We start from the raw sequence: 268,829 nt of genomic DNA, 5'->3' as shown, positions 1-268,829 counted from the left end.
TTTGCCCTGATTGATGACGTTGCAGAGCAGTCGTCCTGTGGAAGACTCGATTTAATGCAAAGCAGCAGTACTCTTTTTAGCCCTGGTATTACCCTATACTTGTACCATGACATGTTTACTGACCCCGCCTGTGTGACTCAAGTCTGGACCAAAAACAAATCATCCGAGTAGCCAACTCAGAGTCACATGATAGGAGACTGACTCGGAATACATAACAGTTCCTCAACACACACCCCCTTTGCAGTTCGCCTTATTGAATTAAGACTCAGTTTGGTTTAGACACAAGCCGGGCCTTGTCCCAATCTGTGCAGAGCCACTGGTGGGGTGTGCTGCTGTCAGGGTCCCATGATGGGTAACCAGAGACACAGAGTCAACTGACCAAATGACTATGTGTATATTAGCTTCTACCCTGCTAGTATGTCAACCAGAAGAAGAGTGGACGATATGGACGAGAGTTGAGCAAATTCTTTCCTCAGCAGGGTCACTATTGATGGGTCCTTGCCGTGAGACGTTAGGCGTGGCGCTTCATGCCCTGCTCCTTACCTCATCTGTAACATATTCATAAGAATCAAACATCCCTAACACGGTTTTGTAGTGCTTCAGTAGCCAAACTGTCACTCTGGACTACATCAACACTGAATTCACTGCAGATAATGAGAGACGTCCGCCTGGCTCCGGCTTAAAGCGACCACTAAAAGAAAACAAGTCTGGTTTAATTGCCCTTCATCTCCGTCCCGTGTGCTGTCTCGATGAGTAAAGGAAAGCAGAAACACAGCGAGGGAGGAAAGACCATAGTTTCAAAGGACGATTAAGTGCATGTAGGAGTATTTCTTTAAAGCAGCAGAAAAAGACGTACACATTAAAAAGCAAGCGGCCTACATGATATCATGTTTTAACCTTGCGTTCTCGTACTCATCCGTCTGCGTCATGGGCGTAATTGTTCACATACTTGTCTCTGCACGGAGACGCGTGTTACTGGAGGATACCTCTAGAGGGCGCACCAGAGAGTTCAGGCCGTATGCAACTACTGTATGTGCAGGATGTAAACAACAGACATGGTGGACAGAACACACCGTCTGCACCGTCCCCGCTCCGTTTCTCCAACATGTTCCTCCGTGCACGGACGTATCTTTCTCCTACCATGACAAATAGGACACAACTCGAACTCTAGCGAAAGGTGCACACATGTCGTCTGGTAATGTCCACATCCTGAGAAACAGGCGGCACACACAGGCAACTAAAAGATCATCTTTATACATTTAAATAAAAGTCCAGAGAGCTGATGCTTACAACAGCCACGTTCCATTTGAGACAACACCTCCCTGTCAAACCAGGTAACCACAGGCGGCCATCTTTGTTCAATTCGACCACTTGTTTGCATCTGGAAAAGTTGTTGACAGGTAGAGACTGGACTAAAACTTGTAAAGCTGGAAGATGCAATAACTTTTATCCCAAAAGCACTGCCATCATATCCTCAGACATGTCCGCTGGCTCCACAGGTCAGCGGACTGGACAAACTGTCCTGCACCAGGGCCTTCAGTTTGTTTTGCCTGTGCAGCAACGAAAAAAGGGCCGACTGTGTGAGCATGCACGAGCCAGCCTGTTTCAATTCAGCATGTTTCCCTCTTCCCAGAAAAAGGCTGGTATTCGAGGCACGCCTGTCAAAACAGCGGCCAACCTGCACACACCTCTCAGCACGCATGAGGACTTATTCCCCTCACACACACACATTTTTCTCTGTCAAGAAAAACAGGGTGGAGAGACTCAGGAGGGAGGGCTGCTCTGGATTTGATTGTGTACATTCATGCAGAATATGTCTGCACAGATGTGTGTGTGTGTGTGTGTGTGTGTGTGTGTGTGTGTGTGTGACTGTTGGTTGTTTAGGAGGTTCTCGAGTGAAAGCTAACTGGCAAAAGACAACCTCCACTGACGTCTCCCTGCTCCCCAAGGAGGGTGGGAGGTTAACCCAACCTGGCAACCAGAACTTCTTTCAACCCCAAAAAGTGAGAAGAAGAGAGTGAGTGCCTGTCTCAGAGGTTGGTCCCTGAAGGGGCAAAGGTTGTCATTTCCACCCAACCTGGCAACCGTCTGCTTCACATTCAGGAGCTGTCACTTTCTGGAGCGTTGACCTCGCTCGGTGCAGAGGTCATGAAAGGGAAAGCCAACAGAGAAACGGCTTCAAAGGATGCGTCCTTTTAAACTGATGTTTTCTATCAGCAGCTAATGTTGATACAAAACAGACACAGATACGTCAATACAAGTATAGTTGAACGATCTCATAGTGTTGAAATGTAAAGCCTTTATCAAACATGGCCGACTGTTTTCTCTGTTGCAGACAGCAGAGACAAACGCATGCACACGCAAAGCCAGAGGAACAGACGTCACAGCGTCAGGATGCAAACTGGATTAAACACCAAGAATTTGTTCATCTGGAGTTAAATGTGTTCCACATGTCCGCAGCTCGTTCTGCCACTTTCACAAGATTTATTGCGAGAGTGACACTAACACCGAATCTGGGACGGCAAATATTCTCCGCTTGAGGTGGCGGTCGGGGGGGCCATTGATGGTTAGAAAACAAAGGACGTTCATGCTGGGAAAGAAAAGAGCTAACGTGAACAGACCCAACAACATGTTAGGGAAGGAACAGATTTACTTGACACTAAAGTGTGCTTTGAAATAGGCCTGCACGATATGAGAAAACTACGATGAATAACAACATGAAGTGAAATACAAAGAGTGCATATTTGCTATAACTCTTAGGTATTGTTTTAAACACACAGAACAGCAGATAGACATAGAACCCGTGTTAGCAACATGTCCCTCCTGAATCCAGAATAAAGTTGTGAGATCTGCTGATCACCGATTCGATCACCGATTTAAATGCATTTCTCCACCCTTTCTAAGAATATAAAAATCATCAACAGAGAGAGAGAGATTAATACATTATGATCTTAGTGTTTATCAGCCATTGCAGTTGATATCATAGACGAGTGCAAACAAGCAACAGTGTTGTCAGATCAGGTTGAAGAGCTTCCAGCACAATCACAACTCAAAGCCAGCCTGAATCATAACCTTGCCAGAAACCAACGTAAAACCGTACAAGCATTACAGACGCAACAGAAAACAGATCATAAGCATGAAAGCTTCAGATCTGCTTCAAATAACCAAAAATGAAATGTTAGATAAAGATGCTATCGCAACCCAAAACGAGTGCAGTTAGACAACTAAATACACAAACTGCAAAATGCAGCCGCGGGGTCAAACGATCAAATACTGCCATGAAATGTGACACCAAAACACAACCTACTGAAAAACTATATTATTATGGAGGAATGAAACTGCCAAAATCAAACATAAATAAATAAAAAGTATAAATAAATGAATATGCCATGATGATGGCGTCAGAGTAAATAGATCCTCCCTTATTCATACGATTGAATACAACTCATGTCAATCAAATGGGAGAACAATGAGTGAGTGGAAACCATGAAATCTTTGTTTTTGATCATAAAATGACAGATTGTTTTAACAACGATGGAAAAGTCGTCCTTTGGTTTGATAAATCAGAGTGCGATCTAGTAATTTTAAGTCTTTCACACCGCTGTCCTGTTGGTTGAGAGTGTGAATATTAACCATGTATTTTTTATAGTGTGTTTAACGGGGTCAGAGGGTCACATCAGAGCGGTGACGCTGCACCACTGGGGCAGCAGGAGCGCATGAGTGATGTGAATCTTGCTAACGTCTAATCCCTTCCCTGGGATAAATGTTTCCCGACTTCTAAACTTTGGCTGAAGTGGAAAAATCATGAATCAGCTCGGTGTGGTGCGCGACAGTGGCTCACCATTTTTATGTCACGTGATCGGCTGGAGTGATCGGCACTTTGAAAGGTGATCGGCCAATCACCGATCCCCTAATTAGAGCCCAACTCAGTCTGTCCGATCGATCGGTGCATCCCTAGCGATTAACTGCACAGCCCTACCACACTAAACAGCGCGGCAAGTTGTCAAACAAACCACTGCATGAGGACGCATTTTAACAAACTACAAATGCATCACACACAAACCTCACTCAGCCTTCATTTTGATTCTTGTGAATGTCCACTGAATGGAGGTCTAATAGTCCCCGCCCTCTTTTAACTCTGCTTTTGGTCTCCTCCACCTCCTTAAAAAACCTGCTACAAGCTTCACTTTGTTCACCAACTCAGGTCAGGTATCGTACATTGGGTAAATCAGCTTAACAGTGCTCCTTTGAGTTAAAGATGCTTACTTAATTACTTCCTGTAGGAGTCAACAGTAAAACAACACGGTACAAACAGCTTCAATAAAATGTAACCAAGAGAAGGCCGTAGTGCCAAACACAGCAAGTCTAGATTTGTGTAACATACCAGATAAAGATGTGGCTCTTCTAAATATTACACTGACATGAGTTCAACAAACAGAACCGGGCCGGTCCCTGTGAGACTCTCCTGCATCCTGGACCTGTCTTTGTACTTTGACATCTAAACAAACGGAGCTTTGTGAGTCATCTGGGGTTTTGTTTGAGGCCCTGTCTTTGTGTAATTCAATCTCTCACTTTTTGTCATCGCCAATAACAAACAGAGAGACCTCGGGAGCGACACGTGGAACTCACCAGATTCACACGGGCGGCTTTTTTATTTGGAGGTCACACTTAAAGTGGCAACGCTGTTATAACACTTTACTGCTATACTACAGTTAGCTACAGTTAGACAGTTAGCTAACTTTAAAGAGGGGGTATTATGCTGTTCCACATTTTTAAACAAACATATTACTTTACATTGTTGGATGTTCAGACTAAACGCTGGTGAAGTTTCAGATCTGCAGGTGAAAGTATGTTGGAGTAATCCCCCGGCTCCTCAGCTCAGTCTGCAGGCTGCTGTGAACGCCAGGTTTCACACTGTTTTTTCTACACGCTGCACTTCTGGAGAGCTGGCCAATCAGAAGAAAGTGGGCTTGTAGGGGCGGGGTTTCTTAAAGGGACAGAGCTGACTGAGTGGTTTCAGGCAGTACGACGGCCTGCACAGAGCACCAGTGTTTTTTTAACTGTAAATTATGCTAAGCTACTCCACAGACCTGCTGCATACAGCCATAACTTACATTACCATTAGCTAGCTAATGGAGCTAGCTCATGCATCATGTCTTGTGTTTCCTGTTATATCTTGAAGATCACTCCCCCTTGTCTCTGTGTCAGGTATGTGTCCTGTCCCTTCCCCCGCCGTGTGCTCACCTGCTCCTGATTGTCCCTTCCCCAGCTGCGTCTAATCACTCCTCTAGTCTCCCCATGTCTCGTCACCAGTTCGTTGTACCTTGTTGTCACGTTCCAGCATTCTGATTCACGTAAGCGTCGACCTTGTTTGTTGTCTGACGTGCTTCTTGCCTCACGATTTTGACACCGTTGCCTTGCAGGATTGATTACCCGTGTACCCAACTTTCCCTGTTATTAAGCTTTGTTTAAATCTGCTCCTGAGTCCTCCTTTCTCTGGTTCGAGTTCTTGACAGAGTTACCAAGAAATGTGCGCCTACTCTATCATACTGTGTTACTCTATTAAATGGCAATGTTAGCTAGGAAGTGGTTGAATGCTAACTTTAGCATGTTAGCTGTTGTAACCCTACAACAGTTATCACAAATGTTGTTTCCTGTTGACGTGATTAACCTCTGGACTTTCACAAAACCTTGTCTGTTCAGTTGCTGATCAAAGAACATGCAACCCTGGAAATACAGAAATACAGCTTGTCATGTCGGAGGAAAATGGCCTTCGTGTTTTGTCAGTAAAGGTGCTAACATCTATTTTTCGTTGTCGATGAAATAATAAGGAAGCCTTATCTGTCTCTGGGCTTGTTTGCACTCCCACAAACACCAGGCTGTGTGGGTGAGGACTGCAGGAATTCTTCTGCATCCCAGACTTCCTGCTGGCCGTGTTACAACAAGCTGCAGCGCATCAACACCTCCATCAAACACACCGCGTCGCTTCCCCGACACATCCAGTAGCAAGAACAATCACTTAGGAACGTGTGTGTGTTTAAATCTGGCTCGTGCCTGCTCTCCATATGGCTCCGGATCGGCAGCCAGTAATACCTGCTAGCAGGATAAAGAAATAACCCTTAAAGCACTTTTATTTAGTAATATACTCAGCACTCAAGAGGTATAAATATGTAGTGTATTCCGTCTGATCCTCCTCCCTCGGGGGGAGATGTGACTTTGAAATGCAGATTTTTGCAGCTGGTTGTGTTTTCATAATGTGGATTTGCATCTGCACATACATATGTATCATTTCAGAGTATGTACAGTATAAGGAGTGCTAAAACAATGTGCAGATGGTTCCCATTAAGTCAGTGCCATTCAACCCACAGGCTGCAGCCGGAGCAAAACAGAGCTCAGAGAGATGTGAGGAAATCTTCCTCAACTGGGCTTCAAATCACTGCAGTGTAAATGTATCTCTCTCCACACACACACACACACACACACACACACAAGCGCTAACAGTGGGACAGCGCAGGCTCACCTTTCCTAACTGGAAGTGTACGAGAGATACTGACGTCAAGCTGTTATAAATCTCAAGTCACAGTGCGTCACAGCAGAGACGCGAGCCAGGTCTGGAAGTCCCATCATCATTATCATCATCATCGTCCTCACCAGAGCCAGTGAGCTGCGTGTGTGTGTGTGTGTGTGTGTAGACAGCTATACGTCCATGCACGATTGTGTGTGCACGGTCGTATATCATGTGCACTCTGCAGTATAACCGCTGTCAGCGATGTAGCAAAGTCAGACTGTAACTCGTCTAAGAGCGCCTTTATGTCGAAAGCAAAGACGATACATTTTATGTTTCATCGCCGAAAAAAACAACATGATTGTTGTTGACCTATTTGTGCAGCTTGTTCACATTAAAATAACAATAACCTTAAGGTCAGCTGTCTGTCAGGGATCAGCTGCATTTGTGGTTCTAATGATTCACTTTTATTCTATATTTCATTTTTCTAAATGTTGTCACTTCTGACTTTGACGGTTGACAGGCTCAATAAAATGTGAGTCCTCTTTAACTTGGTGCTGATTTGACATATTTTACATACATGACAAAAAGTTCTGGAATCGCTCCAGTAGATTTCTTCAGCTTCCAGCAGTGAAACAGGCTACACTAAATATTGTGTCCATCTGAACGAGGGCTGCAAGATAAATCGTTTAACAATTGCGATGTGCGCATGTGCAATAGTCACACTGCAGGATGTGCGATTGTGAGGCAAACTAACAGCTTCACATCATGCAGCCACTGTAATGTTGCTCTCCTTCTCCATCACTGATCTACAGGAAAAGTGTCTGACATCACATTAGTGCATCTCTTCACCAGCGCACAAAGAAAACTAAACATGCACGCGACGCTGCTGCTGTCACATCATGCAGGCTCTTAGTTATGCGCTGTAGCGTTTTAGTGCGTGCATTGCCGTTATCGGCGGCACCTCGAGTATTTACTGTAGCTGCTACGCCTGCAGCGCAGACGGGGTGTGAGGTTTTGTGTGCCGACAGGAAGTAGGAGACGGTGAGCTTTCATTTCTGGAAGTTACCGTCATCGACCGGGTCACGCTGAGTCACAGTAACACCATTAGAAACAGTAGATGACAAATCATATAAGTAACACAACTGCAGCAAGTCTGTATTTATGTTATAAAGAAACTTGTCGCTTAGCTTGTTTTCTCTCTAATGATCACTAAATCATTCCGTGAGTTGAGTCTGTAGCGGTCTGTACATGGTGTTTTATTTTGAAATGACCGGATGCTGTTTTTGTGTGTGACTTCCTGTTTGGAACGATCTGCTCCATTCAGCTGGACGCGTGCTTGAAGCGGCCGCAGTAAAAAATAGACCCGGCGGAGAGACGCTACTGGGACGCGCCGGAGACGGACCGCAGCGCGTGCTGCGGAATCACGAGCATGACTTGAAAGGGCACGATCGACTCCGGAGGTTTGTTTGAACGCGTCGGAGACGGATCCTGTGCAATTTGAGGGTAACCATTTTAAAACACCAAAGTTCAACAATAAGAAAAGGAAACAAACATCAATGTCTGATTGCATGGGAACAGTTTAAGCACAAGCAGGGCTAATCGAAGTGCAAGCAGGGACTATCTGAGGGTGCATGCAGGGTTTTCAGTGAGTCAAAATCTTAATCATCAATCAATAAGTCACGCTGCAAACTGACCCTCTTACATAATGATAGGATCACAGCCGCATTAAGAGACAGGGGACGTAAAGTATTGCTTATGTCTGTGTTTTGGGGTCTACGTTTTTCTCCCTGAAAGGGAGGGTGTTGCATAATTTGATACCTCTGTTTCTGTCAGAGCGCTGCAGCATATGGAGCCTCGGCCTCCGTCCAAAGTGAACAAGAAGCTGGCAGAGCGGCGAGGGAAATTAGGTCAAGAAGGGAAGCGGCTCCTTTTACAGCGTGGAAGTCCCTCAGAGTACATCCAGCAGGTTTGGTTGGATGCGAGTGTGCATGCAGTCATAAAGGTTACTCTCACATTCACGTTTCTTTCTGATCTGTTGATGTCACATATTTGTGGAGGTGCATGTGTCCAAGGTAACTTCTCTTAAATGTAGCTGGGGCTTTTGCAGCAAGCCCTGAAGCCACGTCCTCTCTGAACCATGGGCTAAGAGTGATCGCACAACAGATGGAAGCAATGTCCGCAGAGATGTTTTGTCCGTGAGGTCCAGCTCCAGCTGGAAATGTTGACTTGTACCGGTAAATTGAGAAATCTGAAGTGTTGCCATCGCCTCAGCCGGCCAAAACAAAGAGGTTTACACCCTATTTGTTTGGTTTCCTCTTCACTCAGTTCCTGGCCTTTGTAGTTGTCATCTACTCCATTGATTCACGCGGTTTAACTGATGTCTGTTTTGGGCTGCGGACGGGGATGAAGTGTGTGTCATGCCCGTTTTGCCTTCATTCATTCTTTCCCTTTATCTGTCTGTCTTAATAAAGTTCTCTCCTCATACCAGAGAGAGAAACTTGACATCCACCAACAAGCCGAACGACGGCGTCAGCAGCCAACAAAAGATCACAGGGCTGCTGCCGTCCACCTGTAATTACTATGTGACAGTGAGGCGCCCTACATTGAAAACAATGAGCCGATCAAAGGGGGAATAAAGACGTGAGGAGAGATGGACGTCAGCCTGATGGAAAGATGGAGGTGTGCAGTTTCCATCCTCTTTTTCCCCTCTAACTAACAGGTTAGTTTACTCTGTAGTTAGTCCATAACTCCATCTTTTTACTGTTTCAAATGTGTTATTTCAGTAGCTCCGAGCGCAGCTGGAAGTGCTGCTGAGAGCGAGTGTGCAGAGGTCAAGCGTGGATGTCGGAAGTGCGAGGCGAAAGCGTGCTACAAGGAAGTCAAAGGTCAACAGCTCCAGTCTCCCTCTGGGATTTTTTTGGGAAGGTTTTTACAGCAGAAAAAAAACGTTCCCTTCGCCTCTCTGAACTGCACCGTGACTCGCTTTAAAAGCACAAAGCACCAGCCTTTTGCCCTCCGACCCCTCCTGCTTCGAAGGAGCACCACATCACCGACTATCCCTGCAAATAATCTCACTCAACCCTGAGCTTTAACTCTCCCTAAAATATAAAAAAATACCTTTAAACGACCGCAAATCTAAAAATATTCCCTCAAACTTTCAACCCCCCTCCAAAGAATTTCCATGTAACTCTAAACCCGCCTTAAAAACACCCTAAACCTTGAACTAACCCGTCAAAGCAGCCGTCAGCCTCTCTTCAAAAACAACCTTAAACTGCTACCTATCCCAACTTAAAAGTCACCTTTGACCTTAAGCTCTCCGGCGTAAAGACACCGCTCGGAGTAAATCTCGTTTGGCGGCTGACCTGCTGCAGCAAATCATTTATAGTTTGTTGTATTTGACCGGCGCTAATGGTGAAAACAGGAGAGAGCATGGAGGGGTCTCAGGTTCAGGCAGCAGAGGGGTCTTTGTTTGCTCCTTTGGGCCCTGAAGGTGTGTGTGTGTGTGTGTGTGTGTGTGTGCGCGTGTGTCTAATCTTCTCTATAAAGAAGGCTGTTATCAATCAGCACACAGGAAATTGGAACAAGCTGCATTGATTAGAGGGCTGATTGACCCTCTGCTCACCCCGCGCAGTGACGTTTTGTTTGCGTGCAATCAGACTATTCTGATTCATTTCCGAGCGTACACAACACACAGATTAGTGAGTGATGAGAGGCCGGCCAGGCATTACGAGCCGGCTCAACATGATGGCTGCAGATTAGGGTTCATATTTTCATATTTGTCTGCGCCGCCAAAGCTAACAACCTGAATCACGTCCTTGTTGCTTACGTGCAGCGATCACTGTGATGCAGGTACGAGCTGAAATCAAGACGCCGTTTGTTTCCTACATAATCACAACATTTCCAGGCCGAGCTTAAACTCTTCTGATTATTGTATGGATGTTTTCTATTTGTGTTCTTAGTTGATTTACGTTGGCAGGGCTCACGTCAAAAAATGATTACCGCATAAACGATGTTCAGATGTTGGGCTCGTGCGTTTGCTTCTAGTAAACAAAGACAAGGCTTTAAGACTGTTGGGAGGAGAAGTGAAGCAATTTGATGACATCACAGGAAATGTTTTGATATTAAATTAATGAAACACTTAAAGTAATAATCTTGCATGTAAATGAATCATCATTTCTAATCAGAAACACACCAATCACAGCCGCTTCTCACAACAAGGCGGTCCATTTATATGCAACTTCCTTCCCACCTGCAACACCAATGCTGCTGCTGCTGCTGCTGGCAGTGCTTAGCCTCCATCAACCCCAGCCTCCGCCTTTCTAGTCTGAAGCTTTGTGCCCACTCTGCGTACCCAAGAGGGGGGGTTTTGCATTGCATAACCCAGGGAGCAACCTGAGAGCGGAGTCATCAGCGCCAAGAATAGCAAAGGCAATAAATGGTTAAATCTGTGACGAGAGAGATCCTGACTGAATTCGATTCATCCGTAAACTCGTCGTCAGGTAAGACTGGGTTCGACAGTAATCGTTAGTGGGGCCCTGGTTTAGCTCGGTTGGTAGAGCAGGCGCCCCATGTGCAGAGGCTGCTGGTCTGCTGATCATTTGGTGCATGTCATCCCCCACTCTCTTCTCCCCACACTTCCTGTCCCTCCTCAGCTGTCCTTCCCATACCTGCTTCATCAAAGCACATAGATCCTGAAGCTGGCTGTTACATAACAAATGTGGAGCGTTAGCAGAAAAAATATGACGCAGAATGCATATTTTCTTACTGGCTATATCTGCAGTGCACTTCTGACGAAGGGTTGTGTGAGTCACGGGCAAAACAAGACTGATTTCATTTTATTTTGGGAGTGTGTCTTCAGTTTTTGGACCCAGCAAAACGCTGTGAACAAAGGTCACAAAGGTCAACACGGTTAAGCCTGTGGCGGGGATAGTTGTGCTGTTGCAACAGCTGCTAATGGTCCTCTTAATTACAATAATAGCAAATGATATGAGTAAATAATGACCAGAAGTTTGAGCAAACCACACAGCAGCAGCTAATACGACTGGTATCTGAGCCCCATTAACCGTGTAAGAAACACAACTTTCATTTGAAGTGTGATGTCATCAGTTCAGTGCAGTTTGATAGCAGAAACGTGGAGACAACATGCCGTCTTTAAGCTTCCCAGCATCCCCTCTGTTTACTGAAAACTCTGCTGTATTCTTTGTTTTACTTCCTGGATGTTATTATGGGCAGAATGAGTCAGCATCCCGGGCTCCTCGTGTCTTTATGGCTGTTTGTCCACTTGCTCATGCATTCTTAATGGAGCGAACCCAAACACACATGCAAACACGCACAATATAAACCTGGTGGCCGTTACCAACGGGAGCAGATGTGTTATTATGTCTGGCAAGTACACACACACACACACACACACTCACCATGACTTCTGAAAGGCCAGATGGTTCAGTGAAGGACGGCTGGAAAGAAGGGTGGATGGGATCGGGGGGAGGCGGGGTCTCCGTCCTGATTTCAGGCAACAGAGAGCGTTCTGTGTTTCACTCGGTGTTTGGTCACTTTTACTTTTTTGCTGTACGTGTGCACCGACGACATATTAGAGAGGAAGGCTCATGAGCAGGAATCTCGTTTGAATCAAGACTGCGTAAGAGAAAAGGAGCGTTAAAGGGGAACTCTGGTGTTTTAAACCACGGCACTATATTTACATATTTTTGGTCAATATGGCTGATAGGCAGCAGACACGAAACCTGCTGCAATTGGTGCAACGTAATCTTTTTGCCGAATGTGCCTGATCCACTAACAGAGCTTGATTTTTGCCACTGACAGTCAGACAACATGATGGAAAGAGACACTTTCTTTTTAAAGAGTAAGATGCTTTCTTTGAAAACAGGAACAGATGTTACATCGCTCTCTTCAACGCCACCAGATTGCATCACCCAAAACAGTACATTTACCTCGTAAAACACAGCAGTTAGATTACGGATTAATATTGTGTAGAACCAGAACTACTCTTGCTTCTTTTAGGATCACTTTTTGGGCCTTTTCTGAAGGGATATCGTTCAACAAAGGGCTGGATTCAAACTAGGGCTTTAATGATACATGTACTACCTAATGACTTGCAGATAGACGATGCGTCTCCATCTGCTCTCATTGTACCAAAATGGAGCCAAAAAAGCCCCTGTGACAGGTGTTGCCATCTTGTAGCCACTTCCGCTAACCAAAACAAACACTTCGCTGACTGAAAAAACAGCAAAAATTCCTCATGTTGACGTGTTTAACTGCAGAACAGCTTATGGAAAGTTCACTGACTGTAGTGTTAGTGTTAGTAACGTCTCCTCTCGCCGTTCCTCCTCTACTCTGCTACTCGGGAACAGAACGCTGCAGGAGCCCCATTTGAAAACAGAGCTGTCAATCATGAGGCCACACCCCCTTTTTATAGCATCAATTCACTAATTAAAAGTGTCAGAAAAATGAACACTTGGACATAAATCAGCATGATAAGAACTAACTATAATGTATTTAGATTTTATAGTTTGACTCATGTCCCATCTGTTAACATGGAGGAGGCGGGCTTTATGAGCTATACTGCAGCCAGTCAGCAGGGGGAGATAGAGATGGTTTGGCTTCACTTTTAGGGAGCTGTCATGTTGGCCATCTTTTTTTACCAATTTGTTACAGGAAAATACCAACCAACTAATCTATCGAGGCAGCGTTAGAACACTAACGCCCATTGTTTTCTGCAAGATAAAATGTTTTTCTCAGAGTCTTTGGCGAGGAAGAGAGAGCCACGTATCTCTGTAAGGGTCCTTACTGTAATGCTGTCAGACACTACGAACAAACCTGAGCCCGTCAGTGGCAAAAGCAAGAGCTTTTAGTGGACGTACTTTGACCGGTTACATTGCAGCCAGTGGAGCCTGTTTCATGGCTGCTGTCTGAAGCGATCTACAGTCGCAGTTCTGAAGGTTTTTGTACCCATTAGTCATTTCTTTGTTTAAAAAGACATAAAAATGGGACCTTGGATTTAAGTACTGGAACTCCCCTTTAACACTGATCTGTTATATTTCATTAAATGAGAGAAAAATCTGCCAATGAGTTGAGATAATTCTACTTGTTTCCAATTCTAATTAACCACCTTCTCCTTAATTTACGAGTCTTGCTCGCAATAGTAGAGAGGCCACGTCAGGGAGAACTCTTTAATATATCTTCGCAGGATTCTGTCGCCCCAATTGGAAAGATTTGCAGTGCAGCCATGAGGCAACGGTATTCCCCGTGCACGAGGAGTCACATCAGTGTTATATAAAAGCCATATGCTGCATCAATGTGGTGGGTGATCCCAGAGATGGAATGACTTCATCTCTTTCCACTCAGTCAGGAGGAAGATGGAGGTTTGGGGGAGGTGGAGGCGTCTGGAGAGCGGAGGATGTTTCATCATCCCGCGCGGGGCGGTGGTTTAGCTTACTGTCACGTTGTATTTATAGCTGACGCTGGAAGTCGACTCTGTGCGTGTGTTTGCATGTTTGTACGTATTGAAGTGACAAAACAAACCGAGCTGTCATTTCTGCTCAGCGTGCAGGTGGGAAACTGATCATAAAGGGTCGTTTAAACAGTTTAAATGTATCTGTGTGTGTCAGTGAGACTCTGTGTGAGTGAGTGAGTGAGTGAGTGAGTGAGCAGGCAGCATCACACACCATTGGCTCCTAAGTGGTCAGAACGCGCTTCATGCAAACAGCCAACCAGTACAAAGCCAAATCCCAGCTGTGTTTTCTGTCTGGGAACCAGTCTCAAGAGTTCATACATAGCACTGAACAGTTACAGCATTGGTATCATCAAGTTTAGCTCCTCTTTTAATAATACCACATTTAGAGCTGCACAATTCATCGATTATTAATCCCAACCACGATTTTTTTGAGTGTATGAAGGCCGAGAGGAAGAACGAGCTACTGCCCGTCCTCGTTCAGCGTTAAGTCAGACATCCAGAACAGAGACGCTGTACAGACACACCCTAAAAGACCCTTAGAGAGGGGGTATTACGCTGTTTCATATTTTAAGACATAGAAGTGAAGTGAAGGTGAAGTTTCAGATCTGTAGGTAAAAGTATGTTGGAGTAATCCCCAGGCTTCTCAGCTCAGTCTGCAGGCTGCTGTGAACGCCAGGTTTCACACCATTTTTTCTACACGCTGCACTTTGTGACGTCACAAAGGCTTCGGAGAGCTGGCCAATCAGAAGAGAGCAGGGCTTGTTGGAGCGCGGTTTCTTAAAGGGACAGAGCTGACTGGACAGAGAGTAAAGTCAGTTACAAAGCAATTTAAATCTCAAGTTTTCTAACATAAAACAACGGTGACCCCATCATTGTTTGTTAGCATTGCTAGCCAAGTGCTAGCTCATTTGGTATGAAATTTATAGTCTCCAGAGGATGAATTCTAATGTTTTGAAAGACTTGTAAACGATTTTACTTATTTATTCTGACTTAAAATTCACTGTGACTGTATCTTTGTTAGCAGTTGGCTTATTTTCACGTACAGTCCTTTGGAGAACCCTTTTATAAAACCACAATACAAGCTTCCAGCTACTCTGTGGTTTTCACACCACATCAAGAAAAGAAGTTATTACAGGAATAGCCCAGCCATCGCGGTGATCAATAGGCCACAGCAGGCCAACAACCACTGAACCTAGACAGGTCAGATACAACGGTTCATTTTCCCACACACGTCAATAACAGTACAACTTTAATTGACCTCAAGAAGGGAAGGCAAACCTAATATCCTGACACAGTGCAGCCAAACTAACCTTTTCCTCTCTTTCTGTACGCACCAACACTCTCCTGTTTCCCTCTTCCAAGAAGTGCTGAGAAAACAAATGCCAGTGTGAATCTGAAATCTAATCTTAAACACTTTTCTTTCCAATGTTATACAAGCCATGCGAATGACTGCATGGCTTCCGCGCTCAATTAAAACATCAAAGAGAGCCGAGAAGGAGTTACCCGCAGAAGAGCTGGGACCATGTAAGGACAAACCAGAGGTCCACATGATTCATGTTAGAAAAACCAACCATGTTCAGCTATGAAACTCTATCTGATCAATAGCTTTCACTCGTATGCTTCTTCTCGTTGCTGAAACCTCACTAAATCTCTCTCGGTTTTAAGTCACAGAACGAAAACAAGCTATATTACGGGATTGATTAAAAGTAATGCAGAACATGCCTTGGCTCGCACGAGGCTTTCGTGATGTATAAGAAGATACATTTTTCTGGTAGAACCATTTAAGAAGGTTGGATTGGAGCCACACCCACAGTAAAGCAGAGTACACACAAACCCCACATTCTTTTAAGTAGATTGAATGCATTGATGCAGCGGGGTCGCCACTGAAGGAAGCAAAAGAACCATTCTGTAAAAATAGGTTTAAATTCGCTCAATACCATTTCATTTCCAAATTCCTTGTAGAATCGATTGAGCGGAAGAAATCCACTTGACATGCGAGGTAGAGGTCTTCACGGGTCCACCGGAACCCTAGGACCCGGACGGGATATGTTATCTCTCATAAGATCTGTGTTTCTTGTCTCCTGCTGTCAAACATTTTTTTTTAGTCTCATTATGTGTCACACAAATGTTGTGCAGGATCTAAGCTAACCATTTTAACACCAAAGTATAACAACAACACAAAAACTACCACGTCGAAACAGCAGTAGACTAGCAACTCCAGTGTAACCGTCTTCATGGGTCCATTGGAACCCTAGGACCCAGGACCCAAACTGGCACTTGGACGCGTTAGAGTCCACGTTTTATGTGGGCAACCGGTTCCGGGTTGGGACCTGTTCTGTAACCCCGGGTTCCGGGTCTGTTCAACATTATGTGTAATACCCAAGTGGATCCGGGAAGACCAGGCCGTGATTAGAAAGCGCTGGTCATGATGAAAGAGAAAGTGCAGCTTTGGCCACAAGGTGGCACCACTGACCTCGTCAATCGAGTGCTCCAGCTGCTTTTGCTCAGGAGGGGAGGGGTCAGATCACAGGTCAGACTCGGACAACCCGGATTATAGCAAACTAGAAATGCTAACGTTAGCTGCCATGGCAAAGAGTAATCGTTATCATCGTTCAAAAGGACAAACAGTCAGAGGTATCTTTCTTATGCGAGATGCAACAAAACGGCAATGTTGCTTCTAAACGAGCCGCGCATTTGTCATCCGTCTGCGTGACAGCAAGTGGACTTTTAATCTGAGATAACTAGTGGATTAGCTTTGCTGTTTTTATCAACACAACATGGATAACAGGAAACCTGGATGTGTTTTATGAACTTTCTTGGCGGAGGATAGATTATCTGCACGGCCAGGCACAGGGGAGAAGGCTGCGGCACATTAGGACGAAAAGTTTTGTTTGTTGGTAACTTGTTAATAGCTGTGAAGTCGGTGCTGATCGGGTCTGTTTCGCCCAGCCGGGGTCGGGTCCAACATTTCTCGGTTCTGCACGGGTCCAGGTCTCAGCTTTCAAATAATAGACGGATCCCGTTCAGTTCTCCTCCCCGGCCTGAATTGGAGGTGAAGACGCACCACCAAAAACAAACCCCACATATTTTCAGAAGACACGAGTCTTGCAGTAAATCCTGAGAGCCGGGCCCAGATTTACAGCCTAATGAGGGGCAAAAAGGAAGAAGATGATGAGGTAATGAGACAATGTTGATGAGTTTCACATGTCTGTATGAGACAAGACAAAAGGAAACTGACAAAGAGCATGCAGCAGCTTGTAAAAAACCACATAGCCACAAGGATGCCACATGCTAAACATGAGGATGGTTCTCTAACTTGCTTGTCAGTGGAAAACTGACCGATGAGATAATTTCACTCTTTCTGAAGCGCCATGTTGCAGGCCATACTGTTGCCGGTCGTTATGATGACAGGAATTTGAGGGAAATATGGGGCGTCTTAAATCCATTAAATATATCAATATGAGGAGGGCGCTGGTTTAGCTCATATGTTTGCACATACCTACTGGGCAGAGGGCTTTCAATTTCTTCATTTTAGTAAGTTTGGCTGAAGCTTAAGAGACTTATGTAGGATGTTTCCCACTGTGAAGCTGTTTCCCACTGCCTTATGCTAAGCTAGGCTACCCATGTCCTGTCTACCCATGTTTAATTGATATCAATCTTCTCAGAACACTTTCAGAAAGTTATCTTTGCAAAAAATATTCCAGCTTTCAAGCCGTCGACACATGTCGATGGCTGCAGAGAGAGTGGAGCACACACACTGTGACTGTGTCCTGTGTGACGCAGAAGAGTGAAGCCTTGTTTGGGCTCGACTCTGCTTTCCATTCAGCCTCGTGTTCGAGACCTGGAGCTGCTGTTTACTCAGGGATTCCACTGCACAGATGGTTCAGTGTGGCAGCCGAGGACACGCCCACATCCACACACACACGCTCCCTGTCATACAACTATACACAACCATTAATAACGTACCAAAAAATACACATGGCAACGCATACACACTCTCAGGGCAAGGTGGAAATACCACAGCTGAATTTTCCCTATTATTCTTTCTTCTTCTTATTTTTCAGGGCGTGTTCTCTCATTATCAGTGTAAATATGGAGCTCGGAGCCCAGAATAGCTGACATTTGCATTGAAAAAAACGAGGAGGGAAGAAGTGGGTTAGAATAATAACAGAATGGAAACTTTGCGTGAAATTGACTTTCAGCCTCGCTGTTAGCACGCGGGCCTTGTATAAATAATGAGTGGAAAGGGCCTGCCAGCGAGAGACACACACACACACACACACACATCTACCTACAGAACCTAAAAGACACAAACAGTTCTACACACACACTTGGGAAGCGATGCCAGGCCGTACTTTGTAACATTCACTAGATTTGCCAAAGAGCCACACATGTCAAATGTGTAGAGCTGAGAGAGGCTGGAGGGAGGGAAAAGTGGACAAGTAAAGAAAGCTGACCCTTCGCTAAGCCCCTCCCTTCAACGGACGCTGTGCAATCCTACGTTAGCAACCGTAACTAGGTGCGGGAAGCTTTCAGAACAAGGAGAAATGCTGAAACGGTGTGCATGTTGAATACGCAGTCCGAAAGCAAAGTTTAGAGGAGGGTGTCGTATTTTTCAAAAACTCGAGAGGAGAGACGTCGGACATGGACTATAAATTGTCGAAGACCGCACTCGCAGCTCAATCCAAGTTAAGATGCTAACTAACTTGGCCAGGTTAGCATGTTAGAAAACAAAGACGATTGAATATTAATGATAAGTTAATCAAGATCCAGTGTTTGGATCAAGCCCACGATATGCGAGCAATATCCTGACGTGCTTTAAGCAAAATGAAAAAGTGGGGTCATTTAGTTTTGCTAGCAGTGGGCTGAATGAAAGTTAAAGGAAGTCATAACTAAACATTAGCTTGAAATAAAACAATATATTGACTCACCCTGCTGCGCAACGACATTGTTGCTCCTGTATGATTGTCCTGAACATGAATCGTCAAGACGTGGGGTGTCTGACGCTTGTCTTGAGACCGGTGAGCTTTTGCCTCCACTGACACTCCGCTGACAAACTATATTCTGGATGTAGCTTTCAAATGAGTGTTGTCATCCTGTCGACTTCTCTCTGATATTTGGGAACTACTTTTACAAAAAATGTGCTATTATTTCCCCTGGTAAGAAATGTATTCTTACTGTTATAGCTGAAAACGCTGTGACGGCCACAGGCCTTGGGTCGGTCCGTGTTTGTTTTCTTGCCTCTGCTTTCTCCTTTCAGCCTCCCTGATTGCCTCTGGCTCCTCCCACCTCGTCGAGGGATTGCGCTCACCTGTTGTGGCCTTTAAAAGCTTGGGGAATCCAAGATGGCGTTCTCTTTCTCCCTGCTGGAAGGCTGGTGCCTTTTAGGTTTGATTGTGTTCAGGTTAGCCTTGGTTCCCTTTGTTACTTATTAAAGGTTAGCTAATTGCCGGCTCAACTGTTTGTTAATCTAATCTTAATAAATAATTTGTTTATTTAAAGAGAGCCAACCATAACAAAGCCATACTATTTACATGCCAGTGCGAAAGCTTGACAGGCGTAGCAACAGTAACCAAAGGGGGCGGGACTTAGCGAAGGGTCAATTGTGTAGACTGATTGTAGATTTGAGGACAAAGTTGAAATGTTGATTAAGAAAATAGTCAAACTTTGACGATTAGTGTGAGAAAAATAAATCACAGGAGGAAGATTTTTTGGGACATTACAACCTTGTGGAAATCTTTTTTTTTAAATTATTTTTCCTATTTTTCAATATTTCTTTTTACCCCATTAATTGTTATAGAAAGTCCTTTTTTTTTCTGCAAGGATTACATCCCCATTTGTCTGCCTACATGCAGCACACTTTATGTCAGGAGCTCATTAAAGCACAAATCACAGATATATTTGCTGCTTACTGGTCTTACTGGTCCACCACTCCACCGGCCTCCAGTTTCCTCACTGAATTATGAATTAAACCCCTGTGAGAAAAAAGGGATGGGCCGCTGAGAACAGGGAACGGACTCATTCATTCGGACGTCTGGCGAGATTTAACGAGCAACTCAGCGCAGCAGGAAGTGACATTATAAATCTGTCACTCACCATTTCCTCTCACGGGTCACCTGCAGCCCACCGGGTTCAAACACCTCCATGATTGAAATTTCCCCTTTTCTTTCCTCCTCCCCTTCCTCAGACTTGTGTACCCTCTTTTCATTGAAGAGTTGTAAATGCAGTTATAGTTTTTTTTAATGCAAAATATGACAAATATTTTATGTCCTGAAATGGAGAAAAATAAAAGACAGTAAGAAGAAAAGACACGAAGAGAGAGGGAGACGAAGAGACGCCACAGAGGCCGGTCGCTACAGAAGATGATACAGCATGAGCTGGATATGACACACACACTCGTGGACAACTGGACAACACATTAAACGTGTACGAGTGTGTAGAGGTGGAAAGGTAAAAAATGAAGGGACAATAAGAGGTAGGACTGCTCCCTGAAAGTTGATGATTTGAGTCATCGCTCGAGAAGACAGAAAGTGGACTCGCCATTAGTCAACAGTCGGCACTTTTATTTTCTTTGCTGCGTCATGGAACAAGATCAATGCAGGAGTTTGTAGGTGTTGTTGGAGCGAAGCTTGTTTTAGTTTAGGCCCTTCTGTGGTCATCTTTCATGAGGCAGCGAAAAAACGTAGAAGTCTCTTCCTCTCCAAAACAAGCTGACCCTGTAAATCAACAAGATCCTGACACAGAGGGGTTTTTTTTAATTTCCCTGGTTACTTATTTTGCGGATGATGTAGTGATTTTCTGAGCTGGAAAGAACGTGGACTGTTTTGTACAAATATGTAGGCTGCCATCCTAATAAATAACTGTTAAGAAAAAGTTAATGTACATTGTCAATCTATTATATTGCATATGCTGTTGGATCATGATCTGCCTGATAAAGGACACCATTTCTAAATCAACCCAAGCATTGTTTTCTGCAACATACAACGATCAGCCGGTGACAGGTGAAGTGAATAACATTGATTATCTTGTTACAATGGCCGCTGTCAGTGGGTGGGATTTGTTAGGCAGCGAGTGAAACCCTTTGTCCTCTAAGTTGACGTGTTGGAAGCAGGAAAAATGATCAAGCGTAAGGATGTGAGCGACTTTGACAAGGGACAAATTGTGATTGCTAGACGACCGGGTCAGAGCATCTCCCAAACTGCAGCCCTTGTGGCGTGTTCTCGGTCTGCAGGGGTCAGTACCAAAAGTGGTCCAAGGAAGGAAAACCAGGGTCATGGGCGGCTACTGCTCATTGATGCGCGTGGGGAGTGAAGGTCGGCAGAACAGAAAAGCTACTGTAGCTCACACTGCTGAAAGAGTTCATGCTGGTTCTGATAGAAAGGTGTGAGAACACACAGAGCATCACAGTTTGTTGTGTATGAGGCTGCGTAGCTGCAGACGGGTCAGGGTGCCCATGCTGACCTCTGTCCACTAACGAAAGCTCCTACAATGGGCACGTGAGCATCAGAACTGGACCACGGAGCGATGGAAGAAGGCGGCCTGGTCTGATGAATCATCTTTTACATCATGTGGTGCGTGTGCGTCGCTTACCTGGGGTAGACATGGCACCAGGATGCACTATGGGAAGAAGGCGAGCCGGCGGAGGCAGTGTGATGCTTTGGGCAATGTTCTGCTGGGAAACCTTGGGTGCTGCCGTTCACGTGGATGTTACTCTGACACGTACCACCTACCTAAACTGAGTGTTAGTGGCCCTTTTAAGGGACTTCAGGGGCTGCAATTGAGCTGATGCTAACTTTAGCTTAGCTTGTTTCCAGAAGTCTGATGTCTTAAATACTTATGGAAATGTCTAATCTCTGGCCGTGTGTCCTACAGGTGAGACTCTTGCAGGCTGATGGAGCAGTTTGGCGTGGAGCTGAACTGAAACATAAAGAGGAAGGGTTGAAGCTTTGTGTTGAACAGCCAACTCCAATAACAGACAAACTTCTGAGTCAGGCGCAGCCCTGATAAAAGGAGAGATCAGAGCAAAGTAAGGCCTGAGGGGGTAAATACCTGAATCTACACACCTGCATCTTACACACACACACTGCCTCGGTGAAATCCAGACAAGCTGCTTGTTCATTCCTGCTGCCTGCGGGCATTTTTGCTAAATGAAGTCTGTGTCCACATGAGAATCTCTGGCGTTTCATTCCTCCAGTGAAGCGAGCTGGAAGACTTTTCGACCACAGCATGAATCTGCCTCATTCCATCCCATCAGCTCGGCCGCAGCCTGAAGAAAGACTCGGTTTGTCTCGTTCCACTTGCGTTCTGGTGTGAAGGAATGCAGGGGCGATAGGTAAGGGTTGGGATTTGTGTGTGTGTGTTTATGAGTGCATATTTGTAGTCCCGGGGCGAGTGTGTGTTATGAGGGTCAGGCTGCTGCTCTCTCTGTGGGGGACTGGTGTTATTTCTGTTGTCTTCAGCCTGCAGCCTTTTTAATAAACAGCTTTTATCTGTGATCAGACTAAAACAACAAGGCAGAACCCGACTCTATCTCCTTCATGCAGGAAAGATGGACCAGTGTGTTCAAGGGTTTAAGCATTATTATGAGTTATTGAGCAGCAAACTTTTAGACAGAGATAGTTAAAATAAAATAAAAAGTCGTAGTAGATTGGTTGGCCGATATCTGTATCGGCGTTTACCTTTTACAGGTATGCACCAATAGAACATCTTGGATTTAGCAATGGTGTCATCACGTCGTTTGTCAACAAGAGCGCACTCTGACTCTAAAGTTCACAAGGTTCAAGGTCACCAGTGAACCTAACGAGCATGTCTTTGGACTGTGGGAGGAAGCCGGAGTACCCGGAGGGAACCCACGCATGCACGGAGAGAACACGCAGAAAGGCCCACTACGTCTCAACCGGGAGCTGTGAGGCAACAGCGCTAACCACTGTGCAGCCATAATCAAACTCACTCTTTAATGTCATTCTTAAGTTGTTGTTAAAGAGACCAACAATGCTGCTGGAGTTTTTGCTCCTCTGTTTTAAAGTCTTTTCAGACTCTCGACTGTCTATTTAGAGGTGTTTTCTGACAGCAGGAACTTTCCCCAGGAACTAGGAACCTTTTGAGGAACTCTGCGTTTCGATGGGAGGAACCATTGTCTAAATTTAGTTCCAGGGTAATTGATGTACCCCCTGATAAAGACCCTGCTCAGAGGGCAGTACTTTCCAAAGGTCCAGGAACTGTCAGGGCGGGGTCTGCAGTGCAGATCGTTTCTGATTGGTCGAGTACTTGCAGCGTTTTATTTCACCCGCCATGTTTAAAAGACTGCAGCTGCAAGCTCACTGATATCATCGTGCTTTGAGATGGAGTCAGAGACAGATGTACAGACGGCGAGGTGCAGGCCATTTATGCGGAAGAGGACATCCAGCGGGAATTGGAAAACGGACAACTGGACTTGCGGTGTAGTGCAGTTACTTTTATTGCTTCTTCATACGCCATTGGCGTGATTTGCATAATCTTCCCGGGACTTTAGTCCGCTGTGGAAACGCAGGCAACAACGGGCCACAGGAACCATTTAGTTCCTTGAAGAGAAGTTCCTGGAGCCGAGTGCACCAGCTGCACCAAGGATGGAGCAGGCGTAAGTTTCCCTACGGAGAAAGGATCCCTACAGAGATGTTAAGGTAAGTCTTTTTTTTTTTTTTACCAGAAACGGCTGTTCCATTGCTCTCTTCAAATCCACCAGACTCCATTGACAAAAACATCGTCATTTAAGCTTGCAGAACACCTATCCCCCATTACTTTACAACTTCTGTCACTACTTCATGACTTCTGAACCATCAATCAAAAATCTTTGTTTCCTAACGTGCATCTGAAAGCAGTCAAACACAAAACAAGCTGTTCTCACTCACACAGGAGCTTCTGATCGTCTCCAGAAGTCAGCATTATTCCGCCGCTCTCTCCCAGTTTTTCCAGTAAAAAAAGGAGCCACAGACGTCGAGCGGTGTTGGTTGAAGTGAAACAGGTGTTGTTTTGGGTGTTGTGAGGCATTCAGGGACCTTATGGTATGGCTTTTAACAAGTCCAGGCCAGTGGTCTGACCTACATTAATGCATTAAAGTACAGTGTGCTCACGTGAGGAGAGAGGAGGCGCAGAGGAGGCCGCTCTTTCTTCTCACTTTTATGTTTCACAGCTCGGGGAGCAACACCTGTTTGTGCAGGTATATGACATGAGGGCAGGTAGACGAATGATGTTGGTGAAAGAATGGTGGGACCTGTGTACAGTGTGTCAGTGTGTGTTTTCCCCACAGTGAACACTCGAGCAGAAGAACAGCTGTGCATGAGGCAGAGCAGGAAAAATGTGATGACACAATGTAAATGTTAAACATCTCTTTGCCTCAGACCGACGTCTGACGGAGCGACGCAGCACTGAGGAAAAGATTCTACACTTTGTTGTCCTTATGGACCTAAAAGATACACATCTATCACAGTTACATGAAACTAGCCTGGAGGAACTTTTGTTTGTTATCAAGTGGTCACGTCCCTTAACTAAATCAGAGCGGCAGCATCTCCAGGAGGTTTAAGGTTCAGTTGTTCTGTCCAAGAAGCACCAGGAGATGTAAGTGTATAATCTGAAGAGAAAGAGATAATGCACTCTAAACAAATAAAAACGCCTCCCACGGGGCGCTGGTTTGGCTCAGTCGGTAGAGCAGGCGCCCCATATACAGAGGCTACAGTCCTCGTCGCACTGATTGCAGGTTCGACTCCCGGTCTGCCGATCATTTGTGCATGTCAGCCCCCACGCTCTACTCCCCACATTTCCTGTCTCTCTTCGGCTTTCCTATCGAATAAAGGCAAAAAGCAAAAAAAAAACAACAAAAAAAACGCCTCCCACTGACAAAGAGTCGATTCACATTTTGTTGGAACTCTTAACTGTGTTTTTTTAAGCTGTGTCATTGTGTCACAGATTAATGCAGGAGAACAGCACAGCAGACGTTACTTTAAAAACAGTGTCAAAATGTTGTTCACAAGGGTTTAACCGCGAGCCGAATTATCCGCAAAAGTCTCCTCTAGGGCTGCACGGTTTGTTCTGCCATACTTATTGATTTATAAATAAATACATTTTCTCTGATAATTGGAGTGCACTCACTGAAAAGCCGCCTCGCGTAACTGAAAGCCTCGATCATCTAGCTGACTTTGCGTATGACAGAAGCAGCAGCGTCGCGTGCTTGTTTACAGGCCGCTGACACACAGACTCTGCTGCACAGCGGTCACTTCTGTCATGGTTTCAGTAGAAACAAGAAGGTTGAGGACCCAGATGCAGACTAAGATATATATTTAAATAAAACAAGACACAAAACAAGGCAAAAACAAAAGGATTACTTCCAGGAATCAAAAAACGAGGGAGCAACACAAAAAGCCAAGATGAAAATCCATACAGGAAACATGAGGCACGAGGATACTGGATGGTCACGGACATAGACGCAACTCCACAGGAAAGACGACAATCAACTGGCACAGAAGGGTAGGAACACAGAGACTAATCACACACAGGGTCGTGGAAAACCAGAAAATGACGTGTTTTTGTTTTGCACCAAGAAACAACAAAGGAGCAGCTTTACATGTTTCACTTAATTTGCTTCACTATTGCACATCCTGCGATGTGGCTATTTCACATGCGCACGTCACACGATATATCGTTCAGCCCATAGTATCCTCCTCTACAAAACAAAAAGACCTGATGACTTCAGAGCCAGATAAAACAAGACTAGGTCTAAACCTAGTACGTGGCTGACCGCAGCAGGTCAATGTGCGCTTTTGTGGGCAACACTGGAAGCGTGGCGTGTGCGTGACGGCTGCGGGACGTGTTCATTTTAATTTAGCGCGTATCTTGCGTGACTCATGCGCCAAAAATGTACAGAATAGGAGGCTCGCCTATTTTCACCCGTGCCGCGCGCTGTTCTCTGCCAAAACACACGGTGAAAATGACTTGTGATGAGTCCTGTTGATCTCTGACAGCAGTATTAACGTCTCTTCCTGTAGTGAAAGTCACAGGCATGGAGAGTAAAGTAGGTCAACACTTCCGGTACGCTTTTTCAAAGTAAAAGCCTGATCTGGAATTCTGACTCCCCTCGTTTGTACTCAATGCTTTTATTTTGAAGTGTTTCCCGGGCTGCTGTTGTTCTGAAATTACCATCAGTTTTTCTCCAACACTATTCAGACTTCAGGGACCGACTGCTGATGCTAACTTTAGCTGACAAAAATACTAAACAACAGCGATGTTAATAAAGACAGTAGTCAGCTGAAAATGCTTCAATGTTGGCTTACAGTCGTTGCTCATGGATAACTCTGATTAATATGCTCTCATTTGGTGAGTCAATGGGTCATCTGGGTGACGGGGTGGGCTTGTGGTCACAGAGACTGAGCCAATATAACACATCAGAAATATAATGGTCCTTTACACGTCAAAGTTGGCACAAATCTTGCTCCAAAGTGCCTACCGAGTGAAACATCCTCTGAATAAACCACCTTTGACTTAGCGTAGCATCTGTGAACCATTTAGCAAACTGCAGCTAGCATTTAACAGGAGCTGGGTGCCTCATTCGGCCGAACACCGCCCTCTAACTAGCGTTGCACTGCTCCCTTAAGGTAAGTGAGATTGAAACTCCATCCTCTGCTCTTTAAATGCATCTACATTGGCGTGAACCCAACCCACACCACTTTCCTCCTCTTTGCATGTGGCTGAGGCTCTAACCAAAGATCGCTCTTTTATCCCTCTATCTCCATCTCCTCATCCCTCACGAGCAATTGCTTCCATGTGGGAGATGCTGGATGGTCTGGTTTGTTGTGTGTGTGTGTGGAGAAACAAGATTAGCAGAAAGAGCTACGCTAGCAGCCAGGAAGTCAGAGACATTTTTCACATACAATTGGTTGACTTAGTGTTTTTTATTTACTGGTAAGCTTATTTTGTGGCGGGGGAGACCTCTTCGGATGATTCGGCTTCTGTAAAAACCTTGCAGACGATGAACACAGAAGGAACACGAGCCTGAAAACAAGCTAAGCGCCTACAAACAAGCTAGCTGCGGCTCAGGTTGCAGGTTTTACCCTCCACCTTTGATATTGTTGTGTTCGGCCGGAGATATATTTGCTTTTAACTACGCGTACGTTAGATGCAGTCTGCACATGAGCAGTAGGGGCAGTGTAGAGGAAGAGGGGATGTGACAGGGTCAACACAGCAGCAGGGACAACAATGGCAGAAAGTTCTGAAGACAAGCTGAGCGACCAAGTCCACAATTATCCACATCTATGCGATGTGTCGTTGCCGCTGCACAGAGGCAAACATGCCTGTCAAACAGCTGCAGACAGATAAGTTGGAGAAAGAACATGTTGGAGAAACTGAGCGGGGACACTCTGAGAATGAACATAACCGTAACCTCCTCGAGTGTCTGTTGTTTACATCCTGCACATATGGTCGTTGCATACGGCCTGAGCTCTCTGGTGCGCCCTCTAGAGGTATCCTCCAGCAACACGCATAGTGCAGAGACAAGTACGATCATGACACGATGATTGTGTACTCGAACGCAAGATTAAAAAGAGAGTATAACTATTTCGACTTTTAAGGGTGTTTTTATTGTGACACAACTAAAGATGACAATAAATAAAATAACAACAATTTAATTTGGAGGCTTTTAAAATTGTTCTTTGGAACAGCTCCTTTTTCACGAGCTCATCACATATAATAAAGATCGTGTTTAACAATATACTTCCTGTTAATACAGAATACTGTTTAGTGCAGCCTAGGCTACTTCATTATATAGTGACTTATGTGAGTTATACTGTACAGCATGACAGCATTCTGTGGTGAACAAACCTGCAGCTATATCCTGCAAACATATCTTTTGCATGTTGGTACTGACATATAAACAATTATGATAAAAAGCACTTAAAAGACATAATTATTATAAATTATTAATAAGTGATAGACGCAGAGGTGAAGTGAAAGGAAGGCGAACAGAGAGGGGAAGTAAAGGGTGTCTGCAGGGATGTTTGATGGACATGTTTTATAGTGTGGATGAGAGAAACAGAGGAAGAGCGAGACAAAGGCTCTCCTGTGACTCAACCCCACTGACCTGAACACACACACACACACACACACACACACACACACACACACACACACACATCAGCGAGAAGCTCACACTGCCTCAGACTGTGACTCACATAACCGGGGGTTCATCTGTTAAATTCCTTGACAACTTCTGCTTTTACACATATTTTAACACACACACACACACACACACACACACACAGAGATAGAGAGAGAGAGAGAGAGCGAGAGAGAGAGAACACCTCCCCTCTCCATTATTGCTCACTAATGTTTTTTTAGCAGTACCTGCCCTGCAGCAGTCTGGATGGTATATGACATCTTAATGGAGACGAACTCTCCTAAACCTGCAAGACTCGACACACTGACTCCCTAACACACACACACACACACACACACACACACACACCTCTGTTATTCTCGAGCCAGTGTTGACATAATCATTCTTTAACACCTGAAGCTGAGCCCATTTGTCTTCACAACTTAAAGCCATACAGTCCTTTTAATTTGAACATGTTTCAGCCTTAAAACTTCCTTCATCATCATTAATACAACGCACACACACATCTTTGTTTCTATTTCAATTAGTCATAAGCCCGACTAAATGCCTCCCATAACACCAGGTTACAACCCTCAAAAGTGTAATATAAAGTAAGAATTCTCCACTGTTATTTTTGTAACTTAAATGCAATGATTGTTTTTCATACAGAAGCTCAGCAGCAATATGGACCTGAAAATCAACAAACAAAAGAGACAAAAATCTCAGCAATTTCACTTAAACGCTAAATGAACTTCTGAACATATGTTTTGATTATTCATTGATTGTTTTAAAGGATGCCGAAGTAACTGAATCATGCTGCAGATGTGTAAAAAAGTCTGAATTCCTGCTTCATCAGGTCGGACTGCAGGCCGGACAGCCGAGCGGTTTTTGGTCTGACAATTTCTGATTTCTTCCGTGGCTTCTCACTGTATCAGGCTTTTATTGGTTAAGGGGTACATTTTGAAGGTAAGTAAAGGGCCTGAGGATATGTGTGTAGGAACTTCTGTCTCTGTGCTGTACATGAGGGTGTGTACGTATACTGCATTTGCATTGAGGTGCAAATGCATACCTGGACGAGCATGTTTGTGTTCTTAAAGGAATTTTGAAAATGCTACATGTGTGTGTTTTGCAGCGGTGATGAGCGGAGGTGCAGACAAACATCCCAAACACAGCCGTCCTGACTCAGAGGGCCCTCTTGTCAAAGTGTCAGTGATGTGTTCAGGGACAGAAACAATTTGGTTCTGTTGACAACATGTTTTTCAGATTCACACGCACGCTTCCACGACGGACAGCTTCCTCCCTGCGGCGCGTTAAGATTCAGCACTTACATGTTCAACTGAGAAAGACTTCAAGGATCAATATCAACTTCGCAGTGAGTTAATCGCTATTTTCTTACAGTGTTGATGTCTTAATGAATTAATGCATCTTTTTCAGACAAAGCCAGGACAATTTTCTGTTTTGGTCTGTGCTCTTCTCACGCCTTTGAGGTGGGCGGGACTCTGTCGTAAAGGACAGCATAAGCAGTAATGCCGGAGTGGTACTGGACCGTCGTGGTGAAGAGAGAGCTGAGCCTGAAGGCAAAGCTTCCGATTTACCAGTCGATCTACGTTCCAACCCTCACCTGTGGTCGTGAGCTTTGGGTAGTGACCGAAAGAATGAGGTCGTGGATACAAGCAGTTGAAATAAGTTTCCTCTGCAGGGTGTCTGGGCTCAGCCTTAGAGATAGGGTAAGGAGCTCAGACATCCAGAGGGAGCTCGGAGTACAGCCTCTATTCCTTTGCATTGAAAGGAGACAGTTGAGGAGGTTCTGGCTTCTGGTTAGGATGCCTCCTGGGCACCTCTCTTTGGAGGTTCTCAGGGCACGTTCAACTGGGACGAGACCCCGGGGCAGACGCAGAGCTCGCTGGAGGGATTACATATCCTGTCTGGCCTGGGAACGCCTCGGGATCCCCCAGGAGGAGCTGGATAACGTTGCTGAGGAGAAGGAAGTCTGGGTCACCTTGGGTAGCCTGCAACCACCGCGACCTGATCCCGGATAAGTGGAAGAAAATGGATGGATGGATGGATGGATGTAGCAGGCTTTGGATGGAGTCTGCGTTCTGCCGATGACTCCCTTTTAGGTCAATAGTTTCTCAAACATCACAAACAGCCATGAGTCAGCATAGCCAATACACAAACCCAAGATCCCAAGTCATTGCATCAAAGCAAACTACCCACAGAGCCCTGAACATGCTGCCAATGATGCCAGGTTTTTATAATGTGGGCCTTAAATGTCCTCTCTTCCTTACACGACTCTGCAGGAGATCCGTGAGAGAAGGAGTCAGAGAGCGAGGTGAAGAAAGGGGCTGATGGTTTGCTGAACTTGTATTGACAGAGGCTGAACTATCCAAACACATTAGCAGCGAGCTGCAGATACCGGCCGTGTCCCGACTTGAAGTTCGGCACGTCTGCTTGGTAACGCAGGCATCGCAATCATGCGTTGGGTCTCCGTCTGCTCACAAGCACTGACAGGCAAAGAGAGAGACGAGGACGGGGCGCGACAGACAGACGTGTTCTACTAAATCACTTCTGAACTCTCCTCAGGGCAGAACACTATTTTTAACTTATTATGGAGCCTTAACATGCTATTAGAAACCACCTCAGCCTGACCGACCCTTACAGCAATGATCTACTTTAACTCTGTAACCTTGTTTTAAAGCCGGCCAGGCTTCACGTAGACTTCTTTAGTTCCATATATGACTTGAGGATAGAACATCATCTGTGTTGACATTGTGTTTGACGCCGATACCCCATTGCTCAGGGCAGTGATTCCTAAGAGCTAATGATGCAGCTGTGCTGCAGGAACAGACAAGATGCAGCAAGAGTAACGGTGGCAAACCGCATGAATGTCCTTAATTAACTCCTTAAAGTGTGAGAAAAGGAGGTGTAGCTTGTGTAATGTGCAGCTTGACTGGTGGTTGTATCATTATGACCTACATACGATGCTGCCATTTTGCCCTACTTCCAATTTTGCACAATGGCCACTTACGTTACTGCAGCACAAAAAGTACTTTCCCCATAGGCAAGCATTAAGAAAGGGATGTCTGCAGAACTGTAGAAACCACTCCTTGAAATGCAAAAGAGGCGTCTTATATTTTAGGCTATGTTTAGTATCTCTGAGCCAAGAAAAGCTAAATCTGCATCGTCATCTAAATGATGGGCGGATCAGGACCTTGTGTCCACGGCCAGCGAGTGAGACACTCCTGCGCTTCATCAGAGGGCGAAACAGGAAGTACACAAAGAGGCTAGAAACTGTTTGCCGTATATGTGCCAGACGAGCTCATCATATCCGACTGAAGAGGGGCCATCTCTGCACTTGTATGAAGCTTTTCTAGTCTTCCGACCACTCCAATGCGCTTTACACTACATGTAAGCATGCACTCAATCACACACTAATGACACATGCAGGGTCCATCATCATTATTAATGCAATCACACTGCACTCACACACAAACAGCTATATGCATTAGGAGCTCTCTTGGGTTCAGGGTCTTGCCCAATAACTTTATATAAAGATGGACGACATATCTCCATCTACTCTCTGCAAGCGCTGCACTGTTGTTGACCTCATCGGGTGGCGCCGCTGTAGCCACTTCCACCAACCAAAACACAAACTTAACTTAACAGCAGAACAGCTTCTCGTGTCGGTCTGAGGTTAACGTTCACAGGTATGGAAAGTTCACTGACTGTAGTGTTAGTGTTAGTTACGTCTCCTCTCGCCGTTCCTCCTCTACTCTGCTACTCTGGAACAGAACGCTGCAGGAGCCCCATTTGTCAACAGAGCTGTCAATCATGAGGCCACACCCCCTTGGACAATTAACACTTGGACATAAATCAGCGCGATAAGAACGATGTATTTTGATTTTATAGTTTGACTCATGTCCCATCTGTTAACATGGAGGAGGCGGGCTTTATGAGCTATACTGCAGCCAGTCAGCAGGGGGCGACAGAGAGGGTTTGGCGTCACTTTCAGGGAGCTGTCATGTCGGCCATCTTTTTATACAGTCTGTGGTCTTGCCCAAGCATACTTTTACATAGCATAGCTTCACCTCTGAGCCACAGCTGCCCCTTTACGAGGATCAGTATCCAGTTCTTCACCACAGCTGGGCAGGCTGTGGTTTGCACTACAATTACCTGAGAATGCATACACCTATATTAGTTATATCAGCTCAAAATTATTACAAAATCTCAATGAAAAAGGCTCAAAATGCCTCAATATCAAACAATACATGGATTTTTTAAACCTCTAAAATCAGTATCTCAAAGATCCCACATCTGCATGCGTGCAGAGAAAACGAGCACGCACACACAGCCCGGACCAAATATCTCATCGTGTTTTCTTCTTTATGACTTCTGACTATGAGGGCAGAGTCCTCACCTGCAGGCAAACACCTGGACCCGAGACAATAGAGAGAGCTTTGCCTGCAGTAAGAGGGAGAGAGAGAGAGGGAGAGACTGGAGACAGACAGTAGGCTGGGAATGTTGGCCTGAAGCGAGGCACAGAGGGAGACAGATACTGTAAGAAGGAGGGGAGGGAAGGAGGAAAATCAGGAGACAAAAGGAGAGAGGGGGGAAGGAGGGAAGACAAAGATAGAGCAGGAGGGGAAGGAGGAGCAGACAAAGGGAGGAGATGAACAAAGAGGGAGTGTTGAAATGTTGAGGATGGGGAGCAGAATTATTTTACCATAACACCTCAGGGGTCCAGTCTGGCTATCACAGAATATATTATAGATAGTTATAAAGTTCCCAGCAGACCCTGAAGGCAACAGTTACTGTGTTGTCACTCAACACATTTTAGGATAAACTGAGAGGGGGGTCTGTGTGTTAAGTCTCAGCTCACATTGTTACCATGGCACTCAACACACACACACACACTGGACCCAGATGTCCAATAGTGATGATGTCATCAGCAGGTATTGACAGATTGAGAAGAAAAGAGGCAGATGCTGAGCTTGTGTGATGACAGAGCCTGTGAGATGTATTGTTGTGTGTTCATGAATAATGTTGTCAAAGATGCACCAGTGAAATTCATGGTTGCACAATTAGAACAAGCTTGTTGGTGCATGATGGGTAATCTACGGACGTGTATCAGGGCCATGCATCAAGATTGCACGGCTTGCAACACATCCTGCAGGGATGACGTGTTTCTGTCTCATCAGGGCTCGTAACGTCACATGCATCACAGACCACGTAGGAAAGTAGAACTGCACGATTAAAGCCAAAATGATCATTACGATTATTTTGATCAACATTTAGATCACAATCAATCACGATTATTTATTATCTTACTGACAAACTTTTATAATTGTTCTGTCACATTTGACTAAACAGAGCAAAGCTTTCAGTTCCATTTTGTGCTGCATTCAGGCTCAAGTACAAATTTTGCATCAAACTAATACCCACCTTTCCCACAATAGGCCAAAAGTTGCCAGTTAACATGGTCACTCGTTGAACCAAAACACCGGTCTCTGTTGTTTACTCTTCCACTCTAAACTGCCGCTGCAAGGTCAGCGCTCATCACATGACATGCCAGTGCCCCCAAAAGGGAAGCCCAAACCTCTCCATCGCCCCCTGGGGGAGTGGATGTCAGTTTAGGGAGCGCTCGATTTGATATGCAGCAGAGTTTTCTACGGTGGAACAAACTCGACATTGACACAAAGACAGCACCCGTCAACTGTACACTGTACAAGAGTCCTAATGCCTACTTATGTTGACATAAGCAAACTGGGACAAAACAGTGCAAAACATGAAGTTCTCCAGAAATGATCTGCCCATAATCTACGGAAAGTACCTTTGCAAGACAGATGTCTTTTCCGGTTGTAAAGTAAACCCTTTCCCCTCCACTGAACCTTCGGTGTGACCTCCTGTCTGTTTACAGTAAGTCTCTCTGCTCTCCTCTGTGTCTGCAGGTTACACTGTTGGCTCACAGCTCCATCCTTTCTAACAACCCTGCAGGATGTATACAGTTTATCTGCCGGCTATTGTCCATTGTTACGTAGAGGCTGGCTGTGGTGAAGCTGGAATGGACTTCCAAGCAACCGAGGAAACAGCGAGCATCAGGCACACGCACTCAAATACACACGTCCACTACGGGGTAAAAATAAAGACAAAGGCTGTGCGTGCACAAAAAGATCTTGGAAATGGAATTCAGGAGAGAGCAAGGCCAGCTCGGGTAAGTTCTATAAAGTGACAACATCACAGAAAGGATCCTGCAGAGATCAACCTTTGTATCAAAGAGTAAGATTCCTTTTTTAACCAGAAAGTTGACTTAACTTTCTGTCTTCAAGGCAACAAGACTCCATTGTCAAAAACAGTCATTTTACCTCTCAGAACATCATGTTTATTGTCTTCTGTGTTTCAATCATTTTCTGTCTCATTGTGTGTCACACAAACATTCTGCTGAATCCAAACTAACCATTTAACCACCGAAGTTACACAATCACACAAAAACTACCAAGTCGACGCAGCAGCAACTCCAGCGTCCTGCGAGGTAAAATTGCTGTTTTTCTAAATGGAGTCTGGTGGCTTTGAGGAAAGCCGTGCAACGGCTGGTTCTGATTCCAAAAAAGGATCTTACTCTGCAGCAATAAGGCCGGTCTCTGTAGGGATCCTTTCTGTAATGTTTTCAGATGCTTTGCAGCCATTACAGCCGGTTTTGGAGCTAACTTCAAACAGCGCTTTAAAGCAGCACCTTGCTAGCTGTCGGCTACAAGCTCTGATGCTTTACTAGAAGTCATTTCCAGTGCTTTAATTGTTTTATCCCATCAACAGTTCCAGCCTAATTAGTCTAAACCCCATGCTTTGTCTGTCCTGTTGCTCTATTGTATTTGATTAATTGGATTTATCCCACATCATTGAGCTGCTGGAACGCCCCCCTCCATACACAGTCTGTTGCATGAAATCAGGAAGCGCCAGGGGGGGTTGCCAGATCAGCTGATGCCTGTGGCTCCGCTTAAAAAATAATAACAAAGTGTGTAAACGTCCTTGAAATTAAGACGTTGGAGGTTTTGTAATTAATAAAAGGATTTATGTATTTGGAAGTATCAGATAAATCAAAATAGACAATGTCTTTTTTTTTTTTAACCATATTTTTTTACTCGCTTTAAATGTGTTGAAATAACCCCAATAAAATGAATCATCTGTCTCTTAATTTGCCCTCCTCCTCTGAATAAAGCCCTTGGACGCTGCTGTCTGGAGGTCAAAGCATGGGGAGTTGACAGAGATCCAGGCTCCCAGCTGGTCTCCCCCATCCTCCCTCCTCCCTCCTCCTCCTGCAGGGGGATGCTGGGAGCAGCCTGCAGCCTCCAGCCCGGGGCATCTCACACCCTCAGCCTGCCAATTAATCACACTCCTCCCTCCCTCCTCTCCCTCTTCCTCCTGTCCTCTCCTCTCCTACCACATGGTCCTTTGTACCTCTTACAGTCCCATTCACAACACTACGGCTTCTATATTTTTTTCAATATTAAATGTATACTCCGGCAATACAATATTTAGTCAACTTTATGTAAAAAAAGAAAATTTTCATAGCATAAATTGTCATAAAACCAAATACTGTAATGGAGTTACGAGACTGATGCTGTTCAAATAGAGCAGAAAAACGTCTTTTTACGCTGAAAATATTTAAATAAATAATATAATTATTAAATAAATAAAAATACCAGTTAAGAAAATAATTTCACAATAAAAGTCACCAATAAATTCCAAAAAAAGACCCTTAAACGACCATTTACAATATTACAAGTCTGTTAATGAGACTAATAAAAACACCAAAGTACATAAAGCTGACTGTAAAACACTGCACTTTTAAAGTCCTTTTATATCGATACCTAGCAACGTAGTCATTTTCTTCTTATTTTAATAAAATAAACGAAGAAGAAAAACGTCCATCCTCTCCCTTCACTCTCATGTGCGCTCATCCACCAATACAGGAAGCGCTAATGACGCTAACAGCTCGTGACAACAAACAAAGCCAACGGCTAACCAGCAGAGAACAACTCGTGAATAAAGTCGGCCGTTAAAAAGTGTTTAAACGCAATGCGCAGCTTACCTTTGTCGTTTTTCTCCTTCTCCATGTTTTAAAATAAATGTTCCTCTCGGACCGGTGACAATAGAGGCAGGGCGGGTGTGCCCGTTATACACCCCCAGCAGCGACTGACTGACAGCAGCGTCGACCAATGGGAGGCTCTTCCGTTCCCGAAGGCGGGACTTGTGTGCTTCAGAGCCATGTGGGACAGCTTGCTCATTAAACGGAGAGGAAACGTTGTGTTTAGCTTCTGTGAATGTGTTGGCTCATGAGTTACAGTACAAGCTAAACTTTGGTACTTATCAAAGTGTTACATCAGCACTATTTATATTTACATGTAAGAAACATGGTAACGTCAAAGCTGGTTTAAGCAGATATAAATTAGATTACTATTTTATTGTCCTGTTGTCTTTAAATTGGTCTTAGTGTTTCTTGTGTTGTTTTTATGGCTTTTATGCTTGATTGTACCGCACTTTGGTCAACGTTTGTTGTTTTTAAATGTGCTTTATGAATACATTTGGATTGGATTTGGACTTAATGGTACAAGTCATGAGGAATAAGACAGAAAGTAGCCTATTAGCCTCACTTTTACAGCATTAGCTACAAAATTAGCTCCACCACTGACAAAAATAGCAAAAACCTCTGGATCTAACTTCATTGTGCTCTGAGTGATGTTTATCCGTTTGAGCAATGTACCGGTTAAAAAACGTAGATGATTTGAAGCTCAAATCCGGATGTGCGAAGCTCATTGTCTAATAATAAATGTAACAAACCCATTAATGAATGAGAACATGCACTAATTCTCATTATGATGGAGACCCCTGCAGCTCCCCTCAGGACAGAGAGCATCCAGTTTGGATTTAACTGGACGAAACATTAAATATTGATGGAAATACGGTTGTTAGAGGATTAGAGCGGAGGAAATTACAGAGGAGGAACACATTTAGAGGAGAAGGGGACAAAAATGATCGCGTGTTCTTGATTCTTTTTCTGATCAGTATCCTAATAACAGCCCAGTAAGGGAGGTCACGTCAGCTAGTTAAAAGCAGAATAGTTGACATGGAAGTCGTTTTTACAAGTTGGACATCAAGTATAAGTTTCGACAAAGCCAGCCATTCAGCTGTTAGACATTAGACCTTTGATTACTCTGCAATTTAATTTTAATTATTACAGAAATGAATAAACATGTTCAGAAAGAAGAAGACAGTTTGCCTCTGACTAATGTGTGAAAGTGTCTTCTCTCAGTCAGAGGTCTGTTCGCCCGAAGAGATCAAATGTCTGCACGTTCCTGCCCTGATTTAGCATCTCTGTTTCTCCACTCACACTGCTGGCTTCATGCTCAGTTTGGAAGTATTACTCATATTAGCACTTGTTGAATGACTTCTCATGTCTACCTTCCTGGATGTAACCCATATCTGATAACTAATCCCTCACATCTGATGCAGAAAGCGGGAAGAAGTGCGTCATCCTTTGAAGATTCATCGCAATTGGAAGCAGTTGGAGCCTTGGAACCACAAACATTAGGGTCATCAGTGTTATCTTTAACTTCAGGATGCATCATTGCTCCAGGTTTCATCAGACCAACACGAGTCTGAGGTCATGGCTGATGCAGAACGGATCAGGCTGTTTTCATTCCCAGGTCACTTCATCATGCCGTTTTTACACATGCGCTCCTGAATATTTCCAGACAGTTTGCTGACATTTTCCAGAGTTGACCTTTCACACACGGCCCTCACAGCGGGAAATGCTCCCTGCCTCATAAGGCAGGACATGACGCTGTGGTCCTCAACTGGCAAACCATTTCAGTGTTGACCCCCAAAGCCAGAAACTCCTGAGTGTCTTCATCTCTCCAGTCTGCAGACGTCTTGTACATGATTCTTCTTCTTCAAACTCCAATGTTTTTAATCACCCTGCTTTGTGTTACTCTTGTGGTTTCACACCGGTCACATGATACAAATGTCATCACCCCGCCCACTCGCTCACCGTGTTTGTAACTTAAACGGTACCTCTTGCAGGCATATCAGTTGCCAAAGGAGCTAGACAAACTGACACTAAAAGGAACCTTTGGGGTTTGTATGAGCTAAAAGGCTGCGATAAATTGTGGCTAAAGAGTCCCTTAACTCAGACGCTCAAGGCTCCTTATGATATAAGATGACACAGGGGCGTGGAAAGCCTCAGAAATTCACATCCCAGCTTGTACAGCTTGTTCTCTTTAAGCTTTTACTCATTTTTAATCTGGTTCTGTTATAATTCTTCTGCACCAGAACAACAAAACAAAGTCCTTGTACGTCGCAATAAACCCCGATTCTGATTCTGAGTAGTGGCTGAATGTGTTGTCTGCTGGAGCAAGAGGGATCACGCACCAGCAGACAATTACATGTTTCTTCCCTCATGGGCGCTTATTTATTTACCTGTGGCTCAGCTTCCTCGTCTTTACCTGCAGAGTAAGAAAGTCCTTAGGGTGGCAGATTTTCTGAGCTTGTTTGAAGCAGCTCAGATGACGCTGTAACCTTCAACAGACTCTCTAAATGTAAGGACAACTATGGTCTATACAACGAAACAATCTGCTTTATGGCAGCTACCTACATCAGCCAGTGTTTCCCATAGCATCAACAGCTATTTGGTTATAATCTTTCACTCCATTCTCCCGGGGTCAGGTCGCCATGGCAGCAGGATAAGCAAGGTAGCCCAGACGTCTCTCTCCATGGCAACGTTTTCCAGCTCCTCCTGGAGGATCCCGCGGTGCTCCCAGGCCAGGTTGGCTCTCGGTGTCTCCTCTCAGATGGACGTGCACGGAAACCTCCACAGGGAGGCGCACAGGAGGCATCCTGATCAGATCAACTGGCTCCTTTGTACTCCGAGCTCCTGTTGCATCAACATCCACACATCTGAACGAGTTACACACTTAAAGGTTTGATGGCTCCATAATACTAGCTTCTAACATTCGTTTAACAGACTCAAACACTGCAGTCCAAAGTGACTCTGTAGTTTGGATAAAGCACTTTAATAGCAGATGATATTAGAAAGAAGACATGACGTTTTATGACAACAGTTAGTGTGTTACTTACAGGAGCAAAAAAAACTGATTTGACACTCAGGTTAAACTCAAAATCTGATATGTTTCTCTTCTTCCTGATGCTATGCATTCGACACTACAACCTTAAGATTTCAAAATAAAATCCCTTCCTTAATATTGCAATTAAATAAATACCTAACACAAGCTAATGTAAGCAGCTGACCTGGGCATTTCATGTGAAAATCACTCAAACCACATCGACCGTAATGTTTTCATACATTTCTAATCAGGACAAACCCCCCCCGAGTTCCCTCCCTCATGCATGCCTGAAGAGTTATACACCATGGCTTGTATACAGACAAATATATCAGCTATATGTCCAGTATATGTTCACATACATCGTACGGTATGTTAGTTGGCGAGTTGATCGGCTTACGGTTCAGAAATCATCAAGCAAAGCCGACAAACTGTGGCGCTTTTTTTTGTGTACTGTACGCGACGATGCTTTCAAACAACAAACATATAAAGAGTTAACTCTCATAACGCGGTTAGAGCACTGACTGTATGCTGAAGTGCTGCTGCAGGAAGCTGAACGAACTCGGCGTGGTTTTTTTTTTTTTCCTTTTAAACAATATCATGATTCCCTTCGTCCGTGTCTCATGATTGGTTGCTCTCCAGAAGTCAAAAATAGCTTATAAAAATAATTTCTTTTTGTGTGTTTGATGTGAGCGCGCGTCACTCTGGCAATGCTGCATGTTTGACACCTTTGCACACCCTGAAACCCTCCCTTACAGAGTGTTTCTTCACCCCCTTCAGCTCCCTTTATCTGTGATTCACTGCCATGTTCTGGCATCTCTCCAATCTGAGCTGATTTTACGAGACGCTTGCGTAAGATATGGGATCGCATTCAAACACGGGCACGCATATTAAATCTCCCCGGCCCGCCTCTCCTGACATCTCTGATTAATGAAAACAAAAGTGCGATAAGGTGCTTTTGATATAGTAGATCAGAGCAGCTGGAGTTGTCTTTTATTCTGCCTGACATGCTTGAACAGTGTGCGTCTGCAGTCTCCTCTCTGTCTGACAGTGATGGCAACGCTTGTAAAACTGAATCGGCTTGATGATGTAACAGTCGGTGGAGGGAGCATAACTGAAAGTGATGAAGAGACAGAGAGAGAGAGAAAAGGCAGAGCAGCAAACGACAGACATGATCATAAACCAAATTAGCTGCTGATGAAAACTTGACAGTAAAAGAAGGCGCACATGAAACGGTCAGGACCACAGGAGCAGAGGAGAAGGCCTGCATGACGACTAGAAAAAGCGGTTCTGTCTTTAGCCGGGGCGCACGCATGAAAGCGTCAGAATGGGCGGGAGATTTTGGGGGGAGGATGCAGAAACCACACGGGAGGCGAGGAGCATCAACACAGGCCATGCAAACGCAGCTCCTCGTCCTCTTCTGTAAGGTCGTCAGTCAAACATTCGCACCACATTGCATACAAAAAGCGATAAATGCTGCCTCAACATGGTGAAAGTGTCCCCCGCGCGGAGCCTCTCCCTCTCTCCGCAGCGTCACAGGCAAGATGGCATGGCGTTTTACAGAAGGAAAGTAAGGGTATCATGGCGGTGCATATATAGATATTTCAGATGGGTTGGGTTTTGTTTTTCCGCTTCCCTCTCCGGACAGGACGGATGCGAGTTGAGATGTTTGCTTTGTATTTCCTGTCTTAAAAAAGGCGGGCCTTCTTCTTCATGTCGTTCTTCTTCCAGAGGGCGAGGCGGTCGAACTGGTCCAGGGTCATGCCGAAAACCCGCATGAAGTCCTCGGGAGAAAGGTGTCTCTGGAGAGGAAACACACAGCAGGAGAAGTATGCTTACTAAGTGCACTGTGCGCAGCCCTTTCCCCCTGAGGGAAAAACATCCTGATCCCTTTAATTTTTCACTTGCCCTGCTGACAGGATAATAACATGAGCGGAGAATACAACTCATATGACTAAGAAAACTGCATTATCATAATATTTATGTTGTAAAACTAGCGCTCATATGGCTTCACAAAAGGTGTCATCTCTCAGCTGTCAAACACAGGTCACATGTATTTCAGTTCAGCGTCACGACAAACTCCTACAGCAGTTGTTTAATTTGAAATGACTTAAAGGGCAAGTTCGCCGATTTTCAGCCTCAGTCCTATCATGCTATTACGGGGAGCTGATGCCATTAAGGTAGGAAAAAATGCAGTTTTGCTCTGTGCCTTTGGGGGACGCTATCCGCTTCTCCAATGAGCCCTGGAAAACCAGGGAAAGGCTCGCTAAACTGCACTTCCTCAATCTCAGACGGACTGCAGACCGGAAGATTTTTTTGACGATCCACCGGTATTACGGATTCTGTCCCGCTCTGAGCCATCACCTGCAGCAAAAACGGTCGTATTTAACTCCAGCATCTCTCACTGGGCCGTTCCTTTCAGAGGGAGGGGCACAATGCATGCTGGGTGTTGTAGGAATGTAGAATGGGCTGTTTGTACAACTTTCTCAAAACGCAAAGAAAAAGCTACGTTTTGAAAAATACCCGTGTACGTGTGGACATAAATCCGTATACCAAAACATTTTCTTTGCTCGTTTTGGAGTGCATCCTAGTTGCCACGCTTTGTTACCATTTTGCTTGTGTCCTACCTGGGCCTACCTTCCTAACCTTCCTACCTACCAGCCTGATATCTGTTCCTGGTCTGACACATTTCTAAAGCACAGAAAGTCATTATATTTCAACGGTCTGAATGTATCTGGGTTTAGGTCCTTCCCCTTCTCCTTAAGTCTGTTAGTTACGTAAGACTTTAAACATCGCACCTACAGTCGTGTTCTTGGTCATTTCAGTGTGCTTGGATCAACATGTTCCCATCCCCTGCTGGAGTAATAGGCTTATCCTTTCGTAGTAGAAACATCACACGCACTGATGCTGCCCCTCGTCGCCAAAAAATATTTACCTATTCCTTTAACTTCCCCTGCACATAAAAGCTTTCTGGCTGATATTTTGGCGCGTCTCATTGGCTAGTTTAAGCGTCCTGCTCGGCTCTGAGATCGAGTTTTGATACGGGTTTAGCTGCTGATTAGTTTGGGTAAACCAACCCCACTGTGGGGTCAAAGGTCAGAACGGCGGTGGGTAAAACAGACGCTGCAATACATTTCTCTGACACACTAATGATGAGTGAACTCCAGGCGAGCGATCCCGACCACAGAGGAGATCTCCTGCGTCAGTAACACCTCCGTATCCCGACGGTCTGACTCCTCTTGGGAGAACATTCCCTAAACCCAGAGTCTCACAGGGAGTTCTCGTATGAAGGTTACTGGAGGTTTAAATACTTTAAGGAGGGTGTTTGGGGGGAAAAGGACAGCAGGGTAATCAGTGCTGCACCACAAGACCGACCACAACTCAGAGACGACTTCACCGACTCCGATATTTCCTGTTTTCATGTGAACGGTTGAATCTGTAAATGGGTAGTGTAAGAATAACAGCTGCAGGAAATTAGTTATTACAGTACATTAAGTGCTTAATGTTTTATTACACGACATGCATGCGGCTTCAACTCGCCGTGAACCAGAAAGAGAGGAAGTAAAGTGATACAACATCAGAAAGTAAAGGCAATAATACCGCCAATTATATTCACATCCAGCTAAATACCACGTTTTATTGACTTTATTTAGCATGTCTCTGCTTGAACTTTTCCTCGCGGCGAGCTGCACCGCAGAGAAACTACACCCACATGTCATTGTTGAACACCTCGTTCCAGAACGTAGGACATTAATCTGCCGCTGAAACAGCCTCCACGCTTCTGGTTGTTCCGGGCTTCCACCAGATCTGTTCCTATTCACGGACTGAACGCCTCAGCTGTATCACCAAGAGGTGCTGGGTGGAGAAGGGGTCAGTTCTCTTTGTAGGCCAGTCACACACCAAACCTACGCCAAAGAGTTGAACATGAAGGGTTCCCCTAAGTGAAACTAAAGACCTCAGTATGCCTCATTCAAATTGGGCCATACAAGGTGGCTACACTTAAGGTGGGGGGAACAATTGTGGACCACATGTGGAGCGTCGGCTAGGCGTAGGTGAACGCAAGCTGCAGTCTGCACATGAGCAGTAGAGGCAGTGTAGAGCGGATGTGACAGGGTCGACACAGCAGCAGGGACAACAACAAAGACAAGCTGACCAGGTCCACAATGATCCACATCTGTACGATGTGTCGTTGCCGCTGCACAGAGACAAACATGCCTGTCAAACAGCTGCAGACAGATAAGTTCTGTTTTAGAAGTCGACGTGGAAACCTGAAGGGAACAAGTCCGGGAGCGTTACGTCCGAGCACGGAGGAGCATGTTGGAGAGACGGAGCGGGGACGCTGCAGACGGTGAGTTCGATCCATCAAACACACAAAAGCTGTCGCTGTTTCTGCCGTGATCTCACATATGAACACAACAGTAACCTCGAGTGTCGCCATGTCTGTTGTTTACATTCCGCACATACAGTAGCTGCATACGGCCTGAGCTCTCTTGTGCCCTCTAGAGTTATCCTTCAGTAACACATGTCATGCAGAGACAAGTATGTCTCTAAGCGAGTATATCTCCAGCCTTACCGTATTGGTCTGAATGAAAAGCGACCCTATAAGACGATAATTTTTGGAAGAAGACTGTTCGAAGACCAAATCTTGTTTTTACTGAAACACACTGAAGAAAACAAGGTAGGTTGTTGTGTTTAAAACCTTTTGAATAAAATCATGTTTTCAATATCTTTAAGATTAAATTGTCACATTTAAATTAAATCAAATGTAATCACACGTGTAAATGAAGCACTGATTCGTCCACGCTCCTCTCAAACTCTTGGAAGCGGACGCTTTGAGGACCACAGCACGATTTTCTCTGACTGTTATTTGTAAGTCTTTTTGGGCTCGCCGTCTTCGGACATTACGCTCCGTGACAACGTATTTCTTGGCTGCTTGACACTCTGCTGCACTGATAACCATTATCTGAAAATCAGCATAATTTGTCCGATAACTCGGCCGATTATTGAGCCATGATCACCGCGTCTCTCCATCTTTCATCCACCTGGCTCTGTAGCTGTGAGTGACACACTCGTCATGAGGGTTACACTCGCTTTACGCCGTCTACTGCTGTAATGTATATTGGCATCTATAAGTCTGGACCCTGAATATAAGAGGAAAGCTAACCGCCTGCAGTCTGACTGAATGAGAAAACTAGCCTTCTTCTCACTTGATTTATTCCCTCAGTAAACATTCCCAATGAGTTTTTGGTCTTAATTACTACCTTTAAGTCGCCGTCAATGTTCATTTAGTAAGTTATGCTCCCATTTGGAGTTAAAAAGACGATATGGCAGGGTTTGCTTTAGGGCTGTGCTATTTTGTGGAGACGTTTTGCAGCCACAGTGACCTGAAAAATGTCTTGTTTTGCATTTGTTTGTACTGAAAGACACACTGATGAGTCTAAGAAGCGTTAAAGGATTCTAATTATATCACATTTACCATAAACTATGCTGTTATTTGTTGCTGCTGTGCTTTAAAACTGGTCCAGGATGACCTCATGGTGGCTTTGTCTCTTTGTTATAAACAGTTTATGCTCCGACTCTGACTCGTCCTGCTCATCACTTTAGAAGAAGCATGCTGAGGCCTTTAGGGGCCAAGTCATGGAAATCATCTCTGCAGAAAAAGTACACAAACATCCCTGTGCACATACTTCTGACCACGAAAAAACAAACTTGTAATTAGTTATGCAGCTCTGCAAAGATTGGAGATGGCACTTCTCTAAGCTTCGGCTGACTCAGCCGCCCGGCCGCTCTGACCCCAGCTGCATAATTCTGATCGTAAGTCATTGTTTGAACCGCAAGTTAACATTTTCTCAGGTTGTTTAATGGCCTGCAGGCGAGAGCGGAGAGAAACAGCAGAGCGGGGAGGAAAGGATTACAGCTCACCTCCAGTCTGGTGCGATCTACGTCTCTGGGAAGCTTCACTTTCACTCTATGCGTCACTGCCAGAATTTCATACGGGTAGATCTGGCACACACAGACAAAGCATTGTGTGAGATTTATTAGGGAATGCAATCACAACCCAGAGCAGCCAAGAATATTATTAGCAGAGTATTAACCAATTAAAGTAATCTTACCTTGTATTCTGCGAGGGAGGGAAAGCGAGAGAAAAGGAGAATTAATCTGGTGGAACAATTATTTTTTTATTTGAATAGCAGACCCATTATGTAATAAAATAAATTACACCTTGTGGAATCAATTCTCATCAAAAATATTGAATGTCAAGGGCGTCAAACCCTTTATAAACGGTTGCTGTGCACCCACAAATACACACACACACACACACACACACAGTTATGAGGTTGGCATCCAGTCAACTCGGTCTTTGCCAAAGATACAGGCATGATTATACACACACACACTTGTAAACACACACCAGTAATTCTGCAGCTGGAAAAATGACATCACCTCTGCACGTTGTTACCCTCCAGTCACTGATCCAGAGCCAGGGCTGCGGGGCTCTGCATGCTTGGTCACAATGTAATCAGGGATTGTAAACTGACCTTTGATCTGTGATTCAATGACAGGCCTTCTCGCATTTTAGAGTTTAGCTTACACTATCATCTGGAGGAAAATATCCTCTCTCTCTTTGTGATTAAGGTTTGGACCTCTCAACAATAGTGCCGTAAAGTTATTTTGGGGGTTCAAGGCTCTGGATGTAAAAGTCACATTCATTTTCTGCAGAGAAAACGTTTGGAGTACTTTCATGTAGGGCAGGGGAATGTGGTTTAAAAGTCAAATAATAAGATGCTATTGTTAGCTCATGTTAGCCATCTAAACTCAGGGTAGTGGTGGTGGCTCAGTGAACTAATTACCTAATTTAAAGTTAGAATCTCGAAGATCTCTGTTTGGTTCTCTTTGGCAGCACCTATGGCGATAAACTGTAATTGCGGTTGCACACTTCCCAGATATCCAGACAGTGCTGCATGTGTGACGTCCACGGTTGGCTCCGGTTGTAACTCTTGATTTTCCTGGCTGACGGTCGCTTTCCTTGTCAGACTGTTTGCTTCATCTGAGCGTCGAGTTTGTTTCTTCTTCTTTGGATTTTCACTTCTTGTTGAAGTTGTATCTGTAGTCATCCATCTTTTCTTTGTTTGTTCAGCCATAGTAGATTACTGTTTACTCGCAACACTCGCAGAGACCGGAAAAGCAGCCGCTTAGCTCCGCCTACCCTCTCTGGCAGACCAACCACTGCTGGCTGATGGAAAACGCGTCACTAACTGGGCGCTGCTTTGGATTTTTTCCACGAAAGACATTTATTTAAATAAAAATCTTCGAGATTATAGCTTTAAATACATTAGATTTACATTTATTTATACAACTGATTTATAACCCAACACCACTTTTATGCCTTGATTCAGTTTTGCCAGATGAATCGAAAGGTGAGCAACAGTGTTAAAAAAATTGTGCCGTTTTAAATCACAAGAGCAAGATGTATAAGACGTCACATTGCTCAGTCGTATTTTGTTGCGCGAGTTGCAAATGCAGTTCAAACAATTTAATTTTCATATTCTTGGTCATTTTTAAGAATTCAGTCACTTTTGTTTGATTTGTCGTCCCCTTTTGCAACAGTGAAATCTTTGTTTTGCACAAAGAGAACATAGAGGTTCAATAATATTGCAGAGGCTCAAGAATCGAGCCCTGGGGGACTCCACTGGTCGCTAGAACAGCATCAACATAGCCTGCCTTAAAGGTATGACATGAACGAATAGGGGACTATACTGTTGATCCTACTGTAGCTTCCAATCTGTTAAAAGCAGTGTTTTTAAAGGCTTCACCAGAGAAATATATTTCACTTCAATAAATGAAAGGAACTGTTTCTTCATGTGGTCTGATGCCAGATGTTTCTTCTTTTAAAGGCTTTTTTACATTTAAAGAGTTGAGTTGAATGAGCACAGGTTTCTCAATGTTTCCAATAAGAGGAAAATAATGTAATTTAATGATGATGAGCCATGAATCATTGAATATCAAAAGTTCAAATGCAGATTTATTTTTTTAGTTTCTATGTTTCCCTTTGATTCCCCTATCGACGCAAGTCAGAATGTTCACCTATAAAGTTTATCTTCTTCTCAAATCAACAGTGCCGGACAAAAACAGAACACATATCTGCAGACTGCTTTGTATGTGATGTCCTTTTTTATGCATCTAGCTGAACAACAAAGACAAAGAGCAGGAGATACACAGCATTCATTCATTCTCTCACCTCTCATGCCACCCCAGCTGTGGGAGTCTGTGTCCACTTCATCCTCCACCATCTCGGCAGCCTATAGCAACACAGGCACATATAAACACAGACCGGTTAGAACCATCATTCAGATGATGCTGCTGAGAACATCGCTGGTCTTTATCAAAACCAGGGTTCATCCGAAAGTCTTTTGAGTCACGGTTTTGCCTTTGACTTGCTCACATTCTTTCTGGGTGACCGAAAGGAAAAGAGGGTGACAGGTTCTTCTGATGGTGAGCGTAGATAACGGAGTCACTAAGACTACAAGAGAAGGGGATTTGATGTTGGAGGGTGCGTCAGCAGCACGCTAGGCAGCATTTTGCATCAAAGAAAAAGGACGGAGTGCAAAGTGTTAGCTCAGAAATGCTGTCTAATACAAGTCTACTGTTTCATAGCTCCATATTAATATAAAATCTCCCTCCATTCTTCTGCCAACACACTAAATCCACCACGTCAACATCGCTAACCAGTAATGTCAGCAAGTGAAAAATCGTCCAATATACTTTGCAGCATGAATCTGTCGCGGCTCCTGCGCCTTCATTTCCTCCTCTGCTCTGTTTGGTCTGCATGTCCTCCATCCATCAACAAACACAGAGGGAGAGCAGCGATATCACATCAGTGGATGATAGACTAAATACCCCCAACGTCCTCATAATAAACCGGAGCCCAGACCGCGTGGAGCGAATGGTGCTGCGTGACCCCTGTGAAATCTGATACCCAAACTGTGAGAGGAGCGCTCGGGGAGGTCGGATTCTGGCGAGCAGGAGAACTTTTAATGGTCTTTACGCGACTCTGAGGTTTCCTGTGTTGATTAGTGGAGGGTTTGTGGGGGAGTTTGATAAAACTTTGGTGTAAACACACGAAGATGCTGGTTTGTTTGACTGCAGCACTGTGGGTGATAGAGTTTGGATAAGGAACTAGAGTTACCTCACCAACCAATTTCAGTTTACTACCACCCGTGTGTTTCCCACAGAATGATGGATTGAATGTGGGCGGGGGTTAGCAAGTATAATCTAAACATATGGAAGAATACATTACCCTAAAAGCAAAACATCTGCGTAAGTAGCACCACATTTAACAGGGGAGACTCTGCAGCGATTGTCAGTCCAGTGAGGGTTAGAACGAGGGGAGATTGTCCACCAATCGAGAACGGTATGGAGCATTTTCTCGGACGAGGTCACAGTGACCAGTTCATCTTTTAGTCCTGGTGGACAGTTGTACCAAATTGAGCGATATTTCCTCCGGGCGATTCTGAGATACGATGCAGTGGTTAGCGCTATCGCCTCACAGCTACAAGGTTCCCGGTTCGAACCCCGTTAGGGACGTTGGGGGCCTTTCTGTGAGGAGTTTGCATGCTCGCCGTGCATCCAGCTCCAGGAGCTGTCACGTCGTCCATCTTTTTATACAGTCTGTGGTTTTTCCAGTCTATTGTAATTTCACTGTGAAGTTGACCTTTGACCTTTTGGATTTTAACGTGTTCCTATTAGACATTTATGTGGAATTTAGCAGATTCATTCTTAAATTATGGCTGAAAAAACCTTTATTGAGAATCACAGTGACCTTGACTTTTGACCTTTGACCACCAAATTCTAATCAGCTCATCCTTGAGTCCAAGCAGACGTTTGTACCAAATTTGGAGTCAGGGGGAGGGACGATCTCTCCATGTTGCACATGAAGCATAAATGCAGCTCCTGTCAGATCTTCTCAACTCCTCCGTCAGCTCTTTCTTTAAAGGTCCTCTAATCTGTTGATGCGCTTGTTTAACCCCTCACTATGGCGACAGGCACACTCCATTTCAATTAACAAGTCACTCTGCAGCGAGTCGAGTTCCAGAAAGTTCTCAGTGAGACAGCCAAGGCAAATCAAACACACCCCCTGCCGCCGCTCGAGGCCTGCCAAGGCTTCGGGCTCTCCCTTTTATTGGGCCAGATCTGAATATCTCAGAAACACAGGACGCACAGGGAGGTTCTATTTGATAAGGGTTATGGTAATGTGTCATGTTGGCTGGGTGGAAATACATAAACCATGGCGCCAGATGTGACAGGCATGGTTAAGATTGTGAGGTAATGAATGGTGACGGCTATGTTTTATTACATCTTGGTTGCTGTTGTTTTTGCTTTAGCTAGCTTAGGTGCTGTATGTTGTACGTAGTCATCAATGAAATACTGACTTCTTGGAAGCTTTCATGAAAATCAGACGGATAGGAAACAAACGTGCAGGCTTCCTTTTGGAAAAACGGTCCTTCACAAGCATCCATCTCTTTTTCGCCGCAACTTCTTGCTTCAACTTTGGCCTCGACCATCGTACTTTTGGTTTTACTGTGTTTACTTGGTTTAGATTTCCTACATTCAACATATTTCTAACCGTTCTGCTCCAGGTCATGGGTCATGCAAATAACATGAATATTGACAACAACTTATATAAAGTCAGTGCAGCACCAAACCAGAAGCAGGGTAGATCATGAACATGGAGGATATTTCAGGGAGGGCTCCTCACTGACTGTGGCGCCATATTTGGAAGCTTGCTGCGTAAGCACAGTGGCGGTAAACTTTGGGAAAGTGGTGAAAGTTTAAAGTCGGGAGGAAGTAAATGCATTGCCAGCGACCTCCAAGATTGTAACACTAAACCAGCTAACATCACCTGAGATAACAAAACCACTTCACAGTGGTCGCAGTGGCCAAAAGCTGCTTCCGTTCTGCCCCACTGTTTGTTTTACTCCTCGTGAATCTCCACCAGGAGCATGATGGGAAATAATCTCAACGGGAATCCAGTTGGAGTTTAAAAGTCTTCTGGTGTATTGACGTCTTGAGTTACAGGAAGCATCTTTGATTGATTTGAGCCAAACACTGTTTATATCACATGCTCATATCAGGACGCTACTTTGTCCGTTAGCACGCCATTTGGCAGCTCACCTTGTAGATGCCGTTTCTTCCATATCCGGGTAAAGATGCCGACTTGTTGTAGGGGAAATCTGCCAAGGAAATACAAATCATGTTCATTTCATGCTTGAGCTATCCTTCATGTCACGCACACAAGGCTTTACTCATGATTGGCTACTCACTGGGCTGGGAGGTGTCAGTGGGCAGACTGCAAGTGGATTTGCGGGGGTCCAGGTCTTCTGGACCCATGTGTCCGTCAATCTCACTCTTCAAGATCATCCAACTGGTCCTCTATAGAAAGAGAGAGAGAGAGAGAGAGAGAGAGAGAGAGACAGACAGACAGAAAGATGGAAAGAAGTGATGGATGATGGCAAAGTATGAGTTAGTGAATTAGTAAATGGATGTACAGTATTTGCAAAGTTGAAGAAAATGGCTTGAAAAGAGACAGATATGGACGCACACATACACACAGACCCACCTTGCCATCCTCCCCATCCTGCCAGGATGTTCTAGAAGCTGTAAAACAGTCACATGTTACAGGAAGTCACAGGTAATGAGCTGGATAAACAGCCTCTCAGCTCCAATGTAGCGCACTATTAAAACTACAGTAAATCACACCCGGGCCATGACATCATCAGCTGCAGACGGCATCTACAGGGAGCTGTGCATACACACTGTGACTGTGGGGTACAAAGGGGTGAATAGCAACCACCAACATTTGTGTGGACAGGATTCTTGGGGCTACATGGACAATTTGGGAGTCTGATACACTGGTCACCAGAGCAACTACAGTCCTGATTACAGTGAAATGTAGTTATAAATCTATGGTCCCATTGGTCAACTGATTACAGGTGGCCTGGTCAAATATTTTGATCCATGACACAAAGTTTTAAAAACAAATAGTTGGAATTCCATGAAATTCTCTCTGATTTGTCCTTGTCCCCAGATGATAATAAAGTCTTCTTGTGACCTTCTGTCCTTTACTCTGGTGCTTCCATCAGCCCAAAATTTCCACGTAACATTTAATCAAATCAAACCAGGAAATGACTCTGAAATTGATTGTGTGCATTCATATTCTCCAGAGGATGAACACTTTTCATTGTGGACACTCTATGCGTTATGGAACCAATGCAGCCAGTCAAATTACTTCCAATAAAAGTGCTTGTTTTTGCAGATATAGCACTGACAATGAAAATGTAACTGTCTGAACGTTTAATCTACATCCTCTACTTGGATTTAATGCAGTTTTGTCAAAAGTGATACATGGATATTGTAGCATGTCCGTCCACAAGGTGGTCAGACACTTCAACTGATCATTTAAACATTTATTGAATGCGCTAAAAAGACTAAAATCACGACTCATTTCCAAATAAAAACATCTCTCAGAGTCCTGATACTTGTGACAAAGTGGCGCTGATGTACCAAAAGATGAACTATTTCATATTTGTGAAACTTATACTAAAGCATTGTCATATAAAACTGTGTAATGAGCTTGTGCATTACTAAGATGGAGATCTCGCATGTTCTTGCGTGGTTCATGTATGCTATGCTTTCATTCTCATAAAATGACAACTTTATTCCCGTAATATTCCGACTTTATTCTAGTAATATCACAAATTACTTCTCTTACGACTTACGAGTCTTGTAAAATTATGACTTCATTCCCATAATCTCTGATTTTTTTTATATAATGTGGCCCTAAAACTCTTATATAGTAAAATATGAATTGGAGCAAAACTAGCTTACTCTGTTAAACTTCACTTAGCATGAGTTATGTAGCTTGTTATTGTCGTTAAAAACTTTAAACACAAACCATATTTAAACAATGCAATATTTCTGTCTGAAGTAACCTTCTGCTTCTTTGGGGGGTGCTAAGACATAAAACATTTCACTCCTTGACCATTTTACCGCTTTACCTCCCTCATGTTACTTTTACAATCAGCAGGAAGTCTTTTTGTTTCCTGTCAAAATAAAAGCGTATTTTTATCAAAACAGGAAGGTAAAAAAAAAAGGCAAAACAAAAGCATCACAAAGAACAGTTTTATGAGGCAATCCCAAAAGCTAAAACTTAACTGGGTTACTTACAGATATACTTAGCATTAGCATTAGCATTGGCATTAGCATGTACAGTGGGCAGAAGTATCTAGATTGGTATTGTGACTAATCTTATATCATGTATCACGTAACTGGACTAATGGGCCCAATTTCCACAACAGTATGTGTGGTCCATTCAAACATGATGTCAAGGTTAAACCATTAGGAGAAGTCTCTACTTGGAACAAAGGGGATTTTTTCCCCTTTGTTGGCAGACTGACAGCAAACGCCTCGTCAGTGACCTCACATCTGCTTGAATGCACACAATCAAGATACGGACAGCCAGCTCATAAATCTGTAGGACCATGCCATATGCAGCTGATTTACTTGTCACATTTGATAAAGAGGAATACTTCCTTGTGTGATAGAGGTGATTAAAGCTCCCCGGACTCATACGTCAGTGTGTTGTGAGTGAACCATAGAACTGGAGGCAACGACAGTGAAGTGTACACCATAGAAGAGACTCACAAACAATGGTGAGGGAAGAGACACAGTGATGGGTGCAACACTAATGCCATCATACGAACAAAGTGAATCATGTACCCGACCATTCACAGTGAACACACAGTCACAAGACCACCACTAAAACCAACAAATGAGCTGGTGAGATGAGTGCAGACATGCATGAGAGAGGTGAGCAAGTTACCTACCAAAGCCCCAAATCCCATCAGTCCCATTCTAACATCAATGTGTCGCTGTGTTGCAGTGTCGGCTCAGACAACGTCATTTCAGGGTCAGGTTTATTAGGCTGAAATCCAACAACGTAGACGTTTTCTAAGATGAAAGTCAGTGTTCATTTAATCAGATATAATCTAGAGAGTTTAACTTTCAGTTGGTGTAGTAAGTGTAGGTGTTTTGGTAAATGTTGTGTTGTCTGAAATATGGTGTTTTGTTTAAGGTCTTGTTTACTGAAAAAGTTTTTTCTTTAATGTTGAGTTTAATGAAAAATGTCTTTGGGAAAATTTTTGTTTTTTGAAATTTTATTTTCTAAAATAGTTTTTGTGTTTTCTGAAATGTCATGTTTTCTGAAGCATTGTTGTGTTTTTGTGAAATTTCTTTTTCTGAAATGCTTTTATGTCTTCTGAAATGTGCTTTTTATAATGTTGTGTTGTGAAATGTTTTCTGAAGTATAACTGTGTTTTCTTAAATGTTGTGTTTCCTATAATGTCGTGTTTTGCAAAATATTTCTCTGGGAAATTTCATGTTATCTGCAGTTTTCTTCAAGTTCTTATTTTGTGAAACGTTTCGGTCAGTGAGAGGTTGTTGAGATTTGGGAAATATTTCTTTCGGAAATTGTTTATTTTCTGAAGTATTTTTGTGTTTTCTGAAAGTGTTTTCTTAAAGTTCTTGTTTAGTGAAACGTTGAGCTCTGTGAAAGGTTGTTAAAAATGTTGAGTTTTCTGTAATCACAAGTTTTCAGAAATGTTTCATCTTGGGAAATGGTTTATTTTCTGAAATGTGTTTTTTAATGTGTTTTCTAAAATGAGTTTTGTGAAATGTGTTTCGTTAAATGTTTTGTTTACTTAAATGTTTTGTTTTGTTAATTGTCTGGAATGTGCTGTTTTCAGAAATGTCGTCTTTTCTGAAATGTTGTGTTTTGTGAATTGTACTCAGTAAATTTTGAGGTTTTTGTGTGCAAATGTTGAGTTTTGAGCAACTAAATTAGGAATCCTGCTGGGAAAGAAGTTGAGGCATAAACCATGTGTGTGCCTTATCAAAAGAATTATCTTGGAGGGGAAAAAAGTGAACAATAAAATCTGTTTAAGTCAGCTGTTTTTTTATGAGCCACCTAGCCCAATGCATCATTTATGTATTTAACTTTATTGCAGAGAAGGACAGCTGCTCTCAGAGCAGGGCCAACAGTTTGGTTGCAACATTGTGCCAAAGCGTTGCCCAACATCCAAATGTTCAACCTTGCACTTGTCCTAGTCCTATGCATGTAGATCCCTGGACTCCTACCAGACAAGTGCAGGCCTTAGAGAAAAAGGGGAGAGAACTGGGATGACGAGATGACTGACAGGCGACATGCAACACATCGTGCAGAGACCAGACCAGAGAAGGAAGTGTTAAAGAGGAAGTAGACTGTACCATGCTGTCTGTAGATGGGGGGTTTTCTATAGATATTATCTTTGACCATAGTCTCTGAAGATGGGACAGACGCAGAGGAAAGAAAATGGACAAAGCCAACATGGGAGGGAGAGAAAGAAAGAGAGAGAATGGAGAAAAGAAGCATGAGTTAGCAGTTATTGAGGGATGAGGTATTTTGAAGAAGCAAAAGGGGGAGGGAGGGGGCGCAAGTATAGCTTGATTTAAAAACAAAACATCTGTCATTTTTATTATGACACATCAGAAAAAAAACAGTTTTATTATTCATGCAGCAAATTCCAAAAACATCAATTTATTGGTGTTTGTTGAAAAGCAAAGGGAAGTTACTTGATGCAGAACGATTCAATTAAAGAATAATATCAGAGGCACGCACGGTCCCCAGGCTGCAGTCTACTCGTATTAGCATTCTTATTAGCGATTCCAAATTAAATCCAAAACAACAAAATTAATATTATAAACAACTCAACAAACATTGAAGTCGTGTTGCATTCACTGTACTGCCAGATGAAGTGTCTCTGTAATAATGGGGACTGCATGTTTTACCCTAAGGTCTATTTAATCCATCTTAATGTCAGTGGACCCAGATGGGCCTCTGACAGAAATGCTTAGTAACAACTGTCTGACATTAAGCCACAGCAGAAACATGACTCACAACAAAACAACACATCTGGGTTGTTCCCCTGGCTTGTTTCAGAGCCTGCCAGCATTTGAAACAATATCCATTTAAAAGCAATAAGGACAATGACTCTGAAAGCCATTAAGTGGATAATCGTTGGCAGTTTTTTCCCCACTTAATTGCTTCCAACATGGGAGGTTTGTTTCCCTCTGCATGACTGACAGTGTAAATGTCAATGGGAACAATATGCTGGATAAAACCAAGTGGGAGACAGAAAGTTTTGAAGGGTGTGCTGTTTAACGTCAACTTCAGTAAAAATGACTCAACTTAATCCTGAGTGATGCAAACAATTAGCAAACATTAGAAAATAAAACAGGACTAGAGATATAAATGAAACTATATTTGATAAAATGTATGGATCAAAGGAAGGTAAACGAGTAGTCAGTACATTGGGCCTCGTGCAAGAACAATTTATAACATCAGATCCAATATCAGGTGTCACCAATGAAGAGAAGTTGGTGTTACTTGGTTAAATTTACAGCAATTCAACTGTTGCAGAAACTGAACAATCCACAAGATTGTCGTGTTTTTTTCGCACCATCAAAAAGTTTCATCTAAAACTTCCCACTAACACAAACATTGGTTAAATGTGAGAAGACTGCTGAACCCAACCTGGAACACTCGACCAAGCAAACCTCTGGACAGGATAACTAAAATGTTCTTGCATGAGGGCCACTACCTTGCTAGCTTCTCAACACTTATCTGCATGTACCTGGAAAGAAAGAAGTTGAATACAATGGAAAACAAAAGTCGAATATATTCTTAATAAAGGAAAGTTTACTTGTCAAACATGAATCGGTGGCTGAAAACCAAATAAAAGTCTTGCATTTCCGAACCGCCATCGTCGAAGTTTAAACCTTACAAACGAACGTAACACCAACGGAAACTCTTCAGGTATTGGTTGGTAATCAAATACCTGAACCCAGGTTCTTAGAGCTCCAAAATAGTCCAGTGCACCAACTGTTTATGGCAAGCTTGTTTGGGGTTTGTAGTTTTTTATGACTTAAAAGCCTCACAATCGAGCACTGTAGCTAATGACGACCCAAGTTGTAGAGTTTGAAAACAAAAAGTGGGGGAAATGATTTGGGAGAACAGCGGTTTGTTAGTGCCTACCTGGTATGTGGAAATGCCGGGGAGCAGCCATGTATGTAGAAGTAGAAGAGGGGGATTTGCCATCAGAATAGGTGGATAAGCTCGGGGTACTCCGACCACTTTCACTACCTCCAGTCGGGAAAAGGAGTCGGGGAGCGTTGGATATGAGAAGCAAACGGGAAAGGGGTTTGGGGAAAACAAAGGGTGTTGGGGGAAGGGCAAAAAGGCAGTGTTATGTTAGTCATATTGACACGGCGCAAATAGGAAGCTTTGATAATCATAATGATGCAGGTGACTTGATAACCCAGCCATTTACTGTGTTAAAAATGTCTCTAACGTCTGGTAGAGAATTTGGAAGAGAATCCTACTGATCTGTTAAGTGATGAGACCAATTTGTTGTTTTTCCCAGCAACGTCCTCCATTTCCTCCTTGGGATACCTAAGCGCTAAGGTGGGGACGATTATGTGATCACTCCAGAGTATGCTAGCTTTGCTCTTGGGTCTTCTGGAACACCTGCAGAATAAAACTAGTGGTCTTATCACCTTAGATTGCTCATCTCAAAGATTGGGACCATCCATCCCTCAAAGAAAACTTCACTTTGACTACTTGTATCTCCAATTTTATTCCTTGACCAATGCATAGGACTATAGAAAAAGTTTTGAATGAAGCCTGACGGTACTTTGATACCATTGCATTATGGCTAAGCTCTTGCTCTTATGCTCAATCGTGAACGGGAACCAATGACAGACCCTTACTCCTCTACCTGGGGCGACTGCTTCCCATCCAAACATAACCAAAGAGTTTAACCATCGTCAAAGTTTGCTTTCTGTTTCTAACTTCACAGGCTTCCTCGAGCAGCTACTGAAGATGTGTTGGAGAGGTTGTGCAGCGTTGGTTCACCTCACTGTAAGAAGGTCCTGGATTCAAACAGGTCAGCTGGGGCCTTTCTAAGTTAAGTTTGTGGGTAAAGTTAACTGTATGTGAAGGGTTGTCTGTCTAGGTGTGTCTCGCCTCTTGCCAGGATGAATTGGGACAGGGTCCAGCTCCATGGAACTCTGCTCAAGACAAGTGGAAATGCTTTGCAGAACAGAATACTTCTTTAAGGTCGTTGAAATCTTTTCCTTTGGAACTTGAAGAGTTCTTGAAACCCAGAAAATGTTTGCACCTTTAGCTATAAGACTGCTGGTTCTGGTAGGTCCCCTGAAATGCTCAGAAACAGCTGATATCAACTAGATGCTGCTTTTCCACTGGAAGGTATGACTCAGCATCAACTCTATTTGCTTTGCTCTGTTTTTCCTTTTCTCAAAAGTATCTGGTACCTTTTTTTGGTTGACCTCAGCTGCACTGAAGGTGATTTCATGCAACTTTGATTGAGCCCTGTTCATCAAACACTGACTCAGGTCCTTCTGTGTCTCTTACAGACCAACAAGGTGCTTCTGATTGCTGCATGAGACGCATGAACCCTGCCTACTTTAAGTGGGTACTCTCTGCAGTGGAAAGCAAAGTAGAGGCAAGAAGCAGTTGAGGTGTACAATCCAGGGGAAACTGAATGTTAGCACAAGAATAATTTACCTGCCAGGTATGGATGACCCAGACATTTGTTCTCATCACTGAACAGTTTACAAACACAAAACCTTTATCGTATTTAGTGTACGTGCTTAAACAATGGAAAGCCACCCAATTTGTCCAATGTGTTTTGAGCATTAATCACATTGTGATGGATACATATGTGTGATGTGTATCTCTAATCCCAACGCACCCCATTGTATTACATCACAGGCAGGCTGGGTGATGGAGTCACTGACACCCATAAAGCCAAAAGTAATAAACACTTTACATCCAGAGCTTTGAGGAGGAAACAGGGAGGGTTTTAGAGTCTGCAGGAGAGAGCGTGTTAGCTGATTAAATACACACTCTTCTCCTCCTCAGACAGAGAGGAACCATTGGCAGTGATCTGGATGCAAGTGGATGAGATCACTGACATACACAGCAGTTCTGTTAGTGCTGGTCTGGGTGATCTCCTACACATACACGCAATCAAACACACATGCCCATAAACACACACACACACACACACACACACACACACACCAGGGTACTGTTAGTGCAGTTCTAAATGTAGGGCAGATCCTCCATACAAACATCTGGAGCTGAAGTAGGAGGTGATGGAGGATTGGAAAGTTTGGGGAGGAGATGCATTATAATTCATGTGAACAGATTACACATCAGACTGAAGGTGGATGCCATTTCTCAGTCAGAAACCAATGACACGATAACAAGATATAAAATATGGTTTTGGTATCATTAACAAGGATTAAGGGAGATTAAAATGCCTTATTCAGCTTTGCAAGATCCTAAATTGTATTGCTTAAGTCTCTGAGAGAACCTGATAGCTCATTAAAGCTTTTGCATGAAAACAAATAGCCCTCTTTCACGGCATGTTAGGAACAGCTAGAGCCTGAAGAGGACCAGCAGTGCACTCTGTTACATGCCACTGAAACTGGCAAACAGACCCCAAATTACAGCTCGTCGCTCGGCCTATTTCATTCCTCAGTTTCATCCTTTCTTTCATCTTCGTACATCGAGGACTCTCCTCTCAGCCTCCCCACCCTGTCATGGAAAAACCGCCAACAAACCCTGGACCGCGTGTTCGTGATTTTCTGTGCAAATGGTCCAAGCAGGCACATGTTGGAAAAACGTACTCCAAGGGTTCTGGATAGTCAAAATAACCTCACTGTAGAGGCAGAGGTTCTCTATAAGTGGATTTTAGTGAACTCTTTTAATTAGGGCTGCCATTTTTTTATTCCATTCAATTTGCGCGGTAGGCCTTGCATCACGCTACTGACTATAACAAGGGGTGTTTGTAAATGTCTCTTTATCCATCCGCAGAAGTTCTGTTTCTCTGTCAGGATCTAAACTAAACAACATCTTCACAAAAAGAAATATGCTGACTAATCCCTTTATCGTATCTCATTGGTTCACAGCTAAAACTTACACTAGGTGTATCTCAGCGCCTTGGCCAATAGAGTTGTTTCCAATAAATGCATCTGCTGACTAATGAGTAGCTTGTTCATACACAATGTGTCATTTAAAATCAAAGCCTGCACCTTCCTCCAGATTCAAATCAAGAGCGAGAACAAGTTGACACCAAAGGGATCAAGTCTGAGACATGACGATGAAGAAGGGATCATTCAGGGAAAAAAAACATGGTAGATTAGGTTTTAAAAGCAGGCAAACAAATAGGTCAACTACCCAAACGGACAAGCACGTAAATGAAATCACCTTTTACCGTCCTCTGAAAGACTTAATCAAGTTAAACCATGCACAAACACGTCCACAAACACAAGTAAACAGGGCAAGCAGAATGAGAACTCTGAGTGGTCCTAGGATCGTACCTTGATGCACCCCATGAAACCCAACAACATCACGATACCTTACAACAACATCACAAAACCTGCTAACCATTCCACTAGGGGAGTGACGACACAGAGGAAATAAAGACTACTAGTGTTTTACCGTTAGGAGGAGGTAAACTGAGATGCAGGGATGTCCTAGGTTTAGGGTCAGGTAGGGGGTCCTGTTTGAACCCTGAGGGTTGAGGGAGATCAGGGGATTGGATGAAGCAAAGGGAGGTAGTTGGATAATCCTTCCTTCAGGGGTTACAGCATGCTACAGGAATGTGTACAGTACTGGTTTGTGATGTTGATTTCATGTGGTATCGTAGATAGGATTAGCAGTTTCATGGCTTTGGTTCAGGAATTAACAAAAATAAATCTTCACGAGGGATCAAACAGTGGTAACGTGGAGCAGATGTTCTGTTTCCCATCAGGACTCGTCGGCCTGCGGTGAACCAAGAGATCCAAAGATCTCGAAGTGTGAGTTTCCAACACATGGTTAATTTGATGCTTAAACCGCAGCCCATGCCAAGTCAGTTCAATGGTGGTATCACAGCACTCCATTCGTTTGGACCGACAGTCTCAGTCAAATACAGATCAGATCGGCAACTTGCTGCTGGAGGGATATCTTTGTCCGTCTAGCTTTCATGAATTCTTATTCCAACGCTTACATGCTTCTGTTTTGTCTGGGGACAACCTTGGAAGTTGTTGTGGTTGTTATCAATGATCCCAGCAAGTCATCCATGGTCTGTATTGGACTGGCTCTCGGCCTCAGCGTGCTCTGATACCTCTGAAGTAAGGGATGTAGTTGTGCTGCTGCAGCATGGCCAGAGTGGTGGGGTTTAGGTGATAATTCAAGGCTGCAGTGCCACCTGCTGGTATGGGCGAGTACTTGCCACCACCAGCGCACCCTTCAGCCCCACCAGTATTGTAAAGAGGGAGGGGGGATGAGTCCCTTGCCCAGGTGGAGGGGTACTTAAGGGCGCCCATAAGATTTGGAGGCAAAGGGAGAGAACTGGAGTCACGGGCCTGGCTGCTGTTTCTACCACCAAGGTATACCTCTGGCCCTGAATGTCCAATCAGATCACAGGAAACATGTTGAGTCAAGGAAAAAATTCTGCTTCTTTTGCAGTAAAAATCTTTTCCAGGGGAGTTTTAGGATAATAAATGTGAAGCCCTATCTGTTATACATTTAAGAAATTTCAGCGTCTTCAAAGAGTAACCATGGAAGAACCCATGACACATCAATTTCCACAGGTAGGCTACTTATCAAGTGTCTTAAAGTCCCAAGTGACCCAAAATTCTCGGTTATATTTTGTGCCAACTTTAGACCCAGTATTAAAAAGCCTTTTATCAGCTTTCCTTAATCACAGACTTACTTGTTTTGATCAGTCTTGTGCTGTCCTTGCAGTAAATTTGGGTGCGTTATGCCAATAGCGGCTAGGTGGACTTCCCCTTTAAATAGTATTTAAGCATACACATACAAGTGTGCTATTTTCTACATTTGATTTACATTGACTTTGATTCCAAAAAACATCTGTCAGGAAAACATAGCACATGAAATACAGTAACTTTTCTCCTTACTAAACAAATCAGTGTAGAAAGCTCAATAATTACTTCTCAAGGCTACCAGGTAGGAAAGTTTTCATTGACCAAAGTCAGCACAGTTTGTAGTGGGGATTCTGAGACACTCGATAAGTATCGGCCCTCGCAAGAACATGTATTCTGTCGTTTTTAAAGTGGTAATCTCGAAGATTTCAGTTTCGTTCTCTTTGGCGGCAGCTTGTGGCGATAAACGGTAATTGCGGGAGCACCCGGACAGTGCTGCATGTGTGACATCCACGGCTGGGTCCGGTTGTAACTCTTGATTTTCCTCGCTGACTGTTTGCCTTCATCTGAGCGTCCAATTTGGATTCTTACTTTTTCTTGAAGTTGTATCTGTAGTCATCCATCTTTTCTTTGTTTGTTCAGCCATAGTAGATTACTGTTTACTCGCAACGCTTGCAGAGAGCGGAAAAGCAGCCGCTTAGCTCCGCCTACCCTCTCTGGCAGACCAACCACTGCTGGTTGATGGAAAACGCGTCACTGACTGGGCGCCGCTTGTGATTTTTTCCACGCAAGTCGCCACAGACACCCAGTCTGTAATACTGCAAATGCAAAGGCTTGCATCAGCGGGCCATAGGCTCAATCACCGTTGTGTTACCTCATTCGGCGATAGATAGAGACTTAACAGACATTTATTTAAATGAAATCTTCGAGATTATCACTTTAAGCACTGATATGTGAATATTTAAAGGGCTTGAACATAAAGTAATCCTTCACCCGGCTGTCAGGGGAAAAAGGAGGGAACATTAGCAGACGTTTGCTAAACTTGACAGCCAGTCAAGCGCAGTTTTCAGATCATCCGAAGGGCTTTGACAGTGCAAAATGATACCGTATAACAGCTGCAGATTTAAAGCAAGTTGTACAGGAGCATGTCATTTGATTTCTGGTTTAAGGTTTGATCACATGCAGGAAGTCCACTTAAAAGTATGATAACACAATGCTATGTTTACGAAGCAGAATAAAAGTAAGAGAAAAAGGTAATGTCCTCCAGAAATGTAGAAATACTGATAGCTGTGTGCCATACGTGTGTATGAGGGTGTTACCTGGTCGGCTGTAGTTCTGGGGGGAACGGGACGGGGTGTAACGTCCGTAGCCCCCCAGGGAGCTGTTGGAGCTGGGGCTGGAGGGCCTCCGCTGACGGGGTGACTTCTCACCATCACCCTGCACGCACAAACACATCAAGTAAAACGTAAGACGTCCGTTTATGCTAATGAAAAACAATCATCTGTACCAACCATTAAAACCTTTCAAAGCTCCTCAGTCCCTTTAAGAGTCATCACTCCAAACAGAATCTTATACAAGTCCTTCCAAGTATATAAATACAACTCCTGTGTGCCACACGTACACACACAAAAACACACACACGCACAGCAAAGCACTGATGAAGGGTGTTGGACCTCCACTGTGAGACATCATGCATCATATTACCTCAGTAGGAGTAGGAGAAAGCAGCTGGGGGGACTGCAAATCAAGAGGGGGAGAGAGCCAATGATTAGGACGAACTCATATGGTTATATGAGTTAACCATCCGACCGTGAGAGTGATCATTCAACGATGGTGAGTCATGAAATCTGCAGTGAGGGCTGTTCAGTGAGCGCACACAGGGAGACGAGACAGTGACTGCACTGCAGAGGAATGGGTTTGACTCCGAGAGGAGCAGTGAATGACTGATACTGACTGTCAGCGTGAGGGGCGATGATGGAGGGACAGCAAGGCGAATAACACAAAACAAAAGGACGTTTGCTGAATCAAATCAGGTATTCATTTAAGTGAGACAGAGAAGCAACGAAACCTGAGAGATTAATCGTCTTTTCATTCACCAAATGTTGTGGAAAAACACTTCCATCAGTCTTGCTTTCATGAGATGCAACAGCTGCTTTTCAAAGCCACCACACTCTTTCCCTTGATGTAAAAAATGCAGTGCTGCAGTCTATGGCAATGGATAAAATCTCAAACTTAAACTCCATCACTGGAGGTGTATGTATGTATGTTATAGAGAAGATCCGGTGTGTCTACCTCGCCGTAGTGCCTCTCCTCAGACGGGTAGCTGACGTATGGCGAGTAAGACAGCATGTCAGGCCTGTCTATGTTATAGATGGCCTTGGTCTTTGGAAGGGCTGCCAGGTCCTTGTAGTCCAGCATCTCCTCTCCTAGTTTGGCCTGGAAGCAAAGAGAAGAAGAATGAACACATTTAAAAGGGTAAAGAGCTGCTGCTGCCCCCGGTGGTACACAGAGGCGGCGCGGTCTTACATAGATGACTCTGCTCGGGGAGCCCGAGGCGCTGGAGGCTGGGACTGAAGTGATGCTCTCAGAGGAAGTCCGGGTCACCTAAATGACACACACATATATAATCATGTTAAAATCAGGTTGGCGGATGTAACAGATAGAGATATTACTTATTAATCATTCATTCAAGCTCATGCTGTTCGTGAAGAGATATCCTGTTCAGCTTTTCTGTTAAAAAGTGTTTTTTTTGGTGTCCTTTAAGCCACCAGAGAAAGAGCACTCTATTCAGTGCTCTGTGTTTAGTATTATATTTTTCTTAATGAAACAAATTTTTAATTCAATTACATTTATTCTGTCCAAATAGAAAAGAAAAGAAACATCACAATGACCCAGAACCCAGCCAAACATGTACTCAATGTAATAAAAAAGCAGCAAATGCTCAGATTAACAGAAGCAACATGTTTACTTAATAAATGAGTGGAACTGTCTGTCACTGCATAACTTCTAATTCTTCACAAACTTATCCTTAAATACATCCAAAACAATCATTATTTAAAGATAAACTTAACTTTAGCATTAGCTTGATCTTATTCAGAACCTACAGAGCTAGGCTAACCAGGCTAACTGTGTCCCCCTGCTTCCAGTCCTTATGCTAAGCTAGGACAAAGCACACTCTGACACACGCTACACTTAGCACACAGACATGATATTAAATCTTCTCATTTCACTCTGGGTAGGAAGGTGACACAAACTTTTGGCCTTTATATCATTGTTGATAAGTTCTGATCAAGTACACAGACGTGCTTTTAGTGAAGCTGTCCTGGACTCTGACCATCACATTTAATGTTACTGTTACAAGTACAGCACACAGCCTGAAGACAGAGAGTGGACATTCCCTGTTACAACAAAGTAAATATTTGTATCTATGCTTGGATTAACTTTACTGCTTCTAGTTGCTTGAGGTTGAGCAGTCTAATGACCTGGTAGCTAGGATTGGCACCAGGTCTTTTCAGTCCTGAACACACCTTCTCATCTTGCATAATCATCTGTTATGTCCTCTCTGTCTCTCAAGTTGTGTAAGTGTTATTCTCTACAGATTCAGATGCTTATGACACACATCAGCCGCCTCTACTCGAAAGCATCTCCGTACGTGCAGCTACTTATTATCGTCAGTCTCCGACCAATCAAAAGTCTCTACAACAGATTGCATGTAAGCGTCGCTGCTTCTTTAGGGAAAACAAATACAGCAGCAACCGTTATGAGCAACCCATGCAGCAGAGGGTTGTGAGGTGTTGCAGGGACGTACAGGAGAACCAACCTGATGCTCAGGGACGTCATTGAGCTGTATCCGGACCTGCTTCTGGGAAGGAGACGGGTTATGATGAGGAATGAGGATAGAGATGGAGGAAGGGCGGATAGTGGATGTAAAGCTGCTGATGCAATGTGCGATCAACGTAGGCCCCCCTCCCTTGTCGCCTATTTAGAACAGCCAAGCACTTTGTATCCATTCTGTTTCTATTCGGGGGATTTGTGACGCATTAACCTCGAGCATGGAATCTATTCTGACACGTTCTCGCTCGAAGGTCTTTTCCACCCACCTTGCTCTTCTCCTCCATCTTGGCTGCTTGTCTGCACGGAGGATGCCAGATAGAAGATCCTGGAGACAAAAACAGGAAGTGTCAGAGATTGTTTCCAACATTTCAGGTGTCCATTCACACTTTTGCCGGCAGTGTCGCTTTGGCTCGAACAATTTGGTCAAGACTGGAATATCTCAGCATTTGACCCTCTTCACATGGTGGCCATTTTTCTCCAGGTTTTCAACTCATATAAACAAAGAGGAAATAACATTTTTCATTTCAATGCTTTTAAAAAACAGTAGGGAATATTCAGAGAGAAATCTGGTAATGTCATCCAAGTCATGACTCATCCAAGCCACGCCCTGAGGAAGACCCAATGAGGGCCTAAAACCGGTCACCTTTTATTTATTTCTAAACTACATCCTTGGCTCGCTGTGCCTGAAGAACGCCCAATGGCTTCCCTCCCTCGACAGTTAACTTATTAGCCTTCAAGAGCACCTAGCATTCACCTTGAGTTTAAGCACACCTCTGCTTTGAGCTCATTGCTAATGTACGCATGCTAACATGCTCGTTGTTGAGGAAAAGATAATGCTAACAACTTATGTTAAGCCTGTAAGGCTAACTATGTTCTCCACCATCTGAATTTGCATGTGTACATGCTAATGCGTGCTAGCATTGTTTGCGCTAAATGCAACACAACTGTGGAACAGCAATTGCATTACTTTTAAAGGTACTTTGAAAAAACTTGAAAAAGACTTGTGCTAAGAACAACAGTTAGAGAACAGCTGGTGTTAGCATTTAGCCACTTTTACCTTTACTGCTACAATTACTGTTTGACAGAGGTACATGATAGGCTAGGAAAGGCTTACATTTCTAGCTAACCCTGTAAACTAGCTTACAGTATTATAGTTGGGAATGCTGACGTTAGCTGTTATCTAGTTTTTTAAACTTGAAATATTGCCAGATATCTAGGAAAAAGAGAGATACCGGGTGCTCACAGTAGCAAGGTGTTAAAAGGTTTCAGCCAAAGAGTCAGTTAGCATACTGGTAGGATACTATAGGTATGTATATATGCTATAGCCTTTGTAGCCTATCTTAGCTTGTATGTTCGGAGTGTCTCACTATACAATTCTGTAGCTTTATACTACTTTTTATTAATAAAAGAAGTGCACATTGTAGTACTGGCAAAGAATACATAATAAATACATAAAAAAACAGAACTAAAATTGATACGCTCACGTCTTTGTACAAAACTGCTGACATCTACGGCTTTTCCACTTTCTTCTAAAGGATGATTTGGTTCCAGAAAGCTATTTCACTACTAAATCAAGTGACAAGTAGCAGTTCAATGAGAGCTGAAACAAATGCTGCACCCAAGGCAAAGAACCAGCTGCTACTTTGTGTTAGTGCCGCAGCAGCAGTAAATAATATCTCTCGGTGTGTGGCGGAGTGACTCAGGCACAAGTGTGCATGATTCATTCACCGAGCAGCAAACCCAGATCATTAGGAATAAAGAGATTCACAGTGCAGACTTTGTGGTGCGATACGCAATAACACAGGTGTTGAGCGTTTCGAGAAACAGGGATAAAAGAGTTAAGACATGTGGGGGCTGGTGCATCTTATTGTCTAACAATAGAAAGGAATAACTCTGTTACAGCTGCAGGCATACTAAACATCTTCAACATTTGTTATTTCTAGGACAGAGAAGACGTGACAGGAAATGTGGGGAAGAGAGAAGGGGAAAGACCAAAGGGCCGAGGTCCTGCGAGGTCTTTGCCTCTGTACATCGGGCGTCTGCGCTACCGACTGAGCTGAACCAGCACCCCGACAAATCTAAAGGTATTTATCTAAGCTCCCAAAATTGCTTTTACCTTGCAGGTACATTTCTTCTCCCTCTGCAAACATCTGCTCACAGCGGGCGCAGCGGGCACATGAGGGGTGGTAGTGCTTCTCTCCAGCCTGTTGAGAATTAAACAAGAACAGCGTCAACGATTTAGCTTATGCGACGTGTCAAAGGGGTCCATGTACATGCACCTATGGCTCATGTACAGTCATGATAATGAAGATAAACCTCTGCTGCACAAACTAAATTAAAAGAAAGCACGTTGGATAATAGAGAAGCGACAAAACACTGGCAGGACATTTCACAGTTGACTCATTTAGCGATTAAAACTGTCTCATCACTCAGAGTTCATTATTGTAATGGGAATTTGGCATTAATTTGCCATCACGCCTACCACAAAATGACACAAGTGGCTTACTCTGACTGCGTTTGAAGGCGCACTATTATAAAACTCATAATTAGCTTATTAAAAATGCTGCTGCAGCATGAAAACCCGGAGTCCCAGAAGTGCTGCTGAGCTAACACTTATTCAGAGTCCAATTAGCATTACCTGATTGAAGTGCAACCAGTTACAAATGACAAGGAAAAGGTTGTGTTTGGATGTTTAGCCACAAGGTGGAGCACTTGTGTTGAGTAAGAGGCACTGCACACAGTTTGCAGCTGAAGTTCTGGAGTAACAGGCATGAGAGCTGTCCAGTCGACTTGACTGACAGACTTATGACTGGTCAGTGCTCATCAAAAGCAACAGTAAAAAAAAAAAGGTACACAAACAAAACTGCCTTCAACACTTAAATCAAACATCCTGCAAACTCATCAAAAAGACCTCAACAATGAGTCAGCAGTTGCATGAAGAGAAGATACAAGTATGTTCTCTCCAGAGCCTAACAGGGCCGTGTGGGGGCAGGGGGCCTTCATCATGAGGATGGATGTGTCTGCGATATTGCTCAGTATGGATTGTTTCTCAGCTTGTGAAACCACACCGGCAGAGGGATGCAGTCCTGACAGAGAGCCGACCTGGGTCGGGGCGGTACAAAAATGATGCCACCAGTGTTCTGGATGTTCTTGTTCTTCTGTGTGGAACAGTTTGGGTCCAGTTTGGTCTATTCTGATTCACTGTGACTGTCCGTGAGTCCAACTTTATTTGTTTACAGTGTGCTTGTGAGGTTTCCGTAGGTTTTCAATGGGTCCATTTCAGCTTGGGACCTGCGTAGAATTCTTCAGCTGGTAGCAACTATTAGTGCAGTTAAAGTGGGTTGAGACCAAAACTGAAGCAACATTTTGAGGCTTGCAGTTCAATACAAAATCAATGCACCAATTAAACCAATTTTCTGCAAGTCGAGATTCTTCTGACGCCCTGACTTAATCTAAAAGGTCCACCCGAACTCCAGTGGACTACAAATCTGCATCATGATGTTGTTATTTCGGCATCCTTTCGATCTGTCTACTGGAAGTGAATATTTTACTTTATATCAATGCAATTAAAAACAAATATCCTGTGGTTAGGGGTGCAGTGATTACTGCTAAAATCGTAGACAAAATGAGTTGCCAAGAAATGTAATAGTTGGTTTGGTTGCGTCATCATGTGTTTTTCATGCTGTGCGCGGACGTAACATCGTTTTCTGGATCTGAGTTTGCCATCTCACATCCGCACTATCTCTGAGAGTCGCACATGCAAAACAGCGACCGCGAAGATACAGAAACATAGCAACAAATCACAGCAAAATGTCAGCGGCCGATGCAACACCATCGCGTCCTAAAACTTGTACAGTCTGGGAGCATTTCAGCTCTCAGCTCTTGTTCTCCCTCCGTTCATTTCGCTCTCGTATCAGTCGGGGCCAAATCAGCCAAACAAAGTTTATTGAAGACAGATTTCTGAATGAAGACTTTATATTCAGATGACGCGTTTTACGCAGTCTGGCAGAGGGAGCTCGCTAAACTTCCTAAATCCAGGATGCCCGCCTCCGATGTCATGTCTCGTTCAAAATCGTCAGGTTTGAAATGTAGACTGCAGACCTGAAGATTTTTTAGACGATCCGAAGGTATATTCTCGTCGTATTTCAGATTCTGTACCGCTCTGAGCCGTTGCCTGCAGTGAATACGGTCATATTTCACTCCAGCGTCTCTCGCTGGGCAGTTCCTTTCAGAGGGAGGGGCGCAATGCATGCTGGGTGTTGTAGGGATGTAGAATGCAACCACGAGCTGTTTGTACGGCTTTCTCCACAGCTATGGCGGCAATTTCAAATATTATTGCTTCTATTGAATATAGAGAACACCAGCTTTAATGCTGAGAGCTAAAGAAGAGCCATTAAGCCATTATGCAATCCATTATACGATTAGTCGATGAATTGTTTCAATAATCAAAGTAGTCGTTAGTTGCAGCCCTACCTGTGGTCAACTTGGTGTGCGTACCATAGAGCAACATTTTCTGAACGGCAGTTTCACTATTCAGGGATCAAAATCAGCAAAATCTCTTGATTTCCGCTCCAAAACCGCCTCCTCTTGAAGTCATTCACCACCACTTGCATAAGATTGTTTTTCTTCACACTCACATTCTTCTCCAGTCTTTTTTGTTGTGACAACCCAAACCATCACTGGAGTCTTTTTGAGTTATCTCACTATCCTGGCAGATCGTCTTGGTTTGGAGCACGAAGGATTTATGGACTCAATAATAAACTAAACAACTCAAGATGGATTCTTTCAGCTATGAAGTTGTTATTTTTCTCCCCTTGCATCACAGCCATCTGGTGTCTGCTGATCTCTGCCTCCCAACGGCATCCCAGCTTGCTTCAACAGCGTGCCTGATTACGTACAACCCCTCGGAGGTCCGTAATTTTGCTGCGTCATCTCGATATGGAACCATACCAGAAAACAGGACGTCGACACCCTGCTTGATTTGCGCCTGGACAGAATCAACAGCCGATAGAGAGAGGAAGCGACTTGAGACAAAAGGGGGCTCCAGGTCGAGAGAAAAGGACAGTCAGGTGCCTCAAACTGGCTGCGTGTTTGGGACGCCGTGCCAAAAGCTCATTCTGGACCTGAGCTGAAACAGATAAAAAGACAGACACCGAGAGAAAGCGGAAGTTGACTAAGAAACAAGGAGGCCAAAAGATAAAAGGCTGGAACTGGACTGAATTCAAACATGGAAAACTTGAGAAAGCCGGAAAGGAGATAGGACCGCAATCAAATCCTTCCTTTGTGAGAATCCAAGGCTGCATGAGGGGAACATTATCATATTCAACGTCCTGAAAGAAGAAGAGGAGGAGGGGTGGAGGAAGGTCTGTGGGGTGGGAGAACTTAAAAGCTGATGACTGGATGTTTTACTCAGGAATGGGGCTGTAGCTGGTGAACCAGGGTTGAGGTTTGTGCCCGAGACTCCCCGGAGTTTGTGAAACAGCCGAGCTGTAAAGCTCGGAGAGATCAGGACAGTCGAGCGTTGAGAGGGCAGGTGAGATTGCAGAAGCCGCGCAGCCTATTGCACCTCCAGCAGACCATCTGCTTTCCCATAATGATCCTCTAATGCCCCGTTCATCCCCTCATCTCGCAAATGCAGAAACCAGCCAGGCAAGAGAGGTGATGCATTTAGTGGATTAGAATAGATTTTGGTGAGCGGGGCGAGCGGGGCGTTGCTACAGCAGAAAAACAATCAAGCACATACAGAGAGAAACAGTGATGATCTTTGTACAAGTCATCTGTTTATGAGGCTCCCTGTTGCCCTGCCCTCTGTAATAAAACACAACAGACACTACGTGCAGCTCAAGCTTTAACCTGCTACACGTCCTCACACTCAAGGTGCTTTAAAACCTCCCTCTGGTGTAGTTTGGCATCCAAGTGATATTTCATAAATTGTCTTTTTCTGAGAATGCTGAGCCACACGGTGCCCCAAGTTTATTCTGACAAATATCCTTATTTTTTCTGTTACTGAGACAGAACAATACGAACGACTCTCCTGAAGCCACCCAGTCATTAGCTGTGTCTTAATTTGGGAGCTGCATCCTCCGAAGGACGCTACGAAGGATGAGTCATTTGTAGCCTGTGTTGTAGAGGTCTTCATGGGTCCACTGGAACCCTGGGACCTGGGACCCAAACCGGGAACCAGACGGAATCAGGTCCACGTTTTATGTGTGCAACCTGTTCCGGGCCGGGACTTGTTTTATAACCCCGGGTTCCAAGTCTGTTCAACATTATGTGTAATACCCAAGAAAGTGGAGAAAGTGCAAGCAAAGTGCAGCTTTGGCCACAAGGTGGCACCACTGACCTGCCGAGCGAGAACCTGCTTTTGGAGGAGGTGAAGGGTCAGATCACAGGTCGGACTCGGACAACACGGATGATAGCGAACTAGAAATGCTAACGTTAGCAGCCGAGGCAAAGAGTAATCGTTATCATCGTTCAAAAGGACAAATACTCGACAATATTATGATATGCACGGCCAGGCACAGGGGAGAAGGCTACGGCACATTAAGTAGGACAAAAAGATTTGTTTTGACAACTGCCACGGTAACTTGTTAAGAGCAATCAGCTGTGAGGGCGGTGCTTATCGGGTCTATTTTGCCGGCCAGGGTCGGGTCCAACAATTCTCAGTTCTTCATGGGTCCCAGCTGTCAAATAATAGACCGGTCCCGCTCGGTTCTGCATCGTACATTTCCGGTCACAACATTTTGGACCCGTGAAGACCTCTAATGTGTAGGCGGCTAAGGCTGAACGGAACTGAGACGGTCTGGTCTACGGAGGATTTCCTGTTTGCTTCACCAGCTTTTCCGGCCTTATCCTCGCATCTCAAAACACCACTCCTGTCGCCTAGCAACAGGGGGGCTAACTGGCTATCATAGCGTCACGTAACTTAACCTATTATTTTAAGGATCATTTTAAGTTTCATAACATTTGTATCTCTAGCTATTGATTGAGTTTAAACTAAAAACGTTCCCATTTAAACTGTTTTCCTCAGATGCTTCAGAGTCCTGATCTCTTTTGAATTAGGGCGCAATGAATCTACGTTGGGCTGCTAAAGGATGCACCTGATGGAGCCTTCAACTTGGGACAGCCTCTGACGCTTCATATACGTCCTTCAAAAGGTGCAGCCCCTGGATTGGGACACAGCTATTGTCATCTTCCTAGCTCAGTCATCATCCTGACTTAAGGCTGTGAGCCCTCGGGGAGCATTTAAAACCTCTTGCAAAGCAAAGCCGAGATCGACTGCTCGGGACGTCGGGGACATTTAAGGACTATTATAATTGTTAAGAGGCAGTGTAGCTTCCTGGTGCGTATCTAAATACGACAACCTATTCCCAGACACGGATATGTTTCACATCACTCCTTTGCTTTTCAAAGCCGTCATGTTGTGTAAAATCACACAGTCGGGCAGCAATTTGCAGCAGTGTTGTTTGGCTCCTGGTGATAAAGTAAAGCTAGTGTTACACTGTAGCTTCTTTCCTGAATCTCTGCATAAAATGGGCTAAAGAAAAACTCTAGGGCTAACTGTAGATGATCGCTTTGCACCCGCATGAGCAGGTGTTACTTGGATCTTATGTCATACCTACCTCAAAGTTCAACAAGTTTCAACTTTGACCACATTTGTCAGTGACCTCTCAGTGAAAAACTTCCACCTCATACTCCTGATAAGGTGCGGAGGGCCTGACAACAAACACCAGGAGTACGACATACTCACACTATTTGATTGACAGGTGATTTATGTGTGGAGCAATAAATAAACATCACAGCAATGAGGTGACACGAAGACGCACGTCTCATTTCAACCTCCTCAGCCGCTGCCGGCTCCTGTTATTGACTCGATGCGTCCGCACAAAGCCCACTCTTTGATCTCGGCCAAATGTCATGACATTTTGAACGCCCGCTCTCTCTGTCACTGTTTCAAAGTGCAGCGCAGCGCAGGTGGAGTGGCTGCAAATGGCTTCTATGCTAATATACTGTGACAGCTCCGTGTGCTGGCATTTGATTTAATAATAAAACAGGATGCCAAAGAGCCTGGTCGTTATTTATAGACATGTCAGAATCTCCCGGAGGAATGACACTATAGAAGGTTTGTTTTAATGTTTTTATTAGATTGCGTGCGACACAATCTTAAACATCATGCAATACTGAAGGGGAATTAAGGTATTATAAACCTGGGCCATATTATTCAACAATTTGGGGTGACTAATAGTTACTTTACTTTTAGGTAGCAAAAGTTTTGGAAATACTCCAATAGATCGCTTCAACCAGCAGCTGTGGAACAGGCTAGAATGGCCTGGAATTTGTAATCCTTTGGGGCAACTGCACCCAATCAAAGTACGTCCTCTTAAAGTTATTAAAAGTGTCTGATTGATTACGGAAAGGATCGCTACAGAAATAGACCCTTACATTATAGCGTAAGATGCTTTTTGGAAACAAGAAACAGACGTGACTTCATCTCTTTGAAGCCAGAACCAGACCCCATTGACAAAATCAGTCAACTTTACTTCACAGAAAAACAGAGCTGCTTCTCTACACCTGCCTTGAGGGGTTAGTTATTTGTGTTACTGTGTGTCACATGAAGATTATTTTGTACCCGAAGGACACAAAATTATAGGAGCAAACTATCTGACCGAGGCAGCAGTAGACTAGCAACTCAGGCGATCTGCAAGGTTAAATCACCATTTTTGTCAATGGAGTCTGGTGCCTTTAAAGTAAGCGATGAAATGGCTGTATCTCATTAAAAAATTGACTTTAATCAGAAGGTCTATACCGGTTGTGATCCATTCTATAATTTTGTGTGACATAATCTGAAAATATTCTGATCCTGAATTTTTAGTGGACCTACTTTGCACATTTACCCCCAAGGATTACGTTGCAGCTATTACAGCCTTTTTCACAGTTGCTGGATGAAGCAATCTCCTGAAGCAATTCCAAAATGTGATTATTAGCCATCCATCCATCCATTATCTATACTGCTTATCCTGTTCAGGATCACAGGGTGCTGGAGCCTATCCCAGCTGTCATTTGGCGAGAGGCGGGATTACAGCTGGACTGATCGCCTGTCAATCACAGAGACAGAGAACCTTTCACGCTCACATTCACACCTACGCAGACCTGCCAACACTCCCGATCTCTCTATTTCACATTGATACCAATCAAACGGGTGTTCCTCAACCTTTATGTGGGGGATATGTGGAGACAGCCAAAATGAAGGCAGTGGCAAGCATGTGCAAACCACTCCACCTGGCGTGCGTATGCATCTCTCCTCACTGTTGGCAGCTATGCCTATGGACTTGGGAGCGATAACAGACATTAAAAAACCATACAGAAACCATAAATCTTCTCCCTAATGGTGTCGTTAGTTTTTGTAGGTCATACAGAAGCATCAGTAATAATTTCAGTCTGTTTCATAACCGGCCAAAAACTCCTCACAGGAGCTTTAAATATCCGCTGGTCCGAACCTTCCTTCCCATGTTTTCAGGAGTGAGGTAATGACAGAGGAACAGAGGTAAGGAAAAAGTGGCCTCAAGCAAACAAACACAAGACCACTCTGCCACTCCCTGCTCTGAACACACACACACGACCAAAACACACACACACTTTATAGGTACAGGTGCTTTTAGTCCTGCTCGACTGACTTACAGCTGAAGTACTCGTACAAAACAGCAGGAAATGGAAGGGAAAAATGTCTCGCTGCTCGCCTGACTCTGAAACCTGATAGGTGTTTATGAGAGGAGAGAATATGAGAGGCCGTCATGTGATGAAAGAAAAGAGAGAAAGTGAGAGAGAGAGGGATTGTTGTTTGTCCTGATAATGCTGCTCTGTTGTTGGGAGGTCACGGCGATAGCTTCCAAACCCCCTTGTCTAGCAGCTTTCTTCCTCTCCTCCTCCTCCTCCTCCTCTCATCCCTCCCTACGCCCTGGGAGAGTATCCCGTATCCCACCCCTCCATCTCTGCAGAACAACAGGCTGCTTCACTAAAGCCACATTCCTCTGCAGCGGATTTCTACCTGCCTCTGCATCAATCCTGTCAGCATGCCGCTCTCTCTGTTCTTATTGTGCAAAATGTTCTGTAGGTTACATTGCATTGCTGTGTTTATGATCCATCTGCCGGTATGAATTTAGACTTTGCTTCCCACATGACTTGTTCGGTGTACAGTGCATCTGTCTCTTTCTCTCTGTCACTGTACCTCGCAAAAAAGCTCACAGATGGAATCAGGTCATACTCAAGCACACACACATGGCCTCAGAGGATGAGACCAACGATGTCAGTAATTTGTAGAGCAGGAGGTTCTGTGTAAGAACGTTGAACCTGCTCAAGGGTGCAAGAGAAGGAAAGGTAACGAGGAGAGATGCCATGAGTGTGCAGCAGAGAGGGAGGTCAAACCCATTAGCCCACAGCCACAAAAAAGATACGTTGTGCTGAATAGGTGAGCAAATCCTGGACGCCTGGTTAGTCTCCGTGGACCAGCGTGCAGCAGAGACTCAAATCAGCCCCGTCATTTAGCTACCAATGACGTCAGAGCTGAAAAAGTACGACGGATCTGTACATACACAGGTGTGCTGGAAGCATCCGTCATGTTTCTGCATTAGCAGTAAAAAGACCTGATGAAACTTTAATGATCACTTTGGGGAAACGGGGTCACGTCCGGGATCTCTTAAGTGGAAATACAAGAAGAAGACTGCATAATATAAAACAACAGGATGCAGAGAAGGACAGTATTACCTCCAGGACTTTTCCAGTGATGTACTTCTTGCAGCTCTCACACTGGATGCCGAACATGGCGTGGTAGTCCATCTCACAGAAGGGGATTCCATCCCTGATTGGACGACACAGGACGAGTCAGCACATCAGAGGCAGCAGAGACACTTCACACGACACAGGTGGCAATGCATGAACATGTAAGTATATTCTGTCTTTATATTGAACAAATCAGTTCTGAAAGATGTAAAAGCACACATTGGTTTCCTTGACAATCTGAGCAGCATCTATTTTCCTTATTTCTTATAATATTCCTCTTACTTTGTTGATTTACTGTACAAGAAGCTTGCCGCAAAGAATGCGACAAAATGCTAAATACATGGCTAAATGCAAGAATACTTCTCTCCCCCAAATCTAAAGGAAGTGCTGCTGGCTTTGGGTTGTAATTAGCTCAGTTACTTTAAATATGGATCGCAATAGGATCCACCTTCACCACCACCAGCCCCGACCTCAACAGGGTTAATTTCGTAAATGAAAATTATGGCGATACATGTTCGTCAGTGACCTTTTTCCCATTACGAAGACAAGACGTTGACGAGCTAAAAGTAGATCTTTGATAATAGAAACTCTTGACGACGCGTACATTTCGTTTTCGTTAACTAGAACGTGGGTTTCCCCCACGGTGTGTCTAATTTGTTTGTCAAAAAACAAGCAATTAATTCCTGCATCTGGTTGAGGGGCGTGCAGATCCACCTGAACGGAGCCGACCCAGCCATACAGGTGATGATGTCCCAAAGCAGCAGCTTAACAACATGATGGCATCCACGCTAGACGGAGGGCTGTACTACGAAGTAAGTTCAACATACTCAGGCTTTATTTAAGTAAGCTGGCTCGACAAAGACTCGAGCACCAGTTAGAGATAACAGGTATCACAAAGGTGGTTATAAACTTTCTCTGTTAACTCAGGCTTTCTGCTTCAGGCTCTGTGCGCGCTCACAGACAAAAGGGATGTTTTACACGACATGAAAAGGAGCAATCATCGTCTGTCTGCTTCAGTCAGACTGTTTAAATGAGAAGTGACGATGAATATTTAAAAGGTTTTATGGCAGAAGCCAACACTGCTGCTGCAAATAAGGCAAGAGAGGACTGTACAGCATGTGCTACTATGACTGCACGGCTTCGTTCTGTTTCTTTACATGCGTACGGTTGTGTTCTAGAAGTTTCTATAAGCACATAATAACCTCAGCTGAGGATCTATATTACCCATGGAGAACATCGTCAGCACATAATTAATGAAAGGACGCAGCTTTACAGCCGGTTTCAATTCGTTTAAAGAGAGAAAATGTTTCGACTAAAGTGTAAAATTGGACTGAAACGTTTTGAGTTTTCGTCGACTAAATCTAGACTAATAAACATTAAAGACTAAATCTAATATAGCCCTGGACCTCACGCTCATTGAACACCTTTTGGAGGAGTAAGACCATCGATTGTGAGCCAGGCCTGCTCCTCCAGCATCACTGGACAAATGGGCTGAAGTGTCCATAAACCCCCTCCAAGACAAATAAATGTAATGTGTTCAAAACTTTGAGACTTTGTAATTAGCTGAAGGCACAATCTGTCTTACAGAATACAGGGAGGCAAATCAGGAACAGGAAATGAGGTGTTGTTACCAAAGTATCTTCACCACCAGGAGCCCCTTTTTATTTTCTTTTTGGGTGAATCAAATCAAACCTCTGTGGGTAAAGACTTCAGGTTTATTGACCGTCTGATAACTGCGTAAAATGAAGAACCACTTGCCATAGAGGTTATATTACATGACTATAAATGGAGCAGTATAGTGACGTCAGTATTTCCTAATGCAGCCTGACTTACTTGCTGATGTACTCCGCATTGAGCACCTTGTTGCAGACTTTGCACTTGAAGCAGCCCAGGTGCCAGTGCTTGTCCAGCGCTACCAGAGACTGTTCGTTCTTGAACTCCTTCCCGCAGCCGCAGCAGTCTGAGCAGCACACAAAGACATGACGGCACATTTGATGAGAAATCATTTAGAAGTTCACTTCCCTCTGCTTCAGTACTTTGCTATTATTCAGCAGGAGAACATTTTGGTTTCCTGAGAGTGGCCCGACAATTTAAGAAAGTGCCAATTTGAGGAGGAGGGCGGGAAATATAACGAGCAGTGAGACAGCAGGCTGCATGATTTATGCTGGAGACAGACGTAAATAAATCACTGACTGTGGACAGCCTGTATGGGTGCCGGGCTGTTGGCAGGGAGAGGCTGGGTACACTTTTGGCAGATACACTCCTTCCCGTTAAATGTCACTCTGTCGCCGGCTGGAAACGGCTGCCTGCAAACAAACAAGGAAAGGACAGAAGATCAGATTAGGGCATAGACTGATGTGCATCTAAAGATTACAGATGTATTGTTTGCCTCCGAAACAGGATTATGACCATCATGAATAGAACTCTTTCATGTGACTCAGCAGGTTTTTAAGTGAGGAAGCAGACGGATCAGAAAGATTAATATACTGATGATCACAAAGAAGGAGCTTTTACTGAACATTCACTTGTGATATGACTCAGAATGGGATTATCTTTTTGTTTGCGTCTCAACCAAATGAACATGCAAACAATAGCATTTAATGTTCAGCTCTTAGCACACATCCCGCTGAGCATTTTTCCGTTTAAAAGACGACTATGGCCACCGAAAAGACTTTAACTGGTTCAAAAGTGAAACACTTCTCTCCGACAATTTGAGACGGGGATTAAACGTTCATGTTTAGACTAGATTGCAGGACATCTGCTTGTGTCACATTCTTCATCACACATTCACACACATATTAACGACAAGCTTCTGTTGCATCTCACAGACCCCGTTCAGACCTGGTATCAACCCGTGATCAGATCACAAGTGGACAGGCTTAACTACAGGTGTGAACACGCATTCACATCCGATCACTCAGGCCAGATACTTGATGAAGATGGACAGGAAATGTTGGGAGTAGAGAGCAGGGGATGACATGCACCAAATGATCGACAGACCGGGAGTCAAACCTGCCATCAGTGCGACGAGGACTGCAGCCTCTGTACATGGGGCGCCTGCTCTACCAACCGAGCTAAACCAGCGGCCACATACGTCTTCAATCCATCCTGGGTGTGTTCACACCTGTAGTTAAGGCAGACCACTTGTGATCCGATCACGAAAACCACATGTTGATACCAGGTCTGAACGGGGCCATATATACTGTATTTAGCGACTCAAATGATTGTGGGCGTCGGTTAAGCTCAGCAGTTAAATCGCGCATCCCACTTGCAGAGGCCGCAGCAGGTTCGACTCCCACCCTCGACCCCTTGCCGCATCCCCACTCTCTCTTCCCCTGTTTCCGATGCTATCCACTGTTCTCTCTCTCTGAATAAAGGTATAACTGAGCAGTGCATCACAATCAACAATGAGAAAATGATTGCCTACGAGTTGACTTGGATTCGATCTCTGCGTTCAGGAGGACAGAGGCTTCCTGAGTGAGGACTGCTGTGGTTCTGCCTCTCTGGTCGGGATTTTGTGTTGTTGATTTTGTTGGTCGTAAGTTAATGATTTAGTAGTTTGTGTGTCCTTTAATAAATCCTGTGTATTTGGGTGTTTTAAGGTGTTTTACGTGGTTATTTTTGGGTCAGATTGTGAGTAGTTGTTGACCCAATCGGGCTGCCTGAGGGTGGGGAATGACAGAAAAGAAGTTGGAGCTGGAGAGGAGTTAGGGGTTAGCAAAAAAACAAGCTAATGCACTAGCTTGCACCAGACCTGGAGACTATGTCCACTACTTTTATACGTTGAATTATCAATACATTCTGTATTATTGCAGGTGAATTGTAAAGCAGAAAGTACCTGCAGGCAAGAGACTCACACGTGAAGACAGACCGAGAAACCCAGACAGTGAGAGTGAAAAACAGAGCTGGATTACGATTGATGAATTATTGATGATCAATACAGCTCTGCGACTACCACACACACACACACACACACACACACACACACACACACAGCAGCGTCTGAAGCAGTACTTTCGCTCTTTCTCTCGGCTCTATTTTTATATCCTGCACAATAAGCCTGTGTGTTATGCCACCACAAAAGAGATATTTGTTGTGAGAGGAGAAAAGGAGTGTGGATAAACACGTTACGAACCCTCAAAGGCCTCTCTGGAACATTCTGATCTCAGGTTCAGTAAAGGGATCACGGTTATGGACAAACACACGCATAGGAAACCCGCACCCAGTTCAAAAGGCAGTTAACACTAGCTGGGGGAATGGGCTAAGTGGCCCGCACTGATTGACTACGCACTCAGAATTCCTGCCTGAGAGAGGCTTGCATTACTTTCCGAGGCCTGACACACAGCACGGGTCCCTCACTCCCACACGCACACAAACACAGATACATCACTGACTGAAGTGAGTTAAAAACAACAGCAGGGTTATGGAAAAGATTTTTGCTTGATTTAAAACAAGGGATCTTAAAAATGTCCCCTTTTGGCTCATTGGTCCCCTGTTGAACACTGTTGTGAACACTAAAGTCCCCTTTTGGATAGGTAGATGAGTTCACACACACATTCACGTTGTCAGTAAAAGCAGGCAGATGGCTGGGAACAGGTGACGATGACTTGCAGGGACATTCATGTGCTTTCCTATGTTGATGTACGTATGTGTATTATAGTTGTATACACTGGCATCTACACCTCAGGAGCCCAGATCCCTGTATCTTACTTGCAGGAGGCGCAGACGAAGCAGCGGGGGTGGTAGGTCTTGCCCAGGGCGGACACCACCTCCCCCTCGATGAAGTCCTGGCAGCTGAAGCAGCGAGTGCCGTACATTCGCTGGTAGTCCAGAGTGCAGATGTATTCACCCTGCCGCACGAAGAAGCCTCCCTGGGCCAGTTCAACACCACATACTGCGGGATGGGGAGGGGGGAATTGGGACAGGAAAGGATGGACCAAAGAGAGGATAAAGAAGAGACACAATTAGATAAAAATGTATGCCTGAATACATGAATCACCTGCTAAACAACAGCATGTTTACAATGTCATTATAAGCATGTTAGCATACTGGAGTTAGCATTTAGCTGTACCTGAGTACAAATAAAATAATATTATACATCATATTATGATTTAGGGCTGCACAGTGGTGCAGTGGTTAGCGCAGCTAGAAGGTTCCTGGTTTGAACCCCTGTTCGGAAGTAGTGGGCCTTTCTGTGTGGAGTCTGCATGTTCTTCCCGTGCATGCGTGGGTTCCCTCCGGGTACTCCGGCTTCCTCCCACAGTCCAAAGACATGCTCGTTAGGTTCATCGATGATTCTAAAATTGTTGGCGTGAATGTGTACCCCGCCTCTCGCCCAATGACAGCCGGGTAGGGCTCCATCCCTTCCGTGACCCTGAGCAGGATAAGCGGTGTACATAATGGATGGATGGATGCTCTGGACGCTGTGTATCATGGAGCATTGAGCTTCATCACTAATTTTAAAGCCCTCACTCATCACAGTTTGCTGTATGCACGTGTTGGATGGTCTGCTTTGTCCACATGTAGAGTAAAACACTGGCATATTCTTTTCATAGTCTATTTCAGGTATGCTACCTTCGAATGCATTACAGGAACTGGTCTCATTGGACGCTTTTAAGGTCATTTTGAATATCTTGGAGGCAGAAACATCTGGCTGTCGATGCTCTGCCTGATATATTTATGATTCTGGTCGACTCTGACAGATATTTCCCGTCTTTTATTGTGTTGTAGTCATGTTTCTATGTATGGCTGCTCATTGTTTGCCCAAACTGTGCTGCTGCCCGTCTTGAACAGGTCACGTTGTGTTGCAATTAACTCCATCTTACTTTACTACAGTATAAAACACACATCACGCACAAACACACACCTATTTATAGACATTTGTTTGTAGAAGTAGTAAAAAGAAGAGACGGTTTTGTGTTGAGCAGATCCAGTCGGACTCGTCTGATTGTTTTCCTGAACTTGCTTTAAGAGCCAATAACATCACGCTGTTAGAATGGGTGTGTTATTAACACGCGCACGTGTGTGTGTGTGTGTGTGTGTGTAAAGGCTGGACTGTGTCTATTTGTCTGGCTCTTAACAATACATGACAGGAACTCCAAATCACCCTCTCCTCTCGTACACACACAATGATTACACTGTTACCGTGGCAACGGCATGACATCACTGACCGGCCACACCCTGAGGGGGGAACACTCGCTTTATTTTTCCACTCCTTTAGTAAAAACAATACCCCTCCGTTCTTTCCCGTCTGTTCTTTCCTTTTGTAGGAGCTGACGGGGAAGATAAATGAGGGAATGTTTTCGCTGGTTGGTGTTATACGATGGGACGGCTCAGTGAACTTCCATGCACACACACACACACACACTGTCTCAACCTGGCAGTGATGTGTTAAAGTATGAGGTAAGACACATTGGTGTCATCTAGGTGAGGTCACACAGTAACACATGCATCCTTGCAGGAATGTGAGACGGTATGAGGTGACACAAGTACAAAACGTGGATTAAATCACACACACCCTCAACACACATCCTACAGAATGGTGACACACCCAGGAACGGTTGCAGAGTGGGGTTCTTCCTCTATGTAGGGCCAAAGCTCGAAGAATTAAATACAAAGTTCAAGCCAACAGAACCAACTTTCAAGGGTTGTCAAAAAAGTTATTTCACGTAGTAGGACAGCTTCAGATAGACTGAAAATATGGGGAAGAACCAATCGACCAAAGCTGAATCCAAGCCAATGTGGCGAGGAATCAGCCGCTGTGTAGGGGCCGTGTGCGCTGCCAAAATGAGCTACCAGGTTCCTGGGATGTCTCCAAACCGCTCTCCACACGGTGCTTTTTCAGAGACTGCATCCTTCGAAGGATGCGGTCTGGTTGGATGAGTCATTCGTGGCCTGTGCAGACGCTAAGGCCGACCTGAAATCAGACGGTCTGGTCTACGGAGGATTTCCTGTTTGCGTCACCAGCTGTTCCCGCCCTTAACCGCGCGTCACCAGCCGCGGCTCCTGTCACATAGCAACAGGTAGCTAGAGGGCTAATTAGCTATTATAACTAATGTCACGTGACTTAACTTATTAGCTTAAAGAGAATTTGTGTCAAAGCCCCTTTTGTTGTTGACGGATAGATGGATGGATGGATAGGATCCTTCGCTGCCCAGGAAAAGGAGGGCGCATTTATCAGCCGTATCTGAAGGAGCCTTCTAAACTGAAGGATGCAGCACCTGAACTAGGACACAGCTAAAAGGAATGGTAAAGAAAAATTCCCAGAATGCTCTGCAACCTGAATCAGGGTGATTTATTTAACTCTCTTTACTTTTTACACATTGAGTTCTTCTTTTTCTTTTGGTATAGAGGCACTCTCTTGTTGTGAAGTTGTGAGATAAGCTGATGCATGCAGGGATTAAAGGAATTTAAAAGGGAGTGAGAGGACATACAGCACACTCATGGTGGAGATTTAAGGTTTACAACATTCTGATGTTTCCTTCCCAAACAGAAACCTCAACATTTTCCTACTTGTTGCGTAACAATCCAACTCTCCCACCCTTTAATCCCCTTTGACTGATACGTTGGACAACCTTTATGTCGTATTTGCACTTTCGCTTCTTTATCAAGCCCTTACAGGACACGCTAATAAAACGACCACAACAATACAAGCAGGACTGTTTTCTCAGGAAGTGGACAACATACTTTCCAGTGGCTGCTGCCGGCTCTCTTACATCCGGTTCAGATGTCTGGCAACCTGTCAACAGTGAGATAATGACCGGGGCTGATGAACACCAGGAACCGGGAAAGGACGGATGGATGGATGAGTGGGTGGTTGAATGGATGGATGAGTGGGTGGTTGAATGGATGGATGAGATGCATAAATAAACCCAGAAAGAGGAGATTCCCAACTGCTCTTTTGCTATTTAAGAGTCAAAATCAGAATTTGGCACCAACATTCAGCAAGTTTTTTACGGGGAAGCATTCTTTACAGCGCCATTCCTTTAACGTGGTTCACTATAAAACATTTTCCCAATCATTCTAAGACATAAAGTCATAAAATCTATTTCTGATACTAAATACAGGCCTTCAGATAACACTGTGGCTGGACCAGGGTGGATCTTGAATGGAGTGTTGTAGTTTTCAGCATGTATCTGAGCTAATGTGTGCAGCCTTTGCAACAAAGCCATGGTCTTACACACTTTGAGTGCTGTGAGACTTGGTTTCCTCCAGACTACCTGAAGTTGCATCTTGAAGCTTCAAAGTGGAGTTCATGAAATCCCTGAACAATGTCAAAATTACAGTGATTGACTTCTAAATCTCAAATGCCATGAGACATTGCTTTAAAGACTTCATGACTTTTTCCAGACTTTTTCCAGACTTAAGATTTGACTTGAACCAGACCGTCCCCATGAGACTTGTCTTGAGTTGTATCTTGACTCGGAACTTGACTTGGACTCAAAAGGGATGACACTAAACCTGAGGCATGCTCGGAGACCCACGACTTGAGTTGAGACATGCACTGCCAGACATAAGAATAGACTTTTAACCGTCTAGAATGATTTGAGGGTTACTTTGAAAGACTTTAGATTGATCCTAGATTTTGTTTTTAAGAGTATTTCTTGGCCTTCTTTATTGGATTGTACAGTGAGGAGTGACGAGATATGGCAAGAGAGTGGGGATGACATGCACCAAAGGGCCACAAGTTGGGGTCCAACACACGGCCGATGCTTCAGACTTTGCCTCGGTACATGGGGCGTCTGCTCTACCGACTGGGCTACACTTGAACTTGTCTCTGATACTTTGAAACTTGACGTACACTACACTTAAATTTGACTTAAAGAAGATACTTGATCAGGACTTGGCACTGAAAGACGAGAGATTTGACTCATCTTAAATGAGTTGGGACTTGTCTTTGGTGTGCGTTGAGAGACCTAAAACTGGACTTAAGACTTTAGAGTCGTGTAATTGTCTTGAGTGATTTGGGACCTACTTAAAAGACTTTAGACTGTACTTGTCAGAAATGACTTGGGACTTGACTCGACTCTTTCTGATAGACTTGAGACTTGACCTCAGAATTTATATTAAGCTGAACATGAATGATATCAGACTTTTTCAGACTCTAGAGTTGATTTGAACTTAACTGGAAAGACTAGAAACTTGTCTTGAATGACTTGATACTTAGCTGGGACCCGCCTCGAAGGACTGAACTTCCCAGACTCCACTGGTAGACCTAGGCTTTGACTTGAGACTTCTTTGACAGACCTAAGGCTTGTCAAAAACTTCAGACTACACTCATTTGCTCTGACTTGTTTCAGATGACTTGAGAATCAGTCTTGCCCCAAAGTAATAGAAAACAGCTGTTATCTATAAAATGATCCAGAGACCTGCAGGAGATGGAGACAGAAATCCTCGCCCAGACGCCTGAGTGCAGCTTCCTGTCAGCTCGTTTAAAATCCCCTGTATATTTATACCTGCGCTGCCAGTTGGCACTTAGACTCCTCTTCTTACTGTATTATAAGTCAGTTGTTTAAGCAGCTCAGCAGCAGAGTCCATAGGAGCAGGGGTTGGTGCCTATTCATCATTTATGGCACCAAAGCACCCAGAAAGCATCCTTTTAACAGTGATGGCCAACCGAAGCATTTGATACGACTGTAACAGGCAGGCCAACTTCAAATGCAGATCAAACGTTGAGAGCTTGGAGCATTACATATGTGAGAGGAAGACGAAAGATGCTCTTCCAGTTTCCTCCCTCACTGCTAATGGCAACAGTCAAAGCTGCCTCCTCTCATCCCTTTCTCTTTGCTCTCTTCCCTCCATCTTTCCCTAATCCCTTATTAATGTGTTAACAGGCAGTGGGAGGTCGAGGAAAGGAAGCAACCGGATGTGGATGTCGGGAAATCGAGGGTAATGGAGCGGGGAGTGACGTTCACTTTCATGTTTGCTCTGACAGAAACAACAGGTCAGCAACCGAGTGAAAAGTGGGATTCTCTACCTGGTATGTATTCTTTCTCTACTCCTTGTGATGAACCCTAACCTTTTCTAGTCTGTAGAATGGAGTCAAACTGAAACTAAATTAAATCTGCGTTAAAAAAAAACATTAAACCATGGGTTAGTACTCCCTATGTTACTCTGTGACGCCATACATTTCAAACTCTTTGACAGGTTGAAATCAGAGTTACAGGACTATCTGATGTTCTTACAGTCTCGTCATAAGCCGTCAAAACTGCCAGAGAGTCGGCCAACGCTTCTCTTCCTTCTGCTGTGACTCTGTGTTAATGGGAGCACCACAGCACTGAATCGGCTCTTTTTAAAGTTTGTTTTTTAGTTTCCCGCTAAAACGCCACAGCCCTCAGTCTCTACAACCGCTACTCGACTGTCTCCAGGTATTACAAGCTAGCTTCCACTTCCCAAGTAAAATATAAACCTATAAGCAACGTGGATTCACTCAAATGACTTGTTATAAATGGGAAAAGTGCATCGATAGTTGGGTTTACACGCACACTTTTTTGTCTTTCTCATTGAAGATTTCATGGGGTGTGATCCATTACGATCTGGTGTTTACTGCCGTGACAAGCGCACATTCGGTTCTGCATGTTTGAAATCAGGTCAAGATGGAGATCTATAGTCTGTTCAGCGCAGTAGTCTGCCATGACACCAACGTATCAGCCATCAATGTATCGGCTGTATCCAGCCGTCCGATAATATTACGCTCTCTTAATGTTTGAATTGAAAGCATGCTCTCCGAGGTTGTCCAGTTCAACTTAGATGCCGCCATTCTTTGAAACGACACGTTGACATCAAGACGGAGGGCATGCGCAGAAGGCTGCAGTCAGGATGTAATCGGGTCAAATCGTTCACATGGTGCAATTTTTCATTTGATTGGTGTATGAAAAGGTTTAAACCCGACACCCAGGGGTGGTGGACTGGGGGGAAAAGGGGTAGTAAGTACAGAGGGCCCAAATAATGAATAGCTGTCAGTGAGGGCAGGGGTCTATGGAGGATGCATGTGTACGGGGCCTATCATTTTGTCCCCTGCCTACACCCAATTCAGCTGAATGTTATGCTCAAGCAGAGATTCCATCATTTTGAAACCATTCCATCTCCATGACAACAGAGGGTGTGTGTCTGTGTGTGTGTGTGTGTGTTCCCTTTGCACTGGGGCCGCTGGTTTGGATGAGATCATGATGCAGCTAATTAGTCGTTTTGTCCTGAGATTCAGCCGCGGAGAACAGAATGTGTCAGGCTGCCTCACACGCCTGCAGGAAGACAGAACTTCCAGGAATCACGGGGGAGTTTGACCTTTTGAACTCTGGGCGATGTGTGTGTTTTTGTGGGTTCTTTGAGAGCACATCCCAGTAACATGAAGATGTAACTCCAGAACCAGGAGAAGAAGCGTCCCTTTAAGTCGACTTCTACATTATAAAAGTGCTAACAGGAGTGCTAGCGCCTCTCAGGTTGCCATAATAAAGCAATGTAAAGGTTACACCGCTGTAGGAACCTGATTACGACACTTTCCAAGGCTGAAAGGCAGATTGCTTCACAGGAAACTGATTACTTCCATCTCTGAAGGCTTATCTCATACGCTGTGAAGACACTTACATAATGTGAATGTACTCAAACGGGCTCTCGGAGGAATTCAGCGTGTTGTTGAATCTGCTTCCTCCGCACTGGAGGATCACAGAGTCAAGTCTGTTCTGCTTTCACTTCACTTCAGCACGAGGAGTAACCGAGGGGGTTACACGCTTGAATGGATGGATGTGCAACACATTTGCTCTGTTGTGATTTGTAAATAAAATATGTAGCATCTGTTTTACTCGTGTAAAAAAAAAGGTCCGAGGGATTAAAGGAGTGGATTCAGTGGTTTGGACGGGATGCGAGTGATGTAACTGAAACTAGAGCTGGGTATAAAACCTTAATACTTTTGTGAGCAGCCCAAATGTGCATCTGGCACCAAGTATCCAAAACTAGCTTGCAGCTAGCAATGACTGGCTTAGCAGATTCGTAGTCTTATATATTTACTTTTAGATTACATGAAAATTGGATTTAAAGCTGCAGTAATCTTTATTTTTATAAGAACCATAAATCAAATTAGTAGGTTTAATGTGCTATGAAGACTTTATTGTGACTTAAGGCTCATTGTTTTAGCTTTACGTTGAAGTTTGAACTGTTTTTGTTCATTCTTGCTGTTTAATTCTGGAAGCTGTTCGAGCAAAAAGGATCTCTGATAAACCCCAGGTTAAATATCCTGCAGAGCACCAAACAACAGACAAACTAAGCATGAACGTCCAACAAACGTTTTGCAGCTGTAGGTATTTTTCTCAGCGGGCGACTACACTGAATATAAGAACAAACGTAGCCAACATGATGTAACTTACTGGTTACTGCGGACTGCCGTTTTTAAGCCTTTATTTGGGCATTTTGAAAATCTACATGTTGGATTTATGGAGGCAGAGGCGACCATATACTAGATCTGAAAACATTAAAACATGCAGTACACTAATCAGGATCAAAATTTTTTTTGTGATGATTATGATTCTGTAAGGTAAGAGGGGCAGGTGTTAATAAGCTTCAGCTTCTGCCTACGCCCTCTCGGTTTAGTACGAAGAATTTTGATGGTGCTTTTATTTTCTATCTTGTTTTGTCTATTGAAAATAAACCAAAATAAAAAATAGAAAAAAATTATATTTGGACTATATTGTGTAGCTGTAAAGAATAGCAAAGGCTAAGTCATCAGCTAAACTAGTGCTAGCTTAATTAGCAAGGTGTGTCAGTAATTTATGACTGTTAAATTGATGCCAATTTGGTGAGCAAAAACTGATTCAAACAAATAAACGACTCCTCAGAGAGTCTTTTACCCCAGACTAAAGCACACCCTGCTTTAATGACTATTTATTTTATTTAAGTGGGAGCATAGTTGACAAAATGAACATTGCGCTGTATTGAAGAAGGCCTAAAACCGGTTATTAAAACCATAAACTCAACAGGAAAATGTTAATTAAGGTCATAAATCAAGCAAGAAGTAGGCTCCTTTTCTCATCAGACTTTAATTTAAAAGATTTTGCAAGAAAAAAATAAAGAAAAGGTTTAAAAAATGTTGTTCTCCTAAAATATGAACCCCCCTAAAACACAGCTATCTTATGTATTGTGTGTGTAAGTAAGCTGCTCAGTCCAGCTCTCCACTCAGGTCGAGAATAAAGGACACAGCACCCAACAAATGAATTGAATTTGCATGTCATACACCGCCAGACAGACATAATTAAGCCTAATCCATTCAGCAGCCCTGAGCGCTGTCCAGCGTTTCCAACACGACACCTCCACACATATCATTTACAGCCATGTTCTGCTGTCATAAAATACATATGTGATATGTCCTCTCATGAGCGTGACCTTGACTCGGCCTCATGTTTCACAATGTGTGCACTTATGTGTGAGCGCGGGCAGAGTTAAATATACATTCTGAATGTGGCACCTTGACTGCACCTCATGTTTTACAATGACTCACCATCCCTGCCTCTGTGACCTTGACTTCGCCGTTTAAAGCCTGCTGGTATCGATCACGACAGCTTCGGACCGAAAGGAACTAAACCCAAGGTTGATCCTTCTGACAGGTCAATTGACTCATAGCGGTCCAGACTCCCTCTGCACTGGCATCGAGCTGGCGTCTAGGGAGGTAAGAGGCAGGGGAGGTCTGTCTACTGTCTAAAAAACAGGGCTGCACTACATCTCATAACACTGTTATTGTTGGCTTTACTTTTTAAATGTGTATTTACATGTGTTGTTCTTTATTACAGACTGGATTGAGACAAGTTTAAACAATTTATCCAGATTACAGAACCACCTTTTTAGGAGGTAAACCAAAACATGAGCGCACCAAAGAGAGCAGAGATGTAGAATCAGACCAAATTAGATACTCAGTTTGCTCTTGCTCTAACTAATAGTTACAAATGTTAATGTAAGAGTTGTGATATCTGAAGCCCTTTATAAGCTGCTGTTCCGCCGTGCCGGCTCCGCTCCTTTTCGCCTCTGTTACTACGTCTGATGCCGGCCCAGAGGCGGAGCGAGTTCGCCCCACCATTCCGCCTCTTTGCTCTTTACATCGAAGACGAAACACAACAGAGGTGTGATAATCGCACCTTGAAATGGCAGTGTATAAGAGGCTTGAGTGGTGACTTACATTTGTTGTTATAAACCTTGGGTGCTGGCCAACCATGCAGAAGGATTCCACAAATCCTCACCATTTTACCGCAGACACATTCACTGATGAATGTTTTGTGTTTGCATCACCAATGTGGCCAAAGCTATGAAATTGTGACCCAGGTTGAGTAAGACATTTATTTTTATTATCTATATTTAAATGGGATTTCCGTTATTTTAAAATCTGGGCTCTTTTTCACATTTGCACATTTGGTTTGCATGACTCACTGGTTAAAAGCACAGACTGTAATGGCTGCAATGTAAACATTTGGGGCAAATGCGCATGATTATAATACTTCCTAAAAGTGTTTTAATTGCCACTGACAGGCTCTGATTTTTCTTACAGAAAGGATCCCAACAGAGACAGACCTGTTTGTTGAAAATGAAGGTGTTTTTTAATCAGCAGCAGCTGCTACATTGCTCATTTAAAGCCACCAGACACACTGACGAAAACAGTGTTTATAACTTAGAAGAACATTGGTGTTTAATTTGTTTGTTCGTGTCGAGTCTTCCGGCTTTCAGAGATCGAGATAATGGCTGTAAATGCTTTCAAAAAGCATCTTACTATTTAAAAAAGGTCTATCTCTGTAGCCATGACGGTGGCAGAAACAGGACCTCACCGCCTCCAAGGATTACGTTGCAGCCATTACAGCCCAACAGCACAAAACTGTTTGTACCTGTTAGTAATTCAGGGCTTAGAAAGATGCACATTTTCTTCCAGTAAATGTAATGTGCACAGACAGGTTGTCACTAAACCTCCCTCAGCCAAAAAAGCTACTTAACTGTGCAAAGGCTTCCCACTAAAGCCACAGTTTGATTGACAGGTGGAACATCACATCAAATATTCTCGAAACTTTATAAAACATATGTCCTCACCCCGACACATGCATGATGTGGCATGTTTCTAAAGGTTACCCTTTGACTGTGTATGTGACCTTTCCTTTCCCTCCGCACACGTGCGTGTGAGGTCAGCACATTGGGCCCAATGACGACCGAACGCGCTCATAGACTCCCCCCGTGGCTGTGTTCAGGTCAGCCCGCTTCCAAGAACGAGACAATCCAATAGCCAACACCCTGCTGAGAACATCACAACCATCTGCTATTATAGCACCACTGATCCCAGCACTGGGGCTTCAGCATGTGGCCAGCAGCGTGTATTTAGTGAGCTCACTTCCAGGAAGAGATGCAGTCAGGCGACGGGGTTGTGCAAAAACAATGCAATCCATAAATCTGTCAGAAGAGAATGAAGGTAAGCAACAATATTCTGTAGCGTCAATTCTAGACCTTGAAACAGCAGCACACACAACAAATGTAAGTCAGAGTCAACTTCTGATTACTCAGAGAACTCTAAAGACTTTTCATGCATGTTGGCACAAAGGGTGGAGCTTCACATTTAAGGTTTGAGAGTCTGAACACCATTCCTGAGGTGTATACAGGGGCTAAAGTCCTCCACGCAGGAGGTTCGACACACATCCTCCACTTTCTTCTCCCAATATTTCCTGTCTCTTTTCAGCTGTCCTTTAAATGAAGGAAAAAATGGACCAAAAAAAAAAGTGAAGATGTGGAGGCAGGGATCGTCGATGGGAGTCTGACACTGGATTGGAGTTTGCGCTCCGTCACAGACACGCACATAATCGTTGCTGTCGTGCTGATACAGTGAAAAGTGAGTATTTCAAATACACTGGCATTGGATGTAAACATTCCTCGGGTTTGCGGAGTCATTACATATCGACATTCTTACCTGGTGATTGGCTGTGAAGACCATGTGAAAGGTGAGGGGACCGTAAGTTGACTAATAAGGCATCTGTTCAACCAGGGCTGGGAATTCATTGACCTTACAATAACTACAGCTACAATATAGTTGCTATGTGAGAGGCTGACATATAGCCTTCGGCTCTGACGCCAGTGTAGACGTGCTTTAAACCTGCAGTGTTTCTAATTGTAGGGTGAATTCAAGTTGCACATTTCTTATCAGTTTTTCAATCTTATAATTCTTCTGTCCTCTCCAGCTCCTTTTGTCCAAATATCGTCACCTCTGGTTTAAAAAAAACTACCAGACTTGAGGTTGCAAAACGATGGCTAACAAAACCAAGGTTACGTCACACTGCTTAGGTCCAATTCTTGTATAAAAGAAGGGGGTTAACTCCAGTGGTGCTCCATTGATAATGAGTTGAAAGGATGCTAAAGTTATACATATTAAAAAACATAACTAATCCATGCCACAAAGTCACAGTCTGGTGAAGCTCAGTTTAAAGATCCACTTTTAGAGCTTTTAATCGATTCTCACATCACCGTCTTCAATCAGCAAAAAGAGGCGGAAAGGTGTGGTCACATGATTTGCTATATAAGATCTATTCAGGGCTGGTGTGGCATTGGGAAGGACTGGGTGTCCATGGAGTGCCAATCAATGCTGTAAATGGTTATGGCCTGATGTTGTGAGGCAGCTTCAGCTGCTTCCGAAGGTCTCAGCGTTTCATCGATGTAGTGTTGGACGTGCCATGAAGCACATTTGATGGCAGATTGATATCTTAAACTTTCAACAGTCAAACTTCGTCTCAAGGAAAAGTTGTTGTTTTGGGTCAGGGGTCAAGACGTGCATGTGTCACTGAGAAGCATTCTAGCTCGGTGGACTGCACCTTCTTTCTGAATCAAACTGTGGAGTGCAATAAAAGACAGCACTCCTGTGTTTGTGAGGGCGTGTTGTGTGTGCGGTTTGTGAATGACAAACTGAAGGAGTCTTCGTCTGTTGATCAGTGTTCCTGAAGGCTGCTCTGTTTTCGGGTGTGACCACATATTTTCACATTGCAGTATTCCCCCCTGTATATAAATGCTATTCTGATGATGTGATGGTTCGTCGTGAAAGCAGAAACAGATTAGGGATGAAAGTCTGCCTGTTTTTGTTTTGCCCGGTGGTTTTTTGTTCTGCAGCTTTCTTGATGGTGTCAGCTGAGAGGCGTCAAAGGAGCAGACATAACAGGATACACAGAGACAGGCCCGCTTGGTACCTAAATAAAACACTTCCTGCACCACAAAGTCCGCTGTTGACGGAAACCGCCAAAAAAACAGCAATTAGTGCTCATCAGGTGCCCCGGAGCTTCAGGCTGCAGCGTGGCAATTGTTTTAAGTATGTGGATGTTGACAGTCGTGTTAAAGAAAGTTAAACTGACTGGGAAATTTAAACACCTACGCTTCTGTGACAATCTGCTGATCGAGACCATGTGATGCGATTATACAGCCTCTCAGGGGCTGTGTTTCAGATGGTTTTGCACCCTTGAACAGTTTGGTCCACATTGCTATGATTTGCGCTCGAATCAATGCTACCACTTCTCATACTGCATGTACCACATATGAGCGGTTTTATGTTGTTATTCATTTCTTTTGTACGAGTTAAGGGACTGAAATGAAGACTGATGCCTCTACAGAAGCAAACAAGACCATCAGTGACAACATTTGTCATATCTTTAGAGTTATTTTTAATGCCGGGGGGGTCGGTGTCAGACGAGGCAATTAACTCTGTAAGATAAGATAAGATAATCTTTTATTGATCCCCAGGGGGAGATTTGGGCCGCCAAATCTGCCTTTTTTCTAGATTGTTCCAGGGCAAAGATTGACAGCGAGTGAAATGTTTGATTGTTAAAAGAAAGCAGGATGAGATCTGTTTGATATTCTTACACATACACGACAAGATCAGTGAAGAGAGAGGAGGTTCCACAGGGGGCGCCAAAATCAACTAAAACCAAAAGTTCTTCACAGGAGCTTTAAGAAATAAAGTGGTGATGAGCCATTACTAAAAACTTTTAGGATATCTCTCCAATTACATAATTGGAAAAACAAGCGTGCAAAACAAGCACGCAACGCTGCTGCCGTCACAGATCACGTCGGCGGGATGATGGAGGCAGACGCTCTGTTACACGAGGCGGCTTATAAGCGAGACTTTTCCTGTTATCAGCAGCACCTCGCCCCAGTGCTGGTTACCACCATGACCTCTTAAAAGGACCGTTAACGGAGCGGACGTGCTGTGGCATGTTTACTTTAAGCGGCTACACGTGCGGCGTGCACAGGCCGTGAGGTTGTGTGTGCCGACAGGAAGTACACCGTTAGAAATGATGATGACATACCGTGTAAAAACTTAACTGCAGCTCAAGTGTATTTGTATTTATTTTATAAAGAAATTTGGCCCTCCATCTGATCTCTCTGCTTTTATATATATATTGCAGAACAAAGAACAACTGGTTTAGCTCAGTTGGAGCGGGCGCCCCATGTGTAGAGGCTGCAGTCCTTGACGCGCTGATCGCAGGCTCGACTCCCGGTCTGCCGATCATTTGGCGCGTGTCACTCCCCACTCCCTCCTCCCCACATTTCCTGTCTCTCTTCAGCTGTCCTCTACAATAAAGGCAAAGAAATAATCTTTAAAAAAGAGCCTTTATATATATATGAAGACAGATTTGTATTTACCCAAATTACCACAAGCAGTGAGTCATGGGTGCCCTCATCTCACTTTAGCCCCGGGGCACTGCAGCAGGTCAATCCAGCCATGTTCAAACAGTATGTCTTTAAAACACTGAGGCTGTGATTACAACCAGCTTCCGTGACATCCGGCCAATGTTAAAGAGGCTAACATTAACTCACATTAATCCATTGCTTCTCTCAGGCTCGGTGTTAATCACACACATGGCTACAGCTGAGCGTTGACGGTTCCTCACTTCGGACCTGGCTCTGTTAGCATGCTGGCTAGCGCCCAGGCGGGTTGTAATTGGCACTAACACGGCGATAAAGTCAGAGGTCACGGGTTTGATTCTCTTCCAGGTTAATCATGGCAGCTTGGATAGAGTGCAGCTGGTCGGAGGTGAGGTGAGGAAGATTTTATTATCATGTGAAATAAAGAATGTGCTAAAAACAACACTCACATCTGAGTGAGCAGAACACCGTGTTGCACTTGGCTGCTGGCACCGAGTCATGTGTCTCTTCATGTCTTTGATGTTGCAGAGAGAGAAACCTAAACCGCTGTCAGCCTGCTGCGGTTTGATTCCTGTGAATCCACATCTGGATGTCCTAATAGAGAACTGCCCACCCAACCCTCGGCACATTTAATAACACAAATTAACTGGTAATTCAATTGATGCCGTCATTTCTTAGATTTATGGACAGCAGGAGTAGCCAGGCATTCTCTGCGTGAGCTGGGCGGACTTAATGGCGCTGTTACTCATCCGACGATTGCATCTACATGGTATTAATGCACCTCCCGAGTGCCTGACATTAAATTAGCTTCCTAATTAAGCCTTAAGCCAAACAGCCTCACCCTGTGACGAACACATGCTCTCCGTCCCTCTAATCACCGCATCCAGTTAGTGCAGAATTATGACTTTCAAGTGTTAACATCCGACGAACTTGATTGAGTGATTTGGAAGTGTGACCCGAGGCGTGTAATCATCACGATTTGCTCTTTCAGACATAAAAGCCCCTCTGCTCAATCAGTGAGGCGTGGGCGTCTCACTGATTACATGCAGCATGACATCAAACCGAACGAGCTGTGTGAAAGTGATTTTCTATGACTCAGGCTTCTTAAATAAACAGTCACCAATCGATAAAAAGAAGGAGAAGTCGGGTTATTGTTGGCATGCTCTCCTGCCACAGGGGTTTTATGATGCCAACGCTGAAGGAGATGCCAAAGATCAAAGATCCAAAGGCTACAGAAAGTATACTGGCTTATGGTATTTTTAAACCGAGGACTTTTTCTTAACATCTTTTAGGCGACTAAAAGCCACTAAAAGTTTGCTTGAGTAGATTGCTTTAGCCCCCAGTTGCAATTGCCGTAATATAATCCCTGCAACAAATTGCACTCTGTCAAAGTGCGTCCATTAAAAGTGCTTGTTTTTGTAGCTGTTATTGTAACGGCCTTACATCATTATGGGTGGGGTCCCTCCCAACAGACCACAAACAGCTAGAACATCCCTCTCCTAATGAACCAATCATCCTGCTGCAGTCAGACGTTACACCTGTCCTCCTCTCTGCTGCTGTCAGTTTGTCACTTCAGCGTGGATCGTCGCGCCCCTCCTCCACCCCAGTCACCTCCAATCCATTCTTCAGTGTCCAGTTTCAGCTCTTCAGAAGTCCAGCTCCTCATCACATCCTGCATACATTCATCCTTCCACCACCACCAGTGTCCAGCCTCCAGGTATTCCAACCCTATCCTGCTCTCGGCCTCACTCTTGAATACATGAAGACATCATGACGGGGTCTAATCACCAAAGACTTTGCACATTTCTAATCTTTCCAGACTTGGAAAATAAATGAGTCTTCCTTCATAATGAAGTCTCCCCTGATTGAAAAATGTCAACACAAGAATACTAACTAACTGGTTGAGGCAGCTTCTGGTGGCTTTTAAGAGAGCAACAGATGTTTCTGGTTTCAGACAATCATCTCTGAAGGGATCGCTTATAGTTGAGCTGAAACTGCATTTCCAGAGTATCTAGCTTCCGTATCGTGACGTATTTTCCGAGTGAAACAGGACGTGCAGGCGGGACATATCATTAGAGGGATTTGATTTGATCGTTGATAAGTGGGCGTAGACAGACGTTCTCCACAGCGCAGTAGCTAGCTAACTGACCGAGCGTTCTTGGTGCTCTGCGGCTAAATGTTGCAGATTGATTGGTTGAAACTGGTTGGTTCTAGCCTACGTAAGCACACAGGATATTTTTTTTTAACAGGAAGAAAAAATGATCGCTATTTATGTCGCTCTGTAATATGCATGTTTTTTGCGTCCATGTTTTATAATAATGCAGCACCATGTGGTATCATTTAGTCCATATATTTATTAACATCATGTTGGTTTTGTTTTATATCTTGTATTGCTAGCCTCTGTGTTGCATGTCTAAATTGATTTTAATAACTTTATAATATTAATTTTATATTATGTTTTTTAGTTTGTTTGGTGACTCAAAACATCAACAACAGATACATAGCCTCTTGGCTAACTCTGGCACACTTACAGCAATGTTCCTGAATGCGCACTGTCCACGATAAATAACAATAAACTAAAAAATAAATAAGTAAATAAATAAATATTTGTCGGACACGTGAAAATACAACCTGAGCCTGTCAGTGGTAAAAAATAAAAGCACTGGACTTAAATTGATCTGCCGTGTTTGGTCGTTACAACTCGATACAACGAATAAAATCAAGACCACGATTAAAAATAAGTTACAGGAAAAACTATGAGAAATGTTTGTAAGAAAGTGGAATTATTCTATATTGACATGTCATCACTAATGCATCATGGGTGTGGACATGTTGTTCACAGAGCTCAAGATGGAGGAGGAGGAGGTGTGTTGTGGGACGCACAGACAGGGAGTCTGCTGGTCAGCGTGTGATAACAGGCGATAAACTCTGGGAAGCCGTCAACACTGTAGCGACCCCACTGGTCGCCAAGCAACCGGAGTGTGTTGACAACAACAGCAGGCCGACACGAGGCTCGTGCTGAGAGTCTGGGCTGGGAGGGGCGCAAACACACACGCTCCTATAAAGTTCAGTCACATGTAACGAGAAAAAATACATCCCACACCTAACCACAAGAACACACACATAAAACACACACATTCTGACACTTACAGACCAGAAATACACACACGCACACACACTGGCCTCGTCTCCAACAAACATTTATACACGAATGAAACAAAACGACTCTATAAATCAATTTATCAATCGCCAGTCAGTCACAGGGCTGACACACAGAGACAGACAACCTTTGACCTCACAGTCACACCTACAGGCACTTTTAGAGTCAACAATGAACCAAGCATGTCTTTGAACTGTGGCTGGCGTACGTGGAGAAGCTGTGGAGAACATAGTCCACACAGAAAGCCCCCCCCCCAAGCCAAAACTGAGATTGTCAAAGTTGTTGGTTTTGGATCGACAGTGTGAAGTCACAGACATGACACCTGGCCGTTACATACCTTTACAGACGAAGCACTTGATGTGGAAGTGTTTGTTCTGGACCCGGAGCGCCTCCCCTTTGCAGGGCTTCCCACAGTTCTGACACGGGATCGGTCCTCCTCCTCCCCCCGACTTCTGCTTCTGCTTCTGCTGCTCCAGAGGGCTGTGGACAGCCTGCTGCTGAAACACTGCAGGAGACACGGAAACAGGGAGAGTTTAGGTGCTGTTCTGATATATTCAGGACAATGTTGTAAGGGAGATGATAGATACACAAGTCTGGCATCGTCAGACCAATTATAAGAGTGACTGCAACAGGCATCTAAACATTTTAATGCAACATAGAATACTTTCTAGTTCATTTTATACAGATGCAATTGCAGATTCAGAACATCTGCGGCGGCTACCTCAACAGCGATACTTTGTCAATCATCATATCAAACTTGCCACATGACAAATGACAAATGCATGTAATTGGCCTGACCTGAATCAGGTCGGCTGGAAATCTGTCTGAACAAGGAATATCTGCCAGAGCAAATATAACACGACCTCTTAGATTTCTCCGTTTGCTGACTAAAACAATCACAAATAACAAACTGACATTAAAGGGGGGTATTATGCTAATTTCAAGCTTCATATTTCACTCTGTGATACCTGTGGAGTAGCTTCGCATCATTTACAGTTGAAGAAATTTTTCTCACATTGGTGCTCTGTACAGGCCCTCATACAGCCCCTGCCTGAAACGACACAGTCAGCTCTGTCCCTTTAAGAAACCCCGCCCCTACAAGCCCACTTTCTTCTGATTGGCCAGCTCTCTGAAGCCTGCTGAGGGGTGTAGAAAAAACAGTGTGAAACCTGGCATTCACAGCAGCCCGCAGACTGAGCTGAGAAGCCTGGGGATTACTCCAACATACTTTTACCTACAGATTTGAAACTTGGCCCACGTTTAGTCTGAACATCCAACACTGTAAAATCATGTCATGAAAATACTGAATAATTATTCACCAATACAGCTTGTAGATTGCTGTCATCCAAAAATATCATCAACCCATTTTATTGACCTCTTTATTTAAACAAAGTGTGTTTGTCCCAGTTGGATTTGAAGCTTCAACTGCCATCCTTTAACTTCAACAAACACACAAGTCTCACTTTCATGCAGTGTCACCTTTTCATTGGAATAAAACAGTCCAGAAATATCCCAGTCATCACTGTTTCTCTTTACTTCTTTTGGATCACAAATACACACAAAAACGTACCTCGTTTTTTACATTAATGTTTTAGAAACTTATCATAACGCTAACCCTCTAATGGAAACCCATGCTACCCTAATGTTAGCCTTTAAACCAGTCCTGTATTCTATATTTTATGGGTTATGGTTTGACGGCCAGCTTTCGTCCCTATAAAGAAGTTGATTGCCCGGTATGTGTTGGGAACCAGCTTATGTCCCCATAAGGTTTGTATGTCCCCACGATGCCAGTGAGAAAATGGTGACACCCACACATATGCTAGAAAGCCTACAGAGTCCAAACAAACACTAATGTTGGAAGAAAATCACAACAATCACTTCACATGCATTACGCTCCTTTGTTACACACAGGCAGGTTTTTGTGCCAAGAAAAATGATGTCAACAAACACAACAGAACATCCCTGAGGCGACTGCAATGATGCAAGAAGATAGAGACCGAGTGACACAATGAGAGCCTGGCGTCTCCATCCAAACACCCTTGTCTGTTTGTATCATAACCCCGGCAGAATATGTCCACATACTGATCAGCCTTCCAGTACTGACGGGGATATCAGCTGAATAAAGGCCCTTTGTGTTCTCAGGAAACATCGGTGTCGTCAGACCGGTTTCATCAGGCCTCCATGGTTACCGGTAATTGGGCTTTGAAAGGGGACTTCATCGAATGAATTGATTTGGAGAAAGACGTGGCGAGAGAAGGATGGTATAATAGCTGTGATCCAAACAGAGCTGCTCCCTGGAAACCTACCAAGAACCTCCTTTCTGGTGGACATTATCCTTCTTTCAGTTTTGCACCATTCATTGGGTGTTTATTGGGTGTTTTACTGGCGCAATATTTTGACTAACTCAAAGCTACGATGTGTTTTATTCCATAAGGTGGAAAAATAAAAAGCAGATTTAGACACCCTAACATTTTCCTTTCCTTTAAAGTTAACAGGAACTTCATTTAGACTTGAGAAAACGGCCCGATGGTCCAACAATGTCACATGACATCGTAATTGCAGGAAGCTCTGCACGTAAACTGAAATAGTTCCAGCACACAACTCCCCGTATACAACGTTTGGAATTTTTACACTTTGGTCAATCAATAAAGACACAACTAGGGCTGCCACGGTGCTCAATTGTTCTTGCCGTGGTGAAACACTCACGCCCCCTTGTGGTTCGGCAGTTAACCGCCGCCCCAGCCCGCTGCAGGAGTATGTTTTATTTCACTACACCCCAGACGGTAAAACATCATTAACATAAGTGAACACAGCATGAGCGGTGGAACAGAGGATTTATAAACCACTATTAAGTTCGTATCCTTGTTGAAATGAAATCTGTGGTGTCGGGCTTGTTGTTGTTGTAGCGGCTAAACAAGCATGTCGCGAGACTGCACACGGGCTCGTCTGTGCAGAGGGTTGAAACAGTGGTTGTTCTGACAGCTAGATTTCCTTTGCTGATTACTGTGATTTTTAAGACGACTTTGTTGTTCATAATGTGTCTTTATTTATGGGAAAGACGAGGTGCTTCCCTGGGACGCATGGTTAGGGAGTTTACTGCGTTCCCTTAGATGTTAGGATGCAGGGATCGCAGTTGGCGTCACATAACCGCGGTATTGCCGTCATGTGGTTACCGTGACAGCCCAAGATACAACATGCTAATTAGTCAGAGTTTGAGATTTTGGGAGGCTTATCTTTAAACTTTCTTCAGAATCATTCAAGCTGATTCCCCATGATTGGCCTTAAACTTTTAAATCAAGTCACTAATTAAGAAAATTGTTGCTTCATTGTCCCCAAGAAGCAAGTTGCGTTGGGCAATTCTTCTACATACAGCTGCTTCACTTTTCTCAGAATTTAAATTATTATTATTTACTAAAAAAATGATCCGATAGTACGCCAAGACATAATGACAAATACATTCTACAATAAAAGGACGCCTTAATTATGCACAACCCCCGGTGTGATTGAATGGACTTGGAAGCTATAAAAACAATACGGGTATTTCATATGAAACTGACTAATTGTAAACAAGCAAATTACTACAAAGGCAGTTAGAAGCATTTGTAAACTGAAACTTGACATGAGAGTAAAAACAGCCACCAGTCTATCCAAACCTACAGGAGCAACACATTCTTCAGTAAGTTTTACAAGGACCTCTCACCCGCCGTGGTGAACAAAGTCATTTTATAGCATTGTAGAGTGGTTGTCTGTGTGTCCAAGACAAACACAGCCTCCCAGACCTCCTTGGATCTCTGAAGGATGATAACCTTCCATCATTTTATTTGGCCAGGCCTCATGCCATAGTTTTTAAAGTCTGAATAACAAATCAGAGTTTTATCCACAGTGTAAAAACGGGGATACTGAACATTCATGCGGTCAGCAAATACAATCAAAATATCTCCAGGAAAGATTCTTCATGAAGCTTTCTTTGGATGACACCTACGTCCACAAAGCTTCTTTCATTGACTCAGATTACAGCCTGATCCCTTACTTGAAAATGTGCTGACTTCCATATTGAACAAAGACAGGAATAGGGATTTTGGACAACCTTGTCCAGTCTATTGTCGGTAGGCGGTGGGGCTTTATTGAAGCTACTTGTGTTGAGCGTACATGTGAGCACGCTAACCAATAAAGACAAGAATTTAGGAGGGGAAAGTTTCAAGTTCTCGTAAAAGGTCTGAGACGGAGTTGATTGCAACCATCTGGGAAAGACAACAGTCCAGAAGCGAGAAAGGGTTCGGAGGAGGGTATACGGCAGGGGTTGGTAGTTCCAGGGGAGTCGGGAGGGGTTCTGCCTCCTGATCTAACCCAAAGAGCATTGCTGCACCCTTGCACCTGTTGGGGTGGATCCAGTGTCTTTACTTCCTCTTCAAACAGCAAATAGAGCGGAGGGCGGGGAATAGGAGGGGGCAGGAGATGATCTTTGGGGTCAGATATAAATCCAGCATGTTGTTGCAGACATTCAGGCTGCCAGTAAGCGAGGCACTAGTAGTGGTCTGTGATAGGGGTCCAATAATCTGTCAGTGGGAGAGCAGTGAGTGTCTTGCTGTTTATATTTAATACAGTTGGCTGACAAAATGAATAATAGTGATCCGCTCAATCCTCGTTAAACTGCTCCTCTTTCATGTCTTTCTTCGGGGCACATTTGTGGTTCAGACATTTCAGAATAGCAAGTAATCCAGGTAATACTATCTTTATGCCATGGGTTTATTTTGCCCCACAGTCTCCCAGGAAAGAATGGCACTGCTGCCCACCGTCCCCAACAATTCAATCAATACCATAGTCTTGCACCATCATTTTTCTGGATGGATTGTGCCCACGTTTTCCTGCTTTTTTGTAAGTCAGTTGGGAACAAACGAAAACACACGCTTGCATAATCTCCCCCTGCATATTTTGCACCAACTAAGGCTACCTCCACGAAACTACACTTGTGTTTTATAGCAACTAACTTTTGCTACATTTGCCCCTAATGTCCACACTATTCCGGGATTTACCCGAATGATGCAGACACCAACATTTGTTGCTGTTTGGGTCTTATCTGTCACACCGTGTCCTCCGAGCTATTCCACTGTCCAGCGGCGTTATCAGCTGTAGGTGAGAGAGCGAGTGCCTGTTTTGTGTGTTCCGGTTAAACAGTGTTAATTCACTAATCTGGATGGAGATAATTTTAACACTTTAAACGCTGTCCCTAGAAGCAACTCATCGTAAGAAGGTTGAAGTTTCAGACCTCAATGCCCTTACATTTCTATGCTCATGAAGACGTCTGGTGAAAAGATGGAAAAAGGCAAATAATACAGCAAGAAGGGAGGGGAAATAATTCAGTTGGGCATGGATGACATAATAAGTACTGAGTTTCCTTTCTAGGATGGAGGACAGAGAGGTCCTGTGTCCTACGCAGCAGCATTTAGAGTACTTCCCCCTCCCTTCCATCCCCCCCTTCTCCTGCCGGTGCCCCGTCTTCCCCAGCCCCAGTTGTCCATATCATCAATCAGCCTCGCTGGTGTCTGTTCTCTGTCCCAAAGGTCGCAGCCAGGCAGGCAGCTATCTGAGCAATGCAACACTACATGTCTGTGCTACGTACGGTCACACCACTGGAAGCCTCTGGGAACACACACACTGACCATGGCAGATTACCACCTGCACACGTGTGCCATACGAGTGCCCAAACATAGGCATGTAGCTAAGGTATAAGACATCTCTCTAACGCACCAAACAGAACCACGACATTCACCAAATTACTTCTTATTCACTGTCACTTGTGATAAATGAGAGAATATGCATTCACTGCTCTTCAAAGAAACTTTAATAAAGCTTGGATTGAATTTAAGAACCTCCCAAGGCCAAATAACTGAGACAAAATTCTCCAGTATCTCTTGCTCCGACATGAAGAGGCTTTTAAGGTACATGTAATAAGGACCCAAAGGCCACTACTCGGGAACACACACGCAGTTATATCTGAAATGCCTTTTCAAGAAGCCGTGCATCCTGCACCTCCTAAAAATAGAGCGTTCCCGAAACTCGCCGGGATCCCATGGTGCTCTGCAACATTCCTGGTGTGAACCATCTGCAGAGGCGGCAGGGGCGGGCAGGGGATCAAAATGCTCACATTACCTCAGCAGGAGGGTTTTGTGGTGGACGAGCTGTTGACCTTCGGGACTTTCGCTTTCTCATGAATAAACAGATAAACATACCACTAAAATGTAGATTAAATGTTATTATCTCAGAAATGCAAGTAAATACCGACAATGCAGGGTGTTCTGCACGGTGCTTTGTGTGACTTCTTTGTTTCGGGTAGGAGCATAATACCGTGTAAGCTAGATACTGGATTTCTTCTAACTCATTTAAAACAGTTGAATTAGATGTTGTCATTAAATTTACATGTTGGACCATTCAAGTGTTGATATAGCAAATAAATAGCGTGTTGGAACAATGAAATTGTCAGAGGTTAGCAGAGCAATACGCTAATTTGTAGCTATTTTCCTTTGAAGTCATCTTCTGGATCATGACCTCAGTTCTGGGTGCACTGCTTAATGGTACCAAACCATGCCTCTGAAGCTACATAGCTTTTGGTAGCCTCCTGAGACCCGAGCTTTTGTTTGCTATGCATTTTTAATTTCTCCTACCTTTTGGGGATTGATAGGACCTAATAAGTATGAAACCTAAGAATTGTCTTTGTGTTACATTGAAAAAGTCCTCATGTGAATATCTTGTCATAACGGTGTTGTAGCTTGTTGCTATTGACAAAATGAGTCAAATTTGTCTGCCATATCAAGCTACAACTGTTAATACGCATTAAATAAAAATAAAGTTTCAATCATAAAATCTGAAGAGGTTTTGTACCTGGTTGAGTTTTCTGTAGAGACCGACTATAACACATTTTGGTCGGGATCGCGGCCATCTTGAATGTAAACCGATCAGTGTAATTTGCTTTTGTGACCACAGGTTGGTGGACAAAGTGTCCATGAATGTTTCGCAGAATTAAATATTATGTTGCTGTGAAGCCAAAATGTAATGTCCCCGTATAAGGACGCAGGGTCTCAGGAGGTTAATCTTCATTGTGTTAGCTTATTACCACTTTATTGCAGTCCAGCTAACACATTCAAGCGAGGCCTACATGGGCCTTACTTGGGCTTTCATTGGGTTGGTGTTGGAGAATAAACATGGGCTAGAATTTGGCATACCATTTAGATAACATGGGTACTGTATGTGTAGTAAGTGGTCTACATCCTACCAATATGGGCCCTGAATTGAGCCCATTAAGAGCTCTTAATCAACTAAGCTGGGCTAACCAATGAGGGGTCCCTATGAACACTGAGGACAAAATTAGCTGGGCTCCATTGGGTGTCCCATTTGGGCCCAACATGGGTGTGTTGACTGGGCTGTCTATGATGAAAGAAAAGACATTCTGTCTCACGTCTGAATTGACCATAGGTCCTCAAGGATTGGCATGTATATTCCCTTAAAACAGTAATGTTATGTAATATCTTCCGCCTTTAAGTACTGCCTGCAATTTCCATCCAGACTCTTTCAATTTATGTGTCTATGGTATCAAATTTATGGCCAAAGTAGCAACTGAATTAAATGTGAACCTCTCCAGACAAACTTTAGCCCAGAGCCACATCACACAGAGAACTTGCAACATTTTTAAAGACCTGTTAAACTAAATTCAAGCCTTTTATTGGCTGTGTTCACTTCCTCTTTAGGTGTTGCGCCGAGATAATATGTGAAACAACATGTGAGAAGTGTTACTGAGCCTGCTTACACCTGGCTTTACCTTCGCAGAGCCATTACTTCACTGCTTAGGAGTTTCCTGTCGGCCATCCCAATAGAAAACTCACTCCATTATCTCACCCTCTCCAGATGCCAAGAAAAAGAGTGGAGCCTATTGGCCACTGAATACAAGTACTGTAGCACGAACAGGGAAAAGGAGCAGAGAATTAGCTCGTCGCTAACCTTTATGCTACACACAGCACAGAGAGTGTGAGTCATGATGTTCCCTGCTCCCCTCTAAGCTCTGGCATCCACCTGTGCGGTCACGCTTGCAACTTGACCCCAACAGCTTTTAATCTCCGACCCAGGGGTCAAGCACTACAGAAAGCTGACCTCTGACCTTTCTGGCAAACGACACCAGCGCGCCCTTGTTGGCTCGGTTCTTAAAAAAGACGAGGGCGTGTCATACAACCAGGGAGGTGGAGGAAGTTAACTCAGTTAACTCATTGTGTGTGACTGACGGTATGAAGCATAAACACTAGATAGGCTAATATCACCTGTGCTACCAAAACTACCACAAACTATAGCAGACATACTTGTTGTAATTTTCAATAACTACTAGTGTGCTTCTGAAAGAATGCGGCCTTTGTGTGAATGATTTGTGCCTTTCCCACGCCAGTGAATCATTCTTACACGTGGATGACAAACACTGCCTTCAGATAGGATCCCATGTGCTGCAGCAGCTGGCTCCACCGCAGCATATTCAGTGGCCTCAGGTGAAAAACCTCAGAGGTCAAATCACCTTTAAATATCACATGATTCCTCATTGCTTCTGGCGAGTTAACCAATCAGATCAGCATCTGTGTTATGTCGAAACTCCACACCATGTAACCCAAAGTGTGTGTGCTGTTTGTTTACATAGCGTGTGTACTTGTGGTCTTTGGCTGTTTACATGGTTTCCGTTGGGTCTCCTTCAGTTTAAAGTGACAACTTTGCAATGCCCCCAGGGTAAAAGAAGGTAAATAAAGGAAGGGTGTCCACAGTTTGCTGTGAAATAAAAACTTGAATGGACTGAAGAGAGCTATCCAACATAAGGCCCATTTCCCACTGGTCAAAAAACACAGCTTTTCTGCTTAGTGGGAAAGGCCAGACCCGGGTCAAATGAGTCTGCAGTAGACCCGGGTAATTATAATTTGTGTTGATGGGAACACAAAACCCGTGTCGACACGCTACTCCCCCTTTCCGCAGCGATGCTATGCTCCGTCTGTAACTTCGGCGACTCCTCGTCATCTCATACGTTGCACATCTCACATTTGATGCAGCAGACGAGAGACCGACAGGAGGTTACTTCACTGGCAATGGGAAAAGAGACAATCAGCATTTATGAGCAGGTCTTCCCAGGTCCGAAAGGGAAAGGGGTAATGTCGGCATGTTGTAGCACACAGTGCCAGTGCAGAAAGTAGTCTGTCCTGTATGTTTTAAGGGGGAAGAAGTGTTTTGCAGAACCATCCATTATCTTGTCTTGCAGCAGCAGCTTGCTGATTTACAGTTCTTTCTGCTTAAGTGATTATGCTAGTGGAGCAATATGACGGACGTGACTCACACTTTGTTTGATTGAGAGGAGTAAGCAGAAGGAAAGACAAATCATGATGACAGGAAAAAGAAGTTCTGGAACGATGACGACGATGACATTGCAAACATTAAAGAGGAGAAGAGGAAGTCGATGTGATGCTGTCATCATTAGCAGGTCTGGGTGAAAGTGCTGTGTAATAGTGGGGCTCATGTGACTGTAGTAGGAACACGGTGACACAGCAGAAACTCACTGAACAGCTGAGCATGTGCGTCTGCACGTGTTAGTGAAGGATGCTAATCTAATAGCCGCTCATGATCAGGAATGCTGATTGGGACGCAGCGAAAAAGCAAAAAGACAGCGAGGGATCGGAGGTGCGTGTGCTGCAGGCCGTTCATTTAAACCCGGGGAGAGAGGGGCAGCATGACTCATGAATAGAGCCTCTCTGTAGAAAGCATTGTGTCAGCTGTTTGAGCAGAGCTGGAGCAAAATCAGTGGCCTATGCCAGGCAGGTTCAGCGCCGAGGGGAGAGCGGCCGCTACAGCAGCAACACACGGGCCATTTTTTTAACAACAGCAGGACTTTACTCAACCCTGAAGTGCACAAAGATACATTATGCAGGACAGAGCGACCCCGATTACTCAGACTGCTCCATAATTGAACCGCTAGACAAGAAAGGAGGTTCTTGTAGAGATGAATGATCACCACGTCTGTAGTTCCCATCAGCTATTTGTAGTTTTTACTGTCTTTCAGGTCACTTTCAGTTTTGGTTTTACAGGCCACAGATTTACAACAAAGGTTATAATAAAAAAAAGCTGTAAAAAAAAAAGGACTATACACTATCTGCCCAACATCAAACAGCCAACAAACACTACCACCAACTAGCTGATTAACATCGGGGTGCATTCAGCAGATAAAGAGCCAGATATCGTCTCAGGAGGTGGTGGAGACCAAAAACTGAGCTTACATGGAAGTGAACATTGGACTTCATCTGCTGAACCCTAACATGACTAAATGTTAACGTTGCTCTTTGTCTGCTTGATGTTTACAAAGGCATCTGTTAAATATACTAAAATGCCAGGGATGGGAATCAGGGGCAGGGTAACTCATGATATGATACGCGATATGTGGCCCACGATAACGCTAATATCACGACACAGCAATTCTGCGATAACTGATATATTGCAAGACAATCATATAATGATATATCAACACATCTAATTAACTGAAGAACACAAGATGCACCTAAAAAGGTAAAGCGCAGGATTCATGTGTTTATTTGGTGTCAACTTCACAGAATTTGACACAAACTGAGATGAAACAAAGTACGCATTTTCAGTCTGTAAATTAAATTGACAGAACTTTACTTCTTTTAACACTGTCCGACATTAACCAGCTGTCTTCTTCTTCTTCTTCAGCCAATTAATTTCTGTTCTTCTTGCCCTCATTCATGTCATAAGCACGACCACGAGGAGTCAAATTCGCAGTCAGGACGACGATATATTGCCGTATCGATATTTTGTCCCATCCCTTATCAACATTCTTGTTTTTCTGCTTGTTGCTACAGAAAAAAAAGCCTACATGAAGTCTATTATCTCATATTAACTTTACCATGAAAACTATACTGCACAGTGCTGTCCAAAAGGTTTGGAGTCTTGCATGTAACACCGGATGTTAAACAGTAAAATGAAACAGGAATTTCTAGCTTTGGCGGAAATGTTGCTGCTGCAGCTTTTAAAGGATGAGGCTGGCAACGTGCCAGATTTTTCCTTTTGTAAACAAAGCCTATGAAAGACCCAATCCAACAATGATAGTATTTTTATAGCAAGTGTTGAGTGTGTATCCATAGCCTGATACATATATAGCTCCATTGTGTCCACAAACTATAAAAAACTCATCAGTCAGCTCACAGAACATTATCAACATGTATTAATCCACAGCTGAAAATAGGGCCCCTCTAATGCACTACTTCCTGTTACTTGAGTACCGTTCACTAACCCCTGCAGAGCCCAGCTGTTATGTCGACTTTTAACCGCATATTTTGTGACCTTTATAAAAGATTTGTCTTCTTTAGGAACACGTGGAGTTTGGGCGGAGCGCCACAAGCAGGGCAGGAAAGTCGGAGAGCGTAACGAGAAAGACTAATGCAATGTTGGCTTTGGTGTTAACGTGGGATTTGTTGACAAAAACACGAAAGGTTGAAGTTCACCTGAGGATACTTTTGAAGTATCTAGAAAGCCACATCCTGCCTTTTCTTATGTTTTGTCGCTGTATTATAAATGAAGGGAGAATAAAACACTCGCAGTAAACAGGAGTCATGCTAGCACGCTGACGGACACACAGATGGTTTGTTTACTGGCAGGTCCAGAATAGTGACGGGCGTCGCTGTGACTGCTGACAACCAGCCAGCCATTACATCACGCACACAGGATACACCGTCCTTGGCTGAGACTGGGACACAGCGTTGAGGGGTGTGTGTTTGTGTTTACTGCCTTATAGTCTACAGACCTGTAAGCGTGTATGGCAAACAATGCACTTTTTTGATGTACAAACAAGATTAACGTCTCACGCACCGAGCAACCTCAATGTCTGTCCCAGACCTGAATGTACAGTATGTGTGTGTGAGCACGTGGCCTGTGTGTGTACGAGCTTCATCACATTGTAAAGGCGGCGTACACGCCTCCCTGCCGCTCAATACAAAACACAGTTATGGCCCCACGTTTAGACAACAACACTCTGCCATTAGCTTAACACTGGACGGGCTTTAACAAGGCTGCAGAGGACGAGACGCTGCAGAGGAGAGGAAATACTTGTGGTGTGTTTATAAGGACAAACAGTGAGGCTGCTTTTACAAGCGACCGGTGGAAACTTCGCAGGCTGCATGCAGTGAAGTCATAAAAGTGTGGTTTTGAGGTAGACCAAAAAAAATCACAGAACTTCTGATGCTTTTTATATCACTATTTCTAGCTTGAAGCTATTGTACCCAATCAGGAGGCCACAGTGAACTCCATCTGACGTCACACTCACAGCTGAAGGGAGCAGCCTTCGTTAAAGGGAAGGGATTAAATACAGTGCTGAGCTTTGAGGCAAACTCCTCTCACTCTGGTGGAGACAGGAAATGTGTTACCATGGTTTCATGTCAGACAATAAACACTACGTAAATACCAGTGAGGAGGAGTCATTAAAATCCCTCCACATCATGAGGAAAATAAACTTGCTGCTTCCCTGGTGACATTTCTTATTTGTAGAAGTTGATTAGAACCTGAATATAAGGTGAACTTTCAGACGTTACCGTTAGTATATTATTTAATGTTTATCTTAATCAAAGCAGTTCTCGTTTGTACCGGTAATAACACGGAACGTTAATTTACGTCTCTCATCTCATGACGATCATAACACAGCGCTGCACCCGTCAACATTGGTGCAGACAACCCACTCCCACTCCACACTCAAGCCCCTTTCCCACTGGTCAAAAAACCCCGCTAACACCTGTTATGTTGTTTTGCTAGTGGGAAAGGTTACCGGGTCATTATCGCCTCGGCTCTGATCGGCATTGATGGGAACACAAAACCCGTGTTGACACGCTAATCTCCGCCCCCCTTTCCGGCGTGATGCTATGCTCTGTCTGTAACCTCCACGTCATCTCAGCTACAAACTCCGCCCGTCTCCGTCCGAGCAGCGCTCGAACATCGTTCCAAATTTGTCGAGTTTGCTAAACAGACCGAAATGAGTAACAGATACAATAAAGACCTAACCACCGTAACATCTTCACTGTTTACTAACCCCGTCTCCGGCGTGTTTGTGACGTCAGATGGTGACGCAGCAGAAAAGAGACTGACAGGAGGATACTTCACTGGCAATGGGAGAAGAGAGAATCGGCATTTATTAGCGGGTCTTCCCGGGTCTGAAAAACCTGCATTAATGTGCTGGTGGGAAAGGGGTATCAGAGGTTTTGGAAAGCACTCAATGTGGCAGACCCTCCACACAAGCGTGCAAACGGAATGGAAGTGCGAAGGGAGGCCCAAGGTCTGCCTCCCAAAGTCAGTGGTTAACATCACCAGTCAAGAAGACTTCTTCTTTCTCAAAAAGGTTATCTGCACAGGTCTCCTCTCCTGGAAGACAAAAGGACCTGTTGACTAAAACAAGTAAAAGGTCTCGTTTAAGGAGTTTCACTTCCAGTGCTCTTTGGGGGAGTGGATAACACTTCTATGCTTCAGTAACATTCTGCTGGTTCTGGCTTCTCACATGTGAGGATTTCCTGTTTGTCTTTGACATGTATGAAAGCAAATGAAGAGTCTTTGGTTTTTCTACTGTTCGCTTGACAAAAGAAGGAATTTAAAGATGTACCTTTCTGACATTTAATTGGTAAAACCATGAATCAATTAACTGTGGATAAAATGCAGTCCTGACTGAGTATCGCAGGTGACAGTTTAGCTACTCTTCTAAATACTTTCAGCCCTGGTAGGAGATGATTATAAGTTTGGTTCAATGTCACCTAACCCTGTTTGGGACATCTGTGGACATATAAAAGAAATATAACCAATGTTCTCTCTCTTCATAGGAATATCACGGGAGCATTTGTGAAAACGTTAAGTCCCTGTACAGTAAGTAAACACACATTAAAAGATGCTTAAGCCCTAAAACCCTATTATGCAATCCTAAACACACACTGTAAATCAGTGTAGGAATATCATCGGGATTTCTTCTCAGCAACTGCTCCTCACCCCTCTGTAAGCCGCCCAAATGGCTGAGCTCCCAGCGCGAGAGATGCAGGCAGGGGACCAAGACAACACTGCTGTTGCCAGGGATGTAGCAGGCAGGCAGGCGGGCAGCATATCAACCTGCAGCACAGGCATTCAGCCCGCTGCCACACAGGCTTGTTGTTGTCATTCACATTAGCACAATATATTCACACAGAAAGTGCTGTACGCTTCTGACTGGGGTTACATAATAGGAGGCCTGTAGGTAAATACAAAGACACCCTAAAACTCCCCCTTGTATTACTTTTTAGGATCTTTTATTGTGGTAACAGAGTGACTAAAACCGACTCTAGATCGGTGATGCTTACTGGTTAATCAAAGCAAATCATGAGCTATAAGCTGTCTTCTCCCTTACAGGTGAACACACAACATAAAGCGCATTAAAGGTTATTAAAGGTCATCATTACCTTTCTCCTCTGGCATTGTAACTCAGCGGATTTTCCGATAATAATAATACGTCCTTCAGAGATAAAAACGATGTCCCAGAAATCTTTTCAGAGTCCTCTGTTGGTGTTGCGACACATCCTCTGCACGCTCTGGTGTAATGATAGTTGGGAGCACAGAGTGAGCACTCTGTCCGTTACTATCTCTGGAATGAGCTGTAGGTCATATGACTCCTTATACCTCTCTCTCTCGCTCTCTCTCTCTCTCCCACCTCTCTGAGTTATTGCAGCTATCTGTTATAAATAGCAGCATGTGCAGCTCAAAGAGAATGACACCTCCTCCTGGTGATCACGGGGCGTGTCCCGCTCTCAACAGTCCACACAACACTCAACTTTGACAGCTCGCTGATAAACAAACTGGGGTTCATTCAGAACGTTTAAAATCAACTGCACTTATTTTCCTGAGCACTAGGGGGCGTGGTCATTTTCTCCCTTCTTTCAATATGAACCCTGGATCAAATTAATATGAGTAATAGTAACATGAGTCATATCAGAAGAGAAAATTATGTTATGTTTTCTTATAAAATTAGGTCAAATAGAATATGAAGGCCGAAAGAGAACCTAAAGCTTTGATCATCAGTATACTTTATATTAAATACAAATTCCAACACATTCAAACCTGGTTTTAACTTATACTGATAATTGTGTCTATCCTTACTCCCAATAGAGGCGCCCCTATAGCATTGCTTTTGCAGGTGCAGGCTCCATGGTGCGATAATAAATGTGCAACATCTGTTAGACTTTTAAATTAAAGCCGCTGACCCAGCTGCCATATTTGATGAGTAGAGCGTGACAACAGGCTGCAATCGCTCATGCTAGGCCTCTTAGCTTACTTTAAAGTCGAGGTGAAATGAAAAATGTCCTTTTAATCCTTTTAGATCACATCCCCGGTAATATTGTGCATCTATTTGACAATATAGGCCAAAAAAAATACAGAAAATCAATTTCTTCGTATTCTTATATCAAAATCAGATCATTTATTCCAATTTCAACCAATCAATCTGTAACATTTAGCCGCAGAGCACCAAGAACGCTCGGTCAGTTAGCTAGCTACTGTGCTGTGGAGAACGTCTGTCTACGCCCACTTATCAACGATCAAATCAAATCCGTCTAATGATATGAGACGCCCGCACGTCCTGTTTCACTCGGAAATACGTCACGATACGGAAGCTAGATACTCTCGAAATGCTGTTTCAGCTCGACTTTAAGCCCAATGTTTTTGTTTCAGACCCAATACGCTCTTACGACTCCATCTCAGGCTGCAACAGCAAAAACGGCTCTTCGTTAGAAAGTAGTCCATTTAGCACAGAAAGAGCCGGAAACTTTATGGAGGAGTTGGTGGCGTCCAAAACAGAGCTAAAAGGAAAGTCATTATTAGACTTATATTGATCATACTGACACAAATCTGCTTTATGACGACTACATTTTAAGTGGAAATTGTGAGCTAGCATGTTAGCCATGACTTCTCTGAGTTGGTAATTGGTGACATCTTATGGTGTTTAGCTTTTGATGAAGAAAGTTTGTGGCAACTTAAACCTCTGATGGTGCACTGATCATTTAGCAAATCACCATTACTGGCTATATACCTGCATTCCCTTCTAGTAGTTTTATTTTTGACTGTGGATGCATCTGTGTGTGGCCAAGGTCGGGGATAATGACAGCCACGTGTTGAATATAAAAAACTACGTTCACATTGGTCTGTTGACCTCTGTGGGTCATTGGTTACTCCGGTGTCCCAGTGTAGCAAATGTTTGGGATTAAGTGTAGGCTGATGATAGCTAGAGTATGACACAACAGGACTACATATCCCTGTGCTGTCCTTCACACAAACCTAGCAGGCTAAATCAGGAAACACAGGGAATGACAAAGGTGACTGGCTATATTGAAGCTAACTATTCAGATATGCTCAAAGCCTTAGAGGCGCTTTATATTTTTAGTTTGTCATAAAATCAGAGGGACAATCTGAAACGTAAGCTAAAGACCATGCAGAAATATCCCAAACTAATATAGATAAGTGAGCAACAAGTACAGTATGCCACATGTTTAATCCTTGTGTCACCACAAACAAAGAGTTAAACATTTTTAATCCTTTCATCCGTCTAAAATCTGTCACCATCACACACTTCATGAAGCAGTCAGGCTCCTGCCCCTGCGTGTGCACATGAACTCTGTAAGTGATAAATGGACTACAGATTGTGTTATCTTCCAGCTGCACTTCTCTACATCTATCACACACGTATCCAGAGTACAGCTGCATGCAGCGCGAGTGCAGAGTTAAGATATCTGATTTATGTTAAAGGTGACTTCCTATCGAGTTGCTGTGTGTTTGTTGGTATTTGCAGACTGGCTTTAACTCCCACCATTGAGCTGAGCTGATATCTAATCAATATCCAGAGAGCAGCAACACTTAGCCTCAGGGATGCATCGCCATGTGTAATCAGATTGCTTTGTACTCAGGGGGCTAAGAAAGGAGTGGACATACTGTGCAGGGGTGTGGTGGACAAAGATCATACAATCATGTCATTATTACAAACCAAAGGAGAATTGGAAAGCACTTTGGAATTTGGTTTTTAACCCGATTTAAATGGACTGAAAGATGATCTAAAATAAAACCTGTACCAGCCAGAGCTTTCATTCTTTATGCGACTGAAATCAAAGCTTTCAGTCTTTGGCATCAACATGTTACATCAATACAATCCATGATGACATCATGATGCTGTATTGCGGTTTAAAATGCGCAGACGTGGGGCCACTTTGGCTCAGCGGTTACATCTAGCGTCCCGCGTGCAGAGGCTCGGCTCTCGACTTGCTGCTGCAGCCCCGGGTTCGACTCCTGCTGCATGTCAACCCTGACTCTCTCTTCCCATATTTCTGACTCAATCCACTGTCCCATCCAATAAAGGCAAAGGCAAAAAAACATCGTCCCTGAGGTGTCGTAGGCCTAACTTGACGAAACACCAGTGAAGGGAGGTGTCCACTTGATAAACCTGTTGATGTGCTCTCGCTGCCCATCTAACTACAAGTTTGAGTTGTGGGGGCCGTTAGAAGCCATGTGGTAGGGTGGGTAGTATTGGGGTTAGAGTTCCCCCCTACCCTAACCTTAACCCCCATCTTCCTTACTCTCTCTTCTCACCTCTCTTTCCTCAGGAAAATGGGGGAGGTAGAGCGTACAGCCCGGTTCGGCGGGGGTAAATGGTAAATGGACTAGTCTTCCAACCACTCAAAGTTGCACTACATGTCACATTCACACGTTCACACACACAGATGGCAAAGGCCTAAGTGCTAATCTCCAATCGGGAGCAATTTGGGGTTCAGTGTCTTACCCAAGGACTCTTCGACAGGTGGACTGTAGCAGTCAGGAGTCGAACCCCCAACCTTCCGATTGAGGGACGACCGACTCTACCACTGAGCCAGAGCCGCCAATTATCCAGTTTAGACTGATGTTTATGGCATAATTTCAATCAATTTTCAATCAATTGTCATGATTTATTGGCTTACATAACCTTTCAGCTCCGGTTGTATAAATTCTAGGGATATGAAGCATTTGAAAATCCTCCCAGAAATGACATCACAACAATCAAAAGTACCACTGTCTGCACTGGCGGACCATTTCTGCTGCAGAGTTCTGATAGTTAGGGAGATGAAAATTGATGGAGCTCTGAAACTGTTGGAGGTTTCATCATCAATGAGTCATCATGACGGCTTCACGGCCTTTACATAATACATAATGTGGCGTGACTTGACTTTCTAATCAACAGCGTGTTTCATGAGAAATCAGCAACCCAACAGTTTGCGTGATGTGACTGAGCACTCCATGTACAGTGCGGAGAAACAATGAGATCATTCTTCATTTAGCTAGCGTAGGGTCACCTTAGGGGAGCGGTAATGATGTTGGACCTTCTCCATCTTCTGGGCCTCAGTCAAACAATGGCCACTTCCAACATCGCAATGTGAGCAGGCACATTCATTAGGCGCTGCGCCAAGCATTCAGAACACGACTGCAGCAGGTGACCTGAGGGGGGGATAAGTCAACACTCCTGCGGTGGACTGGCCAAAATATTACTTGCAAACTCTCAATGTCAAACTGTTTTTAAGACTAATGCAAGGATTGCTTTGTAATGGCCGTTCGAACAGACGTCCAGAGCATGAACTTTGCTGAATACTGATGATCATCTACCTCTTTAGCTCGCACAAACAGCACGTCAAAGTCTTCTTAAATATATCAACATCACCAAGGAGTGTGCACTTTTGGTTCAGACATTCAGGGTCCTCAGAAGATGAACCTTACTGGTTTTAGTGACCCTCCGATTGTTCAGTAGTACCACAAGAAGGTTCTAGATGGCCGCTTGTGGTTCCCATAGTTACATCCTCATTATTTCAGAGATAACTTGACACAACATTTGGCTGGCCATTGGTTGGCTGGTTTAAAATAGGTAGAAAAATAAAGGTTAATGTTTTTGGTCGCCATTTCTGCCTGTACTAACCAAAACTCAATCCCACACTTCGACAGGGTCTGCAACTTTTCCAAAAGTTTCCTGTTCAAAGGCTCTAAAATGTAGAAGAAGTGTGGACGCTACATAGGCTTTGCCCTGTTGCTAGCATGGATGTATAACCCTTGTGACCAAATACTTTAGCTTTTTGAGGCTGGAAAATTGGCCTGAAAACAAGGGATGTCACTTGAACCCTGCTCGATAGAGGACAGGCCCAGCATGAGCTGAAAAGAGAGTTGAATGTTATCTACTCTGCCAGGCCAGACCAGCAGGAGCCCATGGAGGAGGTTATTAAAAAGCGACCAAAAATAAAGACAGGATGTACCAGAGGAGTGTGTAGAGGCTGAGCTGATTGTCAGCGAGCAGAGACACACATTCAGCGGGGACTGAGCGGCGAGCATGGCCTCATTTCATCTCTGACACCGACCACTTCTTTCTCACACGGCCTCAGTTCCTCCTTCCTTTATTTCCCTGTCGTCTGAAGCTGTGACGGATCATCAGTGGAACACAAACCAAAGGAAGTGCTCAGTAAATGGTAGGAAGCTTCAGGGGGGGACAGAGTGCATGGCGGCGGACTCTGCCATGTGACTCAGCAGCAGGCACTGCTCGTGTGTTTGTGTGTGTGTGTGTTTGTGTGGGAAAGAGAAAGACACAGGATCTGCATTGCAAATCATCCAGCGCCAGAGCTGCCAAGCGGCATCCACAACAGACCCAAACGTGGGACCAAAACAGAGCACTGCAGCTTCCAGCCAAGCCAACATAATTAAGCCCCAAAAGATTCATGGTGTTGGAACATTTGAGAGGATCAAAATGCCAAATATGATACTGAAAATGCAACTTTGGCCTTTTGTAGAAGGAATACATGCAGACATTTTGGCGCATTTTGAATAACAGCCATCCGTCTTGTGAAAAACATGACTCGGCTGCTTTTCCCTGCTGATTGTGCTCAATGATAATCTGGATTTAGCTTTGCAATAATATGGCAACAACTTTCTGCAGTGTCTCAAAGAGGAGGAAGTCTTGCATGGTGCTGAAATGAAAGTTCAAAAAGCAACAGCATCCGGCAGAGAACAAAGACAGACACTGCCTGCAAAGAGACACACCGCTCAGCTTGTGGCGTCTTTTCCAGCTTTGGCAAAGTAAATCACAAGAAGTCGGAGAGACAGATATCTGCATGGGCTTAAATGAGCATGAAACAGCTTCACAGTTGCAGAATGAATAAGATTCCCTCCCTCTTCCCTCTTCCCTCTAAACCGTCCTCTTCCTCTTCGGTGTGCAGCAGAGGTTTGGGCAGATTTGTGCACGCTGCAGGATTTTGTTGTCAGCCCAATCCGTCATCCTACACACACTTTGTTCACTTCCTCGACAGGGGCAGGGAAGGAGGGAGGAGACAGAGCATGCATTTCCTCCCATCAGGTGGACGGACGCTCGTGTTGATTTATTATCTCGATGCAGCTTCTCGACCTTTCTCCCATATTTCCATTTGGTGCAAACCAACAACAAGATTGATTTCATAACTTTCAAGGAGCAACGACCCGACTTGTGAGCAGGGCACATATGACAGCTAATGATAGCTTTTTAAAAATAGACGTGAATCAGACCTCTGTTCTGCAGAGCAGTAGGTTATGATGTTCACAAAAGCACACATTCTTTGTGAGTCAGGCCTCTCTGAGCTACACTGTGGTGTTTCCTTGGCATTTCCTAAAAGTATCCGCCTTCTGTTGTCGAGTAAAGGTTAAATTACAAAGTTGATACACACACTGATCAGCCACAAGATCATGACCGCCTGCCTGATATTGTGTAGTTCCCCCTTTGTTCCCTGACCGGTCGAGGCATGGACTCCACTCGACCTGTGAAGGTGTGCTGAGGTATCTGGCGCCAAGACGTGAGCAGCAGATCCTTTAAGTCCTTTAAGCTGCGAGGTGGGGCCTCCATGGATCGGACCTGTTTGTCCAGCACATCCCACAGACGCTCGATTGGATTGAGATCTGGGGAATTTGGAGGCCAAGTCGACACCTTGACTTCCCATAGTGCATCCTGATGCCATGTCTTCCTCAGGTAAGCGACGCAAAAGCACCCAGCCATCCACATGATGTAAAAGAAAACGTGATCATCAGACCAGACCGCCGCTCCGTGGTCCAGTTCTGATGCTCACGTGCCCATTGTAGGCACTTGGGCGGACTTGGTGGACAGGGGTCAGCATGGGCACCCGGACCAATCTAACCCATACACAACAAACTGTGACGCTCTGTGTGTTCTGACAGCTTTCTAGCAGAACCAGCATCAACTTTTTCAGCAGTTTGAGCTACAGTAGCTCTTTTGTTGGATTCTGTGACTGTGTGACGGTCCAAAGGACGCATAGCAGTAAGCAGAGGAAGCCCACGGTCTACCAACAACTAGTTCTCGTCTCTAACAGCTGCTCTGTTAGTAACCTGCTACATGTCAGGCGCACCGTTGCGACCAGTGAAAGTGTAAACTTGTACTTCTCAGGATGTTGATGCGCAAGAGCCTCTTGCGAGCTAAATAACGGAAGCGTGAGCGTGCCGATGGTGGTCAGCGAGGGTCAGTTAAAGGACGCCAGCGACGTGCAGAAAACTTCGTCAACAACTTGGAGTTTGTTTTGTAGTGATGGGAGCACCCGCCCCGATCGCCAAATTAGACAGTTCCCTGCATTTGGCAAGTGCTAATTTTGGACCCTGGTTAGATTGGATCACATAGGCCAGCCGTTGCTCCCCACGCGCATCAATGAGCCTTGTTCACCCATGACCCTGTCCCCGGGTTTCCTTCCTTGGACCACTTTTGGTCGGTACTGACCCCTGCAGACCGGGAACTCCCCACAAGAGCCGCAGTTTTGGAGACGCTCTGACCCAGTCGTCTAGCCGTCACAGTTTGGCCCTTGTCAAAGTCGCTCACATCCTCACGCTTGCCCATTTTTCCTGCTTCCATCACCTCGTCTTCAAGGACAAATCCCACCCTCTGACAGGGGCCATTTTATCGAGATCATCAAAGTTATTCAAGTCACCTGTCTGGTCCATAATGTTATGGCTGGTGTATATTTATTGGAAAAATAACATTGACTATTCGTTCAACCCAAGAGGACTTCAGTGCGACTGATCCAGATTTGCACCTCATGCAGACAAAGTTAAAGGAATGCAATGATGGTAAACCTCCTCGGCAACCTTTGACTAAATCTATACCACTCAACACTCAGAGTTTTCCTTCAGTCTTAGCCAATCAGGTCCCAGATGCACACGCATTCTGGACTAATAGGAAACCCCTGGGTCATTACACAGCAGGTTAATGCATCACCAGCCTGCAGCACTAAAGTGAAGCGGACTATCGTAAAGAGCTTCACTTCAAAGGCTCAGATGACCGTATCACTACTGGGAGGACTGGTGCGCTGGGTAATGGATAACGGAGGGTCCCAAAAGCCCACTGAGGGATCACAGAGGCAGAGATGTGGGTTTCTATCTATCTCTGTGTGAGAATACGTGTGTGTGTGTGTGTGTGTCACTGCAATGCACCATCGACCCCAATCCCAAGTCCAACTGCTGGTCATAAAGCCGCAGGACATTAGGCGATAGGCGGGCTGTTATGTGAGAGTGTGTGCAGAAAGTATCTTAACTTAAGACCTCCAAAAAGGGTCTTTAAACAGGACAAAGAGGTTCATCTTAACCTTTTACTACGGCGAGAAACACAGGTTACACTGTGAGGACAGATAGGACACACTGCTTTATCTTTAAGTGATGGATATGATGCAGTTTGATGTTTAGGTGAACAAAAGATCAGGAGTATATTTATCTGTGGAATAACTTGAACTGATTCTAATCCGATTGGTTGACTTGGAAATGGAGAGCAACGTCAGCTTCAAGCTGTGTTTCAAGACGAAAGCAAAGCGAGTTACTCGCACAAGTTTGATTACTAATTATTTGTGTTTATTCGCATTGGTTCAAGAGGTTGCGAAAATATCCACCCCACAGACTGTATAAAAAGATGGCCGACATGACAGCTCCCTAAAAGTGAAGCCAACGACTGGGGAATCACAAACTGATGGGCTTTTGAGACACAATGTCAGGTGGGTATACAAATGATGGGAATTTGAGTATTGCCGTGGTCATTTGCATCCCCTGGCACCATTTGTATCTATTTTTGTCATTGCACTGACTTTGTATCAAATCGTGCTTTGCATTTTGTCTGAATACACCTGAAGGGTTTGATTTGAGAGGCTCGGATGTTGCTGATGGTTTGAAATCTGGGCTCAAATAAAGCAACAACTCTTCTCCACATAGAAAACTATAGAAGTGATTTCTTTGTATAAATTCCTTCAGTGTCACAGCTGTCGCCTGAATCGATGCAATGCCACATGAGCTCTAGACATGGTTTCTCCATTTCCAAGATTACAGTCGCCGTACCCTGGGTGGTTCACCGGTCTGTGTGCGGGTGTGCTGATCGATGTGTGTGTCCGAGTGAGCCGGAGAGGAGGAGAGTGGGTGCAGCCGTGTATCAGTGTCCGTTAGTTCTGCTTCCCGCTCCCGAGATAAAATAAACAGAGCACAAATTAAAACGCACGTCGTGTTGGGAGAGCTGGTGTCTGCGGTGTCTCAGTGTGCATGTAAACATGAGGAAACACCCTGCAGATTATACGTCTAACATAACAGGGGACACGAGAGATACCACACACACACACACGCACACACTGTCGGCTCCAGCTTCTCATTTTAGAGAGGATAAATGAGGCTGTAACCAAGGGCACCCAGTGAAGGAGGGATGAATGGACGAGTGCCAGAAGAGGAGGAATGAAAGCAGCTCATTACTGCGACTGTTGTTTGACCTGGATTGACTCTTTCTCCCTCTCACCTCCTTTATCCGCTTCTCTTCTTCTTTTCACTAATTTGAATTAAAAAAACTTTAATTTCCGTAACAATGAATTTCATGGCTCTGATCTACGAGCTCGTGTGCTCGCTTTCCACTTTCAGCTGCAACTTTAACGCGACACAATCAATTCTTATTCACAAGTTACTCGTCTGAACTTTCCTCTGCAGTGTTTTTATCCCTGTCACTGACACAGCTGGAAGGCTTTTATTGTGAAACACCTGCAGGAAGTGTTGACTTTGGTGAAGGTGCGCGGTTAACAGTGATAAAAGAAAAGTAGACTGACTGTAAATAATTCATTAATAGCTGCATTCTAAAGCTTGTGGTCGGTGAGGACGTTTGTGTTGAGATTAGTGAGCATAAAATGATTCTGTTGTATGATAAAGCTGTGATGCACATCATTACACATGCAATACTGCATTATATCACAATACATTGAGTAATAACCAGACGCACCGTGCATGCTGCACGCGCAACAATCGCCTGACCTGATGTCACGACTTGGCTGGAGTCCAAACAGCGATGAGGCAAAACGTCAGAGCGACCTACAGCTTCTGAGGGAGATATCGACATCCCTTTCAGTTTGTCGTGCGAGAGGACAAAGAGCAAACTGTGTCCAGACCAGGAGCACCTGTCCACTGCTGTGAACACAACATGGAATATAACCAAGCACCTGCAAAAGCAACATGCGAACACGAAGCTGGTATCGGAAAGACCCCCGGAACCAGAGCGATGCTGGAGCAGAGTGTACGCCGACCCCGACCGAGCAGCCAAAGCTCGTTCTCAACAGCAGGTAACAAACGCAGAGATTAATATACAGACAGCTGCTTATTAGCACAGGGATTTGTGCTGATACGTGGGCATATGTAAGGTTTTAACGTTATATTGTTAACTGGAAATTATGCAAGAATCTCATTTAAATTTCCATTCGTCACATGCAATCATTCGTGCACAGTGATGACAGTGAAAAAATAACGTAAAAGTAATGTAACGAAATATTTTTCCACACTTAAAAAAGTAATGAGTAATACATTACTTTTTTTGACGACCCCAACACTGGTAATAACCCCTGCATCGTGTCACCAGACTAAATCACAGCTGTAGATTAAAATACATGTCAAAGTAAATTCCAGCTCATTGTTGTTAGGATATAATTTATTCAAATTCAAGTCAACTGAAACAACCGGGTGCATCTTTTGTTGCTCTAGGTCTGACTTAAAATATGGCCTTGGTATGTGTGTGTGTGTGTGTGTGTGCATGCCTGCTCACATAAATGTGATTATACACGCTTCAAGTCAGGGGGAACACCCTGCAGTCCCACAGTGTATAATCAAGCATGCAATATATTTAGCATCTTAAAGAGGGAGGGGAAATCAATACACGGGAAACGACACAACCTAACCGTGGCGTCTTTGCATCCTCGCCCGGTCCTCACGAGCACAGACCAACTCACACTGATGTTGCAGCTTCACACAGAGACGCAGGAGCCTCACCAAAGCTCATGTTCAGGATTAGTGAACACCAGGGAGGCACAACATGAAGCAAATCTGCGCCTTCACAACATTTTCCTCCGGTCTTTAGCAGAGAATTAAGACGGCAACATACACAGCTCTGACCCACATTTAGGATCCTACTTTAAACCTTAAAAACATCAGCACACAGGGTGATTTGGGTACGCTAATCTGGTTAATTGGTTCATTAACTCCAGGGATGTGTGAAGGCTCCAGGAGAGTAAGGAAAGGAATAAGGGAGGAACAAGAAGGCTGCAAGGAAGGAAGGAGGTGTTCCCTTTCTTTGATGTTGCTGAAGAAACAGTTAGCTGTGTATTAAAAGCTTTTCTTCAGCTAGCATAAGCAGGCAGAGCCACAGACGACGACCTGATCTGAAGGAACGATCAATCACTACAACACACACACACACACACACACACACGCACAGAGGAGAAAGTGAATTGATGAATAATTCACCGAAGCTGATCGATCACTCCCCTTCTCTCCTGATAGCAGTAATCTGATGCATGTTTAAAGTGCAGAGTTAGCCCCCGAGCTAGCTGCACGCATTCCCATGATGCATCTGAAAAGCACGAAGGACAACACGTCCTGCTTCCAGCTAAAAATATAATATAGTGACTCATGTTAAGGTTTGGGCTGCTGGTTGGTCACAATGACTGCACATTAAGATGGACGGCGCGCCTCCACCTCCTCTTCCTCCACCCAAAACACACCTTTACCTTGAGGACGTGTTGGAGCCCTCAGGTGGGCTCAGTCTGCAGCAGATATTCACGCCTATGTGAAAGTTCAATGACTGAAGCGCTGCAGGAGCCCCATTTGTCAACAGAGCTGTCAATCATGAGGCCACGCCCCCTTTTTATAGCATCAGATAGCTAATAAAAAGTGTCAGAAAAATGAACACTTGGACATAAATCAGCATGATAAGAACTAACTATAATGACAGAAACCATGTTTGACAAAAATGATTTTATAGTTTGACTCATGTCCCATCTGTTAACATGGAGGAGGCGGGCTTTATGAGCTATACTGCAGCCAGTCAGCAGGGGGCGACAGAGAGGGTTTGGCTTCACTTTTAGGGAGCTGTCAGGTCGGCCATCTTTTTTATACAGTCTGTGGTACAAACTAAACATTTTCCAATAATTTTCAAGCCAAATAATTACTTCAAAATCAAGATATTATTTCTAGTTAGTTCTAAGTTTCAGGATTGTATCAGAAAAACGTCTGTTGCATAAAAAGTTTTGCGAGCGCAACCAGTGAAAGGAGCTTTACTGTCTGTTAGATCAAACACAAACTGAGTCCTCAGATTGCTGTCAGCGGGGTTCACGCAGCGCCGTGTGAGAATAGATTCATTTGATCTATTGGTGAAGGGAAGGTTGTTAGTTATTTATAAATGTGTCAAACTCGGAGCTCAGAGAACTGAATAAGTCATCTGTTTCTGTACGTCTGTGTATATGTGAGCGTCTATGAATTCCGTATGAAGATTTTTCTGGGTCACGTCTTGAGAAGATGACAAAAGCCACGATCAACACTGAGCACTCAAACAGCTACAGCGAAAAGAAACATCTGAATAAACACACACAGAGCCGCCATCAAACACTAAATAAAGGTTTATCTCTTTAAACGATGGTGATCATCCATTCTTTAGAGCTCCAGAGACTTGGCGAATCGATACCAAAGAAGCCCTGAAGATGCTCTGGACGGTGGCCAAACATCCAGCCAAGTTAACTCCAACGCAGACATCTGTGCAAACACTCATGTTTCCCTGTAATGGGTCCTAATGAGGTAACTGATTGTTTGATTTATGACTGCAACACGTATTCCCATCGGCATCAGATGGACTCTGTGATTGGTTCTAACTGAGGGTGACCAGTCGTCTCGGTTTGTGTTGGATTGTGCAGGTTGCAAGTTTGTTGTTAGAGATGGTTGAGGATGTATAAATGCGACCCACAAGTCTGTTAAGTATTTGTAAAGTTAGAAATGGAGGGGCTTTCTTTTGGTAGTAGAAAAGAGACTTTAATCCCCAGAGGGGCTGGAGCCTATCCCAGCTGTCATTGGGCGAGAGGCGGGGTTACACCTTGACTGATCGCCACATAGATTGCAATGATGAACCTACCGAGCATGTCTTTGGACTGCGGGAGGAAGCCGGAGTACCCGGAGGGAACTCACGCATGCACGGGGAGAACATGCAGACTCCTCAAAGAAAGGTCCACTAGGTGTGACCCGGGATTCAGACCAAGAACCTTCGAGCTGTGAGGCGACAGCGCTAACCACTGCACGGTGCAGCCCAAATAATGATAATTCAAAGTATGACTATTTTTTTATAGCGCAAAATTTATCGCAGAAAGAAAAGATATTGCAGTGTCATGTTTGTCCAATATCGTGCAACTCTAGCGTTGATTCAATACCGATACCTGTATCTGTATCGGCCTTTGATACTGCTTTAAATATGGTCAGCGAGTATGCCAGTCAATGCACCTCTCTGATACCATCATTTAGTAGCATTGATCTTAAATACAGCCTCACAGAGGATCTAGCACGGCTCTAGCTAGACTCTAGTGTTGTCTACCCAATTTATATATATTATAATTCAAGATTGTAACACCTGACTAAGGCGGGGTACAAACTACAAGATAATCAAGCCGATCTCGGGCGTCATTCTCCTCAGACAAAAGTCCTGATTGTTTGATGGTTCTGAAGACGATCTCTCCAGATGTTCCTGAGGTGTGAGGGATGTTTAGAGTGATTTTAGTTCCCCCGATGTGCTCGGAAGAACATCGTGGCCGCACTGATTTCAGATATTAAACATGATAATATGATGAATATTTACGATCTGATATCCTGCTGTGTGGGGGGAACCCCCAGGACAGCCGAGCATGCACTCTGTGGATCGTCACGTGGAACCAAACAACAGCCAATCAGGAAGCACGCTGACTGAAGGAGGAAGCACAACAACCGCAGCCATGGCGACACCACTTCATCCACAGTTTGCTCTTTTTTCTGCCTGAATTTTCAGTAAAAAGTCCAAAAAGTATCAACGCCACGTCGAGACTTTCAAGCATCAAGATTTGCTGCAGCTTATAAATTTGCTCCAAATCTCATCAGCAGAAGAGAATCAATGAAGAGTAAAGAAAATGCACAACACTGATGGAAAAAGAAACAAATAACATCACACATACACACACGGGATAAATGAGTTTACAATAAAATAATAACAGTTTGATTTCATCCTATAAATCATCACACGAGCAGCTCGCTGACATCGTCCGCTCATTTAACAGCTGCAGAGATTTAATGAACACGCCGCGGCTGCCTGCACACAGACTGTAACACAACTCTGTGGACTGTACGTTAGAGCTCGGTGTAAAATGCATGGCCGACCTTGATGGCTGCTGTCACACCTAAATGTCACACACTCAGCATGTTCAGCGCTGAACACTCAATTAATACTCCATGCTGCAGACGGGAGCTGTGAGGCGTGCAGGAGGGGATGAATAAGGCATGACTCGGTGGATACGGGGAGACACATCTGCAGGAGGACAGCCTCAGGGCGCTGGTTTCTTTTTCAATGGGATATTTCACGTCTCTGTTGCAGATTGTATTTCACTTGTAACACATATAAGAAGGTGCATTTTTTTAAATCAGGTTAGGCTGCCAGTTTTCCCTGCTTTCTAATTCACACAAGTGAGGACCTTCATGACCAAAAGGTACAAAAAGATTTGTGATTGCTCCAGTAGATCGCTTCAGCCTGCAGCCACAAAGCTGGCAGTAACGGCTGCAACGTAATGACTTGGAGGCAAAGGTAGGTCCACTAAAAAGGCGTGTCTTTGAGACTTACAGGCTTAAATTATAACCTTACATCAAAAGGGAAAGGATCCCAACAGAATTAGATCCTTTTTTTTAACTAGAAGAGGCTGTTAGTCCTTCATCAAAGCCACCAGACTCAGAAAGTGTTAGGGCTTCAAAACGGAGTCCCAGAATGCTTCACGTTTAAAGCCGTGTGCCTTGTACTCCAACAGATGCCGATAACACGCCGCCTGCTACAAACCAACGGAGGAAATGAACGAGCCGAGCCGTTGTTAACCTTTCCTGCTTCAGCGTCCCGACCGTAGTCAGAAAGCACAGGTGAGACTTACTGTTGTTCTGCTCCAGGGCCGACGCCGTAGCCAGCTTCACTTTAACACACCCGCAGCATGCAGGAAGCAAGAGCGCTGCGTAGGCTTTATGATGCACAAACACAGCCTAAACTGTACATCAGTTCTGTTGTTTACTACCGATCACTCTTTCCTCTGATCTTCCTCTCCAAGCAACTCGTGCACTCGCTCTACCACCCCACTGTCACGCTCTTCCCAAAACAGAGCTACGCTTCTTGTACAACACTGTGCTACAGAACTGATCATCTCAACACCAGCGCCCCTCAGAAACACTGTATGCAGCGCTACCATCCACGTTCTGCAAGGTGCAATCAGTCTTTTTGCCAGTGGAGTCTGGTGTGTTTGCAGAGAGCGATGTAACGTCTGTTTCTGGTTAAAACAATCCTCTTCCTCTGCAACAAAAAGGTCTATCTCTGTAGGGATCCTTTCTGTAACGTTGTCAGACACTTCATCAATAAGCACTTTTACTGCACATGCTTTTTATCAGGTTGCATTTGCCCTGAAAGATTCAGCTGCAGCCACTACAGCCCGTCTAGCAGCTGCAGGCTGAAGCAGCTTTTTTGCAGCTCATTTACAACCCAATATATATTCTTAATTTACCTGGCTGCAAAACTGACTGTTAGAAATGTATGATTTAAAATGTGAGTTGCTTATGCTTGTCTTTTTCTTTGTGTGTGTTCTTACGATGCTGCTGCCGGTCTTGCAGGACTCCCTTGAAAAAGAGATCATCTCAGTGGGACTTTTCCTGGTTAAACAAAGGTTATAATAATAACAATAATAATTATAATAATATTGAAACCCAGGTCTAAAAACACAGAAATGACCCTTTAAAGTTTGTGTAACCTTGAAGATTTCCTTTTCTCACTCCGTGTCGGTTTAAATGCAGTTGAAGCAGTTTTACGTCCTAAAAAGAATAAAACTCCACTTATAGATATTTAAATTGTACTTTTGGCTTCACAAGATAGCAGCATTAAGTTTGCCGCAATCCAAAATATAAACTCTGCTCATCAAAATCTGTGATGAGACCGAACTATTCAGCGTGTGCAGTCATGGAGGACAAACAAAATGCCATTCTTCCCTTCATCAAAGGCCCATGTAGAATAGCAAGCTGCAGGGAAATGTCACGAGCCCACACCACATTGTCGGCTTAATTACTACTGTGTGTGTGTGTGTGTGTGTGTGTGTGTACAGAGTGTGTGTGTGTTTGTCTGTGTAGCCCCAGTGCAGAGGCTTAGCACTGGTGAGGTCAGCCAGTATTTATCCCAGTAAGAAGAGCTGTGGTGTCAGCCTGACTGCAGCCTGGATCTGCCCAACTGTTTCCTCCTCTGTTATTTCCCTCAGTCACTGCAGCAGCAGCAGCAGCGGGGAGGGCATGATTTAAACAGCTACAGGAACATGTTTTATATTATTAAATAAAAAAAGAAAGTGCAGACGTGGGAATTCATTAAAGCTGGCTGTTAAAAATACAAACAAGCTGCGTTCCTGTTCTGCACCGGAAGCAGCTTCAGGCGAGACGCGTCGGAGGGAACAGCAGATAAAAGAGATAAAAATAGCTTCAATCTTGAGATGAAATCATGATACATTATATTAAAGACATGTCGGTATTGTTGTGTATTTTTTCCAATTGTGCCGACATGAAAACATCTTTTACAGAACATATAATGCAGACATCGATGTTTGGGATGGTTTAGAAATCATGTCAGTACACAGTTTGTCCAGCAGAGTGCGCTCTGACCTGATCTGGTCGACAAAGATGTTGCTGACTCAGCTGTTCCTGTCGTCCCAAACAGCAAAGTATGGACTTTAGCTAACAAGCTAACAACCATGCTGAATGCAAGTGCCTTTAACTTATTCAATCAATCAATTCAATCAATATTTATTAATATAGCACCAAATACTTAGCTTAGCTTCGCATTAGTTCATGCAGGACAGAGACGTCATACGCCCCAGCTGTACTCATCATTTCTACCAATCACAGCCGCTTCTTACAGAAAGGCGGCCCCTTTAAATTATGGCTGCACGATAAATCGTTTAACCATCGCATTTGTGATGTGCGCATGTGCAATAGTCACATGTTGCTCGGTGCAAAAGGAGTAGTCGTCATTTCCTCGTTCTCCATCACGTCTGATATCACGTTCGTGCAGCCCTTTACCAGAGCACAGAGTGAACTGACCGCTGAGCTGCAGAGTCTGAGTGTCACCTGCCTGTAAAATGTAAACAAGCACGCAACGCTGCTGCTGTCACTGAGAATCTCGGTGGTATGATGGAGGCAGTGTGGATTAACGTTATCAGCGGCAGTGCTCGTTACCGCTGTAGCTACATAAACGTGCTGCTAACGGAGCAGTGTTTACATTTAGTGGCTGCACCTGCAGCGCACGCACGGCATGAGGATGTGTGTGCCGACGGGAAGTAAGAGGCGGTGAGCTTTCGTTTTCAAAAGTTACTGTCACCGCGCTGATCGCGCTGATTAAACATTTGAACACCGTTAGAAATGGTTGTTGACATACCGTGTAACTACCACCACAACAGAAACGTGTCGCTCCACCTGAACTCTCGCCACTTCTTCATGCGGGTGTGAGAGTCTCTGAACTAAGAGTGGTAAAAGCAGGAGAGGGGGTTTGTTTTGTTCGAATGTTTTTCCAATATCTTGCAGCCCTGAATGTAAAGGCAACTCTCTTCTCACTCGTCCCTGCTACACCAATGCTGCACACACACCACTGCTGCTGCTGCTGGCAATGCTTTGACCTCAGCCTCCTCCTTTCCAGTCTGAAGCCTTTTGCCCACTCTGTATGCCCAGGGGTTTTGCATTGCGCTTACTGGAAAGCCAAAGCAGAGTTAGCTGCTTGGCTAACACAGGGAGCCGAACATAACTGTGTGTCCACTTGGCAATAAATGGTTAAATCTATGACGAGAGTGTTCCTGACTGACATGGTTTACCAGCTAGCAGTTAGCTAAGGTTACACACACAAACACCTGGTTCCTGTACTTGTTAGCTTGGACTCATTTCAGCACCACAGAGGGTGAAAGGTCCACTTCCTGATGGCTACTGCAGCATTCATGAATTCCCTTCAGAAGTACATCTTTAAAGCAACCTGTGGATCCACAACATTTATGCAAATGCACCTGTATGTAACCTTTCTCCTCTGACACGCCTCTCCCCTCCGCAAACACTTTGTTAAGAGCAAACTGCTCATGTAAACACACATACATCATCATTCCTGACACACAGGAGAGCACACACACACCCTGGAGGCACACACCTTTCAGAGCAGGACTCTGCACACGGGCCTGGTGGTGACACACATAGAGCCAGAGGGAACCAGCCTGACACAACTGCCAGAAGATAATCATGCACGTCTGTGTGATTGTGGTTGACTGTAATTGCTCACTAACTAGTACTTAACTAGAAGCTGCTGAGTCTAAGCTGGTACTAATGTTAGTTATTCTCTACAGGGTTTAAATCTATTCAGCGTCTAAGCACGGTCATTTAGAAAGTGATGGCAGTCGATACAAACATTCATCCGCCTCATTGTAGACAGAGAAGAAACATCATGGCAACGTTAAGAAGGATTTTAACAGGACCCGAAAAATCTGGTCACTTCCACTACAAAACAAACAGGCAGGGTGTTCAAAGGTCAAAGGTCAAGGCCACTGTAATCTCACGTCCATCCCGTTCTTGTGAACAGGATATCTCAGAAACGCCTCGAGGGAATTTCTTCAAATTTGGCACAATAGTCCACTTGGACTCAATGATGAACTGATTACATTTTGGTGTTCAAAGGTCAAAGGTCACTGTGACGTCATGTCCATTCTATTCTTGTTAACATGATATCTCAGGAACGCCTGGAGGGAATTTCTTAAAATTTGGCACAACTGTTCACTTGGACTCAAGGATGAACTGACTAGTTTTTGGTGGTCAAAGGTCAAAGGTCACTGTGATCTCAATTCCATCCCATTCTTGTGAACACGGTATCTCAGGAATGCCTTGAAGGAATTTCTTCAAATGTGACACAAACATCAACTTGGACTCAAGGATGAACTGACTAGATTTTGGTGGTCAAAGGTCAAAGGTCACTGTGATATCACGTCCATCCCATTCTTGTGAACACGGTATCTCAGGAATGCCTTGAAGGAATTTCTTTAAATGTGACACAAACATCAACTTGGACTCAAGGATGAACTGATTAGATTTTAGTGGTCAAAGGTCAAAGGTCAAGCTCACTGTGACCTCACAAAATACGTTTGTAAGCCATAACTCTAATTAAGACAGGTTAGAATAGGTTAAAAATAATGAAGTGATGATATTTCACATCCAAAAGATGAAAGGTCAACTTCACATGTGACGGCATAATGCTTCATGTTGTCACTCCAATCCAATCCTTATTGATTTAGACCCGAAGGTGCTTGAATGCACCGTTTTCACTTCCTCTCACTGGATGAAAACCAGCACAGGGGGCCTCCTGTTCCTCTGCTAATCCACAACGAGCTCTTTGATCTCGCTAATATTGAACTTAAGGCGATGATGATTGCATCATGTGTCAAAGCTCTCTGTCAGGACTCTCTCCTGCAGCATATTTCTCTCTGGAAGCTATTCACTGGAATCGTACATGTCGCTATAGTATTAACTTCCATTTCGCCAAAACAAACACTTAATACCTTTTGTTTAATAACTCCAACATCTCCACCCAGACAATAATGTAACTTCTACTTGACTCATGGGCGGAGGCATATAACCGCAAGGTGGTAATTCTAGTTATTAGGTGACGATTCCATTGGTGTTCATCGTTTTAGCCAAATTATCTGCAGGCGTCTCCTCCTCCCAAAAACAAACTGACCTGATATTTTAAATCAGTACAAACACTTAAAAAAGCAGTTCTGATATAAAAATCTGTGTTTTTACAAAGCTGTTTGGGTTGCATGCCGAGCTGCAGCTAACCTCAGCAGAATCCTTCATCTGGTAGTCAAAGCAGTTGGCTGGAGATGTAGGGTTGTGTTTGAACTCTGCAAAGGTCATTTAGTAAGAGATACAAATATAAAAATATAGCTCCCAGTCTCAGGTCGGGTTTGCATTCTTGAATTTTGTATACCGGTCAAGTTCAGTGGTGAGCAGTCTTAAAGACGTGGGTACGCGCTTCCCGAGGCTGCCAGCCTAACATTTTAAAATCACATAGCCTAATTTTAACTTACAAGTCAGAGCTGTATCGTGCCTGAAAACCCTTCACAGTCAGGCTTAGACTATTTGAGCTGCGAAATTGCAAATATAGATAAATTGTTGTTCTGCTGGCTGTTTTTGATCATCATACAAGCTCCATGCAGTGGCCGGAGGGATTTATTCGTGTGTTGAACGCACATCCCTATCACCAACCTCTGAGTGTTCTCATGAGGCCCAACATGGTCAGCCACAAAGCAGTTAATTATGGGGCATTCATCTCCTATGTCAGTACTGGACAGGTGCTTTATGACGATCTGACGATCAGTGTCTGAAGCTACAGCATGGTACAACACTTTGATAGATGTATGTCATATTGATCTTCCTCCAGATATGAGGTGTGACATTTTGTGTCATCTGTTCCGAGTCTGCAAGCAATTTCCACCCCGCATAATATCAACGATGAGTCAGCAGGTGCTCACAAGCTGCACACAAACAAGCAGAGACACAGTATCGATCAGGACTCTCCTCATGTGACCGGCGGTGGTAATCTGTGCAGGAATAATCAGGCTAATCTACGATCATCCAGCACTGCAATTATTCCCTGTGGCGGAGGGGCTCGGTGTCGTCAGCGTGTGTCAGCTCAGACTAATACAGAGTAACTTCCTGCAGATGGTTGTGAACACAATATAAAGAGTGAATGTTTTGGAATTGGAAGAATGCAGCCTGACATGCGGATTGATTTTACAGCTGGGTTTTCTCTGAGGGTGTGTTCAGGTCGAGCCTGTTCTCAGAGGTTTATATAAACTGGAGTGCACCACTCCTGTGGTTTGACTCGGTAAACAGTGTCAAACTCTGGTGGCACTAAACAACCACGCCGAGACAGACGCCTGTAAACACTGATCTCACTTCTGGGATCTCTATTTGCCTCTCGATACAATCTTTCACTGAGGAGAACATCTAACCTGAAGGCCTCACATGTGACCCGGCATCTCACAGGAAACGGGCTGCAAATTCAGGAATGATGTTAATTCAAAAAACGTGCTGCAAACGTCCAAAACAAACGCGCTGCAAACGAAACGCGTTGTTAAAAGCTGAAACAAATGCATCAACATCAAACAAGCTGCAAACACAGAAACAAAGTCAAAAACACATACCGCAAAACTTCTGTGTTAGTTTGAGAAGTGAACACTTGACCTCCGTGCTCAGAGCCCAACACGAGGCAGAGTCAGCTCATAGCACTGCTAGCTGCACAGCTAACTTATTTAGCAAGCAGAAGCTACACTTAGCTCTTGCTCTTAGCTGTTACACTGAGCGCCCCCTACAGGCCTGGAGCACTTTGGTTGCGTGGACTGGATTTGCGGCGTTTTTCCTTTTGCATGCGTTTGTGTGTTTTGACTTTGCATCGTTTCTGTATTTGCAGTATGTTTGATATCATTGCATTTCATTGCACTTCTGTCGTTGCATCTGTTTTGGACCTCCTGCATGTGTTTCTGAATTTGCAGCTCGTTTCTTCTCATGGAAACTGTTTGGGCCGTTGCAGCCTGATTGCTCTTGTCGGCCACCGTACTTTTTGCAAAGCAGGGCAATGCAATTGTGCAGAGTTGAGCATATATTTTGGCAGATCCAGCTTGTATGTTATACAGCTATGAATCAATACACGCAGGATTTAAAGAGAAATGTTTGTGCGCCAGAAAGCGACAGAAATGGGACCAAAACAAGCAAACACGAGGTCAGGATCGGGTCCTGTTTCACTGCAGAAAGGATGCTGAGTTTATCCCTGTTTTGCATAAACATCACAGCTCTACATCCAACTGCTGTGCGTTCCATTAAAGCACATTCTATCTCTGAGCATGAAACATTCTCTTTGTATTTCATACTGTTAACTTGTGCACACTCCCAGGGTAATATCCTGCCCACTCCTGCACAAACAGAGCTCTTTCATTTAATTTAAAACATATAAATTGTTCATTTTTTAAAATATATTCTTTTATTTTATTGTAGTTTCTAGACAAAAGCATTTCTACTGTTTACTTCCTTTAAAAGTCTATTTCTGTCTTTATTTTATTTGTCTGCAGCAAAACACGAAGTCAATAACTTTGTGTGAAAGTTGTTATTACTCCCGATTCTTTTTTCCGCCCCAGTGAAAAGAAACGATCCCAAAACACAAATTCCCATCCCAACCGGAAGATCAATCAGCAGGAGAGGCTGCCAAAGTTATTTTAAGTCATTTTGTTTACAGAGGCTGAAACAGTCTTAACGAAACAACAACCGACTGCAGCTACACAAGCTTCTCTGCATGTGAACCCCTGCTGCACAGCTATGGTGCATGCTTTCAGACGCTCGTTCTGCGGAGCCTGAAGCCCACATGACCTTCAAAAATTAAATCCAAGCAAGACAGCCATATTGAAATCTCACTGGACCTCTCTCCGCACGCACACACACACCTAACACGTTTTACTGTCGCAGCATGTGCAGACCAGCTGTGTTCTCGCGCAGGTAAAGATCTGAGATGGATTTTCTGCTCACACGTCCAGCCGACATTCTCCAGGGGTTAAAGGTCAATCTTGAAAAAGGAATCACCGAGAACAAATACAAACTTTAGGACAAACAGTGTCCCTTGTTTGTCTGCTTTGCTTGCAGTTTACGTCCGTGTGCTAATGAATTTCTCTCCCGTCCCGACTCCCAGACGAACTGCAGCACTCTCATTAGCAGCTCCAGCAGTGCCGCAGAGCATCGGCAGGTCTGCTCATTAAACAAAGGGTCATCTATGCTCTCTGTTCGCAGGAGCTGGAGTCACTAATGGGCCCAGATCTCTGCTCCCAAGTTATATTGATTTTATTTCAGTTAAATCTGGCACAAACAAGTGACATATATCTGATTCTTAAATATCTGAATACCTGAATATGTCTATCTTGATTTTGGGGTCTTGATTAGCATGTGCTGCTTTGTTTACATGCTGTTTTTTACTATTATAACTGTGGAGGCAGCTGTATGTGTGCAGCATTAAAGATTAAAGAAGAAGTTAAAGTTGTTTTTACAGTGTTTATTTATTGTATCATGTCATTCATTTGATGTAACTTTGGGCCTTGTTGGCTGATGAGATCAGCCACCAAAGTGTTGACATTTCTGTTTTATCCCCACTAATTGGGAGACATTGTAGCTCCGATGTTCCTGATGTCTCTGACTCTGAATGCTGCTCTAAATGCTCTACTAAGGCGGATGTTAGCAAGCTAGTTAGCATGCAACCTAAGCCTGGAGATATACTTGCAGTTTTACCTTGCGTTCGCGTACACATCCGTCTGCGTCATGAACGTAACTGTTCACATACTTGTCTCTGCACTACGCGTGTTACTGGAGGATACCTCTAGAGGGCGCACCAGAGAGCTCAGGCCATGGTTATGGTAATTGTGAGATCACCATCAGCACCGTCCCCGCTCCATCTCTCCAACATGTTCCTCCGTGCACGGACGTAACGCTCCCGGACTTGTTCCCGTTTAGTTTTGCAGGTTTCCACGTCGACTTCTAAAACAGAACTAATCAGTCTGCAGCTGTTTGACAGGCGTGTTTGTCTCTGTGCAGCGGCAACAACACATCATACAGATGTGGATCATTGTGGACTTGGTCTATCAGCTTGTCTTCAGAACTTTCTGCCATTGTTGTCCCTGCTGCTGTCCCAGCCCCGCTGCCTCATGTGCAGACTGCATCTCGCGTACTTGTAGAGTACATTTTTGAGGACGTGCACAGCCGACGCTCCAAAGAAGGACACTTATTGTAGTTTAGCGTCTGTAGAACATTTAGCAAAAACAAAAGAGCTGCATCACAGGGCGAGGAACAAAAACAATGATCAGGCTAATGATAAAGACTGGAGAGGAGTTTATTAGTAGAAGAAGACAGCTCTCTCAAGCAACAAGGCTACCAAGCCAATGATCTGTTAGCTAACACATAGACACGATGATTTTATTATCAGTTCCTGCGGTTTAAGTATTATTACCGATCGTTCAGTTATAGTTAAGTTGATGTTTGTCATGTTTAAGGGCTGTTAAAGTTAGAAGCCAATAGTAGATGTGGTTTAACAAAGATGCTAGCAGAGCAACACATTACCATCATGTTTATCTGAATAGCTTCAAACATTATAGTTAGGTCAGAAAATGAACCCATAAATAGACCAGTTCAACAATTTCACACAGCGTTATCTCCGCCAGTTTTCCGGCCCTGAAGCGGCTGCTTTTAGCGCAAGGTCAACGAAATTCAATCTATATGTTGATGAAGTTCAAAGGCGGCAGATTCTCGACTGTTTTCGACTTTAAATTCTGACTTCAGTGGAAAAACTTTTTCGGTTATTTCCTTGTTATAAATTAAAATGTCTGGTTTTCTGACATTCTTGGAAGGCAGTCTCGTGTGGTCGCTAGGTCCCGACATGTTGTCCCCTAAAGGTCCTTGATAGAGTCCTATAGGAGGTCCCTACGTTTGAGCTTATATAACATAATTAATGTCATTCATATACAACAATAACCACACATCATTGTTATTCCCTGGTGGACCATGTTCTGACGTTATCGACATTGTATTTGCTTCTACACCCAGAGAACTGATTGTCCTTGTTTTTAAGAAGTTCTGGAACTCATGTTCTTCACGGTCTCGTGCTGCATTCCTCATATTCATTTGCATAATGTAAAACAAACAGTGCAGTGCTGTCGCCGGAGGACTCGACGGTACAGACACTTCAAATAAAGACCAGCTCCGTGTTACATTTCTCAGATCCTCCTCAGGGACAAAGCCAGCTGTGACAGCAGCCCACCAGGAGTCTGGGCCTGCTGCACACACACACAACAGCCATGCGTCTTTAAACCAGGAGTGACTGCAGAGCCTCCGAACCCTCTGTGGGCGTCTCTACATCCTGACTAATTAGCCCACATGACTTTAATCTTCACAGGGACACATTTGAAAGTGTGTCAAAACATTAGACAACCTCAATGTTTGCTGTAGCATCACATATTTACATGTAGGTAAACCCTAAACCTGCTGCCTTTATTAGCAGGAAAATATGTATTTTTCTTTATTTTAACTAATTTTAATGCATTTTAAGCACATTTTACACCTGGGGGTGTTATTGTGCAGCAAAAGCAGGTTAAAAATGCATAAATTAGAACAGAGCAAACACACAGTCTGTGCTGATCAACACAGGAAGCCCTGTAGGAAAATGTAAAGTATGTTTTAGGTATTTTTCCTTAACGCAGTTCAATAACAAAGGTCTTACCAGTGCTGCTCATGGTGCCAGTCAGACGCCTTCGCCAGTCAGATGATGCACTGTAAATAAGCCACTATCCACATTGACAGTACATGGATGATGCCAGCAGCCAGCAGAATGAACGCAGCAGGGAGGTGTTTACACCGGGGCTGTCGCAGAGATTCAGGCCGGTCCTGGGTGCTGCTGAGGCCGCAGAGAGGCAAAGGAACAGCCGCCCTGAGAAGACAATGTCCCGCATATACTGCAGGGCTGCGCTGCCTCACTGTACGGAGGACACACAGTGCAGGTTGGGTGTGGGCGCACGGTGGAGAGACGCGACTAGAATCAAGCGAGATAGAGAAATGAATAGAGTTTCCGGTGGGACATTTCAAATTAAAAGTCTGTCTGAAAGTTAGGTCTATTTTCGGACAATGTAGGCAGCAAAATACGGTACAGTTTATCGAACTCATTTTAGATATGAACAGAATTAATTGATGTAAGCTTTTCTAATTTTTTGTCCTTTTTTCAAAAAAGTAAGCCTTTTCATATAAACTGATATAACAAACAATATGTCTACGGTTCATTCACAGGGGTGAAAAGTTTACTGCCTTAGAAGACGGTAGCGAGAATCTAATTGGGGGAGCAGCTGTGAGCAGAAACTATAGTTACTTTGGAAACAGCGCTAATTTTGCACATGACAGACGTAGCTTACTTTCAGTTCAAGCTCATTGGCTTTACCGCACTTGAACGCACAAACCTCTTGTGATTCACAGAATCAATCCAACAGTTGTAGAAACTGAATGACAAAACTACAGTAACGAATCTTATCCACGAATCTTGTCCAACACATGCAATCACAATTGCAACAATTCAAGTGAACCAGTCACATCGCACAAGCAGCAAAGGTCAAAGGTAATTTACACCCTGTCACTGAAATGTAATTAGTTGGTTTAAATATATAAATATAGCCTAAGCAAAAATGATGTCTTTTGGCGGCTCAGCCTTTTTAGGGCTGTTTGGGGAAAATATAATTTATATCATATATAATCAAGAAATTGGAAAAATCCTTGAGTTAGAAGATTAGTTATTTATTTTGTAGTAAATACGATTTCAAGCAATTTTTGTTTGTCCATTCCCCAACTTTTTCGCAACATTCATGCTTTTATTTTGAAGGAATAAATCCACTGCTTCCTGTCTTATGTGAGTCAACAGCGGGCGTCTTGTCTGTGCTCTGCTTCAGCATCCAGCAGACTGCTGCTCCTGCACGGAGCATCCTCGAGCTGACAGCGCCACTGCGCTGGTGGCGCAGGCGCAGCAGACGAGGGAAATGTAGTATTTCAGAAAGAAAACACCCATTCCGGTGACCAGCGTGCTGCTGATTGTGGACTACAAGTTTGTTCAGTGTAAACAAACCGCATTGTGAAGGAAATTGGCGATGACAGAATTGTTAATTACTCAATATTGTCGAAGAAATTTAGTGTATAATGGCTGAAGCTATTAAGTAGGACATCATACCGCTCAGTAAGTGTCGGTGTGCTCCGTGTGAGCTTTAAAATAATTAGGCTAAGTGGGTCAGTGATTTTTAAAAATGCCTTGGGGAAGAACTGAGGGGGAGGATCTGCAGGACGATGACTTTCATTTGAAGCGTAAATGACATATTTTCTGTAAATATTGTGATTATCAGTTTAAGATTTCACATAGTTGTAATTAGGAATAAAATTAATCAACAAACAGACATGATTCAGCTGCAACAGAAATAAAGAAACGAAATTATATTTAACTATAATTATAGAATAATTTAAAGAAAAATTTAACTCACTGAAGTACCACACACTCGATTTTTCAGGACCTTTCAAGTTTATTTTATTTATATTTATTTTTGAGACACTGAGTCAAGCGTTTGAGACATTTAGTTATAATTTTGAGATACTAAGTCATAATTTGTTTAACATTTTTCTTATTATTAAGGTTTCTTACTACTTTGACAGACCAACTGATTATTTTGTGATTGAGACATTATAGAGTTTATCATTTCTTTAAGATACTAGGTCTAACATTTTTAAACGACTTTCTTTTTTATAATCACATTTATGGCCACGGAAATGGCCATTCCATCTCTCCTTATCTTGAGGAATCTATAAATACAGGTAAGCTACTTCTATATAAAAAATAAAAAACGATGAATTTGTGTGGGATGTTAATCCTTTAAAATTATGAAACCTACTTAAAACACAGAGTTATCAACACGTACTAATTTCGTTATCATGTCATTATCCCTAAATACAAGATAACACCCGCTCTGGTTTAAAATAAATCCCTGAATATCAGAATAATCCTCAAATAAATAACAACAGATTTTGGCTCTGTTTTGAATCTTGGCCAACGAGCATTTTCCGCGACGCCATGCTGATGACGTCGTATCTGCGCGACAACAAACGGCATGGCTTCCACTTGTCAGGCAGAAGTCTCGTGTTAAAAGTTTTGCTGCAATTTTCTTGAACTGTGTGACGGTAACGACATGGATATAACGGAGGCGAACGACGACACTTTTGGAATAGAGGTTATTCTTCAAGACGGCGATAAAACGGCGCCATGTTGTCCACACGGTAAGTTTAAATGTACAGAAAACTACCGGAGCCAGACTAAACTTAATAGCATTTTGTTCTGCATTTCTTTTTTTTACGTGTAACGTTTCACCCTTGTGAAAAATATGATATTTCCCTAATGACCAAGGCCTTCTAATGAATTCGGTATACGCTACAGCTTGTGTCACTGTAATAATACCGTGGAAATGCAGTATATTGACTCATTTTTTAGCTTAGTGAATGGGTTAAGGCATATAAATGATGGTCATAAATAAATGCACTTGTTTTTCCAGGTCCAACCCTGCTGTTTGAGAAAGTGAGCAAAGGAGGTGAGAAAGGCAGGAAGTTTTACGCCTGCTCAGCCTGCAGAGACAGGAAAGACTGCAAGTTTTTCCAGTGGGAAGATGACAAGGTAGGCCTCCTGGTGTTTGGATTTTGCATTATGACAATACTTCTGGTACCTGAGTGTTCCTACGTCTGCTCATTTGTTGTTGTTAATTTGCTTTGAAGGTGTCCGAGGCCAGGCTTTTGGCCAGAGAAGCAGAGAACAAGTCAAAGAGACCTCCGTTCACCCAGCAGGAGTACTGTAACAGGTTAGTGGTCAGCTGTAGTGTATTGTGGCTTCCATAAGAACAAGAGGCCCTGATCCACGATGTGTATCACAGTCCTGCATCTTCCTATATATATTTTACTTAAAGAACTTGTAAATATAAACTGCATTAACAAAAATTATGATGTTCTCTTTCATGCACCATGCTCAAAAACTACTCAATATTTATTTGTTTGTATTTATCCCTCAGATTTAGAAAGTTCGCCTCCCTCCGTATGGATGAGAAGAAGTTCTGTCAGGACTGTCAGATTCTGCTCCTGCCGGCAGAGCACGATGCTCACTCCTCTCACAGAACCACAGGCGTCACTGCAGCCCAGCTGAGGAGGCCCAGCGTGCTGCTGTGTCCTCTGGACAACAAGAAGAGCAACGCCCAGTACCTGTTCACCGACCGCAGCGCCAACTTCCTGCTGGACACCCTGGCTGGTCTGGGGTACAGGAAGGTGCTGTGTGTGGGGACACCCAGGTAAGGCTGATAGCGAGGGCTTATTTAAATTACTGTGGGGCTCCTTCTTAAACTACAAGTGCTCGTTTTTTCCACTGACAGGCTCAGATTGTTATTCTAAGTGTCTGACAACATTACAGAAATAATCCCTGCAGACATAGACCTTCAACAAAAACAGATTCCATTGACAAAAACAGTAATTTTTACTTGCAGAATGCAGGAGTCGCGTGTTTACCGCTGCCAATATATGTCAGATTTTTTGTGTTGTTGTTTGTTAATCATGCATTTGACAAAAGCACGGACAGACTAACTGATAGAGACAGGCACAGACCAGCAACTCCTGTGTTTTGCGAGGAAAAATAAGCACTTTTATTAGACGTACAAAGGCATTACATTGCAGTCATTAAAGCCTGTCTAACTATTCTTGACTGAGGTTATCCACTAGAGCAATTCAGAATGTTTGCTAGTGAGGCAAATCAAGTGAAACACGTCAAGCTGCTACTTTATTGTTGGCTCGGTGCAAAACGGAAACTCGTTTTCCATGGCTAATTTACTGGACAAGTCCGTCTGATATCACATGAGTGCGTGAGTGAACTGAAGCTGTGCAGCAGAGTCTGTGCGTCACCTGCCTGTAAACTGTAAACAAGTACGTGACACTGCTGCCGTCACAGATCATGTCATCGAGGCAGACGCTCTGCTACGCGAGGTGGCTTATAAGTGAGTTTATTCCTGTAATCAGCGGCACCTCGTCCCGGTGCTGCTGATAACAGGTTAGCGCTGTGGCCACATAAACGGACCGTTCACGGAGCAGATGTGCTGCGGAGTGTTTACTTTTAGCGGCTATGCCTGCAGAGGTTGTGTGTGCCGACAGGAAGTAGGAGACGATGAGCTTTTGTTTCCAAACATAAACATACATTTGAACACCGTTAGAAATGGTTGATGACAGACTGTTTAAGCAACACTTCTGCAGCTCACAGGTCTGTTTGTATTTATTTCTAAAGAAACGTGGGGCTCAAACTGAACTTTCTCCACTTTTTCATGCGGGTGTCAGAGCCGCCTAACCAAGTGTGGTAAACGTAGGAGAGGAGGGTTTTTTTGTCAGAAGAAAATAAATGATGAAAACACAAAGTGATCAAATGAGACATTTTATTACATGTAAGTAAATAATGATTGTTGCTGTTTGTTACAGACTCCAGGAGCTGATCAAGTTGCGAAACCTGGAGCAGAAAGACGAGCAAATGAAGAGTCTGCTGCTGGACATCGACTTCAGGTTAGTTTGTGTCTTTGTTTCTGTGAAGCTTTATATATTCTCGTGCATGCTCATCACATCACTGTCTCGCGTACGACTGCAGCGTCATTGGCTGTTGAGGTGACAGAGCTCCAGGTGGCTCGGCCAGATCTGGCTCTCGTGTGGTTTCAGGAAGCGCACAGCGGGGTACAGCGGCTCGGTGAACTGGTGATAAGCCCTGTCAAAGACGGGCGTGACTGCAGCGGAGAACCTCTGCATGACCGACATGTTGTCTGCGTCGTAGAACACCAGCTGGCCTTTGTCATAATTCACCCACACTCCCACCTTTCCCAGCGGCATCTGCCCGACGCCCTGACACGCGACGTGCCGGTCGTTGTGCCAAGCAGAAAGATGGCCGTTACGGAGCTCCACGCACCACGAGTTCCTGTTCCGGCCCAGTTTGGCGCCCTTGTCCCGCCCCTTCCTCTCCAGGCTGGCGTAGGCCACGCCCACAGCCCAGGCCGAGCTGCAGCGGACGTCGACCTCCCAGTAACTCTGAGGGGCTCCGAGAGGAGAGCTGCCTATAGCGCAGCACACCTTATCAAACTGTAGGGGGTGCTCTGGAGCTGAATGGGCGGGGCCTGAGAATGATAAGCCCCTCCCCTCTGAGGTCACTGTGATCTGGCTGTTGCAAGTGTGCCTGTCAATCATCATGGGGTTTGCATCTGGAATTAAACAGAAAATCTGCAGATTATTGATGACATCTTGACCTTTTGACCCCTCTTGCAGCAGTGTGACTGTATTAAATGCAGTTATTTTTTATGCAAATACCTTGTTTCAACTTATTTTAGGAGGTGCAATAAGGGACTGATATAAAGGAGAAGCCTCAGTACCTAACAGCAGCGTCTTCCTCTGCAGCTGAGCTCTCAGCTGTTTGGAGATGGACGATAACGTTTTCAGCAGCTTTTCAAATCTCTCTTTGTTCAGTCGGATCTTGTTCTCGGCGGCGTCTGGCTTCTTAGGACTGAGAGAGATCACAGAGATTAAAATGCGACAGAGCTCTGGTGTGCAGCTGAAACCTTTTCATCTAAAGGTGTGGAGTTTTACCTCAAAGCCTCAGAGTGAGCCTGCAGATGAGACAAACGGAGACGCTGATTAAAACACCACACACTCACATTATATACTCTGAAACTTATTTAGCAGCTCTTCAATCCGACCTTCTTGTCATCTTCCTCCGTGCTCAGCGCTCTCTGGGTGCAGCTGATGTTCTTGCCGACCTGGTCCTGGTGTTGCTTCCAGTCTTTCAGCACCTGGTCCAGCCTGGTCCTGGTCTGCCTCAGGTCCAGCTCCAGGGAGTCGAGCACGGCCTGCTCGTCCTGCTTCAGGACGGAGCGCAGGCTCTCAAAGCACTCCCGAACCTGCTGCTTCATCACCTCACTGCTCCTCTGCAGGGAGGAGCATGGAGAGCAAGACGTTAAATACACAATCCAAAGATTATATCTATAGTTATTTGCAGTCTTTGTTTGCAAGCTTCTGCTGTCGTACTTACAGAGAGGTCGGACTTGCGTTTCTTCAGAGACTCGATGTGAGCTTCAGTCTTGGATCTTTCTAACTGCAGCTCGTCCAAATGTCTGGACAGCTGCTCCTGCAAAATTAACAACAGATTCAGAGACACTTAAGTCTTCGCATAAAAGATTATGTAAGCCTTAAGGAGGGCAAAAAAAGACACCTCAGATCGCTCCTAAATACTGTGATCAAGAGGTAAAAATTTCCCCAAGATTTTGTCTGGTGTTGTCGAGGGCTCAAAAGGGAATCAAAAGGACTGGAGTTCACCTTTTAAAACTTTAGTCTCTTCATAACGTTCATTTTTGATGCTGAATATCACTTTAAAACCGACTTTCTGACGTGACTTGTTAATGCAGATAAGGTGTGTGTAAATCACGTTTACCTGAGAAGGCGGTGCGATGATGGCGATCTTCCTCTGTAGCTTTGGGGAACGTGGGAAAGGCTGAACGCTCCTGTCGCTGTTGGAGTCCAGAGGAGTGAAGCTCAGCCTGTCCGGCAGTACCCTGTGTGTGTCTGCAGAGGGCGCCGCAAGAGCACGCCGTGCTGACTGAGGCACGGTTGACTCCCCTTTACCAACAGATGATGCCTCTTTCTCTGCCATTCTGAGGGCCGAATGAAACGACACATTCAGACATCTACCTGAGACAATGTCTCCTTTTGCATTTCTGTGTTTCTGCTTCAGCTGCAGAACCAGTTCTTCGGGTTTTTGGGAAAGTCTGTAAAAACACGTCTCGGTGCATGTCGAGATTTATGCAGAAGCCCTGCTCAGGACGTGCTCTCATTTTCTGTGCAGAGTTACTGAAAACAAAACCAACGCAGACAGCCGCAGCTTTCTACGGCGTTCAAATGTGGCTTTTTTTCATAAATAAAACTGTGTTTTTAGGGAGACAGAAAACAACCTTAAACCTCGAGTGCTGCCTCAGCTGTGTTTTCATAATGCCTAGTAAAGACTTCATTTTCCTCTTCAGCATGATAAAAACATGTTTGTCTTTTAGCAGATCTTACCCGAGGTCGCTCTGCGTCGCGTCCCTGCCGAGTGTTCCTGTAAAGAATGTGCAGGTAGAGGTGCACAGAGGGCGTGTTCTGTGTTACAAGCTGCAGCCTGCAGCGCACACGCACTCAGACAGCCTATCGTTACCTGGATACACACCTCAGAATCCACTGTGTGTATGGACAGTAGATGAGCTCAGACTTGCTCTTGTTTAACAGGCTTTAAAGGGGGTTTCCTGTTCTTTTACAAGTTATGCAGCCTGAGTGACTAATGAGTTTAAACATTTCTCTTATTGCTCCACTAACTGGCTTCATTTTGCAGCCACGAAACAGAATGTAATGGCTGCAGCATAATCTGTCAGGGGAATGAGCCAATCACAGAACGTTCACTTAAAGCAAAGTGTCGGACGACATTACAGAAAGGATCCTTAAATATGAAACTTTTATAAGCTGTTATGCTTTTAATCACCAGAAACATCCGTTACCTTTCTCGACCACCAGGCTCCATTTACTAAAACATATATAGTGCTGGATCAAAGGGGACCCCGTAAAGCCCTTAAGACCCCCAACAATACCAACAAACGAACCGATCACAGCAGCGGTAGACCAGCAACTTCCATCTCCTACAAGATAAAATAACTCCTTTTGTCTATGGAGTCTGGTGGCTTTGAAAAGTGCGACGAAACAGACATCTCTGAGGGGTGTACTACGAAGCAAGTTCAACACACCCAGGCTTCACTTGGGTAAGCTGGATCAACAAAGCCCGAAGCACCAGTTCGAGATAACGGGTATCACGAAGGAGGTGAACTTTCTGCTTCAGACTCGTCATCATTTGACGCTTCTTCCGCACTCAAAGGAGCAATCACTGGCTGTCAGCTTCAGGCAGACTGTTTAAATGAGAGGCGATGATGAATATATAAAAGTTATTGCGGTAATAAACCAACACTGCTGCAGCAAAAAGGCAAGAGAGGAATGCTGCAGAAATGTGTTGTCTTAATACGAAACTAAAGCAGCTTTCCCACTGGTCGAAAGCCTGCTACAATCAACATTCAGACCCGGGTCACATAACTCTGCAGTAGACCCGGGTTATTATCGCCTCGGCTCTGATCGCCATTTATGAGAACACAAAACCTGCGTCGACACGCTAATCTCCGCCCCCTTTCTGGCGCGATGCTATGCTCCGTCTGTAACTTCTGCAGTGCTCGAAAATTGTTCCTAATTTGTTGGCGCCGAGTTTGATAAACAGACTGACTGAGTAACAGATACAATAAAGACCTAACCACTGTAACATCCTCACTGGTTACTAACCCTGTCTGGGCAGGTTTGTGACGTCAGACGATGACGCAGCAGAAAAGAGACCGACAGGAGGATACTTCACTGGCAATGGGAAAAGAGACAATCGGCATCTATAAGCGGGTCTTCCCGGTTCTGAAAAACCTACGTCCACGCGCTAAATTTGGTTGCGAAGAGGTGTAAGCCTCTACTTCGTACTACACCCCTCTGGTTTCAAAAGGAGGAACTCACCTGAACAAAAAGGTCTCTCTCTGTAGGGATCCTCTCTGTAATGCTGTCAGACACTAAGAACAACAATCTGAGCCTGTCAGTGGAAACAACAAGAACTTGAGTGGAAATACTTTGATCGTGTGCCTTTTCCTCTGTGGGATTTATTAACACATAGATGTATTTCTCTCCCTCATGTTCCAGATACGCTCAGTTCTACAGCCGGGATGAATTCTGCCACTACAACATGTTCAACCACCACTTCTTTGACGGAGAGGTAAGAGTTAAAACACCTCCGTCCTTCATGTGTTCGTTTCCAGTTCAGTATCTTAAACCTTTTTGTCTGCCGTCAGGCTTCCAGCGCCGTCCTGCAGGCCTTCCTCGCAGAGAGCGAGGGGCAGAAGGTGGTGATGGTGGCCGACCCTCCGTTCGGTGGTCTGGTGAAGCCTCTGGCCAACAGCTTCTCTGTGATCTCACAGACGTGGAGGAAGCTGCAGAGTTCAGGTGAGGGTCACTGTAAGGCTCTACCCTTAACCTTTGCCTCCCTGTGTGTGTAACTCGTGCAACATTGAAGCTAACATCCGTGTGTTTGTGTGTGCAGGCAGCAGTAGTGCTGACATGCCCATGATGTGGATCTTCCCGTATTTCTTCGAGCCTCGCATCCTGGAGTGTCTCCCCTCACTCCTCATGCTCGACTACCAGGTAGACTGATGAATAAATACAGACATAACTAGCATACTGATTCAAACGTGTTTAGAGGAGAGGGCTACACTTTTGCTAGGCTCCTGTTTTCCTCTTGTGGGCTGTAAAACATAAAGTAAACATTAGTTTTGTTTGAACCAGGTGGACTATGACAACCATCCTCTGTACAAACACGGGAAGACGGGCAGGAAGCAGTCTCCCGTCAGACTCTTCACTAATATTCCAGCTAAAGACGTCGTCCTGCCCAAAGAGGAGGGATACAGGTACTGACACACTCGGTCTTTATCTCAGAATCTATCACAGATACAACACGATCAGTTTGCTGACCAACAGATGTCAACAAACGTCAGCACAGATATGCTTAAGTTGTCTGAGGTAACAGACACGGTGTTATGTAATCGCCCACCAGATGGCACACTGTTTATCCTTTATCTGTGTTTGCGTTGAGAACAGAACGTCAGCTGATGTATGATTATAAGATTTCAACATTTATCAACAAACAAAACCTTCAGATACACTTTTCAACAAAAAAAACAACAACAAACCAAAACAAAAAAGAGTAAAAAGGTTTTGTTTGGGAGTATTTACAGAATCCATTTGTAGTACGCTTGTAGTCCAAGTAATATTAACCAATCACGTATCAGCAGGCTGCGGCGTATGCAGGAAAAACAATCCGTGTGCAGAGCAACAGCAGGCGTAACATAATCGACCTTAAAGACATCCCGGCTCCCGTCTAACGACAATTCATCTTCTTATTAATCTCCGTTAACAGACTCTGCATGCTAACAGCTAACAATCTGTTCAAGATCAAACATTCAACTAGAGACAAATCCACCTGGTTTTGAATGTTAATAAGACAGAGGAGATGGTGTTTGACCACAGGCCTGTGGTCATCCACAACCGACTCATTCCTCAGGTCCACTCATACATATATCTTTGTGTCTTCATTGACAATGCACTTACTTGGAGCACACACGTTGATAACCTCTGCTGCAGGTTACAACAACGGTTGCATTTTTTACGTCGTCTTAGAGTCCGTGGTGTCGATAAGAAATGTGTGATGATATTCTATCAGGCAGTGCTAATTCATACTGCATGGAAAATCATGGGTGTTTAAAGAGCACTCATCCATGCAGAGTATTTATGAGCCAATAAAAAAAGCCATCAGTGACACGTCTCACGTTCTGCACAGGGAGTGTGAGCTGCTGCCCTCTGCTACAAGATTTCTTTGATCCCTGCGTCGACTAAACTTTTAAATAGTGGCAGATGAAAGCCAGACAAGGCCAGAGGGATGGTGATTCGCGTGTTTGCTATTTGGCACTGATATTACTTATTTATTTGTTGTGTTGTTGTTTATGGCTGCAGCATGGGGGAAGATACAGATACAGCTCTACACTGTTGTCATTATAATGCATCTAAAGCTCGTGTTTTTCCTCCTCCGTCAGGTTTTGCTCTGTATGTCAGAGATTCGTCTGGTCTCTCAACAAGCACTGTGCTAAATGCAACGTCTGCCCATCAAAGGTAAAAAAAAAAAGACATTATATTTTGCTGCCTCTCATAAAGCACACGTTAGAACTTCTTGTTTTCTGTCTGTGTCTCCAGGACGGCCGAGAATGGAAGCACTGCTCTACATGCGAGAAGTGTGTGAAACCATGTACGTAAATATAAACAGTAAGACACAAAGAAGATGTTAATTTACTAGATATAATGATTAATGTGTGTATTACTTAATGTCTCTCCCTCTAAGCCTGGAGACACTGTCAGTCGTGCGCCCGCTGCACCCTCCCCGATCACCCCTGCGGTCAGGCTGAAGGAAAGCGGGGCTGCTTCAACTGTGGCAGCCTGAAGCACAAGCGCAAAGGCTGCCCCGTCAAAGACCAGCACAGGGTCAGCAGGTGAGCTCAGAGAACAGCCAGCGTGAGGGATTCAACCTTTTCATTTCATCACCAATCACACGTCTTAACTTGTCCTTCTGCGTCTGCCTGTCTCTCAGTAAACGCTTCAAAGCCAAGCGAGGAGGGAAGAATGTTTCCCAGCATCCCTCCTTCAAACCCAAATCTAAGAGGAAGTCTGGAGCAGCTCGCAGAGCCAAGAAGATGGCCGCTCTGTCCGTGTGATGTCAGCGCTCATTAAGTATCCTGTCACCTGTGCGGTTGTAAGCAGTTTTATTTCAGTTGAACTCCAGTGACACTTCATAACATTGTTATTAATTGTTATAGTAGAATAAAAAAGGAATTTAAAAGCAGTTGTCATATTTTTTATTAAGATGAATTCCACATTGCAGTTTTTCTGTTCCGCAGCAGTATACGCACTGTACTTGACCTTCTCACGACCTCAGGGCAGTTAGACACACTTAAGCCTCTTTCCCATTGGTCAAAAAACCTGCTAACACACAGCTTTTTTGCTTACTGGGAAAGGTAACAATCCAAATGACTCTGCAGTAGACCTGGGTAATTATCGCCTCGGCTCCAATCGGCATTGATGGGAACACAAAACCCGAGTGGACGATGCTATGCTCCGTCGGTAACTTCTGCGACTCCTCGTCATCTCAGCTACAAACTCCGCCCGTCTCCATCCGAGCAGCGCTCAAACATTGTTCCAAATTTGTCGGCACAGAGTTTGATACACAGACTGAATGAGTAACAGATACAATAAAGACCTAACCACCGTAACACCTTCACTGGTTACTAACCCTGTCTACGGAGCGTTTGTGACGTCAGACAGTGATGCAGCAGAAAGGAGGACAGGAGGATACTTCACTGGCAATGGGAAAAGAGACAATCGGCATCTATAAGCGGGTCTTCCCGGGTCCGAAAACTTGCGTCATTGTGCCAATTTTGGTGGGAAAGGGGTGTCAGTAGCTAGCTGGAGAATATATCTGATAAAGAGAGTCGTTTTTCAGAAGTTGATGGAGACCGAAGCAGAAGTAAAAGAAGTCTGAATGTTGGACACAAACATGACTCAAACTGAACTGTTTGTTGCTCTGTGTCTGCTGGACGTATAAATAGGTAACTTTTCGCGAACACATCATCCATATCAACTACATACGATGATGGTGCATCAAGTTTGTGACTACAGTTTGATCTGCTGACCGTCACTGAATTTATACTTAAACTGTGATCAACAGCTCGAGGATCATATCACCGACCCACGCCGTGTTTCCCTCTCGTCGGTTCGGGATCGTCCCGTATTAAAAACATGAATGCAGTCTCTCTCTCACTGAATGAGTACAGCCTGTGCACACCCTTCTGTGATGTCTACGTCCTGACAAGCTTGAAGTGACATGAGAAATCAATAAAAATAACATTTTTAAGGGACACGGTGGAGAAGGGTTAAAAGGCGAGTGGTCAGCTGTATCCACGTGATCGTTGTTGTGGATACAGGGGAGAGTGGGCGGTGTTTAATGTGACCCAGGCCTGAGTGATCGGATCTGAATGCGTCCTCGGTGTGTTCCCACCTGTAGTTAAGTCCACTTGTGATCCGATTACGAAAACCACATGTTGATACCAGGTGTGAACGACCCCTAACACAACTGTCCTTTCTGCTGCTGTGCTTCAATCTGATGTTTGGTCACAACCCTGGAAAACAAATATCCAGCGCGTGCACAAAGTTCGTACAGTGATACATTTTGTTTTGTTTCTAATGTAAGATGTTTGATGTTCAGCTGTCGGCTCACCTCACCTTCAACTTGTTATAAATGACCACAAAAAGGTGTCTGTACGCCCGGATGGTTTTCCACTCCCAATGCAGACGGGGAGCGGCATTAACAAGCACAGACAGCGACTCAGGTACATTAATTACTTTTTCTAATTGTTCCAAAGTAATCAGGCTCTAACGCCTAAAAGAACACACCAAAACTTTGTTGATGAAGGATTATGGGTGAATCCAACCGCAACACGTGTTTCATCCTGCACGCTGGCCTCTTTGTCTCAGTATTGCTGCCTCTGTCTTTTAGAGACGACTTTAGTGGATCACAGGGGATTATTTTTTGTCTCTTAATCCTATTTAAGCCTTTTAAGAATGTTTTTCAGCTGTTTTTAGTTCATTAAGTTTAGCAGAAATGATTTAAAAGGCCTGCAGGATTGTTGATTTTGAAGAGCCAAAAGCAGCGCACGGTGTTTCTGCATGATTATACAAAATGATTTTAGCGATGGCCACTAGATGGCAGCATTGTCCAGCCTCTTCATCTCCCATGCTGCTTCTTTAAAGGAGTTCTTTTTCAGGACTAACTGGGAGCTCTGAAAATATAACAAACGTGTCCGATTGGACTGAATTTTTGTGACACATAAACACAGAGTGAGTGGTGGCTTCCAGTGACTGTGGCTGTGTGATTAACTAGACGGATTCAAGAGTCACACACGCTTAGTTTAATTCATGTTTATTTAATCAGAACAGTGAAAGCAACCAGACCCAGGAGCACTGCACGGACTGTATACAACATCCTCACCTTTAACCTGTGTGTGAAGGAGCCGCTTCGTCACCTGTGTCTGCCAGGAAACAAAAGGAGGACGCCTTAAAGCAGCTGTGATGTGAGATGCTCTACAAACAGGGTAAATAACCCAGAACTATGTTCTTATAAGCAACTTCAAAAGTGGCAATAAGACGGGATCCTGACACCCACAAAATCTGTCCCAACAAACTGATGATCTCACCTCCTGATTCAGTCAGCTAGTTTTAAATAGCAAAGTATATAACTTACAGAAGTGTTATCATCGCTCCCAGAAATCAGAGGTTAGAAGAAGAACACTGAAACAGATGATCAAGAGTTCGTCTCTTGGAAAGCATTACAAGAAGTCAGTGAAGAAATCGAGGGACAAATAAAGTAAGTAAGAGTGTCGACATAAATGAATGAATCAGACTGAAGCAGGACATTCAGGCAGGACGGGGCGAGAGGTCGGCAGAGCGTTTAAAGAAGCCGAGCACTGATGTGTGATTCGAATGCTAAGCAGGCAGATGAAGATCTGAATGTGTCGGCCGTCTGTCCGTGAAATGAGACGCATCAGATGGAAAAAGTCCAATAAAATGTGGAGGAGAAGAGTGCAGCGTTTATCTGCTCTGATGATTTTATATCAGATCACCAATCAAAACTCTGGATGGGTAAAATGCAGGGAGCCAGAGTGGAGGGAAGGAGAGGGTGGAACAGGTGTGATGTGAACAGAGATTAATCTTATAATTATAGATGCTGATAATGAATATATAGTGAAACTTGAGAGCAACAACAATAAGCAATTTTAAGCAATGCTAGCAGCTCTGTGAAATTTTAACAGTGGTGACAATGCCAACATGCTAATCACAGATTGTATATAAGAAGTGGACGTAGCCACCGTGACACCACCCGTTGGTTTGAAGCCTGGAGTTTCACCTTTTGGCCGACGCCATCTTGGATTTTTGGAACCACAAGAGGCCGTGGCTGCAGTCAGATAGTCCTTTTAGGTTAGGAAGGTTCCTAACGGAGTGAAACGACACAGACGTGTTTAAAGTGTCAGCCATGATAGGAGCGGTTTAAATTCTGTTAAGGATAAGGAAAGGAGCTTCAATGCTTCCTTTATTGTCTCCTTCAGCAGGAATCACTGGACCATCCTTTACCAAAGGAGATGAGAAAATAATGACCCACAATTCCTTGCAGCAGCAACTTTTAAAGTGACGCACCGGTCACAAAAACATGCATCAACATGAGTTGTCCGCGTTTTAATGACTGCATAAAACAACATGGTAAGAAAGCACCGGGTGATAGATACACTCTTTGTAGTCCATCATTGGTAGATTGTAGTTTTTTACTACCACGTGCCATGTAAGTCGGATTCTCTTTTCCTTACTCCTTTTGAAGTCTCCTCACACCTTTCCTTTGACCTCGATGAGAAATGTCATGAGGTCAAGGAAAAGTGGTTAGGAGAGGACATAAGTTATTTTTTGGGACTTTTTGACCGCAGCCCATATTTGGACAAGAGGGTGGAGCTTAAGAGGATAAAGGGGTTAGAAGTGGCCAAGAGCTACTTGCATTACACTGCTGTAATTGCTGGTGGCGCCCCCTGTTGATTCTGAAACGTTGGTACGATAAAATCTCCTCTTTCCCCCTCCCTGTGAAAACAGCATGTGTCCCTCTTCTTCTTGGCGTGGCCACCTTCACTGTCCATCATAAATCTGGCTAACAGGCTAACAGCACCGAGCTCCTCACTTTAGCTCAACAAGCATACAGCGTGACTGACCCGACCTGCCGATGGAGGTTGCGGCAAAATTGCTGTTATTGGTTCGGTTCAGACGTTGACAAACTTGCCAGGAGCATCACCGTTTTTTATTGACAGCTGATTGACAGGCCTATCCTATTATTTAGTATTGGAGGGGGCGGGACATCTGTGTGTTTGATTGAATTGAAGTGAAAAGAGGATTTCAAGGTGCATTCATTGTCGTCTGATTTTCGTACAGAGTCTGTGAACCTCTTGGCGAGCTACCTGTTGGAGACCCCTGGGCTAAGTGAACAATAAAAGCTAGCCCTAGCTTGGTTAGCAGGTGCATCCTTAACTCACGGTTACTGTGATGCTAATTCTGGCTCGTGAGGACTTGTTTTAGAGAGCAGATAGTTCTGTGCTAATTTGTTTATCTGAAGTGTCTTTTGTTAGTGATTACAGTCTTCTTCTAATGACATCCTGATTGAGTCTCATTTCCCGTCACATTCCATATTCTGCAGAGTCGTGTTAATCTAATCTCATGTGGTCAGAATGAACCACAGCTCTGCTGGCAGAGTCCGCCGCTTCCCAGTCTGCTGATAGCAGCGTCTCCACTGCGCTCTGTACCTCAGACTAAACTCTGGCCGAGCTTCACCCAGCACGCCAAAACCATTAACAGGAAATGATGCTCTTGACGACGTGACAGGGGGATGGTCTGCAGGCACTGGACATTCAACAAAGCCCTTCATGTATGACACAGCACAGCCAAATCTCACCTAAACTCCAGGTCAAGTCCAAGTCACCAATGAACCTAACGAGCATCTCGTCGTCTGATCTGGGATTAGAACCAGGAACCTTCAAGCTGTGAGGTGAAAGTGCTAACCTCTGCAGCACCCTGCAGCGGCCTGTACAGCCTTCATTTTATATAAATAATAATAATAATAATAAGTTAGACTTATATAGCGCCTTTCAAGGGACCCAAGGCTGCTTTACAGAGTAAATAATGAACAGACAACAGAACAAATGTGAACAGTGAACAGGTGTGTTTTGAGGGTGTTTTTAAAGATGTCCAGGGAGGCGGTGTCGCGGATCTCTGTAGGCAGAGACTTCCAGAGGGAGGTTAGAGTGAGGGACGGAGAGCAGGCCTGTATCCAAGGTTACCGCAGACTCCAGGATGGGGTGTAGGGATGGAGGAGGTCCAGATAAAATAATCCTAATTTTAGTCACTGTTGAAAATATACATTGGAAATATACATTCACTATAGGTATTGCACATTCACGTGTGGGTATTGCACAAAGGGGTTGAATTGCACTTGTAGTGATTATGAAGTTTTATTTGAAAGTTTTATGACCTGGTGGAAGAAGCTGTCCCTCAAGCTGCTGGCGTGGTGCCTTCAGGGACCTGTACCTCCGACCTGAGGGCAGCAGGGAGAACAGGCCCGAGGCACCGCTGGGAGTACACCTCCTGCAGGCTTGGCAGCTCACCCCCGCTCGCGTGCCAGGCCGCGCGCACCACCCTCTCCAGCGCCTTACAGCCTCCTGTCCTGTCATGAGGCTCCCTATGAAGCCCCGGTATGAGTCCCTGAGGATTTGGGGCCAACCGCAGGTACCTGGTTACTCCCAGGTAATTATTTAGCATGCTAAATTTATTAGCTTTGCTTGTGTTTGCATGTTAGCTTGCTCCTGCTAGTATGAATTTACTATGTTTTGATATACTTATCAAACTTTATACAGTTCCCATGTCTAATATGAACGCTTAAAAGGCATACAGTCTTATTTTGCTGCAACAACAATGACGGATAAAAGTAAAATATTAAACAATATGATATCAGTTGAATTGATGGGACTAAAAACCAAGTGCGACAGTTTGTTTCCCATCAATCTGTGTTCCTACTGATTTTATGCTCTTAAATATAAGATTAACTCTTTAAAGAGATAATAGACGATAAACAATAACATGGATATTAAGTTAAATAGATGATTCTAATTATTAGATCTTTTTCATCCTTCATCATTTCATCATTCAGAGGAAAGATTAAATATCGATTAGAAAATAGGTTGATACTGTAAAACATGAGATGATCAGATACATCAATAGAGATGTAACGCTTCAAACAGCTCACCGTCAGCCAGTTGTTAAAGGGGAGAACAGTGAAAAGAGACCAGCTGTTTCATCCCCGCTGAACTGAAGCCGCGTTTTGTGAATGACCTGAAAAGAGCGTCGGTTCGCTTCCCGTCCAGCCTGAGAGCGTTTCCTGTGTGAACCCTCGCTGACCTTTGAAGCAGCTCTTTAATCTGCTGAGAACAAAGCCTGAATGGACCCATCCATCGCAGCAGGTGGCCACGCACACACACCTGGACGGACACACATATTTACACACTTGAAAGCAGAGATAGATGCATGCTGGACACACCAATGACATGTGAACACACACTCCGTTACACACACAGAATGCAGATCTGAAGAGATGAGGACTGAGCGCGCTTTGTCCTGGACCTGTTCAGCAGAGCGGACACTGTCACCTGTCCTGATTCCTGCAGCAGGCCTTGTAATGCCTTAAAGCAAACCATAGCAGGTGTTAGGTAGGTTAGGTGTTAAGGTAGCTTAACGTCTCTTGTATAGCCGGATTTCTTACCTAGTATGACTCTGCCTATAGTATCGATCCACAGGGGATGAGAAATCAAACCTGCACCAACAGACTTTTTGGCCACTAGGGGGCAGCAGAAACTAGCTATAGACACTACATCTTTGAAGTCGGAATGGCTGAATATCTTCTGATCTGAAGCAGCTAAATGCTCAGCTACGTTCAGCTAAGCTAGCTGCTAATTCTGTCTCTCTCTTGGTGCTGAGCAGTGTCCAGAGGATTTATCAGACTGAAAGATGATTATTGTTTAACTGCAAAATTAGGGGATAATTCATCACTAACAGCAACCCCTTTCGTGATGTTAAAACCTGGTAGTTTTGTCATTGTTTTGATGTTTTTTATTTATTTATTTGGCTTTTTATGACTTCATTTGAGAGAGAGAGGACAGTGGGACGTGTGGGACACAGGGTAAGAGAGAGCGGGGATGACATGCTGCAAAGGGCCGAGGGTGGACGTCGAGCCTGGGGACGCCACATCGAGGACTGTCGCCTCATAGGACGCACGATGTAAAGGAGATGTTTGGACATTTTAAAACTGGGCCCTTTTTTTACGAATGTGGGTGTCGAAATGACTCATAGGAAGAAAAGCAATGTAACCATGATACGGCTGCAGTGGATGCAACATCCCCTGGGTCATAGTACGTCCACTAAATGTGCTCGTTTTTTTGCCACTGACAGGCTCAGATTGTTCCTCCAGGTGTCCGACAACATTACGGAAATGATCGTCCTTTTTTTAAAGAGTAAGATCCTTTTTGTGCAACCAGAAACAGAAGTGAAACAGCTGCGAACCCGATGGATCCTTCACGGCCCGGGAAAAGGAGGACGCGTTGTCGGCCGCATCTGAAGGAGCCTTCGAAATGGGACAGCCTTCGACGCGCCGCTGTGACGAAATCGACCTTCAGATACGACCTTCGAAGGATGCAGCCCCTGATTTCGGACACAGCTTTTAGATAATAGGTTAAGTTACCTGGCGTTAGTTATGATAGCTAGTTAGCCTGCTAGCTACCTGTTGCTAGGCGACAAGAGCCGTGTTTGGTGACGCAAACAGGCAATCTCCGTAGACCAGACCGTCTCATTTCAGTTCGCCCTTAGCATCTACACAGGCTACGAATGACTCATCCTCCGCAGACCGCGTCCTTCAGAGGATGCTGAAATGAGACACAGCTTATGTGTGCACACACAGGTGCAACCATGAGGTTTTAAAGTTCTATTAACTTAGAAAGCTTATGAAAACTAAGTTTACTTCTCCCAACTGTGTCCTCCCTTGCCCTGAGGGTTTGCCACCAGAGTCCTTCTTGTTTTCAGTGTAGTCTCTAATGTGGGACTATTGTACACCTGGGATGCAAGGTGAGTGTTTAAGTTGGTGGCAGAGCTGGAGAAGAGTCCGACCCTTGGGTTTGAACTCATCTACTCTGTCTCCTCGTTCTTGAAAACATGAAGCAATCACATTAGTTAAATGACCAGTCTGTGAAATGAGGAGAATGAGTGAGAGACAGGGAGGAGGAAGGGGGGTGTCCCCGTCTGGACAGCGTCCCTGCAGGCCTGCACAGTCTCCAAGCATGTCGAGGAGGAGGAGGAGGAGGAGAAGGAGGAGGGAGGGGAGAAAGACGGATGATTGGACGGAGAGTGTTGTATCACTGGAGGCTGCCAGGGTCCCCAGTGTGGGACACACGGGGAGCAATTATTATGATCCCGTCTCTGCTTTCCGTTCTCTCTTTCTAACACTGGTTTTATTTTCTCTTGCCCGCTCCAGTTCCAAAAAAGGACACCGCTAAAGCCAGGGGAAGGAGGCCGAGCGGGGGGGAGAAACCAGAGGAGGAAACCCCCTTGTTAGACTCCATCAGAGCGGGTGCATGAGTGTGCGCGCTGAGGTCGCCCAGCACAGTCTGAAGGACTAATTTCCACCGCCGCCATGGGGTGAGTACGAAACTGGAGCGGGGATGGGGGCTGCGAAATAGACAGACCGCAACCACAGCTATCCATGACGGAGTTTCCCATGTGTGTGTGAGGACGAGTGATGAAGCGAGGAGTGATTTTGCGTGGGCGAGTGTGCGTGTTATTTGAGACCTGTTACTGTAATTGGAACAATGTGAGTGTGATTCCTGTGAGTGAGACTTTTGCACCACACAGCTGCTGGCAAACTTAAAGAGGACTTGATGGCAGAGTTTGTTTTCCCTCCACTTTCACCCGAACCTTTTATTCCCAGAGTTCATTAAACGAGCGGCAGACTGAGCGTGTCAGCTCTCACACTTTGGCGACCCCTCCTCCTCTCGGATGACATTTTACGTGCCGCCCACCGAGCAAAACATAAACAAACACGTTCCGTCACTTTAAGAAAAAAAGGAAGTCGGCTTAGGTCCCACAGTCCGGCATCGCTCGGCACCAGTCCCATCGAGGTCATGGGACTCGTGGGCTGAATCTGAGCCAGTTCCTCCTCACCTTTGACCTTTGAGATCGGACTATTGGGATTGGCCGGTTCAGCTGAGAGAAGCGGAGATGTTTGCGAGCCGTCTGGTCAGTTTTGTGTGCGTTTGTCCTCTCAGATTCTTCCTCTCTCACACACAGAATACTCCACATTTCTGCAGCTATCTCCTTCAGACTTCTCTGCATCCCCAGCTTCTTGCTACCTGAGCCGGAGGATGAGTTTGTCCTGACTATATAAGGCCTCCTTCTTCTCTGCGCTCGCTCCTCGCTCTGTAATCTGGCCTGCAGATCAGAACAGTGTAAATATCTCGAGGGGCCTTTTCGCTTTGTTTTCAGCACCGAGGATCAGAGATGTTTATTTGCAGAGTTCTTTTTAAACGATGTGGGGACGTGGATGGCATGCAGCGAGCAGGGCTGGTTAAGCTCAGAGTCTGGATGTGTGCACGGTGGAGGAATTAGAGGGTTTGTTGGACATGAAGTGAAGTCTTTGCCACTAAATCTCTGGAACATATTATTAGTTTACCGTCATTAGAACATCAGAAGGTCGACAGCTTAGACTCAAATTGACTGAAAGCTCTGCAATTACCAGCTGAGCGACCGAACCACAGCGTAGCTCCAGTTTAAAGCTGCTCCAGTCAATATTTAAGACATCTAAAGATCACGTGCTGCACGAAACCTGTTACAGTTAAGTCCTCTTAAGCTCTCAGGAGTGTTTTAGAGTCCTTCGGTTGCACACCAAACAAGAAGAACAAAATTAGCACATAGCTGCTAAAGAAAGGAGAACAAGTAGAGACTCTGAGTGGATGCTTCTGTGTCTCTGTGAAGGGCCACTTTGTGAAGGTCCTGCTCTCTTCTTGGACACAAGTGTTGTCAGGAAAGAAGATGGTACTGGCAAGTATTTCAAGGCCGATCGAGACCACAGCTGCAGAGATACCACTAAATTGCATGCGCATTGTCTGATTTATAACCTGTGATTGCAAAAGTCTAAAAGGAAGCTAGAGCGTAATCAGATATGTTGTTTGAACAAGAAATATGTGCTGATGTTTCTTTGTTTTTCCACCATCCTTTGCCTTTGCGGGTCCGCGAAATAATTAGAATGACTTTATGGTAAATTACAAAATTCTGCTGAATCATTCGTCTACAGGTGAGGACCAATGAAACAAGCATATTGTACCACGTTAGCTTTGGGCCAATAGAAACTGACATGATTGTGACACGTCACGTCAATCTGTCACGAAATGACTCACTCAGGTCACGAACCGTTCCTGCGGCCGTCCTGTTAGAGTCAATTTTCTGACCCTCTGTTTAAGGTATGTAAGTGGTATTAACATGATTCAGATGAAATGTTTTTCTGTTTATTTCTATGAAACAGATCTGAAGTATTTAGGTTGACAAATTGTTCCAAGGGCATCTAAGTGTCACGATTCTGAGGTCCTTAGAAAAACGTTCTCCCCGGTGACGGGTCCCTGGCCCAAAAAAGTTTGAGAACCGCTGTTTTATATGACTTACAAACTGGAACAGTGATGATGTCAGAGGAAAATGGCTGCTGTGTAAATACGTTAAGAGGTAAGAGGTTGAAATCTCTGGCTTGGTGAGAGTTGGTGCAGAGTTGTGCTCTCGTTAATATAAAGATATTGATAAGAGCAGCTTCAGCTCTGGTGGTATGTTTGCTCTCCACACTACCAGAATAAAATCCTGGTGTTGAAATATTGATTTGCTTTTTAACCTTGCATTCGCATACACATCCGTCTGCATCCGTTCACATACTTGTCTCTGCACTAAGCGTGTTACTGCAGGATACCTCTAGAGGGCGCACCAGAGAGCTCAGGCCGTATGCAACTACTGTATGTGCGGGATGAAAACAACAGACATGGTGGACAGAACACACCGTCTGCTCCGTCCCCGCTCCGTCTCTCCAACATGTTCCTCCGTGCACGGACGTAACGCTCCCGGACGTGTTCCATTTAGTTTTGCAGTTTTCCACGTCGACTTCTAAAACAGAACTTATCTGTCTGCAGCTGTTTGACAGGCATGTTTGTCTCTGTGCAGCGGTAACGACACATCGCACAGATGTGGATCATTGTGGACTTGGCCTATCAGCTTGTCTTCAGAACTTTCTGCCGTTGTTGTCCCTGCTGCTGTGTTGACCCTGTCACATCCCCTCTGCCTCTACACTGCCCCTACTGCTCATGTGCAGACTGCAGCTTGCGTAGCAGTAGCATCCAGACAGACGCAGGGCATCATGCGAAATGGGAACGTGTGGTTACAAACAAGAACTCTATTATTCTGCTTCCTGTTTGCTGCAGTAATTTATGCTAACTTATTACAGTATAACATGTTGTTTTCAGTGTTTCACTGCCCCCTACTGGCACAAAGATAAATGACTGCAGCTTTAAACTGGTATTAAGTTTTTAAGTTTCTGTTTAAAGATACAAAGATTCGTCCGTTCTGCAGAGACCGAGGCCGTGCTACATCTCTAACCTCTGATTGGGTATAAACACTGTGGCACTCGTGTCTGTTTACACAGAGTTATATTTGCTCTTTCTCGAGCCGGAGAAAATCCTTCTGGGTGTAACGCTTTGATTAATGGCCCTGCTCTTCTGCAAGATTTGGATTAGGGCCTCGCGAGCCGCGCTTGGAAGTTATTACTTTATAATGGGAACATGTAAGCAGAGGCCATGTGCTTTTCATCACTCCGGGACCGACAATGAAGAAGCAGAGTCAGATCAGAGATGTTCATGCAGAGGGAGATGTTTACAGACGGGAGAGTGTCTGCATAAATCTGCACTTCTGGTTGTTTGCTTCACATTTCCTCTGTTTTCCTTCCCTCTGCTCTCGGTGAGGCTGCGGTCGGTTCTGTTGAGGTTACATGAGTCACTTATTCCCTCTTGGGGTGACAGTGAGGGAGCCAAGCTCCCTTTGTGTTCATCCCAAATTTCCATTTCAGGATGTGAGTTATTCAAAGCCAAACGTGGGTTAAAAATAAACCTCAAAAAATGAGATGTAGAAGAAAAGCGGCGATCGGGGGGGAGGGAGCGTAATGAAGGGAACAGATGTGGAAAAGCTGTTCTCTGCTTCATTTAGCTCATCTAGATATCCTCCCAATGTGTCAGACTGAACTGCACACCACTCAGAAAGTACTGATTTCCATCTGCCTCCTGAGATCGATACTCAGGAGGACTCGGATTGAGTTTTCACGCTTGTTTTGCACCTCTGGAAGAGCTTGTGTCTGAGACGCTCCGCGCTGCCTATCAGGAGCTTTAACATCAGGACGGAGCCCGACCAGCCGGATAATGTGCAGAATCTGGGACACGTTTCCGCCGCAGAGGTGAAGAGTCAGCCAGCCGGCGCCTCAGCGTTTATGTGAGCGAGGAAATTGACTCAATAAATCTGTGAATGGGCGAGAATAAACAGAATCAGGGCCGCAGCGGGAAGGTGAATTATCCGGCCGCTTATTTTAGCCTCGACCAAGGCTGCTGTACATCACTGATAATAAGACGTGTGCTCAGGGGTTCAGAATGATGTACCAGGCCTTATATAAGCTACTCCGTCTTTAAAGTGTAACTTCAAACAGACATGTTTAAGTCGAGCAGAGATTCAGACTGCTCTGAATTGTGTGCATGCTTTGATTTTGAGAGTAAAAACCTGAGGCTACCTGCCTGGCTGAGGCAAACATTAGTGATTTATGTTGTATAATAGTGGTGTCAGAACATAGACTATGGGGGCTTTCCGGGCCCGGATCCGAGTACACTTGACCCCAAAGTCCAGGTCGTTTATGTGAACACTGTGCACTGTACTCGAGCACGATTCATGATCCACATCCGGGTCCACTTGAAAAGGTGCTCTCGAGTACGGTTCATGTGTACGGTACACGTCAGGTGTGAAAGCTAACCGTACCAAAACACAGAAGTGGACTGCTTTTTATCATGTCTCTGAAATCTGCGTATGTCCTCTGAACTGCACGGCCACGGCTGATAGCATAGGAATGTAGGTGAGAACGACAACGATATTACGTAGTTGATGATACTCTTCTTCTTCTCCTTGTTTTTGAGCTGCATTACCGCCACCTTCTGCTTCGGAGTCCTACCGTGTGTAGTCGGGTACGGACGAAATTATTAATGTGAACGCTGACCAGCGGGGGAGAGGAGAGTAGGGGCAACCGTACCTAATGTGAAAACGCCCCTGAGTGTAACAAGTGAATGTAGTCTCTTGGTTTTAAAAGTGAAGCCATTACAGAAGTGCCTTAAACATGCAATCTTCCTAGCGGCCAGCAGGGGGCAACTCAACAGATCTCTAGTTCCAAGATAACTACAGTACGCTTTTAGGCATGGCTACCTGTGATTGATGAGTCACTACCACCGCGACCTTGAACATATCTTAGCACTCAGTTGCACTAAAGAAACTCGGTGTAGTCGGCTGTTCATTTTTCAGCTAGCAGATTTTATTTAAAGCCTGCGACGTACGAGCCAAAATTAGCTTCCCAATTCATATTAGCATCTTGCTAAGCAAAAGGAAGCTAGTTCGCTAACTAGCTAACATAAATAACGTCACGTAACCTATTATTTTAAAGATAATTTAAAGTTGTTGTTAACATTTGTATCGCAGCTATTCAATTGAGTTGAAGTTAAAGTTGAGTTGAAGTGTATTCCTCGGCCGCTTAAGAGTCCGCTATATCGTTTGAATTAGCACGCAATGAATCTTGGGATACGTTGGGCCACGAAGGATTCACCTGATGCATCCTTCGCGGCCCGGGAAACAGAGGACACATTTGTCGGCTGCATCTCATCTGAAGGAGGAACTATGGTCACTCCTAAAACCAAGATGGCGACGCCCAAATACTAAACTTTAGCAGCACAGACACAGCTCCTGTCAACCAGAGTAGAAGCCATGTGTATTTGACCTTTTGTCCTCATATGGTCACTTCTTCTGGCTTCGAAAAAACAAGATGGCGACGGACAAATTGCCAAACTGAAGATCCAGACTAGTGGTCCAAAAAGGAATGGATGGCATCCCAGACAATACGTCCACCTCTTACAACACGTCCATTCTGAGGGTCTTAAGAGTAAATGAACATGCGGTCATTCTTTCAGCTCGAGCCAGCGCTCCCCCCACACCTGACTGCCACCCAGCCCAGCATCAGCATCCAGAGCAGACCTCCCTGTGCAGTGATGATTATGATCGATGCCCAGGACCCGCTCTACCCCCAACACGTTACCTAACACCTACTTCTGCCTATTCATCAGCGGGCTGCCGCTCCACAGCTAATCCAGTTAGCACAGCGTACGGGGAGCACAGCAGAGGGAACAGAGTGTATGGGTGTATATGCTCCTCTAATAAAATGCCAGTGAGAGCTGCAGTGATTGATTCTCTGTGGGAGCAGTGTTGAGCTTTCTCCACACAGCTACACTTCTCAGTATTTACTGAGAGTGTGTGAAGTAAACTTTTACAGAGTTAAATTATACTCCTTTAATACTAACAAGGCTTTATTAAAATGTTGTGGTTGAAATAGGTTATTTATGTTAGTTGTATTATTATAGACGACGTGTCTCCACCTCCTCTCAGTGCACCAAAGTGAAGGCCTCTGGAGCGGCTGCTGCCATCTTGCTCGTGTGTGCCGCAGTATCGACGTCCCGCCCCTTCCCTTTACCTTAAACACACCTTCACCTTGTGTCCTCGCCGTGTTGGAGCCCTCAGGTGTCCTCGCCGTGTTGGAGCCCTCAGGTGTCCTCGCTGTGTTGGAGCCCTCAGGTGTCCTCGCCGTGTTGGAGCCCTCAGGTGGGCTCAGTCTGCAGCAGAACAGCTTCTTGTGTCGGTCTGAAGCAGATATTCACGCTTATGGAAAGTTATGTCTCTGCTCTGCCACTCAGGAACAGAACGCTGCAGGAGCCCCATTTGTCAACAGAGCTGTCAATCATGAGGCCACGCCCCCTTTTATAGCATCAAATACTAGACCTATGAAGCTAAGAATACTGGTCGCACTCTGTCCTCATTAGTAATCAGTCGCCCTGTCAAAGGTCTGTCCTTGTTACAGACTGAAGTTCAGCTCCTCTGCAGGGTGAACTCGCTGATTATCTGCGTCTCTATTCTCTTGATAGGCTCTTACACCTTCCCGTCTACGTCTACACTCATGAACTGAACGTACAAGCTCTGAAGATAATATACGTTTTTATAATTCATATGTTTATTTTTAATGTTTCAATGTTCAGATTTGACTGAGGGAAGGAGTGAGAGAGCCAAATCAGCAGACTGACAGTAACTAAATAGCTCCTCAGGATGCACCTGTCACCTCATGCAGCATCCGTGCCTCATGTCACTTCCCCTTCTACACCTCACAGTTTGAAAACCTTTTCCCCGGGGTCAAAGGTCACAGCACATCATAAGAGGAGAGGCCGTGGGCGAGTTGAAGGGCGACAGCAAGCTCAGACATGTCTGTAATATAACAGCAGGACACAGAGGAGCCAAGCGTGCAGACACTTTAAAGCCACAGAGACTGAAGACACGAGGTTATTATGGAAGATCAGTTTATCTATATATATTATATAATTCATAAAATATTCTTTATTATAATTAATCTTGTTGTAGGTCATACCTTTTCTACGGAAGCCCTAAGCGGACATGCATCCATACATTTTATTTACTCTGCTTTCCCAAAGATAATGAGTAATTTACGGTTGTTGTCTCGAGATCTCGACTTATTTATCTCGTTATCTGGAGATAACACCGCTGCACCGCCGTAACGTCAGATGATCATAACTCGTAAAAAGCACCAAACAAACAGAAACAGGCTTCACTTACCACATCAGTGTGTGCGATGGCAGCATGGCCCGTCCTGCTCTGTGACATCACAGTGAGCAGCCTGTTGGTCTGTTTTCTACATCACCAGAAAATCATCCCGTTAACTCGACCAGCTTTGTTATCTCGAGATAACGAGATAAGTAAGTCGAGTTCTTAAGAAAACAACCGAGTAAATTAAATGTGTGGATGCATATCCGCTTAGGGCTTCCATACATAGTATGGAAGCTGATAACGGCACTTTAAGATTAAGAAAACAAGCTTTGTTATATTAAGATATTAATTTAATCAACCTGTTATCACGAGAAAACTGTGGAAGCCCAGATAACAAGATAAGTAAGTCAAGATCTCAAGAAAACAACTGTAAATTACTCGTTATCACGGGAAAACAAAATAAAATGTATGGATGCATGTCCGCTTAGGGCTTCCGTAGACAACAACACGTTATTACTTATGATGTTAATCAAAGATCTGGTGTGCCATACAGAAAGCAACAATCTAGTTGTTCCCCTTTAACTTTAATGAAGGTCGAACACAGGCTGAAAGTCCTTCGTGTTTTTCTGTGAGAGACGACGTTCAGATCCGTCCTCCACATTTAAGGAAAAGACTCGTCCAGCTGCACTTTCTCATGAGCAACCGTCCGACTTCATTTCTTTATCTTTAGATGTCAGACATTTTTTAATCCTCGACTAAAGACAGACAACGAGACAAAAAGTGAACGAGCTCTGTTATCTCAAGATAAGGGAATTAAAATACCAACTCTGGAGATAGCAGAATCAAAGACATAATTAATTGCCCCTTCTTGGCTTCCGTACTATATGACATAATATTATGATGTGATTAAAGTAATGATGTTTGACAAATATTATTTTTCCAGAAAAAGTTTTCAAAGGACAAAAGTTAATGATTGATCGTTGATGTGAGGTTAAAAATATGTCCAAGTTAGTTGAAATGCAGCAGGCCAAACATTCACAAACTTTAAATAACCTTTTAAAACTGTAGTGCTTTAGATAATGGGGCTCAACTATCACATCAGTTTATAACCTGTTTAATTATACGACTGCGCTTTTCTTTCAGCAGCTCCTTTGGTGAGCACATCATCCTAACTGACAGGAATGATGACCCAATCTACAAAAATATAACGCAAGATGTAATAAACAAAAAAACGTTTTTAAAGGAACAGCATTGAGATAATCAGTAGGGGACACAGGGACCTGTTGGCACACTCTTTTTGACACTATAGCACTATTACTGCGTCCCAATCCAGAGGCCTGGGGTCATTCACAGCCTGCGTAGACGTTAAAGCCGAACTGAAATGAGACGGCCGGTTCTGCCCTTGCGTCACCAAACGCCGCCCCTGTCGCCTAGCAACAGGTAGCTAACGGGCTAACTAGCTAGCATAACTAACGTCGAGTAAGTTAACCTTTATTTTAAAAATAATTTGTTTCAAGGGCCCTTTCGTTTTCATAAACATGTGTAACTCTAGCTATTTGATTGAGCTGAAACCAAAAACGTTTACATTTTAAAGTGTATTCCTCGGCCGTTTAAAGTCTGATATTTGGTTTGAATTGCCGCGCAATGCATCTCGGGATACAGTGGGCCGCGAAGGATGCACCCGATGGATCCTTCGTGGCCGGGGAAACAGAGGACGCATTTGTCGGCCACATCTGAAGGAGCCTTCGATTTGGGACAGCCTTCTGTGATGCAATCAGCCTTCAAATATGGCCTGTCTGTGCCAAGATCAATAAAGATATATCTGGAAATATTCATCATAGTCTCAGGGGTTAATTAGAATTGTGTGAGAGCTAAAGGGAGCTGCAGAGTAGGCAATGTTTCATATAACTCGGTCCTTTGTTACAAAGGAAGACAGGTTTGTGTAAGAACTGTTACACACTAGCTGCCACTAGGGGGTGCCAAAGTTAGGACCTTTAATATTCTACACATCGTGGCTTTAACTTTATATTTACAAATCAAGCTCACCATTATGTCATCTATTAATCTACATTTCCACAATATTCAGCGTTCCTATTCTGACTTTGAACCAGGTAAATACCACCTGCTGCTTTTCCACCCTGACCTGAGCTCTGTAATTATTGACCAGGGAGCACACGAGCTGTTTGTCCTGATCGGGCCTGCACGGACACAAGTGCATCATGGGACGTACGCAGTGTGTGCACTATGCATGTGTGTGTGTAGGTTAGTGAGCAAACACCATCTGAGCACAACCCTGGGGCATCGCGCACACACACACACACACACACACACACACACACACACACACACACACACACACACACATACATACTTACACAAACAACCTTAATGAGTGTGTTTCCACTCAACACAGATTTTTTTTTCCCCACAGTGTTTCCACACGATGATTTTTCCATACAAGCACACACGCACACACATATGACAACACCTGAAATAGGTCATATTTTCACCTCATTATCTAGAATTGTTTATGTAATTATTGTTTATTTTGTCGCTCACTTTTGTTTGAGTATTTTCCTTTTTTAATTTATAGATCTAAATATTGATTTTATTCTTCCGGTGTTTTCTTGAGCTTCTCTGTCCACAAAAACGACAAGCACACTCGCTGTTGCCGCTCAGTGTTGCAGTCAGGTGACTCAGGTTTGGTCTCAGGCTGAGGGGAGGTAAAGTGAATCAGCATTTCTAGAATAGAGTGACCAAACTTTCCATCGCTGCTTCTCATGGATTTTACTTCTGGTTCACTTTTTATAAGCTAGGCAAGAACTCTGAAAGAGATGTCCAGGTCTTCTTACGCTGTCTTAATTCAGGGGCTGCATCCTTCGAAGGACGCAGGCTAAGAAGGACGAGTCATTCGTAGCCTGTGTGGACGCTGAAGGCCGAACTGAAGTGAGACGGTCTGGCCTACGAAAGATTTCCTGTTTGAGTCACCAGCTGTTCCCGTCCCTTACCCTTGCGTTACAAAGCGCAACTCCTGTCGCCTAGCAACAGGCAGATAGCTGGCTACCTTACTTAGTTCCCAACCTTCGCATGCGCATAAATCACTCACACACACGGGAATGCAGACAGATCGTGTCCCCTGTTCTTGATCGTTGCTTGTGTTGTACGTCACTTTGGACAAAAGCGTCTGCTGAATGAAATTGTAACATTGTCACTAGCTGACAAAACTAATGTCACATAACTGAAGCTGTTATTTTAAAGACAATTTAAAGTTTAAAGGTCCCTTAAGTTATTTCCAACATTTGTACCGAAGCTATTTGATTGAGTGTAAACCAAAAACGTTTACATGTAAAGTGTATTCCTCGGCTGCTTGAGAGTCTGCCATCTCGTTGGCCTTACGTTGGGCCACGAAGGATGCACCCGATGGATCCTTCATGGCCCGGGAAAAGGAGGCCGCATCTGAAGGAGCCTTCGAAATGGGACAACCTCTACGCGCCGCTGTGGCGCAATCAGCCGTAACAACGTCCTTCAAAGGATGCAGCCCCTGAATTTGGACACAGCCTTACGGTAAACATAAATACAAAGGGAGATGATATTCTTCTTTTATTATATATATTTGAAGAACCAGCTTAGAGGTGCATTACCGCCACCAACAGGACTGGAGGGGAACAACAGGAGTGAGTAACGACCAAACTCGTTTGTACCCGAGAGATTTAAAACAATTTGTATTACGTGTTAAATATTCCTATTAGTCATTTTCCAGTAAGACATCTTCACAGTCAAGTGTGTGTTTTCATGCGTCTGTTGTTGGCAGTAAGTCTCTGTTTGTGTGTGATTGTTTCTAAGGACTACAGACATAGCAAACCTGATTGCTTGGAGGTGCATCGGCAGGACGTACTCACTCTAATAACCACATCTGCTAAAGTGACTCATCACTCTTGGTTCCTTACTTAATCTTTACGCCGCCGCGTCGCTACATTATCCACAGAAAACAAACCAGCGTGAGCACAGACTGCTGCCAAACTAGGGAAGGAATCATTGTGACAGCATCTCTCTGGGATTACCTCACAGAACACAAGGTTCAAAATGAGCTCACCGATGAACAATGCGTAAATCTACCTTACAAACTGATACGCTACTGTCCGGCTAGCTTTGCTGAATTATAGGGGCTTTTATGACGATGGAAAGTGCCATAAATCTGCGTGGTTATTGAGACCAAGTCAAGCATCTCTCATAGATAAACAGGGAACTGAAAGTATTCCCAGGCATGAAGCACAAAGTCCTGTGAGAGGAATGACGGCATGTTGCTTAAATATTTGTGGTACAAACTCAAAGAATGAAGAATCCGTCGTTCAAAACAAACTTTTAATGGAATAATTAAATTTAAGATGTGTCTCAAAACCTGCTCAAACATGATTACTTTACTTACAAGCACAAAGGTTTGAGGATAAAATGCTGCAGAACGTCAGGAAAAGTAAAGACCAGCTTCCACCTGAGGGGACCAGAGTGCTCCCTCTTTCACTCGGGGAACACACTGACCCTTTGACCTCATTTCAAAGTAATCCAAAGTGCAGGCTGGGATCTCACATCATCACCATTCAAAGTTTCTGTCCAGCCGGAGCAACAGCGTGCTCACATTGTCCCGCAAAACTTTAAAATGTGTCTAAATGCAAATGCAATCCGCTCCACTCCTCAGTCGACTTATCAGGTCTTCAATTGAGAATAAATCGTCTTAACAAAGATTCATATTCTGGCATCAAATCCCACAGCTGAGACCAAAACGCTCTCACTCCAAGCTGGTCACACACGGCCGGCTGGGCTGTGGCCCGAGCTTTGATATATGACCATTAAGTTACCTCGACAGGATTACCTTTCTGTCACATCAGCTCTGGTGAATACGTAACATCCAGTAAGACTTTTGTCATCACATTTTCTGACATTTGAACTTGTAACACTACTTAACACGTGGTTAAAGAGTCGCAAGATTTAGGCATAAAACTTTCGGGTTTCAATTCATGCTCATCTTAGACACTAACATCTGCTGTGCTGCTTTTCAGAAATGTCTAAAATTCTGTGTGGAGTTTGCATGTTCTCCCCGTGCATGTGTCGGTTCCCTCCGGGTACTTCCTCCCACAGTCCAAAGACATGCTCGTAAGGTTCATTGGTGACTCTAAATTTCCCGTAGGTGTGAATGTGAGCGTTAAAGCTTGTCTGTTGCTGTCTTGGAAATGCCGTACTACACTAGCAGTTCGTTCTGATTTGGCCTGAATGTATTCTGCAGCATGCAAACAAAAGACCGGATGTTGTAAATCTCAAGTATGCATCGGACCAGTCTACCTCGCCTGCTGTATCCCACAATGCAAAGCGCTGGAACGTCACAGCGGCAGTTGGAATGACGAACAGCAGCAGCATTCCAGCAGAAGGGGGCGCTATAGCTAAAGAAGCGGTGGTTATTGTTTACTTCTGCCTGGCGTAGCATGCTGCAACATGAAAAGCTCCTCCATACTACAGACTACGCATGCCATGCTGCCATCGCCCACACGTGCTTTTGCAGCTCTGGGGATACGATCATCTGACGTTGCAGTGGTGCAGCGTCGTTTGCTGGAGATAAAAAGGTCAAGAAAACAGCTGGAAATTAGAAGTAAATGTAATGTTTGGATGCATGTCCGCTCACAGCATCCGTAGCAACCATGCTTGGGGTGATTTAGAATTGCAGCATCGTGCAGTTTGTCCAGCAGAGGGCGCTCTGACCCTCTCAGCACAGTCTGCTGCACATGTAGCAGAGCATCACAGCTGTTACTAGTATAAGAAATAAATCTTGTGAGTTCCTTTTTCAGGGTCACATTGGTGCAAAACCGCTGAACAATCCATGTGGACAAAGTTTATTCAAGCTTATAAATTCACCGCCGTGTCTTTAATCAGCTTTCTCTCCTTTAAAATCTTTATCAATCTTTATTCTCACACCTCAATTATCTGTAGCGTCTGTAGCGACATTGCTTTAAACTCAGGGCCGTGCTGTTTCTTTTATCGTTGTGATTTATATTGATCTATTTTCGCTCTGCATCGTCAAAGCTGAGAGTCGCAGCGGGAGAGTGATTCATGTTTTCTACAAGCAGGTTTATTTTCTCTCGTCTTCTTTGAGGCTTTCAGGAAATTGCATTTTTGTGGAGGATCGGGAGCGTCGGCGATGACCTCTGCTTTCATCTTCTGTGTTCAAACTCTCTCCGGCTGCTGCGAGCGTCGAAAAATAAACCAAGACAGTTTGTGTAGTATAAGTCAGCAGGTTTGTGCAAAGTGTACTTCCTCCGCACAATGAAGGTTTAAGGACGGATTATGTCACAAGGCATTCCAGCAGTTTCTCAGAAAACGCAGAGAACTTCTCTGTCGCTCGCTGTCTCTGCTCTCCTCAGATTTATCCCTGTTGTCCCGCTCTGCGCTGACACTGTGCAGGCCGCGCGTCTGTGTTTCCTCAGACATTTGCAGGATGGAGCGCGGCCATTAAACAAAGCTCTGCTCGCAAGCAGCCGTGGTTTCAGGGTCCGAGGCCATGCTGAAAAGAAGGCTTTTATCTCCTCAACTGCAGATTTTCAGAGTAAAAGCTTCTGCAGGGCTGCTGCAGGAAAAAAAGACACTTTTAGCTGTGTGGCTGCAGGAAAGCAAAAAGAAGATTTTTATCCGCCCGGACAGGAGCTGAGGATTCGTCAGCCACACATTTAGACATCAGGAAAGGTTTTCTGACAGTGTCGCGGCACCGTGAGCTGATGTTAGAGCAGAGTCGTGTTCAGGTATGGCTGACGGTCGCTCAGGTTTTATTTCCTCTCTCAGCGTTTGCAGAGCGGCTCCAGACGGAGAAGCCTGAGGGCAAAGTCCACAGACACACAGAGAATGAGCAGAAATATGCCCACCCTTTATTTCTGCTCTCATAGTGTGTGTGTGTGTGCGCGTGTGTGTGTGTGCTCTTTCCTGTTTGCATTTGATACAGCACCTCAGGCTCATTATTGTGTTACATAATGCATGACTGTGCACGTGCGCGTGCATGCAGTGATACAGTTCAGTGTCCTAACGTGTGTGTGTTTTGTGTTTGATACATTTTTTGTGCATTTGTTTATATTTGCACGTATATATATTTATATATCTTTTGCATTTAATCTGATTTTTTTTTATTAAATTACAACTTTGAGTGAGTGTGGACGAGTGTGTTTGCGTATTATTCCTCGGGGACCAGGAACTATTTCAGGAGCTGCATGGACCAGGTTCTAAATGAGGTTCCAGGGATGTTATTGTTCCCCTCTGCTTGCCCGACTTCTTTGGAAGGAGATTTGACTTTACCGACTATTTCCTGCTCGGATGTGTTAGATTTGGTTAATTTCCGACAGCGCTTTATAAAGCAACATGCGCACATGCAGCAAATACAGTATGTGTATATGCATTTGGATTGTGCATGGAAAGTTTAAGAGCTGGTTGGATATCTGAGAGCAGTTCAGAGAGACAGCTTTACAGCAGCTCACTGCTGGCGTTATCCACTGTGTTGTTAGATGAGAGAGTGACAGCTTCAACCATCACTACCCTTTCATGCTCTTTGTCTGGCTCCAGCCTCTTTGCACTTAGTCTCTGGCAGGAGTTGAAGTGAGAGTGACCTCTCGAGAAGAACTACAGCAGCGGCAGTTGTTACAAAAGCCCAGAAAATACATGTTAATGTTCAGGAGAAAAAGCCCTCTAGTGGCCGCAGAAAGGATAACATCATGTTTCCTCCTAACAATCAACACTGGTTTATTGTAATTATGACTTCATCCTTTTCCTTACGCTTACCAGGCCACTTCTGTTACTCTGCTGCACTTTAACACGATATGAATCCAGACAACATTCCTCTCTGGGCTCGTTCTCTTTCTCACACCCTGCACTAACCCTAACCCTACGCTCCCTGACCCGTCAGAGTTATCAGAAGAAGGCCTGTCAGTGATGTCACTTCTGATCCGACCACAGAGGACAGACAAACAGAAGAGGAGAAGAGAGCGAGGCATTTACAGGAGTTTCCTTTTAGACGCTGCTTTTCGTGCAGCGCCTGCAGGCACAATGTCTGTGGTGATTTTTGTTCTTTATTTTCACCGCTTCACAGCTCTACTCTGACAGCTGTGTTGTAGTATCTGTGTGTTTAATCCTCTGTGGTCGTTGTGCAGACAGAGCGGAGTGGAGAACAATCAGCGGGAGAAGCTGAGTGATTCGGACAAGTTGTGACCAGCTCGGCTCAGAGAAACACATTTGAAGAAACTTCAGGAGTCAAAGAGCCTGAGGGGCTTCAGTCTGTGTGTGTGTGACAGGAGCGCAGGGGGGAGTACAGATACCTGAGGTGACCTTTATCTACCTTTTATTTGTTTCAGAGTTTTTGCTTCAAATTTAAGTTGTGTTCAGGTAAGTTTTTCATGTGGCGCAATTACATACTGATGCAAAGATGCAGCCATCGTCACCCTATCAGTGTTGAAATTCTCCCAACATCCTGACGTGGCATCAGAACCAAACTCCATTCAAAAAAACAACCATTTTAAAAGTTGCTTGCTTGTCAGACTTGCATAATGCTGCATTTTGCTGGGAGAGGTTTTGAACAGCATGCTGCTTGTTTAACAACAAGCTCCTCTAATGTGACATCGGGAAGCAACATTTTATTCAACTTTCTAGACAATAATAGTACTCCATCACTCTTCGTTATATGGTGGTCCTTCTTCTTCTCAGAGAGTAACAGTTTTAAGGTCCTTGATGTCTTCCCAACTCACAGACTGTTCAGTTGCAGTAGACAGCATGTTAGCTGACGTGTTCTTCTTTAGCCTACTGTTGGGACGCACACATAACACAGCCTCAAAACCTCACGCCTGTGCCCGGTCTGTTACCCTGATGTTAGTTAGTGACGTGTTTTCCATCAGCCAGCAGTGGTTGGTCTGCCAGAGAGGGTAGGCGGAGCTAAGCGGCTGCTTTTCCGCTCTCTGCAAGTGTTGCGAGTAAACAGTTATCTACTATGGCTGAACAAACAAAGAAAAGATGGATGACTACAGATACAACTTCAACAAGAAGTGAAAATCCAAAGAAGAAGAAACAAACTCGACGCTCAGATGAAGCAAACAGTCTGAAAAGGAAAGCGACCGTCAGCCAGGAAAATCAAGAGTTACAACCGGAGCCAACCGTGGACGTCTGGTTATGTGGAAATTGTGCTCCTGTAATAACTGTAAGTTTCCGCCAAAGAGAACGAAACTAAAATATTCGAGATTATATCTTTACGTTAGCATTTAGCTCAAAGCAACAATGTGAGTTCTTACACATTTGAGGAGCTCGTAGCATGTCGTCTTGCTATCGTATTGTTTGGTCCTTTTAAGGGGAGGTTTTGTCAGTCGTCTTTACTTAAATTAGTAGGCTATATTTTGTTGGCTCTGCTAGACCTGTTATCTTCTTCCTTTTTCATACAAGTCGCATCTGTTTTAACTGGAAGAGGAAGAAGTTTGAGGCTATTTAGCACAAAGGCATACAAACTGTGCAGTAGAAGAGAAAGACACCTACTTGTTTATGTACATGCAGCGGTGTACACTTAAAAGTGACTGCTGCAGACGCGGGACGTTCATGAGAGGATCACAGGAAGAACGATGAAAAGATGAAATTAACTGAAGAGGTGATTGAAAACGTGGAAAGCCGGAAGAAGACAGAACAAAGTGGAAAAAAAAGTGTCTCACCATCAGACTGACTCGAGGCTCTGTTAGCTCTGATTGGTTTGGCTCGAGGGTTGGAGGGGGGTTGGGACGCTGCTGGTGGGTTCCCCCCGGGACGACCTGCCACCATCTGCTGGTAAGGTAACACCACCGTAGGGGACGAGTGTCCAGCTGGGGTGGGGGAACACTGGAGACCAGCACAGCGAGGAGAGACACAGAGGCTGAAAGCCATTAGACATTATCAATAACAGCTCGAGCTCCTCCAGCTACGTTACCACAGGAGGATGGAAAATTTAATCACTGCTTCGGTTTAATATGAATTGTTTATTTAGAATTAGCAGCGTGATCGCAGTGAACGGGCTGAATAAGGTCAAAGAGATGAATAAATGAATCAGGATGGATTTGTGGATCTGTTTCCTTCATCTGATTCTTTTAACTCACTGTTTCTAAAAATATGCATCACTGAAACCGCTCTGACATATTTCTCTCTGATCCTGTTCGCTTTGTTTGTGTCTGCTCTTCATCGGCGTGTGAGAAAACGGAGCCATCTGCTTCTTTCTGTGGAATCATAACTGCAGATGGGGCTGAAAGGTCTGCTTCTCAGCTGCTGTAAATTAGCATTGTATAAACCAAATATCTGAACAATGAAAAACCTCTGTGTGGCTTGGTGTATGGAGAGATTAAATGTGCATCAGGGTGTAAATCAGTATGCAAACTCTGTCATGAGTTTACTTTAGGGATGGTATGTTTACTCCATTTGTTATTTCTTATTAAGAAAGGCTTTGCTGCGGGATAATTGCATTGCATCCTTTAATATTTGCACAGAGACTTCTGAGTGTCTGCACTCTGTTTGAACTTAACTTCCTGTTATGCCACACCAGCTTTGAGGTGTCTGTGTCTGTAGTAACTTGACTTTAACCCCTTATTATTTTAAGAAAACAAGTTAATGAGCTGAAGTCAGGAATACTTTAAGCTAGCTAAGTTTAAAGACTGAAAGCAGGAAAAAGTCAGCTAGCCTGACTCTGTACAAAGTTAAAAAATTGTTTCTTTTTCTTCAGCTAAGCAGGCTGTTTCCTCGTGCTTCCTGTCTTTATGTTATGCTAGGCTAACTATGTGCTGACTTCTTTCATTTCATCTACAAATCGCATGCCCGTGTGCGAAGTACCTTGAGTAACAGCTAATCATCCCAAATCCTGTATTCGGTTTGGGTCTACATTCTTTAGATCGAGCTAGACTATGTCCTGACTTCTTCCATTTCAATCAGGAAGCTAATTTTTGTTTGTCAAGTAGCTGGAGTCAGGATGCATTTAAGCTAGCTTAATTAAAAACTGCAATGAAAGGAGCTAACCTGGCTCAGTTTAAAGTCCAAAATTAGGCTTATAACTCCTCCTAAATCTTGTATCTGTATGGGATTTATTCATTAGTTAGGCTAGCTTTTTCTCCATGATTCCTGTCTTTTTGCTAAGCTAGGCTAACCATGTTATGGTCTATTTTATTTAATATAGGGAGTTTATCGTCCAAATTTGTTGAGATTATTGTATAAGAAAGGCAACTTCTAAAATACTTCACAACAGAGGAATACTGTCGACCAATTTAAGCAGACTGTTTATCCATGCTTCCTGTCTTTTTGCTGTGCTAGGCTAACTGTATCCTGACTTCTTTAATTTCATCGACAAATTTCATGTCTGTGTGCTAAGTACCTTGACGTTTTTAAGATTAATTTTAAGCTTAATTTACAGGCTGCAAGCACAAGCAACAGCTAACACTGTAAGTTTGGTTCTTTTCTTGGCTAACCATGTCCTTCCATATCATTCAGGAAGCTAATGCCTATGTATTAAGAAGCTGGAGTCAGGTTGCACTTAAGCTAGCTTAGTTTAAAATGATGAAACGATGAACAGAGCTAGCCTGGCTCAGTTTAAAACTCAGAAATAGGCTAACTCCTCCTTAATCCTGTATTTGTGTGGGATTCATCTGTTAGATGGTTAGGCTAGCTTTTTTTCCATGATTCCTGTCTTTATGCTAAGCTAGGCTAACTATGTTCTGACAGCTTTTATTTAATATGGGGAGTTTATAGTTTAAATTTGTTGGGATTATTGTGTAAGAAAGGCAACTTCTAAAATACTTCACAATAGGGGAATACTCTCGAAAAATACTAGATAGGCCTACTTTTACCCAACCTCTTAACTCTATATTATATGTAAGAGATGTATCAGTGTGTAGGCCTACTTAATATACAGCAAACAAGACTTCTTTAGCCAACCCCAAACTTAATACCAACGGTTGCAGCTAATGCTAGCTAACATTTGGTTTTGGTTAGTCAGTGCTGGTGTATTTGGTCTTGTCTAAAATTCCCTAAAAACATTTAATCTGCTTTGTTTACCTGATAAACTAAACAGGAAATTAAGCAAACTAATGCTATGATTAGGATTTGGTGAGGTTACCCAAACTTACAGTTCTCCTAACTAACCCAAACTTGACCTGAACTTGAATCTGTCAGTTGCGCTAAAGCTAGCTTACGGTAAACTTAGCTAAAGTCTCTGTTATTGTCAACCTTAGCCTGCTGGTGTAATTTAGCTTACTCTTAGCTAACAGTAATTTCTCGAAAAAGTCGATAAAGTTGCCTACAGTAACCCTCTCTGTATTTTGTAAGTGGTCTTGACTAAACATATCACCCACAACAAAATCCCCAAGCTAACTGTTAGCTTGACCTCTGCTACTCGCTACAAGCTCCATTTTTGCTGCGTAAAGCTGGATCCGCAGTCAGATTCAGGTCACATTTGGCAGTAGCAGTCGTTTTTCTGTTAGGTCACTGAGGCCTTAGATTTAGGCCAGTAAAAAACTCTGCCCTAAGCTTTCCATGTGGGACTTTTCTTATAAGCTTCAAAGATTGTTCCAGAAATATGCAGCTTTGTTTCATTAGCCCCAAGAACATTCCCACAAGGTCTGTACAGTACACAACCTTCCGCCATGCTTATGTAAACAATGTCAGGGAACTAATGTTCCCCTGAAATACCTCTGCAGAAGATCATATACGTTCCTGTAATACAGAATTCTGTATAAAGAAGGGAACTGTTCTAGGAACTGCTGTATATCTTTAACCAGGAGACATCACTCCTCTGGGAATGTGTGGGAATGTTTCTTTGAACCATATGGGAACATCCTCCTGAACTTCTTAAAACGTTTCCCTAGAGATTGTTAATGGTTATTTTACGAGACTTTATGTGTGCTGTTCTTTTTAAGGGCTGAAAACAGACATAAGACAGACATAGAAATCTGGTTGAGCTACATCTGAATGTCTTGAAGCTGACATGTTTTTGTACCATCAGAACGAAGACTGAGTAAACAACCCCCTATGATGTCATATCTGCATTTTTAAAGTGGAGTTGTTAAGACACAAATATTAACCAGGCAGAACAAATGTAGGAAGATACCATAGACTGTAGCTGTGTCCCAGTTCAGGGGCTGCAGCCGAAGGACACTGTCTACAGAGGATGAGTCATTCGTAGCCTGTGAGGACGCTAAGACTGAAATGAAATGAGACGGTCTGGTCTACAGAGGATTTCCTGTTTGCGTCACCAGCTATTCCCGCCCTTACCCTTGCGTCACCAACGCAGCTCCTGTCGCCTAGCAACAGGTAGCTAGCGGGCTAACTAGCGTCACGTAACTTAATCTATTACTTTAAAGATAATTTCAAGTTTTAAGGCCCCTTTCGTTATTTTACAATTGTAACTAGTTATTCACTTGAGTTGAAACCAAAAGCTTTACTTTCAAAGTGTAGTCCTCGGCCGTTTAAGAGTCGTTTGAATTGCCGCGCCATTAATCTTGGGTTACGGTGGCCTGTGAAGGATGCACCTGATGGATCCTTCGTGGCCTGGGAAAAGGAGGACTCATTTGTCGGCCGCATCTGAAGGAGCCTTTGAAATGGGACGACCTTTGACATGTCGCTGTGACGCAATTGGCCTTCAAATACATCCTTCGAAGGATGCAGCCCCTGAATTGGGACACAGCTTGTGCATAAGAAGTGGACGAGCCACTGTGTTGTCTCCCATTGGTTAGTATACTACTTTAGTATTTAGTTGTCTATCGTAGTATTTTGGCAGTCACCATCTTTATATTTGGAGCCAAACATGAAGACAGGATTTATCTGGATAGCGGCGATGGACTAGAAAATACTAGTGTATGTTTCCAGCTAACTCTAGCTCTAGCTTGGTTATTAGAGTGGACAGCACTTTTTTACACTGTGGAGCCGCCTCAGCGCCGCAACGAAGCTCAACCATCATGCAGCCTTTGCTATTTTACATTGCACACACACCCTGCTGTTCCACTATGCCGACTCCGCTGTTTACACAGACGTAGTTTTGCCTCTGTTACTACCTCCGATGCCGACTTAGAGGTGGAACGACTTCGTCCCACCAGAATGTCTTTTTGATTTTCTCCATCCTTTTTTAAAAATTTCTTTTGAGAGCACCAACTTCATGAAAATAAAATGCTACATTTTTGGACTGACCCTTTAATGTGTGCAGTTTAATTAAATCAACAGCTTGTGTTGAACATAATCATCAACGCTTTTTTCTGTTTGATTTCTTAAGCTCTGACAATTTTAAATATGAATATCGGGAAAAGTAGCCTATTAAAGTTGGGCACGACAAAAAAGCAGGACTTGCAAGAGTAACGTTAAACTGTTGAGAGAATGTTTATAGTTTCCTTTGATGTTTAATATTTCAATAATAAACCCGTTTTTTGGAGCAAATGTCGCTATACTTTAACTTTGGTTTGTTTATTGGTAGCGTCCTTTAACATAAGGGGGGGGGGGGGAGAGTGTTCCTGCTCTCTCTCTTTCTCTCTCTCTCTTTCTCTCTCTCTCTCCAAGCCTCCAACAGTCGCTTCACCAACTAGGAAGCGCACAGTCACCGCTTTATGATCCGCGCGCACCGACCGACCGAGCTACCGGCGCCCGAGCAGCTCTCTCTCTGAGCCGCGCTCCCTCTCTCTCTCTCTCTCTCTCTCTCTCTTTCCCTCTCTTTCCCCTTTTGCATTACTCGGTACCGGGAGTTGTGTATAGATGTAGACGGTAACCGGAGCTCACTGTGCTGTCGCCTCTGCGCCATGGAGGACTGCTGCTCCCCGGAAGGCGAGAGGATGGAAGCGTGGCTGGACGACCACTTGGAGTTCACCCACTCCTACTTTATCAGGAAGGCGTCAAGGTAAAAGCTACGGGCTGCAGCTGACACAGCGAGGGCATTACAGCTGATTTATTGTGTTTACGTGCAGTCCGCTGAGTGTGAGGGTAGTTTCCAGAGGGAGAATAAACTGTGCGTGCTCCACAGCCAATCAGGAGCAGTTTAATTCCCACTTTTATTATCGGCATCAGTTCGTGTTTCGCTGCTCTGATTAGATCTTGCAGTAAACGGTTACATCCGGGAAAAGTAGGTCTTCCTGCACCCTTCTGACCTGGAGACCTTGTGTCCTGCTCAGGGAGTTTACCTGCAGAGTTAATGCTCTGTGAGGTGATTCACACCTTTCAGCTCTGCTCCATTCTGTCCACTATCAGCTCCGCCAGCTGCGCAGAGCCTGTAATCATTAACTTTTACAGCCAATGATTCTGTTTAATTCTCAGCCCGCTCTGCTCAAGAGGTCCGTGGTGGTAATTGTACAAGACTTCCACACAGGTGCGTGTGCTGTAAATGAAATGACTTATTCCTGCTGGGTGAGCAGACTTCAGAGAGCAAATCAGATCTTTGGCAAGTTCCAATTATAAACTACGGAAGAGGATTAGGGCCAAATGTGAAAAATGAATTTGAGTCCTGAGTTTAAACTCAGCCTTTTGAGATTTAAGTCTCACAATGGTGTCAGGAGTCAGACTTAATTAACATAATTCTTTTAGTTTTATACTTCATTCTTTAGCTTAAATCAGACTTGTTTTTATCTGCAGTTAAAGTCTGACTTTAAACTCACAAGTCTGTAACTTAGTAAATGTTTTCAGAGGCGTCAGACGTGCAGGAAAAGTCAAACACAAATCTGTTTCTGCAACAGGAAAGGACAAAGAGTGAGGAGTCAGGGCTACTTGTAGTGATCAGGTGTTGTGAGTCGGGTATACCCTTCTCTTTGTTCACCACCTCTGCTTGGTTTGAGGTGTGCACAGAAAAGATGGAGGCATTGACAGTGTGTCCAGGCAATGCTACCATCACATGATCTTTTTCATGGGTCTCAGAAATCAGACTTTGAATAAGTCTTAGAGGTTAAAAAAATTCTTATTTTAAAAATGTTCTTTAAATATTTTAACGCTGTGTTTTTTTTTTTACCCCTCTACGAATAAAGTCACTTATGTCAGAATTTGGACATCTTCAGATTTGTCCAATTCTGTTTTAGGAATCTTGACTTGAAACAAAAAATTATGAAAGAAATTTCAGTATTTCTACATTTTTTATAACTTAATTTTACCTTCCCCTTTAACTTGTTTTTTCCCCCTCTGAATATTAAGACAGAATTATAACTTTAAAGCTGTAATCTCGAAGATCTCAGTTTCGTTCTCTTTGGCGACACCTGTGGCGAGTAACAGTAATTGCTTGAGCACGCTTCCCAGATATCCACACAGTGCTGCATGTGTGACGTCCACGGTTGGCTCCGGTTGTGACTCTTGATTTTCCTCTCTGACGGTCGCTTTCCTTTTCAGACTGTTTGCTTCATCTGAGCGTCGAGTTTGTTGTTTGTTGGATTTTCACTTCTTGTTGAAGTTGTATCTGTAGTCATCCATCTTTTCTTTGTTTGTTCAGCCATAGTAGATTACTGTTTACTCGCAACACTCGCAGAGAGCGGAAAAGCAGCCGCTTAGCTCCGCCTACCCTCTCTGGCCGCTTGGGATTTTTTCTATGAATGTCGCCACAGACACCCAATCCATAATAATACTATATACTTCACTAGAATTAAAAAAAAAATTCTTATTAATCCTCCTTTTTAAGTTTTTACAGTTTTATTTTTGAACTTATTGCCCTCTCTGGCAGTAGCAGCTATATAAGGCATGTTTTACAGCCGGCGTGTCGTCAGCCTGGCAGCACTTCATCAGGACACTCCACGTCTGTGTTTGCTTTAGTGACAAACCCCTTCAGACCCATTTATCCACTTAAACCACCATGGCAACTTCACTCAGCAGCCCTCGCTCAGTCCCGTCTGCGTCTCAAAACATTCTCCATAAAAAGCTTCGTAAGAAGACGCTCTTTCTTTTTTTAAACCTCCTCCGCTCTGTGAGAAAAGTTGATTGCCTCGAAGATTCGTGTTTGCACACACGAGCCGCTCTGCCGTTCTGGTTGAGAGGCATTTCTTAGAGAGGTATTGATTCAGCCACACCTCCTCTGGATACATTAGGGTCGGCTCTGTGGGGAGGCAGAGGGAGTCAGGAGAAGTCTGCTTGATAAGAGCGATTCTGTTTTATTCGCCTGGCTCAGGGCCCAGGATACCACAGTTAATGTCACGGCCTGAGCCTGTTAACGTCTGACCCAGGTCGTGGCCTTCCGCTCCGGTGCACAGAGCCTCTGACTGGCCTGAAAACATCAGGACGAGTCACACGACCTTTGAAAACTTGAGGCACGGCGGAGGAGAGCGTGCTTGGAAATGTGTGTGCGTGTTGTAGGAGTTGATTAGACAATGTGTCGGCTGATTAGAGAGCCTGTCTGTAATCACATCCAATTTACTGTTGGCACACACACACATATCCACATAGCACACTTTAAGGGGTTTCAGCACACACAGGCTTATTGAAATCACATCCTCTGTGCCTTTGTGCACTTTTATTACCCGTGGTGTTTTAATTCTACAAAACTGAATGTTGTTTTTACATTTATTTTTACGATTTCCAGTAATGTCGTGTGATCATCAGTGCCAGGCGTGATGTATCCTTGCTTTCAGTCTCATACGGGTGGCAGACTTTTTGTTTTCAGACAAATGTGTCTCTCCATCAGGGAAGGATAATGTGCATGTGACGATGAAGGAGGAACCAGAGCTCGTTTTCCAATCCACGACAAGCTTTCTCTTGTAGCGATCGGAGGTGTTGTGAGTTGGGCTACACCTCTCTCTTGGTTACAAAAAGATGTAGGCATGTAGTGGTTAGCTGGGTTAACATGCACACTTTTTTGTCACTCTGATTGAAGATTTGGGGTCAACTGTTTACATGGGGTGGGATCCAGTACGATCTGGAACAACTGTGTGACATGCGCACGTTATGCATTTGGTTCGGCGTGCGTGTAACTACAGTCACTACACGGCTGCACCTAAAAGTTTTCTAAATAGTTCCATAAAAAGGTCCAAATTTAAGACGGACGTACAAGAAGTCCTCTCTCTCGCTCTGTGTGTGTGTGTGTGTGTGTGTGTGTGTGTGTGTGTGTGTGTGTGCAATGTCAGTGGCACAGCATGAGGGGAGGATGCTCAGATGTTAACCAATCGTGGATGAGGATCTTGGACTGATGAAACAAGAAACATGATAGAATCTGTCTCCAAATATAAATGGGCAGCCGTTAATATACCTGACTTTCCTTCCGTCTAGCCACCCAGTAATATTAAGGTCTCTTAATGTCTGAATTAAAAACGATGCTCTCCGAGGTTCTCCAGTTTAACTTTGATGCTGCCATCTTGTTAAACGTTCATCACTACGCATTTACGTCAAGACAGAGGGCATCTGACTGGTTTATAAAGTGTATGAAACTCCATGTAAACCCAGGCAGTGTGTCCCGGTAACGCTCCCATCACCTGATCTTTCTCTGCATTACAGGGCTTTGCTCACCCTGCATCCATGTGCTTCTCTGATCGCTCCGTATCCCGAGACGGGAATCAATCTTCCAGCTTTAGTTTTCATGTTGTGTTCACGATCTGTAGAAACAACACGACGCTACAGAGTTATATATAATTTGCATTTTAAAAATTACATGTGCGGAAAAACTTGATAAGCAGTACCTGCACTGACACAGACTTTGTTATATTGGACCCGACATTTACATACAACCGTCATGTTTGTGCGTAATATGAGTTACCAACCTGGAAAATTCATGTTCCAAAATGTTCTGATTTTCTGATTGAATGTGAGGAGTGAAACCTCTTACTCCAACACATGATGCACTCTGGTTGTAGTTAACTGTTGTTGCAATAACTGAAGTGTTTATTGCTTTGGGATAGTCACTGTTTGCTGCCTGATCTTCTAATTAAAATCAGTACAGGAGGGATTTTAATGGGTACAGATTACATCGTTTTTTAAGGGACTGTAGGGGTTAGGGGTGGGAATCGCAGGGTAACTCACGACACGCGATACGATACAATATGATACGATACGATACGATACTTTACAGCTGTCCAACACTATTCCTCCCTCTTCTTCTTCTTCTTCCTTTATCCTGCTCTCAACTTCTTCTTCTGGTTATTTTTTTCCGTTCACGCCACCGTCAGGAGTCATGAAGTAGTGACGCTGTAACTCAAGATCACAGTGAAATCTGTTTAGAGCGCCGTATGTCTGTCAATTAAAATATCGATAACTGTATCGCACGAGTATAACTGTCAGGAATAACAGATCTGTGTATGTTGGTGGATACAGTCTGTATTTGAGGGTTGTCTGTTCTTTAATTATATGCTCAGTTAGTCCTGAACTCATTGGTCTGATTATTCAACCTCCAGTGTCTGCAGCAGCAGCAGCTGTACAGACAGACTGGTGTTACAGAGCCTCTGATCCCCTCTCTTCTCTCCACAGGGAGATGGTGAATGCCTGGTTCGCTGAGCGCGTCCACTCCATCCAGCCGTCCGCCTCCAAAGAAAATCCTCCACAGCAGCGGGCCCACCAGTCCTCCACAGAGCCCCCCTCCGCCTCCACCATCCTCCCGCCCACGCTCAGCCTCCTGGACAACCGCTGCCCGTCCCCCGCCACCGTCCCCAGCCCGGCCCCGGGCACCCCCACTCGCAAAATCTCCGCGTCAGAGTTCGACCGCCCCCTCAGGCCCATCGTGGTCAAAGACTCCGAGGGCTCTCTGACGTTTCTGAGCGACGCTGACCGTGAGACTGTCCCTCTGCGGGGCTCGGTGATGGGGGAGGGAGGGGGAGGTAACGGGGGTGGGTGCGGAGGGGCGGATAGTGGCAGCGGGGGTGACCGCTGCGCCAGGCTGCTGGAGCTGGTGAAGGACGTGTCGAGTCATCTGGACGTGACAGCTCTCTGCCACAAGATCTTCCTCCACATCAACGAGCTCATCGCTGCAGACCGCTACTCTCTGTTCCTGGTAGGCTGTCGTTTTAACTGGTTTAACTGGGATCAAACTTCAGTACAGCATTTTTATGGGCTGCCAAAACATCTTTCACCAAACTCATTGGAACCACCACATTGTTTATCTCTCAGTACATGTATTTGTTCATCTGTCATGGCCGGTTTTCTGTCTTTAATCACCAAATTATACACGTAGAGAGCCACACTACATCACCTTTGCAGACTTATAATTAACTTGGATTATATTAACTGGTTATAAATCCATTAATAGTTAAAATATTAACAATAAAATGCTGTTTAATTAGATTCTTAAATGTGAAACGATTTGTTACAGAGGAAAGAACAGAGCTTCAGCCCTAATTAGCATTGGCCCTGTTTTTACATAGTTTTAGGACTTGAGTGTTCTCCACTGACAGGTTGTTATTCTAAGTGTCTGACAACATTACAGGAAGGATCTTTCTGACCAGAAGCAGCCGATGCATCGTTCTTTTTGGAGCCACCAGACTCCATTTACAAAAACCGAAATGTAAACTCATGGAAACATGGTGTCTCCTAAAATACACGGAAAATCTCCTGCATGCATCGGACCAGTCTACCCCGCCTAATGTATCCCACAATGCAAAGCGCTGGAACGTCACAGCAGCAGTTGAAATGTGTGGAGGTTGCATGTTCTCCCCGTGCATGCGTGGGTTCCCTCCGGGTTCTTCCTCCCACAGTCCAAAGACATGCTCGTTAGGTTCATTGGTGACTCTAAATTTCCCGTAGGTGTGAATATGAGCGTTAAAGCTTGTCTGCTGATGTCTTGGAAATGCCATACTGTACTAGCAGTACGTTCTGATTTGGCCTAAATGTAGTCTGCAATATGCAAACAAAAACAAAATGTGCAGTACGCCAAAAATACCCGGATGGCCTAAATCTCCAGTATGCATCGGACCAGTCTACCCCGCCTACTGTATCCCACAATGCAAAGCGCTGGAACGTCACAGCGGCAGTTGAAATGACGGACAGCAGCAGCATTCCATCAGGAGGGGGCGCTGTAGCAAAGGAAGCGGCGGTTATCGTTTACTTATGCCTGGCGTAGCATGCTGCAAAATTAATTTGAAAAGCTCCTCCATGCTACATACTAACGCTGAACGCAGTATGCACTATGTAGTATGCAGTATGCAGTATATAGTATGTAGTATATAGTATGTAGTATATAGTGCGGCATTTCAAACACAGCCACTGAATCCTGCAGGTTATTTTTTATGTTTCAAAATGTCTGATAAAGGATAATATCTTAATAATCCACCAATTTAGTCTTAAGCTGCTAAACGCTCCATTAGCTCCACCATCCATTAGCTCGTTGCTAACTTTGTCTGTCTGCTTTTTGGCACTGAGCCGGCAGCGTACGCGGGGTTAATCAGAGATTTCTATTTAAAAACAGCTGCATGCTAAAAATGGAGACAATGTTCTCAAATTAAAATAATTGCTTAAGACTCCAAACCTCTGGAAAGCTAGAGAGAGCTACGGTTCATTGTTATTAGCTAACAGTAAGAGCCTGTAACAGCATGTAACTTCTCCCTCTGCTATTTATCTTCCTGTTTTAATTATAAAACTGTCACCCGACCACCTCCTGCTAACTCTCTGTGTTTGTGTCCCCAGGTGTGCGAGGACAGCTCCAACAGGAAGTTCCTGGTCAGCCGCCTGTTCGACGTCGCCGAGGGATCCACGCTGGAGGAGTCCTCCAGCAACTGCATCCGCCTGGAGTGGAACAAAGGCGTCGTGGGACACGTGGCCTCCACGGGACAGCCGCTCAATATCAAGAAGGCTTACGAGGTGAGGGCTTCTGTATTCTGTGCAACATTTCGGAGGTCTGCGTGGAGGCTGAGGCGGAGCGAATGTGCGAGTGTGCAGAAACAGGCCTGTGTTTGCTTTGGGCACATTTGATGCTTCTTGCTGACCGAGCACAGACACGAGAGGGGGGAGGAGGGGGATCAAAGGAGGGCAAGTAGGTCAAAGTGCTACTCTGGAGGGTTCATCTTCACGAGACGCACACATGCACACGTCTTAATCCTCCCCTTCACTTAGTCGCAGCAGAGTGTCTGGTGACATTTGACCTCTGACAGTTTGCGTGTCCTGACCTCCCGAGTGATCAGATTTCAACACTCTGTCACTCTCCTACTTCCACGTCGTAGTTCAGCCTTTATGATCTGGTTTATTGTCTTATCTTATTGGGAGTTATGTTTTTTAACCACACACAGCTGCAAGGTAAAATCACCTTCTTTGTCAGTGGAGTCTGGTGAGCATAAAGTGTGTTCAAAAAGAGGCAGAAGCGTGTGTGTAATGTTTCTGTGTTCGTGCGGGGAAAGAGAGGGTGGTAAGAGAGCGAGATACACAGAGAGAGCAAGTATGTTGCTGTAATTAAATGCATGTGTTCAGTGTGTCGTCATATCAGTCTGACTTCAGTGTGCGTGTGAATCCAGAGGAGAGAAGAGAGATACCTCCAGAAATAGACTCTTATGATCTACACCCTCAAAGATAAAGAATCGTAAAGCTTCAAAGTAAATCACAGATTCTGCCGGAGCAGCTCGACAGTCCAAACTCTAAATCAAGCCATTGAACAATTAGATTTTCTTTCATCGGGTATCCTGTTCATGATGTTCCCTCTTGTTCTAAGTTGTTGGCAGCTGTTTCCACAAAGTAACTCATGTTGGAAACAAGTGAATCAATGTTTTAATCCCCAGTTTCTGCTTTTTGATTGTTTTCTGTTTCCCAAACTGGCAGCAGGTATTTTCACAAGCCACGAACTTGGCCTTAAAGAGCAGCTCCAGTCATGTTTTAAGACGTATAAAATGCTCTGCTTGAAATAATAAATTGTGCCTGCTATGTTTTTTTCTGTTTAATCACCTTGTAAAAACCTCCCAATCATCTCCTCCTGAATCAGCATAGGCCCCGCCCACTGTGCACATGTCCAACCGCCCGCTCCGTCGTGAAAACAAAACTCGTCTCTGCCATCGTTTAGTGGCAACTTGTTAAAACTTAGCGAGCTTGAAATGCAGTAATTAGCAGTAGTAATGTTAACGTTAGTAGTCAGTAGTGAGTTTGCAAACATTACGATGATGGTAACAGCTGGCTCGCGCATCGCCGAAGTGGTTGCCATAGGTTACACATAATGATAGCATCACCCCGTCCATGAATGGGATTGGCTCCTTAGGTTTGTGACGTCTGAAACCTGCCAATCTGAACACGTGTTGTTCAGCCTGTCCTTGGTACACTGCAGTTTAACAGCAGACAGGCCCAGCTGTGGAGATGATGCTGATGTTGTCCCTGATGTGTCTTGTAGCACATGAAGAACACCACATGGAGGGGGTCTTTAAAGACTTGAATCCAATATAATTAAAAAGATCAATGCCAATCTGGTGATGTTAATAATCATACTAAAATATCTGAATGTGTGTATGTGAGTTCTCACGTCGAGAGGGTACGAGGGTTAACATTTAAATGGGACCAAATCAGCAGCCAAATCACAATAAACTGGCTTCCTGTTCTTTTACTAACACATCCTACACCTGTGGCATTCCTCTGCAGCCCTCTCAGCTCTGGTTTACACTGAACACCTGGTTATTCACATCTCTGCATAAATGCATTTGATAGCTTAGGAAAGTTTTGCACAATTTTCTGTTCCAAACAAAAAGCTACTCTTTTCCCTCCCAAGGTAGTAACTGTTTAGTTTCTGTTTTGAAAGGTACAGCTAGCAACTGCTGCAGGGGACCTTTAGTGTCAAGGTGTCTTTTTCTGGCTGTTTAAGGCAATTTTAAGCATCTGTTGTAATTTACCCTTTAGCATCCTTTTTAGCTGCTCTTTTGCATCTATCTTAATATGTCTTTATATCTATGCGGCACCTAGGACGGCTGTGGCTCAATCCCTGATTTCTACACTCATATGTTGAAGTTGAAACTGAACCCCAAATTGCTCCCCGATCGGGTATGAATGTGTAGATCATTAACTCTCAAATTTACGTTGCTTTGGACAAAAGCGTCTGCTAAATGAAATTGTCTATTAGCATCTAAGGGCTGCAGAGGTTAGCGCTGTTGCTAGAAGGGTTTCGGGTTCTGTGTAGAGTTTGCATGTTCTCCCCGTGCTCCGGCATCCTCCCACAGTCCAAAGACATTCTCGTTAGGTTCATTGGTGACTCTAAATTTGCTAGTAGGTGTGATTGTGAGCATGAAAGGTTGTCTGTCTCTGTGTGTCAGCCCTGTGATTGACTTGCGACCTGTGTAACCCCGCCTCTCGCCCAATGACAGCTGGGATAGGCTCCAGCCCCCCCACGACCCTGAACACGATAAGCAGCATAGATAAAGGATGGATGGATGTTCCCTTTGGTTACTGTTTCACGGCTTTATCGTGTGTTTTCATATCATTACATTACAGCTGGAGCAGTTTCTCGGCGCATGCGGCAGATGGATCTAAATTGGCGCACAACCAGCGGGTCTTTATGGTGCATCACGTTTTTTGTAACCTAAGCCAAAAAGTGAATGAGAAAAGCCTGGATCATAACTATATTAGTGACACCAAGAGGCCGTCATATGTGCCTTTAATCCAAAAATAAGCAGACGTCAGTTATGGTGCCTCGTGCTCCTGAACAATCGACCATTTATTTACAGTTTTTGCTTCACCGGCTTGAAAATATCTCACACAATGAGTAAGCTTCACGACTGATTATGAAACTTCAAAGTCTTTATACTCCGGGGACGACAAACAGCTCCATCAGCGTCTGACATTGTGTGTGTGTGTGTGAGAGAGATTTCCTGCTGTGTACCTTCCTCTGGTTGCCTGCCAACCACAAGATGATGTTGATGATGATAGGAGAGGGAGAGAGGGAGATGCGTGAGAAGAGACGAGGCGAGAACATGACAAATAAAGACCAGGAGTGGCAGATGGGAGTGTCCACCTGCGTCCAATTAGCTCAAGTGTGGCTTTGAGTGTGTGTGTGTGTGTGTGTGTGTGTGTGTGCACGGGTGTGTGTAATTAAAGCCTGTTAGCACTTATGATTGTGCAGTATAATTAAATATGTGTGCGTTTGCATGTTTTTATGCAACAGCTCATCTTGTTTATGATTGCAGGCACATAAAACTGAGTGCATGTTAATCAATATGAATGTGCATGATTGTGTGTTCATCACGCTGTGTTAATGCATAATGTTATTATCTGAGTGTGTGTGTTTGTGTGTGTGCGTGCAGCAGAACCTGATACTGCTTCCAGGAAGTCCATCTGCGTCATCTGGGGGACTCCCCGGCTCTCTGATTGGATCTTTAACTTCCCATTAGTGTGTTCAGGATTACATTGATTTCAGCTGTGATGACAAACAAACACCCCTCTGCCTGTTTACATTAGTTCAGCCCCCGGTTGGGTGGACTACATAAGTGTCCAGCTGCAGCCTGGGCCAAACCAATCCTCAGAGAGCCAGGCGGGGGAAGCCTGCACTGCGCTGCATCCAAAATGCAATCTGAGGGGGAAAAAGCTGGACGATTCATCCCTGAGTTTTGTTTTGATTTGAGTTGATCCTGCCTCATATTGCTTGGATTCTGAGAGATAATTAGTACGTAAACTTTGTGGCCAGATAGTTTCCTTGCTCTGGAGGGAGGTTTTACTCTGTGTTGGCTTGTATCAGATTGTGTGTGAGTCAGGGAACGGTTTGGGCACTGTTTGTCGGTCGCAGTGTTGATTGTTAGTTTCAGCAGAGGAGACATTTACAAGCATGATCAATCAATTCAACAGGATACTTTGTAAACTGACTCCTTTTGCACGCTTTTGCAGGATAGAGCGGTACAAGCTTCAGACCATCAGAGCAAGCTGTTCCTCTTTGTTTTAGCCGTAGCCTCAGGTGCTCCTCATCTTTCGGTGGTGACATGCAGGCTGGAAAAAGCCCCACAGCCTCCTCCTCACGTTGTGCTCGTAACGCTCTTGATTAAATTCTTCTCTTTATCCAATAATTACGACATCCCCTAACTGAGCGTATGATGCTTACTTTTCGTCGATCGTGTAGCTAACTAGCTTCGGTCCCTCTCACCCGGAAGTGGGATGGCACGATCGCACGTAATGACGTTACCCGCATTGCTGTGGGAAATAAGGTGAATATTTAAGTCCAACGATCGTTTTCTAAATATGACCAAGTAGTTTATGTAAATCCAAACACTGTAATCGTTAAACAAAATGAAACACAACATAGATCTGCAGCATTGATATCAAAGAACAGACCCTCACTTCCCATATGAGTAGATTTTTGGTGCCATAATTTAGTCTGGATGTAAAAATATTTTAGCAGCAATTGGTTTTACATATTACCCAGTTTAACATTCTGATAATCAATTTTAAAATGTATCAACAATCAGTCAAAAGTAATTTGAAACTCTGCAGGAAGTCTCGTTGTGGTCGCAGCACTAAATCAATGACAGACATTAACCGTCCTGCAGGTTTTATCTTGTATTCATTATGGCAAAGATTTGGTTAACAAGCAACTTCTTAGGTTACAGTTTTGCTAACTTATCCAAAAAGTATGGATATGACCCAGTTAATGAGGAAGAGCATCAGGCACACGACACTCTGCGTAACCAAGGACGTAAGGTACCACCCCCAGGAAGTGCCCTGTTAATCGGCCAATGAAAGACAATTAGTAAATAATGACCAAGATTCAAATAATGAATATTACAATATTTAATATCTGGTATTTAGTATCCAAAATATGTTGTGTTATTCGTGTTTATTTGATCATTCCTGAACTACAACGAGCCATAACATGCATCTATACATATCTGTTTTCTTATGAGCATTTTGTAAAGATGGAAAATCAACAAAGGAAATTACAAAGTGATATATTGTTGTGTGCACAATCATTACTTCTATTAGTGCCACGAGAGTCATGACATTCTGACCACTGCGCTGCTTGAGTTGCTGTCTTACATTAAAAGGGTGTACTGTATCAACTAGGGATGCACCAATGTATCGGCTGAACATCGGTATCGGACGATATCGGCCGCGTTGACAGACATCGGCCCATCGGCAAATAAGGTGGCTTGCGCTGATGGCATTAGCCGATGTTTTTATTGGTTAACTGCTTTAATTATGCAGTAACTTTAATTGTCACATAGACGTATTTATGTTTTCAGAAAGATTTTTGTTTGGTTATGTAAGCACTGAAGAATGTTTGTACGATGACCAGGTGATTTTAAAACAGGCTATTTTTATTTATTTTTGTGTGAAAGAAGTTTAAATAAAAAGATGTTTTTTGAATTTGAAAGATTGAATTCATGCTTTCTAAAAGAGTGTGAAGAACGCCTCAATAAATATTATATATATATATTATAATTCAAGTTAATTTTGGCCCCTTATCCAGAGGGCATTAATAATTACAAAAATGACAGTTGTTGAAAAAAACATTGGTATCGGCGGCCGGCAGAATTGTTGTTGTACACATCGGTATCTGCCCTGATTTTCTCAATCGGTGCATCCCTAGTATCAACGACCAAAAACTGTCAATGAACAGGGAGGCTTCTTACTGAAATATGATGATGATATACTCGTGTAATAGAGAAAATGTCTCCAGAATCGGCCTCTCCCTCAGCAGTCGGGTAAATAAAGGCCACTACAGCAGAGAGCCTGGAAAATCCACAAACTCCTGTTGTGTAGAAACACAAAGAGCCGTTTTTTCATACATAATCTGTTTTGTGTAGAATTGCGAAATTGCAATGTTCCCCTTCTCGTCATGGTTTTATACACGTACGGACAAAATCCCCTTGAGTTGAGAGGATGCCAGTGGACAGAGAGAAGCCGAGTGTCTAAAGGTCAGCCGCTCCAGCAGGAGAGTATTCCTCTAAACAAAACATCTCTCCACCCACCACCAGTCCTTAACATGCCTCCAGAAGCCACTTGTCTTTCTGTTTGCCTCCTTGTGGTTCACAGAAAGCACTTCCATGTATGTGAGGCTTTTGCTTTGCAGGAGAGTGGAATGTTGTGTTGCATAATGCCTGCAGCTGCACTGCTGTAGCTAATACAGAATATGTGCTTCTTTATGGTAATTCTTCCTGCATATTTCCACAGCTTATATTCCATTTGTCAGGATTTCTGAGCTGCTAATGGCCGAACATATTTAGTGTTGCTACACCTGAGTGCAGGCTACAAGATATGAAGTTTTTAATAATAATAAATAAATCATGTTTGAAATAATGTATCCTTGATTTTATGCAAAAGAAGATTTCAAGCCAGTGACTCCGTTTGTCAGCTGAAATGAAAACTGTTGCTGGCAGATTTCCTCAGCTGTGGCTAACTTGTTAAGCTAACATTCAAAACACTACTTGGCTGGTTTTTTATGTTTCCTGCAGACTTTTTCCATAATTTTATTGCCTGAAATGACAACAGTTGTTCAGAAAATATATCAGATGTAGCTAGCTAGCTAATCAAGCTAACGCTAGCTACACAAGCTGTTTTTACACTTTCTGCCCGACGTTTTTATGTTGGAAGCTACTTCTTAAGCGATAAATGGGTTTCCTTAGTTCGGGTTCGATTTATTAGATTAATCATTTGAAATTAATTTCAATTTTTAAACCATTCGTTCCTAATTTCAGATGTGAAAGTTCTTTCTTTTATTATTTCAATTGAAATGATGACTGTCACTGGCAGTTTTCATCAGATGTAGCTAACTAGCTAATTAAAATAATGCTAGCTACACCTACCCGGCTGTGTTGTTTTAAAGAGATAATCTTTTAAAGGGGATTTATCACTTAAGAATTCCTGGTCTAGTCAGTTTATCAGAACCATTTGTTCTTTATTTCAGACAGAAATAAAGAACAAATGGTTTACATTTTAGTTGCTGAGTTGACAACTGTTGCTGGCCGGTTTATCCGCTAAAGCTAGGTAGGTAATTAAGCTAACCGAAGTGACATGAATTTCTTTAAGAAAATATTGCTCCAGTTTGCTTTAGACTGTAGCCTGTATAAAAATACACAGTCTAGGGTTTGTTGCTAGTGCTACACTTCAATGTAGCCTACTCCATTATGCTGGCAGATTTAACAGATTAAGCTAGCTAGCTAATAAGCTAACATAATGCTTACTGAGTTGTTGTAAACGATGCAGAACATTTTGAAGGATATTCCTCTAAATGGTCTTAAGTATGCACTAGATGGCTTTATAAATATTAAAAGACTGAAGCTAAAGCTGAACATCCAGGGCTAGAATTCAGCCAGCATCCCAGTTAGCTGGTGAGCTAAGTAGAAGACACTGAAATGAAGACACCGTAATGTTCTTGGATTGAGGTGTAGGGCTAGTCCGAGTGTTTTAACTATGATTAGGAAAAATTGCAAGAACAGATTGTGGTTTGATTAAATGCTTACCCGGCTGAGGTTACAAACGTGTAATGGCTTGTACTTATTCAGTCGATGAACACATTTCTTTCTTGCACTTTTGGTCTTTTGCTCATTTTCTTGGTTTTGGAAATGTATAAAATGAGAAAAGTATTCCTCTAACTGCTTCAACATGTAGAGACAAACAGTGCTTGACAAGTCAACAGACACAAAAATGGTCAGTCTGAATTTATGTCCGCCTAAGTATGTACCTCTGATCCTTGTGGAGTTAGTCTGTATTGTGTCAAATGTGGGATTGAGTTCTGTTTATGCTTTACCTCCCCAGGACCCCAGGTTCAACGCTGAGGTGGATCTGATTACAGGTTACAAAACCCAGAGTATCCTCTGCCTCCCCATCAAGAACCACAGAGACGAGGTAAGACAATACACAGAGGAGAAGTACATCCTGAGTACAGTACAGCTGCTGCTAAGCTGCTTACAGTCAATCTGCTCTGGTAGAAATTAACCATGAACCAGAATGATTGGGCTTTATCTTAAGGTACACCTGTGGCCTTTCTATTTCTATATTTAAATGTTAGCGCCAAAAACCATAAGGCCATGAATAGCAAACTAGAAATCACGCTTAGCGATGCTAAGGTAACATCGGAAGTTGTCTAATAAGTGCGGCCCGAATTTTTAATCACAACACTGTGTGACGTACAACTGGCACATCCTGGTATCTCTTTGCATACTGCACGTAACATACATGTATTATTAAATCGTATGGACACAAGTGCACTGAGGCAGGAAGTGAAGTAACAGAAAGAAGAGGAGAGGCCAGATTAGCAAAATAAAACAGGACACAATGAACAAACTACATGTAATGAAGACTTACATAACCCAGAGGACTAATCATGCTGATGTTCTGGCTATTAGATTAGCTTTTGTACAAATCAAGCGTGAATCTTTACAATCACAGCCTCTCGGGCCAGATTGAGCCTTTAAATCGATTTCACAAATCGTTTGCATCCTTTTCCAATAAACAGCCTTAGCAACGCAAACCCTGTTGACAGACATGTTTCATGTTTGCTTGATTGCTGATTAGAAACCTTATCAATGATCTCATCATTCCCATTAACAATGTAAATACTGTATAATACAAAGAAGTCTCTATATAGCAACATTTTCCTGCAGAGATGTGTTCGGCAAATTTTTTAAGTTAAGCTTGACTTTAAATGTATTTCTGCAGCACTGATTTTGAAGATCTTTGTACTGGAAGTAATTGAATTAACTTTTGATCTGCTTCTCTGTGTTTTACCCATGCTGTCCATCACAGGTAGTCGGCGTGGCTCAGGCTATCAATAAGAAATGTGGGGAGGACGGTGCCTTCACTGACCAGGATGAAAAGGTTAGTAAATTGACTGTTTCACTTTAAAGAACCGTGTTTTGTCTGTGAACACACAAGCTGGTTGCGGGATCCAGTTTGAGTCGATATAAAATAAAAGCTTTAATAACATAAGACTTCATTCTTTTAGCAACAGGAAGGATTAATAACATAAAGGAGCAGTTCTCCCCTGGAAAAAGCTGCTGTCAGTCAAAGCTGGTGTTCTCTGTAATCAATAGAAGCAATAATATTTGAAATTGGCGCCATAGCTGTGGAGAAAGTTGTACAAACAGCTTGTGGTTTTGCCAATTCTACATTCGTACAACACCCAGCATGCATTGCGCCCCTCCCCCCTAAAGGCCCAGTGAGAGACGCTGGAGTGAAATACTACCGTTTTCTCTGCAGGCAACGGCTCAGAGCGGGACAGAATCTGAAACACGACGAGAATATACCGGTGGATCGTCTAAAAGAAATTTTTTGCATCAGTACTTTTTTATTGTGGTTTATTTACTTTAATAACCTTGTAGCTCAGGTTGTAGAGATTCTAGAGATATGAAAACTTAAGGGAATGTTGTTGGCAGGATGTGTTCATGATGTTGGATGCATCTATTAGAAGAAGCATTACCTCATCTGCCCTGATTTGTGCCTCTGATGCAGATAATCTGCAAATAAAACTTCAGCCATCTTTCTCCTCCCGAACGTGAACTTCCTCATATCGTTAATCGTCTTCTTTCTGCTGCTTCTTCACTGATTTATCGTTTGTTCCATGCAGCAGTCCTCTCTTGTTCACTCCCTCTCTCCTGTGTTCCTCGTTCTCACATGTTGCTCTCTCTCTCTCCATCAGGACTTCTCCGCCTATTTGGCCTTCTCAGGCATCGTGCTGCACAACGCTCAGCTCTACGAGACGTCGCAGCTGGAGAACAGACGCAATCAGGTGGGTGTCAGAGTGTTTCTGACGGTGTCTAAACACGTGGATACAACTGTAAACATAATGTGTGTGTTTGTGTGTGTGTGTGCAGGTGCTTCTGGACCTGGCCAGTCTGATCTTTGAGGAGCAGCAGTGTCTGGAGGTTTTACTGAGGAAGATCGCAGGGACCATCCTGTCCTTCATGCAGGCCCAGGCTTGTACCGTCTTCATCGCTGACGAGGACTCCATGGTCAGTACACACACACGCACACACACACGCACACGCTCAAATGCTCACAGCATGTTCGTACTTGTCTGCCTAGTGCTGTGAATCCACCTTCAAACAGAGCTGGACTGACCATCTGGTAGAGCGGACACAACTATTTTTATTTATTTATATTTCTTTATATGGCCATTTTAGTCCATTTTTATTTGTTTATTTATTTTATTAAATCATTAGGTGCCTCTTTATGCTGCAGCCAGAAGCCTGTGTGGCAGCCACAATGGAGTGCTCAGGCTCTGTTAACAAATACAGTGTGTATTGAGAAATGCAGAAGTCTGTACAAATGCATGGTAACTTAATTCTGTACCAATTTTCATGAAATATTAAATTTAGTAAATAAATGAATAAAATCCAAAATATTAACCTATTACCTTCCCCTGGGACATGCAGGCTCTGACCTATGAATAGGCAACATCATGTGCAAATGATTTCAGAATCGCAACTAATATTCTCCAAAAATAAGTGTTATTAAGCTGGTTGCTTGTAGTTAACTTAAGTTCATCGTTTGCATGTTAACTTAATTTTCAAACAGCCATTTAAGTGCTTCCAAAGTTTCGTCAAAGTTTCAATGTGGTGGCTTCTATTTCTGAAATCTTGTAGTGGCTATTTTATTGGTCCAGTTCAATGACATGTACATATAGAAGGACGACACATCTCCATCCGCTCCCATTGTATGAAATTGAAACCAAAATACCCACCGTGGCAGGCGCTGCCATCTTGCGATGGTGACGTCATTTGGAGCCAGAGCTGCGCAGTAGAGATCGGCGGGTGGAGCCGCCGTGGCAGCTTCCGCTTACCACAACACACACTTAACTCACCGAAAAAACAGCAAAGATCAATCAAACTTCAATGACTGTAGTGTTAGTGTTAGTTACGTCTCCTCTCGCCGTTCCTCCTCTACTCTGCTACTCGGGAACAGAACGCTGCAGGAGCCCCATTTGTCAACAGAGCTGTCAATCATGAGGCCACACCCCCTTTTTATAGCATCAAATAACTAATTAAAAGTGTCAGAAAAATGAACACTTGGACATAAATCAGCAGGATAAGAACTAACTATAATGACAGAAACCATGTTTGAGAAAAATGTATTTAGATTTTATAGTTTGACTCATGTCCCATCTGTTAACATGGAGGAGGCGGGCTTTATGAGCGATACTGCAGCCAGTCAGCAGGGGGCGATAGAGAGGGTTTGGCTTCACTTTTAGGGAGCTGTCATGTCGGCCATCTTTTTACACTGTTTATGGTATACTGTAGATCTACAAGTGACCATACAAAAAACATGATCATGTCATCAGTTTTATGGAATGCAAGTTAACTCCTCACGAACACATTTTGTCAAACTTTATTTTCACTATAGGATGAAAGCACTGAGCAACGAGTCAGGTTGTTCTAACAGACCATCACCAACAGACATGACTCTACTGTGCAGTCTTCCATTTACACTAGCTTTGTTCAATTTAAATACAAAATCAACAGCATCTGTACAAGCTGAACGTCAGCTGTGGTGATAACTCACAGAATCACTCCGCTGCAGCTCATTAGCATTCATTTATGAGTTAGTCGAAAAGCGCTCTGCATGTGTCTGTACTGCTCAACCAAAGATCTTTTTGTTAAAGAGGACACCTCACTCTGAGTAACTTTAATATTTGATCAAATAGACAGTGGAGCTGTCTTCCTTCTGTTAAGAGACTCAAACAGCTACAGAAGAAGAGCTGTCAAACTTCCTCTTTATTCCCATTCAAATTTCATTCCTCCAGCACGTCTAATAACTGAATATTTTGTCTTTAAAAGATTATGTTTTGTTAAATATTTATGAGCTACTACTTTATGTTCTTCTGTACAGTAAACATGAGGTGATAATGGAGCCCGTGTGTGTATGAATGATTTAGCAGCACAGACAGAGACAGAGTGAGCCGTTGTGTGAACACATTATGCTACACGGAGCAGCAGGAGAATCAGCCGTCAGGGCTAAATGAAAAAAAATGAGAAATGCATCGACTGGGAGAGTTTGAAGGCAAAGTGAGATTAGACAGCGCGAAGGCAGAGAATGATAATGATGTGAGGGAAAACAAGTGGAGTGACAGTATGTCGAGGTAAACAAAGGAACCAAAGCGATACTAGAAACACAAACACAGCAGGTTTATTTCCTTTTATTTTCTTTATTCTCTTTTAAAGACACCTTTAAAGCTGTTAGTAAGGACAGCAAATCAATCAGAATTTAACATTAAAAAAGACAGTACAGAACACTTCATTTCTCATATTTTGACATGTTTTTTCCTTCATCTTTTTATGCTATATTTGGCAGGAAGCAGTTAATTTCAAGGTTACCGCCGTCGTGACAAAACAGCTGCTGCTTAGAAAGCGTCAGAACAAATGGAGGGCTGGTTTGTTCCCCCTGAAATGAAACGAAATGAAGTTTAACAGAAGAAAATGAACAGCAGCGCACACAGTTATGTTAGGCAGAGTTCTGACAGCGAGTGGAAATGTAGAGTTTTCTAAAGAGAGCAGACAGAACAGCAGCTGGACGTGTTTTAATGTAAATACAGTCACACACTTTTAACCGACTGTCTCTTTCACTTTATTCACTCTCTCTCTCGCACACGGACAGAGCTGTAAGAGTCCTCTGTGGGCATTAACATTTGTTTTGGCTCGTCCTCCTGCAGGGCGTCCAGTGCCTGAAAAACACACACTGACACACTCCTCACTCACACACAGAAAACAAACACACAGGAGAAGGAAGTGAATTAACTGTCAGACAGTGAGGGAGATTGATAGGTGAGCTTGGTCACAGAATTCCCACGTATTAAACCTAAGAGATGCCTGCACAGCTACTAAAATCTAATATTTACTCTATATTTAGCCATTATTTTGATCCAAACATTAGGAAATATCCTGTTACACATGTTCACATTTAGACCACAACTGTCAAAATACCACAGCATTTCAATATATTAGGATATTGTTATGCTAAGTCGAAATATTGTTATGCTTAGTCAAAATATTGAGATACTTAGTCAAAATATTGACATACTAAGTCGTTATTTTGAGATACTAAGTCAAATATTGACATACTAAGTCAAAATATTTAGATATTAAGTCATTATTTTGAGATACTAAGTCAAATATTGACACACTAAGTCATTATTTTGAGATATTAAGTCAAAATATTGAGATACTAAGTCAAAATATTTAGATATTAAGTCATTATTTTGAGATACTAAGTCATTATTTTGAGATACTAAGTCAAAATATTGAGATACTAAGTCAAAATATTTAGATATTAAGTCATTATTTTGAGATACTAAGTCATTATTTTGAGATACTAAGTCAAAATATTGAGATACTAAGTCAAAATATTGAGATATTAAGTCATTATTTTGAGATACTAAGTCAAATATTGACACACTAAGTCATTATCTTGAGATACTAAGTCAAAATATTGAGATATTAAGTCATTATTTTGAGATACTAAGTCAAAATATTGAGATACTAAGTCAAAATATTGAGATATTAAGTCATTATTTTGAGATACTAAGTCATTATCTTGAGATACTAAGTCAAAATATTGAGATATTAAGTCATTATTTTGAGATGCTAAGTCAAAATATTGAGATACTAAGTCAAAATATTGAGATATTAAGTCATTATTTTGAGATACTAAGTCATTATTTTGAGATACTAAGTCAAAATATTGAGATATTAAGTCATTATTTTGAGATACTAAGTTGTTATTTTGAGATACTAACTCATTATTTTGAGATACTAAGTCAAAATATTGAGATATAAAGTCGAAATAGAAATATTGAGATACTATGTCAAATATTGAGATACTAGGTCAAATATTGAGATACTATCATTATTTTGAGATAGTAAGTAAAAATATTGAGATATTAAGCCAAAATATTGAGAAACTCAATATAATGACTTACAGGATCGATTTTTTTTTTATCCAGGTGGTGTAAACAAGCTTCTTTAGAGTGTAGATGAAAGCTTCCCTAATTTTATTTTTGTACCCCCCGCTGTTTGTCTTTCACATACTACACGCCCCGCGTTCTGCAATCCACCATGCGTTGTTACCCCGAGAGTTTCCTGTGAGGAGCCAGCAGGGGTAACATCTGATCACAATGAAAGTCACAAATAGAAAACCTCGCTGCCTCTCTCTGAGCTTCTCTGTATTTATGGAGGCAGTGCAGCGGGAGTGTATGGTGGTCAAGATGATGACAGCAACTAAAGAGCCGTAATTTTGGACCACAAACAGCAGAGCTCAGACAGGAAGGTGGTGATTCAGGGTAATTTAGAGAGGAGAAAATGAGTTACATTGACGATCCACACAGAAAATGGAGGCTTCCTTTGTGAGGGCAGCTGTGATCTAAGAACACCATAAAAACCTTGTTTACGAAAGGAAATGATTTATTCTCTTAGATCTTTCTTGGTCATGCTGTCATTGGTTGGTCCTTACGAAACACATGATTAAATTTAGTAATGTGAAAGTAATGTGCATGTTTTGCATACGTATATTATGTAAGGAGTTTTAAATGGTTGGAGTTTTATTAATTATTATTAACAGGAAATTGTTGACTTATGATGGCTTATTTTACTGCTTTATTTTGAAAGTCTTACCGTACGTTGCTTATTTATTGCTTACTTGCACTTTATTTTGAAAGAAAAAACGGGCATTGCTTATTTATATCCCCAACATGACTTTTTATTTTGAAAGTCTTACTGTACATTGCGTATTTATTATTGTTTACTTGCACTTTATTTTGAAAGAGGAAATGGACAATGCTTTTTTATTATTCCTAACTTGACTTTTTATTATGAAAGTCTTACTGAACATGGCTGACATTATCGCTAACTTTATAGCTTTATTTTGAAAGTCTTAGTGTACGTTGCGTATTTATTATTGCTTACTTGCACTTTATTATGAAAGTTTAACGAGACATTGCTCACTTCTGATCACCTACTTTACAGCCTTATTTTGAAAGTCTTATTGTACGTTGCTTATATATTATTGCTAAATTGCACTTTATTTTGAAAGAGGAACCAGGCATTGCCTTTAACTTGACTTTTAATTGAGAAGGTCTAACTGGACCTTGCTGACTTACAGTATTATCGCGAACTTTACAGCTTTATTTTGAAAGTTTTAACTTACATTGCTTATTTATTACTGCACTTTATTTTGAAAGAGGAACTATTGCTATTCTAACTAGATTTTGAGGTATATTAGAGGTATATAAGCGGTACCAGATATTGCTTTTTTATTATCACTTACTTGACTTTTAATTAAGAAGTCTAACTGAACATTTATAATTGCTAACTTGCACTTTATTATATTATCAAACATTGCTTACTTATTTTTGGTAACTTGCCCGCTTTATTTTGAAAGACTAGTTGCACATCCTGAACTGTTTCTAGATGGGTACCTGGATCATCATGTTTGTGGGACCAAGCTGCTGTATTTGAGTTAGAACGTGTTTGCAGTGAGAAAATGTCTCCTGCACACACACAGACAGACAATCGGCTCATGCTTCAACATCACATCAGGCCATTCTTATCATAGTTTGACTAACACTTCAACACACCTACAACCAGCAGCCACATAAATGGAGCTCCTGACTGTGGAGCTACTGTAAATACTTTAGAGAATGGTTTGTTATTGTTGCCCAAATCATCAACTTTAATGCACATTACTGCACATTTAGCAGCTGATGTGTGGGCGTTATTAACTTCTTTAACGTTCAGGTATTTAATCTTTTTGTTTAACTTTGAGTCTCCAAACATCTTTTTCCTCTGGCTCACTCACCTACATCGCTGCACCGAGTCCTCTCCAACCTCCCCACCAGTCCTACCAGCAGGTTGTCAGTGTTGTGATTCATCCCACTTGGCTGATAGCTCACATTACTGAATGTGAAGTTATTCTAAATATTGGTTTCACAAAGTATCAGCTCCTCGGCCGACTCACCGTTCAGTATTTGTGTTAAGGTCTGGGTTAACTGGACGGGGAATGCGAAGCCGCTGAAGTGGTTTGTATTACGTTACAAAACAATTGTGTTTAACTTTGCCTGCTATTTATTAGAACCAGGTTAGAGCCGCTCAGCTGGAGGCTCAGGGTTTAAACATTGTCCAGACTGTGAAGGCAGCTTCCATAACAGTCCCAGCGCAGCTTTTACAACCTGATATAATCAGAATACAGTAAAGCACAGAGGAAACCCGAAACCGAACACTCAGATCATGTACGGATAGCTTTGGGTTTTATGTTCCAGGGTTCTGAGATGTCTGTCAGAGCTTGCAATGAGGAGTTTCCTTTGGAGCTCCTTTCGAACCTGATGAAAAAGTACGTCCCGGCTGTGGAGATTCATGTAAAATAAAAACAATTATAGCTTCAGCCTTTAATCTTACCTACACAGAGAGCTAACGCTTCCATTGTTTAAGTCATCATGTTTAAAACGTGACAAACTGCAGTGGTGACCATGGCAGATCCCTGTTCAGATGATCCCCTTTAAATTGTTGTCACATAAAAACCATGATAGCGAAGGCGTACCTGTACATAACCTTTCCATTTTTATTGCAGTTATAAAGGTTAAGATAAGATACGAAAAGATAAGATAGAACTTTATCAATCCCAACAAATTAGAGAAATGCAAAAAACAACTCAAATATAAGTGAAAATATAAAGTGTATGGGTTAATGCAAAGAGACAGTGCCTAAAAGAATAACAATATTACAATAAGTAATAAACGAAATAAAATGAAAGTAATGGTTCCAATGAAATCGACAGCAGTATTGACAAATATACAGTCGTAAAAATTTGTGAATTCAAGAAATGTAATGTACATTAATGAAAGATAAGTTGCTCCTGATTCTAAAATATAAAGTAATTTGGCGCATGGTACTAATAAATAAGCAGAAGTATTGCACATGATTATGTATCCTATAAATATAAGTATGTACACTGATGCACATGATAACTATCATAATATAGCCTGATAATGGAGAGTGTTATTGCACATGATATCAAAAGCTTTTTTATAGTCCTAATAAAACAGTTGTGCTGACGATGAAATGAAAAGACCTTCAAGCGGCATTCATGGGGCATGACTAATGTAGCATGCACTGTAAAGATTTATAGATCATTATATATGGCTGAAGACTCAAATAATTGTGTTTAACATTTTTTTTCCACTAGCTGACATGCAGAAAATCTACTTCTAAGAAGTGCTGGTTGGATTCTCGCACAAAAAGGTTAAGGCACAGTGTGTAAAGCATGCAAGGAGGTTAATCTGTCCCTGCTCTCGGTGGAGTCCTTAATAGATCATCTAGAGTCGGATCAGAATTAGATATGCTATTAATCCATTCGGGGGAAGTGGGTCACGTTAGGTGCTCACCTTCTAAAACAGAAATATTGCAGAAATGCTCTCTCACCTCTACTGAGGTTGAGGCAGAAATCTTTGAGGCGTACTTCAGAACCTGGACAAATAAAACCAGAAGTATTTGGAGGAGAAACTCTTTATTTTATGTGCTGTGTGTACGTAGATCCATACGCTCTGCCACAGCCCACTGTAAGACAGTGTGTGTGTTTGTCCCTCTCATGACCTCCGGGTTGTCAGACCAGCTGTCTCCCATTCTCTCCCCTCCCTCCCCCTTTCTCTCTCTTCCCTTACTAAACATTTACTCTGAGATTAGGGACTTTTACTGCTCTTATCTGCCAGACGGCGCTCTGTATACAGGTGTCAGCGTGAGCTGTCTGTAGTTTCTCAGGGAGGACCCTCAGGTCCGTGCATTTTAACCAAACCTCTCCTGTATGAACGCAGCTTTCCTGCAGGAAGTCTAGTAAATGACAGCGCTGGTCTCTAACACTCCACTGTACCAACAATAACACAGTTTTCAAGATGGTGGCCTGCGTTCACTCTCTTTCCATTTCACTACAGTGTGAGGCGTCTGTTTGGAGAGAGAGAGATGTATGTGAGCGTGTGCGTTTGCTGGTATTTGTGTGGAGTGTGTGCGTGAATGTGTGTTGCAGGTTTAGGTGTGTTATGTTATATGATAGGGTCTGACATCTGGCTCGCCACTCAGAGTGTTTAGTTCCTCTGAGAAGGAGTAATTCTGGAATTAGCTGCAGGTGTCCTGAAACGTATAAGGCAGTGTTTGTGTGTGAGTGTGTGTGCATATGTGTTGTTAACCCACCTGCTGTTTTCTATTCTCGCTTTCTGTTCTCCCACGCCGTCTTTCTTTCAATCTGACCTTCATGTTTAATACAATGCAATTTTATATTCCATCCAAAACCACCGTACTGCTTTCTGATCTGCAATTTTATGTTATGGTTACTAAAAGAACCTGATTAAGTTCAGAGAAAGATGGTCAAAACAAGCCTAAGGGCCTGTGTCCGCTGAAGCCATGTCTACATGTACATGGGTGTTTTTCTAAACATAGCTCTGTTGTGTTTTTGCGTTTTTGTTTGGACGAGGATTTTTTATAACCATGCTTGTGTGGACGGGTGTGTCCGAAACCGCATACGATAATACTAATCATACTAATCATACTAACCGTAAAATTGAGTATGTCATGTGTTCCCATCTCATAGTATGCAATTTTGTGTATGTGAGAAAATGCCCAGATGTATACTAGATCGGCCCGGATGTTTGAGTATGAGACGGGACGGGATCGACATTCAACATAACAACAATGGCGGAGGAGAAGCTAATCCTTTAGTTTTTTTGAGGTACAATTTCCAGGTGCTGGGTTGGATGGTTTTTTTGCCAAGGGATGCTGAAGTGCCGTCAGACAACTTTAGTATCCTAGCAACAGTAAGCGCCGGTGAGAAGCGCTCTTGAATTGAGGTTGTGGGCGCTGTCACTGCAAAAAACGTTGTTCTTTTACTTGTTGGCATGGCTGAGACTACTCGGTAACGAGGCTGAAGCTATTAGTTTAAGGGTAAAGAACGATTGCAGTCATGGTTGAAGGAAACCAACGATTGTTAGGATGCAACTAACAGTTTCTTGTGTGTAGCTCAAAAGCTTTGTCGACCAACTCTTGAGCCTTTTCTGCAACGACTTAGCCATCAACCTACTTCTGCCTTTTCTGTGCAAGAGGTCACTTGTTCGGTCAGTCTCAGATTTCTTTTATTTTTCTCCACTTCTCCGTCCACTGTTAAACACATAAATCACAGGGTGTTGTGTTATAGACTCAGAACATGGCTGTAGGTCTCTTATGAAGTTGATGTTTCTGCTGATGCTGATAACCAAACGTGAAAAACCATCAAGGACACGACCAATTAATGAACCATTCTTCTGTCCTTCCTCGACATGACATACGTGACCGTACCTCCGAAAAAAATGAGGAGAAAATCAGGATTTATTTCAATATTCCACACAGGAAAAAAAACCTCCATTACCCCGTGTCATCCTGTAATAAAGTCTCCCGCCTGCCAGAGACCCCCAATAAATGTCATAACATGCCAGTTCCTTTTCTGCTTTAAACACTTTTATTACCCTCGCCACGATGGATCAGGCTAAGCTACAGGACCAGAGTGAAGGTGTGTGTATGTGTGCAAAGGGGTAGGGGGGCAAAACTTTCCAAAACGAAGACGCCTCGTCCGTCTTTAACATCCTGTCCGCACGTCTTAGAAATGGAAAAAGGATCCTTTGTGAGGGGTCGGGAGTGCAGGAAGAGGGAAAACAAGTCCCTATAAGGGGGGGACGGCGAAAGAACAATGTAATGTTGAAACAAACTCTCTCTCTTCTGGCAAAGCTTGATGGGTGATAAATCAACATCCCAGTGTGTGCAGTGCTACGGCTAAGCTAACGCCATTTGGATGTTGTTGTTAGCTCTAATGGTGTAATTGGAGGGAATGAGGAAGTTGATACGATATAGAGAGAGAGCCCAAACAAAGACTCATGTTTTGCCACTTGATCCTAATATCATTATGCCAAGTAAATGCCAATTCCTTCCAATCCGTCTCTTATAAACTCTTCATTCTTCTTGCAGAACTCCTTCTCCAGCGTCTTTCACATGGAATACGAGGAGCTGGGTGAAGTCCTGGACGCCCCCAAAAGGTAAGGCGATCGCCCTCGACTTAAACCCGAGATTAAATCAGATGGGCCTTGAGGCGTACTCCAGCTGTGTCCACCAGTTATTAGCGCTAATGTTGTCTTGAATTTGAACCCTTTTCTTTGTCCACAAATGTTCTCAGACGATGTTTTTTGTATCGCGCTCTTGCACGAGCGTTCATTATCTTCATATACAGACAGAGATGCAGAATAACAAGCATGTAAGGCGATGCTTTGGCAGTAGTGAAGTCTCGCTGAGCCCATTCAGTCACTTTGAATTGCAAGAGAAAGGACAACACAGAACAGCTCAGTCCAACACTCCTTAGTTTGCAGAGCTGATTTGCGGCCCCGTGGGATCTTTTGGAGGTAATCCGCCTTCTTCACCTGCCAGTTTCCCAGACATTTGATCGCCGGCTCTGGCTCCGAGTGCCTGCTCTCATTAGTCGGGTTGTTTTGGCTGGATGCGCTGCCTTTGGGGTCGATTCGAAAAATTCTCAATAACAATCTGTTTATCATGGAGTGGGCCCGTTTGGATGCTGCCTGTCTGGCACACAGACACTTGTTTTAAGGTCAACATGCGGGCTCATTGCATGTGACAGCTCCCTCAGTGGTACAGTTTAACTACAGTGGATTTTCAGCCAGAAACCGTCCTTTGACTTCACCTGCATGTAAGTTTGTGTGTAAGTTAACAGCTTGCAAGGCCTCTTCCAGTTGCTAAGACAATAATAACATAAAAACAATGTCACATTAGAGTGCTGATCATTAAGACAATGAGAGCATTGTCAGTGTTTTAAACTCTTTGCTGCCTTGGATAAATCCTCTTTCTTCTTTGTTCTATGAATCAATAACCTTTCCTAAACCAACATGTCTACTTTGTCATCATCATGTCCACCACAGAATATGTGTTTATACCACAAATTAGCATAATGGAAGCTCCCAGTAGCAAAATGGTTCCAGTGCATGCCACATCGAGCTTTGTTGCAGTCGAGCCATTTCTGTGACCTTCTGCTGCAGAAATTCACCACATCATTTGTGCAAGTGCAACACAATGAGCTGCTTTGTTTGGAGCTTGAGTGTGTGCGCTATTATCCCCATTATTTTTTATGATTGATCACGCAGCCTTTATATGCGGATGTAGACTTTTTCCTGTCTGCAAGTGTGGCCGTTGGTTACAGGTATAGATAGTTAAGATTTCATTACGGTTTGGTTGACACTTTGTACAAACAAGTAGAGATCTTCACAGGTCCAAAATGAGCAACCAAAACCCTGATGGACCCTGACATTATGATCAGATCTTTGCCTTGGTTTACTTTAGTTTAGTGATTACAGACCCAACCCAGTGCATGTCCAAGACGAACCAACCCTCGTAACATGAAATGACACGCTGCTGCTAGATACACTGAACATGTCAGATACAACATTGTGGGCTGATTATAAGCTGTGTCCCAATCCAGGGGCTGCAGCCTTTTTACATCTAAAAGTTTGTTCTTTCGGCCATGTACAAGTCATTTCATTTAAATTGGTGTGCAATGGACACGTTGGGCCGCAAAGGATGCACCTGATGGATCCTTCACGGCCCGGGAAATGGAGGTCGCGTCTGAAGGAGCCTTCGAAATGGGACAGCCCCTGAATTGGGACACAGCTATAGCCTGTATAGAAAGATGGCCGACATTACAGCTGCCTAAAAGTGAAGCCATCTTTATCGCCCCCTGCTGACTGGCTGCAGTATAGCTCATAAAGCCCGCCTCCTCCATGTTAACAGATGGGACATGAGTCAAACTATAAAACCTAAATACATTTTTCTCAAACATCATAGTTAGTTCTTATCATGCTGATTTATGTCCAAGTGCAAATTTTTCTGACACTTTTAATTAGTTATTTGAAGCTATAAAAAGGGGGCGTGGCCTCATGATTGATAGCTCTGTTGAGGGGCTCCTGCTGCGTTCTGTTCCCGAGTAGCAGAGTAGAGGAGGAACGAACACGTATAGATGATGTTAAGAGAAAAAGGAAAGGACAGGAAAATGAAGATAGAGCAGCCAATCAGAGAATGAAATGATTTCAGGATTTACAGCGTGGATGAGCAGAAGGTCAGGATCAGACGAGAGGGATTGGAGATTTCTACAGCTGCAGACATGAACCCCTGCTCCAGCCAGGAGGACTGAATGAGCTGTAATCTGATTTAAGACGCAATGACACAGAAATCCCTCATCCCCAGCCCCCCTCGTCTCCACGGTGGCCTGGTCTCCCCAGTTGCTATGCAGCATCTAAAATTCAATCGTAATCTCAGCCCAAGCATCAGAATATAACTGTGTTGATGTGTGTGCAGCTGTGTTTATGTGCTTGGAACATTTTCCCAACACAAGGGGCAAATATTGGTCTTTTCTAAAGCTGTGGCCGTGAGTCTGGTCTACCTGGAATCACAGAGAACACTATGTATCCAACCTGGGCCACATTTTTACACGTTTAAGTGTGTAAATGACTCATAGGTTCATATCATTTTATATTTGGTCCATTAGATTTCGTCGGCCAGCAGCCACATCATGGCTGCAATGGCTGCAACCTAATCTTTTGCGGCAATCACAGGAGGAAAGAAGTTTGCTGTCAGTTATTGGCCAATTAATTAGCTTTCATGCCATGTTAGCTATGTGTAGCAGCAGGAGAGTTGTGAGTATCGCTGTCTGGAGCTGGTGTGCTGGCTTTAGGGAGACATCTGTTCCTCTCTGCATGTTAGCTTTGCAGCAGCAACAGTAGAGACAGTTGCAAACCTACAAGCTAGTTAATGTTGCCTTGCTTGCTGTGTTGTTTTTGGCTTTAGGGTTGTATCATGGTAAACATACATTAGCAAGGGTTTTATAGCAATTTGTATATACATGGTTTTATTATTGATATATCAACAGTGGTGCCGTCCTGTAAAAGCGTTCCTGCTCAGATTTTGAAAATGTATGCAGTGTTTTTTTTATATAATAACTTGTAGTGACTGACTTGATCATCACTTGTAATATCAATTAACTTCAGTAGGACATTTTTTTGTATGTAGCTTTCATGGTAGTTAGTATCTAGAGCCGCTTTCCCACTGGTCAAAACACCCGCTAACACCCGGCTTTTTTGCTTAGTGGGAAAGGTTACAATCTGCATTCTAGACATAATTATCGCCTCGGCTCCGATCGACATTGATGGGAACACAAAACCTGTGTCGTCATGCTAATCTCCGCCCCCTTTCCGGCATAAATAGACTAGATACAATAAAGACCTATCCACCGTAACATCTTCACTGTTTACTAACCCTGTTTTGGGCACGTTTGTGATGTCAGACGGTGAGGCAGCAGAAAAGAGACAAACAGGAGGATACTTCACTGGCAATGGGAAGATGAACAATCAGCATCTATAAGCGGGTCTTCCCAGGTGTGAAAAACCCACGTCAACACGCTAAATTTAGGTGGGAAGGGGGTATAGCTTCGACAGTTTGCTAACCCACAAACTAGCTAACGTTCATATAACACTTGCTGTGTCCTTGTTCGCCTCGCCGTATATCCTGGTGCTTGTCCGTAAACTTTTTGCTCAGGGTTTTATAGCCACTATCGTATCAACAATGATCATAATATCAACACACCTCGTGTTTCTGTGCTGTACATTTCTTTATTTAAAGTGAATTTACAAATGTAACCAAAATGTCACAAAGTGAACGTGATGCTTTTATGGATCCCTGAGGGGATGAGTCTTTTATCTAAATTGACTCTTTCTCTTAAACCCGTCGTCCCTCAGGATCCACAACAGTTTAATTATGTGGAAAGAAACAGCTTGCCACAGGGGACGACACACTGTTTTAGAAATAGCTATGCTACCCCAAAGCTACATGTGTAGCAGCCCGGTTCGTTCACAATAATAAAATAAGACCACAGTTCTCCTGTGAGCACAGTCTATTAGGGCCGTCTGTTGGTCCTTCAACAGTCAGAAAGAATTGATTCCTTGAAAAGTCGGGAGCTCAGTTTACACAGATATACTTAATCCCTGTGTTTTAAGAACGAGGTCACGAGCTTCACTTTCTATCAGGTTTTATTGATTCTGTTTTCACGCTAATACCTGCTCTAGGCAGAGATAAAGCTGAGAGACTTAAAGTCAATAAGACCTGAACACAGTCTGTGATTCTCTCTTAATCAGTGGAACAGATGGACCTGTCAGATCCGTTTTTCTAACAGAGATTTAAGTTTTTCAGGATTTTTGCACAAACAGAGCTAAGAAAGAAAGTGACCAAAGGGAAGACTTGGAAAAACAGCAGCTGTGAAAATCCCACCGCTGTCAGCAGTGACACAAACCAGATGTCCTATCTCGTCCTGTCCTCCATTACGTCTCATTCTTCTACTCTCGTGGCTGTTTCTCCCTGTTTAGATCTCATAACTGCCTTTAAACGCCGCTGTGTGTATGTGCTGGATTTCCTCTGGGAGGGCGGCGATACGGCAAACTGGGCCACTGCCGGAGAGGAGGGGCTCTGCAGGATGTTAGCTTTGACCGTCTGGAACCGCAGGAGGCTTTTTATAGTGACATTAACCTCGGGCCGCGGCGTCCAAACGACAAGTTTCGCCGAAGCGGGACGCTCAGTAAAGCTGAACCGATGTTGATCCGGCTCGCAGGAATGGCATTCGGAGCGCTTCAGTTTGACAAAGTGGGGCAATTAACTTTCTCTGCATCTGGAGTTAGAATGTGGCCCTGAAATTGAAAGCTAACATAGCGCTGTCATGGTATTTAGTGATGCCTCTGGCTGTTTTCTGTGGCCTCATTTCAGTCAATCACAGAGCGAGGGAAAGGAAATGTGGATTTTAGTGTGTTTTTGTAATTAAACTTGAGCACAAATGCAGTTACTGTGCAGCATGTCAATCAGAGCTCGGTCAGACTGCACCGAACACATTCTTATAATCAGCCTGAAGTCTTAAATAAAACAAAGTGAAACTGTTCATGGAAGGCATTTGAAAAACCAACACGCACACACACACTATGAGTTAAAGGAGGAGTTCGGCTATTTAAAATGTGGCTCTTAAACTTTTGGAACTATAATCCTTAAAGGGCCAGTTCGCCGATTTTCAACATCAGTCCAACATGCTATTATGGGGGAGCTCGCTAAACTACACTTCCTCAATCCAGGACGCCCGCCTCCGATGCCATGTCTCGTTCAAAATCGTCAGGTTTGAAATGTAATGTTTAGACGATCCACCGGTATACTCGTCGTATTACGGATTGTGTACCGCTCTGAGCCGCTGCCTGCAACGAAAACGGTAGTATTTAACTCCAGCGTCTCTCGCTGGGCCGTTCCTTTCAGAGGCAGGGGCGCAATGCATGCTGGGTGTTGTAGGAATGTAGAATGGGCGAAACCACAAGCTGTTTGTACAACTTTCTCCACAGCTATGGCGCCAAACTCAAATATTATTGCTTCTATCGATTACAGAGAACACCAGCTTTGACTGATTGCTCCCTTAAGGACAAATGCGCCTAATCATGGAGTCTGGTGGCGTTGAACAAGGTGACACAACAGCTGCAAAACGTACTTAAATGTAGCCTATGGAATGCAAAAGAATGCAAAAACACTCCATTCAGAGTGTTAAGAAGGTAATAATGTTGTAGTTTTTCATGTCATATATTTTTCCCCTCTGAAATGTAGTGCAGTATTAGTGTAAAGTTGTCATCCTCTCATATTCCCTCACTCACACAAACACACATACCGTCCCGCCGCAGCACTACAGCCAAAATCCACTGGCTTTTGCCTTAACCCCGTGTTATGTTTATATATCCATTTTCCATCATTTATCACCGAGTATTACAGCAGACTCTGTGGTTGGACTTTGAGCGGCTAAAGACAACAAACAGGCTTATTATGCGCTGACAGACGTGACTGACGGCTGCAGCTCTCAGGCGTTAGCCAGGCTGCGGCAGGACACAGGTGCAGTTCTCTCATTAACCAGCAGATGTTTTATTATTCAGTGCTGTTAGCCTGGAGCTAAGGAAAGCAGGTTTAGGTTTGTACAGGATCTTATATTGAAGCCAAGGACCAGCTGGGTGAAATCTGAAAGTGTCTCTTAAAGGGACTGAATCATTTTTAAAAGACAGTTTTCCACTTGGTGATTCCACCATTACCCTAAACGTTTAGCAACTTTTAGCTAATTCAGCAGGCAGCCATTTTGCTCAGTTGTCAAGCTAAATGTTGGGAAAATCTAGACGAACAGAAGGTTGTATTTTAATGGTAAAACAACCCTTTAGCTACTGTCACAACAGCTAACGTTAGCAGTCAACTGCTAATATTACAATTTGATAGTGTTGGTGTTAAAAATGGTCCCCGGTGTAAATATTGTAACCTGTTTGACTTGAACTGAAGTGTTTTTGGTTTAGTCTGAGCTCCATACCTGCCCAGCAGGCCGAGTTAACGGCTAGCTGGTGAACACAGCATTTAGCATTTAGCAGCTTAAGAACAAGTAATTTCTCTTAGGAGTTGGTGGAGACAAAAGGAGAGTGAATATAAGACTTTATGAGGTGGAGACAGACAAAACTCCAAATCAATGCTTAGATAGCTTTCCGTGTGTTGCTAACACGTTAGCTATATCAACTTTGTGTGGTTATAATATGTCAGTGTTTTGTTCACAGTTTGTCACGCTGCGCCCAAGTGGAGAAAAAATAAATCAATGTTGGTTAAACTTAATTTTCTTTTAACATCTAGATGGTATACATTAGTGTTTCAATTTGGCAGGTAATTTATGCTAGCGCTAGCAGTCAACGGCTTCCGAGCTAACATTACAATTCGATAGAGTAACACACACACAAAAAGGAAAATGGCCCCTGTGTGAATATCGTGACCTGTTTGACTTAAATTGAAGTGTTTTTGGTTTAGTCTGAGCTCCATACCTGCTCAGCAGACCGAGTTAGCGGGTAGCTGCTGAACATAGCATTTAGCATTTAGCAGCTAAAGAACAACAAGTTAGAAAGAGCTAAAGAATAATAAGTTATTTTTCTCAGGAGTCAGTGAAGACAAAACAGAGCAAAGAGAGTGAATATTGGACTTTTTGAGGTGGAGACAAACAAAACTTGCATCAATACTAATGTAGCTTTCTGTCAATGCTAATGTTGCTAACAAATTAGCCATATCAACTTTATATGGTTATAATATGCCATATATAGTGTTTTGTTTACAGTTTGTCACGCTGTGACCAACTTAAGTTTCTTTTAACATCTCAATGATTTACATTAGCCTTAATTGGCAGTTCATTTATGTATTCTGTAATTATATTTCAGTAAATATGTGTGATACTTTAGTGACTAAGACACTAACACACTAAGACCATCTTTAAACGTCTGCATCATTCCATCAGATTAAAAAATGCAGATTCATTGGGAGTCATTTTATGCCTATTTAGGCAATTCTGCTCTTTGTAGAAACCTGGATTTCTGTTTGAAATCAGAATAAAGTTTTGTGGACTAAACAACACATGGCCTGATGCTACATTACATTAAATTGGCAGTCCATTCAAAGGGCTCTAAAGAAGTGCATCCCTCCCTAACAGACAAATAACAGCGTGTCCTAGTACTGCACGATCAACATGTATTTGTTGTTAGAGGTGTCAGGTGTTTGATCTCATTACGTGTGGTTGTTCATGAAGTTGTTTGTGTTGTTGTGTGTCTCCTCAGGGACTGTGACGTCAGTCAGATTAACTACATGTACGCCCAGTATGTTAAAAACACCATGCTGCCTCTGAACATCGCGGACGTCACCAAGGACCAACGGTTCCCCTGGACAGTCAGTATCATATATTTGTATAAATCTCTCTCGCTCTCTCTCTCTCTCTCTCTCTCCGTCTCTGGTATGTTTCCCAAAGTGACTAATAAGCTCTCTCGCCCTCTGACAGGATGAAGATCCAGATCACACCAACAACCAGATAAAGAGTTTGCTCTGCGCTCCCATCAGGAACGGCAAGAAGGACAAAGTCATAGGTAGATCTCTCTCTCTCTCTCTCTCTCTGTCGCTCTCTCTCTCTCTCTCTGGTGCAGGGCCCTTTGAAGTACTAAACCCAGTTTAAAACCACCTCTTTTTCATCTGCTCATGGCGGTTGCTCAGCAGCAGTAAGAAAAGGCATGGACCAACATGTGCTTTCTAGCTGCCCTGATTTAACCTTACCTGCCACAGAACTGGTCCACCAGTGCGTCCATTGTTTTCTTTTGTTGCTCATTTTAACGTCATTATTTGTAGAACATTAAAATGCCTCATATGCCTAGAATATATACAACCTAAGCTAACAGCATGTCTGAGGGAGTAAACCAGAATAATTGATTCAATTATTGAAATTGTGTCAGAAATACATAAAAAAATCTGACATGATTATCATTATGTGCTAAATAAACATGAAGAACTAGTTCTACATATACACCTGCTGGTGCTACACATCCTCAGTGATGAGTCCCGGGGTCACTGGGTGTTTCGGGTCTTAGATCTTCAGACACCCTCACCTGGGCGACCCAACCGGGGGTGATCAGTCCCCGACTTGTGTCCAAGTGGCGCACTTATCCACGGATCCCCCCTCCGGATCCACAGCCACTGCGAGGCCTTTTCTGCGGCCTCCAGGAGGTTTTTCGTGGCTCTTCAGCACTGCAGTCCTTTCACTCCCAGGGGTTTAAGCGTACGCTGGAGTGAGCGACCAACGAAGCCCCGGCACCTACCTTCAGCAGGCTCACGGCGGGCTCTCCAGCCTTTAATCCAGCAGCGGAGATAACAAAAACATTGCAAATTACAGAGATGCTGATTCGCTCGGGACTTATATAATCAGATGACCTCTGTGTTTGCCAAAATATGGGAGGTACTTTGAGCTGGAATTTTTACTTTACAAATTCCGGACATGGCCAATTCGCATGGGATTAGGATCTCAGACGACCTCCGCAATTATTACAAATCACAAGAGGTCCCCAGGTAATACTAGTCCTGTGCGAGTAGGGCTTAAGATCTATTTTTAGGTCGTCAACACCTCGTCTTCGTCATGGAAAAAGGATCGTTGGTGAACATTTATCGTCTTAATTTTGATTATTTTTTTTGTTGAGAGACGATGGAAACACGAGGTTTGTTATTAGCGGTGAAATGTTCCTTCAAAGTGTTCTGTTATGACTGACATGTTGGTGTCAGCCTCACATATCGACAAACTCAGAGAGAAGTGAGCATTGATCTGAATGACTCCGGTACTTAAAGCGTCTCTGTGGTTACTTTTCAAGGTAACGATGGAGCATCAGCTGCAGCGGTTAAACAACCTTAAACTGTTGGCCTGAGAACAACATTAAGCCGGCGTAGCATTAGCACTTTTATTAGCCGTCCATGAATGGCCCTGCCACTCCATCCATCCCAGTGATTATCATCAGCACAATTAGCTCCATTAGTTGGCCATGAAGAAGAGCAATGACGGTGGGTGTCCTTCAGTGATCAAACAAAAACCTTTAAGAGTCCTGCTGACGAGCGAGATCAAAACAGCTCCGTTTATTACAGTGAAATGTTCTGCGTCCTCCTCCTGTAACAGACTCATTCAGACCAGCTCATTCTTTGGTTCATGAATACGTCATTATTATTATTAGAGATAGATGCTCTGTGTCCTTATAAGGGGAAAGTTTGTGTCCAGGTGTAAAGGAAAAGTAGTCATTATAGCTCCTTTCAAAATAAAACGAACAGTCTTTTTCAAACGAGAAACGGCTGTTAGACTTCTCTGTTTAAAGCCACCAGACTCCTCTGACAAAAACAGTAAGTTTACCAACATTTCAGGCTTTAAAAGGACCTTGAACTGGTTTTTAAAACGGCCCCCTTTAAAGACAGGCCTTCCAAACCTGACGCACAGAAACTCTGGAGCTTTCTGCGGTCTCAAGTAGCTACAACCAACATTGAAGCATTAAGCACCAGAACCACAATCTGCTAAAAACACAGGAGTACCTTTAACCTTTAAAAGTGTAAGAACGATATGTCTTTCCCTGTGTGTCCATGCAGGTGTTTGTCAGTTGGTGAATAAGATGGACGAAGCATCCGGCAGCGTGAAGGCCTTCAACAGGAACGACGAGCAGTTCCTGGAGGCGTTCGCCATCTTCTGCGGCCTCGGCATCCAGAACACGCAGATGTACGAGACGGTGGAGAGAGCCATGGCCAAGCAGGAGGTCACTCTGGAGGTCAGCGTCAAACACTTCATTCTGCCACACAAAACTCACCTGTGCTGACTATCAGTCAATAAGTTGTTCAATCCACACGACCTTGGTTACACAAACATGAGCAGAACAATATGTTACGATGAAATCGCAACAATATGTTACGATGAAATCGCTATATCAGAGGTAGAATCAAGTAGCACGTGCACTGTGGTGTGTTCAATCCTTCAGATGTGACAGTTGCATTAGCAGCGGGGGATTGCATTATGGTAGTGAGGGTCCTCACTTCTATAGAAAAGCACAGCGTGTGTGTGCGAGAGCATCTCTGATGGAGCTACACGTGGGCGTGTGAGTGACAGTGATGAGACGACGCAGGACCATCTTCAAGCTGCGTCTTGACACTTTCCTGCCTTCAGCCTGAAAAGCACAAATTCATTATAAGTGAGCCCCCGTACACACACACACACACACACACACACACACACACACTCTCATGTACCTCCCCTCTCCGCTGTCAGCTTCAGGGTGCCAGAGGTGACGTCTCCTCTCGGCTGCAGCTGACGCCCGCCTCCTCTGACGCCCGGCAGCCTCCACTCTTCCCAGTTCAGCCAGTCGCTCGCTCCAACTGGACTGAACGTTGTACTTCTCTTCTGTTTGCGCTCACTGTGTGTCGCCTCAGCTGTGTGTCGCCTCAGCTGTGTGTGGCAGCTGCAGCCACAAAAGTAGATTCATGCAGATGGGATTGGAACTCAGTGCTTTCCAATCTACATACGACATCAAGTGCTCGCTCTGGTTCAAAGCTGTCGCCTGGTTCTCCTTCCTACCAGAACATCATGAGGGAGTAAATAGCTGTCAGAAAGTGCTTCAGTGTCTGGCACTCAGAGACTGTCAAAACTTGAAGCAAACTTAGCGAGTGATTGAAGTCTAAGAGACTTATGTAATTGCACAAATTGTACACATACGTAAAGGATGCGGACAAATGTAGCTTTGAAGAAACTGGGCTAAAATGTGCTTTCCACATTTCCATTTTTGCACATTTGGATTTTGTTCTCTCTCTCTCTCTGTAATTGGCCTTTTAAAAAAAGAAAAGTAAAACAGAGGAGAGAGGATTTTCGACCTTTTATTCTCAATGTTTTGACAGATGGAGATAGAGCCAGAAGGTCGAGGGTTTGATCAACAGCTCCTTCAGCTTTACTTTCAACCCACATTTTTCCCCTGGTTCTGTGCAAACTCCTGGTATTAGTAGTTAATTAATTTAAGCTTTTAAAGTTATAATCTCAAAGATCTCAGTTTCGTTCTCTTTGGCGACACCTGTGGCGATAAACTGTAATTGCGGGAGCACACTTCCCAGATATCCAGACAGTGCTGCATGTGTGACGTCCACGGTTGGCTCCGGTTGTAACTCTTGATTTTCCTGGCTGACGGTCGCTTTCCTTTTCAGACTGTTTGCTTCTTCTGAGCGTCGAGTTTGTTTCTTCTTCTTTGGATTTTCACTTCTTGTTGAAGTTGTATCTGTAGTCATCCATCTTTTCTTTGTTTGTTCAGCCATAGTAGATTACTGTTACTTTAAGAGTTACTCTGCATGTGCACAGAGTATAGCAGAAGGCTAATTCTCCGAAAGGTACAATGTGTTTTGCGTTGAGTTAAGAACACTACAGTTAGGTCCGAGTGCCGCTCTGTCAGCCCAGGAAAACCTGATACGAACAAAGATCTGCAAACCTCATGCTTTTTTTTTCTGTGTGTGTGTGTGTGTGTGTGTGTGTGTGTGTGTGTGTGTGTGTGTGTGCGCGTGTGTGTGTGTGTGTTCCAGGTCTTGTCGTATCACGCCACAGCTGCAGAGGAAGAGTCGCGGGAACTCCAGGTAACCGCGGTAAATTAACATTTATTCATTTAACAATACACACTCAAACGCACACACACACGAGCATTCGGTCTCACCAACGCATGGGTTGTGTAACACATAAGCACACATTACACAGGCAGCTGATGTCCTCCAGGGTTAGAGGAAGCAGAGTGAGTGTGGATGAGAAGCAGTCATGTAACACAACGCCGCACCGCTGAAGCAGCAGGAAAGTGCAGCACAGTAACTCTATATGACTGCTTTCCTCACAGACAGACATATTTGTAACAGCTTACTTTATCTCAGTAAAAATGGGTTTGTGGGGTGTTCCCGGTCTGCAGGGGTCAGTACCAAAAGTGGTCCAAGGAAGGACAACAGGTGAACCGGCGAGTGGGGAGTGAAGGTCGGCCCGTGTGGTCCGATTCAACAGAAGAGCTACTGAAGCTCAAACTGCTGAAAGAGTTAATGCTGGTTCTGATAGAAAGGTGTCAGAACACACAGAGCATCACAGGTCGTTGTGTATAAGGCTGCGTAGCTGCAGACGGGTCAGGGTGCCCATGCTGACCCCTGTCCACCAACGAAAGCTCCTACAATGGGCACGTGAGCATCAGAACTGAACCACGGAGCGATGGAAGAAGGCGGCCTGGTCTGATGAATCACGTTCTCTTTTACATCATGTGGATGGCCGGGTGCTTCTGCGTCTCTTACCTGGGGAACACATGGCACAAGGATGCATTATGGGAAGAAGGCGTGCTGGCGGAGGCAGTGTGATGCTTTAGGCAATGTCCTGCTGGGAAACCTTGGGTCCTGCCCTTCATGTGGATGTTACTTTGACACGTACCACCTACCTGAACATTGTTAAACCCCTTCATGGAAACAGTATTCCCTAATGGCAGTGGCCTCTCTCAGCAGGATGATGCGCCCTGCCACACTGCAGACATGCTTCAGGAATGATTTGAGGAACACGACAAGGTGTTGACTCGGCCTCCAAATTCCCCAGATCCCAGCGTCTGTGGGATGAGCTATACGAACACGTCCGATCCATGGAGGCCCCACCTCGCAATTCACAGGACTTAAAGGATCTGCTGCTCACGTCTTGGTGCCAGATACCTCAGCACACCTTCAGAGGTCTAGTGGAGTCCATGTCTGGACGGGTCAGGGCTGTTTTAGGGACAAAAGGGGGTCCTACAGAATATTAGGCAGGTGGTCATAATGTTACAGCTGATGGTACTAAAGTTTAAACAGCACAGAGGCACTTGTTGTACACCTCACATATCGCACTGATGCATGCAAACTTTGAGAGAGACCAGAGGCTTAGAGGACACTTTGTGGGTGTTCTTTTGTCTTTGCTTTCAATGCGAAACAGCGTGAAAGCTCTCTTATGCACAAACACTTAACACTTAGTTATTTTAAAAGAATATAACGCTGGTGGAGCGGCGCGTCTGCAGAAAGCTAAACTAACAAGGCCTTTGTTGCACGGTGATGTTGTTGCCACCGAGCAGGCAGCCTTGCAGGAAAATGGTGAATAATGAAGTGGCTACTTTAGATTTCATCCTCGCCATGTCTCACCGAAAGCTTTCTGATTTATTCATCATCTAATTGTCTCTCAGACGTCTCTCGAGTCCTCCACATCAGACCTCTTATCAGCTTTGCTTCTGTGGCTCTACTTAAGCAAACAAATGTCTGTCTTCTGCTTCTCTTCGTACATTTTAGCGTGTATGACTGACTTAGCAACCTGTTTCAAGTTCTGCTTGTGTTCTTTGAACAACTCTTACCCGACTGCAGTCGCATGCACGCTAACCCAGAGTCAAAGGGAGTTCATTCTACTTTCTTTGCAGAACCTCTCTAGTAAGTTTGGCCCTCACACTTTATACACAAGTAACAAAGTATTTAAGGACCACCCTGCAGCCAGCCTGTCTTCTAATTGTTCTAATCCGCTCATTTGTATCTACCTGACAGCACTCCACGGCAGCCTCCAAACATGAACTAATCAGTGCAGCCCGGCTTTCACACCAGCCTTCACAGTGACACTACATGACTGTTTCAAAAGGTCCCGTTCTGTTCGCCTCTCCGTTTGGCGAAGTGGCTGAGCTAACAACACAACCTGATTAAGTGGCCTCCCTCGGGTGCCAGAGAGGGAATGTGTCACTTGGTATCTAGGACACGGGCTTGATTTCTTCTGGTACAATCAAGCCAAGAGGTTGCCACAGTGTGTGACACATACTGTACAAAGCTGCAACTGTAACTGCAGCAGCGCTGTTACATCAGTTATGGATTATGTAACGAAATGATTACTACACTTTCATATGTCATTGATTCCACAGCCTCTCTGAGTTTCCTAATATTTGTGTGCATGTGTGTGTGTGTGTGTGTTTAAAGGTAGCCACGGTGCCGTCAGCCCAGTCGCTGCGTCTTCTGGACTTCAGCTTCAGTGACTTTGACTTGTCAGACGCTGAAACCACGCTGGGCACGATCCGCATGTTTGTCGACCTCAACCTGGTCCAGAACTTCCAGATGAAGTACACGGTAAGAACTGAGCTGGGATGTTATTAAAGGAAATTATTCTCAAGTATTTTCCTTTTTCCAAATCATCCAACACTTTGTTCCACAGAAACATATCTTGACAAACACAGCACAGATTTCCATGACTTATCTAATGTTCTGGTTCACTTCCTGACCTCTTCAAGTGGATAAATGATGCTATTAAACTTACTGAGAACACTCATGCTCCCTGGAGGATGGACCGTTTCACTCTGGCCTTTAATGACTCATCCTTGATACAAAAGGTCGACCTTGAAAGATGAACAAAATATTGAATAATTTAACATTTGGTGAGCATGCTCCTTGGTGGCTGACTGATTTTTATTGACCATATTCAAACAATGACAACATTTTAGTCTCACTGCTTCCCAATTGATCAGTAACTATAAAGATTTGATTGTGTTGTGGTATTTGGTTGTTTTGTAGTATTTGGTTGTTTTGTAGTATTTGGTTGCATTGCAATGTTTGGCTGTGTTGTCAGTTTGATTGTTGTCTGTAATAGGTTGTGTTGTGCTGTTTCATTTGGTTGTTTTGTAGTTTTTGGTCGTGTTGTGGTATTAGATTGCTTTAAGGTGTTTGTTTTTTTATCCAGTATTTGGTTGGTCGTGTTGTAGTTGGTTGTGTTGTGGTATTTGGTTGTGTGGTGGTATTTGGTTGTTTTGTAGTATTTGGTTGTGTGGTGGTATTTGGTTGTGTGGTGGTATTTGGTTGTTTTGTAGTATTTGGTTGTGTTGTAGTATTTGGTTGTGTGGTGGTATTTGGTTGTGTGGTGGTATTTGGTTGTGTTGTAGTATTTGGTTGTGTTGTGGTATTTGGTTGTGTGGTGGTATTTGGTTGTTTTGTAGTATTTGGTTGTGTTGTAGTATTTGGTTGTGTGGTGGTATTTGGTTGTGTGGTGGTATTTGGTTGTGTTGTGGTATTTGGTTGTGTTGTGGTATTTGGTTGTTTTGTAGTATTTGGTTGTTTTGTAGTATTTGGTGTTGTTTTAGTATTTGTTTTTTTTGTGGTATTTGGTTGTGTTATAGTATTTGGTTGTGTTTTAGTATTAGTTTTTTTTGTGGTATTTGATTGTTTTTTGGTATTTGGTTGTTTTGTGGTATTTGGTTGTTTTTTGGTATTTGGTTGTGTTGTGGTATTTGGTTGTTTTGTAGTATTTGCAGCGTGTTTTGTCAAATTGATTAACAAGTGTCTCAATTGTGCCATGTTTTGTCTTTTTGCATGTTAGAGTATTGGGCTCTCAGGGCCACCGTAGAACATCAATCAAACTGGTGTTGGTTTATTCATGTTTCGAGTGGTGTTTATCCGTGTTTGCAAACTGACCCTTTTCTCCTCACACACAAACCCAAGAGTGTGTTTATAGCTTTGAAGACAAAGCCTGCTTACATTAACACAAAATACACACTGCATTATTATTATGATGGGTATCATGGCAACACAGGAACCACAACAACAGACAACAGTAGCACATTACCCTGATGTGACCTTTTTTGTTGTTGTTCTCGGTTCATGTCAAGAGCAGCTTCCTGTTTGATTAATTACACAAAACAATTTCCTCATTGTCAGCAGCATTAGACCATTAAAACGTGTGTGTGTGTGTGTGTGTGTGTGTGTGTGTGTGTGTGTGTGTTGGATGATGAGTGAATGCATTTACAAGTGAGGTCATATTTGTGTATTTGCCTGCATCCTTAACGCAGAGACCACACACACACACACACACAGCACCATCATTCACCTTAAACACTTCCCCTCCAAAAATCACTGCCTCCATTACCGCCGCCTGTCAGACCCACCGGCCTCCTGGTGCGGCTCCCCCTCGGCGCCACAATTACCCGTTCTCTGGCTGGTTTGGCTCTTGGTCCTCACCACCTGAAGAGGTCCTTGTGTGTCGGTGGCTGACCTCCGGAGTGTCTGTGGAGAGAGGCCTCATAAATAGAGCCTTTGATTGGAGGAGATTATGGCCCTCCAGCAGCGCAGCCTGTCAGTTCAACGCTCACTCCGACACACTGACCACCCCAGAGCATTACAGCCTGGGGCATAAACTGTACAGCACCTTATTATTAAATTACTATTATAACATATTAAAAGCTGCAGAGCCATTCATTGTAATCAGAGTGTAATGATCCCTGTGGAGAAAATGAAACCTAATTGGAGTTTTACTCTGTGTGTTCCTGATGAGGATGGAGAGTAGCAGAGTCTAACAGAGCACAGAGCATTGATTAGCAGACAGGGTGCTGAGAGTGCACTTTAAGAGAGGACAAACATCCTGACAGTCTGGCCGCTCTGCTCATCACATTTGAGAACATTGCACACAGCTAAAAACGACTACTTTGTCTGTAGAAAATCCCAAGCGGCGCCCAGTTAGTGACGTGTTTCCCATCAGCCAGCAGTGGTTGGTCTGTCAGAGAGGGTAGGTGGAGCTAAGCGGCTGCTTTTCCGCTCTCTGCGAGTGTTGCGAGTAAACAGTAATCTACTATGGCTGAACAAACAAAGAAAAGATGGATGACTACAGATACAACTTCAACAATAAAACTCGCTCAGATGAAGGAGCCTATCTCAGCTGTCATTGGGCAAGAGGTGAGGTTCATGCTGGACTGATTGCTAGTCAATTCATGCTCACACTCACACCTAAATGGCAACTTAGAGTCACCAAAAAACCTCTGTGGCGCTGGTGGGTAGAGCAGGCGCCCCCACATACATAGGTTATAGTCCCCGATCCGATTATGTCCTATCTATCCATCCATCCATCATCTATACGGCTTATCCTGTTCAGGGTCACGGGGGGCTGGAGCCTATCCCAGCTGTCATTGGGTGGAAGGCGGGGTTACACCCTGGACTGGTTGCCAGTCAATCTCAGGGCTGACACACAGAGACAGAAAACCTTTCGCACTCACACCCACACCTACGGGCAATTTAAGAGTCACCAATGAACCTAACGAGCATGTGGAAGGAAGCCGGAGACCCCGGAGAGAACCCACGCATGCACGGGGAGGACATGCAAGCTCCACACAGAAACTTTGCCCAAACTGGGGTTTGAAACAGTGACCTTCTAGCTGTGAGGCAACAGCGCTAACCACTGCACCACCGTGCAGCCCCTGTCCTATCGAATTATGCAAAACAATTGCTCAAATAATAATCTTTTCTCCCCTCTCCTGCAGAGTTTATGTCAGTGGGTTCTGAGTGTGAAGAAGAACTACAGGAAGAATGTGGCTTATCACAACTGGAGACACGCCTTCAACACGGCCCAGAGCATGTTCGCCCTGCTCAAGTCCGGACGCCTGCAGGTGAGAGCAGCCAGTCGCTTTCAAAGCACATCATTGAACATCAAAGATAAAAACATTAAACAGTTTATCTTCTTCACAGTGGATTCAAAGGATGTCATACACCTTTAAGAAGAAATCCGTATATAAGACACCTAAAAACCTGTAATTTCTGCATTAAATATTTGCTATGTTGGAGTCCTGCTCTCAGCCGGGCTGTAGAAGCTGTTGTGTCGTATGCAGAAACGGCCTCGTTGTCTCCTCCAAGCTGCGTGCCGAGCGCCCACACTGCCAACAATGTGTGCACACAGCTCTGAGGCTTTTGTGTGTTTGATTGTGGGAGCAGATTTTCACCAGCTGCTGCCATGTGGATGTGTGTGTTTTTCACCTCCAATGCTTCCCCTCGTCGTCTCTCTCTCCTGACAGAACTACCTGAACGATCTGGAGGTCTTGGCTCTGATGATTGCAACCTTGAGCCACGACCTGGACCACCGAGGAGTCAACAACTCCTACATACAGAGGTGCAACATGAGTCACATAAGTATATGTCTGATTGTATATGCATGTGTGGGAGCACACTGTAATTAACATACTGTACGTGTGTGTGTGTGTGTGTGTGTGTGTGTGTGTGTGTGTGTCCAGGAGCGACCACCCACTGGCTCAGCTCTACTGCCACTCCACCATGGAGCATCACCACTTTGACCACTGCCTCATGATCCTCAACAGCCCCGTAGGTGCACTCTCACACACACACACACACACACACACACACACACACACACACAGACATGCATATGTAAGAAGCCTTCAAGTCAATCCATCATCTTTTTTTCCCACCATCTTTATACCAGCTGTAGCTACCAAAGTATAAGAGACATTGTTCCGATGGTTTTGCTTCCCCCTGCAATCAGTAGATTTCATTATGTGTTCTGTGAAAGCAGTGGCATAAACACAGATCAAATACACTGTTGTTGTTTTTGCAGATCAGTGGTTTGGTTTCCATTTTAGCATCGAGCCACACATGGGTTGGCATCCACTCCTCTTATTACAGAGCAGTAAAGACCATCTATTAGGGTTTGTTTGGATAAATAAGCCGTGCCATATCAGGGTTTTATGTCACATCAAGAAATAGCAGCCCTTAGAAGCCAAATAGTTAAATGACCCAGGAGCCCTGACAGGACTTACTTTACTTTAAGCTTTGTTTTGGTCTCCACCATCTCCTTTTTTTGATTTAAATTTATTTATTAACATTTTTTATTTTGCATATAAATTAGTGTATTTTTTCAGTAAATTTTTGTCATTATTTTATCATAAATAAACAATATGATAATAATTAATAAATAAGTCAGATAAAATCTATACTGAAAAAATACACTTATTTCTATGCATGAAGTGAAATAATTTATATATTTCAAAATATACTGTATTAAAAAAATAATCATAATTTTATTTTAAAATAATATTTTTTTTTTTATTTAAATGTTTTTATTAAGTTTTTTTATTTTGCATATAAATTCGTTTTGTTTTTTTTATCATTTTTTATTATATTTAAAATATTTTTATTTAGAAAAACATAATATTTAGGGCAGGAAATGACATCTCAGCCTGGACAGGAAGACCCGCCTAAGGCCAGTTGATTGACAGCTTGGTCCTTAATAAATTAAATAAATAAATAATTTTAGAATAAACAAAATAAAACAAGTCAGATAAAATATATACTGAAAAAATACACTTGTTGCATGTTGTGGACTACATTTATATGTTTAAAAATATACATAAATATACATAAATATTTTTTTAAGTAATTGGACAAAAAATGTGAAAATTTAAAAAATGCCTTTATCTATTGCCTTATATTTTATTTTCTTATATATTTCAATATTTTATTTACTTTTTTCCACCTTTATTTATTAATTTTCTAATTCTTAAACAGATTTAGTTTTTAATGTCAGTCCTACGGCTCCATAGATTTGATCGTGCTCTCACTTATGCAAAACATGACTCGAGCTGCCCTTTCACAGCTGCAGCTGATTCAATATGCAGCAACTGAGCTGTTGGCAGGCGCCACAAAGAGGCTTCATCTCCTCCTGTCCTGGCGTCCCTGCGTGGCTCCCTGCCTGCACCAGAGATCATGTCAAAGCTCCGTGCTGTCTTTCACACCGTACAGCAGCTCTCAGATCTGCTGTGCTGCTACGACACTAAATTATAAACTCTCTTTTTTGTGCTCCAGATTCAAGTTAAAAGCTGGTCGTGTGTTTTTTATTACAGACACCAGAATCCATCACTAAAGCCAAAAATCACTGCAGGAACTAATCATTAAATAAGTGCCTATAATATAATATAATAAAAAGGTAATAAAAGAAGGAAATATAATAGCTTTCCCATTTTCTAATAAAATTTCTGAGCACATGAATCGATAACTTTTGCAATAACTGTAATAAGTTTTATGTGTATCCTCGGTTGTGCTCTTTAGATGTTGGCAACCTCTCTGTGCCGACTCATCTGGACTCATTTCCCAAGCCTGTTTGAGTTCCCAGTTAAAAACCAGGACGTCGTCGCTCGCTGGCTTCACTCACACAAACAGCTGGGCTTTAAACACAGCCTTGCCAAGCTCTAAACTGACCCGAGCTCTCCCTGGCACCAGTAGTTTGTGTTGTCAAGAGGTTTATGCATAACTAAGTTAAATGGGGTTGCACTGGTGTGTTAGCGGTTAGCTTACCAGCTACAGTAGTTTGAAAACTTAACTCACCATATAATGTGTAACAGTGGTTAGCGGACGTTGGGGGCCTTTCTGTGTGGAGTTTGCATGTTCTCCCTGTGCATGCGTGGGTTCTCTTTGGGTGTGAATGTGAGCGTGAAAGGTCGTCTGTCTCTGTGTGTCAGCCCTGTGATTGACTGGCGATCAGTTCAGGGTGTAGCCCCGCCTCTCGCCAAATGACAGCTGGGATAGGCTCCCCCGTATAGATGACGGATGGATGTTTGTCCTATGTTTTGTCTTTAATTATTAAGTATGTTAGGTGCATGCTGCAGGGTGATTCTGCACTTTAAATGAAGTTGATTGATGGAGACAGAGCTCTCTGAACCTGGTCAGATACAGCTAACTCCACATTTGTGCAGCTTTGTAACTGCATGACGTGACTTTTTAATCTTGTATAACGATTGATTTACAGTGCTAACCTTTACATAAACTCTTATTAGTGATGTGTCGGTCGCATAAAACTCTAACCAGCACTTTGAAAGCATCAGACGAGGTCACACAGGTCATCAGGTCATCCTCAGGTACCTGTTGTGTTCTGGACAGGGCAACAATAGTGTGTCAGGGCCCTTGATGTTGTTGCCTCCTTGCTGCAGCAGCCTGGATGTCTCCCTGTCTTATTTATTATGCCTATTCTGCTCATTTTCCAGCTGCTAACCTTTTACAGAAGACTCTGATGGCCCCATAAAACACAGTGACTTACAGCCGCTCGGATCTTTACGGCCTCAAAACAAACTCTAAATACACTCCCGGCTCCATGGCACCACTTTAACGCTGCTGCTGATCAGACTTTATTCACAAGCACGCACTGCTGCGGCCCTTTTCACGTGCAGGCTGATAAGCATTAATGCAAACACACGCTCTGTGCAGCACTTGAAGTGGAGGGGACATGTGCTAATAAACTCACTAGACATGTATTGCAGTGTATAGCGTTGCTGTTAAAACTCCATGGTCATCTGTAACTGCAGTAAATGATATCGGTACATAGCATCCATACCTTAGGGCGCCTCTATCTCACTCCGGGTGCATGCACATGCTCTGTAACAGTGTAAATCATTAGATAACACAGAGCTGTCGCTGCACTTACACTGTTTCTGTTCTCTCCAGGGAAACCAGATCCTGAGCGGTCTCTCCCTGGACGAGTACAAGGCCACTCTGAAGATGATCGAGAGGGCTATTCTGGCCACCGACCTGGCCCTGTACATGAAGTAGGTACCAGACGTCAAGCCCAGATGCTGATCTGACTGGAGAGGGGAGACAGGAGAAGGACAGGCAGATAGATGCTTGTTATCATTACTTCTGACTGAGAGTAGTTCCTCTTCCTTTTTACTTGTTGAACTTTGTAGTTTTTACATTTTCTTCAGCCTGTATTTTGTAAGGGATCCTGCACAGCTGATCATAAATTATTCCTTCATAACAGTTGGCTTAACGGTCATGGTCAGTTGCAAAGACGAGCACTTTTTTGGATGTACTTGAATCAGGCGGATTTGCCCACATGGATTCTGTTGCAGCCATTACAGCCAGACTTGTTGCTGCTGCACCTGTTAGTCATTTAGACTGCAAGATCTGTACAACATACGGTCCAGGTTTGAGTCCCCGTTGCTTACGCCTGTTAGATTACCACCTGAGATATTCTCCACATAAAGAAAGATCATTCAGTCGCTGTGATATTCTTCCTTCATTTCTAGTTTTGTCTCGCCTCCTTTGTTCAACTTTTTTCTCTAATCTCCCTCCCTGATTGCAGCTCTTATCTCATCCCTCTCTCCGTCTAGACAGTGGGTGGTAGAGGAGGTAGCTAAGTTATAAATGAGGGTAATTATCTGCTGGGTCTTTATGTGTGTGCATTTCTGTGTGTGTTCATCTCAGGCGGCGCGGGGAGTTCTTCGAGCTCACCAAGAACAGCCAGTTTGTTTGGGAGGACGAGCATCACAGAGACTTACTGAGGTCAGAACTGGTGGTTTGATCCGGCCCGAATCTACAAGCAGCTTTCTTTTATCTTTATCTTTAATGTGAGTTCTGTAATGTATCTCCCCCTTCAGGTCGATGCTGATGACTGCATGCGACATCTCTGCCATCACTAAGCCCTGGCCGGTGCAAAAGAGGGTAAAATCTCCCTTTAGTCTTTCTCTGTCTGTCGTTGGTGCAGAACTTCTGTTCTCTTTTATGTCTTCTGGTTTCAATTGTTTTGGCAGCCAACAGTTGTCTGTTCACAGTCAGGAGACAAAGAGGAATATTAGCGTTCATTTAGAGCTGGATCCTCCTCTACGAGCTGCACGTCCTTTTCCGCCACCCAAAGTACAAGCTCGATTTTTGCAGCCTAAAGGTCTTTTCAGACGGGGGACGACACTGGCGCTCGTGCGCTCTACATGTGGTAACTGCCTCTGCGCACTACTGTACACTGGTACAACTATATTTTCTTTACAGCTAACGTAACATAAAGCCTGCGCTGATGCTCTGCCATGCAAAGGCCCTCGTGTTAATGTCCCTTTAACTGTTTAAAAAGTGGTTATAAAACTCCGGGAGCTCACACACAGCGAGGATCAGTCTCTCATCCATTGTTTTTCTGCTTACTACAGCACGATGCGTAGAAAAATATTAAAGACCTTTCAACTCTGGCAGCGGGCGGGCGTGTTCGTGTGCCTCCCTACCTGCCCGCTCACCTCTCATTGAAAATGAATGACAAGGCGCGTCAATCGCCCCCTTCAATCTGTATGTTGAATTATAATATCCAAAACAATATCTATCTAAACCAAAGTAACACAGAAGGTAACAGGTTGTGGCAGCAGTAGACCTGTAACTCTCGTGTCCTGCAGGATAAAATGGAGTCTCGAGCATCTTTTTATCATCCGAAAAACAACGACTTACCTTAACAAAAAGGTCTATCTCTGTAGGAATCCTTTCTGTGACGTTGTCACACACTTGGAATAACAGTCTGAGCCTGTCAGTAGGGCTGTCAGGGTAAGCGCAGTTATGTGGCGCCAACCGTGGAGCAGACCCAGAGTCGCCAGCGCTTTTTAAAATATCATAGACCCAGTGATGTTGCGAGGTACGGTTCCGACACAGGGACGCGGTAAACTCACTCTCCATGCGCCCCAGGGAAGAACCTCATCTTTCCCACACAGAACCATACATTATGAACAACCAACTTGTTTTAAAAATCTCAGTAATCATCAAAAGAAACTGCTGCACATCTCATCGGCGAAGACGAACCCGTGTGCAGTCTCGCGACATGCTAGTTTAGCCGCTACAACAACTAGCCTATCACCACAGACCGTCTGGGGCACACGCTGTGGTTAAACAAACAAAACATACTCTGGCAGCGGGCTGGGGCGGCAGTTAACCGCATTAGTCTGCACCATCACAGCCCTACCTGTCAGAGGACATGCTTCGATTGGCCGCCTGTGACCCCGAGGATTATGATGCAGCCATTACAGCTTGTTTAACAGCTGCCAGTTAAAGCAATCTAGTGGAACTATTCCAAAACTTTCTGTACCAATTCATCATTTAGACAAATATTCAAAAACAGTAGAAAAGTACTGCAATCACACTCTCCTTCCCTCACCTTACCCATCTCACAGCGGTGACCCTGTTGTTTCCTCTCCCGACTCACCTTCGTTAGTCTGCACCTCGTTAGGAACCACAGCTACAGTGAAAGTCAAGGTGGGCGCACACGCTCTGTGTGTGTGTGTGTGTGTGTGTGTGTGTGTGTGTGTGTGTGTGTGTGTGTGTGTGGTTGACAAGTGAGGGCTCATTAATAAGAGCAGCTGTGCCCCCGTCCTCAGATGACACCTCTCAAAACGTTCAGAGCAGTAAACATTCACATGCAAATATATTCTCGCTTAAACACACGCGCGCACACACACACACAGACACACACACACAGACAGACACACACAGACAGACACACACACACACACACACACACACACACACACACACACACACACACACACACACACCATCCGGGTCTAATTATCAAACTGCCTCTGCCAACTCTAAAGGGGAGATTATTTCCTCTTTGTCTGTTTGTCCTCTGCAAACATGAAGTCTTTATAGGTCAGAAGAGTTTAAACTTAAACTTTAAACTCCATTATAAGTTTGAAAGTTGAATCCTTACCTTGCAGGTGATGTACAGTCTCCAACAGCTTGTCGCTGACTTTGTCTCTCTGCTGTTTGGAGCCAGCAGGACGTTTACAGTGTGTTAGGATCAGATACCTGCAGAACTACAGCTCTCGAGGTTTCAAGTGTTTCTACCAGAAATACAGATAACTAATAAAAGATGTCTGGGCTGAAACTGTTCCGTCTTCTGGTTAACAGTCGGACGAGCAACTTGAACATCTGTGTATCTGTATTATTTTCTTCATCAGTTTGTTGACATTAAAAAAAGCTTAAAGCTTCAGGAGGAATCATTATGTCAGAAGAATTTGGTTAAAATCATTTTGATCATTGCATTTCCCTAACAATATTAAATTAAATCTGATCTGTGAGCGCCCGCCCCTTTGTATTTAGTTTGTTAAAAAATGTGTCCGGTCTGAATCAAACAACCAATCAGAGTCAGCTTTCCACGTAACTGGCCAATCACAGCGCCTCTGCACAAAGTAGCGTCATCCGGCGTGCACGCAGAGGTTGTGTCAGTCAGTAGCTATGGCAACTTGCGGTAAATTTCCTGTACCTGCTTTGCTGACATCGGCACATACTGCTAGAGAAGCAAAAAGAAGGAGGAGCATGGAGGAGCACAACAGAGATATACAGAGAGGCAGAAGGTTTTTTACATTGGAAGGTTCTTGATGCTTACTGCCACTTTGATCGCCATCAAACGATAGCCAATGGGTTCCAGGATTCCATTACTTCCTCTTGTGATTGGTCGATACCACCCTGAGTACAAACGGAAAGCAGAGCACTTATGGCACCAAACGTTTTGTCCGTACCTCCAGGTTCACTTAGCACAACAAAAGCAAAGCACAAAGCAGTCACAGGACGGAGGTTTGCCTAAAACACAGAAATATAGGCTGCTGTAGACGACGCCGGCAAAGTTCTGCGAGTTAAAATTGCTGATTTTGTCAGTGGAGTTTGGTGGCTTCAAAGAGAGCGATGTCTCTCTCTGTAGGGATCCTTTCTGTCATGTTGCGGGCACTTAGAGTAACAATCTGCGCCTGTCAGTGGAAACAAACAAGAACTTTTACTTTGATTGGACCCATTATGTTGCAGCCATCACTGCCTGTTTCGCAGCTGTTGGCTGAAGCAAAAACATTTGTTCCTAAAGGTCATTAAGACCACAAAATGTGTCCAGGTCTAAAAATACCTAAATGAATCCTTAAATGACCAATGAACCAATAGTTCTACTTGCCTGACCATACTGATAATAAAACATGGGTTCAGTTTATGCAAGCATCCTCCAAAATCAACTGTTTGCTTTCCTAAATCCAGCAGCAGGTCTTTGTTGCTGTTGTTGGACGTCTAATGAAGCAGTCAGGACCACTGAAGTTATTCTGACTCCCTCCGCTCTGCAGACAAAAGAACATGATGTTGTTACTGACATGAGGTTAAGTAAATAAAGGCAGAGTTAATTAGCCTCACTGCTGAACACCCGCCTCATGCCTAGTGTTGGTTTTAGTCGGCTATAATAGACTCTCTCTCTGGCTGCGTCTCCCTGCAGCTCCACGGCGCTGAGCCTTGATTACAGACTCAATCAGCGCGCTGCAGATGGCTTCAGCACACACGTTCACACAGAGTGATGCTGATTGGAGCCCGAGGCTGCAGTCAGATCTCATTTTCCTCTCTGTAAACAGACGGAGAACATTAACTTAGACAGACTTCAACTCTCTTGGCGGACGTCTCCCTCTTTCTTACCCCGTTTTGCTTTGTTTTGTTCTCGACATGTTTCTTCAATTCCCTCTGTTTCTTTCATGCATTGTTTCTTTAAACTGTCGCATGTGTTCGTTTTAGCCTTTTTCATACACTTTGTGTAAACTTGGTCCATCCTGTTCTTCTCAACTTGTTTCATAATGTCACAGTTGGTGGTGTTGACTCTGGCAGCAGAAGGCATTGTGTCTTTTCGGTCCTAAATCGGCCTCCTAAAACACTCATTAAAATGCCTTTGCTGAAATTCAATCAGCCACAGATATGCCAGAAGTTTCCAAGGTTGGTTACAACAATAGAGCAGCTTTGTGATTTTCATAGCTATGTCGTTTGCCTTCATGAAACAGAGAAATATCCAAATCAAACCAAGGACTTCACAGTGAAGGTGACTCAGATGTCCCTCTCCCCTGCAATGTTTTCCAGCTCCTCCTGGGGGATCCCGAGGAGTTCCCAGGCCAGACAGGATATATAATCCCTCCAGCGAGTTCTGGGTCTGCCCCGGTGTGTCCTCCCAGTTTTTCCTGCCCGGGTAACCTCCAAAGAGAGGCACCCAGGAGGCATCCTAACCAGACGCCCGAACCACCCCAACTGGCTTCTTTCGATGTGAAGGAGTAGCAGCTCTACCCCGAGCTCCCTCTGGATGTCTGAGCTCCAATGCCTATCTCTAACACCCTACGGAGGAAACTCATTTCGGCCGCTTGTATCCGCAACCTCATTCTTTTGGTCACTCCCTAAAGCTCTCTCTATGAGAGTTGGAACGTAGATCGACTGGTAAATGGAAAGCTTCATCACGACGGTGAACAAGACCCTGAGATACTCAAACTCCTTCACTTGATGCAGAGACTCACTCCCCACCCAGAGGGGGGCAATCCACCGGTACGATATCAATCCCAGATTATTGGCTAATGTGAGGGGCATAAAGATGTATTCTTTAACACCTGAAAAGTCACCTTGACTCACTACCAACTTTCCAAGCGGGACGGCAATAACCAATCTCACCAAGAGAGAAGCCTACAAGGAGAAGAAGCAGCTGACGGTGTTACCAAACACAAAGAAAGCCACTAGTCACTGCTATTCAAACTAAAACTGACTGTATTTTAGAAGTTCTTGATGTGTTTTCTGTTGGTTTTGATGAAATGAAAGTTTATTGAATTTTCCTGGTACATTAATCAGATTAATCGTCTTTTCTCTGGTGCAGATTGCAGAGCTGGTAGCCACCGAGTTCTTCGAGCAGGGGGACAAGGAGAGACGAGAGCTGAACATTGAGCCCAGTGTAAGTGCAGCGTGTCACTTCCAGGTTATCTTGTATCACTTTCCTAAGGAGTACAAAAAAGCCGTGGGGTGCCTCAGGGAGCCGTTCTGGGTCTTCTAGTTTTTGATGTTTATTCAGGTTGTTTTTGCAAAAGACATGGTGCCAAATTAAATTTTGGGCTCCCTGACAGCCTTAAGACTATTGATGTCCTAAATAGCAGTATGTTGGATTTATAATTATGCATAACTTTAAAGTTTTTTTTACACTGCTAGTGCTTGTTTTTGTTTTCTATCTGTTTCTGTTTTATATCTTTAATCTGTATTATATAAAGAAGCATATATTTTAATTGGAAGTCATGCAGACAACCTTTCATCATTCACTGAATCAGCCTCCTGCCGGTTTGTCTCTGCAGCTCTGAGATATTAATCAGTTATAATGGTTTGATCCAGCTTCATTAGTTTAATGGGCGCGTGATTGATCTCCTCAGAAAGCAATAAATAATGCAGAACTCCTCTGCCAGACTGTTTGGTTGGATCAGATGAAGTTATTTCTGTAATATTACTTTGGGTTCTTCTTCTGCAAATTATTTCTTAAATTATTTTCTTAGTTTTGGAATAAATGTTGGCTTGCTTTAAGAAATGTCCCAGTTTAGAGCTGAAAAAGAAGACAACAAATCACAAGTAGACTTAATGAAAATTAAATGGTGCCCATTTTAACAATTTATTTTTAATTTTAGTTAAGTTTCAGGCAGAGAATCCACAGATTTCAGCCTGTCAAGTGTGAGCATTTGAGCCTTTTGATGGTAAATTACATTGTTCAGGTTTTTGCTCCTTTGACGAGCCAAAGTTGGTCATTTTGGTGGTGCAGTGGTTAGCGCTGTCGCCTCACAGCTAGAAGGTTCCTGGTTCAAATCCCGGTTCAGACATAGTGAGCCTTTCTGTGTGGGGTTTGCATGTCCTCCTTGTGCATGCGTGGGTGTTTCTGCTTCCATAGACATGCTCGATAGGTTCATTGGTGACTCTTAATTACCCGTAGGTGTGAATGTGAGCATGAAAGGTTGTCTGTCTCTGTGTGTCAGCCCTGTGGTTGAGTGGCGATCAGTCAAGGGTATGGATGATGTTGTGAGTTGCAGCCATCTGATTTTAAGTCACTAAAAGATTATGTGGCATTGTTTTGCTAATCATTTAGAAACTTGAAAATTTTCCTGCAAAGGAAGTTAAGAATTTGGAAGAAGTTGCCCAGCACATTTTCGAACATTGTCCCGTTTCTATCTTTTCGTTGCAGGACCTGATGAATCGTGAGAAAAGAGACAAGATTCCCAGCATGCAAGTGTCCTTTATTGATGCCATCTGCACTCAGTTATATGAGGTAATTCCACTGATTTCACTGCTGTTTCATTCTCTGGAAAACAACTGCACCAAATGAATTGCTGGAACAGGCGTCGTGCCCGTGTCAGCAGCCGACGCTCGTCTCCCGAAGAGCATTTGGACCGGGGAGAAGGAAAAAGAGAGATTGAAGATTTTGTATTTTCAGAATACAATCGAAAGGTCAAAATAACAAAAATATTTTGAATTTTTTTACTTTCTTCTTCCCAGTGCAAAATAAAAAAACACCCTCCTCTCTTTTTCCTTGAAGCTGCCCTTAACGCTCGTCTTTATTCGTCCTTTTACTTCCCTTTTTCCTGAAGACGCCGTCAGCCAATCTCAGTGTAAAAACTGTGTTGAAATGTGAATCAAGATGTTAAAAGAGTAAACTTTGTATTCAAAGTCATTGCTCATTGAATTTCCTCTTGTTAAATGTCGTTTGTTTCTTGACACAGACGTTGGCAGGAATGTCGGAGTCCTGCTCCCCGTTGTTGGAAGGATGTCAGAAGAACCGGCAGCATTGGAAGCGTTTGGCCGAGGAGTGTGAGAAGGGGCTCGTCAACGGCTTGGTGTGATCACACCTGTTTCACCCACACAAATGTCTGGGGTTCACCCTGTTCAACCTGGTCTCACAAAACTTCATGAAATTAGCACGGAGGACAAATAGCATGCTTTGAACCAGATGGGGTTTGGCAGTGAAGGGCAGATACACTTCTACAACTTGGATCTTATTTTTGTTGGTTAATCCGTCCTTACTGTGTGCAAAGAAATTTCTTACATCTTTGAATGCAGCAGCTCCACTGAAGAACACTTAGAGCTGTACCAGAGGTCAAGCTTTCCTCAGGCACAGAGGAAATATCTATTTACATAACAGGATTTAAGTACAGGAAGTTTGTGGTACATTTGTAGTCCGAGTAATATCGACCCATCACGTATCAGCAGACAGCAGCGTAAGCAGGAAAAACAGTCTGTGTGGAAATGTAAACGATTAGCTTCTTATTAATCTCTATAAACAGACATCTGCATGCTAACAGCTAACAATCTGTTCGAGATCAAAAATTCAACTTGATGTGTCATGAAAGCCGTTCAGCGTTTAGATTTCCCGACTTCCCTGAAGGCATCAGAAATGATGGATTTTAAATTAGTGTTCTTCTCCTCCTGAGGACAGACCTGACAAAGCTTCATGTTGTTCCTAATCTGCATCATGATGTTGTTCTTTCAGCAAACTGAAGAGCCGTTAATTAAAGTCGATCACAAGAAAATCTGTTTCTGTTTGGGCTTCATCCCGCTGCAGTAAGCCAGAGTGCAGCCTCTGTGTCACTTCCTGTTTACAGTGAGACTGAGACTCAGCACTGACAGATGAACGGGCGCTCCTCCGGGGGATGGGACGAACCGAGAGATGACGGCGTTTATTTAGCAGACACATCTGGAGGGAGAATTTACCTTTGATCTGAACACACGGTCGCTTCTCGAACTGCTGACTGGACTGTAAACGATGCAGCGCACGGAGAAGGAAAGCTTATCGCTAACAGCTTCTGCTGTTTTTTCCTTGCAGTAAACAGGTCAAAATGATGCTAAAATAACGACATCATGATGCAGGAATGTAAAAAGTCTAAATAAATTTTTTGTCAGGTCCGTCCGCAAGATACAAAAGGCAACTTTTCAAATGCTAACTTCTTGCTTTACTTGAAATCAATTAAACCTGGTGCCGCCTTTCGTCTAATCGCAGCTTTGCATCGACTCGAGAGCTCGCTTCTGGTCTGAATACGCTCGTTTCTCGCCCTTCCAGACTTTGTTGTAACAAAGTCATTTTGTTCCCAGATCTCCCGGATTAAACTACAAAAATAAGACCCAAGTTGTCCTGAACATCAAACCTTTAGAAGTCATTCTAATTGAAGTGAGAATGATTCATCATAAGAAAGAGGCCGTGCTCGTTTCTCTGAACTTCTGTGAGACCCGTCTTCCCGTCCTCACCGTTCTTTCATGTCTTTCACTCTCCACAGAAAGTACGAGTCAGCACTAAGCTATATTTATTACCATAGCCATTTTTATTTTTGCACAGAGTGGCTTTCATCCTGAAGTCTCACACACACACCGTCTCTCACAGCGGGGGTGAGTGGAACACTGAATGGTCACCAGCACCACGACAGTGAGACACAGATATATATACTCTACATGGTGTCACAGTACTATGATAGGCTTGTTTAACGTCTGCACAGCTCACACTACAAGAGTCTTTTGTAACATGTTCTCACTCATTGTCTTAACTATTGCATATTTATTGTTGTTTTATATATTTATTAGAGTTTCTATATTGTCAGGTCAGCCTTCTATCGAGAGCACACGATTCTTTATAGACCAAATGTAGTTTCATACTTTAACAGAAGAGCTCATCTGCTTTTTGAAGGACCTTTCGTAGGAACAACCGTCAGGTGACATTTTCAAATGTTTTGTGTTGTTTTTTTTTATGTAAAGGAGCCAAAGACTAGGCCTGCAAAAAGACATGGGTCTACATTTTTCCACTGCCTTGTTGTGATACAATAGGACCAATTCACAATTAAAAACATGAAACTTTTTTATTGTCCACCTTTTTGTTTTTTGAAACTTACTTTGATAACTGAATGGTGGCGTGATGTGTGGAGCTGAAAGGAATAATCTGGAAGATTTTCATTTAAATAAATGACTGTTCAGTCGCCATCTACTGCTGAATTACACAAGCGGCGCCCAGTTAGTGACGCGTTCTCCATCAGCCAGCAGTGGTTGGTCTGCCAGAGAGGGTAGGCGGAGCTAAGCGGCTGCTTCTCCGCTTTCTGCAAGCGTTGCGAGTAAACAGTAATCTACTATGGCTGAACAAACAAAGAAAAGATGGATGACTACAGATACAACTTCAACAAGAAGTGAAAATCCAAAGAAAAAGAAACAAACTCGACGCTCAGATGAAGCAAACAGTCTGAAAAGGAAAGCGACCGTCAGCCAGGAAAATCAAGAGTTACAACCGGAGCCGACCGTGGACGTCACACATGCAGCACTGTCTGGATATCTGGGAAGTGTGCTCCTGCAGTTACCGTTTATCGCCACAGATGCCGCCAAAGAGAACGAAACTGAGATCTTTGAGATTGTGACTTTAAGAACAGGGGCCTATACTAAGAAGCGAGTTCAACATACCCAGGGTCTCTTTTCCTGATCTGCTTCACTTAAGCTAACAACGAGATCACGCTAAACGGTCACACGATGCTGGTTATCAGCTTGATCGGTCACCGCAGGGTTTCTATGAGCGCGTTCACATTAAAGGGGCGTTGTATGGAGCAGACGACCGATCTTAACACGGGCGAGTCTGCCGTCAGCTGATCGGCATTTTTTACAAACTCAGACCAAACTCTGATTTTAGAAAGATATGAAGAAGGTACACATAATCCAGACTAGATCCACTCAGCTGCAGCGGCTGAATGCAGGAAGGACAAACTGCAAATATAATATCACTGCTCCATCATTAGAGCACCATATATTTATTTGTTATGATAACACTCGTGTGTTACATTAGATTAAGACGTTGCACAGATGTATTTTTGCTGCTTTAATGACAGACTTATTCTCTCAGCCGTATCAAACTATGGAGCAAATTTTAAAAAATAAATACAAATGTTTACTTAAATATCATATAAGTACAAAAGTACTTCAGGCTTCATTGTTTTTATCAGCCTTGTTGTAGATGTTTATCAGTGAAGCTCGAACAGGAAGTGTTTGACTGCTCTCTCTCCCTCCTCCCTCTATGATCAGCTTTCAGAGCTCCTAAATCAAGAGACCTGATTGGTCAGTGGGTGGTGATGAGTTCAAGTTGATCTTGAACATAACCTGCTCCGGAGCAGGTTAGGTGTTCAGCATAAGTTACCATGGTGATCTACCACAGTAAGAAGTGAACCAGCTTCATAGTGCTGAAAACTCGGAGTTAACCCTGAAGTTACCTCGATAACCGCAAATCCTGCTTCGTGGTGTACCCCCCCCAGGTGGAAGGTTTTGTCCAGTGTTTATTTTGCAGGTTAAAACATTGTACAGTTTGCTGTGTGTTGAGACTGCATGGAGGAAAAAAACACCTGGAAGAAACAGTTTGACCTGATTTGAAAGGTGAGACAAAAGTTTGGAACTTAAAATTCTGTTGTTCCGTTTTTGATTAAAGAACCAAAAAAATGAAAATTTAAATTCAGACGATTTCCTGTCTAATCTAAATAGTTTTCCCCCCGTGTGTTTATGACTTTAGATCAAGTTAATTTTCTCTGTATTATCCAATAATTTGACAAATTGCACAGAATCACCCACTGACTCTATGTTGCACTGCCACCTGCTGGTCAAAAGCACCAACAACGCAAAGAGAAACCTCTGTGAAAGACATTTATTTCAGACACTTTATAAAAGTTTAACATATAAACCACTCGCTTCTAAAACAGAGAGAGAAAGGGGGAAACACTGAGGAACAAGTTCTCTTTTCTTTTACAGACACATCCAAGTTTATGAGGAATATTTACATCAGCGAAGACAGAGCAAGGTGCTGCGTGCTCTCAGAAAGCAAAGAAAACAATCAGGATATCAGACGGAGACGTGGACGGTGAGGTAGGACAGGGTGGTGTAAAATCTACTGTTACTACAAGGGGCAGTGGTTGGTGCTATATACAGCTCATGTTCAGGTTTAAACGGAGTCGGTCCTCTTGTAGGCCACCATGCTGTTCACTTTGTGGATGGAGGTGGTGAAGGAGCGGAGACGCACCTCCTCTGATTGGTCGATGATCTGTGGGCCAGACTCCTCCCACTTTTCGGGAACCTCCAGGTCTTTGTCCGTGTAGACGAGGAGGTCAAACGAGCCTGGGGAAGTGGAAAGGGTCAAAGGTTTATAAACTGGCAAGCATCTGTTTGAAGGTAGAAATAAAGACGAATAGTTTGGTGACTCACATGGCGTCTCCAGCAGCGGCAGGAAAGTCACGGTGGCTGTGATCTGTCTGATGACGGAGCGGATCTCATCCTGAATGGTCTTAATGGACTTCTCTCTGGGAACACTGGGGAACATATGAAACAGAGTTATAAAGGGAATTATAGGGTGCCGGTTTAGCTCAGCGGTCAAGGCATGCGTCCCATGTTCAGAAGCAAAGTCCTCAATGCAGCTCAGCAGGGATGCATGTTATCCCCACTCTCTCTCTGAAATGAGTCGTTGCTGCCACCTGCTGGACTCTGATTAAACTACAACTCCAAAGAGCCAACACATTTTCTGAGGAACTTTGCCTTTAAATATTATACAAAATTGAATGCCTAAAAATCAAGATTGGCTTAGTCTCAGATACTTCAAGTATTTGGGGGGAAGATACTTTTAATTGTGAATTAAAAGTTCAAGTAGACAGTATCGGGGCTGACCTGCACTCCTTGGCCGACTTGTCACACTCGATGTCAAACTGCCATCTCTCCAGCACCTCGTTGGTCTGCAGGCACGTGATCACCAACACCAGCTTCTGCACGGTGCACTCAAACAGCCACTCTGCAACAACACGGGCAAATATACAGACGGAGTATTATTAGCAGTTGTTAGCAGGCTAACTTTCCTTAATGAATAAAACAAATCCATAAAATTTGAGACCAACAGATTTAGGATTTTAGTGCTAGTAGTCCGCTTTAAACAATATTTAACATCGGCAGTACAGGCCAGATAACATCAGGCTGGTCTTCCCTATTGTTACCCACTAACAAATACACAGCTCAAAAGTCCAAATATGAGGAATATAATATACAAAGAAGCAATCCCATGAGGCTACCTTTGAGTTGAGACACCACATTGGTGAGGTAGTTCTTCAGTTTGGAGTCAGTGGTGAGTTGGAGGCTCATGTCATAGTGGGTCACTCTCGTGAACGTCTCTGGAGGATAGATGCCCCGCTGGTACAGGATGCTGTTGATGCCAAAGGCTGTGGTGGAGGAACAAGAAAAGTATAAACATATACAAGATATTTTCCAACCCTTGTATGCAACATTTTCTATCAAATAAAACTAATATTCGTCAAGCTTTTTTAGGTAATCATGGAGCATTTTTAAAGAGTTGTTTTGATGGCAGAAACTATCGGCAGATACTGATAACCTAAATATTTTTTAAGTATTTTCTATGTTAAATATTCAAGAAAATGTTCATACATTGAGGTCATTGTTTACATTTAGTGTTTAACTTTGCCCTTCAAAAAATACAGCATTGTTACAGCTGCTGAATGTCTGCCTGCCTTTCTTTTAGCATTGGAGTTAGCGAACCTCGTCTATGGATCGACTATTTTAAAATGCAGCCCTGTTTATTAGCAAAAGATAAAACTTGAAGACTGTGACAAACATTTATCCAAAAACATAATAGTCTTATGGTGAATTCGGCATCTATATTACAACGAACAGCACATAAAATAATACAATTTTAACCGTAAACGGAAGTGTCTCCACTGTTCTTCCTCCGCAGCCTGAGGTGGGCGGTGCACTTCGCTGTGAACACGTTCTAGCTTCAAAGTTTAAGTTTTAACAAAAGATGGTTGGATTTGTGCTAAAGTGAAGAGGAGAAGGTAAGCACTTTAAATTGAATATTTTATCTTAGATTGTTATGTGTAGCTCAGATTGCTATGCCGGGTGTACTAAAGCTACACTACCAGGCCTAGTAGCATGTTAGCTCTGCATGCCTGCGTGTCGGAAGCGTTTAAAACCAGATCGAGCTGCCGAAAACAAACTGTAAGTGTAAATACTTACAGAAGAAGTCGGCCACGAGCTCCGCGCTTCCTTTCAGGGTGATTCCTTTTAATGTGCTCGTCATTTTCCTTAGCTTTGGTTAAATTCACGACAATGAACCTTTGTTGTGTTTTTTCACTGTGTACCTCAACTACCCGCCGCCTAGTTTGAATTTTGTCAATTCAACGCTCTTGCGCATGCGTGGACTATTTCGTCGCAAGATTGATGACGTGTAAAACTGCGCCTACAGTTTGTGGACACTAGAAGGCAGCGCAGAATAACTCAACGCTATCTATCCCATAGCTGTATATTTTACCTACCTAAAGAAGATAATTCAATTCTTCATTCAATACAGAAACATTTTACGTATTGTAAAAAACTTAATTCAGTTGTATAATGACTAACAAGATCTGGGAAAACAGAAATATCGGTGTCTGCTAAACAAATTAATTATTATGAATTCAATTCAATTCATTATTTTTGACACTAATTTATGTTAATTTTACATTAACATGTTCAACTGTATAAATGTTTACTTTTTTAGTTGTTTTAGGGATGTTTACTCTATAATAAAATGTAAGGATTTTCAAAATAAAATATGAACAAACATGAGCAATACTAACAATTACAAGCATTTATTTAAGTAGGCAAGTGTCAAACTTTTTGAAATCAATCAAAATATATTAAATAAATCCTGCAGTATAGATAAGTAGTATGTGTTAGATGACTATTTATGTTCCATTCATTATTATAATGTTATTTTTTCTGCTGTCAAAGTTGATGTTTCTCCATGCGGTGTTTCAAAGTTGATTTTCACAGCTAGCTGCTAGCTTAAAGCTTTAAAGCCAATACTCCTGTGCTGTGTAGGAGTTAGAGAGGGCAGTTAGATTATTCTGAGTTTATATTCCTCTGTGTTGAATATCTCATTATAAACTCTTTGTACAACACTGCTGTCAAGTGGAGGTCAAGTGGGCAAAGAAAGGAGTGTTAACATGGAGATGCTCTCCTCTCAGTGAAAACCCCACTGCTTCCTGCCAGCTGGAGGAAGTGATGACTGTATAAACCCACAGCAGTGTAGTCATCATGCAGAACATATTTCACAGCCCTCATCGCTCATTGACAGGTCTTTTTTTTCCTACCACAGGCATGTAACAATTCATCACTGACCCCTCAAAAAGCCCCACCATCTCTGACAGAGAGGAAACGCTCCGGCCCCCCGCTGAGGCGTAAGCTGTCCAATACCAACATGCAAGTATCCGTTTCCTCTGGTTGAACCTTTAGCTTTCTCTCTTGTGTTGCTTTAAGTCTTTGATCTTTTGCACAATAAAAAAATGTATATTTCATTATTAGAAATGAATAAAGAAAGAAAGAGAGTTCGGGGGCTTTAGGAAAACACTTGGGTTACATGAGCTCCATTTTAATGCAGTAAATACTCTCCCAACAGATCCCAACTCTGAACACATACAACATTAAACTGTTTAATGCACATGGTTAAATTTGGATGGGATATGCTCCCAAGTCATCTCCTCATTCTCCCTCATTAAAAACTCTTAAATCTACATAGGCCCCGCCCACTATGCACAATTCCAACTTCCCCCTCCGTCATGAAAACAAAACATGTCTCTGCCGTTGTTTGGTGGCAACTTGTTGAAACTTAGCTAGCTTGAAATGTAGTAATTAGCAGTAGTAACGTTAATGTTAGTAGTCAGCAGTGAGTTTGCAAACATTACGGTTACAGCTGGTTTGTGCATCGCCGAAGTGGTTGCCAAAGGTTACAAATAATGATATGCGTAGCGTCACCCCCTCCGTTAACGGGATTGGCTCCTTAGGTTTGTGACGTCTCAAACCTGCCAATCTGAAAACGCGTTGTTCAGCCTGTCCTTGGTACACTGCAGGTTAAAAGCAGATATTTTAACCTATAAACTTGTTTACTGTAGAGACGTTATTTCACAGTTAATCCTCTGGACTTTATACATATTTACACATCTGTTGAGAATTACTCCCACAAAGATTATAATATTTACCCGCACTAACAGCCAGCAAATTAACAGACGTGCGAATACAAAGTCATGCAAACTAAAGCCCCTCCTCTGGTGTTGGTTGCTGTGTGGTCATTTTGAACGTCAGCCCTGCAGCTTCAGAGCGAACTGTTGCAACACAGACCCACTGGGTGTCACTTTCACAAGTCTCTGCTGGTCTAAACCAACAGCTCTATGGTTTTATATCGAGAGACCTCAGCACCGCAGCCATGCTGCATAACAGAGACAGTGGGTACTGGCATCAGGCCCGCTCAATGAAAAGCCTCTCTATCTGTCTGGCATCAGGGAGAGGGTGCCTCCTCTCCTGCCTGCTGTGTGCACTTACAGATGATTTGTTGAGTATGTTTTTATCTAACCTTTTAGTCTGGATATTTAAAAGTTAGACTTGAGGTTTAACTGTGGGAGAAGTGACGAATGTAGGAGACGTATTAAGAGATTCGGGCGTCCGTCAGTCATCTCTGATATGATAATGGCTCCTCCCAAACAATAGCAGTATTTCTGTCACGTTGTAATCAGCTGTAAGACTTAATTATATTTATCTGTTCTGCAGTGCTGGCATCTTGTACACAGTGTTCTCAAGGCGACGCAGTAATGACTGTGTGGGAAGCTTTGTCCTTGCACAGGATTGACTGCGTGATTATTTGTGTTTTTAGCAGTGGTTAAATCAGCATGAGAATATTCCCCCTACCACATGTGTCACCAAATTGTGAAGAGCCGTGATGTATGAAGAACTTCATGCTCTTGTAAACAATTGAAATCATCTGACAAATAGCCCAAACCGTACACACGTTCGCTGCCCGATCAGCTGTATGCGCGCGCTGTTACACACATCTCACACTCGACTCTGTTATCTGCGATGCCTTTCAGGGCCGGATCAAGGCATAGGCGATATAGGCGGTCGCCTAGGGCGCCACCTTTTGGGGGGCGCTGGCTTGAGCCTCAAACATTTTAATGAAGATGATGTTAAATTCAGACCTACTGCAGGATTGACACCTTCACCCCTAACCTTTCTCTCTCCCTCGACCACTCACTCGGCGCGCCCTTCCTGACACAAGTTACAAGTTAGGAGAGGGGAGATGCGTTCAGGCCCAGTTGGAAAAACTCAAACTAGATCTTTTAATAGAGGGGAGGGTAAGCGGTTTTGTTGTACATATAATGTACGTTCTGTTGTTTAATTAGCTCGCCCTACTCGACTAATCCCACATGTGATTCAGACAGACAGACAGACACACAGACACACAGACACACAGACACACAGACAGACAACATATTATAGAAAAGGAGGGGAAGAGAGAACAGCAGCATGTGATGGAAAGAGAGAGCGAGGAAAGAGGCAAAGAAACTCTACTTTAAAAGTTGATTGTGAGTCTCTATGAATGAAGAAAAACCCTTTTAATATCACAATAAACTAAAGGCAACGTTTGGTAAGTTTCCAAGCCCATTCAATAAGTGTTAAATGATAGCATTTTGCCTGACGCCTTTTGCCTGCACTGATCAAAGTGAGCTGTCATGTGTGCGCACAGTTTATGTAACTCACATGCAGCGTTGCACGAGCCTAATTTGTCCCCACTTGCTGGCTAACCAGTTTGCATCAAAGGTTTGTGCAGGCGTCAAAAATCCAGCCACAAGCGTCATAGCAACGGCCCTGACAACGGCACAAACATTCGGATGAATCTGTGTTGAATTCAGACGCGTGGTGTTGTTTGATGTGGTTAGGTAATAATGAGTGGGACAGAACATGATAAACACCTATGTAAGCACTGAAAACAAGCTTATTATTATTATTTTATTTGTGGTGAAAACTGGGACAATCCCACACAAACAGGTGATGTCAATACTCATCTTTATTTCCCGCGTTAGTTGCGCCTTTCGTCGCCTTGCTTTGACTTTTAATGTGATCTCACTCCGGAACTTTGCATGTGAGCCTGTGTCGAGTTTAGACTGCTTCACCACAACACAATGCACGAGGTAGAAATGCATATTCCCAATGCAAAAGAGTAAGATTACATACAATTAGACTGGGAGTAGGTTTCACTTTGGAAGTTCCAGCCTTGTGCAGCCTAAAGAAAATAGGCGTAGATTTAGCTTCTTACAACATCTGTGTTTCAGAGGCTCGTCCATCGCTCACACCTGAATTGTTGACATTATCTCCTAAAGATTCAAATAATTTTGCTGTATCCAAGAAGAGGAATTCTCCATCTCACTGACTGTGTGCAGAGATGTCAGTTGGTGCAGCAGCTTCAGCCTGACGTTTGCCTCGTGTGCACATTTGGCTCGACTCTCGCACTATAACGTGCGAAACACTCCGTCACTCCTCACCCGCAGCCCGTGAAGGTGTGTCAGTAACATTTCTAATTACATATGTCCAGCACATGATTCAGAGCTGTCCCTACACACTGTAATGAGCTGTTAGCCGCACATTCCTCTCCTGTAGGTGCTGCGTTTGGCCCTGCTCGGAGCTGAGTGGCTGCAGTGATGGGCGTGCAGCGCTCAGCCGGCTGGACCCGAGCCCCGTGTTCTCTGGCGTCGCGCGTGCAACAGCTGGAGCTCTGCAGATGATATATCGCTTTCACACGCGAGCGCACACATTCCTGCATTCTTGTAGATACACAAATGTGAACATATTGCACACACAAACTGTAATCAGGATGTTGAAGTGTGACCCTGTCTGTCCTTCTGCACCGTTTTGTGTCCTCATGATGAACAAACTCTTCGTTATCTTCCATGTGAAGCCTCTCTGAGAGATAGAGGGGGCGGGGTCAGGCCTTTAGCGTGTATATTTATTGTGAGCACCTCGAGTTCATTGGTTTGAACCTATAAAACAGCCTCTCCTTGTAAAGTCCTTGCTTGTGTTTGTCTCACAGAGTTCCTTCCTTTTACTGGTGAGTTTATACGACGGCCCGCAGCCCATTAGAGGCAGTGTAAACATGCAGACCCCGACCACGGACAGATAGCCCTGAAGTGTAAACAAGCTCTAATAGATGGTGGGAGGGATGAGAGCATGTACAGTCATTGTCAAGTCACCTGCACTATAGGCTATGCACATGCAATAACTCCTCCCTGCACATGTACACATCTCTCCAAGGAGTGTCTGGAGGCTATAGCATGAACAAACAGCACACACACCAGAGAGGGAGGGGGAGTTCTGGGACCCTATCCCTACATATGTTAGTTTTGAATAGCTTCAGTAGATTACCTCAGCGAGAAGCCGTGACACAGGCTGTGATGGCTGCGACATCATCGTGTGGGGCGAACGCACGCGTCAAACTACGTCCGCTAAAAGTTTCTGTAGCAACATAAAAAGCTCAGAATCAAAATGATCACAATAAAATAAAGTATAAGCTTGTTTTATGGCGCCATCTTTGTTGTATGGCCTTCATCTTCTTCTTACTGCCTTCTACTGGACTGGCGGTGTAAGTGCAGTTACTTATATTGCTTCTTCATATGTCAGTGGCCTGATTTGCAGAATCTTCCCGGGACTTTAGGCCGCTGTGGGAATCCAAAAATGACGTGTATTTTGATTATATAGTTTGACTCATGTCCCATCTGTTAACATGGAGGAGGCGGGCTTTATGAGCTATACTGCAGCCAGTCAGCAGGGGGCGATAGAGAGGGTTTGGCGTCACTTTTAGGGAGCTGTCATGTCGGCCATCTTTTTATACAGTCTCTTTCTGACTTGAAAACATCGCACACAGCATTATGACATTATTACACAATTTGAGCTGTTTGTCAGAAAAAAATGGCCGCCATGTGAATGTGGTAAAAAGATTAATTTTATTTTAGCAGGGATAATTGGACCCTTTTTTAACCCCAAAGGCTGGCCTAATGCATGGATTGTACACACTCTGTAGAGACACAGGACGCGTACAAAGCAACATCACTACTAAAGTCAGTGTGCGCCTAGATTTTCAGAGGATAAAACAAAGTATAGAGGGAGAATGGAAAAGTATAACAGTAAAATAATAGAATCACCGTAGGTGCTGTTTACACAGCTTACCCAGCTGCACCGTCTCTCCCACCTCATGGAGCACCACACCGTCTCTACACCCCGGCAACATGAGCCTCTGCAGCCGTCCAGGTCGACTCTTCCTCAGCCACGTTTAGTCCTGACCTCGCCTTGTCTGTCCGCCTGCTCTGCTCTCTTTTGGCAACGGAAAGCCGAGTCCCTGCAGATTGGTTGAGCAGCTGTCATTTATTCTATATATGTGTGTGTGTGTCTGTGTGTGTGTGTGTGTGTGTGTGTGTGTGTGTGTGTGTGTGTGTGTGGGAGTGTGTGTGTACAGTGTATTTCCATCTAAGAACCAAATGTGCAAAGGTTAAAAGTCAAGAAGGATTCTGCAAAATGAAGACTTATTTATCTCGTTATCTTGAGACAACAACGCTGCACCACCGTAACGTCAGATGTTCGTAACTCGTATCCTCAGAGCTGCAAAAGCACCAAACACACAGAAACAGGCTTAAAGTACCTGATCAGTGTGAGCGATGGCAGCATGGCTCTGTGACATCACAGTGAGCAGCCGGACCACCAGAAAATGACCCCGTTATCATGAGAAAACCTGCTTTGTTGTCTCCAACTGAAATTCAACCAGAAAACTGAGTTAATAAAATGTACGGATGAATGTTTGCTTAGGGCTTCCGTAGTCACAGTCCCTGATATGTGCAGGTGATGTGTTCCAGGAGTGTGGGCCTCTAACAGACACCTACATTTATCTTACAGTGAATCATTTAGACCAAAAATCATGGATGAAAAATGTTTTCCAGGTTGAAAAAGGAGCAAACTTCCCCTTTACCAGGCGATGCACGCACCCCATGACAACTGCTGTTCGTCTTCCAGCCAACAGCCGTGAAATGATTTTATACGTTCTAGGAGTTTCCGAGGTTTATTGTCAAGAGTCCTACCGCTGCAACTTACTTATGCTCGACCGGCTCATCTCTCCTTCTTCAGTCTGATTATGTCTGTGTTCCACTTTGTCTTAATTTGCTTCGATAAATTTCTCTTTTCCTCCTCTTTGATCCTCGTCCACTTTCCAAATCCTGCTTTTTTTTTGTTAGTATATTTTGGCCTTAAAAGGCTCCTCCAGCCGCCCCGGTCGTCATACTTCCCGTGCACGCTCATACTTTTATATCTGCACAGATTCCTGAGGCTTCGACGCCCCTGATAAATGTTTCATGACAAACACATCTGTTTAGCTCTGAGGGTGAGGAAGCACTGACGGAGGAGGAGTGATGGATGAGCAAGAGAGGACAAATAGAGGGGGAGGGACGTAGAGAGGCGGCGGGGCTCGGGACTTTCGGAGAGCCCAGTTTCTCAGCTCTTCTGGCACATCTGTCCTTCTTCCGTCCCGGCAGCGCTGACGCAATCACAAGGGCACACAAACACACACACACACACACACACTAAAACACATTCAGCTGGCTCTGCTTAGCCGCGCTGCCTGCAGTGGATTACTGGATCTCCCATTGTGCTGCCATTATTTAATAGCAGCTTTGGGGCAACATGGAGGGATGTTTACGCGGGCACGCTGCAGACGGCCAAATGCGGCCCTTAAAAGGAACGCATGAAATCATGCGCTGAGAGAAACACAATCATGTGCAACATTTGGTCGAAGCCGTTTTCCAAAGCTTCTTGTAACAGAACAGTTTGTCCAATCACGAACAAAGAATGAAACGAAAGAGAAACACCGACACAAGTAGAATGATATGGCTTTATATGAACTCTTCTTGTTCTTCATGTTGAGGTTGTGACTTAACATAATGTTCTGTTTCACTGGACATCGTATTTAACACCTGGATCCACACAGATGTAGCATTAGCTCCCCAGAGAAGAACTGAGCCTCTTAGGCCGGAGATGTACCTGCTTTTTAACCTTTCGTTCGCGTACACAACCGGCTGCGTCATGAACGTAATTGTTCAGGTACTTGTCTCTGCACTACGCGTGTTACTGGAGGATACCTCTAGAGGGCGCAGCAGAGAGCTCAGATTGATGCAACTAATGTATGTTCAGGATGTAAACAACAGACATGGCGACACGCTCCGTCTCTCCAACATGTTCCTCCGTGCACGGACGTAACGGTCCTGGACTTGTTCCCATTTAGTTTTGCAGGTTTAAAACAGAACTTATCATCGTGCAGATGATTGTGGACTCGGTCTATCAGCTTGTCTCCAGAACTTTCTGCCATTGTTTGTCCCTGCTGCTGTGTTGACCCGGTCACGTGCCCTCTGCCTCTGCACTGCCCCTACTGCTCACGTGCAGACTGCAGCATGCGTACACGTAGCGTTCATTTTTGAGGACGTGCAGAGCTATGATGCTACGTGATCTTCTGGTGCAATTAGAGATGTTAAGATACCACTCATACACGTGCAGGGTAACGTGTGTTTTAATACGAATGCCAATAATCTATAAAATGTTTAATGTGCAATATATAAGATCTATAATCAGTCTGAACAGAAGGATTTAGACCTGAGTAAACACATAAAAATGGAAGAAGTCTCAGAAGTTTATTATTGACAAATAAACATAAGAATAAAAAACCTTTTAGAAATATAAATATGAAGGTTTAATGTCGAGCTAAAAGAGTTTGTTTACATTCTGACCAGCGTCTCAACCACATCTCCAAAGATCCATCATACCCAGAGGTACACACACACACACACACACACACACACACACACACACAGAGCCGTGTTATCATTGCACAGTTGCGTACGGAGTGAGAGCGGAGCATGGCGCTGAAAAAGCTCTTTTAACACTCTGCATGTATGGTGAAAGAAAGTCAGTGTGCCGCGCAGAAACACTGCTCGTTTATTTGTGTCAGAGCACCCCGGCTGACACACAGACACACACACACACACACACACACACACACACACACACACACACACACTGCAGCCCGGACCAGCATGCACTGGGCTGTGTGTCTAAAAATAGCTCAGCGGGTCCTCTGTGGGCTTCCTTTGTGTGAGGTTTTTGGGACGTTATTAAAACATTGAGAGTAATCACCCACAGCCCCGCCCCCCCCACACACACCACGACTGTCAGTCAGCCACGCGACTGAACCATCAGGGCCTCACTGACCCGCTTCTGTTCACTGCACCGCAGAGAGCAACGACATGTCCGACCTAAACTTTACAAACTGATCATTTCATCGGCAAAGTGTTTGAAAGGAAGAAATGTGGAGCGCCATAAAAGAAAAGATGGATGACTGGTGAAAGGTTGTCTGTCTCTGTGTGTCAGCCCTGTGATTGACAGGCGATCCAGGTGTAACCCCGCCTCTCGCCTAATGAGAGCTGTGATAGGCTCCAGCCCTCCTGCGAACCTGTACAGGATAAACGGTGTAGATAACGAGAATGTTTCTTCTTAACAGACTAATCTTTACTCTCCTCTCTTTACTCTAACTCTGCCCTCGCTGTGTTTCCGTCCTCTCGTCGCTCCACAGTCGGAGTCGGAGCTGCAGGCCTTGTTTTGGTCGGACACAACAGGCTCTCTGTGCAGCTCTGGAGGAGGTGAAAACGGATGCCTCCCCAGGGGAACAAGCCAACGCTGTGGACACGGTGATCTCCAGCGTCCAGAGGTGAGACTCAGCAGGCTGATCAGCCCCAACCAGAGCTGAATGAAACAGTGATAGTAACACACCTGGAAGAGAAATAACCGCTTAAGAGTGTTAAAAGAATCCTTTCGAATCAGTCTTGAGAGGAAAGAAGCAGAAAAACATCTAAATTCAGGCGATTAGGCAAAACAAATGACAGCTTGGGTTTAAACGTCTCAGTTTTGGCCTGTTAGTCTCGAGCTGCAGTGAATCTGAGTCGCTGCCCTTCACTGAGCTTTATTTGATGAGGACTTCCAACACAGGAGCGAGAAGGGGGGGGCGGTTCTGCTGGAGTGTTTAATACACACAGGCACACTCCGCAGAGAGATGTAAACATGCACTGACTGTGGCTGATTAACACGCGCTGCAGAACCACCGCACACGCTCGATTCTGCACCAATGAAACCTCACCGAGTCTCATGTTTACTCACATTTAAAATCATGGACGGTATTTATGGAATATAACGCACATTTATACATTTATATTTGTTTCTGCAGCCAGACGCTGGCGGCGGTGTCGATGTAGTCGTAGTGCGGCGTGGCCGGGTCGGTGGTGGAGCCGGTCTCGGCCAATAAGACCCCCAAACAGCGGCCCATCATCTCACAGGAGGAGGCCTGGAGGTAAAGAAGTTAGTGTGATGGATGTGCAGGTGAACCATATTTGACCAAACTGTGAACCTGGAGACGACTTTCATAGCTGCTGCTTCTTCTTCTTGCATCTTTAACTTCAATCAGGATCTAAAGTAAGTTAAGTCTTGGACACGCCTCCTCTCTTTGTATCGGTAGCTTTAAGTTATTCTTCAGGTTCAGGTTAGTTTAAATCTTGGCTCTATTGTGACACATTTTTGGGTCTAAAAAACAAACAAAAAACAAAATAATGGAGGCAGCAATGCTTCCATGTGAAATCTATTCTCTCACACTTCAACATTAAATACTATTTAGATTTTAAGACGTCATTAAAATCACTTTAACCTCTGAGAACACAGACGCTTCTGGTCTTTGGCCTCAGCCAGTCATTTGTTTTGTAACGTTGTGTGTTTACGAGGCTTCGCTTGGATGTAATGCAACACAATAACACAAACAGCAGCTCTGCTGTTCAGCAAAGTCAAATGACAAAAGGCATGAATTTCATAAAATGTTTTTCTTAATGGAGTCTGGTGGCTGAGGAAAGCAGCGAAAGTAACAGCCGCCACCAGCTGTGCCCGGCGTTATCACCTGATTAGTTTAATATTTATATGTAGTACTACAGTGTAGTTTAGTATATATAGTATCGTGGTGTATAGTATACTAAACGATTACTTTAGCCACTTTGGGTCAGTAGAACAAGCTAAAACAATATCTGAAATATAAACTCACAAGGTTATTATGGTGACATGGACGCCCAACAATTGTAATTCATGTATTTATTTTTGTCTCTGTATTTTGGTCTTTACAAAGGGCCCGATCAGACAGAACACGTTACAGCAGCTGGGGGCGTTTTTGTCATTGTTTCCAATGAGACGCTTTTTGCGCGCTGCTTTTGCGTTGCAGAGCGCCTCGCGTTTTTCTGCTCTGTGCGCCTCGCGTTTTTGAGGAAACGCTCTGAGCGCCTTGAGTTGAAAAAACTCAAAGAAAAACTCAAAGAAGAAAAGCGCCCGATGTCATGGGCGTTTTCTCTCATTGTCCAATCGGATGAAAGGAGAGGCGGGCCTTCTGTCAGTTTACAATATAACGGTTAGGTTAATGACAGCTATGATTCCGTGGTTGCCTTGACAACAGTAACAAATAAAGGTGCAGCGAGCTGCTCTTTTTTTAACCGTAGGCTTGTTTGTCTGTTTTGGGTTGCGAAAGCATTTTTATCTAACATTTCATTTTTGGTTATTTGATGCAGATCTGAAGCTTTGCATGCTTATGATCTGTTTTCTGTTGCGTATGTAATGGTTGTACGGTTTTACATTGGTTTCTGGCAAGGTTATGATTTGGGCTGTTTTTTATTGAATTGGGCTGGAAGCTGTCAATCATCATTTGCACCACTTATCTGCATCTTTATGGGTTATATTTTTCTAATCAAAATGGATTTATTATCTTTTTATATCGTGCAATATCTTCTTTCCATTGCATTAACAGATTAATGTAATTTATTGAATCATGGATATCTCAGACAAAGGCCATAGATTAAGTTTTTGGTCAGATGTATAACGGATGAAAACTTCCTGTCAAAAAGTTGTAGTTGAAGCAAATAATTGTTCTTTAGATCATTAATTCAAAGCACTGACGTCTTCTTGAAATTGTTAATCATTAAATAAATGTGTGCAACAACACAAACACAAGACCGTCCAACATCTCACTCCACCTCATGCCCTCCCTGCAGGCTCCCCCTCACTGTGGTGGCCACAGTTCTGAAACTATGTTAGCTAATCTGTTAGCATGAAGCAAAAAGTTTACACAAGGAGAAATGCAACTCTACAATATTTATCCTGCAGTTTGTGGTCCTGCCTGTGGTCGGCAAATAAATACTGAGCAAGCGGAGCAGTTTTATGCCAACAACAATCTGAGAAGTTTATTCAACGTGTTGGTTTAAATGTGACACACATTAAAGGCACGTTAGCTACGGCTAGCACCCACCTTTATCTGTCCATCAGGAGCCTGATCGGGTCCCTGCTGCAGGAGCAGGAGGGTGTTTATGTTTGGGCTCGCCGACAGCAGCAGGGGGCGGGGTTTGAGGTGTATGAGGAACATCTGTCCAGGGGGTGACCTTTAACCTGCAGAGGCCACGGTGGGTCACTGACAGGAAGTGTGGAGGTCAGCGGTCACATATGTAGCTACCTGTTTCACTGAGCCTAGAAACTCGTAGCAGGGAGTGATTTTTTTTTTAAAGAAACGGGGAGGAAAAGGAAGAATGAGAAGCTGTTAAAAAAGTTGCCTCCCACATCTCAACGCCGTCAGCACGAGTGACACCTGATGACAGCGTCAAAGAGCCGTTTGCAGCCGAGCGTCACAGCCGGACCGCACAGCTCAGCGACTTCACGCCGGGCCACAGGAATGATACACATTTACAGTGTGGTAACTTTGACACAAACCAACACCAACAGGCTCTATTTCTGCTTGGGTTGGGGACGAGCCCCCCCTGGTAGTTTGGAGTTTTTGGGTTTAAAAACATTTCTCAGTGCTCGAGTAAAAAACGTCTGCGGGCAGAGCTGGACGAAAAACTTTATTAATTCATGATTTGATTTAATAAATGTGGCCAAAGAAAGGCGTTTATGTTTATCTTTAGAGATTATTCGAGCCTTTCTCAAGCCTTGCTCAAGCCGTCATGTTGCTACTTCCTTTCCCGGTTGTGGTTATTGCTCTGATGTTTTTGGGCTTTGCATACCGTTCAGCGTGGATCATTTCAAAGAGTTTCTTCACATCTGGAGGAATAAAAGATCTTTTATTGTCTTAAATTCGAGGAGGCATTCAAACTCTCTAAAGGTTAAGAATGGATTACAGGGCTGCCCCGGGGGTGTTATTGTGAGTGAGCTGAAGTAAACGCTCCTCTTTGACCGTTTGAATGCAGCTGTGTTGTCTGTTTCCTGTTTTATTATTTGATCTTGTTTGACGTCTGATGTTATCGAACAAGAAGATTCATGTCAGTGTTTGCTCTTGTAAACAAAGGAGAGACTCGTGTTGTGGGAAATGAATCAAGGAGAGTTGACTCTTAAAGGGGACGTATTTTAGCTATGCAATCAATTTGGAATCACGTCGGTAAAGTTTCGTTTCGTCTCTCCGTCCTCCTGAAACCAACGAGCAGTTTTGCCTTTCAAAGGTCAGACCTTAGCCACGATTGGCTGACAGTATTTGGAGTGACCGTGTAGCCCTGTGTGTTCGCACACGTCGGGGAGCGGCCGCGCTGCACTGTCACTCCAAAGTTGTAGAAATCATGGCTGCTCTAGGATCGGTTATTCGGCCTTATATGTACGAGCCAGAATCACCAGGAGGTGTCGGAATGGTGAGATGAAATCTCGACAACGACTTGACTAGAAGCTAGTGTGAGAAGGCAGCCTGAGGTGAATGACGGTGAATGACGATTGGTCGATTTCAGTCACCGTTGTGTTACCTCATTCAGCGATAGAGACTTAACAGACATTTATTTACATGAAGATCTGGCCTTGAATCAGCAGCTCAGCAGAGACCCTTTATTTTCTCCTGCTGCTGCCACACCCAGCAAATAAGATCAGTGTGTTAGGGAAGACAGCAGATGTGTGCGTGTGTGTGTGTGTGTGTGTGTGTGTGTGTGTGTGTGTGTGTGTGTGTGTGTGTGTGTGTGTGTGTGTGTGTGCAGAGAATAAGGATTAACTACCAGGACAGCACATAGAGTGTTACACTGTGTGGGCGGTTAAACTGCAGTTCTGGAAAATGAACTCTGGTTTTGGTTTTAGTATGATACACAAATCACCAGCTGCTGATTCATCCTGTAAGGACATAATTCATAGATACGCTGGGCAAATAAGTTAATGTAAGTGGGAGAGGTTATTATTATGGACTGAGTAATGGGTGTGGTGTCCAAGGACACTGGACTTGAACACAGCTCTGAATCTTCTGTGGTTTGGACACATGTCTTCAGGAGTTAAATGTCTCTTCCTGCGGCGTTAGAGAGCACAAATAAACACGCAAGTGTTTGGGTCTTTACACCAAGAGATGTTTTTCATGGGACATCACATGTAGGTCGAACGTACAGCAGGGGCTTCTGCCTTGAAATTCCCTGATTTACTTGGTTTACTTTGCTGTCTGTCTCTCGAGCTGCAGACCTGTGGGCAGGTTAATCAGAGGGGTGGGACACACCTGGGCCCGGTGTGCCTCATGCATATAAGCCAGAGCAGCAGCTTCAGGGCAGACCTCCTCTTATCACAGGCCTCTGTGTCGCTCTTTGTTTCCTTTGCTTTGTTTACACATCAACATCCTGCAGCACGATTACACTCCACCCGCACGCTACACGACTGACTTCACAGATCTTAACTTTTTGACTATTTTTGTGATAAATAAATTAGTTTCTTTGCCAAATTATGTGCAAAACTAGAACATTTCTGAAGCTTCTGCAAATGTTTGTAAGTTTCCCAGCTCCTTTAGCCACTAAAAATGCAAATAACTAACTCGGAATGATTGAAAATAATGAATGTATCAAGGCAGAAAGTTTATAACCACAGTCTTTCCTCTTCCACCATGCAGACGTTCAGTTGGGACCTAAAGGGCCTGCCTGGAGCTGCAGCAGGTGCCCTTGCGTCTGAATCCTGCTCCTGTTTTGTCGCGTGTCTTCAGTTTGTTTCTTTTTTAACGCCAGCAGAGAGATTTGGTTCAAAAGAGAGACCTGAAGTTCTGCAGAAGATAAATGGAAGAAAAACACTGACCTGATGGCCGAGCCATCACCTGGGCCTCCAGAGTGAACCTGATAATTCACGTCATGTTTTTATTCTGATGGTGGACGTTTAGAGTTATTACACCGTCAGGACGTCCGCTGCCCCTCGAGGCACGTTCAGCCTCGAGCCCGGGGACGTTCTCAGATGGCTTTCCCGTGTGCTTCGGGGACCTGTTTTGGTGAAAGGAGGGGCCACGTGGACTAAAAATGCCCCGTGCAAAAACAGGCCTTGTTGACTCAGTCATCCGAGCCAACTGGATAACACATTAAGCGCCGGCTACGCTAGCTGGGCAGCGCCGGGGGAGCAGCTGTGCACGTGGCAGGCAGACACCGCAGAGAATAACAACAGGAGCTAACACTAATAGATATTACATCGCCTCGGTGGAAGCGATTTACCCTGCAGAGGCACTAACTCATTCATTATCCAGTCATCTTAGGTTAGCATTATTAGCGCTGTGCGGCTAGGTCACCGGTTCAGGCGGGTGTTGAGTTGCAGCTGCTCAGCTGTGACATAATGTAGCCGTGGAAAGGTGCCTGAATGTTAGCTCACCTGTGTTTTCCTTCAGCACAAGAGGGCTATTCTGTGTGAGCGCCTGGCCAGGGATATTGGGGTCAGAGGTCAGATATTGGGTGAATCAGAGCCTTGTTTACTTCTCACTCACACGACTCTGCATCCTATTTTGTGCGCTCTCTTCTAGATATCTCTAAATGTAATCCCCCAAAGATCTCGAGTGTAATCTTTCAGTCACGTCCGTATCTCTGACTAACGCTCTCAGACTGTCGCCTCACGCACCCCGCCACAGCCTCCTAATCTTGTACCCTCCCATGTTTGGATGAACCTCAGCTATGCCTCCTTAAACCCTCTATCTCCCTCACCATCTGCCTGTTTTCGCCTTCAGCCTCGTCGGCCCCGTGCTGCAGCAGCTGCGTTGTGTATTCTCAAGTCAAGGATGAAACGAGGGGGTCCACTTCGCACGCATACCTGCCCTTCAACACTTCACTACCTGAGGGGGCAACCAGTTTGTCTGGAGGATTTCTGCTTTCCTCAACACTTAGCGTGGCCTTATCTCCCTCCTCATCTGCGCTCGCTCAGGGTGTCAGGCGGCCATCGCGGCTGTCATCGCGTTCGTCTCTGGGGCGGCTGCTGGAGATGGAATTTCACTTTAATTCTCTGGTTTGGTAAGAAAAACAGATTTACAGTCTTTACTCTGATGAGTGTTTAAGGGGCCCTGAACCTAACACGTCATGAAGGCGTTATTACCTTTGGACACAATTACTCAAATGTCTCTCAAAGTAATATTTGCCAGAAATAACAAAAGTGCTTAAAGAATCTAAGATGTGATCAGGTTTGAACCTCAAAGGGGAACTTTAATGAGTTATGGGTACAAAAAGGTTTGCTTCAGCCAGCAGACACAAAGCAGGCTGTAATGGCTGCAACAGAAGCAAATGCACCTGATCATGGTAAGTTCTTGTTTTTCCTGCTGACAAACTCAGATTGTTATTCTATAAAAGGAGGAGAAACAGATCTTTTTCTTAAAGAGGAGGATGCTTTTTTTAACCAGAAACAGTCTTTACATTTGCTCTCCTCGAAGCCACCAGACCGTCTTTACAATGTTAGCAGTACATCTGAGAGTTAATACAACACAAGCAACCATCGAGACAGGAGGGAACGAAGTCAGTAAGAGCCAACACACAGCTTCAAGTGCGATCGGACACTGGTGCCAACAGGCAGGGTATAGGGGGTATAGAAGCAGGATCAACATCCTCGATGTCATCATCATCAGTAGCATCAATATCATTAAGGTCGGAGGTCATAAAGAGCTGGGTCTTTAGTGGTAGCTCGTTCCACCACCGGGAGACAACTGAGGAGAAGAGTGTAGTTAGAGACTTAGGGCCCTGTTGTGATGGGAGCACCAGGCGCCTTTCATCGGCAGGGCGTAGTGGGCGGGACGGAGTGTAGACCTGGATGAGGGCGTTCAGGTCGGCAGGAGACGTTTTTGTTGCTGTTTTGAAAGCGAGCAACAGGGTTTGAATTTGATGCGAGCGGCGACTGGGAGCCTGTGGAGGGATATGAGCTGTTTTGGGTCGATTGAAGACCAGTCGCGCTGCTGCGTTCTGGATCATCTGCAGAGGTTTGAATGTGCACGCAGGAAGGCCTGCCAGGAGGGAGCTGCAGTAGTTATTACGAGAGCCTGTACCAGCAGGTGTGTTGCATACTCTGAAAGGTAGGGTCTGATCTTCCTGATGTTGTACAGGGCAAATCGACATGACCGAGCAATCAAGGCCACATGAACCTTAAAGGTGAGCTGGTCGTCGGTCAAGACCTGCCCCTGCTCCTGTTTTTATTGGCTAAAGATAAATTACGTAACCTTTTCCCCACTCTGACCCTCCCCTTTAATATGTTTACACATTATCCTTCCAGTTTGCTCCATGAGAGCCTTTAAACTGCCCACATGGACACCTCCCTAAACCTGCTCCTTGTGAAGCATCAGCTCTGCGGTGACAGGTGAGAACGCTGCTTCTTCTTCCCCTCCACAGAACAGCTGAAGCCGAACAGTCACTGATTCTATCTGCAGAGGACGGCGTGCTTGAGCTGAGCCCAGCAGGAACAAACGGGGCCTGTGCTCTCAGCTCTGTGCCGGGGCATGTCTGACATGCAGACAGAGCAGTCTGGTGGGGTCGCACGGCAATGGAGACGATAAAGGGTGCATCATTTTCAGATCACGTTACAATCATCCGCTGACGTTATTCTATCAGGTTCATAAAATATAACATCAACAACACGCTGAGGGGAGCGGATCCTCCAACAATGCCTCCCTTTGTCTGAAAATATGCAACTTATTGTTAAACTATCGAGTTTCTGCCCCGTCAGGCCCATAAAACACAGGAGCCGGAGCTGCCTGCTAATTTGTTGTGAGGCTCTCTGCTGTTGTTTTTCCTAATCGCTCTTCATTGAGACGCCTGCTGCTCGTTAGTCCTTTTAACACCCTCCAGACGCTTTATTTAATCTGCCCAAAGGTCAAAGATCACGCTGCCTTCGGTACGGGAGATCAGTTGACTCACTAGATTGGTATAAAGGGCAGGATGAGTTGTTTCCAGATGGATGAGACGGTGTTTCTGGAGAAAACAAGCAGAAACAAAAACTTGTGAAAAGTTAAACTAAACAGAGTTCTTCCCTGAAGCCACTTTTCAACTGGTCAAAAAACACCGTCTTTTTTGCTTAGTGGGAAACGTTACAATCAGCAGTCAGTAGACCCGGGTCATTATCGCCTCAGCTCCGATCGGCATTGTTGGGAACATAAAACCCGTGTCGACACGCTAATCTCCGCCCCCTTTCCGGCGCGATGCGATGCTCCGTCGGTAACTTCTGCGACTCCTCGTCATCTCAGCTACAAACTCCGCCCATCTCCGTCCGAGCAGCGCTCGAACATTGTTCCAAATTTGTCGCCGCCGAGTTTGATAAACAGACTGAATGAGTGATGGATACAATAAAGACCTAACCACCGTCATCTTCACTGGTTACTAACCCTGTCTCCGGCGTGTTTGTGACGTCAGACGGTGATGCAGCAGAAAAGAGACCGAAACAGGAGGATACTTCACTGGCAATGGGAAAAGAGACAAGAGACAAACCTGCGTCAATGCACTAGTTTGGGTGGGAAAGAGGTATAACTGAGATATGTGTAGCCTGTTTAAAGATTTTGGTCATATAATGACTAAAAGATATCTCAGTATGTCTCCTAAATACCAAACAGTAAGCTCATGTTGCAGGGACATATTTCTAATGTTGTTCTTCTGCAGAGGCCCCCTGACCAGCACAACATTATTTGGGTAGCCTTTATAAAGAGGCACAACAAATCCTGCACCCTCCACGTCTGATTTACGACAACAACCATGTAACTGAGAAACATTTCATGATGTGCAACTGTTGGCCTATCTCGGAACCAATTGGCTATCGTCTGACGACGATATAGCCTCTAGGGACAACGCTGAACATGTGTGGAGTGTCCAGTTTGGCAATAATTGACTTCCAGCCAACACTTCCTCCTCCGTGTGCTGCATCGCTTTCAGTCCAGTCAGCAGCTCGAGGAGCGACCGTGTGTTCAGATCAAAGGTAAATTCTCCCTCCAGATGTGTCTGCTAAATAAACGCTGTCATCTCTCGGTTCGTCCCATCCCCCGGAGGAGCGCCCGTTCATCTGTCTGTGCTGAGTCTCAGTCTCACTGTAAACAGGAAGTTACACAGAGGCTGCACTCTGGCTTACTGCAGCGGGATGAAGCCCAAACAGAAACAGAGTTTCTTGTGATCGACTTTAATTAACGGCTCTTCAGTTTGCTGAAAGAACAACATCATGATGCAGATTAGGAACAACATGAAGCTTTGTCAGGTCTGTCCTCAGGAGGAGAAGAAAACATCGTTTCTGATGCATTCGAGGAAGTCGGGAAATCTAAATGATGATTGTTTTTGTGAGACATCATGTAGGTGTCAGTTTATAGAGATTAATAAGAAGCTTGTTGTCAGATGCCGCTGTTGGGAGCCGGGATGTCGTTACTGTGGATTACATTCTGTCTGGTTTGCTCTCCACACGGGCTGTTCTTCCTGCGTACACCAAAGCCTGCTGATACGTGATTGGTCAAAACTCGGACTACAAGCAAACTACAAACGGGAACCAGAATCTAGAGATCACAAAGCCAGAGGAGCATTGTGCCACTATCTGTCCCCGCTTACATCAGCCTGCATGGACACGGACTCTTTCAGAAGCTGATCTACTGAACATTATCACAGAAATGTGCTGTAAGCAAACACGTTAAGCTTGTTAGGTCAAGTTAGTGGAACATAAATGAACATGCAACCTACTATGTTTCTATAAACAGTAAAAAGAATGTTATATGTGTAAAGAGAAGGCAATGACTTCCTCAGGTAGAGACACATATTCCAAACAGATGCCAACTTTCCCCGTGTTGCTGCATAAACGTAATGTTGTTTGCTGACACGTTCTCTGTATAAACTTTATGAGGTGATAATATGTAAGTGTTGCCTTTTACAGCGTGTTATGTTGTCCCAGCGTGGCTCAAAAAAAAGTGAGCACAGGTCTGAGGACTTGGTGTGCGCCAAAAAGAATCAGGGAGCTGCATTAAACCTGCGGTCGATCTTCATGCTGATAGCTGTGGTGCGTTAACGTGGAAAGCATTTGTTCTCTTTTCTCTTTGCTAACAAGAAAAACTTCTCTTTGTGCAAGTTAAATTTCACTATAGGGAGAAACTTGATCGCAGTCAAACAACGGTCAAACGTGACTTCAGAGTAAACAAACATGGCGGACAGGAAGAGTTAGTGATGATGGACTTTTTACTGAAAATATAGGAAGGAAAAAGAACAAACTGTGGATGTCGTCATGGAGACGGCGTGAACACGGGCTGTACGTGTTACTCTACATGCTTAACGTTTGCTTTTGTCGCCATGGCTGCGGTTGTTGTGCTTCCCCCTTCAGTGAGCTCTCTTCCTGATTGGCTATCGTTTGGTTCCACGTGACGATCCACAGAGAGCGTGCTCGGCTGTCCTCGGGGTTTCCCCCCACACACAACAGGATATCAGACGGTTGATTTTGAACATGTTTAATATCTGAAATCAGAGCGGCCACGACGTTCTTCTAACATCCCTCACGCCACAGGAACATCTGGAGAGATCATATTTAGAACCATGAGAACATCAGGACTTTACTTTAGTCTGGAGGAGGGAATCAGGCCCAAAATCATCGGCTCTATTATCTTGTCGTGTGGACCCTGCGTGTCGAGTAACGGGGTGAATATTTGCTTGCAGCAATGATTCTTCAGATACAGTCGCGCTCCTTTGTTCTCTTCTTCCTACAACAGCTTTAAACAGGCTGAAGATCAAGACTCAGGCACCTCGATGAAATCTCCACATAGCTGACATTCCCTCTCTATCTGCTGATCGGGGTTTGTGAGAGGGAAGTGTACAGCAGCTGTGCAGGCCTCACCTGCCCCTCCGTCACCTCTCTGAGGAATGTCTGACACAATAAGAGGCCCGGCTGAGTCCTCCACATCACGGGGGGGGGATCTATAATCTCCATGTCAACACTGCAGCTCTGACTCTTCTTACACTCGGGGGTCACTTCACCGTATTGGTTTAAAGTGGAGGAGTGCATGGAAATGTTGACATACTGAAGCTAATGCAGCCAGCAGAGGTACAGGAAGCTTTTTGGATGAATGGAAATGTTGCTGCTGTAAAAACTTGGCGATGGACGTTGTCGCTCGGGGACAGAAGGTCGACATCTGCTGCTGGCGATGAGATGCAGATAAGGATCAAATCTAATACTACAGCACATTTATTGTACATTATTTATAGTGTTGTTCATACTTTTTCCAATGACTTAAGCTGGAGATATACTGGCTGCCGCACGTTCCCAGCGTCTGTTTGGAGCGTCGGCTGTGCACGACCTCAAAAATGAACGTTACACATCGCAAGATGCAGCATGCACATGAACAGTAGGGGCAGCGTAGAGGCAGCAGGGTCAACAAAGTTCTGCAGACAAGCTGATAGACAGAGTCCTCAATATCCACATCTGTACGATGTGTCATCACCGCTGCCTCAGAGACAAACACGCCTGTCAAACAGCTGCAGACAGATAAGATCTGTTTGAGAAGTCGACGTGGAAAACTCGTCCATTGTCCACGACACCTGCCCAAGTTGCCTTGTGCACTCTTCATACGACATCACCTGACTTCAACGGCACATTAAAACAGTTTGCTATGGGACAACTTCCAGAAGGGATACTGTAGAGGTACCTTGAGCTTCATATTATGAAGCAGGACCACTGCGATATTTGATGAGTAAGGAGTGAGACAGGGGTGAGTAAAATACTGTATGTAGTACCGTTACATCGGAAGTAAATAAAAAATGTGTATACAATTTATTTCAACACTATTTCAATTTACTTTCATTCAGAACACTCACAAATTACAGCCCACCATCTGTTTTCTCCATGTCGAGTTTGCAATCCTGCCAGCTACCGATGCTGTAGCTAGCGGTAGCTGGCAGCCTACGGTAACGTTGAACGTTGCGGCTGCAACGGCGATCATGGGGGCATGTCCGTGACTGAGCGTTAACAGCACTGCGGCATATTGTACATAAGAGACGTTGTAGCAGCTCGGACCTGAAAACAGTTTAATGCAAACATGTGACGTCACCACTTAAAACCTGTATGGCGCCATCTTCTCGGTATAATCTCTCTGTAATTTTATACTGGTATATCGGTCGCAGCCCCCTTTTTAGATTAAATAAATTTATTAAAAGTGCATCTTATGCACCGAATTTTACAGTACGTGACAAACAGAGGGGACTTGAAGCTAACAAAATCATCCCTCTGCTTATCTGTGGGAGTAAACCGGTATAAAGTAGTTTCTGTGCGTTGAAGTGCAAACTGTGATTTCTGCAGGAATGTAAAAACTCCCCTGGTCCCCCGCAGAGCTACACGTCTTTGAAGAGGTCGTCCTACCTCTGCTGTAACCCAAGACAGTGTCACATAAAAGAGATTCCTTCTCTACAATTATATCTGGAATTTAATTTAGCTCACTATGAGCAATTTTGGCATCCCCCGCCACCCACCGTCTAAATACTTTCCAACAGTGAAGCACTTACAGTGCAGGATCAGGTATGCTCCAAGAGGCTGGAGCGGTACTTCTTGCCAATGTGTGTGTGTGTAGGGAGGGGCGGGGGTTTGGCAGCAGTGTGTGCGGGCACTTTCCTGCTGTTTTATGCAACCATCCAAAAAAACAAAGGACTTCTTGGAAACAGGAGGCTGGCATCTGTGGGTCCAAGCGCCTCTGGGGTTTTTATGCTTGATGGCACGCTGAAGGCTCTTCATTTCCTGTGGCGCTGCATCGTAACGGTGGGCTGTGGTGACTTAGAATGAGATCACGCTGCTCTTTGAGGATGTCAGAGGGCTCGAGGTCTCGCCTTGGAGTGCGCTGAAACAGCATGACGAAGGATTTTTATCAACGCTGAGTAACTCGTTTGAGAGGAACTGAATAGATTTCTGTGCAGCAGGAAGTGATTCACACGTTTATGCTCACATGTGCAGACATGCTGGAGACTCTCCTGCGTGCTGTTTGCTCTGGACGCTCCGACTCGTCAACAGCCAGAAAATTTATTCATGCCTGCATCCTCTCGGTTGCTGCTTGTGTGTTTGTGCATGTGTGTATTTCCAGGAGAGTTAAAGCATGTGAGGGTCTCTCACAGGCGCACTGTACGGGCCCCCGAACACCTCCTGCTCGATTCAGAGGCTCACAGCGGGCCTCTTTATACAGCGGCTCAGGTTCGTACGAATGCAACGAGTGAGAGAGACGCAGCAGGTAGAGGCTGCAGCTGCATCACCTGAGAGTCAACAAACACACTGAATGAGATATTTAGGAAGCCTGTTTATTTATGCAAGTTATTAGGTTAAATATACCGTAAATATTTAGCAATATTTGCTCACAGACATGCAAACCTGCAAACCTCTCACCTTTGGGGGCTTTTAAGGGGGCAGTCCACCAATGACAACCCTGTAATCTGTGCTCCTGCATGTCTGAACCACCATTTGAATTTTTGTTGTCCTTGCAAACCTCACAGCTAGAAGGTTCCTGGTTTGAGTCCCGGTTCAGACGTAGTGGGCCTTTCTGTGTTTGCATGTTCTCCCCGTGCATGTGTGGGTTCCCTCCGGGTACTCCAGCGTCCTCCCACAGTCCATAGACTCGTTAGGTTCTTTGGTGACTCTAATTTCCCCGTATCTGTGGATTAAACTGGTATAAAAAACCCACCAACACCCGGCAGACCTGGGTAATTATCGTCCCGGCTCCGATTGGCATTGATGGGAACACAAAACCTGTGTCGACACGCTAATCTCCGCTCGCTAATTCCAGTGCGATGATATGACTCGCTTTGAAGTTCAAGCCGCTGTCGTGTAAATACAGAAGAACAACATACAACAACGAATTTGTTCTTTGTTTCGTGCAAGATGCAGCAACACTGGGAAGACAGCGAGGTGAGAGAGCTTCCTCTGATCCGAGGGGAAGAACCCTGTTTTGGCCGTGTTTGTGACGTCAGACGGTGACGCTGCAGAAAAGAGGATACTTCACTGGCAATGGGAAAACCGGCATTTATTACCGGGTCTTCCCGGGTCTGAAGAACCTGCGTCAACGCGCTGATTTCGGCAGTAAAGGGGTGTATGTGTCAGCCCTGTGATTGACTGGCGATCTGTGCAGATGTAACACCGCCTCTGGCCCAATGACAGCTAGGTTAGGCTCCAGCCCCCCTGCAGCCCTGAACAGGATAAGTGCTATAGATACCAACGGTACCTGTAACACATTACCTGGTTTTAAAGGATCATGATGATTTCATGTATAAGTGAAACAAAGGTTGGCCTACCTGAGGAAAAGGAACAAGATCTGAGTTTGCAGACTGGTTGTTCTTTCAGCCCACACTTCACTCACCCCCCCGTGTGTTCTTCCATTTCAACAAGTGGGATGTGAAAAATATCTCCCCTGCTCTGTTTTTATAATTTATGAGCCTTTTCTCCAGAGCCAGCACGTAAATCAAATGCCCCGTTTCAGGAGTGTAAATCCAGATAAGAACAACAGATCGCTCGACCCACCGAGGACCCTCAGAGAAAACAGCTCCAACAAAATCTATAATCCATTCAGCACTGCCTCTCTGTGTTTATGTTTAGTGATAAAGATTACTATCGACAGAGGCTAGTGATCTGCTTCTGCCTACAAGACACATCAGAAAACCTTTACATGTTAATGACACCTTAAAAAACTACAAAAATGCCTCATGTGACTTTTTATGCAAGAGTTTCCAACGACAGGAAGTGAAAGCAGTAGTTTTCAGTAGCATCACTAACTCATAAGTTGTAGTTTGGTGTATAGTTGGAAATATATTTAAATAAAAAAAAACAGCTCATTTATTTACAAAAAACTACTGGAGCTGTCATGACACCAGTTTCACAACTAACAAATGGACAGGTCATTTATATATATACAGATATATACAGATACATTTAAATCTGATCATACTATTTTTTGGGCTTTATGGTTTATTTTAACGCAACTTTAACTGTTCGTGTGACTTTTGATCTCAGGGCAACTGCCCGGCCTTTTCAACCGAGTTTCACACAGAACATTTGCCACTCAGCACACTAATAACATATTACGAATAAATCAGAAAGAATAAATGAATGATTTCAGCGTAAAAGATAACATGGTTTGGCAGTAAAAAGCAGATGTTAAATCTTACCACGTAACCCAGGCAACAACATCCAGGGCAGTACTGATGAAGTGCCAAAACCTGCAGTTCCTCTGGTGTCCACCTGAGGCTGTCTCCAGCAGTGAGTCAGTCCCCATAGAGCCCCATGTTAAACTTTACAGCAGAAATAAACATGTTTACAGCCTGGTACAAAAAACAGTTTGGGTCTCTATAGCTCATTTCTCTCTTCATGACAACTGTACGGGGAGAATCTTTATACAGCTCACCTGTTTACATTATATTAAGCCACCAGGTGGGTCGTTTCTCATGCTAACATTGGACACATATTACTGTGCAGTTTATAGAACTAATGAACAGTTTAAGAACTTTGTTCTCCAATTTCTCAATGAATTAAATTCTAGTATTATTATACTTACATGTTAGCAGTATTGAGAAATGATGGGTGTCTGCGGCTTAGCTACATGTCTTGTTAGCTTATCTTCTTAACTAGCTAATAAGTCAGCTATTGAAATAGCTTTGTGCACAGACGTTGCTAAGCCCTCGCTCCTCTCCAGCCCCACCCTCTCTCAAAAATATGCTCACTTCTGGCTCTTAATCTGGTATTATAAAATGTGGCCAAATCATGGATTCATTTAAAAGAGTTTGGTGGAAATTTAACAAAATGTTTTTCATTGTGATTTACTGTTAACAAAAGGGGACAAGCTGCTACCAAACATTACACAAACACTGTTAAACAGCTGAGTGCAGCTTTACCTCAAACAGAAACCTTCAGGTAGGCTCGGAGACTCATTGGGTAGGCTAGATGTTTTCGAGGTGCTCCTGAACGCATCACCGCAGAGTGTGTAGTTCTGATAGCTGCAGGGAGCGGAGGACGTACACATGGACCTGCCTCCTCACACAGACACGATCCAGTGTTTGCCTTCAGTCCTCAGTGAGCTCTGAGAGCCTGTCAGGATGGAGGACGTCTGTGAACTCAATGCACCGGCTGCTGCTTCAAGGTTTGTTGGAGCTGTGGGAGCTCTGC

The 268,829-nt window shown here is 43.9% G+C and overlaps 6 protein-coding genes across 8 annotated transcripts in view; 3 read left to right on the top strand and 3 right to left on the bottom strand.

Annotated features, from left to right (window-relative positions):
- Positions 1-39,143: 39,143 nt before the first annotated feature.
- On the bottom strand, positions 39,144-112,003 carry ablim2 (actin binding LIM protein family, member 2). The gene is made up of 24 exons (XM_069672328.1): positions 111,936-112,003; positions 97,787-97,954; positions 80,364-80,547; positions 77,847-77,959; positions 77,487-77,613; positions 75,639-75,732; positions 66,994-67,081; positions 65,144-65,202; positions 64,864-64,905; positions 63,570-63,647; positions 63,336-63,479; positions 62,748-62,780; positions 62,363-62,480; positions 60,503-60,781; positions 59,836-59,907; positions 56,341-56,448; positions 54,534-54,587; positions 50,830-50,867; positions 50,534-50,642; positions 50,385-50,443; positions 47,452-47,512; positions 45,326-45,333; positions 45,135-45,215; positions 39,144-41,014 (listed from the first exon to the last, which is right to left on the bottom strand). Exons 1-24 carry the CDS (start codon positions 111,949-111,951, stop codon positions 40,901-40,903), a joined length of 2,247 nt encoding a protein of 748 aa, XP_069528429.1. The 5' UTR covers positions 111,952-112,003; the 3' UTR covers positions 39,144-40,900.
- Positions 112,004-139,813: 27,810 nt separating this feature from the next.
- Positions 139,814-149,210, top strand: zcchc4 (zinc finger, CCHC domain containing 4). The gene is made up of 13 exons (XM_069672383.1): positions 139,814-139,980; positions 140,253-140,371; positions 140,470-140,552; positions 140,760-141,032; positions 142,201-142,281; positions 146,500-146,572; positions 146,649-146,799; positions 146,897-146,997; positions 147,139-147,260; positions 148,443-148,518; positions 148,600-148,651; positions 148,745-148,892; positions 148,991-149,210. Exons 1-13 carry the CDS (start codon positions 139,893-139,895, stop codon positions 149,112-149,114), a joined length of 1,491 nt encoding a protein of 496 aa, XP_069528484.1. The 5' UTR covers positions 139,814-139,892; the 3' UTR covers positions 149,115-149,210.
- On the bottom strand, positions 142,156-144,842 carry LOC138600859 (nuclear factor 7, ovary). The gene is made up of 7 exons (XM_069672384.1): positions 144,811-144,842; positions 144,188-144,407; positions 143,789-143,884; positions 143,457-143,684; positions 143,347-143,366; positions 143,133-143,263; positions 142,156-142,964 (listed from the first exon to the last, which is right to left on the bottom strand). Exons 2-7 carry the CDS (start codon positions 144,404-144,406, stop codon positions 142,366-142,368), a joined length of 1,293 nt encoding a protein of 430 aa, XP_069528485.1. The 5' UTR covers position 144,407; positions 144,811-144,842; the 3' UTR covers positions 142,156-142,365.
- An 8,454-nt stretch (positions 149,211-157,664) lies between the features above and the next one.
- Positions 157,665-238,387, top strand: pde5ab (phosphodiesterase 5A, cGMP-specific, b). Of its 3 annotated transcripts, none has more exons than XM_069672219.1 (22): positions 157,665-157,722; positions 184,369-184,888; positions 186,517-186,690; positions 194,536-194,625; positions 195,526-195,597; positions 196,418-196,507; positions 196,593-196,730; positions 206,748-206,815; positions 214,475-214,583; positions 214,693-214,777; positions 216,801-216,976; positions 218,763-218,813; positions 221,172-221,318; positions 224,489-224,614; positions 225,017-225,111; positions 225,233-225,320; positions 228,453-228,553; positions 229,212-229,289; positions 229,385-229,448; positions 234,403-234,477; positions 235,741-235,824; positions 236,276-238,387. In XM_069672219.1, exons 1-22 carry the CDS (start codon positions 157,718-157,720, stop codon positions 236,393-236,395), a joined length of 2,556 nt encoding a protein of 851 aa, XP_069528320.1. In that variant the 5' UTR covers positions 157,665-157,717; the 3' UTR covers positions 236,396-238,387. The 3 variants fall into 3 exon arrangements, with proteins under 3 accessions (XP_069528320.1, XP_069528321.1, XP_069528319.1); XM_069672220.1 differs by lacking the exon at positions 157,665-157,722 and adding an exon at positions 158,205-158,319; XM_069672218.1 differs by lacking the exon at positions 157,665-157,722 and adding an exon at positions 179,781-179,845.
- Positions 238,388-240,222: 1,835 nt separating this feature from the next.
- mad2l1 (MAD2 mitotic arrest deficient-like 1 (yeast)) lies at positions 240,223-242,704 on the bottom strand. Its single transcript, XM_069672640.1, has 5 exons — positions 242,571-242,704; positions 241,613-241,759; positions 241,218-241,338; positions 240,762-240,865; positions 240,223-240,674 (listed from the first exon to the last, which is right to left on the bottom strand). The coding sequence occupies exons 1-5, from the start codon at positions 242,632-242,634 to the stop codon at positions 240,502-240,504; spliced, it is 609 nt and encodes a 202-aa protein (XP_069528741.1). The 5' UTR covers positions 242,635-242,704; the 3' UTR covers positions 240,223-240,501.
- A 26,069-nt stretch (positions 242,705-268,773) lies between these two features.
- The window catches only part of arsj (arylsulfatase family, member J), a 15,592-nt gene continuing 15,536 nt past the window's right edge, over positions 268,774-268,829 (top strand). The window contains exon 1 of the mRNA XM_069672298.1: positions 268,774-268,829. This exon is cut by the window's right edge and continues 630 nt beyond it. The gene's annotated coding sequence lies outside the window, so the exon portion shown is untranslated.

This window comes from Semicossyphus pulcher, unplaced genomic scaffold, assembly GCF_022749685.1.
Source record: "Semicossyphus pulcher isolate SPU_LCO1_2020_fin unplaced genomic scaffold, fSemPul1.0.p SCAF_21, whole genome shotgun sequence".
NCBI classification, from domain to species: Eukaryota; Metazoa; Chordata; class Actinopteri; order Labriformes; family Labridae; genus Semicossyphus; species Semicossyphus pulcher.
Note: the sequence above shows the minus strand (reverse complement) of the source record. Positions and strands in the feature narration are given on the sequence as shown.

Excerpts from the sequence above, each read along its gene's own strand:
- zcchc4 (XM_069672383.1), top strand. The coding sequence starts at position 139,893 with ATGGATATAACGGAGGCGAACGACGACACTTTTGGAATAGAGGTTATT. Across the intron at positions 146,573-146,648 it reads ACCACTTCTTTGACGGAGAG|GCTTCCAGCGCCGTCCTGCA; the intron begins GTAAGAGTTAAA and ends GTCTGCCGTCAG. Across the intron at positions 148,519-148,599 it reads GCAACGTCTGCCCATCAAAG|GACGGCCGAGAATGGAAGCA; the intron begins GTAAAAAAAAAA and ends CTGTGTCTCCAG.
- ablim2 (XM_069672328.1), bottom strand. Across the intron at positions 67,082-75,638 it reads TCACTGGAAAAGTCCTGGAG|GCTGGAGAGAAGCACTACCA; the intron begins GTAATACTGTCC and ends AATTCTCAACAG. Across the intron at positions 47,513-50,384 it reads GAAGAAACGGCATCTACAAG|GCTGCCGAGATGGTGGAGGA; the intron begins GTGAGCTGCCAA and ends GTGTTGCTATAG.
- mad2l1 (XM_069672640.1), bottom strand. The coding sequence starts at position 242,634 with ATGACGAGCACATTAAAAGGAATCACCCTGAAAGGAAGCGCGGAGCTC. Across the intron at positions 241,760-242,570 it reads GCTCGTGGCCGACTTCTTCT|CCTTTGGCATCAACAGCATC; the intron begins GTAAGTATTTAC and ends CCTCCACCACAG. Across the intron at positions 240,675-240,761 it reads GCCGCTGCTGGAGACGCCAT|GCTCGTTTGACCTCCTCGTC; the intron begins GTGAGTCACCAA and ends CCACTTCCCCAG.
- LOC138600859 (XM_069672384.1), bottom strand. The coding sequence starts at position 144,406 with ATGGCAGAGAAAGAGGCATCATCTGTTGGTAAAGGGGAGTCAACCGTG. Across the intron at positions 143,367-143,456 it reads CGGAGGAAGATGACAAGAAG|GCTCACTCTGAGGCTTTGAG; the intron begins GTCGGATTGAAG and ends TCTCATCTGCAG. Across the intron at positions 142,965-143,132 it reads GAGGAAGACGCTGCTGTTAG|ATGCAAACCCCATGATGATT; the intron begins GTACTGAGGCTT and ends GTTTAATTCCAG.
- pde5ab (XM_069672218.1), top strand. The coding sequence starts at position 179,781 with ATGGAAGCGTGGCTGGACGACCACTTGGAGTTCACCCACTCCTACTTT. Across the intron at positions 221,319-224,488 it reads ACTTCCAGATGAAGTACACG|AGTTTATGTCAGTGGGTTCT; the intron begins GTAAGAACTGAG and ends CCTCTCCTGCAG. Across the intron at positions 225,321-228,452 it reads TCATGATCCTCAACAGCCCC|GGAAACCAGATCCTGAGCGG; the intron begins GTAGGTGCACTC and ends TGTTCTCTCCAG.